We start from the raw sequence: 217,093 nt of genomic DNA on the forward strand, positions 1-217,093 counted from the left end.
CATTGCAAAACAGTGTGTTTTAATCAATTATTTTTGATGTGAATATATATAGTTTTAATCTACCAATAGGTGACCTTTTTTGCGAGGCATTGGAAAACCTCCCTGGTCTTTGTGGTTGAATCTGTGCTTGAAGTTCACTACTCGACTGAGGGACCTTACAGATATGTGTGTTGGGTACAGCAATGAGGTAATCATTCAACAATCATGTTAACCACTATTCTTGCTCACAGAGTGAATCCATGCAACTTCCTATGTGACTTGTGAAGCACATTTTTACTCTTAAACGTATTTAGGCTTGCCATAACAAAGGGGTTGACTCATCATTTCAGAAACGTAATTCCACTTTGACAATATGGGCTATTGTGTGTAGATTAGTGGCACAAATGTAATCCATTTCAAATTCAATCAGTAACCCAACAATATATGGAAAAAGTCAAGGGGTGTGAATACTTTCTGAAGGCTTTTGCTAAATACATGTATTTGACAATACTATACTACTGACAGCAATAGGCCACGCACCCGATCCGCGCCTATTGGTGTCAGATAGTTTGGTCAAGTCTTACATCATTATCAACCTCAATTATTCTAACAGTACATTTATTTACATTTGTAAGTAACAATGTCTGATTTGTACGTCTTTTTCTGTCTATGATCAAAGCTCCTGAATGTGGTATATCATTGCAAAGAGTTGGGGTAATTGTGTCCGACAATTCGTGAAAGTGGTCTGTTACTTTACATACGAAGCGTTTCATCAAGTCTACATCCGGGTTTTTTTCCTAGGCAATGGAGGCAAATCACCTCCGTTCCTTAGGCAAAGTGAAATAAATTCGCCGCACCGTCACATAAAGTAGTTCCTCTACTAAATGTGATTTAATCTGTATTTATGCATACAATCACAATATACTGAAACGATTTAATACTTTAATCATATTATTGAATCAATTAGAGCCATTGGTGACTTGTTTTGTGCTAAGTGCCCCTTAGTTTTCCTTGCCCCGTTCTCGCTCACTCTTCCTACGCGCATTGATGTGCAATGTGCTCAGGATAGGGGGGTGAATGAGATTGACGAAGAGTTCTTGTTCTGTATCTCAGTTTTTCTCTTTATACTCAAATTAAATAGTGGGAAAAATTATCGGGAAAATCACATCATATGCAATGGAGTGTATTTGGATATTAAGTGGATAAATACACGCTCTGGGCGTTTTTCGGTGAAGAAGTACTACGGTGTTTGTAAATATTTATTTAAATAATTTGTGTGAGAAGAGCAGGGTTGGCTGCTGCTCAAGTGAGTAAAAGAGGAGGGTAAGAACATCTCGGGATCTTTCTATTATTATAAGAACTTTCATTTTAATCTCTGCTACTCTCTTTATTATTTGATTAATATTGTTGTTTTAGATCAAGTGTATTCGCATTTTAGTCGAGGGAAAGCAGTCGCTGAGCAATCGTTTTGTTCATATATCCATATTCTAGGAGTTGGGTGATATTTTATAAGTGCCTTGCTATTGGAGGGCATTGAACGTAGTGCGTAAAGGGGCTGATTCTAACTTGCGCTAAGCTTTACGCCTCTGTTATACAATAAAAACACCGTTTGCAAAGAATTTCAAAGCACAATTATAATGTTTTTTGTTGTGTAATGAACTACCGGACAGTCATCCATTTCAGATGTCTATGTTATTAAGTCGATTTGTCTGCTTTTTAGTTGAACGAATGCTTTGTTGCTTGCCCTCTGTTTCTTTTTCGTAAAGGAACGCTGTATCGCGACGAGTAACACGCAATAGCGCCACAAAAGCGTTAGTGAATGCTATTGAGTAGGTTACTATTTCACGTAAAAGAAAAAAACGTATCACACAAGTTATTGTATTTTATTCCAAAAGAGGTATAACATACGTATATCCTGTTCTTGCGTAGTTCATTTATGTTGCAAGTTAATACCATGTGATATTTGAGTTAATACTATACCATAACTAAGTGGATTCTCATTGGACAACCAACTTGCTATTTGGAGGAAGAACTCCACCTCGCGAATGATATTTAGCTAATTTAGTTATGCTTGCATCAAGTGCACTAAGATAGTTTCTCCTGGTGCCCTACATACTAGCATACTCTGAGAAAGAATAAGAATATTTCCCTACTGAACAATATATAACTAATTCTCAGGATTCGCTATACAGTTATTTCCCCCCAAATAAATGTGGCCTAGCTGGTGAAATCGTGGGGGGTAGTTGTAGGCCCTATTCCACTCGAACGGCTGAGATTGGAACGTTTGATATTGTATCAGTTTTCCTAATCGAGGCCCTTATTCTTAGTTTGATTGAGTGGCAGACAGGTGCAGTGACGTGTCCAGTAGGTCACTCTAGGAGTAGGACGTATAAGTCGACCCATCTGTAGTTTAAATTTCCAGTTTTGCATCACGTTCGTGTTTGGCCCCACTTTATATCATGTATTTAGACAGGTGCCGTGGAATTACAGTGTAGGAAGGGTACTTATTGTTGTACTCACTTACTGCACCGTTGGAGCTAGGAACACAAGCATTTTGCTACACCCGCAATAACATCTGCTAAATATTTGTATGTGACAATAATATTTGATTTGATAGTATGTAGGCCCAGCCTGGTCTCATAGACTAGACGTAACATAGTAAATGTAAAAACGGGAAATCCAAATTAATATGATATGTTACATTTGATATTGTTTTGTTTTTTTACCTCCTTTTTCTCCCCAATTTTGTGGTATCCAATTGGTAGTCTTGTCTCATCGCTGCAACTCTCGTACGGACTCAGAAGAAGTGAAGGTCGAGAGCCGTGCATCCTCCGAAACAAAACCCAACCAAGCCGCACTGCTTCTTTACACAATGCCAGCTTAACCCAGAAGCCAGCCACACCAATGTGTCGGAGGAAACACCGTACACCTGACCATGCATGCGCCCGGCCCGCCACAGGAGTCACTAGAGCGCGAAGGGACAAGGACATCCCTGCCGGCCAAACCATGCCCTAACCCTGTTTTCGCCAACAGGACTGGATTTTTTCTGTTTGTCGCACCATTATCAATAAACCCTAGAAAAGTCCAGGAGGCCCACCGTTTCTGAGATAGTGCAACTGGCACATACCATGCTCAAAGTTGCTGAAGTCACTCATTTTGCCCATTCTAACCTTCAATCGAACGGTTACGGGGTGGTTTACCTAAACCGCTGAGTGTATGTATATTTTTTATTTTACCTTTATTTAACTAGGCAAGTCAGTTAAGAACAAATTCCTATTTTCAGCCTAGGAACAGTGGGTTAACTGCCTTGTTCAGGGGCAGAACAACAGATTTGTACCTTGTCAGCACGGGGATTTGAACTTGCAACCTTTCGGATACTAGCCCAACACTTTAACCACTAGGCTACCCTGCCCCGCCCCATATTATAATACATTCGTTTTCCGTATTGGTAACTTTACCCCCTAGCCTAGCTAATGTTATCTACCTAGCTAATGTTAGCTTTAGCCACCTAGCTAATGTTAGCCACAACAAATTGGAATTAGTAACATATACATTTTTGCTAATTTGTAACATATTGTATGCATGAGTTGGAACCGGTTCAGGGAACAGAACCGAAAACTGTAAAAGAATGAAATTATTTGATGAACAGAACCAGAAATGAAAGTGATCTATATTGTTCCAGAATAGAACCATTATTTTAAAAGTCTGGGACCCAGTTAATAACATTTATTTTACGTTCCTGACATTTTTTTCCAGTTTCCCAAAAATCGCAACAAAGTGTCTATGCAAAGCCCTCACTGTCTGCCAGTGGATGTGTGTGTAGGCTACCTTCCCCTCCCCCTCAGAAGCATAGGTTACTGGAGTCTACTGATGACATTACAAACATGATTCAGAAATTATGGAGAGATGTTTAATTATCGAAGAATGGATTAACTTTTTCAATGCTAGTTAAGGATATTATAGTTATCAAGTTTCACATTGGATTTAACTGACATCAAAAAGGTAAGATGAGTTTTTAATTCTAGTGCTGTTCTGCACAAACAAGCTTGTTAGCTAGCTAGCTAGCTAACGTTTGCTCTGGTCCAACGTTAAACCAAATCGGAAATTCAAAGACATTCAAAGTTCCTCCATAGAAGCTGCTCCTCTGTAGGTATAATTCTGTGGGCCTAATTCAGATAATGCAACAAGATGCCCAGCAACTTCAAGGCAAGCTTCCTTCACCCTCTTGCTCTACACTGGTCTGTCTGTAGTGACTGGCAGCACCGTGTTTGTGCTTGTCTTTCGTTATGATTAAACCACGATGTTACGGAAAAATACAATTTGCTCTTAACAACTTTCATTTACAGATTAAATAATGGTTCTGTTCAGGACGAAACAATTTGATTTTTTAAAGTTCCAACCCCTGATTGCACGAATTGCAATTTGTAACATGTATTGTACAAATTGCAATTCGTAACATATCATATGAAATGGATGATGGACATCCACAAATTAATACGTACCATATGAAATGTAACATATCATGCTAATTGGAGTGTTATGGATTTACATTTATTATGTTACGTATACCCCTGAGTCCAGGTTGGTAGGCCGTCAACTGTTATACCTATAGTACTAACATTAGTATGAGTATCATGCGCAATTTCAAGGATTTCTGCAAAAAGTACAGGTTTTAGAAAATAAAGTAACTTACTGTTGATGATTTAGATTTTTCACTGCAATGTCCTAACCCTCACTCTAATAATTGTGCATACCATCAAAGAATGGGTCACGAACAAAAACATAAACAGCGGTGCAAATGCATTTAATACATTACATTTTTACGTGCAAATAGCACTCACTTTTTATCATATGTTTGTAGGCTATGATGTTCAAGCAATGACATTCCATGAGAGCGACATACTGTAACGTTTTTTGAAACATAATTTGAAGCTATACAAAATTGTTTACAAAGTTTTCTATGATATCAAAAACAATGGACTAAGTGGTTTTAATAATGTATTAACAAGTCATATTCTTCTAAATCAAGAGATATAGACTATTTCCATAATTGAAATTACTAGAACCCTTACAGAATTAGTAACCTACAGTATGAAAAAGCAGTGTACTTCTGCTAGATTATTTGAATAGGTAGTAGCTCAGCTTCCTGATATGTAACACTAAGGCTGGCAATTGCCAGGGACCTTCCGATATTATCACAATGCTTAGGACCCGATATGATATGTATTGCGATTCTCACAATTCTATATGTATTGCAATTCGACATTGTGATTTGATGTTCCAAACATATTGCTCACTATTTGTCTGCAGCTGAGAGACAAGACAGAGCATGATAAAATGAGTTTAGATCAGCCATGGAAGTAAAAGTGCTATTTGCACATAAAAATGTTATGCATTAAATGCATTTGCACCGTTGTTTATGTTTTTGTTCGTGGCCCAATCTTTAATGGTAACGTAACAAAATGTAGAAAAAGTCTAGGTGTCTGAATACTTTTCGAAGGCACTGTATAGCAGCACCAACAAAAAAAATCATAAATAGTTACCATCTGAACAAACCAAAACTAATTTGCAGGCTTCAGTATACAGTTATTTCCCCCGAATAAATGTGGCCTAGTGACATGTAACTGTATCGTATTCCCCCATCACTAATGTACACCTGGACTGTGTTTTACCTATATACCCCCTTCCCCTGAAATTGGCATGTTCTCAAGGATAGTGAGGGAAGGATATGAGGAGAGCAGGAAAGAGAGATAGTCAGAGAATGGGAGAGGGAGGAAACCAGTCCACTCAGCCAGGTGGTAAGCCCATGTAATGGCCCCAATGTTATTATTGTTCTCTTGGCAAAAGGCCCTGGCCGGAAATCAATCCGCCGGCTGGGAGGCTGTAACACTGCTGTGATTTGACTCGCTCTCTTTCCCCGTTTTCACTCACTATGAAATGCTTACACACAGTGTACAAAACTAGTAGGATGTTTTGGGGAGTTTGCACATTCATCTCTTTTTATTTTCTCAGCATTATAGTCCATCATCAGAAAGCAGTAGGTTACTTTTAAGTAAGTTGTACAGAACATCAAAATCTGGATTTAAATGCCAACGATTATCAAACTGTCATCATAAAGAAAATACTCCATTTGTTTTATCCATTTTACTCTAGACTAGAAAATGGTCTAATGCACTCTTAATACTTTTTAAAGGCCCAACCAGGCCTAGAGAGCAGAGGGTAGTCCATACTATCCAAAGCATAGTAGAGTGAGATGATGTAAAACAAAAACAGAAAAATACTATTCCCAAACATTATGCTGAATATTCCTTGCACATCACAATCTAATGACTTTGTGGAGTAGCCTTGGGCCCTGAGGTCTTTGAATGGGCTCTACAGAGAGAGAAGAGAGAGTGGACAGCAAGTGTTTTGGGCCCCTGCTGTGGGTTAGGAAAGCCCATGCTATGACATGCTGCTGGACGTCGCACTGCAACATTATTTAAGTGGAGTGGCTTATCTGATTGCCTCTTTTTTGTGTCACAGCTGCCACCCCCTCAATGCAAAATTGGATGGTGTTCAAAACTGAAGACTGTGTGAAGGTAAAGCTATGAACATTTATTGTGTGTGTGTGTGTGAACGTTTAAATGCAATCCTTAACATGAAGAAAAACTAATAACTGCAAATGTAAATAACAGTGCAGTTTTCACAAAACAACATATTATTATACGTGTTATAGCCTAACTAGACGATAGGCAGGATTAAGGCCTCGAAAGTTGTGTAATTTAAACAAAACCAGAGAGGAGGAGGTGAACTTTAGGCTGCTTTGGTGAATTTGCGAGGCATGCAAGACAAAACATTGAAAGACACAGATAACCAAGACATACAGTGTGTATTCAGGCCCCTTGACCTTTTCCACATTTTGTTACGTTACAGCCTTATTCTAAAATGGATTAAATATTATTATTTTTTCAGCAATCTACACACAATACCCCATAATGGTTATAGTATCTGTATCTTTCAATGTTTTGTCAAAGTGAAAACAGATTTTTAGATTTTTTTTTGCAAATGTATTAAAAATATTAAACAAATACCTTACTTACATACGTATTCAGACCCTTTGCTATGAGACTTGAAAGACTTCAACATCCTTGAGATGTTTCTACAACTTGATTGGAGTCCACCTGTGGTAAATTCAATTGATTGGACATGATTTAGAAAGGCACAGACCTGTCTATATAAGGTCCCACGGTTGGCAGTGCATGTCAGAGCAAAAACCAAGCCATGAGCTCGAAGGAATTGTCCGTAGAGCTCCGAGACAGGATTGTGTCAAGGCACGGATCTTGGGAAGGGTACCAACACATTTTTGCAGCATTGAAGGTCCCCAAGAACACAGTGGCCTCCATCACTCTTCAATGGAAGACGTTTGGAACCACCAAGACTCTTCCTAGAGCTGGCCACCCAGCGTAACTGAGCAATCAGGGGAGAAGGGGCTTTCATTAGGGAGGTAACCAAGAACCTAATGGTCACTCTGAATTAGGCCTTTATGGTAGAGTCACCAGACGGAAGCCAGTCCTCAGTAAAAGGCACATGACAGCCCGCTTGGAGTTTTCCAAAAGGCATCTGAAGACTCTGAGACCATGAGAAACAATATTCTATGGTCTGATGAAACTAAGATTGAACTCTCTGGCTTGAATGCCAAATGTCACGTCTGGAGGAAACCTGGCACCAAGCCTACGGCGAAGCATGGTGGTGGCAGCATCATGCTGTGGGGACGTTTTTCAGCGGCAGGGACTAGGGGACTAGTCAGGATCAGGGGAAAGATGAACAGAGCAAGTACATAGAGATCCCCGATGAAAACCTGCTCCAGAGTGCTCAGGACCTCAGACTGGGGCGAAGGTTCACCTTCCAACAGGTCAACGAGCCTAAGCACACAGCCAAGACAACGCAGGAGTGGCTTTGGGGGCAGGAGTGGCTTTGGGGACAAGTCTCTGAATGTCCTTGAGTGGCCCAGCCAGAGCCTGGACTTGAACCCAATCGAACATCTCTGGAGAGACCTGAAAATAACTGTTCAGCAACGCTCCCCATCCAACCTGGCAGAGCTTGAAAGGATCTGCAGAGAGGAATGGGAGAAACTCCCAAAATACAGGTGAGCCAAGCTTGTAGTGTCATACCCAAGAAGACCCGAGGCTGTAATCGCTGACAAAGGTGCTTCAACAAAGTACTGAGTAAAGGGTCTGAATACAGAAATTTCCATAAAACTTAATTGTTTTGTCATTATGGGCTATTGTGTGTAAATTGGTGAGTAACATTTTTTTTTTAAACACACACATTTTAGAATAAGGCTGTAATGTAACAAAATGTGGAAAAAGTTGAGGTGTCTGAATACTTTCCAAAGGCACTGTATGCACACCTTCTCTCTTTCCCTCGCGCTGGCTTGCCTGCTCTTTCTCTCTGCTAATGATGGGAGTGTGTGTAGAATATCCTAGCCTATTCATTGATCATAGGCCCTGCTTTACTGAAGTTGCGAGACATTGCAACCCAAGAAATGGAGAGTTACAGCATACCATTATGAGATGCAGCTTTTGATTGCCTAGTGCACTAGTTTGCCTAGTGCACTGACTTTGTCTCCTTGGTGTCCGACCTGCCTATACTGTGCCCCTCCCCTCTCACACTGTCCCTCGCTAGGTCGCTTTGAAAGTTGCAAGCGTTTTTGTTCTCGGAAGTGCGCAACTAATCAGTCTCCTCAGTTCCAAAAAAAACAAACACTTGTCCCATGGAAAACGGTGTGCACAGTCATTTTAGCTTGGACTTCATGCTAGTTAAATCTGCTGTCTCGGATCTTTACACCACACATACAGCACCCCAAGCTTGGCACACGCAAACCCCAATTCAGCAGTCACAGTCTTGACACTCAGAAATGGGAGTCGACATGCAAGGAGTCGAGGAATCAATTATTTTGGAGTCACCTCTCCGCCACCACGTCAGTTGGAAAAATGGCAGAGAAAGGCGAGCGACAGCAGCGATGTGTGGCAATACTTTGAGCAGTTAAATGAGAAGGTGGTGAAGTGCAAACTTTGCGAGGTGGAATTGAGGTAAAGTAATGGTAGTTCACAGGTGCAACGCTAACCATCTGAAAGGGACGCACCCTGAGACGCACCCTGAGACCCAAACCTTTGCTGGCATTGTGAATTCACATGAAATTGTAGTAAATTCTTGTATCTTTTTAATGGGAAAACCAAAAAAAATGCGTCTCTTTTAAACTTTAAGAAAAAAAGTATGTGTGTGTGTGTGTGTGTGTGTGTGTGTGTACAGGTTTATAAACAAATAATTAAATGTTTATAAACTACTTACAAACAGGTTGTAAATCCTATTAAGTGTACTTCAATGTGAAGTGTTTTGGAAATGTCTACTTTAATGTCCACCTTAAAAGTAGATAAAAGATAACATGGATAACGGCAACATTTTTACAGTGTTCTATGGCCTGATGCCATTGCTTTGTTATAAGCACAACTTGATTTCACTGTTACAAGTCTTTATGTTGACATATTAGTATTCCTGTTGAATGAAGGGATAAAATATCCATCTTCCTGGCTGAACAGGCTGAAAGCTGTCCAGGACTGAGCTTCCGACAGAAGGGATCAATGATGGAATTACAGACCCTCCAAGAGTCCCTGAAAGCGGATATACAAGTTCATCAGGTAACAGCACTACAGCATCTCTCTGCTTTTCTGCCATTTAACCACCATTTGTTCACTTGATTCACCTGGAAATGATCAGACATGTTTCGGGAGGAAAGTTGGTAACACATTCAACTGTGCGGCAGAATGTGGTTGGGTTTTTGTTCATTACACTCCATCAGATTCTTGCCCTCAGGCTGCGCCATGAATACTTCCTCTTTCGACTCATCCTATCTGTCAGCTTATCCACCTCCTTCTCTACTCTGCGTCCTCCTGCCTCTCCCTTCAGTGATTGTCCTTTAAGTATGGTTTAGTGTCGGGTTTGGGTCAGAAAAATATACTTCATCCTGTAAATGTATGCTCTAGACTCTTTGAAAAACAAGTGCTACCTAGAACCTAAAAGGGTTATTCGGCTGTCCCCATAGGAGAACCCTTTGAATAACCCTTTTTGGTTCCAGGTAGAACCCTTTTGGGTTCAATGCAGAACCCTTTCCAAAGACGGAAAGGGTTCTCCTATGGGGACAGCCGAAGAACCCTTTTGGAACCCTTTTTATCCCTCTAAGAGTTTATGTGTACTCTGTAGTCTTCTTGAGTTGTATTTCTGTGCCATCCATAATGTTTCTGTTTTGAGGTTTGGTGCATGATACCCTCCGTCTGGTTCAACCCAAATACGGAAACCAGAAACATGAGGAAAGCTTATCCTCGCACCTCTATCACCAGCCAGATGTGCTCCTTATAGCAAAAATTCAAACAGGGCATGTGTTGATTACCATGAGAGTGATCACATTAGAGAGGCCCACATGTTCAGTGTAAGTCAGTATGGTGTTCCTATTCGCAACCACTGAATGTACCTCCTTGTGTTTGTCTGGAATGCTTTGTACAGTGGGGAGCCATGAATGTGCTCTAAGGTTGCAGTATTGGAAGGTGCCTCTGGGGGCCACTGTGTCTACAGTTTGTATGGCTGTGACAACAAGAATGCATTGGGTACTGCAACGTTAAAAGGGGGGGGGGGGTGAGCAAAAGGAACATTCACTCAGGAAACGTAAAAACCTATTGCAAAACCTTTTTCTCTAACCTTTAAGAAGCATGTGACGTTAGGAACAAGTGACACAGCCTCTCTCCTTGTAGTATATTAGGTGTATCAATGCATTTGTTATGTGGTTGTTAATAACTTATGTGTCTTTCTATGATTTCTCTCTCACAGAAACTAGTGTCCCAAATGAAACAGGATCCACAGGTAAGCCCCTCCTGTCACAAAGGTGGTTGTACCAGATTGCTAGGCCCAAATACACAATATGTTTTGGGGTTGACGTCAGAGGTTTTCAAGCTTTTGAAAGAATGTAGTATCCCTATTACTCAAAATCTACACAGTTGAAAGATATGACTTAAAACAGCCTAAGAGGAAAACCAGAAAAAAGACCAGTTAAGATATAATGTTTTGAATTTTTTCTCCCCAATTCCGTGGTATCCAATTTTTTATTTTTTTTTAGTAGCTACTATCTTGTCTCATCGCTACAACTCCCGTACGGGCTCGGGAGAGACGAAGGTTGAAAGTCATGCGTCCTCCGATACACAACCCAACCAAGCCGCACTGCTTCTTAACACAGCGCGCATCCAACCCGGAAGCCAGCCGCACCAATGTGTCAGAGGAAACACCGTGCACCTGGCAACTTAGCCCGCTATGAGACAAGGACATCCCTACCGGCCAAGCCCTTCCTAACCCGGACGACGCTAGGCCAATTGTGCGTCGCCCCATGGACCTCCCGGTCGCGGGCGGTTACGACAGCGCCTGGGCGCGAACCCAGGGTCTCTGGTGGCGCTGCTGGTGCTGCAGTACAGCTCCCTTAACCACTGTGCCACCCGGGAGGCCCAGGGGCTCAGAGATTTATGATTGGTTCCAAACTCCACCTCTTTTACTTTACTCTGTCAATGTTGAGACCTGCCTTGAAATCTCCCCAGAGCTCTTCTATCTCTGTAGTATCCGCCCACCATACTTTATCATCCTGCAGCCCTTTTATGAGGACTCGGTGCTGTAGCAGCAGCGGCCCATCCCACATTTCAGCGGTGTCCCTACATCCCAGCTCTGAGTTCCCCCTCATGTGGCTGACAGCCGTGGCAGCCCAGTGACGCGAGGGGAGTGGATTACTCTTTCCACCTCACTTCACTCGTCCCGTGGGAAACGGTGTGCACAGTCATTTTAACTTGGACTTCATGCTAGTTAAAGCTGCTGTCTCGGATCTTTACACCACACCTACACACACACACACACACACACAAATACAGCACCCAGAGCTTGGCACACTCCCCACATAACACGCAAACCCCAACTCAGCTGTCACGAATGAACAATTCTTCACAGCTATGTGTAAGTGAGCTATAACAGGCTTGTTGCTCTCTTCTTCTTCTTTTTTGCTGCAGAATGCTGATTTGAAGAAGCAGCTCCATGAACGTCAAGCCAAGATCACAGCGCTGAGTGAGCAGCAGGTAGGCAACTGAAACAGGAGAGGGGAGTGGTGGCTCTGGGATTTCATACACCATCACACTGGCACACACCAAGGGCTTTACCAGTCTTACATTACTGCACTGTGTATTAAAATGCTAGAGGTTCATGACAGAGCCTACTTTCACTTCCTGTCTGAGCTATCCTTTCTTTCTTTTCTTCTTCTCTGTCCTTCTTCTGGAGAGTAGGCCTAGACAAGTCAATGTGGCAGATCTAAGAGTCCTGCATGCTTCTGCATGTGATTGATGATTTCTGTACAGTTGAGGGTGTGAGCCTAGGATCACTTTGAGTTGGGTTTTGTCTGCTTCTTCGGGCTAGGGGCTTAGAGCAGGTGTCTGACTGATCCAGTTTCATGGTGCTAAAAAGCACCACACTTTGTGAAGCTGTTAACATTCACATCCATTGACAACCATGGGATGGTTAGAGATAAGAGTCATTTGAGACTTTAACAGTTTATAGGACCTATGTACAGCAGTGGTGCAAAGTACTTAAGTAAAAATACTTTAAAGTACTTCTTAAGTTGTTTTCTATACTTTACTATTTATATTTTTGCTAACTTTTACTTCACTACAATCCTAAAGAAAATGATATTACTTTTTACTCCATACATTTTCCCTGACACCCAAAAGTACTCGTTACATTTTGACAGGAAAATGGTCCAATTCACACACTTATCTAGAGCACATCCCTGGTCATCCCTACTGCCTCTGATCTAGCGGTCTCACTAAACACAAATGCTTACTTTGTCAATTATGTCTGAGCATGTGAGTGTGCCCCTGGCTATCCGTCAACAATTGTGACGTCTGGTTTGTTTAATATAAGGAATTTGAGATGGTTTATACTTTTGAAAGTTAAGTACATTTTAGCAATTCCATTTACTTTTGACACTTAAGTATATTTAAAACATTTACTCAAGTAGTATTTTACTGATACTAATAGATTTTTACTTGAGTCATTTTCTATTAAGGTAGCTTTACTTTTACTCAAGTATGACAATTGAGTACTTTTTCCACCACTGATGTACAGTATATACAGTATATTTGTTATTGACTTACAAGTACAACTGGCATGCATGCAGGCTAGTGTTAGTGAATTTGCCCCTCAACCAATCATTAACATATTATTGTAAGAGGCTTTGTTTTGGCGATTTGAACTGAGTCAAACTAAACTTTTGGAGATATGTTGTTTTTCCTCTTAACCACTTTGCTGCATATAAACTTACCCTGTTATTGTGGTTTAATGAAGTCTTGGGAATGATAGAGGTTTCTATTGAACCTCTGTTTACAATGTCCCTGGTGTCTAATTTTCTTTACAGACTAAATGAAGGGGTGTGATTCCTGTAGAAGTGTCATTTCTTTCCACCTGTCACTTATCGATCGTCCTCTCTCTAGTCTAGGGCCTCTGTCGGCTCAACCAAAGAGGTTTTTAAAACGTCAAATTTAAACGCTGTTTGGGAAGGGCCTGGATTCACTTTCAAAAGAAAAATAATTGCCATTTTATTTGTGCAGAGGCCGAAGCTTTTGTTGTACCTTAATTGAGTCTGTGTTGCTGTCTTAGTTTTGAGAACCCTTAAGCTTTATGTTTGTTTAACGGTTATGCTATGAGAATATTTGGTCACAATACTCGCAGTGGATGCATGGGTATCTGATCTGAAGAGAAGTTCAACACCGATTGAGAGCTGTTCTTTGAGAATCAAGGGGAGCATTTTACTGGAATTAGCATCAAACCTGCATCCCCATAGTCCCATCCAGACACTGCTTGTGGCGGTGCACTTTCTCAGTCTATTCTTATTACCCCCTCAAGATATGCTTATTAATACAACACTGCTGTTGCAGTCTCTCCTGTATTCACTTTACATGGAGTCAATGTCTTCATTATTTAACTTACATGAAGTTGCTCCACACCTTGAGGCTCCTTAAGGGAAACATGTTTGACATATATTTGTTACTGGTGTGTGTGTGTGTGTGTGTGTGTGTGTGTGTGTGTGTGTGTGTGTGTGTGTGTGTGTGTGTGTGTGTGTGTGTGTGTGTGTGTGTGTGTGTGTGTGTGTGTGTGTGTGTGTGTGTGTGTGTGTGTTGTGTGTGTGTGTGTGTGCTAGCTAAGCGGTTAGTGCTTTTTGATTTATGAGGTCGGTTCGGTTATTTAAAAAAAAATATTACGGTCTTCGGGTTTCGATTGAATAATTTGAAGCATTTAAATGCACTATGCATTATGTGGGTTGAATCCTTTAACAACACAGAATAAAACAATGAATAAAAGTTCAACGATGGTAATGACCCATTGATACTTATCAGTTATTACCCATCGTTTATTCACCTTACTATATCTGAAGTAAATATTTGTTGTGTATATTACATTGATTTTACTTGATGACTTTATTATTTCATTCCAAGTCATCTCTATAGAGCTGCCTATACTATGACAAAATCACTATTTTAGTAGTTAATAAAAGTAAATAAGGCATGCTTTTATGACTGTTGAATACCAATTATCAACTACTTGGATCAGGGATGGGTAACTGATCAGGGATGGGCCTGTACCCAAATACACAAGCGAGTCCAGAACCAGAATTCGAAATAATGTCATGGGTCAGATCTGATATGATTGTCTCGGGTCTCGGGTATGTGTAATTTTTAACTGACTTTTCCAGAAGGACCCATATAGTTTTGAACGCAACTGCTGCAGTAGAGAGAGTAAGAGAGAAATTGTATAATTTATGCTGCTGCTCTTTGCTTTTCACGTAGGTGGCACGTGTAGCTTGTTGTTGTTGTTGTTGGCCAATCATAAGCCATCAAAGCTGCAATAGGCTAGTCATAGAGCCTCTGCATGGGGAAAAAGTTAGGAGATCTATTCATTGGAAGATTCATTAAACGTTTAAGGAGAAGGATAGGCTACAACGACCTAAAGCCGACAGGTAGGCTGCTACTATTATATTATGAATGGAGTTGTTGTTGTTAGTAACTGTGTAGGACGAGAAAGCGCATGCAGCCTCAATTAGCCTAGCTAGCTAGATTAACTAGCTTCTCCAGGTTTGAAGACAAGTATTACATATAAATAACCTAGCTATGGCAGCTATTAGTCTACTATAGCGTGAGCCGGCTTGGTTGGTTGCAGTTTCTCATCTCTCCCTTCCTCCTCCCTGTTCCCCGGTCACTCGCTCACACTCATAGTAGCCTACACACACAGCACTGGCCCCTGCTAGAGCGTCACTTCTCTCTACCCCCCCCCCTTGTGCTTTATCAGCCCCGGTTAATAAAGTAGCTTAAAATGTTATTTTTCTGCTGCTTCCCTCACTCAGATCGAACCGGGCCTGGATCCAGGTCCGTTCCTCAGGTCCGTTTGGAACTGGTCTCTATATTGTAAAAGTTATCTTATGCGTATTGGGTCTGGTTGGGAAATCCCCAGGTCGGTTTTGGAACGGGTCCAACTATTTAGTTTCAAAAAGGCATTTCAGGCATAACGCTCTCAGTACTGTATCTTGCCCGGTGCTGAAAGGGACACCTGCTGACAGAGTGTGAATAATACCAGGTTCATTTAACAAGGGTGGCAGGCTGCTCAGGCCAAGTATTTCAGCAGCTCAGCTATGAATTTTTAAAAGTGTTTTTTATAAATTCACACTAGCAGCTGATTTATATTCTATGAGGTGCGGGGCCTCCACTGAGTCGATGTCAGATGAGTGTAGCGTATAAGACCGGAACGATTAGATGATTATATCCATAGAGCATTTACATTTTTTATCATACTGAACTATTCATTGTCTGTATGAATAGAGGTAGGAGTGGTGAAAGGTAAATTGAGAGGGTCACTTCATTCTAGCACTATGTGAAAGACAAATACTCAATCTGAGGATTCTCCGCTGAAATTAGTCACACCAATGTGCTTTTGGCCACACGACCTCCACCACTGCATTGTAACCAGAAGGAATGAAATATTAAAGTGCTGACTGAAGGTCAGGTTGGTTGTGTGTGTGGAGAAACCTGGATTCCATTTCAATGGACCTGAGCTGTTTTCATCTAGTGTTTCACGTTGTTCGAGAGGATTCTAGCTGACTTATTTGCTGGACTGGCTTGATTAGGAGTTAGATACTGCAAAGCTCGTGAGGAATAGAATTGTCCATCTTGACAGATAAGTTGTGTAACACAGCATTTGACGTTTTGCTTAAAAACGTATAAATCATTAGTTCATTGTTTGTTAACAAGCTTTTGAAAAAGGTCATTATATGCCATTCATTCTTGTTAGGACCTTCACTTAGCCCCCATAATGCACCGATGACTTATTTCATGAGCGGAGAAACTTTTTCAGAAACCGTTTAGTTAACAATGTCCTGAAAGAGACTATTACAGTTCCACACATCAGCAGTTTTCATTGTGTGGACTGAAAAGATGTAGAAAACTCTCTCTCTCTCTCACTTAATGAAAAGGCTCAACTCCAGGGATGTCACCCCACCGGGGCTATGGAAGCAGCCAGGCTGTGCTTCTATAAATCATGCTGCAATGATCCAGCCATCGATTTCAGACTGGGGTTGTCTTTAGCACAGTTGAAAACCCTTAAAAATGTCAATTATTTTATTGATTCCTGTATTTTCTTCCTAACTCTCCCCTGTCCCCCATTTACAATATATATATATATATTTTACAGTTTTTTTGGTCAATCGTCTCTCAGTACTGTGTCTATTTGTCGGTGTGATGTGTTATAATCTCTGGATTTACCGCGCAGTTCTTTCAACATCACTTCTTGGATTTAAAATAAACTGCCGTGCATTTCGCAGGGGTCGATACTAGGAGCTGTTCTTTTGACTATTTATACAAATGCTATTGGTCAATCTGTCAAAATGTTTACATTTGAATCGATATGCAGATGATACTATTGCGTATGCAATTGACCCAACTACTGACTGGGCTGTGACAAGGCTTGCAGTTGTGCATGAAGCCCTCCAAGTAATCCCTGAAAGATGTTTCGATTGGATGTTTTGAAGTCCCTCGGACAATTCAGACAGCTGATTTTTATCATGAAGAATGTGTTAGTTTTAAATGAATGTGTTTTGTATCTTAATGTGTATATTGTCTATATGTTGTGTTTACCTGTACTTCCCTGTTGTAATGTGCTTGTTTTTGTATGGCGCAGGGCTCATTTGTGAAATCGACGTTAGTCTCAATTGGACTTCCCCGTTAGAATAAAGGCAAATCATCTGAATATTCCTCTGAAAATCCTTTTTACTCTGGAAGAGGGAAGTCGCTTTTCGTTGTGATTTGTAGAGACTCAGTAGCTTGTCTTGTGTTTCTGAGCGTTATGGTAGCGCTGATGTCGGAGAGTTGTCTCATTTTCCCACAGGTGACATTTGATTGGCTTTCGAGAGGCATACCGCTGAGGATGTTTGTGAGAATAAAATGGGTTCAACCTCTGGTCAGACCTGAACCTGATAAACTTGGGACACATGGGAGCAGAAAGTGCTGAACCTCCCTTCTCTAATAATGCACTCCAGGGAGGCTGTGTGTGTCAGTGAGCTGGTGTCTTATGTCTCTTTGTGAGTTGGCCAAAGGATTTATCCATATTTTCAAGCAGGTTTCAAGCAGTGGAGTAAAGTTGCAGCATTCTGTATTTATGATACTATGTGGTGGTCCCTTCCTCTTTTAAGAGGTGTGCTATTCAACTTGCCCTGCAGAATTCATTTAAAAGGCTCTCCTTTTAAATGAGGAAGCTCTATTGTCTCGGAATACCTGTCTGCCTGTGTGGCTCCCTAGCTCCCACCCAGGGATAATAAAACACCTTGAGCTCCTCCACCGTAGAAATAATGACCCATGGCACTGAAACGAGGCACAATTGAATCGATTTAGCTGCAGTCTGTCCTTTCTTTGACTGCCTCAATGGTTTGAATAGTACGGGGCATTTTATGAGGAGACAGAGCCCTGTGGATCCAGAGAAATGGCACTGCGATGAATGCTTGGGCAGGTCTCAACTGGCCTGGCCAGGACTGAATACAGGGGAATCAGACAGACTGGCTGTGACATGTGACGTTATGGCTCACTGTAAAAGCCTCACAGCTGTTGATAAGCTAGTTGCACTTGTGCCATTTGTGAAAACATGAGGAATAGAAAGACCATATGATAATATGCAAAATACTGGAAGGACTAAAACATTGATGCCAAGGAAAGAACCTGCTCCCCATCTATTGTCAATGCTATTGTTCTTAAGTCACACACATTATCAAGATGTTGTAAATGGATTTACACAGACTTGCTATGCCCTTCTTATCCCTGGGGACACAGATTTGCTAGTGGGGCATTTTTGGGCAGGGCTGTTTTGTGGCTACTTCAGGGATGGTTCAGGACTACTTGGGGCTGGTTCAAGGCTGGTGCAAGTTTGGTTTGGGCTTGGTACAGCAGGGGTAACCTGGCACTCAGTCTGAGCTGTATTTGCAGCCTCTAACGAGAGTCCCTGCTGCGAGGCCCAGATATTATCACTGCTGCTCCTCCATGCACGTAATCTGGACGTGTGTCTCTGCTGTGTGCCCAGGAAAGAGAAGAAGGAGGTAGGGAGGAGAGAGAAGGGTGGGCATAAAAAGAGCTGGAAACTAAAAGTGCTCTAGTGTTGTTGAGGGATGACTCACAGTATTGCCCTGAAATGAACCCCCAAAAAATCCCTGCATACAATATGTGGTCGTCCTCCGCTGCTCTCTTCTAAATGCAAAATATGCAGACAAGCATTGTTTCACGTAATGTCCAATTGAATATACATCAAATAAAGTATTCTGACTCTTTATACTTTTTAATTATTACCACACTCTGAGGCTGTACCACACATCAAGTTGTACTTTCCCCTCCTCACACCTTGAAAGCACACACAGTAGAAGCATTCACATTACATTCAGCCCACCAGGCAGACTCCTATCTCTTCTCTGTGTTAGATACCTGCGTTGGAGTTAGCCTGCACAGGGTTCAGTGATCACTGTTCCTTAGCAACAGGTGAGCCATATGGTCATTTCTGGCACAGAGTCAGTCTTTTTCTGAGCAGCTGCCTAGAACTTTTCGTTTTTTTGTTCTGTTGGCTCTTGTAGGGCGATTACGGTTGCGCTTGTGGCCGGTACAGGTATACTGTATGTCAGTGATCTCCCGGTCACCTCCCAGGGAGTGATGACACATCTCCCTTGGACATCTAGCTCTGTCTCAGAGAGGAGAGTAAAGAGCCAGCCCCCTCACTGACTTCTTCCACTTCCCACTTACAGTTCAACGGTTGGTGAAGTAGCTACGCCTCCATTCTACCCTACAGCCAGTTTAAGAACATCCTCGACACTTTAGAAGCTAACGGGGGAAGAATGCGTCTATCAAAGCCTGAAAAGAAAATCCCTATTCCTGAGAAGTGCTGTGGCAGCACGCTGCTAAGTCACCGTCTTGAAAGCAGAGGGAGGGAGTGTGTGTGTGTGTGACAGGAGGACGTGCTATCATCCAGCAGCACGGTGCCTCTCAGTGTTAGAATGTCAGCTCCACTCTTCCACACAGATGCTCCCTGCTGTGTGGTCTGGAGAGGAGACTGTGGCAGGCCAGAGGAGAGCAGGAGAAAGGGTGCAGCCTGGCTGGCTGTCACTGGGAGAGTGGGGCCAACTACCGTGCTCTCTGGGAGCTGTGTGGGGAGGAGTTTCGTTAAGACATGCCCCCGCACTGTTCCACTGAAGGCCTGTTCTGTCCGCCCCCGGAAACCTAAAACTACAATCCGGGATAATCTCCTTGATGTCTGACTAATACAGTGAAAATACAGAAATGAGCCTCGTGTACTACCTCCTGGGGTGTGCTTTCCTCGCCGTGTTCTTAAAACTAATGACCCCCCGCCTGCTAGTTCACCGATCCTTAAATCTCCATCCTCCCGGTAGATTAACATTTGCTCAGGCTGAATAAGCGACCAGGCCGAAGTCTTTGACTCAATTGAAAAGTTCCTCCAAAAACACATTTGTTTGCCATGTTTGCCATTTACAGAAGCTTTGAAGGTGACTAAAGACACTGAGCTTGTTGAGTAAGTGGGTAGATGGATGCTGTTTTCGGTTTCCTCTCTATTGTTTCCTATTCTGTACTAAGAAGGATTTGCAGTGTGTGTCATACAAGAAATGCTGGAGGTAATTACGAAAGAGTATGAATCACACTACAGCTCAGTGCTAAGAGGCGTCACTACAGACCCTGGTTTGATTCCAGGCTGTATCACAACCGGCTGTGATTGGGAGTCCCATAGGGCGGCGTACAATTGGCCCAGCATTGTTAGGGTTTGGCCGGGGTAGGCCGTCATTGTAAATAAGAATTTGTTCTTAACTGTCTTGTCTAGTTAAATAAAGGTAAATTAAAATGTAAATCATTTTGAAAATGTTAGAAGAAAATAAACAAGTCACACAATTGTTAATACTATTAGTTGCTTTATCTATATCAAAGCAGATAAAGCACTGCTCCTGGTAGACTCAGTAAATTGATTTTAGAAATTAAGTATGAACCAGATTAAACACATTCATGGAAATGCTAATCCTTTTCCTGCTCAGGGGGCAGTTTACATTGTTCAGCACATTGTACTTTGAAAGTAGATTCGTATTCAGTGCCCTGCACTTCCTCCCACCCCACTAGAGCGTATCTGCAGGGAGCAGGGCTGTCTGGATAGAGAAGAGGTTTTATACCTGCTTAACCCACTTTCACAGTGCTCTGTGGCTGACTGAGAGACTGACTGAGTAAAAGAGAGCAGCGCCTACCCCATGATGCATGTAGTTGCTGAGTAAATACTAAATTCTGGCAGTGATGTGCACTGTGCCAGGGGCTGTGTGTGTTCATGAGGAGACTGTGGAGCTTTTACTGTTGTTTCCACCCAGATTTTTAGCTCTAGTTGTTGTGAACAGGATGGGGGGGGTAGAACTAGGTCTGCTGGGTTATGTTTAGCTATAAGGCTGACAACATGTGAAGGTGCTGTGTACTGTGGCCAGCCATGATTCCATTAATAGTAGTGACACGTATCCTGTTTGACACTAAACAGAACTGTGCAGGTTCGTCTGTAGATCTGCTTTGCCAGAGGTTTAAGTAAGGCAGATTGTCGCCTAAAACCGCTACTAGCTACTACTATGCACGTTTATCGGATGCAATTGATCAATTTATATATATTTTTTTACTCCTTTGCTTGTGTATGCTTTTAGAGAACTTATGATTCATTTACTTACCGCCCTCTTGTTCAACCTCTCTGTCTCCACTCCTATCTGAAATACAAAAAAGCTGCATTGTCTGTAACGCTCCCCGGCTAATTGTAATTAATTACTACCATTTAACGCACAACAGCATAGTAAATATCCCAGGATCCCAGATCCTTTACAATTCCCCTGTTGTCCGCCATGATGCCATCTCACGGTAGCTCTGACTTTAACCTCCGCTTCAGGCTCTCGTGAGAGGAAGATGAAACTGACGGGATGACCACGGCTTTATTCACTCTCTGTAAGAAAATGTCTACCGTTTACTATTGTCAAGCAATCCTTTCATAATGTAACTAATAATGTCATGCGATAATGCCAAGTAACAATGTAACAGGGTAGATGGATATCGATGCGGTATGAAATCACCACAATATAGTGCAACTGAGGTGGCCTGGTTGCGTTTTTCTTTTAAATCACACTCGTACTTACTGTAATATGCATTCGTCACTCTGTCTCCGTGAAGAGCGTTGTCTTGGCAGCGGAGGGTTTGACAGTTAGGGAAATTGACTATAACTATATCGGGTGATAATGAAAGGCACAGGGAAAGGGGTTGTGTAGAGGAGCTACGCAATGTCAGGCTAGGACAGGATCACCGCTCCTCCTTTCCTGTCACACTCAATGTCTCATCAATATCAAGTGTCATCATCTTTCACTCGTTCATCTCAGTATTTTGCACACAATCTCTGTCAGTTTGTTGCCATGTGAAAAGAGTGAAAATATGACCTTGACTTCATTAGACAGCTGTGGTGTGAGAATAATCTCAAAACAATACAGCTCTACCTGACACTTGGTACTTTTGAATTGACTGTGTGGGCGTAACTGCGTATGTGTGGTGATAGGGTCTTTTGAGCAGTGAATAATTGTTGCTGACGCATTGCATCCTCTGGTGGTGATTACTTCCTCACTATTCTTTGTTGCGAAACAAAAGGACAGTTGGTAGCCCCCTAACTCATGGTTTCCCAACCCCCTCCCCAGGCCCACTCCCCAGCCCCCCCCCCCAGATGTTTTACATTTGAGTTTTAACCCTAAACTGGCACACCTGATTCAATTAATCAAAGGCTTGGTGATTAGTTGACTAATTGAATCAGGTGTGCCAGTAGGGTTAAAACAAAAATGTGAAATGTCGGGTGGGGCCGAGGAGAGGGTTGGGAAGCCCTGCGTCTAACTGAGAAAGACAACAGAAGTCTACTGCAGGGGTCGGCAGTTCCGCAGGCACCCGGAGTTCCTCGTGCACTTCCTGGTTTTGATTGAACCGACCTGGAAGACCAGGTGTGTTGAATTTAGCCAGTCACTGAGATAATCAATTAGTTCAGTTGCCTAGTTGGAACAAAATCCTGCAATACCTTCTGCACTCTGGGAACAGGGTTGCCTACCCTTGCTACTGTGTGTACAGATAGCCCAATGTAATCTGTAGTTCTTTGTGTGTGCGTGCGTGCATGTGCAAACATGCCAGTATGTGTTACAATTACACACACTGGCTGCAGTAGGGAGGCTTTGTATGTGTCATATGGATCTGCCCAGATGGAGCGAGAGGAGAGTGTTAACGTGTGTCTGTGATGGGTTTAGTTCTAGCTCAGAGAGATAGCGAGAAAGAAGGGAGAGGGAGAGTGCGGGAGGACTGTGAGGCAAGAGGTAGTGTGAGAGGAATTTCAATCAAGGGCTCAACATGCTGTTTAAATACCATCAGCACAAAAGGGGAGGGGAAACTGTCAAGGGGATAAATCCTCACACCTGAGAGGCTGAGAGGAGGCAGGCAGGCTGGACGGAGGCAGGCAGGCAGCCCCAGCCCAACCAGACCTCCCTCCACATGGCTGGAAAGCGCCAGATGTGCCGCTCACATTTCATCCTGTTTCAGAGGAAGATAAAAAATGAAAATACAAAGATGAGGAAGAGATTATGGAGGTAGAGGAAAGCCAGAGTCAGCAGGCCTTAAGCCAATGACGATGCACAGGATCTGGCTTTTACGGAAAAAGATACATTTTAGGGAATGTTGATGATTGATACTGGATGCCATCATTTATAAGTCTATTTATCTTGAGAAACTCAAATTTCTAGTTTTTGTCACATGCCCAAGTACAGTGAAATGCTTTTCTTGCCTTCTCTTTCCCAACGATGCAGTAATCAATATCAGTAGGACTATTAAAAAAAGTAACTTGAACAAAAAAACACACCAAAAAAATTGAATTAAGAAGAATGTAAGTAAGCTATGTACAGGGTCCCTGAGCTGAAATAAAATATCCCAGAAATGTTCTATACACACAAAGCTTATTTCTCTCAAATGTTGTGCACATATTTGTTTACATCCCTGTGAGTGTGTGTTTCTCCTTTGCCAAGAAACTCCATCCACCTGAAAGGTGTGGCATATAAAGAAGCTGATTAAACAGCATGATCACTACACAGGTGCACCTTGTGCTGGGAACAATAAAAGGCACACACACAATTCCACATATGTCTCAATTTTGTGGGAGCATGCAAGTGGCATGCTGACTGCAGGAATGTCCAGCAGAGCTGTTGCCAGAGAATTTAATGTTAATTTCTCTACAATAAACCGACCCCAACGTCATTGTAGAGAATATGGCAGTACGTCCAACCGTCCTGCAAAGATGACTGCAATAGCACAGTGCAGAATGCTCAATGAGGTTAAGAAGAATCCTAGAGTGTCTGCTAAAGACTTACAAAAATATCTTGAACAAGCTAACATCTCTGTTGACGAGTCTACGATACGTAAAACACTAAACAAGAAAGGTGTTCATGAGAGGACACCACTGAAGAAGCCACTGCTGTCCACGACTGCACTTCTGAAGTTTGCAAAAGTGCCCTTGATGTTCCACAACGCTACTGGCAAAATATTCTGTGGACAGGTGAAACTACATTTGAGTTGTTTGGAAGGAACACACAACACTATGTGTGGAGAAAAAAAAGGCACAGCACACCGACATCAAAACCTCATCCCAACTGTAAAGTATGGTGGAGGGCGCATCATGGTTTAAGGCTGCTCTTCTGCCTTTGGGCCTGGACAGCTTGCTATCATCGACGGAAAAATGAATTCCCCAGTTTATCAAAATATTTTGAAGGATAAAACTTCTGTGGAGTTTCAATTGACGGACTCCACAGAAGTTGGGTGATGCAACAGGACAACGACCCAAAACACAGAAGTAAATCAACAACAGAATGGCTTCAACAGAACTAAATACACCTTCTGGAGTGGCCCAGTCAGAGTCCTGACCTCAACCCAATTGAGATGCTGTGGCATGACCTCGAGAGCAGTTCATACCAGACATCCCAAGAATATTGCTGAACTGAAACAGTTTTGTAAAGAAGAATAGTCCAAAATTCCTCCTGAACGTTGTGCAGGTCTGATCCACAACTACAGAAAACATTGGGTTGAGGTTATTGCTGCCAAAGGAGGGTCAACCGGTTATTAAATCCAAGGGTTCACATACTTTTCCCACCCTGCACTGTGAATGTTTGCACAGTGTGTTCAATGAAGACATGAAAACGTATAATTGTTTGTGTGTTTATTAGTTTAAGCAGACTGTGTTAGTCTATTGTTGTGACCTAGATGAAGATCAGATCAAATTTTATGCCCAATTTATGCAGAAATCCAGGTATTTCCAAAGAGTTCACATACTTTCTCTTGCCACTGTGTATGCCATATGTACAGTATTTGACCCAGGTCTGCTGTACATGGTTTCTATGGTACAGCATGTCATGATGAGGGGGAGTGGGTCTGAACAGAGTGTACCCCTTCATTCCATCTGTTATATCCCTCCCCTGAGATGAGATGGGGAAATAGAGGAGCTTGTGCTTTTATAAAGTCAACCTCATCTGTGAGTCACTGCTTCCCCTCCCATTTGTATGCCATTTAAAATGACAGCATTCTGTCCCCATTGACAGGGGGGATGGCCATCGAGGGCCGCGTGATGAAGTGCCATTTACCCTTTCCTGTCACACGCACAGTAGAGATCCCAGTGAGTGTCGTAGGGGACTTATGACAAAGAGGTCTGACAATGTCACCTAATAAATGCCTGAATTACGGCAATGCAGATGAAGCAAAGAAAACATGCGCTATGGGTTTTGACACTCCCCGAGGAAAGCTAGCAGAGGAAACAGCTGATGCTGTGAAGCCAGAGACTGAAGACCATTTTAGCAGAGCATTGGTTTAGATTTTTTTTCTCCCGGCAGGCAGCCTTTGGTCTTTCCACCATGTATAATTTGTGAACTACAGACCCTCCCAGAGAAAGTGGGAGGTGGGACAGTTATAGGGCGCACTGCTGTGCCTGCTGAGTGAGCACTGGGCCTTTGATTAGCCAACCACTGCTTTGCGCCGTATGTTCAGCAGCCAAGTCAGCACTTCAGCAGACACACGGGGCTTTCTCCCAAGGCCTCCGCACACCCCAACAAGCATCTGGAGATGACTCGTGTGTGGTTTAAATCTATAACTGGAAAGGAATTGTTGCTATGGTCTCTCAACAAATTATTTTAAGAAAGTACATCGGACTCATTGTGTGTAATATTTATGCTGTATGTAATTGTCCATTCTTGTTTTGGTTTTTTGAGAGGTTCAGGTCTTTTGACTTCTTGTTTATTCAGAATTTATCATTTTAAGCCTTGACCACGTTTTCTGTACGTACAACTTATAAACAAGTGTCCCCCATCAAAGAAGTAAACACTTTGATTTCAGTCTTTAGAGGCTGTAAGACACATGTGACCATATTGTGCCCTCTGGAGGTCATCTCTGCCTGTGCATGTTTCTTACCGTACTCTACTGTGTTATCTCAACAAAAAGCATTCCATCACTAGGGAGACCCCAAAAGGAAATGCAACTGGCCGACCTACCACATGCCCAAGGACTTCTGCATAATGAAACATATCAAGGTGTGAAAATGGTCTCGGAAAAGCTGTCAGCTTTGTCTAGCTATTACTGAGCATCAGAGAATACTGAATGGTTATGCTAAAAGATGAGGTACATTGAAGATGACAGTAGTTACAGGACAATAGTTCACATACTGTAGCTGTATGTGGAGTAAGAGATTTGGAACATTTGAGGATGATACAAGATGTCTTGCATTAGCCCGAGATGTCCCAAGACCTTAGCGGCTGATAGCTGTTGTCTGAGAAGGACAACTGTCAGAATCATGAGGGTAGTCTCTGATGAAACCTGTCTCACCATGGCAGCTGTCCTGCTGTGTGTGTGTGTGTGTGTGTGTGTGTGTGTGTGTGTGTGTGTGTGTGTGTGTGTGTGTGTGTGTGTGTGTGTGTGTGTGTGTGTGGGGCATAGAAAGTTATTTGTCCATCAACTCAATGTAGCTGATGGCAATAACAGCAGAGAAAGCTTGTGCCCAATTCTTCTTTGTGGAGCACTAAAGGGCAGCTCATGCATATGCATCACTGACCTTGCCAAATCAAAGCTACAGCAATACACTGACTTTTAAAAAGAATGCAATTAATGTAGAGTCCTTTACACGATCGACTAATTAGAATTCCCATAAGAAGCGGACTGTAAAAGGCTGATTTTTAAAACAAAATCATTAGTTAAACCACAAAGAATAAGCGCAATCACTGCATCAGTCCTCAAGGCTTATTAACGGGAGTGCACTGAGCAGATTATGAAATCCCAATGTTGATCCTTTAGTAGTGTTGCACGGTATACCTAAACATCTGTACTTATTCTATACTATAACACTAAGAACGGTTCGGTACTAGATTTTGTGTTATTTTCAGTACTTATAAATGTGTCTCACGAACCAAGCCTGTCTATCAGCGCAGCCGACCCTGTATTATAGCACTCACTCTGTTTCTCCACGTACTCATTAGCCTGTACTGGGAGTCTGGGCTGCCTCATGTTAGCTCCCACTCATGCTGCGCAGAAGTTTAACAGACTTGAATAATGCGACACGGCATGTAGAAATGTTGAAACTGTTCATTACTGTTTGCGAAACGGGCTAGTCTATTACAGGCTCGAACACTTTACAATGGAAGAAGATACTGGTAGATTCCAGCTTTGTAAGCAAAATATCTTTGCGAGCTAACAGCTAAAGCTAATATCAGTTCACTACCCTAGTACTTTGTTTGTGATAATATGCAACTATAAGGCAAAATATGCAGTTTTTCCAAGCTGATTGCCACCAAAGACATGATTCGCTCCCTTATTTGGTCTCGCTCACGTCTCTCCCAAAGATTATCTATAGAGAGCATTAGTAATGGTGTCTTTTTGGAGGCACTGTAACGTTCGGCGTTGGTAGAAAGAGAGGAGGACCATTGCGCAGCGTGGTAAGTGTTCATAGCTTTTAATGACGTACTAGAACACTGAACAAAACAAGAACGAACGAACAGTCCCGTAAGGTGAAAGACAAAAACACTAAACAGGAAATAAGCACCCACAACTCAAAAGTGAAACCAGGCTACCTAAGTATGGTTCTCAATCAGCGACAACGATTGACAGCTGCCTCTAATTGAGAACCATACCAGGCCAAACACAGAAATCCCAAATCATAGAAAAAAGAACATAGACAACCCACCCAACTCACACCCTGAACATACAAAAACAAAGACATAACAAAAGAACTAAGAACGTGACAGGCACTATCTCCACCATGGATCGTCGGACAGAGCCTATGGGGAAAATGAATGCAGTTTTTCGAGGGATTTTGATTTAACGCAGAAGAGAAGGTCTGTGGTAAAAGCAGGCTTAGGAGATCTTACACGTCTTGTTCTATGAGATCATCTTCATCAGCTAACGTCACTTTTTGTGAATTTTGAAGAATTGATGTAATAAAGCACATAAAGGCTTCATAATTCATAAAGGTCATATTAACTGACTGCTATTATCTTAAATGGAAGGAAAACTGATTTTTTTATTTGTCATCTGTAGCCCCATGAAATCAGTCAAAACAAGCTCAATAACTCCATGCATGCACAAACTCCTATTGAATATGCGTTCACCTGTATTGTGGATATGCCTAAGCTACATTTCATTTACCCAGTTTATCAATAGAAATTTACCATTGAAATAAATTATTGCCATTCTGTAATTGGACTGGTAAAAACAAGGTCAAATTAACTGTATAATTGATTCATTAATGCACACATGGTTGTCTCAGAATTTGTATTTTGTAAATGTAATGATATTGAACTCAAAAGATGCAGCAGGTAGCCTAGTGGTTAGAGTGTTGGGCCAGTAACCAAAAGGTTGCTAGATCAAATCCCCGAGCTGACAAGGTAAAAATCTGTCGTTTTGCCCCTGAACAAGGCAGTTAACCCATTGTTCCTAGGCCGTCATTGTAAAAAATAATCTGTTCTTAACTGACTTGCCTAATTAAATAAAGGTTCAAATAAAATACAAAATTATAAACAAAAATGCCCAACAATTAAACAGCAGTAGCTGAGTTTATCTGTATGATTCAAGTGCCATTCTTTGACTGGCTAATATGCCTACCAAAAGGCCTCCAGCAGGGACTGGGGCTGGGATTAAAAATATAGGACAAATCACACAACATGACAAGAGAGATACCTCAGCCTAAGGCAACAACATAGCATAGCAGCAACACATGACAACACAGCACGCTAGCAACACAACATGACAACAACATGGCAGCAACACAACATGGCTGGAGCACAACATGGTAGCAGCACAACATGGCACAAACATTGTTGGGCACAGACAACAGCGCAAAGGGCAAGAAGGTAGAGACAACAATACTTCACGCACAAAAGCAGCCACAACTGTCAGCAATACTAAACCTGGTATCGGTATTGAAGTCAAAATTCTGGTATTGTGACAACAGTACTTATTAGTCCTTCATACATATTTCTCTATCTTTTGATTCATTATGGGGGTGGAAAGCTGCAGTGCCTGTAGCAAACAGTTAAATAGGCCTGATGCAGAGGAGATAAGGGAATGGGAGAGCTGACAGGGCCCTCACCTCAAACCCAACGAAAGATTCAATTAGAGGTGTGCAGTGGTGGGATTATAGATCCGAGGGTAGATGGATGGAAGGGGAAAGTAACCGGCTAGTACGGATATATCCACGCTTGTTAAACTAAACACACAAACACAGCGGTCATTCACCACAGCACGTCTAAAAAAAAAAACTCATTCTTATTGCTCTTCCCCGGAGCTGTGTATTTCACGTGCACAGGTTGGCCTTTTTGCTCAGACACGCCTGTGTTTGGTTTTTAATTGAGGGCGTTTGCAGTTCTCATGTGGCCTCAGAGAGCGTTTGTGGGTGCGCGTCAGATCTATTTCCAAACAGGCTGTTCCATATTGTACTACTGCTTGGTTTGATCGACAACAACAAGAAGATTTGGTTTCAATGAATAGAAAGAAACATAAAGGTTGTTTTCCTATGGGGGATGAAATTCAGTTGAAATGGTAATACAGTGAAATGCTTACTTGCAAGCACTTTCCTCAACAGTGCTGTATTAATATAACAATTGTCAATGCTTGTAATATAATATTTTTTTTAAAGAGCACGGTCAATACTGTACGAAGTCAGATAAAAGGTAAGAAATCATGTACATGATTGGGATTTATATTTATTTGTTAGCGGTTATATTTTCCTTGCGAAGCCACAGTTGGGTGTTTTCGCTAGCTCTGACAGAATTCACATAGACGGTCGGTTACCCGTTGTTCAGATGCAGCACCCTCCAAGAAGTTTGGCTCAGCCTGCCCGTGGCTTTCCCGAGAGGACATTGGCTCACTTTTCACCGCAGTGAGTGTGGGAGAATGGACAGAGGTGAACTCGAGCGGTCAGACTCTGTCCCGTCTTATCAGACGCAGGCAGCAGAGAGGGGGGGAGCGCTTTCGCTGCATACGTCAATGGAGTGAATGTGAGAGGAGAATGAACTGCGTCTCATTGTGCTGCCGTCATCATGCGTGTCCTCTCCTATCTCCTGGCTAGGCCCGCGAGAGGCCGCGGCAGTGCCAGAGTCAATGCAAACTAGTCTGAAGCCAGGCCAATTGGCAACTGGAAACTGTTTGTGAATGTGTGTTTATGCACGTGTGCTAATCTGAGGGATTGAATGTGTGTGTGTGTGTGTGTTAATGTGAGTGTGTGCGTGTGCACGGTTCTGCAATTAGCTCTCTGGGCATAAAGGAAAGCAATAAATAATTAGAAACCGTAAAGCATTCTATGAGCCTACCAGAATAGGATTGATGCTCACTGTGTGGGTAAGGTTGCAGATAATTGAGAATGTTTGTGACTTGCTGTGTCAGAACCAGTATAAACCTGTTGTTGGGGGATGGAACAGATGATTTGCCTAGAAGCAGGCTACTCATGACTGGGGTAGGTGTTCTATGTGCAGTAGCCAGGAGGAATCTGGGACACCTGCCACTTTGCTTGCTGTCAAACTGGAAGCATGTGGGGGGTGAGCCTTGTGTGTCTTTGTCACAGTGTGAGTAAAACAGTTTCAGGCTGTATTTTATTGGACCAAATTCCCAAGCTGAATTTCAGCACTGGTTCTGCAGGAGGCTTAAATGATTGTTCATCTTCATTGACTTTCTGGTCATGTTTAGCTGTGGTAGTTGGTTGTGGTTACTATATAAACATATAATACTAAATCTGTGCCTTTTTTTGCAATAGCAAAGGGATAGCTAGAAGTATCCAGGGCACTTCCTGGTATTCCCCAGTGAGGGCTACTCTTGCATTTATATCTAACAGGATTTAGGCCTACATGCGTGTGAAACAAATCCTCATGTCATTTTAATAAGGTCTCTAGTCAAAATAAAAATGTGGATACATGGAACATAGTTTTTTGTGTTCAACAATCAACTGGATAATGTACACAGTTTGGATTCCATCATTGCCTTAGTTCAGTGCGCGATGTGGCCATTTTTTTTGTTGTCATCTGATCTATTTTCGGTGTGAATTTAACCTGCGGCAGATGCTGTTCCTCTCTCTTCTCACTCTTTCGGTTCCCATTTACCTCACCACCTCCCTCTGCCTTAAGCAGAAAGCATTTCTGTTACGTTTAAGCAAACAGTGCCTTTATTGCCTATGAAGATAAAAAAAAAAAACGAAAATGACTGAGTCGGCAACAGAGGGAATTGGGTTTGTATGAGGTAAAGAATATAATTTGTCAAGGACAGTTGCTTGTCTCTTTTTCCTTTGTTTCGTGCTTTTGATATTCTGGCACTGGACAGTTTTTTGTTCGAGTCATCATTATGTATGTACCTCTCTAGCACAGCACAATCCATATGAAAACTCTGAATTCCTTCTGTTGACTTAAATCTGTCTGTCTCCTCTGTCTTGCAGAAGAAGGTGGTGGAGCAGCTGAGGAAAGAGCTGCTGGTTAAACAGGATCATCTGGAGGTCCAGGCCCATCAGCAGCCCCAGCACCCAGTGCAGCCTGATGGGAAGGCCTCTGCCCTGCCTAACCTCCACACCCCACCCTCCCTGCCCTCGCCTGACAAACTGAGCACGCCACAGGTACTTGGTCACACACACACACACACACAGCTGTAATAGTAATCTGTTTGTATGTGTTGTTGAAGGGTAGCGCCATATTCAACTTAGCTTCTCTCCTGATCAGAACACGATGACGATCACCCCGGTCATCGCCACCAAGACTCTACCTCTGGTACTGAAAGCTGCCACTGCTACCATGCCTGCTTCTGCCGTGACGCCGCGACCCTCCGTTGCCAAGGTCACAGCCATCAGCAACACGCCCAAGGCCAGCATAGGTCACCCTGACTCACTGAGTTCACCTATCAACCTTCAGACATCCAGCAAGTTGACCAATCAGGGAATGGAGCCAGTTCGGATAGTCTCCAAGAACACTGTTGTTGTAAGTATACTGTATGTCCCACATGTCACTCACTCAGCTTCATTGTCTGCACATAAAATGAATTTACACTGAACTGTCCCTGAAGTCCTGATTGTGTTAATAGTATATGTCTGATTTGTAAACAAACATTTTAAATCACAGGGCACAGATGGGGTTGCTGTCTTCTTTACATAAGGATAATGTGTCACCCTTTTCTGTGTCGTTGCAAGGGTGTCTGTAAATGCAGATTTCACAAAGAACCTATTTCTCTTTGCTGTGTGAATTGTACATTTATGAGTGTGCTCTCATGGTCTATCTCGTGGAGACTGCACAGCTCTGCGTTTTCACATTCTCTAACGTGTGTAAACGGATGGTTTCATCACAGGTGCAGGCCACCGCCCAGCCTATCAAAGTTCCTCAGTTTATCCCTCCACCTAGACTGATGCCTCGACCTACCTTTGTACCGCAGGTTCGTCCACATGGATCTCCCCTCCCCTCACCCCGCAGCCTCTCTCCAGTAACACTAACAGGGGGCGTTTAGACTGGATATCAGTCCTAGAATGACCCGCTTCTAAGCTTGCAATTCATTAGGTATCATCTGACATCATGTAACATCAAATGTACTCAATTTGAGGCAGTTTGATTGCATAGCCTACCCGGCTACAATGGTTTTCTATTCAGAGGTCTGAATAGGGATTCTACTGGAGGGGACTGTTGGAGCAAGTTCTTTTAAATTTGTCGTGTTTGTCTCGTGTCCTTTTTTGATGTGTGTTCCTGCATTCATATGCTTTTTGTTCAGGACCGGAGGCTTGGCCCAAGACCTGTTTCAGTGGCATTTTCGTAACCCCTTGCTAACTACCTGGCTTCACTATCTATGTCAGCAGTGTTGTTCCTTACCACGTGCTTTGGCTGTTCCTTCAATCTACCTGCCCAGGGCCAGCCCACCTCCTGCTAACCTTTGTTGTGAATGTGGCATGCCCTCTGTTGTTGCTGCTTTGTGTGTTGATTACAGAGGGTTAATGACAGAGCTGTGTAATTGATATGTACTTTTTCTTGCTGTTTAAAAGGCATTGGCCCTTACAATACTGTATACTCACTATCCTCCTGTCTATGTTGTGGGCCAGGTCCGACCAAACCCAGCCACACCTACACCCACTTCCACGGTGCCCATCGCCCCTGCGCCCCCTCCTCCCATGCTGGCTGCCCCTCAGCTCCTCCAGCGGCCTGTCATGTTGACCACCAAGCTGACCTCCACCTCACTGGCCTCCACCACCGGGCCCATCCACCAGGTACGCATTGTAAACGGCCAGCCCTGCGCCAGCATTACCAAGACCCTGCCCTCTGCCCAGCTGACTGGCATCGTCATCACCTCGCCAGCCACCATTACGGCCACCACCCCCCTGGCAACACATCAGACGCTTCAGATCAGAAGCCTCAGCCCTGACACCAAGGTGAGAGCAGGGGGGGAACAAAGAGGGTGTGGGCGAACTTGATTTGTCTTAATTGCATTCATCTCAAAGGATCCAATCAAATGAAATCTTATTAGCTTCCAGGTAATATTTTGAGTAGGGCCTTCGGTAGTATGATTACCATTTTCATTGCTGTTTAACCAAGAAGCAGGCAGCTGTTAGCCTTGCTATTTTGTGTACATCACAGGCTTCTTACTTAACTCAATTTGGTCTGCATAGGCACCCTGCTTTGTTGATGTGCATGGATAGGTACTTGAGCAGCTGCCACAACTCTCTTCCAGAGAGTGAATTCTTAGATACAGTGAAATATTGGAAGACGTCCCAATAACCTCTCAATAACGTTCATGAATGGAGAGTCCTCCACCTCCATAAGCTCAGGTTATCATATCCCTCTGTCCTGGTTTGCTGTGTGTTTTCAAAATGTGTGTTTTTCTCGTTGAGAGAGAGAGGCCTCTCATGAAGGGACGTAGCACCCACCGTGGAGGGACTGTGACTCTTGAAGTGTGCGGCTAACTCTGTCACTTCCGTCCTCCAGACTGTTAAAGCTCGGGGTGTTACCGAGCCGAAGACATCGGCCAGTGCGCCCTCCTCCCCCTCACACGCCACTAGAGGCACCCCTCCACCCCTGCTGAGGAACAAAAGAGAGGACAACCCCCAGGTGGGCCTACACTCTATACACAGATGCAATGAAAACAAGAAAAGTATATGGTCAGCTTTTGTGGGCCAATCTTGTTTTCTGGCACGTTTGAATGAACATTTGATTTCTTGTTCTCTCCCACAGAAACTAGCCTTCATGGTGTCCTTGGGACTTGTGACATATGACCATCTGGAAGGTTGGAAGACCCAAATGGAGCTTTGTTTTTTCATAGGACCCCCGCCCTGTTCTGTATACGTTTTTTTTGTTGTTTTTTTTACAATAATGTCTGAACTTGCAAGAGCACAATGTAACATTAGATATGTCTATAGTGTTATACAGACCTGGTCTATTCTATACCTGTGCAGAGATCCAGAGTCGGAGGCAGGAGCGGAAGCGGAGAACAACAGCAAATCCGGTATACAGTGGAGCAGTGTTTGAGCCGGAGGTACAGTATATAGACCACTAAGCTTATTATTATGGCATTACGATGATACTGTCCGGGTTGGGCTCAATTCCATTTAAATACCAGTCAATTCAGGAAGTACATTGATATTCCGATTCAAATTCTCTTCCATGGGGAAAATTTGGAATTGGAATTTGGTTTACTTTCTGAATTGACTGGAATTGAAATGGAACCGACTCCATACTGTACCCGTTCTAGCTCTGCTGTGAGAGAACCCTACCCAAGTAGTAAACACAACCTATATTCACAGCGTAAGAAGAACGGCGTCACATACCTGAACACTCCTCTACACCAAGGCACCAGGAAGAGAGGTCAGTATGAATCTCTTGTCAGGTTATGGAAACACCTAGCTACTCAGGGTTGTGTGGAGTGTCCCACCGTGTAACCTTGTTAACACCATGTCAATTGGACCTCCCAAATACCAGGAGGAAGGCTATGCTGTCATATCCCATAACTGCAGAGACTAGTTTACAGCATTTTGTTGTACTGTGATACTGTCCCATCACAGACTTACTTTGGTAGCTATTTTGGTGGCGCTGTCATGCTAATGCAATGTAGCTGGCTCTTTCTTTGGCTTGCATTTCCTGCTTTAATGCCACTTGCTTTTTTTGCCCTGTCAGTAATTCATGCTACTTAACCAGCTCTCTTTGCCCTCTCAGTAAGATGTCTTCCCAACCCACCCTGCTCTGAATGTATTGTTGAGGATGACCTCACAGCTCTGCTCTGCCTATACTGTATGTGCTCACCCCAGGACTCCACCAAGCAAAACCCCCATGTGGATTTGAGCCACGTCTCAGTCTGAATGCTATGGGTATGGCATTAGCCTGGGTACCAGTCTGTTTCAGTTATCATTCCAGTCCTTGCCGCTCCTTGTCATGTTTAGCATGACACGGAGTATATGGAGTGGAATGTTAACAAAAAACAGGTTCTGGATTTCAGGCTAGTATGGCATGCCAAGTCAGGTCTCACTGCTAATTTGTTTGTAACAGACTTAAGAGGCCTGTTTTGTGACAGGTTGAGTGGTTCACTGCGGTTTTGTGAGTAGAACATGTAGGAGAATTGATCCTCATATGAACCAAGCATTTGCTTCCCACGTTCTGACTGACAATGTTGAATGTAGCTGTATTTGACCTATTGTTTCAAATAGTACATTGAAATAGTGTTGATAATAGCTGACATAATTAGATTTGACATTTGTTTCAACAAAGTTCTGCTCTGCGGGTCGATACGATGTGGCTTATATCTTGCTTTGACCTGCTTTGTTCTCGGGAACTACTGTCTAATTAACTGTCAGCTTCTTTGTTCTCCGAACTACTGTCTAATTAAGTGTCAGCTTTGCCCAGCTCACCCTTCCTCTTGACCCGACTTCATGCTGTTCCCTCTCGCTGTGTACTAACGCTTCTGTCTGTGCTCCTCCTCTTCCTCTTCCTTATGCGCTAGCCAATGAGGACCCCTTGTCACAGGTATGTCATGAGAATGTTTTTTTTATTTTGTTCTCCCATTTTCCTTTCTTTTGTTTTTGTTTTGTTTTGTCGTGTCTCATCTCACCCAGGTCGCCCACCCAAATACAGCAGTGTTCCTGAGCTGGGTCTTCACACCCCAACATCCCCCACCAGCAGTCATTCCGCCTCCCCGGCCCACCACCGGCCAGAGAGGGGGGGCTCTCACTTCCCCGTCCACCCCCACACCCTCCCTCTGCCTAGCCCCAACTCCGGGGATGTAAGTAGCTGATGAAGAGCCCACTGCACCTACCAGGACTAGAGGAAGCCTCCCCCCAAATCACCCCTCAGTGGTATCTCCCTGAGGCCCTATGGTTTCAGGACAGACCATACCTCCTTACAACATGAAACCTTCCACATCCATTCACTTTTACACCCTTACATGCCATTACATCCATCATTCATTCATGTGTGACAATCTATGTGTGTCCTGTTGTCCATAAGCTTACAAAGTGAAAAGTCCCTCCCTACATTTGGCTGAGGATGTTTGGATCAACGCATCACACATCAGTGGTGTTTGGGGTTTGGTAGGGTATCTTGACCAGCAACATTACTTGCGGTAATCCAGTGAAAACTGGGGAGTGTGAACAACCCCCGGTGCCCACAAACACAATTACAATGTGGACAGTTTGAAAGCACAGTCAGATTGGACAGGTGTCATTCAGTGAAGTTCGACTCCCCTCTCCTCTAGTCCCACATATCCAGTTATGATCGGTTGGGCGTAGTGGGCCACAATACTGATTGATGCAATTCTTCCTGACAGGGAGACATCCATGAGGACTTCTGCACTGTGTGCAGGCGCAGTGGTCAGTTGCTCATGTGTGACACATGTGCACGTGTTTACCATCTGGACTGCCTCGCTCCACCTTTGAAAACCATTCCCAGGGGCATGTGGATCTGCCCCAAATGTCACGACCAGGTAACAGCAGCATCTGTCCCTGCAGTCTCAGCCACTTAGAAGCTCCCCCAGCAGTTCCCGGGCCAGTTGTAAACTAAACGCAGCTAATATAAGCTCCAGCTGAGCCACAGCCACCCCTGTTTATCCGAGCCAGTTTGTAAGAGTGCGATATTAGAAGGTGAAACCTCAGTATGAACCACTCGTGTCACCGTGTCCTAGTGCTCTCAGGAATCTCAAGAGCGTGTCTTATTGTAGGGCGTCTGAGCAACAAGACTGTTCCTAGCTTTGTGAGTTCTCCCAACAAATGTTTTGAACGGGCATGAGAAAGCGACCATGCATTTCACATCATTATTTGTACAAAATGCTTCTTGCACTGACATCTTGTTTTTTTCTTGTCCGTCTGGTCTCTGAAAGATTCTTGCGATGTGGATGTGCTCCACAGGGGCCCTATATGTGTCCCTGGGCTTTTGGTAGCTTGGTTGAAAGGGAGGACGTGTTATGTTGATATCCCTCGGTGCAATGTTTCCATAACATACAGTATGATAACCTACAGTAACCAATAATCATTTGATTCATGGCCTTGTCTCTCTGTCCTAAAATCCCTGACAACAGCGTTCAGAGCCATGATTGTATACACATCTGAAAGTTGGTGAAGATATCAGGCAACTTCAACTAAAAGTATATACAGTGCGGTCCAAAATTGTTGACACCCTTGACAAAGATGAGCAATGACGACTATAAAATAAATCATTCAAATACTGAGCTATATTTTATGTGAAAGAAAAATGGAAAGTATATTATTTTATACTAACACAATTGTTTAGAGAATGGTTTTGTTCAACAAGTAATAATGTTGTTGTTTTTTTTTTTTTTCAAAAAAGGTAGTCGTCAAAATTATTGACGCCAATAAATACTCGTGGAATTAAAGTGGTCAAAAGGTTATTATTTGGTCCCATATTCATAGGACGCAAATGACTACATCAAGCTTGTGACTACAAACTTGTTGGATGCATTTGCAGTTCATTTGGTTGTGTTTCAGATGATTTTGTGCCAAATACAAATGAATGGTAATTTAATGTATTGTGTCATTTTGGAGTCGCTTTAATTGCAAATAACAATAGAATATCTAAACACTTTTACATTAATGTGGATGCTACTGTGAATAATGAGGTGTGATGAAGTTACAGAGGGTCAGAGATCATACCCCGAAAGACATGCTCTCACCATTACCAATAACAGGGGACGTTAGCATGTGTTGGGTGTATAACCTTTGACCCTCTGTAACTTTCTCACTCATCATTATTGGCGATTTCATTCAGGATTATCCGTAATCATGGTAGCATCCACATGAATAGAAGTGTTTAGAAACATTATATTCTTATTTACAATAAAAGTGACTCCAAAATGACACTACATTATTTACCATTAATTTCTATTGGGCACAAAATTATCTGAAACAACCAAATCGAACTGCAAATGCATCCAACAAGTTTATAGAATCACATGTAATAGTAATATGGGACCAAATACTAAACCTTTGACTACTTTATTTCTAAGAATTTTTATGAGTGTCAATCATTTTGACCGACACCTTTTTTGAGAAGAAAGAAAAGTATTACTTGTTAAACAAAATCTCTTTCTCTGAGCAATTTTATTCTTATAAATGAATATAATTTCCCAATTTTGGGGGGGAGCATACATTATATAGCCCAGTATTTGAATAATACTGTATATCTCCACTCACCTGTCTCCACCAAAAACTACTGAAACACAATTTATGGTTGAATGGCTATTACAACATTATAAAAAAGAAGCAGAAGAACTAAGCCTATTGACATGGATTCAAATGTTGTTCTTTTTCTTCTTTAGATTTTGATGAAAGATGAGGCAATCCCATGGCCTGGAACCCTCGCTATCGTTCATTCCTACATTGCATATAAAGCAGGTACAGAAGGAGCTCGAACTTCAAAAAAAGCTACCTCAAATGAATTTGTGTTAATATAATGAACACTTAGTGTTGACTGTAATGGTTTCTCTGTCTTCTGGCTGACAGCTAAAGAGGAGGAGAAGCAGAAACTGGTGAAGTGGAGCTTGGAACTGAAGCAGGACAGAGAACAACTAGAACAAAGGGTCAAACAGCTGAGCCAATCCATAACAGTAAGCATCACACTGCATGACACTGAGGCTAATCCTGAAGGCATGTGAAGTCATCTCAGAAACAGTACATGAACTGGATGGTTAATTACTAATGAGTCTGTCCCTATTTCCCTCTAAAGAAATGCATGGAGAACAAGAACACTATCCTGGCCCGTCAGAGGGACATGCACAACTCCCTGGAGAAGGTCAAAGGCCTGGTGCATCTCATTCAGGGCATCAACTTCTGCCCATCCCCCGAGGTCTCGCCGCCAGCGGTCCAGACCAGCATGACAAATGGAGGAACAGACGGTGCCAGTTCTGACCACACGGGCGACACAAGTCCTGAGGATCACAAGAACATGACTGACAATAGCAGCGACGACCTGAACAACAACACAGACGGGGCGACCGAGGAGGAAGGGAAGAAAGAGGACGTTAAAGAGATGGACAACCTCAACAGCAGCAGCCTTGGCAAAACCTTAGAGCCTCCCCAGACTATAGCACCGGCCCTTGTGGATGTAGCAGAGGGGGCCAAATAACACCCACCCACCAAGTCCAGGGACAGGAACAAAGAGAGGGAAAGAAAAAGATAAAGCACCCCATGAAGTTGCCAATCGATTAACACACACCGACATATATATATATATATATATATATATATATATATATATATATATATATATATATATATATATTTTTTTTTTTTTTTGGGGTCGTTGTTATTGCAGTTGTGTATTATCGGATTGTCTGTGAGGACATACGTTATGAGTATCGGAACGAGAAATGGAAAGGGACGAAGGAGGGTGACTTATGGTACCAGTGGTATGCCAATCGAGGTCAAAGATTATTATTCAAGTCTGATGATATTGACGCTCTTACTAATAATAAGGATATTGTTAATAGTAATAAACATCACACCAATGTGTGCCTCCAATAGTCGCCATGGCGTCTCTTTGTGGGTATGGTTTCTTAGGGTGTCTTAGTCTGCAGCTTCAGGGGAGATGGATCCGAGAAGTCCAAAGACAAGACCTGCCCGCTCGCCTGAAGATCCACCACCTACACCACACCAGAAACAATTGGATCAACCAAAACACCATAACAGCCATTTGGAATTTGAAAAACTACCAGGGGACTTAGGTTTTTATTTGCTGCAGTATTTGTCAACAGTTTTGAAAATCACTACAAAGTATTGCCTGAGGGATATGATTGGTCCCAAATCACACTTTTTGTCTTACAGGAGCTCCAGCTCACCTCCATCCATCTATCCCACCTGCCCCCATTACAACCACCGAAAACTCTGACAATAAAGCTTAAAGTAACATCACAGTACAGATGATGGATCAGCATAGGGTTAGCCTCGCGTTCAAGTTGCATCCACTGTCACCTCAGTGCTGCCCGACAGACAGCCAGACAGACCGGCTACAGTGGGAGGAGCCCAGCATTCGGCTTAATTAAGATCTGTGGTCTTCGGCTGCATCACATGGACTCATTACATGCTTCATTGACATTGGAGGTGTTTTTCTTTTCAAGGTCATTTTATCATGACTTGTGTTGCATTGTCCATTGTCCATTGTTGCTGAACCTAGCATTCCTTTTTGCTTGTTGAGAATATGATTGACCAATTTGTTGAGTGATACATTCAGAGACATAGCACGAAAGCGGCTGCATCAATATGCCATTTGAATGATAGAGGCCATGTGAATGCAGCTCTAGGCATGCATGGGGATTTAGCAACTATCAGTTCAGATATTGTCTGAGAGGATTTTTTTTTGTGTCCGTTTGTTATGCCCCTGGGATCTGTTGCTGAAGGAAACTAACAATTTATTCTGGGGGAATCTGTTTATATTCAGGTCTTCCTAGTTTTCAAACATGGAGATATGCTTCTTCAAAAGTGCTTTTCTGTTTCGCATTACCTTGGTTTCGTATCAAATATATTAGAACTGGAAAATACTATGTAAATAGCTTTCTTTCTTTTTTGATGTTCCTTGCAATTGAATTATCATTCAATATGCTGAATTCATAACTGCCAAATGCTATTGTATCCAAATACAGCAGGGAAACAGTCCTATTTTCTTACATAATGTTTTTTAAGGTTTCAATTAGGAGTCCCCATTAGATAGGCACACATTTTGCATGGCCGTTCCATGCATACAAAAGAGAGTGTGGCCATGACATTGTTCCGAATGTTGTTTGGAAAAACTGTCAGGAACCCTGTAGGAAAAGCACAAACTTTTTGGCAAAAGAAACTGGAACCGAACCACATACCCTCATCCTGCCATAAACATGTCTAAAGTAAATATGAACATTTTCATTATTTATATTTTACACCACAACACTGACAAGTCACTTTTCATTTGACACTTTTGTACAGTACGTGTAGCTTTTGTTTATAATCTGCCATTTTACATGTTTAAGTCCTTAGAGTTGCAATGAAATGTCGATATATTAGTTATGAAACACTTGAGAAAGTAGGGACATTAAATGGAAATTAAGGAATAGGTTGCCAGTAAACATATCCCTTCATCGCAGCCTACTTGCTGTACTACACCCTACGGTATGGGTTCCCCTGGGGTGCCTTTTTCTAGAGAGTTTGAAGGCTTTTATATTTTCTCTTGACATGAAATGACCAACCATGTTTTAGACGGGTTAAGTTTGAAAAAATGGTTTCAAAATAATAAAGAAATCTGCATAATAATGCAATTAACTGGAAAGCACAAGAGAAGATGCGAAGCGGTTTGAATCTATAGCCAGATCAAAAGGAAAGCGTTAGTTAAAGAATAAGTAATGGCCCAGTCCAATGTCTTGTGTTGAGGCCACTCTTCCTTTTGGCCAACAGTACTTGTCATCTTATAGCAATTGCCTTAAGAAATTCTTTCTCCTTGTGAAGAAAATGTGTTCGGTGTATTGTTGGTCTTGTTTGAGTGTCACAAAAAAAATGTCTCTGAATTATGGAAATATTGTCTATTTGTGATGAACCACTTCAGGAAATCTACTTCTCTTTGCACCAAACTGAAAAGATAGGCTAAAATTGGAATCTATTGTTTTCACAAGGGGTCAGTTGCTCTTAGTCATCATGTAAGAGAGTTCTGATTTAGTTTTGACTTGACTTGCCAGTGTATGAAAAATACGGATTTGTGATTTGAACTACTATTTGAGTTTTCCCTCTACCAAGTCCCTGAAATACAAGCAATTAGCAAATATTATAAAGCACCTTTGGTTGAACACCCAACAGTGTTACATCCTTTAGTTCTCTCCTGGCTGTACTTTTGCCATCTTCACAGGGCAAGATGCAAATGGTAAAAGTGACAGCAATGATGACACACACCAGGAATGTGTGTAATTAGGGCCTGATTTCCAAGCTTTTGAATTTTTCCTGAATATTGTTAAATCATTTAAATTTGATTCTTCATCGTTTCTTTATAATCCTTTTTGGTGTATTTTATTGGACCTTTGGTGCAGAAGCTTAGACCATGTGGCTCTCGGTGCCTCAATAACGCAATAGAAACGATAAGGATCTCAGCAAATACACTCCACTCTCTGTGCTCAGCATGGTGAGCCCAACATCAAAACTACAGCTGTCAAAACCTCAACACATCTATGCCTACATATGCAAATAGATTGTATGGACATGATTATACTTATAAAAACCATTCCTACTTTTCATATATTTAGAACTGGATTTCACCCTTTCCAACCGTGGTAACACTTTACTTTAAGGTGCCTTTCATAAAATATGTATAAGTAGTTTATAGACTGTTATTTAGTAGTTTACAGATTTGAGTTCATAACCCATTATAACTAATAAGTAACACTTTATAGACCAGTGAGGAAGGGCATAGGGTACCTTAATGTAAAGTGTTATAGCAGCCTATTGAAAACTACAGCTGTACAATTAAATGTTTAATGTACTGTATACGTACCCCAATTACTCATGTAGGAAATTAAATATTCCTATCAATTAGTGACTTTTATTGGATCTTAACTTTGAAGGCAAAGTGCTGAATATTATGAGCGTAATTGTTTTTATTTTCTGATTTAGGAAGGAAAATCAGGGAGGATGTGGTATGGCCAACTCAAATATTGTGTAGTGCTTTGTGCTGTGAAAGAAAGTAAATGTCATGTTGTGGTAAAAAAAAAAAAAAATGGAAACAACATTAATATCCAAAGAATGATTTGAAAGCCTTTTTTTATTTCCCATTTATGATGTACACCAGCTAAATAATATTCACAAACGAGAGCAACCAATTAGGAAAACAATATTGAGTAGATTCTTCATCCATACCAGTGTATTACTTTGGATTCACTGCATATCTTGATTAGTTCTGAAAACAGTTGTTCTCATGCTATATCATGTCACATCGGTGGCCTTCAAGTATTCTAGTTGCATTTCATTGCCATCAATATGGAGACCCCCCTTCCTTGTAACCACTGTCCCACCTCTAACTTCATGCACTCATATCATTTGATTAATTTAGAAGGCTTTTTCTCAACGTAAAGTATTCTTCCTCTTTGTTAAGATGCATTGTAGCAAATCAAGCAAGTCAAAGGCACTAATGTGCCGAATATAGTGTAAATGGTTTATTACACAAACTGCATACTCTCTTGTAATATTTGTCAGTTGTATTTTTTCACAGTTTTTTTAAAGAAGTATTTCTTTATTTTTGACTACGGTTTTGTTACCAATCCTTTTTGTTGCCTGTGATCCACTGATTTCCTTTATCTCTTTCCTGTACTTTAGTTATTTTATGTAGCTATTTGTATGCAGTGTTTGGCAAATTCCATTGCAGTGTCAGAGTAAGTCAAGATTTTTGGAGCATTCGATCAATTTGTATTTATTTATTTGACCATTTTTAAATAAAATTACAAAGTTGTAATTGTGACTTCTCTTCTCTCTGAAAAAATATATCCTGATTTTATAAACAGCCATCAAGATTTAGTGTGTGACAGTTCTCCTTATGAACACTGTAGACACCAAAATGTCTCAAAATAACATTTTAGTTTACACTCAAGGATGTCTAATGTTTTTGTAATAATGGAGTTACCCATAATTCAATGTCAAACAGGTGGTAGTAAGAGATAATACCTCCTGGTCAAAGTGCAACTTCCAATCCATGTTCAGCTGCTTTCTTTCAAACTCCCATTGATGTTGTCAAGTGTCATATCAAAGCTGTGTGAACCCTTATGCAATTGTGCATTAACCCAAATATATAGCCATAAACACACAATGTGTATATATATATATATATAATTTCTGTGTAATGCTGTCCATTGTGTTCTTCTCCAACTTCTGTGTGCTTTTTTATAAGGAAACTAGCCACTGACCTCTCACTGTCAACTTAAAGCGTAATGCAGATGAAGATAACAGCGTTGGCTAAGTAGATCTTCAGGCCTGTGCTCAGGGGGCCCGACTGAACTGCCTTGGTCACCACTGCATGGTCTTGCTGCGGGTAAGCTTGCGGCTCAGTGCGTGCCTCATCTGGAGCATGCGTGAGCGTTTGTCCATGGCCAGTAGGTGGCGCTGGTACTCCAGGCGCACCTCTCGTACCAACTTCTCAACCGCTAACTCCACAGCCACAGAACACTCCGCCACAGACAACTCAAAGAAGCTGCACCTGAACATACACAAGAGGCTAAAGATAAGTTCTCCATTCCTCATCTCACACGGAAAACAATTGGACATTGGCAACTGGTCAATTTAATGTATGGATATGGTTGAGGGACAAATAAATGGTTTTCCAGCATGGATCATCCACCACTGGCTGATAATATTTTAATTCACTTGTGATGGCAAAAACTTTTACTACATCTTACTTCACGCATCTTCAGAATGTAGTATGATTCAGGGTTCCAAGATGATTTAGAATATAACCAAATGGAACGTCACCTCAGATCACTGGCAAGGGCCTTTCCTTCTTCTGTCCGCACCACCCTTCCATTCTCCATGTCACATTTATTCGCAACTATTACAGTAGGTATGCCTGATGAAAGAGCATAAAACAGAGTTTAGAAACCTATTAAAGGGATACAAAACTCACACAAAAGACACAAAACAGACAGAGATGAGCTTGTTTAAGATTGTATATCTTGTAAGGAATTTGAGGCGATGCACCGTCGTAAAAGTGACAATTGAGAAAAGACAACCACCACATAACGTTTGCAGTTACAATAAGCAGACCTACTGTTTTATAAACCTTGCCTCCTGGATTCACTGTACTGGTGTGTAACAGTGGATTAAGTCGTTTGTCACAGCAAAAGCAGTAAGCAGTCAAACTCCGCTTAACACAGCCTTGATAAAACCAGTTCCCCTGGTCACGAGTGATTTAATGGAATCATTATGATACATTTGACAAACATACAAAAGCAGAATACCCTTCAATGAAAGGATAGCTGGACTAGCCTATGTAAAGTAGGTTCTGTAAAAATCATGGGTGGGTCGGGTTCTAGGCTGCCCTATAGCCTCTTAGAAGATGTAACCTCTACAATAATGAGATGCCCTCCACCCCAGACTCTATTTGATTGCCCTTTCCTGGTGTTTCCACTGGTCATAATTGCTGTCTCACCTAGGGTCTGCTTGACATGATCAATAAGCCTCTTTAAGTGTGAGACAGACTCAAAACTGCTCCGGTCTGTGATGGAATACAAAATAAGGAAACCATCGCCCCATTTAATGGAACTCTCCAGAGAAGGTGCTGCAGAACCCACACACTCCTGCAGAGAGAGAGAGAGAGAGAGATAGCAAGAGATATGGGTGGGACCACAAAGGTTGAGTTTTCATTTAATGAAGAACTAAATACATCTACACACGGGTTTCATGCTCTCAAAAGTGGTCTGTTCATGGCAACATTTAGACTCTAGCAGGGACATAGCACTTTTGGGAGCATACGCCAGTTTGTTTTGTTCTCTACAATTGTTTGTTTAAATCAAGCACCAGGAACATTGTTTTTTTTTGCAGGATGTGCACATACCATGTCCTTGACCTTGCTAAGAGATGAGATGTCTGTTTACTCTTCTGTTTAATCTTTATTCAAAACTACTGACAGTAGATGGGATATTTAATCCACTCAAATGGCCTTGCGTGTTATTTTCATTGTCGCATCAGATGTTTCTTGTCCTCAGTACCATTATATTTGATCAACGTCAACATTGTTGATATTATGTCCAAGACACTTTAAGGCACCATGATTCAAGAAAACAGACTTGAAAGGAATGGTATGGGGGCCTGGTTGTTGTCTGAGCCTGAGAGTCATCTTCCTCTTTGGGTTTATAGAGGTCTGACACAAGGGCAAAGAGAAACAAATCCCCAAAGCAGTACAATATAGACTGAATTCTGAGGTCAAATTAAAGCAAAGAGCATGATGACCTCAGTCTTTGGATAGTACCTTGTTGGCTGTGTCCAATATCTCCAAATCGATGGTCTCCTTGTCGACAGTTTTCCGACACCTGTAAGTTACTTCTGTATGAGAACACCACAGACAGAATACTGTCAGCCTAATATAGTCAAGAGGCAACTTACATACGGGACAGTAAAATTAGATGCAGTATGTCTTTACCCTTTTTATGGTCATATTCTCCTATGAACCGCTTGGTGATGAATCTAACACACAGGGCTGCAGTTTAAACAAAGCAGACCATGAGCACTCAGGTATTTTAAATATTTCCCCTTGCATGTACCTCCCCACGTTAGCTAAGCCTAGGCTACTGATAGTAAATATTAGTAAATAGCATAGTAAACATCATACTAAATTAACATAGTATCAACAATTTAGAGTATTATTATTTTACATTCATTTTTGTATTGCAGATATGTCTCACATTTAGTTTTTTTTTAAAGTCAGCCCTGGATGTGCCATACAATAACACACTCAATTTAAGACATCAGTCTCCAACTTAAACATTCGTTTCAATACCTGTCTTTCCACAGTTGTCTCGTCCAAGTATCACTAACTTTGCCCGTGACATTTTTCTTGACGGTCCAGAATCGGTCATGGCTTGGATGGTGTATTAATAACAGGCTGCATTGTATCAATATCTAAAACATACAACAAGTTATTGCTCTCCGGCAAGCCTATTTCAAATTGTGTGGTCATCATGTTGGTGCTTGCGAAAAAGTTCAAATTGTGTGGCTGGCTACAACGTTATAACAACACAAATCAATTGCATGCCCCATCGACAATTTCGACCAATGAGTTATGTTGATTCGTTCTTTATAACTACTAAAACATCTATGAACGTACTTTACAAATACTCACAGCTCGTCTAAATTAGTTTAAACCTGTTTTCTTTAGCCTACAACAAGTAGTTCAAAACCAGGATTCAGTACAGTTCTGAGAACTGCTACTACGTCTGTTCATGCATATTGTTACATTTTTTAAACCGTGCAACAAACACTGGACGTCATTTTACGACTATATGAAATATTGTATATCCTTACTCACTCACTTCGCTATGTCTGGTTCTCCAATTACTCAATAAGATGTTGGGAGACAAAACATATGTTTGTTCTGCATCACTTGCTCAGGTTTTCAGCTCACTGTTCAGTCCAGCCTTTAGTTTCCCTTTTCAAAATGAAACCATTTCTTTCTTTTTTTTTAAGGCGTGCCCCTTCCAAGACTCATTAAATGTATTTGATGTATTGCTGTTGGTGGCCAAACATGCTGTTCGATGAAGACATCTTGGTCTTTACACTTAACTCAAACAAACCTTTGAAATGGCTAATGAACTTCCTATCAAACCGTTTTTGGAATTAACATTAAACTGTTTCGTTTTTTTTACATAGTTGTGCATAGTTATGCGTATCTCTGATCAGATTTTAAGAAAATGTTGGTTATAAAGAGTAAAAGAAATTAAACAGGCATGCACACATGTATTTATTGGAGCATATAAATCTTGCACACCACACCACACCCTGTACTCTTGCAGACAATTCACGTGTCTGCAAATACATAGTGCCTTCAGAATGTATTCACACCCCTGGATTTTTTCCCCACATTTTGCTGTGTTACTGCTTGAATTTCAAATGGATTAAATCGAGATTTTGTGTCACTGGCCTACACACAATACCCCATAATGTCAAAGTGGAATGATGTTTTTAGAATTTATTACAAATTCATTAAAACTTAAAAGCTGAAATGTCTTGAGTTAATAAGTGTTCAACCCGTTTGTTATGGCAAGCCTAAATAAGTTCAAGAGTAAACATTTGCTTAACAAGCCACATAATAAGTTGCTGGATTCACTCTGTGTGCAATAATAGTGGTTGTATGACTACTTCATCTCTTTACCCCACACATACAATTATCTGTAAGGTCCCTCAGTTGAGCAGATCATTTCAAACAGAGATTCAACCACAAAGACCAGGAAGGTTTTCCAATGCCTCGTGAAGAAGGGCACCTGTTGGTAGATGGGTAAAAAAACAAAACAGACATTGAATATCCCTTTGAGCATGGTGAAGTTTTTAATTACACTTTGGATGGTGTATCAATACACCCAGTCACTACAAAAATAGAGGCGTCCTTCCTAACTCAGTTGCCGGAGAGGAAGAAAACCGCTCAGGGATTTCACCATGAGGCCAATGGTGACTTTAAAACAGTTACAGAGTTTAATGGCTGTGATTGGAGAAAACTGAGGATGAATCAAACACATTGTAGTTACTCCACAATACTAAGATAAATGACAGAGTGAAAAGAAGGAAGCCTGTACGGAATACAAATATTCCAAAAACATGCATCCTGTTTGCAATAATGCACTAACGTAAAACTACAAACTATGTGTCAAATAATTAAACTATGTCCTGAGGACAAAGCATTATGTTGGGGGAAAACCAACACAACACATCACTGAGTACCACCATATTTTCAGGCACGGTGGTGGCTGCATCATGTTATGGGCATGCTTGTCTTCAGAAAGGACTAAGGAGGTTTTTGGGATACAAATTTAATTTTAGATAAATTCACAAACATTTCTAAAAACATGTTTTCACTTTGTCATTATGGGGTATTGTGTGTAGATGGGTGAGAAAAAAATATCAATTTAACCCAACAAAATGTGGAATAAGTCAAGGGGTATGAATACTTTCTGAAGGCACTGTACATATACACCTCCTACAACCTATATTATTCTGATTATACAGAATCTGGTGTCAACCACTTCTCTATTGCAGGCAGTGTCTCTGTGAACCATACAGTGTTTTCCACGTTGATTCTGAGCATGCAGACCTAGCTGAAGTGACTAAGAATGAGCTCCTGACGGATTCGGACTGCCTCTGAGTCCACAGCCTCTGGCTTACAACTGCCCTCCTCTGACTGGTCTGGCATATCAGTCCTCTCAAACGTCCAGGCATCCAAGCCTGATTGCAATGACACGTTGTGCAAGACACAGCAGGCCAGAATGATGTGAGAGCACTTCTCAGGTAAGTACTGAAGGTAGCCTTTGGACCCATCCAGGCAACGGAAACGGGTTTGAATGGCCCTGAACGTGCGGTCCACAATCTCATGAGTGGCAGTGTGAGCCAAGTTGTATCGAAAGTCTGCTGAAGTTTCTGGGTACTGGACAGGTGTCATCAGCCATTTCTTTAAAGGATAGCAGCAGTCTCCTAGAAGACAAGACTTGGCTAGGTTAGACATTATGAAAGAGGGAGGCTTGAAGAGCAAAACAATTTGTTTTTATAAATTGTATTTTCAACAATGAAAGTTTAAATGGAGGATTATGAGCTATATTACCTAAAAACCAGCCTTCATGATTTTCCTGTTCTTCCAATTCCTTGTACACTGAAGACTGCTTTAATATGAAATCATCCTGTAAGCTGCCAGGCCAGTTAGTCTCTGCACTGAGCAAAAGTCCCCTGGCATCACACACAAGTTGGCAGTTAATTGAATGGAAGCCTTTCTTATTGACATATGAAGAATCCTCTGCATTGGGTGCCTTAATGGCTATATGGGTACAGTCTACAACACCCATGACGTTTGGTATTCCCGCTACCCTGAAAAACTCCTCTTTGGACTGCTGTTTTGTAGCTTCGTCTCTCATGAATACTATGCACTCTGGAGCTTTCTCAACCAGTGCCTTGGTTACATTTGTCACACAGCGACTCATGGAAGCCTGGCTAATGCCAATGGCATCTCCCATCCTCGTCTGGAAGAATCCCGAGGTATAGAATCCTAAAGCAGCAAGAATCTGAACTTCTGGGCTTATTGCTCGAGACCGTTGCGTACGTCGTGATAATGTGTCACGCAGTAGCTCCACCAGGTAGTAGATGAAATCTCGAGGGAATCCAAATGTTGTTAATAGGAACTCGTCTGAAACGGTCTCTATATCAAACCTGTCGAGAGTTTTATGTCCACGACCATGGAGCAGCAGGTCACAATCCAGGATGGCTATTTGTATAGCCATTTCTACTTATGTATATTCTGTAGGGGGCAAAAAGAGAAAGGCATTGTTGAATGCATCAAAACAGAGCCTGGTGTTTTCAGCATGGTCTATTTCTTTCAATATTATGTTCTGGTATGATATGCTTCTCTAACATTACTAGATATAAAAATGATTGGTTTTCTATACAAACGTTACCAGCTAGCTAACCAGCTAGCCTAGCAATTTCCTTATCAGACATTTCTTTGGGAACAGTGAACCCGAGATGGTGCAAACTTAGAAGAATGCGAACTATAAATATCATGCATTTGTAAAAACACGTCGAATTTGAATCCTACCGGCGTTTGCTGTTGTTGTTGTTGTTGTGACTCGTTTGTGTAAAGTACATTGCGCATATCACTTTTCTGATAACTAGCAAAAATATGTAAGACGCAGTTTCGATTTTATTTTAAAATAAAAAATAAAAACAAATGAACGGAATTATTGTTTCCAAAACAACGTGTAATATGTTTTTTACTGATAATAAAACACTGACATATCGATATATGCAATTTTGCAGATTTTATAGACCACCGTGTTGGAGATGAATGTGCTTCTCAAAGTACAACTCCTTCGAAACACGCCATACCCCCAATGAAAATAAACAACAAATGGGCCAGCTGGTTAAGGCTTGTGTCCCAATAACATAATGCGACGGTGTGAACTTAGCCAATATAAGAATATGTCAAATTTAGGCATATAGGTAACCAGAACTACGCTGTTCAGTACGCTATCAGCGCAACATTCAAGTACAAGTTGATGATTTTCGGATGTGATGAGCTAACGTTAAGTACGTACATGCTAGCTAGCTATCTTGCTACGCTAGCTAGGTACTAGCTCGCCATGCTATCAAATTAATTAGCTAGATAGATAGCTACCACCAATCTTGAATGTTTTCTTGTCATTGACAGCCAGTATGTTTTACTAAAATATTACCTAGCTAGAGTCTGAGTTAGCTAGCTGTTTTTTTGTCAACACACACAAGCTTAATATGGACACACTATAGAGTTCTTAGCTAATATGACTATAGTCACTCTTGCTTTTGGGGGGGTTGTTTTCTTTCAATGTTGGTTAAGGGCTTGTAAGTCAGCATTTCACTGTACGGTCTACACCTGTTGTAGTCGGCGCATGTGACAAATAACATTTGATTTTAATGGTGCTAGACAAAATCCAGCATTGTTTTGACTGTGGCAAGCCGTCGATATAGCCTGCCAACAGTTGTACGATTCATTTGTTTGTCCTTGCTCACCAGAATGTGTTTTTACATTACAGGGGCATTCCATGATGGACAGTGATCTAAGTCCTCAGGATAAAAAAGACTTGGACAAGTTCATAAAGTTTTTCGCTTTGAAGGTACTGCCTTTAATTATACGCAATATTGCCACACTTAGATTATCAAGCACTTTCTACAGTATTCCTGAGCTGATTAATTCACTGAGGTTGATAATTCCCTAATTTCTCTCTGTCATCAGACAGTGCAGGTGATAGTCCAAGCGCGACTTGGGGAAAAAGTATGCACACGCTCCTTGTCTTCACCTACTGGCTCTGATTGGGTAAGTCACAATGAATTATTTGCCTCTCAACTCATTAATTTACCTGTGCCAATTTTCTCCTGAAAGGGTTGTGGATTCAAGTCTCATTAAACTCAATTATTTTCACCAGTTCAATCTGGCAATCAAAGATATCCCAGAAGTTACACACGAGGCAAAGAAAGCTCTGTCCGGGCAGCTTCCTGGCATCGGACGATCCATGTGTGTTGAGATCTCCCTCAAAACCTCAGAGGTAAGATAGCACTGACTGGTGTTCATTGGGCATTTGTTCATCAATCAATCCAAGTGACTGTAAAGGTTAGAAAAACATGAACATGTTTTTGTCATATTTTACAGGGAGACTCAATGGAATTGGAGACATGGTGTCTCGAAATGAACGAGAAGTAAGTAATGAGAAGTATTTTGTGTTTTCTTATTTTAGTGCTTCAGGTTTTGTAGTTGGACCGTAACACTCAACATTTCTGATTTATTTTTTTTCAGGTGTGACAAAGATATTAAGGTGTCCTACACTGTCTACAACCGCCTGTCATTACTGCTCAAGTCACTGCTGGCCATTACAAGGGTAACCCCAGCCTACAAACTCTCACGAAAGCAAGGCCATGACTATGTCATACTGTACAGGTTTGTTTTCTTGTATACAGATAAGTGTTATCATTATTTTGACCGGTATTGCTAACAATGGAGTTTTATCGTGTTAGTAAACAATCTGACTAATAGATACATTATTTTGCAGGATATATTTTGGAGAGGTTCAACTCACAGGATTGGGAGAAGGTAACCATGCCCGTCATATTATTTACAGTGCATTCGGAAAGTATTCAGACCCCTTTACTTTTTTACATTTTGTTACGTTACAGCCTTATTCTAAAATGGATTAAATTGTTTTTCCCCCTCATCAATCTACACACAATACCCAATAATGTCAAAGCAAAAACTTTCTTCTTTGAATGTTTTGCAAATGTATTAAAAATAAAAACACGTATTACATTTACATAAGTATTCAGACCATTTACTCAGCACTTTGTTGAAGCACCTTTGGCAAAGATTACAGCCTTGAGTCTTCTTGGGTATGACGCTACAAGCTTGACACACCTGTATTTGGGGAGTTTCTCCCATTCTTCTATGCAGATCCTCTCAAGCTCTTGTCAGGTTGGATGGGGACCATTGCGGCAAAGCTATTTTCAGGTCTCTCCAGAGATGTTAGATCTGGTTTTGTCTGGGCCACTCACGGACATTCAGACTTGTCCTGAAGCCACTCCTCCATTGTCTTGGCTGTGTGCTTATGGTTATTGACCTATTGGAAGGTGAACCTTCACCCCAGTCTGAGATCCTGAACACTCTGGGGGAGGTTTTCATCAAGGATCTCTCTGTACTTTGCTCCATTCATCTTTCCCTTGATCCTGACTAGTCTCCCAGTCCCTGCCTGCTGAAAAGCATCCCCACAACATGATGTTGCCACCACCATGCTTCACCATAGTGATGGTGCCAGGTTTCCTCCAGATTTGTCCAGTCAGGCCAAAGAGTTCAATCTTAGTTTAATCCGACCAGATGCTATTTACTGAGGAGTGTAGTATTCCATCTGGCCACTCTACCATAAAGGCCTGATTTATGGAGTGCTGCAGAGATGGTTGTCCTTCTGGAAAGTTCTCACATCTCTACAGAGGAACTTTGGAGCTCTGTCAGAATGATCGTCGGGTTCTTGATCACCTCCCTGACGAAAGTCCTTCTCCCCCGATTGCTCAGTTTGGCCGGGTGGCCAGCTGGAGGAAGAGTCTTGGTGCTTGTAAACTTATTTTGTTTAAGAATGATGGAGGCCATTGTATTATTGGGGACCTTCAATGCTGCAGACATTTTTTGCTACCCTTCCCCAGATCTGTGCCTCGACACAATCCTGTCTTGGAGCTCTACGGACAATTCCTTCGACCTCATGACATGGTTTTTGTTCGGACATGCACTGTCAACTGTGGGACCTTATATAGACAGGTGTGTGCCTTTCCAAATCATGTCCAATCAATTAAATCTACCACCGGTGGACTCCAAGTTATATAAATCATCTCAAGGATGATCCATGGAAACAGGATGCACCTGAACTCAATTTCGAGTCGCATAGCAAAGGGTCTGAATACTTATGTAAAATGTCTAAAAACCTGTTTCATTTTGTCATTATTGGGTAATGTGTGTAGATTGATGAGGAAAAAAATAATTGTATCCATTTTGGAATAAGGCTGTAACGTAACAAAATGTGGAAAAAGTCAAGGGGTCGGAATACTTTCCGAATGCACTGTATACATTTTGTTGGTTGTCTGGGTCTTTGGAAGTGTTGTATAGGGCTGTGAAGATTTTGACGTTAGTTTTTTCTGAATGCTGTTTTTCAGGGTTCCAGACAGTGCGTGTAGGAGTTGTGGGAACTCCCATTGGCACAATCACCTTGTCTTGTGCTTACAGGACAAACCTGGCCTTCATGTCCACCAGGTACAGAAACAGAAGCTGTTCTTGTTCACAGCACTGCATGGGCTCACTCCTCAGTGGTCAAAAATGCACCGCCTGTAAAATCTGCCACCACGTTTTCCCCTTTTCTTCCACGTCCTCTCCTTGTTCTCCACTGGTTTTAGCTATACACTTCCCGTATTCCTAATTCTATATTCATAATCTCACAGGCAGTTTGAGAGGACGGCTCCGATTATGGGCATAATTATTGACCACTTCGTTGAGCGCCCCTTTGGCAACATGGGACACATGCGTCCATGTAACTACAGGTGGGTTAGCCCTCGCCCAAACACCTATACTGACCCAATACAGATTTGTGCATGCCTATTATTTATTATCATTAGTGATGGTATAAATTTAAAGGATTGAGTAATAATCTGGCCATGTTTATTTGCCTTCCCTATACTCCAGAGCACCCGGGGAAGATGAAGGAGCATACAATGGGGTGGAAGATTCTCAGGAAGTGTGCACCACGTCCTTCTCCACTTCTCCACCCTCACAAGTACGTATGTCACCTCTTAGCAAAGTCGATCTTTGCAACATGTGTAACTTCAGAGGTGGTGTCCATGGTGAGGTTTGAGATTTGTGAATGTTACTTAGACACACCCATATGTAAAGACTCCCTCTCATGTCATAATTCACATCCAAATGGGTCAGGTGTTTTCTTAAACGATTATGTCTGGCATGGCACCGCATTCAAATAGACATACATATTCAAACATTTGACCCATATTGATGATCATGCATCCAACTGTTGTGTGTATTTGTGGATCTGGTGGTTTGGTATTCTCATACCCAAAGCTCATTTCACAAGTCTGGCTGTGGGAAAAGTAGATGTTTTGTGTTGGAGACATTACCAAGCCCCCATACCATATTTCTCCTTTCTGTTTTCTGTATAAGTGCTTTCATCTCTTAGCCCCTTTTCTCTCTCTCTCTTTCTGTGCTGTCTGTGTAGTGTGTGTTCACTGTAAGTAAGGCACATTTAAAGACCCCTAAACCTGCAGTGATGGACACTCTGAAAGTCCCCATGATGGGCCTGGCCTTCTCACACCAAGTGAGTCTTGCGTGTGTGGGCATGTATCTCACTCACTCACAATGCCTGAGGTGTTCCAGGACTTTTTGGCCTGTCTTCTATTACCTGTTTAAAAGTAATAGAAGTATGGAGCGCTTAAAAGCTGATCAATGGAAGCAATCAAATGGGACAGCTCTGTCTCCTTTACATTAGGGCGTCCAATCAAAAACGCATCTGTTGACCAATGGGTAAAATAATGTTTTTCTGTGTAGATATTCCTCTAAGAAAACCAATGGTCCTAACCTCGTATCTCTATAATAATCTGTTGAACCCTTCCAAAATTAGGGTGACTAAATCAATGGAGTCCAGAGAGAGAAAAAGAAAGTGCTTAAAACTGAGGGAAATTGTGCAAGAAACCAGGTTACTGGCTACCTGACAGGCTCACTTTCCCATTGAACTCATCATATTTCTTCTCAAATCCGCAGGACATAAAACAATATAGATGTAAGATGGATATGAGTTTCGAGACGTGACATTAATTATTTTCATATTTTAGTATACGCTTTTCATATTCATCTGAAATTCCTGTTATTTTTATGAAGATTTCTCACAATAACGGGCGTATCTCTGTGAAATGTCAACGGCGCACTGAGCATTTTTTATTTTAAGCTTTTTATTTTCAAAGCCTTTTACATTATTTCATTCAGCTCGTGTCATGCTAATTGCGCTTTTTGCGACCCGCGGAAACAACTTTGAAGAAGATGACCACAAAATGTAAAGTGCTCACAAGTTGTCACAAGAAATGTGCACCGCTAGGTCAACAGAGCTCTGTGCTTATTATCGGATGTATTACGTTACGAAATCCAACTTTTTGTATGTAATGTTAATGATATGTTAGAGAGAGTCCAGTTCATTAATAATCACATTTGTCTTGGTAAAAGGTATTTTATAACATAAAGAAGTACTTATGTCATTATCTACTGACTGCCCTAGAATTCCGAACTTAAATCCTTTCCACATTGGTTTGCTGATAATGATTCCTTAACAAATAGTTAGTCGTCACTTAAATATATGAAGATATTAATCACGTTCATTGTCAGGGTAAGTCAAATCTGCCTTAGAATCTTTACCCTGTCCTCTCTAATGCTATACTTTCTACCTCCTGCTGCTTGCTCCCATCACCCCATTTCTCCTCTGTGGATTAATTCATGTTTTAGCTTTTTCTCTCTTTCTTACTTTTCTCTCTCTTTCTTACTTTTACCCTCTCTCTCCCTCTCCTCTTCTTTCTCTCTCAGCTCTACTGCTCTCGTCTTTCTTATCAGCCTCCTGTTCTTGTCGGAGCTGCTGACTTCTGCCACCCTTCCACCTTAAACGCTGCCAACCCACACCAGGTAACCACCCAGGTATTGAGCAAGTCAAATCACATCTTATTTGTCACATGCTTAGTCTACACCTGCTGTTTACAAACAGTGAAATGCTTACTTACGGGCCCTTCCCAACAATGCCGAGAGAGACGAAAAATAGAGAAATAATAGAAAAGTAATAATAAATACACAATGAGTAACGATAACGTGGCTATATACACAGGGTACCAGTACAGAGTGGATGTGCAGGGGTACGAGGTAAATATGCACCTACTGTATAACTAGGAATAAAGTGACTAGGCAACAGGATCAATAACAAATAAGTAGCAGCAGCGTATGTGATGAGTCAAAGTTAGTGCAAAAATGGTCCATGCACATAGTCCAGGTACATATTTAACTAACTATTTAGCAGTCTCATGGCTTGGGGGTAGAAACCGGTTCAGGGTCCTGTTGGTTCCAGACTTGGTGCATCGGTACAGTCTATGACTTGGGTGGCTGGAGTCTTTGACCATTTTTAGAGCCTTCCTCCGACACCGCCTGGTCTATACCAGTCATGGATGGCGCCTTGCGGTCGGATGCCAAGCAGTTGCCATACCAAGCGGCGACGCAGCCAGTCAAGATGTTCTATATGCACGGATTTGAGGGCCAACACGGGAAACAAAGCTTTGCATAGGTGTATCAACATGACTCAACCAGTGCTAACTATGGTCTTTCACACGTCCTATGTAGATGGGAATCCCAGGGAAGGAGGGGGGCGTACCCCAGCAGGTGCCTGTGCAGCCTTGTCATGGTGCCCAGGCAGAGCATGGACGAGTGTCCTCATGCCCCCCCGCTGATCATGTTCCCGCCACTCCCTCCAGCAGGTAAGCCCCAGTCTGCCATGACCCCCATGTGACAAAAGCGAAACACCCCGTGGGACTGTGGATCACCTGAGATTATACTTGCTTGGGAGAAACCTGTCGGTTACAACTTTGCCATGTTATCTTTCAAAGTGGTGAGGGTGCAGAGACCTTGTCGAGGAGCATTGAGGTGAAGGGTGTCTCTCCCTGTGATGTACTGGAGACCACCTTCACCAGGAAAGTGGGTGCCTTTGTCAACAAGCCAGGCACACAGGTAGGGACAACCTTATTATGTCCTTGTTTAAGTACACACCTTTGATATTTTTTGCTGGAAGTACCCATTTTTACGAGTAAAGGACAAAATACCAGTGAGTATTATACCCTTGTAATCACTGCCGTATTACTCTTTGTCCATTGCAGGTAACCACAGCAAGCCTGGACTTACCATTTGCAGCGTTTGCTCCCAGAGCCTATGACCTCGAGGAAAATGACCCTATGGTAAATCAAATATTCACATACATAATTGTCAAATAAATAACAATTTTCTGGGTTATGATTAGGAGTCATTTTAGTGCAGACATGGTAATGATATCACTTCTCCTTTATCCAAGGTTCAGCCGCCGGAGTCCCCAGCCACGTCCTCTCCCCTGCAGGGCAGTTTACACTCCCAGGGCTCTGGTGAGAGTGGTGGCCCGGCACAGGACGACTTTGTTATGGTGGACTTTGTAAGTACCCTGCCTTCGGTAACAGAGTAAAACACAGACTGCATTTTGGTCAAGGATAATAATAATTAGATCAATCTAACCTAATTTCTATGCCGTATCAAATGCTGCTACGAACAAATGTCTGTTTATGTCTGTCAATTGTGGATGTTATCTGCAGAGGAAGAAAACATTCATTTTCTTCGTGTAGAAATGAGCATTACTTACGTCACTTAGCAGTGGTCATTTAATGTGCCTGCATACTATGTTCGATTTGCTCCGAGCATAACTCGGCTAGACGAAGTGAATGTCCGTGCCTCGCAATACTCCCTTTAATTACAGACCTTCACTGGAAAAATGGAGAAAAAAAGCAGCAATAGTACTGTTTGCCCCTCTTTAGATGCCGTAGCAGTATACACTAAGGTAACTCAAGAAATCTGTAATAAATTCCGACGTTTCTGCGGAGGAGGTCTTAGTCACGCAATTTTACAACTAAGATGTTTGATGCAGTATTTCTCAACTGAAACAATTTGCATGACAACGAGTTATCTCTCGTTGAACGACATCAAACACTTCATTGAAGAATCCCTACAGTTGACCAGTCACCTACAAAAGGGGAGTAGACTTCGGCTACTGAACTTCTGATTACCTCAGGAGAAAAAATATTGTGTGCATGAACAGCCGAAGAAACTGTTTCGGATGGGAAGCATGCAGACGCCTTCAGACAGTATTTCTTTCTGGCCTGTATCTGGGCTGTAGTGACCATGAGAAATGAAATCCAAAACAGTCAAAGGCGAATGCGACAAAGCACATAGCAAGGCTTTTAAAGCAACAGAGGGAGAGATGTCAGCTTTGACAATTTTAGATGAATGCTTCTGATGAAGAGAAAATGAAGCTTATGGGAATGAGTGTTCTTAATTCAAATCTCTGACCTGTTCTCTCGTGGTTAACAGTTGAGAATTAATTAGGACTGTTGCTGGCAAGAACATTTTAAAAACGGAACCTCTTTGGGAATAATATGTGCTGCTGACAACAAAATCGTAGGATCGATCGTCTATTATTAAGGAAGGGCCTGTTACAGTTGTTGCCCTGCACATCTGATTGTGTTCTGTGTGCTCTGTGTTATTCAGAAGCCTGCGTTCTCTAAGGATGACCTGCTTCCCATGGACCTTGGCACATTCTACAGAGAGTTCCAGAACCCCCCACAGCTCGCCAGCCTCACTATTGATGTCAGTTCTCAGTCCATGGCAGAAGACCTGGTGAGATGAGACACACTTCTGACTTCCAAAGAGAGATGGTTTCTGTTTTGTTGCCAGGTGGGGTGGGGGGGTGGGGGGTCTCCTTGTGTATGAAGTGGTCCTGTTGGAATTGAAATGGCTGACGGATAGTAGTGAGAGGGGAACATAGTAGTTACCATTATACGATTTACTGTGTGTTTGAATGTATATTTTCTGTGGTGCTTTTTAGTCTAATAAATCAATATCTTAGTCATGTGTTTGTAATGATGTTGTTCATTTTCCCAACAGGACTCTCTTCCCGAAAAACTTGCAGTATACGAGAAGAACATTGATGAATTTGATGCATTTGTGGACACATTGCAGTAGGGATAGAAATAGATCCACTGGCTGCAATGACAAACTATCCCATTTAGTCCATCTGCAAGGTCCTGTTGTCTTTCGAGCTTGTTTGCATTCAGTCTGTGTATGCCTCTTCTTTCTTCTCTAGATTTGAAATTCCACATTGATTTGTAATCGGAATGTTCCTCTTCAAACCTCACTGGTTGATGTATTGTAGCGTAAGAGAGCCTTTACCCAACAGAAGACATCTTTTTTTTTTTAAATGAATGTTTTTTTCTCTGATGTGAAAAACTGCAACATTTGCTCTAGTGTTGAGCAGACTGTCATAGTGTAAATACCAAAGCCCCTCTCACCTTGCTGTTATAGAACTTAACACACAATAACAAAACATTCAGTTCATGAAAGCGATTTTGTCTAAATAATGTCAGGAGGCATTGTATTATTGCTGTCCCGTGTGACACGGAGAACGTTCATAGCGCCTATGGAGTCAGACATGGCTATGTTTTAGTAGATGTGAAGAAGCCAAGCTATGTATGGAAAATGATCAGTAGTAGTCAATCTATACCCAACAAACATACTCTAGCTGAATCTGTATATTGAAAGAAGTTATTTTTGTCAATTGGGAGAAATGTTGTCGTCCTACCAACTTTAGGACAAGTATCACTACAAATGATGTACCATATAAAGGAAGTTAACTTTTTTCCCCTTATCTGTAAAAACATTATTTGCACTTTCAATGTATACCTCTTGATTTTCCCAATGCTTTGTTAATATACAGTAGCATGGTCATGCGTAATAAAAGTTATTTCAAATGGCCTATTTTGTATTATCGGAAAGGAATAAGCCAGAGGCCCTATATATTTCTGATTGTGGTCGTTTGTGATTTATACCAGCACACAATGAGTGATTGTATTTGTCGCCCCTCTTGAAGCTTAAATACCATAGAGCATCAATACTCTTGTCAAATGAGTACGCCCCTCCACACAACTGAATAAATCAAACGAAGGCACTTTTAACCATCACCTTTAATTTATACTTTATATTCACAACATAAAAAAAGATCTTGAAAGTAAGATACCTAGAACTGGGGAAAATAGTCTTAAAGAGACATGTCATTTTCACTGTAGCAACCAGGAAATACTATTTGACAATACAGATAAACAGTACAATAAAGGTGGACAAAACGGGCACAATTTTCACGAGATATGACAAGTGGTAGTTACTCGCCTGTTTCCTTAAGGCACACAGACGCAAATGGGGTCAAAGGTTCTACTAAGCCACTGATCCGCATGTCAATGCAATTGTTTCATTAACATGATTAGGAAGTTTTCATAATAGACAAAACATAGAAGCACAACAGAACTCTTACTTATTCAGTCTTAATATTAGCACGGTTCTTGTTCAGGATATGTTCATTACAAAGTCATTCAGGATTACAAAGCACAGGAGTTGTACCCCCAAAAGTTTGGCCACTGCAAATAGAAAAAAATGTATGTTTTAAGGTTTAAAAAAAAATCAAATGGAACCCTCTTAGTGTTCTCCAACGCATTTGAATTGAACAAAAGCAACGGACGTCAAAATTGACAAAATAAGGCTCAGAAAAAAACTAATCTAACAGTTAACATACAGAACAAAAACAAATACAGTATGGCCTGAGAGCCCAATGGGTCTGTAAGTACACAGCATTTCAGTCTATCCATGACTAGGAGCCCTTTTATTTCCCCTACTGACTTTAAGGCTTCATAAAAGATCTTTCGCCAGCAATGACACTAGCCATCAAAGCCTTTACATCTGGATAATGATTTTCAAGGAATAACTGCCGTAGGTAGAGTAATAATGCACCACAAAAGTAGAATATGTATTATGAACACTGTCCTGCATTGAGAAAGAAATCAGGCATAACATGAAATGTAGAAGTTACACAATTAAGACTAATTTTTTTGAAACAATTTTTTAAATAGTTGACCTGTACAAATGATAAAAAATTAAGACTTGGCAAATGTAATGCAGCAGAAAGAAACAAACGAAGGCTTGCTGGAAATATTTAAAAAGGCGATATGTGACATTTAAAATAAAATAAAACGTAGATACACACTCTTATGGTTTTATTTCGCTATAGACTGTAGCTTTACGCATAACCATGATACTTAAGACGTGCCAAAATATAAACTCCAGAAAGAATTTAGACTACATCGAATACCGGAGTACACTGGCACATTGAGTGTAGCGACCAATCATTTATGAAATTCTAAAATGATTTGTTCCAACGCAAATAGGACTAGACATACCAAGTAAAATAATATGAAATATATTTTGCTCCCCAGATACAAAACATTGCATAAATGTTCTCGATAATCTGTACCATCAAAATAAATATTTGATATGATTCAAACCAGAACAGATGTGAACTGGTTTCGGTTATTCCAATTGTTTTAAAGACCAAATCGTGTACACTGTGTTGAACCTTTCCTGAGTGATAGATATCTGGCGGAGACATTAAAGCCTTCTTCATACCTGACTTCTAAACCTGACTTTTGGCCTCTTTTGGCATCTTCAACGGTTCGTTTCCCCTGTTTTTTTTTCTCTCTCTCTGTGTCCTCAGTCACAATACACTCATGCATTTGGCAACACTACTAGGGGACACTGGGAGAGACACAGTTACGCTGTACTAGTCCAATACAGAGACAGGGTCAGAGATGGGGATTTAAACACGGAATGAAATGTGGCGTGGTTAGAGATAGCTGTACAGGAGACGTGTTACGGGGAAAAGACCTTGTGGTGTTGGTCCAACAGAGTTCTGGTGAAGTTATTGATGGGGCCGATGGCACTGAGTGTCATGGCCGCGTCTTGTCCCCATAGCAGGTTGGGTCCGAACACCACTGCCAGGTTGGCGTTGTTCATCTTGTTGATCTCACTCTGTGCAGACACCTACATGGGCAAGCATGCATGTTTGTAGAATATCAATAAGAACAAAACAACTCACTGGTTTATTTACACAAACCGGTGAGGGCCAGTGTCGCCAGGCAGTATTAAATGCCAAGATCGAAGACTATTTTAGACAGAAGCCTAAAATAACAGGCCTCCAAAGACAAAATGGAGTGTTTGCAGAGCTTCTGAGAAGTATTCAGCTGGGGATATGATGTGACAGAAAACATACCTGCACCAGGAACTCAATGAGGAACTTCAGGGAGGCATAGTTCTCCTCGGGGAGCATTGCCAGCATGTTCCGGATCGCAGTCACTTGGGAACTGCTGTCAACATCTGAGGAATGAGTATAACAAATACACTGTTTATATTATACTGCTATGACTTAAAGCTATCCTCTAAGGATTACGACCTACAAAACAAATTGACAGCTATAGTGATATTTTGTATACCTATAGTAAATCAAACGTAAAAATATATCCCCATTGTCTACTGTGTGGAGGATAAGAGAGTCTTCCCCAGACTTACTGTGGAAGTTGACAATGTCGTTGTAGAGCTGGTAGGTGAGGAGGGGTTCTGGTAGTTCTCTGAGGAATGTCTTGAGGATGACAGCTGCCAGGTGAACGTCCTCCATCTGGGAAAAACTCACCTCCTCACCTGGAGCCACAGACAGACACAATTACAGACACAGACAATCACAGTCATACAAATCCCACAGCTACAGCCAGAGGTAATTAGGTCTACCCAGGGATTTCAAGACCAGATATTTTTTTTTTTTAGATATTCATTTAAGAGTAACAATGGGTGAAAATCATTCACCCGAGTTATATCTGTGCTGAACATCCTTAACGAGGGTCACGTTGGCTGACCGCCGGAATATCCCCTCAATTTCAAGACCTAAGACAGGACAGAAAATGGGGGAAACCATAGAAACAAAACATTTTGTAAAACAGAACCAAATAACAGAATTAGCCTTGTTTGCAAGTCAAATATTAATCCAGGTACAGTATCCATGAAATTAGAATGGAATTGTCCAAAAGATGATCATCAGAACAAAGACTCAAAAGTTGAACCCATCATCATCAAGCAAAATTACCACTGGTAAAACATGCAAAAATGGTGCTCACCTTGTTCCATTAAGAAGGCCACTGTGTCTTGCATCACTAATGGAACTGCTTCGTTGTCAGATCTTCTCGCTCTTAGCCTTGACAAATCAACAAGAACAAAGCACTTAAAAACCTTTGAAACATACACAGGAGAATATCTTAACATCGTAACGTTAAGGTCGGATATTGAGGGAGTAAAATGCAACAGCCCTCATCCAGCTACCTACGTTGGCAAGGGGACTCCAAACTGTTGATTGGGCAGTGGCGGACTGCGGGGGGGGGACATCTGGGCCTGAACTGACGCTTTGAGTGAGGCTCGGATTTTTTCATCATAGCTAACGATTTTGGGTGTGAGAAAGCAGAGTAAACGCACTTGATATAGTCAGATATCACAAATAGACATCCATTACACAAGAGTGAATAATTCAATGCCAATGTTGAGATACAGTAGTCACACGTAAAGTGTGAGAAATGTTCTTACTCTCGCACCCGGGTGGGTATCACTAGCTGCTCACACTTAACAACGTCCTCCAGTTCACTCAGGTAGTTGATGTAGTTGATCTTTCGTCCAAACTTGAAGCTAGAAAAGAAAGGATTCATCACAAATGGCAAACACTTTACAGTTAAAGGAATAGAGAGCATATCTGGTGCTGGAATGCTAACCTGATGAGAGGCTTGAAGAGGATGAGAAGAGTCTTGATGAACATGGTGGGGTGGACAATGTACAGTGCCTTGATGTTCTTCTTGTACCTGAAGAAAACAGAGCAGTCAGCAAAAGTAAACTTTTGTTGTTAGAGAAGTCAAGCCATAAGTGCAAATAAAGCATGTTTTTATAGACTTAAGTATGGGTGAGGGCAAAGTCCACTTCCTCTTCGGCTTTAATTTTCCGATTCAGATCTCTGGTGAAATGGAGTGCATCTCATCATTCATAGGTGAAAAACTAGCAAATGTGCTTTGCAACTATGGTCCCCAGTGTCTGGCTAGAGGTAGGCGGGGACTCACTTCCGGTCAAATTCTCTGTAGGCGTCTCTCAGCCAGCTGAGAGATGGCTTGTTCTCACTGGTGAGGCCATTATGGAAGTAGATGAGGGTGTAGTCGCTCTCAACATACTGGTCTAGGGTGGCCTTCAGATACCTGGATGATAGTATGATAGTTGAGAAGTCAATCCTCATCACATGAAAACACAAACAACAACGACTACTGACTTGACTAGCAGCGGAGGGGGAATCAAAGCACAAACAAGAAGCAATTTATTAGAAATTTGGCAGTATGAAAATGTCTCAATAATCTCTAACAGTAACACCCACATCAGTAGCTTATGGTGGTCCAGTTCGTGGTGAGGGGGCATTCGACAGGCGTTGAAGACAATCACCTTCCTGCCAAAGTTATCGTCACCTTGACAGCAGATTGAGAGCGGAAAAACAACGTCAACGGGATCCAAGACTGAACATGATATTCAGCACAGAAAAGCTACACAAGTAGAGACAAAGTTCTTACCTGCTACTTCTACAATCTGATGCCTGGCAATATCATAGTATGGGTGGTCCCAGGTCAGGTGTGACCCCTCCCCCAATCGCTTGGATATGTCCGTCTCTGTTGAGAGATTCAACCATCTCACACTAGCTCATATCTTTGGAGGCAGATCGCTCAGAATTTCACAACTCAACGTTTCGGATCTGCCCCATCACGGACAGTATGTGCTCACTGCTCAGGCACTCTTAGAATGAGTTTGCAAACACACTTTGAGCCTCTTCTCAATGCATCCTGAAATAAGTAGATGGGTGTGACATTTCATTTTACGGGCTTAACCCACACACATGACCACGACATCCGCATTGTGTACTTCTGCCAGCAGCAATCTGCAGGCCACACTGACTAAACCAATGCCCTTCTCACAGAGTTAGTCATTAACATGCAGTTGCCCGAGGCGGGGTGAGACAGTGTGCGCTTCATTTGATATCTCATAAGATGAACCCTTGTTCCCTTCTCTTTTATCATCTGTTCATGAATAATTAGTAATGATTTTGAGAATAATTCAAACTCTAAATCATGGTGCTGTAGATGCATCTATTAGCCACAAATAATGGCATTCGTCTTCAACCTCCCCACCCCTCTAACTCCAATCAGACAGGGGCTGGAGATCTGCTGTGAAACAGAAATTTGACTGTGCCTACAAATAGGATGCATAACTAATGAATGCACACTGTGTCAGAGGGCAATATGCAACGATGTTGCGATAATATGACACGAGTAACAAACAGCTCACTGCATTGGGCTGTGAAGAAGGCTCTTTTTGACTCTTCCCTTGGACTAAAGACAGATTGATGTAAAACTATGAGACGGTAAAGATGTTAAGAGAAATAACAGCAATAGTAATGGTCCTACAACAATGTTCCATTTCTAAAAACTCAGCTGATCTTACAACAGGCTGATTGGTATCATATTACAAGGGCAAACATTATTTTGCCAGGAATGTGTCTTTTTAAAACCGTGATCTCATGATTTTGTTTTACTCAAGGGATTAGTTGGCTTTTAGAACACTAGAAATTCTTTAAGCAATTTTTAAATTTCAGGAAGCTATTTGATTTGATTTCTGACAGCACAGAGAGGTCCAGCTTTCCTTTTAATTGCCTTTAGGTTCTTACCAGACTTGCTCATACTGGAGTCATCTGGGGGCCACAGCTTGTCCCCCATTGGAGACAATTTGAGCAGGTCCAGCGCATTGCTGGGTGGATCATCTACTCCAAGGTCATCATTGAGGTCAACCAGAAGGTCTGAAGACATGGTGGTGTACTATGGGACTCCACACAGAATAAAGTCTGGTCAAGTGCTCAGCCAGCCTCCTGTCACAGAAACAAGTGTTCAATTCTGGATGGATGTTGATTATCTAATGCAAAGAGATGGCACCTTATCTCAGCAGTGGGATCACTTTAAATATCTTGTTTTTTAAGAGTCTTCCTCAAAAGAAAAGCATTCTTCTGACTGTGTCGATTCCTTCCCTATAGCCTAATTTAGACAAATAAAACAGCTAACAAGTGTTAAACAGGCACATTTTTTAAACATGCATTTTCTATTGTGCTTTGTGGTAATTTATCACTGTTGTAATGGACCCTGTGCGAAATCCATGCAACTAAGTTACCATATTTTAAAGCTGTACTGATGCGTCATAACTGCAGAAGAGCAACTTCAATGGGGCCAGAAAGGACAATGCATATGAAACATGGACGGAAGAAAGAAATAGGTCAATAAGCGATTGTCCTTTAGCCTAGGCCTATTTCACATCTGCAACCAGGTTAGCATAATTTGAATACATGCCTGCCGAATGCAGCAACAATTGCATGGCTGGTTTGTTTGTGGAAGGCCCACACAACATTTCACACACACACACACACACCGATTTTCACATGGAATGACCCAATCTATTTTACAACACCACAGGGGTTGTGATGGAAGAAGAAGCGTTGTTGTGCTACCCGACGTTCTTCATTTGGCTGCAAGGCTCAAATACAGTCCTCCCCATCTATGAGATGCAATCTGTTATGATATGTTGGTTCTTTAAATATCACGACTGAAGTCAGAAACGCATTCCTGTATGCGCAGTCCATGGGAATATAAATGCATTCAGGCAAAGTGCAATCATTTTACACATCTAGCTCAATTAGCCATAAGGGTATATTACGAAACACTGCTACTGCCATGTAACGTCAGCAACCAAAATAAGGTGATTCGCGTCTTAGCTGTTTATCTATCGTTACGCAAAACAAGTCTGCAATTTGTCCCGAATCTTCTAGCTAACGTTAGCTATTTCACGTATGCTCCATTACACTGCGATGTCGATAGATTAAAAACAACAAAAAACGTTGCGTTGGCCAACGTCAGCTACCGACGGTACAGCAGTAGTTCACCTAACTACTCAACAATGTTTTACAAATGTCGATAGATTCAAATAAACGTTAACTAGCTAACCTGTAGGTGTAGACTGTAGTTAGCTAAATTCTTGTTGAGTAGCTAGCTGTTGTCAGCTTGCAAGGCACAGTATGTTGTTACCATTATTTTTCCTCGGCTGGTAAGGCTAACTACCTGGTTATAATTGGGATAATCCAAGTTAGCTCGTCTAACGTTTATGTCCTAGCTAGCTACAATAACGCGCAAAATACATTGATTATTTCATAAAATAAATTAAATTGTCGGATTTACCGTACAGTCTGAAATCGATCCCCGCTGAAAGGCTTTCTAAGTTGTTAGCTGGCTAGGCTACTAACGTTAGCTATGCCAGTGACAGCTGCTTGCTTCACTAGTCACAAACATCCGGTTTTCGTTCGGCGGGTGGAGAGCTCTCTGTCTTGGCAAACACACTACTATACTTCTGACTCTGAAAACGAGACAGAGGCATAGGTGGAGGTGTGCGGCTGTGTGATCAAGGCCTATCTTCGATTATGATAGCAGATAAAGTTTCGAAAATCTTGTGCACAAAAACTACATGCAGAATTCTAGTGGCAGTCTCAGATCTGAATTAAGTTTTTGTTAATTTCTGTAAAAGGTAATATTGCTGAGTAATAACAAGCAGATCATGATCAGGAACACACGTTTATTTCCAATATTACATCAGTTTGCATGTAGAGAAAATGAGAAGAAATAACAATCAATCATCATCACCGCCTGTTTTGTCAATAACTTTCTTCATCCACCTTCTCATACGGAAAAGATGGGTGTAAAATCCATATTTCCCATCCCTGTCACATCCTTCTCCCCAGGACACAATGCCGATCTGATACCAACGGTTGTCATCTGGGTTCTGTGAATGAGGATATAAGTCATTCTCATGCGTATATCAAATATAAAGGGTAATATGCAAGACATCTAATGAGTGAAGTTCGTGTTTCTCTAGTTGTATACCTTCATGACAAAGGGACCACCGCAGTCCCCTTCACAAGCATCACCCGTTTTCTGTTCCTCTGGTTTGAAGCCTGAAAAGTACATGGGCATTATGAGGAAGCGTCATACTAATTGAAACACTTGTGGTTCACCAAGTCACACTGCACCAATTCACTTTTGGTTAACATATTGGATGGACTTGAGCTACAGTATACAGCAATTCCCATTCTGAGATGAGAACTGCTTACTCACCAGCACAGAACATGTTGTCAGTGATGCGGATAGAGTTAGAGGCTCTGCAGATATCCTGTTCAACGATGGGTAGATGGATCTGCTGGAGAACTGTGGGTTGAGACTTGGGGGAGGAAGTCCATGTCTCATAAAGGTTCCCCCAGCCTGTCACACGGCCTTTATAGCCAGCAAACATCAATCTAGGAGAAATAGAAAAAAGGATGCTACCATTGCTAGTATGTGAAAAAGCTCAGAAATGTTATTTCATATTTAATCATTACTGATAGCTACATTACACTCTCTTACGTCTTAGCAACCTCCTTGGTTGGTAGACAGACAGGATGAATCTCATCAGTGAAAGTAACAGGCCTCCTCATGTGCAGCAGAGCGATGTCCCGGTTCAGGTTCTCCTTCCAGTTGTACTTGGGGTGGACAATTATCTCATCAATGGCCACAATCTTCTCTGTGCCCTTCTCAAACCTGGGATTAGGTTGAAATAGGGTATTATCCAAGAACGTTTTGGTATGGCTATATTATTGTTTCGTCACGTATTATGGCATGTCTTGGTTCACTGTTGCACTGTGCAAAAGTCGATGTGTATTGTTTGTTTAATACAGATAAAATGGGAAAATAGGAGATAATCACTCACTTAGCTCTGTTATGTTTGCCAAGGCGGACCAGGATGTCATTGATGGTGAAGTTTTTGTTCCATGGTGGGTAGAGGATGCAGTGGGCTGCAGTGAGGATCCACTCATCACTGATTAGACTGGCCCCACACAGAAACTCCTGGGGGATTTTCTTGTACAACATCACCTGCCTGACATCAAAGCATACATGAATAACAGGCATCATCATTTTCTTCTGCCAAATTACATCTGTGTCTTTCTTTTAAGGCCGAGGCTCCGGATTTGACTTTTCCGGCCTTGTGTATTTCTCACTGTCAATTGGGAAATTATAATTATTCAGGTTTTACAGGTGAAACATCTATGCAGCATCTGCATACCAACCATCTGATCTCAATGAGTTCCATGGGGATATGCATTTAGGTCTTCTTGAGTTAAAGGCTACCGTTTAAAGTAGCCTACAGTTTTGTTTTGAATGAATGTATTGTGAGTGAGTGTATTTTTAGAGCAGATTGTGTTAACAAACTGTAGCATAGCCTACCTGTGTTTAGTTTCAATCGAAGCACATATTTTGCCTAGTGGCGTACTTTAGAGTTTTGGCCACATGAGAAAAAAAAGACACTTTCAGACACAATCATCCTAAAATCTCATAAGAAATTAGGTGGTGTTTTTTTGTCTTACAGTAACGTTACTATGCTATTATATTTGGGTTAGTTATGTAGAATAGGCTCCTATCATTATGTGTTCTTGCAGACATTGATTCAGCATTGATCTAACGTTATTAAACGGGCCCCATTCGCCAGAGTAGCCCTGTTCTCTATGAGTAGAACAGAGACTGTGTATAAAGTAGAGAATCTCACATGTGCAAAATCTTCGGGCCTTTAGCTGTCTGGAAGAAAGGTGCAGAAAAGTCAGATCGGCAGCCACTCCATTCTTTTAATTGGGCAATGCATTGACAACACCAAAACATATCCTCTAAATGATAGACAGAGATAACTTCCTTTCCCGCTCCCACCGTGTACATGGTCAAACATGATGACCATAATCCTAAGTAGTAGTCCTACGTAATGCAATAGAATAAATGTGGTGTTTTGAATATCTATTAATTTCATTACCATGGTGCACTGGCCACTTCTGCATCAATCCCTTTAACAATACGGCCTCCTTGGTAGGAGTCAATCAGTTCTTGCTCTCTACCGTCCTTCTTACTTATCTTCTCAAACATGGGTCGCTCCCCGCACACTGAAAATAAAGCAGAGTTGAATTCAAAGTCATGAAAATAGACACTTTCCTCCTCGGTCTGCCGTACCTTACACTTTATGTCCAAAATTATACTACTTACCCATCTCTCCACTGCCAAAGCTCCGAGGGCTGAAGAAGGTTGTTCTGGGCCCAGAGAGTGTTGTCCTTTCCCTTCCCCCAGCCGCCTCCTCATAGTTATCTATTGGGTCATCTGAAAGAGAACAGTCCAGCACTCACAGTAAAGAGCATTTATGATACCTGTCAGATATTTTTCTTCAGAGTCCTAATATTTTAAGGGAATCGTTTACAACTGGAACAAGTGTTCAGCTCAGTGAAACAGCTCACCACACATTTCAAGGTCACAGTAGTCCACAGTGGTATTTCCATGCTGGTCCACAAAGCACCAGGGTCCCTCCATATCTCCGTCAGGGTTTCTACAGTGGTTCTCCACAAGTTTGACCTCTGGGATGAAATCCTTTCCTTTGCTGAGTGCCAATGCCTTTGGGGAGGCCCAAGGCAGACACTTTTGGCCGTTCATGGTAACTGAGAGATCCCCAGTATAATCCAAGCCATTGTTGGCCATGCAGTCCTTCTTGGTGTACGTGGCTTTCCCATCCACTGCAGCGGGTACTTTTGGGGGTACCCAAGGCTCCCCTGTAAGGGAACAATCACAATAGAGGACCGCTAAGACATATTGCAACATGCTCTGCACTTTGTTGTTGCGCAAGGACGCATAGAAACTACCGTATTGTCATTGTAAAAGCACACCCAGCTAAGCAACAGCATGCAGCCAAATGATGGTTATTATGCAGTAGGGAAATCATACCACATTTTGGAACGATACATTGCTCTCTCCTGACTGTGGGATCCCTGGTGAAGCACCAAGGTCCTTCAGGAGTTTTGTCTGGGTTCCTGCAATAGTTCTCATACAGGGTCTCATCCAGCAAAGTATTGAACTCCCTAAGAAGAGATGTTACCCCTCAGCAACGACACAGCAAGAATGGGACAACTTTGAAATTACATCCATCAAGTTATGGGGTCAATAATACATACGTAATTCTGTGTGGGAAGTTACTGGACCAGTACTGGCATGTTTTTCCTGAGGAAGTAGTGAAGATGGTACCGTTGTAGTTCTCACCAATGCCCACTGAGCACCATCCTGTAAGATGCAGGCCCACATAATATTTGAGAAACAGGATGTCCTGCTCAAAAAATGTATCTTTAACATTATACAATTTTCCTGGTAGATTCCTCACACTTTTTAGCTGGTTTCAACACAAACATTAACATTTTGTCACGAAATCATTGACATATTTGAAATGCACAGTGTAATCAGGCCATAAGTATTACCATCGAGATGAATACACCCCCTCACTGTATTTATATTGTCCTTGGTTCTCAGCAGTGAAGTTCCTTTGCAAGCTGTGAAGAAGACAAGCAGAATTAGAAAACATGAGGAAATACTTGCCTCTACTTACTTATCACTGCCAAAGTCGATATTAATGTTTGTTCTTTAAGTATAAAGAGCACAGCATGTGTGGGAAGAGCAAAACGTGTGGGGTCACCAACACTGGGGCTAAAGCCTATTCCTCAAGTCGACTCACATCTCAGTTGCACTTTGTTCTGGTTCAATATCATATATTTACATTGGTGTTGTGACTCATGACTGCACACACATTTAATGGATAAGGTTTTGATAGAAAACACAAATACTTACCCAAATAGTTGCCCCAAAAGGCCTTCTATATTGAGAAAGATCAATTTAGACAGTTATTTGGCGAGAAATACTATAATCATACTTTATTATGCAAATTAACATAGTGTTACCCAGGTAAACATAAAGCTCATGTTTTAGTTACTAGTAAACCAAGGTGAATATAAATTTGCTTTCCATAATACTTCAATCTAACGAGCCAGACATTCTCACCGTCTTGTCAGGCTTTTCAAAGACTTCACGGGCTTCTTCATGGTCACAGATCTCCTCGATGCACTCCCGTTCCAAGTTCCCAGGTTTCACCTCCTCAAGGAAGGAATTTGCCCGTTTAGCACGGATAAAAACCTGTGAGGCCTCTTTGCTATTAAGAAATACTATAAACAAATATTTGATAACTCAACCCATTGTTTAGTGATATTAAAACAGACAAATAGCCTAATTCACATCAAGGAGTAACAGTTTAAGGGGTATACATTTTCTAAATATCGATATTTTTGAAACTTTCTTGCTTTTGTGCTCTCTGGGTTGGCAAATAAAAGCTGGTATCTTACCATTTTCACAAAGGGTGATCTGAAGAGTAGAAGAAAATAGTAGAGTGAAAATGAGAGTTGCGGGTATTTGACCCATTCTTATGGATAGTTAAGACAGAACTCCTTGCAAAACCTAGGACATCACCAAACCTTCTCACCCCCTCAAAATCCAGTACTCATTGAAACACCCCACTTTCTGTTACATTGAATCCACCTGGTTAATATTGAACCACTATACTAAGACTGACTCGGGGCTGCGCCTCCCATCTGGGCCATGTCACATACAATGTTGCATTCAATATTTCCATTAAAGTTTAAACTACTACATATGACCATGGATAAGCTTTCCACACAATGTCAAGAATTGCTTTCTCAATTGTTTATTTTCTGTCCGGGCCTACTCATGGATTACTTTATATATATATATATATATATATATATGTATAAAGAAATTATATTCAGTAATTACAAGCAGAATACCAAATGATAAAGACTTAAAGGCAATGTCAAAAACAAATACACAATAAATCAACCTTTTAAAACACCCCTATCTGCTAATTTAGACTATGATAGTGTGTGCCGCTAAGCTGCATAGACAGGCACAGCAAACACACACTCCAAACCAGAATGTTTGCTGATTCAGTCTCGGACTGTCCCAACCATCGAAAAATTTGCACCCAAATATTGAGTGAAGCATCGGAGAAAGAGGTGAAAAGTCAAAAGTTGTGTTCAAAAACACATATAACTGTTGTAAAGCCACCACAGAGGTACCTATTTTCTCTCTTTTAATTGGAGTCTTCAACAATAACGATAATATTGTTGATGGGGCCCATATTTACAACAGTGTGTTAAAAATACAGTAAAGCTATTTAAAAAGCCTTCATAAACAATCTCCAGAGATCAAATATATTTTGGTCAGATAAAAAAAGAAAACTATTCATGAGGATTTCTCTTTGTAACCATGAAGACATTTCCTAAAATACAGGGGCAGGTAGTTTTAGTAGTCCTTGAAAAGAACATTTGCTGCAGGTAGTGGCTAGATAAGGTCCACCACAAATGTTATATTAGCTTATATCTTTAACTCGTTCACAGCTGTCTCCCTTCTCCAGTAATCTAAATGGAGTATCCTGATGGTGATATCATAACATATTTGATATTCATGACAAAGGTATTTTCCAAGTAAGTACTGCTTATTGTCTTCTTTTAGGTAAAGTACATCTAGAATGCAAAAATAGTTTTTATTCACATTCTTGATTTTATTTGAAGATTTAATTAAACAGCAACAGAAAGCAAAATGGTGTGAATTGCAGTTTTAAACTCCCGTTTCGATCTCTATTGTCTCTGCCACAGAGCTCAGTCCATCCTCGCCATGTAGAATCACCAGGTTGTTGTGTGTTTTGTGCTCCCTTACCACAATGCACTTATCATTAGTCTGAGACAATTATCTCAATGATATTCTCATTTAGCTGGAATTGGCCCACATCCTGTTCCAAACCTTCCTCTATTACCACAGGAGATATGTCACTATCATGATATGAGTCACAGGTGCTGACAATAACCTCCCCTGAATTAGACAAGTCTTCAATGGCCTGAACATACACTACTGTCTGACTCTCTATGTTCTCATCAGGGACATCGACCCATGGCTTGACCTCTGTCTTGCGAGGGGTCTTTCTAGGTCTGCCTCTAGCATAGGCAGAGTGGCTAGACTCCAGAGCTGCTGGGGCATTAGCTAGCTCCCCAGATGTCCTATCTTCTCTCTTTTGATGGGAGAACTGGCTCTGCATTAGTGTGTAGCCAGCACCACATGTCGGACATTTGTAGGACTTCTCCTCAAGGTGGGACTTCATGTGGCAGCGTAGCTTGGTGGCCATGGTGTAGGCTTTCCCACACAGCTCACACTGTGTGAGGTCTCTCCCCTGTGTGTAAACGTTTGTGGGCCCGCAAGGTGTGGGGGTCCCACAAGGCTTTGCCACATATAGGGCAGAGGTAGACTTCCCCTGTGTGTGATATGAGGTGTCTGCGGAGTTCAGGCACCTGTGAGAAGTACTGATTGCAATGGTTGCACTTGTAAGGCTTTTCCCCTGTGTGGATGTGTAGATGCCCCAAAAGGTTCCCCCGCTGTCAGAATGTCTTATTGCAGTGGAGACAGGCATAAGGCCGTTCTCCTGTGTGCAAGCGCATGTGATTCCTAAGGGAGCCTGAATTGGCCAGTTCGTTACCGCAGACAGGGCACTTGAGCTTAGGAGCGTGGTAATTTTCTTCCTTAGCGTGGTGGGCCTCCCTATGAATACTGAAGGCCAGCGGGCAAAAGCCTTCCCACATATATCGCAGACAAAAGGCCTCTCTCCTGTATGGAGAACTTCATGCTCCTTCAGGTCCCGTTTCAGGCCATAGCTCTTGTCACGCTGCTGGCACTTGAATGGCCTCTCTCCCTTATGCATCAGAAGGTGGGCCCTGAAGTTCTCTTGGGAGCTGTAATTCCTACCACACTCTGTGCATAAGTAAGGCTTTAGGTCCAAGTGGGTGAATTTGTGCTTCTTCAGGTGATATAGCTGAAAGAAACTCTTGTCACACTGGTCACATGTATACCTCCTTTCCCTGGTGTTAAAGAGGTCTGGAGCCATCATAAGCTCCTCTGTGTCTTGCTTCCCCCCTTTGTCAAGATCCTTTGGGATTTCATCTGAGCTTATATTTTCTATCTTTTATATCTGTTTCTTTGCAAGCTCGTCCATTTTCATCACCAACTCTGGACGTAATTTCCAATGTCACTTGACGATCCAGATACCCATTTTTGCACACTTGAAGACGCTTGTGGATGCAGCTGACTAATGAATGCACCTTCCTGGGTTTAGCAGCCAGTCTGCAACTGGCCCTGACAACCTGTGGCCCCTGCACCTCCTGGGCTTTTCTTACCACATTATCTGGTTCTTCACTACTCTTTGAAGGCTCATCAGCAGGACTCACAAGTTTGTCCTCAGAGCATGGCACATTGGTTATTTCTGGAATGAAACGTTCTGTTTTTATTATTTTGCAAGAGTGAACGTCTCTATTCTGTTCCATTGTTTTCTCACCACTGGAATGAGAGTCTCTCACACATCTCTTGTTCATTTTGTAGATAAGAGGTTTGCTCCTTTTGATTCCAGTCTGGCTTTTCTCCTCCTCCACCACCATAGACTCTGTAAACCCCAAACCCTCTGTAAACCCCAGTGGAGAAGTTGACATGAATCTGAATCTTCAGTGTGCTCCTCTGGCTCTGTAAGACATACAAAAATCTTCCAAGTAACATTTCAGAAACAACTATCCAAATATAAAATGTAATCATTTCATAACATAAAATCCTTATTTGTACAATATTTATTAGTTAGTGTGTATTAAGAATGCTATTGAATGTGGGTGTCAGGCTACCTATAAGCTAGAGCTCTTGCTCTGTGGAGTTTACACCTGGGGATCCATCCTCTCTGGACTTGCGAGGTGTAACTTGTTTGCGAGGTTTGCCTGGTGTTGTTAGTGACCCTCCTTGGCTTCCATACGTGTTCCAGAAGATCAGCTAGGAAACTCTAAAGCAGAAGCTCTGTCCTTGGTTGATGTCTTTGCAGGCCCTTCCATTCACCTCATGAACAGTAATATTATGTTCATCTTTCCTCCTTGTATTACAGGCAAATCTGCATAAAACAAAGAAAGCGGGTTTCTCCCTCCCAATTACCAAATTAATTATGACAGTAATGTTAATGTGTTTGATACAGCTGAGCACTACAAAACAATAACCATTTGCTTATTTATTTATTTTTTACCTAGAGACACCTACCTAATCCAATAGCACCTGTCCCAAAGATTCCCCATGATTATCGTCTGATACACTTCTTCCATCAAGCTCTGACGACAACAAATGTGTTACATTCAATACACTTGCAACGTCATAGAAACTTGAGCAAGTGTGTGCCTCCGCCATCACAACCACTCTGATACACACCTCTGTAAAGTCTTCACTTTGGTCAAAGGTGTCTTCCACGCCCAGAAGCATCCCTTTCTGCAGAGCATGTCCTACACACCAGAGCCCCAACTGGCCATCATTCGCTAGAAAGGGGCCCACTGTCAGTCCACGAGGAACAGCATTCAGCACACTGTGTAGTGAGTCCTGGTTTAGGGATGGGCCCCTCATACCCAGAGAGTCCATCCTATCGGGTGGCAGGTAGCCTAGTAGTTAGAGCGTTGGGCCAGTAACTGAAAGATTGCTAGATTGAATCCCCAAGCTGACAAGGTAAAAATCTGTCATTCTGCCCCTGAACAAGGCAGTTAACCCACTGTTCATAGGCCATCATTGTAAATAAGAATTTGTTCTTAAACTGACTTGCCTAGTTAAATAAAGGTTAAATAAAAAATAAAATAAACTCTCTATAGCCACAAAATGTAGAGACTCACAAAAATGCAAATGTTTTGAATGTCGTGTACAATGTCAAGCTTACAATGACACAAAAATGCACGTTTTGGATATCATTTATAATGACTAGCTACATAGGAAGTGGAAACGTATCTCCTTGACTTGTGTTTCAAGCTGTCATTGTCAGTATAATACAGTACTGTATAAACAACTGCAGCCACATCCACAACGTATATACCATAGGAATATAGCTAGCTGAGATTTATGACCATCGTGTATCAATAATTGTGTGTGACATGCATACGTGATTGCTTGGAGCTGCCAACATGAGTCCCCCGGTGGGTGGCAAGATTCGTCGTGACAATGTATGTAAGCCTGAGCATGCGCGGACAAGGCAACACATTTCAGCGCTAATGTAAGCCCCTAACAAAACAATTAGCTAATGTAATCGAGTTTGCTCACTAACAATATTTGGCCTGCTTAACTGGAAATAGTACACGTCGACAAGGGACCGTGAGTAAGTTTGTCAATGACTTCGTGACACAGGCAGCAAATTATTATGAAGCACAAGCCAACTATTAACTGGCGAGTTAGCAAGCTAACTAGCTATGGTTTCAGTAGATCGCTGGAACAGGCTTGAGTATATGTCAAAAATCTAGTAACAGTAGTTATTTTACTTGGTAGTTAGCTATTAACGAACGTTATCAACGCGTTTTTATTTATTATTGGTGGCACTGATGATGCTAACAAACTCAAACTAACGTTACTGTATTTGCGTTATGCATGCAACATTGTTGTCTGACTAACCAGTCGACGACAATGTGGACATGATACTACGCCGGTTGGGATATCAGACATATTTCAAATAGACGTTCGATTCGCGGCAATAACTCGAAAATATTATTTCAATTAACTCAGGATTTCCACAGGTTCTTGGCCAATTTGTAGCATTAATTTTTTCCATTTGAAAACTCCGGGAAAATCATCGTTCTCCAGCCAAGGACAGAATCCGGAAGTCCTCAAGTTCCTGTCTTCCTAAACATTCCGACAGGAAACGTGTCCTTTCTCGCACATCGTAAATGCTATATTTATCATAATTCGAATGGTTAGAAAGTCACATGATTACATGATATAGGCATGGGTCATTAGCTACCGTGCTTTGCTGTTTTTGTTATTTCCCAACTAGCTAATTTACAATAGTTAATTTGTCAGCGGCAAGAGGAACTCGTGTACGTTATCTCATAGAGCAAGCACCGTAGTCCCGTTTATGGTTTTGTCACTGCCAGACTGAAATTGAATGTCGAGTTTATTTTAAATACTTGGCCTAAATGTATTACTTGAGCCACCTGTTTATGGACTGCCATTATATTCAGTTTTTTCTACCAACAGACCTGCCATGGTATGCTGAGGTGGGGAGTCTGGGGACCTATGCACTATGGCAGAGTCACTTGCCATCCAGGACCATTCAACAGAAGCAGAACTATGCACTAAGTAGTAATATGAATCAATTTGGCCTAGTAGCCAGCAGATCTGACCCGCTTGCTTACAGCTGCAGACAGGCTAGGGTCGGTCAGGCTTCCTGTGTAAATTAATACACCGCGGTGCCAGCGCGAGACATAGCTCTGGAAAAGTACCTCAATCCAGGGATGACAAATGTGTTGTACTCCGAATTGTCCCATTATCCCAACTGTTAAACAGGGAAGATTGAACGAATGCTCCTAGATCAATCGTTCAATATTCTCTGTGTAACATAGATAATGTGATAATGGGACAATTCGGAGTACAACGCATTTCTCATCCCTGTATTAAGGTATGTTTTGCTAGTGGTGTAAAGTACTTAAGTAAAATCACTTTAAAGTATTACTAATGTATTTTGGGGGGGTATCTGTACTTTACTTTACTATTTTTGACAACTTTTAACCTTTACTACATTCCTAAAGAAAATAATGTACTTTTTACTCCATATATTTCTCCTGAACACACAAAAGTACTCGTTACATTTTGAATGGCTAGCAGGACAGGAAAAGTGTCAAATGTATGCACTTATCAAGAGAACATCCCGGGTCATCTCTATTGCCTCTGATCTGGCGGACTCACTAAACACAAATGCTTTGTTTGTTAATTTTGTCTGAGTGTTGGAGTGTGCCCCTAGCTGTCCTTAAATAAAATAAAAACAAGAACATTTTGCTGTCTGCTTTGCTTAATATAGGGAATTTGAAATTAATTTTAACAAGTATATTTGACCAATTACATTTACTTTTGATACTTAAGTATATTTAAAATCAAATACTTTTACTCAAGTAAAATTTTAGTGGGTGACTTTTACTTGAGTCGTTTTCTTTTAAGGTATCTTTACTTTTACTCAAGTATGACAATTGGGTACTTTTTCCACCACTGCGTTTTGCGAGCCATATCGCGCCGGCTCCGCTGTTATTTGAAATAGCAGTTGTTCAATCTTCTCGGTATAACAGTTGGGATAATGGGACAATTCGGAGTACAAATTTCTCACCCCTGGATTGAGGTGCGTTTTGCGAGCCATATCTCGCATCGGCTCTGATGTGTCTTAATCTACACAGAAAGCCTGTCTGACCCTAGTGCAGCTGTAAGCAAGCGGGTTGGATCGGCTGGATAGCCTAGTAGTGGCTATGTGTTCTCTCCTCTACTAATCAATGACCTGCTGTTTTGATCAGTGGAGGCTGCTGGGGGAAGGACGGCTCATAATAATGGCTGGAATGGAGTAAAAGGAATTAAGCACATGAAAACCAGGTGTTTGATACCATTCCATTCTTGCCATTATTATGAGTCGTCCTCCCCTCTGCGGCCTCCACTGGTTTTCATATAACCGAGTATGTTTTAATATCTGCTGCATTGATAGCCCATCTTTGCAGGTTAGTTGAATTAAAAGGATGCTAATCGGGGGCAGTTATACAAATAAAATAAAACGTTTGACACTCAGCGATTGTATTTTGATATGCTATATCTTATAGTGAAATAAAAGACATTGAGTCCTTTGAGACTGATGGAGCCAACCAGAGATTGAAAGTCGACCACTTGCTTTTCACCATTGAGAGACATCAAAAATGTTACTTCTGGTGTGAGTATTAGCTATTTCTGTCCAGTGCCTTTACACACAGACTTGTACAAAGAGCCTTAGACTATGACTAAGAGCAGCAAAACTATGTTTAACTGTTTCATTTGTTCTGATACTTTGATACATTTCCCAGTGCCACAAGGCCTATAATTTATGTGAATATTGCATTTTTATTGCTAATGAAATGTACTCTACAACTTCTATTGTTGCTGTGGTATTATTTTTTCATTCATGCATCATTGCTGTAATTTTTAAAATGTATTTTACCTTAAAATTATATTGCCTAAAATGTACCCTTGTCATGTCTTACAGTTTGTGAAGAGTGCAAAGAGTATTTTATTGATGAATGCCCCACACATGGCCCTCCAGTTTTTGTGCCTGACACCCCTGTGCCAGTGGGCGTCCCAAACCGTGCCGCCCTTACTACCCCTAATGGCATTGAGGTCATTCAGGAAGGCAGCGAGGTGGACGTATGCTGCGTAGACAAAGACATTCCCAGGGGGGCATTATTCGGTCCTTACCAGGGTGAAGTGATGTCACAGGACAAGTCCTCTGGTTTCTTCTCCGGGATGGTGAGTTGAATCCACAAACCTTACTATGTTCTGAAAATCACTTTTCACTAGTATATGGTATGCCTCATGAAATTGTCTTCCTAACTCCATGCACCATTTGTAACTTTAAGGCTCTCGCATCTATGTATTTATGTCAATGATGTTTATCCCTAGTTGGTGGACAAAAACAACTCATACAAATCCATTGATGTTAGCGACGAAACCAAAGCCAACTGGATGAGGTATGTCCGAAATTCTTCAGAGGACATTGAGCGAAACCTGACAGCCTTCCAGCATGGCGAGCACATCTACTTCCAGGTGTGCCGTGACCTGTCAGTGGGAGAGAGGCTGCGGGTATGGTACAGTGATGACTACATGGACCGATTACACCGCATGTCCCAGGACACCATCGGCAGCAACTTGGCCACAGGTAACACAACACACCTACCAGCCTCATCCCTTTGCCAGCCCTCTAGTTAACTACCAAACTTGTTTTATTGCTTTCCAGAGTTCTACAATGTGTGTACTTTTCTACCCATATCACTGATCTAAGATCTTCTAAATAGTTACTCTAAGAAATTCATTAGTATGAGTGACTTTGAAGGAAAGATGAAGATCATTTAAATATATTTTGACCACCAGGGGGAGCCATGTTGCAAAATACATGGAGAAGCTCAAACAATGAATGGCAATATCAAACCCGTTGTCACCTTTTTGAAATTAATACTTCATATATCAACATGTCGTTTTATGCACAAATATAGTTAATGAAGAGGATGTTGTCATTTTATTATGTAAGAATGTTTGTTTATATTGTTATAAGCAGTTTTAAGGTGCTTACCCGTCAGAGGCTGATCAAGTTGAACTTGGGGTTTTGAATGATCATCTTGTCTCCCTCCACAACAGTTGAAAAGGACTCACGAGTGTGGTCAAGCCCCTGGAATGTTACAGCCCGGGACCGGGAGGCCACCCAGACCCTCATCGAGCACTACGGGTCCCCAGAAATCCAGAGCCTACTGAACGACCGGACAACCAGAACCAAGCAGATCTTTGAGATCATTGCCAGTCGGATGGAGGCACAGGGCTTCCTGATCAGTGAGAACTCCTGGCAGGCTGGCAAGCGATGCTTCCAAAAGTGGCGCAACATGGAGCGCACGTACAAAGACTATGTGCTGGCGTCCAAGAGGACTGACGCTGGACGCAGGAAACAGCCCGAGTTCTATGACCAGTTCCATGCACTCATGGGCCAGAGGCTGAGCTCCAAGCTGGCTGCTGCTGACACCCCAGCCAGGGCGTTTGCCAAGCTGAAGCCTAAAGCTGTAGCACCAACTCCAAGCCTGCCCCTCTACGCTATTGTAGTCCCATCAGGCCATCCAGTCAACCTCGGTATACCCTCCACCTGCAGCCCAGAGGCAGAGATTGGAGTCCATGCAGGCACCACTGAGCCTGAACCGCTAGCCAGGAAGTCCAGGAGCGAACGGGTCCCACATCCCAAGATACTCCAGTCAAATGCAGAGGAGGAGAGGGCAGAGAATCAACTCCAAAAGGGGAGGAGGAGGTCATGGCTTGGGGATGACAGAGGTAAATTTGTTATGATGTTGAATCTTAGCAGTTGGCCTATAACTGAAAAGGACGCAGCCATTTTCAAAATCACTGACAATATTTACGTAATAAGTCTTTATTTTTGTCTTCCTATCCATGTCTCCAGCTGCTGAGAACGGTGGGTCCCTGCCTGTGTGGTCGGAGCGGAAAATGATCAGTCAGGACATTGAGGCAACGGAGGCTTTAGTAGAGCTGTACAGCTCTCCAGAGATCCAGGGACTAATCAGGGAGAACAAGACCCGAACCAAGAGGATCTTTGAGATCATAGCTAGCAGGCTAAAGGAGCAAGGCTTCCCCATCAGTGATGTGCCTGAGCAGGCGGGGGAGCGATGCTTCCAGAAATGGCGGAACCTATCGAGGGCGTACAAGGAGTACATCCTCCACCCAGAGAAGGCTGACATGGCAAAGCGGAAGCTTCCTGCCTACTTCAACAGGCTCCAGGACCTCATAGGCCACCGGCTCAGCCTTCAACTATCTGAAGACTCCCCCGAGCCTGATGGCAGCATGGGAGATGCTGAGGCAGATGCAGGGGTTGAGGACATAAGCCAGAATCTGTTACACATTGTGGAGGTGCCGGCGAGCCCCACTGACATTGTCAGTCCCCCCTCCACTTCTGCCCCCTTCTCCTCTTCACATACAGGAAACCCTCTCCATGTTGGAGCCAGTGGGCGGAAGAGAAGGAGGATGGCAAACATATTGGATGTCTTTCAGGGTTACAGGGAGGAGGACAAACGATTGCAAGAGGAGAGGGAAAGGAGGGAAGAAGAGCGCTTTAATCAGCTGCGAAGCCTTCTGCAGCAACAGCACACAGAGACTATGGCAGTGATGAGAGAACTGATCAATTCCATGAAGATGAAAAAACAATGAGATATACTGTGAATACAGTTGAAGTCCGAAGTTTACGTACACCTTAGCCAAATACATTTAAACTCAGTTTTTCACAATCCCTGACATTTAATCCTAGTAAAAATTCCCTGGCTTAGGTCAGTTAGGATTTTAAGAATGTGAAATGTCAGAATAATAGCAGAAAGAATGATTTATTTCAGCTTTTATTTCTTTCATCACATTCCCAGTGGGCCAGAAGTTTGCATACACTTAATTAGTATTTGGTGGCATTGCCTTTAAATTGTTTCAGGTTTCAGGTAGCCTTCCACAAGCTTCCCACAATAAGTTGGGTGAATTTTGGCCCATTCCTCCTGACAGAGCTGGTGTAACTGAGTCAGGTTTGTAGGCCTCCTTGCTCGCACACACTTGTTCAGTTCTGCCCACACATTTTCTATAGGATTGAGGTCAGAGCTTTGTGATGGCCACTCCAGTATCTTGACTTTGTTGTCCTTAAGCCATTCTGCCACAACTTTGGAAGTATGCTTGGGGTAATTGTCCATTTGGAAGACCCATTTGCGACCAAGCTTTAACTTCTTGACTGATGTCTTGAGATGTTGCTTCAATATATCCACATAATTGTCCTTCCTCATGATGTCATCTATTTTGTGAAGTGCACCAGTCCCTCCTGCAGCAAAGCACCCCCACAACATGATGCTGCCACCCCTGTGCTTCACGGTTGGGATGGTGCTCTTTGGCTTGCAAGCCTCCCCTTTTTCCTCCAAACATAACAATGGACATTATGTTCAAACAGTTCTATTTTTGTTTCATCAGACCAGAGGACATTTCTCCAAAAAGTACGATGTTTGTCCCCATGTGCAGTTGCAAACCGTAGTCTGGCTTTTTTATGGCGGTTTTGGAGCAGTTTCATCCTTGCTGAGCAGCCTTTCAGGTTATGTCAAAATAGGACTTGTTTTACTGTGGATATAGATACTTGTGTACCCGTTTCCTCCAGCATCTTCACAAGGTATTTTGCTGTTGTTCTGGGATTGATTTGCACTCTATTCACCAAAGTGTGTTCATCTCTAGGAGACAGAATGTTTCTCCTTCCTGAGCGGTATGACGACTGCGGTGTCCCACGGTGTTTATACTTGCATACTATTGTTTGTACAGATGAACGTGATACCTTCAGGCGTTTGGAAATTGCTCCCAAGGATGAACCAGACTTGTGGAGGTCTACAATTTTTCTGAGGACTTGGCTGATTTCTTTTGATTTTCCCATGATGTCAAGCAAAGAGGCACTGAGTTTGAAGGTAGGCCTTGAAATACATCCACAGGTACACCTCCAATTGACTCAAATTATGTCAATTAGCCCATCAGAAGCTTCTAAAGCCATGACATCATTTTCTGGAATTTTCCTAGCTGTTTAAAGGCACGGTCAACCTAGTGTATGTAAACTTCTGACCCACTGGAATTGTGATACAGTGAATTATAAGTGAAATAATCTGTCTGTCAACAATTGTTGGAAAATGTACTTGTGTCATGCACAAAGTAGATGTCCTAACCAACTTGCCAAAACTATGGTATGTTAACAAGAAATTTGTGGAGTGGTTGAAAAACGAGTTTTAATGACCCCACCCTAAGTGTATGTAAACTTTTGTCTTCAACTGTGTATACACTACCGGTCAAAAGTTTTAGAACACCTACTCATTCATGGGTTTTTATTTATTTTCACTATTTTCTACATTGTAGAATAATAGGGAAAACATCAAAACTATGAAGTAACACATATGGAATCATGTAGTATCCATAAAAGTGTTAACAAACCAAAATGTATTTTATATTTGACATTCTTCAAATTGCCTTGATGACAGCTTTGCAAACTCTTGGCATTCTCTCAACCAGCTTCATGAGGTATTCACCTGAAATGCATTTCAATTTACAGGTGTGCCTTCTTAAAGGTTAATTTGTGGAATGTCGTTCCTTAATGCGTTTGAGCCAATCAGTTGTGTTGTGACAAGGTAGGGTGGTATACAGAAGACAGCCCTATTTGGTAAAATACCAAGTCCATATTATGGCAAGAACATCCACCATTACTTTAAGACATGAAGGTCAGTCAATCTGGAAAATTTCAAGAACTTTGAAAGTTTCTTCAAGTGCAGTCGCAAAAACCATCAAGTGCTATGATGAAACTGGCTCTCATGAGGACCGCCACAGGAATTGAAGACCCAGCGTTACCTCTGCTGCAGAGGATAAGTTCATTAGCGTTACCAGCCTCAGAAATTGCAGCCCAAATAAATGCTTCACAGATTTCAAGTAACAGACACATCTCAACATAAACTGTTCAGAGGAGACTGTGTGAATCAGGCTTTCATGGTCAAATTTCTGCAAAGAAACCACTACTAAAGGACACCAATAAGAAGAAGAGACTTGCTTGTGCCAAGAAACACGAGCAATGGATATTAGACCGGTGGAAATGTGTCCTTTGGTCTGGAGTCCAAATTGGAAAATTTTGGTTCCAACCACCGTGTCTTTGTGAGACACATGGTGGGTGAACGGATGATCTCCGCATGTGTATTTCCCACTGTAAAGCATGGAGGAGGAGGTGTTATGGTGTGATGCTTTGGTGCTTTGCTGGTGACACTGTCTGTGATTTATTTAGAATTCAAGGCACACTTAACCAGCATGGCTTCCATAACATTCTGCGCTTAGTTGGACTATCATTTGTTTTTCAATAGGACAATGACCCAACATACCTCCAGGTTGTGTAAGGGCTATTTGACCAATAAGGAGAGTGATGGAATGCTGCATCAGATGACCTGGCCTCCACAATCCCACGACCTCAACCAAATTGAGATGTTTGGGATAAGTTGGATGGCAGAGTGAAGGAAAAGCAGCCAACAAGTGCTCAGCATATGTGGGAACTCCTTCAAGACTGTTGGAAAAGCATTCCATGTGAAGCTGGTTGAGAGACTGCCAAGAGTGTGCAAAACTGTCAAGGCAAAGGGTGGCTATTTGTAGATTCTAAAATGTCAAATGTATTTTTTATTTGTTTAACACTTTTTTGGTTACGACATGATTCCATATGTGTTATTTCGTAGTTGTGATGTCTTCACTATTGTTCTACAATGTAGAAAATAGTTGTTTTTTAAAGCTCATGAATGATTAGGTGTATCCAAACTTTTGACTGGTACTGTGTGTGTGTGTGTGTGTGTGTGTGTGTGTGTGTGTGTGTGTGTGTGTGTGTGTGTGTGTGTGTGTGTGTGTGTGTGTGTGTGTGTGTGTGTGTGTGTGTGTGTATATATATATATATATATATATATATATATATATAATATATATATATATATATATATATATCTTCTTTCTATTCTTTGCATTTGCTATCTGCCCTGTTATTTGTATTATGTATTGTCAAAGTCTTATGTATTGTTGAAGACTATAGAAAGTCGGATAAATGTTTATATAATAAGGGTTGTGTCTTTGGCATCCACAGTTCACTTTTCTACATTTCACTTGTAAAATTTACTGTATCTCACTTCCCGCGAGTGCCATTCTTTTTTAATGCCAACTGATTATTTATAGGTGATTTAAGTCTAACTCAGTCTGTATTGAGCTAGAACATTTGAAACTGTGGCTTATTAGTCAAAATAAACCTCTTGGTTCGAGCTAGACGATACTTGATTTTGGTCATTTTATTTATTCATTACACAATGATGTCACAACTGTTAAGCCTCATCACATTGTCCTACATCAGATTTGACTCTGGCCAAGACAATGGCTGAAACAGAACTAGGCAGCAACAGGCACTTTTTTTCCCATTTTAAACTGAAAAGAGAAGTATCAGACCCATGGGACAGGCTGATCTAGTCAGTACGTTTCACGTATTAATGAATCAGTGGGTTTATTTCTTGGTTCTCATTATTGCAATTATTTTTCCAGGTTCATGTTGTCCTTGCCAGGCAATGGATAAAAAAATGTCCCATCGTTTTTCCCTCTTTTCGTTTAGGGGCCATGATGGATATTGAGTTTGATGAACTGTGAACTGTAATATTTGGTTATGTTATATAACCGGCACATTGGAAACAAGCATTCATTATTAATTCTGGCCATGTCTGCAGCTGCAAGGAGATTGCAATGGATAGTTCACAGAAGACAACTGCCTGGAAATGCTGGATGATTTATTGTTGCTTTATATCCAACCACTGCATCTGCACCAGTTATTTTACATAACAATGTAGCTACATCATTAGTTGGAAGTGATGTTGTTTAGGGCTATAAAGTGTATGCGCTTTGCACACTATCGCATGCATAACGGCTGCACTACTTACACAGTAGATTGCTCATATCTTAACAAATAGGCAGGAATATAATGGCCATGGCATCCTAAAGCAATCTGGCAAATGATCAATCAGTCTCATGAAGATATGTCTTTCAAAAATGACTAATATCTACAAATGATGACCTAAGGCCTATGTACAATAAGCACACAAAATAAGACATTTGTTGAAATAATTTCATCCCAAAAAATATACATTTGTTTTAAAATGGAAACTGCAACACATTTTTTTTCAGCAGAAAATACAAGCCTGTGATTGTGAGTCAAGGAGTAGGCTACGTACTGTGAATAGGATTTACGTAGGTGTATTGAGAGAGATGAATCCCTTGTTGCACTTGAAGAGTGACGTGATTTACAACAACAACAAACAACTCAGCAAACAGTATCACCAGTGTTCTTGTAAATACAACACGTGCATGTGAACTAGCCATAGTTATCATTTTAATAGGTTGATTATATTCCGGTCTGTTACAGTAAATCTTAGTCTCAGCATGATAACGGTAGTGCTCATTCAGCTATGAAAAGCTAGCTACTGTATAGCAGGTCAGGTCCAAAGTTATATCAGTTACGCATAATGAGCTCTGAGTATAGGAAGTATCAATAAATAAATATATTACATCAATGTCTGCCCGGATGTGGTGTTATGGGCTGATACTGTACATAGTGCTCTCTGGATGCCTGGGTATTTGCACATCCTCAGTTTAATTCGACTCGAAACAGATTTTGGCATTACATATTTCGAAGATCGTGCAGGTAGCTTTTTTTTATTTTCACACACGTTGTGTGTCCGTATGTAAAGTTTCCAATGACACAGTATGTTTCTCACTGGCTCAGTCTATAGCACTTCACTTGACAAAAGCTACATACAAGCAAAACTACATGGGAGAAAAATACCTTTTGTACATAATAACTGAAGCAAAGTGGGTTGAATGGAAACAGGTGTGAAATGGGATAAGTTGATAGTTGTATTGAACTACTTTGAATATAACATGTGTAACAACTCTCGTATTCTCCAAAGATAAAATATAGCTGCGCATATTCATAAAAATGACAAATACCGTATATTACCTGATTAAACACTGCATGATTTTTTTAAATCCATAATTTCTATAACTTTAGCTGCCGTTTTTAGGCCCTGTGTAATGAGATCGACTTTAAAACGTATAGTCGCCTGTAATTCCATCACAGGGCTTTTGAATCTCCGATCCATTCAATATTGGCAGGCTTTTTACTTTCTGCTCGGCGCATTTTCTCCATTGCTTTCCAAGTGTGTGAATACATCACTTTACAAATACAATGACAGCTCTACTGTAGAATAATTCACTTGTGTTAATCATATCATTACATACCGTACACATAATCCCCCATACCACAGAAACACAGACATTACTTATCATGTGTATTCTGTTCAGCTATAAAAACAGATCATAGAGGTGGTTAAGTATAGGTACTACAAGTATTACATTGCATTGATGAGTTTCGTTGAATATATCAAATGTGTTCGTAGTTGGAAATCTTGGGAAATTCTGTGATATCCAGTGATATATCAGTTCGGTGTATACTATTGTTGACATGTTATAGGATGCTGTGGGATAAATAATGTCAGGCAATGGGATAATTTCCATATCATTTCCATATATATATATATATTTCCATTTCCATATAAGTGGATACATAGATTTAGGCTCTTAAATCCTGATCCAGGAAGGCAGGATCCGGAATTACTCAGTCCAGCCTTGTATGGTTACATTTTTATGTGTGGTATACTATTTGGGTATTTGGAATGGCAAAGCGGACAGGTGGTTATCTTAGTCATACAATGGGTGCCACATGGCGATCTGCTTACGGGGGTTGTCTAGCATCTGCTGCCAGTGTTGGAGGCCAGTATTAGAGGCATGTAAACCCAGCTGACAGCGGCCCAGGGACTCCTGCTCACCAGGACCTGCCTGATTCAAAACCTCCAAGTCCAGACTGGATTTAGATAGCAGCTCGCGGGGAACCTCCAGCATCATCATCTCATTCCACACTGGGTTCATCTTGTGCTTGACCCGTCGCGTCTGCTTCTTCTTCAGCTTGGTAGTCTGGTGCTTCAGGGCCAGTTTCACAGACAGGTCTAGGAACAAGGAACAAATCCGTCACTGCAGTGAAATCCACCAACAACAATATTTTTCAATTTTAGTATACTCTGTCGTCAACCTGTGGCTGAATGGTTGTTCATGGTTGTATGATTTGAAGAGCAGTTGTACGCATCATACAATATGAGCTGCAATGGGTCATATTAATAAACAGGGTGTACCTATGGAGTCCTTCAGCTTGTCCGACTGTAGTCCTCTAGCCTTCATCACAACTACTCCCAGCCGGTTGGCTGCAGGCAGGTAACTTATGGACAGCAGGAGCTCTCCCGCTGACTGGACATCCTGCTGATTATAGTCAATCACACCAGTTCACTGTGATTAGAACAAGTCACATGAAAACCTTTACTCTGCAAATAATGTAAAAAAAACAGCACATAAAACTGCAACAGACTTTGGTATACATAGGTTAGAACAAATATCAAAATATGCAACGTCGATTTATGAATGACAATAAGGTGTGTACACGTGCCTGTTACCTTGACGCCATCATTAATGGACACAAAGGTCTGATTCACTAGTAATCAAATGGACTGGATGAATGGCTGTGTGAGTCACCTCTGTGCCTCAGGAAGATTAGGATTCATTAGGCACAAATCATTATAATCACTGCTATTACGCTTCTGATGCTACTGGTGAATCTCACATTGATCTGAAATCGTGCCACTTTCATAAATGGTCTTCGTCAGTGGGTTAGCGGCATACTGCAATATGCACCAATATGTCACTTTACTAAGTGGAATATCAGAGACTCTTATAACCAGGGAAGAGTCTGTTGTAAAAGTAATATCATTTGAACGTAATGTGTGTGTAGGAGAGGCTTTACAGTCAACACTCCACCTTTTGTCAAACTGTTATCATGCATAGCCAACTATGCGGAGGGTTGATTAGTGAAAGTGTTTGATATCTAGGATCTTTGGTCTTCCAGTAGTGCACATAAGAGGAAGTGGTTTGTAATATGTCGAAACAGGCCACACAAAAAATAGGGAGCCCACTAATGGGCAAAAAGTCAAGGGTTATGCATTAGTGAATATGCAGCGTAGACGAGGCATAAATTGCTTTTTTAGGGGGTGCTTGAAAATGACATGTTAACTACATCCTTTTAACAGCACCAAAGAGCACAGTACAGTTTTACAGCTTGAGCGTCCCTTTATAATCTGCGATCCATGGCAAGTAAACACTTTAAAGTAGCAGCCTGACTTGCTCTTGGATTCGCTGTGAGCAATATATCAAAGGAGTGGTAAGTAATCGATGCAAAGGGAATGGGGTAGTCTTGTTCTTTGAATAGTGTTCTTCTCTGAGTCAATAACTCCATACAACTAAACTCAACAAAAAAAGAAATGTTGCTTTTTCAGGACCCTGTCTTTCAAAGACAATTAGTGAAAATCCAAACAACTTCACAGATCTTCCTTGATAAAGGGTTTAAACACTGTTTCCCATGCTTGTTCAATGAGCCATAAACAAATCATGAACATGCACCTGTCGTTAAGACACTAACAGCTTACAGACGGTAGGCAATTAAGGTCACAGTTATGAAAACTTAGGACACTAAAGAGGCATTTCTACTGGCTCTGAAAAACACCAAAAGAAAGATGCCCAGGGATCCTGCTCATCTGTGTGAATGTGCCTTAGGCATGCTGCAAGGAGGCATGAGGACTGTAGCTGTGGCCAGGGCAATAAATTGCCATGTCTGTACTGTGATGCCTAAGACAGCTCTACAGGGAGACAGGATGGACAGCTGATTGTCCTCGCAGTGGCAGACCACATGTAACAACACCTGCACAGGATTGGTACATCCGAACAGCACACCTGTGGGACAGGTACAGGATGGCAACAACAACTGCAAGAGTTACACCAGGAACGCACAATCTCTCCATCAGTGCTCAGACTGTCCACAATAGGCTGAGAGAGGCTGGACTGAGGGCTTGTAGGCCTGTTGTAAGGCAGGTCCTCACCAAACATCACTGACAACAATGTCGCCTATGGGCACAAACCCACTGTCGCTGGACCAGACAGGACTGGCAAAAAGTGCTCTTCACTGATGAGTTGCGGTTTTGTCTCACCAGGGGTGATGGTCAGATTCGTGTTTATCATCGAAGGAATGAGTGTTACACCGAGGCCTGTACTCTGGAGTGGGATCTATTTGGAGGTGGAGGGTCTGTCATGGTCTGGGGCGGTGTGTCCCAGCATCATCGGACTGAGCTTGTTGTCATTGCAGGAAATCTCAACACTGTGCGTTACAGGGAAGACATCCTCCTCCCTTATGTGGTACCCTTCCTGTAGACTCATCCTGACATGACACTCCAGCATGACAATACCACCAGCCATACTGCTCATTCTGTGCGTGATTTCCTGCAAGACAAGAATGTCAGTGTTCTGCCATGGCCAGTGAAGAGCCCGGATCTCATTCCCATTGAGCACGTCTGGGACCTGTTTTGTCGGAGGGTGAGGTCTAGGGCCATTCCCCACAGAAATGTCTGGGAACTTGCAGGTGCCTTGGTGGAATAGTGTGGTAACATCTCACAGCAAGAACTGGCAAATCTGGTGCAGTCCATGAGGAAGAGATGCACTGCAGTACTTAATGCAGCTGATGGCCACACCAGATACTGACTGTTACTTTTGACCCCCCCCCCCTTTTGTTCAGGGACACATTATTACATTTCTGTGAGTCACATGTCTGTGGAACTTGTTCAGTTTATGCCTCAGTGGTTGAATCTCGTTATGTTCATACAAATATTGACACGTGCATTTTGCAGAGAAATTAACGTCGTTGACAGTGAGAGGACGTTTCTTTTTTTTTGTTGCTGAGTTCACAACCAAATCAAAGGTTTAATGAAAATGTTTGTCTCTCTTTCAGTGGACATCTAATAAATGAAATATCTCCTATCTTTCTTCAGTGGAGTATCATAGTGTGTGATTTCCTGAGGAGCTATAGCGCAGTCTACTGCTGCGTGTGTCATCCCTGGCTTCTGTCAGCCCCATCTGCTCCTGCGCTCTCTCTATGCAGCTAGGACCATTAAATAAAGAGCTGAGAAACTTCCCACTGTGCTCAATTAGAAAATAATTTATAGCTATTTTTCCGCAGCGGCGTGTATCACTTGCGTCACAACCCACATCATACAAACTCCCGCCTTCCCCTCCCTACATCTCTCAGCCTCCTCCTGTCCTCTGTCTTCTCTATCTGCTCTTTTCATCTTTGGCATGACTTATTTATCTCATGTCATCCTCGTATCTCTCTCCGTCATCTCCCACTCCCTCTCCAGCTCTCCATCATCCCTATTTGTGATTCCTGGCAGGACTTCAGGCTCTCTTGCGCATCCCTGAAGAAAAAAAAAAATCCCCAGGGTTTGTGATGACGTAGATTCTGATCTGCTGCCTAGCTCGGAGGCTCACGATGCAGCAGCCAGGAAAGACTGGAGAGCTGGCTGTTTTTTTAAATTAAATCCTCATTATCACACAGGTGTCCCTGTAGCTGATGTTTTAATTGAATAACAGCTTGTGGGTGGACAGAATGAGCTGTTTTGACAGAAAAGAGAAACCAGATCAAATTGGGTTTCTTAAAAACCCCTTTTTCTTTAAAGGCTTCCCAGCCTTTCAAATGGATCAGAAGCTAATAAACTGAAAAGGACTTGCAGTATACATTTTCCCTCTGTATGTACTCAATCCTTTCAGAGATTTCAAACAAAACGACCAACAACAATCTCTCTTTTAACTCTATATACAAATCCTCCCTGTGTCACTGAGACTGAGGCGTGAAATGGATTGCATTTTTCTATTGCAGCTTGAGTAGCTGTCCTTTTTACTTAATCATCTTTATGTTACCATAAAGGCGGATGGTTACAACTGTATCTTGAGGAGGCTTAAAAGTGCTTGTTACAGGGTAGCCATACAGACAGGCAGATCAAACCTAGCCATTGAGCTAAATTAGTTTGGCCTTGAATAAAACATATATTTTGATCACAGTGCCTAGTATTCAGTTTCACCAGATCTACAGAACAGTTGTCTTGTTTGCGAGCTGGGATGGCTCAAGTCACTATCAGATCACAGAGGGGTAGGGTCTCTCGAAGGATGCCATGGCAACGCCTACTTTTTATAATGAACACCTTCCGACAGCTCAGAGAAGCAGAGGAGAGACAATTAGCACAGGTTCGAGATAGTTAGTGGAAACACACTAAACACACAGTGACGCATCTCACCCCAATTCAGTATCACTCATGATTCCACCCAGTCTTCAAAAGAAAATAAACAGTTATAGTACTCCTCATGACTAAAAATTATATATGTGATGGTCTTGAAGAGGAACACAGTCCTACACAATTCAATTGACAAAAAAATATAATAATATTGGAGGGAACAAATCACCCGGTGATTTGGCCTCTATTTTTGGCTTGCTACGGCCGTCTGGGAGAGAGAAGAGGAGGAGCTGGGATCCTCTGAGAGGTTTATGGGTCTGTTCAAGATGGTCTTTGACCATCCTCCAGAGGGCAGAGAGGGAGGGGAGTGACTTCTCCAGCTCCAATAAGGGTGCCCAGACCGCTGCGAAGTACGCCCTCAGATTTCAGACTGTGGCAGCCTCCAGCAGATGGAATGAGCCGGTGAGGACTGCGTGAAAAGAGGTCCAAACGGAGTTGGCGTGTCGGGATGACAACCTATCCTTGGACGCACTCATCGCGATGGCCATCCGTCTGGATAATCTTGCTTGGGAGCGCCGGCACCCACCCCTCTCCTCGCCCTCCTCCTTTGGCTGTTGTGAGACAGAGCCTGAACCGATGGAGGTAGGGGCCACACACTTCTCCACGGCAGAGCGGTGTCGCCAGAGACAGCTGGGGCTCTGTCCCTATTGTGGCCAGGAGGGGCACCAGCTTCAGTGGTGTCCGGTGCATCCTAACCCGGGGTCCACTATGGCAGAGGGGCAGCCCTGTGATCTTCCATCTCCCAGGGTAGGCTATGAGTATCCAATCATCACCGTTTCCCGACAAACCCTTTCTGGTTTCCATTTCACTGGCTGGCTGTCCCTCATGTGTTGTCTCTACAGCACTAGTGGACTCCGGTGGCGCGGGGAATTTAATCAACCAGGCCCTCGCCTTGTACCCGCTCTCCTCTCCTTTTCCAGTCCAAGCCCTGGATTATCGACCATTGGGATCTGGCACTATCACGCACATCACAGCACCACTCACCCTCACCGTGGGACCATGTACCAGGAAAGCCTTCCTCATCATCACCGCTCCTGTACACAGTCATCCTCGGCCTCCCGTGGCTCCAACGACATAACCCCACCATCTCCTGGTTGAAGATGAATATCACCGCCTGGGGAACAGGATGCAGGAGGACCTGCTTTCCCGTACCCTGTGGTTCCACGTTGGTTGAGAGTTCTGTGATTGTTGGCCACTTGTTTTGGGATGTAGACGTGGACATCCACCAGGCTCTGTAAAGGGAATCCGCTCCGGATACCTGTCCTCCAGAGCACATATACGTCCCCACGGGGGTAAGAGATCAGCTGTTGACCTGGGCACACACATCCCTCGCCGCTGGGCACCCAGGTATCACCTGCACCATCCAATCCCTCTCCGATAAGTACTGGTGGCCCACCTTGGCGCAGGACGTTGCCCCCTATGTCAACTCCTGCTCTGTATGTGCACAAACCAAATCTCGCCGGTACGCTCCAGCAGGGCAACTACTTCCCCTTCCCGTGCCTCAGCGGCCTTGGTCCCATCTGTCCATAGACTTTGTTAATGATCTCCCCCCTTTCTGATGGTTTCACCACTGTTGTTGCTCCCCCTCTCTAGCGCTCAACGTCGCCGGTCTACTAACCACCGGCCCTACAACCATCATTAAGTACACTTGCTTCCCATCATTACGTACACCTGGACTTCATCATCACCTTGATTACCTTCGCTTTATTTAGCCCTCAGTAGCCTCAGTCATCGGGCAGTATTGGTTTGTTTTGATTCATGTTCTGTACGCTTCTCGTGTTTTACTTATCTTCATCATTATTAAACTCACCTTCTGCACCTGCTTCCTGACTCCCGGCGTATACGTGACAATCCTTGAGAAATGCCGGTGGCTATGACAGAAAACAAATTTGAGGTGGCTTGGGGGTGTTGGTGTGGTTTGACGTGGGTGTATCTTAGGTGTGTCCTTGCCACCACCAAGACACCCATCTGTCAGAAGCTTGCCCGCAGCTGCCCCCCCCACCCACCCACTCAGTCGCAACAAACCTCCTAGAGGGCGAGTTCAACAACTACAGATGTATGATGAGATGCCGGAGGAAACTTTGAATAGGTCAGTAGCCTACAGAGTAATATGAGAAGAATGCAATTGTTATTTTAAGCTAAGTGTTTTGATAACTTTTAAATGTAGTAGCAGAAAGATGTGGAATAAAAAAAACTTTACATAATACCATAGAAGCAGTGTTCTGCTAACATAACAATGAACACCTTTCATTGTCATTCCCAGCCGATACAGACACTGTGACTAATTAAAAAAGACAATACAAGTCAAAGTTGTTTCTAGTAAAAATGTTTATGCAGAGTGTAAGCTCTCTCTCCTTTCAGAGACATCAGTATCAAGCCCATCTGTCAGTCTGGACTTCATCACATCATCTTGCAAGTCTCCATGTCCTGGCCCCATACATGTTTCTGTGAACACATACACATAGTCACTGTTCTATTACCAATGGCAGTTAGGATAGGTCATATCTGATGCACAAACAGGTACTATGTTGACGTTTTAACAGGTCAGACTAAACCTACCTAATGCTGTTCTCCCCATCAACGACCGTTGGTGAGCAGGTAAGAGGTGAGGCTGGAAGTGAGGTATTTGCCAGAGCCCCTTTGATGGGCATAGCAGCGTAGATCAGATCCTGGCCCCTCATCAAAGATACTGGTCGGTCACACGCACACACACACACACAGCACTGATTATGATTAGCCTGGTGAAACCAACCTGATCGTTGCGTTCATCTTTCTATTTCACTTCAGATCAATCTTGTTCTACCAAGCTAGGTTATGCTCCGGACATTATATGCATCTAAAAAGTAGAAAATAAGCAACAAGTAATGTCAGTTTACATCAATTGTGTTTCACAATTGGGTTATCAAATGAATCAAATGTAATGAAGTGGGTTACCTTCTGTATTGTTTACAAATGATGCCGCAGACAGGTGAAGGTTGCTGGCCGGATACTTGCAATTGGAATGCTCACAGCGAGGGCCCCCTTGCTGGTCTCTATACTGCATGTTTGGTTGCAAAAAGGACATCTCTCGAATAACAATATGTATATTGTGCCCTCGACACTAACTTAGAGTGGCATGGAAATATGATTACATCGCTAGCCAAATAATTAGTAGGAAACAACTTTGCCATAGTATGATGTCGTCAAATAACATCCGCTATGCTAGCGATGATCGTGATAATGATTATCAATATACATAACCAGATACATAACCAGCAGTCTATGGTCTAGCTAACAGTATACTCACCATCACTGGGGACCAACAAACTCCAGCCACCTATTCCGCATGATAGGGTCCTTCGGCAGGGCATGCAAACCATAGTTGTTGGCTGTGCATCTTGCTGGAAGCATGCGTTGCATGGTCAATCCGTTTAAGTCTTTTCAGTCTCAAACTGCCGTGATCCTTTGAACGTGTTGGTTGGGGAGCCCCATTCAATGAAGGTAGGCGAAGTGGGCGGAGTGGACATATGGCCTTATGTACACTTTGTAGTCAATTTTGATACTAAAATAAATGTTTCTGACTCATAGTCCTGAGGACCATGCCTCAGGACTACCTGGCCTGATGACTCTTTGCTGTCCCCAGTCCATCTGGCCGTGCTGCTGCTCCAGTTTCAACTGTTGTGCCTGCGGCTATGGAAACCTGACCTGTTCACCGGACGTGCTACCTGTCCCAGGCCTGCTGTTTTCAACTGTCTAGAGACAGCAGGAGCGGTAGAGATACTCTGAATGATCGGCTATAAAAAGCCAACTGACATTTACTCGTGAGGTGCTGACCTGTTGCACTCTCGACAACCACTGTGATTATTGTTATTTGACCCTGCTGGTCATCTATGTGTTACGTTCCCCAGTTTCTGTGTTGAAGTTTGTTTATTTGAGTGTGTGTTTCAGGAGATGGCTTCCTGAAATTCCCCAAGCAGCTGATTGGTCGACTCCACGGCTAATTGTAGCTGACCCCGCCCCCTCGTCAAATTACAGCTGTATCCGATTAATCTCCTTCTGAAGCTATATAAAAGCCAGTGTTCTGTTCAGAAGAGAGATGATAGCTGGGAGGTCATTGCAGAAAGATTGATTGTGATATAGAGAGATGATTGCTGAGAGAGGAGGCTGATGGCTCAGGGTTATTTACTGTGTTAGTTGTAGCTGGGAGCAGTTGGTATGTACTGTGTTAGTTTGTTGCTCAGTCAGATAGAGCATATTTGATGTCCTGTGTTTCTCAGTTTGTGAAATTGTTCCCAGGGGGGAAGGGGAAGGCACCTAGAGAGTGTTTAGGCAAGAGGCCCGCGGACATACATACTGTATACCCGTAGTATATTCACTGTCTAGGCACACTAGGTAAGACCTGGGTGGACCACACCCTGTATTTTGGATAGGGCACCAGGTGATGCTAAATTAGGTAAGTAGTGGTTAGGCAGGTAAGATAGGAGAGGGGGCTCTGATATTTACTGTATTTGCTTTGGTTCCGTCCAGCCCCTTTTCCCCATATTACCGTGTGAAGGAATAAATTCCTAGTAAGTGGTAAATTCTGCCTTTTTGTCATCCTTACTCGCACCTACAGTGCATACTTCTTTCACTTCACGGGGAGTTGAGTTGTAGCAGGGTGTTGCATTCCCTCTTCACAGAGGCGTGTGTAACATATGAACATTTGAACATCTTGGCCATGTTCTTTTATAATCTCCGCCTGGCACAGCCAGAAGAGGACTGGCCACCCCTCATAGCCTGGTTCCTCTCTAGGTTTCTTAAGTTCTGGCCTTTCTAGGGAGTTTTGTGATTTGATATCGATGCCACATAGGCCACAAGGATTTGTTGTTTTTTAGGGGCAGTCACTCTTTAACTTTGCAGCCAATGCCATCTACTATGTATCAATGGTAAGAACAGGGTAGTCTACCTGTTTTGGTGGTTGAAGGTCGACCCAGCAGTCTGCGTTGGACATCATGCCCACATCAACCAGCTTGAACCTCATAACGCCGAGGTTGGTGTTCTGGGAGAAGCGGTCACAACTGTGCAGGGAGAGAGCCACTTCGCCCTCCACCTCATACCCTCCTGGCAGGGAGAACACCAATCCTTCCTCCCAGCGGGTGTGGCTGGTCAGGCGTCGCGACGAGGTCTGGGCCTCCCTCTGTCCTGCTGCAAAGGTCAGGACTCCGGCCACATAGCCCTCACAGCCCGACCCCACACACAAATGCTCCGCTACAGAGAAAGACAGAGAGGGGAGGCAACAGAGCGAGGGGAGCAAACCCTGAGAATAGCAGTCTATTGATGTAGTTTTAATTACATTTTTACATTTTACATTTTAGTAATTTAGCAGATGATCTTATCCAGAGAGACTTACAGTTAGTGCATTCATCTTAAGATACAGTAGCTAGGTGGGACAACCACATGTCATAGTAAGTACATTTTTCCTCAGTAAAGTAGCTATTAGCAAAGTCAGTGCTAGTAAGGAGAGGAGTAAAGTGTGTTTTTATTTCATAAAAGGCATTCTTGAAAGGGGGGATTATTTAAGATTCTCTTTGAAGAGGTAGGGTTTCAAATGTTTTCGGAAGATGGGCAGGGACTCCACTGTCCTAGCTTCTTCCACCATTGGGGTGCCAGGACAGAGAAGTGCTTTAGGGGTGGGAGGGCTAAGAGACCAGACGTGGCACAACAAATTATTTGGGTTGGGGTGTAGGGTTTGAGCATAGCTTGAAGGTAGAGAGGGGCAGTTCCTCTTACTGCTCTGTAGGCAAATACCATGGTCTTGTAGTGGATGCGAGCTTCAACTCGAAGCTAGTGGAAGAGATTCTCATTAGCTGTTCCCAATTCCCTATTTCTGAAATAAACATATATGACAAAGTCTGCCAAATATCTTATTATGTAGAATACACTGATGCTAGAACTGTATAGGCTATGTATTAATAAGGAGAGTATGTGTATGCCAGGCAGGACTCACAGACAGCTGGCCTGCAAAGAAGAGGGCACGACAAAACCTATTCCCCCCCTCAGGAGACTGAAAAGATTTGGCATGGGTCCTCAGATCCTCAAAAGGTTCTACAGCTGCACCATCGAGAGCATCCTGACTGGTTGCATCCCTGCCTCGTATGGCAACTGCTCGGTGTCCGACCGCCAGTCATTACAGAGGGTAGAGTGAACGGCTCAGTACATCACTGTGGCCAAGCTTCCTGCCACCCAGGACCTTTATACCAGGCGTTGTCAGAGGAAGGCCCTAAAAATGGTCAAAGACTCCTGCCACTCTAGTCAGAGACTGTTCTCTCTGCTACCACACGGTACAGGAGTGCCAAGTCTAGGTCCCAGAAGCTTCTAAACGGCTTCTATCCCCAAGCCATAAGACTCATGAACTCCTAATCAAATGGCTACCCCCCCCCTCTTTTACACTGCTGCTACTCTCTGTTATCATCTAGGCATAGTCACTTTAATAACTCTACCTACATGTACATATTACCTCAACTAATCAGTGCCCCCACACATTGACTCTGTACCGTTACCCCCCTGTATATAGTCTCGCTATTGTTATTTTACTGCTGCTCTTTAATTACTTGTTACTTTTATTTCTAATTCTTATCTGTATTTTTTTAAACTGCATTGTTGGTTAGGGGCTCATAAGTAAGCATTTCACTGTAAGGTCTACAGCTGTGGCCAAAAGTTTTGAGAATGACACAAATATTAATTTTTATAGTCTGCTGCCTCAGTTTGTATGATGGCAATTTGCATATACTCCAGAATGTTATGAAGAGTGATCAGATTAATTACAATTAAATGCAAAGTCCCCCTTTGCCATGCAAATTAAATGAATCCCCAAAAAACAAAAGGACGAGCTGACATCATGTCAGTGATTCTCTCGTTAACACAGGTGTGAGTGTTGACGAGGACAAGGCTGGAGATCACTCTGTCATGCTGATTGAGTTTGAATAACAGACTGGAAGCTTCAAAAGGAGGGTGGTGCTTGGAATCATTGTTCTTCCTCTGTCATCCATGGTTACCTGCAAGGAAACACGTGCCGTCATCATTGCTTTGCACAAAAAGGGCTTCACAGGCAAGGATATTGCTCCCAGTAAGATTGCACCTAAATCAACCATTTATCGGATCAAGAACTTCAAGGAGAACGGTTCAATTGTTGTGAAGAAGGTTTTAGGGCGCACAAGAAAGTCCAGCAAGCGCCAGGACCATCTCCTAAAGTTGATTCAGCTGTGGGATCGGGGCACCACCAGTATAGAGCTTGCTCAGGAATGGCAGCAGGCAGGTGTGAGTGCATCTGCACGCACAGTGAGGCAAAGACGTTTGGAGGATGGCCTGGTGTCAAGAAGGGCAGCAAAGAAGCCACTTCTCTCCAGGAAAAACATCAGGGACAGACTGATATTCTGCAAAAGGTACAGGGGTTGGACTGCTGAGGACTGGGGTAAAGTCAATTTCTCTGATGAATCCCCTTTCCGATTGTTTGAGGCAACTGTAAAAAAGCTTGTCCGGAGAAGACAAGGTGAGCGCTACCATCAGTCCTGTGTCATGCCAACAGTAAAGCATCCTGAGACCATTCATGTGTGGGGTTGCTTCTCAGCCAAGGGAGTGGGCTCACTCACAATATTGCCTAAGAACACAGACCTGAATAAAGAATGGTACCAACACATCCTCCGAGGGCAACTTCTCCCAACCATCCAGGAACAGTTTGGTGACGAACAATGCCTTTTCCAGCATGATGGAGCACCTTGCTATAAGGCAAAAGTGATAACTAAGTGGTTCGGGGAACAAAACATCGATATTTTGGGTCCATGGACAGGAAACTCCCCAGACCTTAATCCCATTGAGAACTTGTGGTCAATCCTCAAGAGGCGGGTGGACAAACAAAAATATCTAAAGACACTGAGGCAGCAGACTTAGTGAAAATTAATATTTGTGTCATTCTCAACTTTTGGCCATGACTGTACACCTGTTGTATTCGGCGCATATGACTTATAAAATGTGATTTGATTTGAACCTGTGCCCTTCGTTAGCATATCACAACAAGCGTATGATGCTGGTGTGAACAGAGTGACATCTTGCAACCCTACCCCCACCACCAACTAACACCCACCCACCCGCAAGGCAAAGTAGACGCATTGCTGACCTTTTCATTGGGTGGGCATCAGCATCTACAGTCGATAAGCGTCCACATACGCTAGCCAACAGAGTGCCAACACAAAGGTGTCCGAGCTACTCAACCCCTTATCAAATTACCCACAGTCTTATGAAGAGGGGAGACCGGAGGATTGCTTTGTCTCACCACAAATTAAATACATTATTTTGTAGATGGAGGACATAAAAGAAGCAAGGCAGAATATTGAAATAGATGAAGCCAGTGTGGTAGTGTTTGTGCGTCATCACTTTGCCACTTTATTGGCTTCGGGAATATTGCTCCACAAGACACGATGCACTGAGGGGATTGGGTTGTGAGGTCTCCATTTACAATTTCCTGTCACACCCTGATCTGGTTCACCTGTCTTTGCTTGTCTCCACCTCCCTCCAGGTGTTGCCCATCTTCCCCATTATCCCCAGTGTATTTATACCGGTGTACTCTGTTTGTCTGTTGCCAGTTCGTTTTGTTTCTACCAGCAGTTTTCCCGTGCTCCTAGCTTGCTCTAGTTCCCGTTTCCGACCATTCTGCCTGCCCTGACCCTGCCTGCTGTTCTCTACCTTGTCACACCACCCTGGACTACTGACGCCTGCCTGCCCTGACCCTGAGCCTGCCTGCCCTCCTCTACCTTTTGGACTCTGCTCGGGATTACTGACCTCTGCCTGCCCTTGACCTGTCGTTTGACTGCCCCCGTTTCTATTATAAACTTTTGTTACTTCGAAACTGTCTGCATCTGGGTCTTCTCCTGAGCCTTGACAATTTCCATATATTTGTTACTCTTGATTGACTGTTGCCTCACATTGATTTATTATATTTGCAGACAACTGCCAATTTGTTTTTCCCCTAACTTTGTTTTCATTTGCAGAAGACTTCTGCTTGTTTACCTCTTTCGATAATGTTAATAAATTGGGTTTGACAAAGAAATGCACTGTCATGGAAGTACTTAAATAAACTTAGCAAAAAAATAAATGTCCCTTTTTCAGGACCCTGTCTTTCAAAGATAATTAGTAAATATCCAAATGACTTCACAGATCTAAATTGTGAAGGGTTTAAACACTGTTTCCTATGCTTGTTCAATGAACCATAAACAATTAATGAACATGCATTTGTGGAACGGTCGCTTAGACACTAACAGCTTACAGACGGTAGGAAATTAAGGTCACGGTTATGAAAACTAAGGACACTAAAGAGGTATTTCTACTGACTCTGAAAAACACCAAAAGAAAGATGCCAAGGGTCCCTGCTCATCTGTGTGAATGTGCTTTAGGCATGCTGCAAGGAGGCATGAGGACTGCAGATGTGGCCAGGGCAATAAACTGCAATGTCCGTACTGTGAGACGCCTAAGACAGTGCTACAGGACGGACAGCTGATCATCCTCGCAGTGGCAGACCACGTGTAACAACACCTGCACAGGATCGGTACATCCGAACATCACACCTGCGGGTCAGGTACAGGATGGCAACAACAACTGCCCGAGTTACACCAGGAACGCACAATCCCTCCATCAGTGCTCAGACTGTCCACAATAGGCTGAGAGAGGCTGGACTGAGGGCTTGTAAACTTGTTGTAAGGCAGGTCCTCACCAAACATCACTGACAACAACGTAGCCTATGGGCACAAACCCACCATCGCTGGACCAGACAGGACTGGTAAAAGGTGCTTTTCACTGATGATTCGCAGTTTTGTCTCACCATGGGTGATGGTCGGATTTGTGTTTATCGTTGAAGGAATGAGTGTTACACCGAGGCCTGTACTCTGGAGCGGGATCTATTTGGAGGTGGAGGGTCTGTCATGGTCTGGGGCGCTGTGTCACAGCATCATCGGACTGAGCTTGTTGTCATTGCAGGCAATCTCAACGCTGTGCGTTACAGGGAAGACATCCTCCTCCCTCATGTGGTACCCTTCCTGCAGGCTCATTCTGACATGACCCTCCAGCATGACAATGCCACCAGCCATACTGCTCGTTCTGTGTGTGATTTCCTGCAAGACAGGAATGTCAGTGTTCTGCCATGGCCAGCGAAGAGCCCGGATCTCAATCCCATTGAGCACGTCTGGGACCTGTTGGATTGGAGGGTGAGAGCTAGGCCATTCTCCACAGAAATATCTGGGAACTTGCAGGTGCCTTGGTGGAAGAGTGGGGTAACATCTCACAGCAAGAACTGGCAAATCTGGTGCAGTCCACGAGGAGGAGATGCACTGCAGTACTTAATGCAGCTGGTTTTCACTTGTTCAGTTTATGTCTCAGTTGTTGAATCTTGTTGTGTAAATATTTGTATGAACATATGTTAAGTTTGATGAAAATTATATGCAGTTGACAGTGAGAGGACGTTTCTTTTTTTGCTGAGTTTATGTTTAATAGGTGAACTAGGGTCAACATTATGTTTAGTGATACCTCACCCTTCATAGTTTGGCCCTGTCCGGGGGTGTCCTCAGATGGGGCCACAGTGTCTCCTGACCCCTCCTGTCTCAGCCTCCAGTATTTATGCTGCAGTAGTTTATGTGTCAGGGGGCTAGGGTCAGTTTGTTATATCTGGAGTACTTCTCCTGTCCTATTCGGTGTCCTGTGTGAATTTAAGTGTGCTCTCTCTCATTCTCTCTTTCTCTCTTTCTTTCTCTCTTTCGGAGGACCTGAGCACCAAGGACCATGCCTCAGGACTACCTGACATGATGACTCCTTGCTGTCCCCAGTCCACCTGGCTGTGATGCTGCTCCAGTTTCAACTGTTCTGCCTTATTATTATTTGACCATGCTGGTCATTTATGAACATTTGAACATCTTGGCCATGTTCTGTTATAATCTCCACCCGGCACAGCCAGAAGAGGACTGGCCACCCCACATAGCCTGGTTCCTCTCTAGGTTTCTTCCTAGGTTTTGGCCTTTCTATGGAGTTTTTCCTAGCCACCGTGCTTCTACACCTGCATTGCTTGCTGTTTGGGGTTTTAGGCTGAGTTTCTGTACAGCACTTTGAGATATCAGCTGATGTACGAAGGGCTATATAAATACATTTGATTTGATTTGATAATTTACATGAAGTGGACATACTGGCAGAGGATACTGTTGAGATCGTTGCCTTACCTTCTATCACGGTGATATGTAGCTCGTTCTGGTCAGTATAATAGGTGAGAGAGAAATGCAGCTTAGGGTGGAAGATGGAGCTGCTTGTTGTCATCCCATTGGTAAGATCCCTGGCACAGGGGGTTTCGTCCTTTGAGTCTGGGAAAAGAGGCTGCGTTAGGGCTGGGAAATTCTACGGTTACAGGTTTGCATTGAGACTCCAAGCAAAAACCATTGATTTCAAAGTTTTACAAACCATACAACTCCCTCCACGAGGACTACTTTTAACAATTAACACTGAAGATTTGACAAAAAAACACATTTACTGGAAGAAATATGCAGATGCAAAGTTTGGAAACAGAATTTCGGTAAAATATCCAGTTTTTTTATGTGTCCATGTTTTCCAAAAACTCTTAAATATGTGCTCTGAATTTAGATTTAACGGCATTTGCAGAAATATTGAAAGCTATGGCATGACACATTGAGTTTGAAAAAAATATATTTTGGTCATTGAACTACAGCAAGTGAAGTGGATTTACACCCGGTAATGGAATTTGTTCATGGGTCTTTGATCTGTACTACACAGGAATGCATAATTATGGATATGAATGTCATTCTCTTCATGGTGACGTATCCTAAATAGGTATACAAAGGTAGAAATATGCAATATACTCCTTTGCATATTTGGGTATTATTCTATACACTGGCTATTATTTTAATGAGCTCTGCCCCCAAACAAGACCAAATTTGGTTGGTCCAGACCAGACCAAATCTGAACCAATCGTAAACGACTATGTTTCACAAGTTTTGACATCGAAGTACAGCACAGTAGAGTGCAGTAGAGTTCAGTACAGCACAGCACAACACAGTAGAGTAGAGTTCAGTACAGTAGAGTTCAGTACAGTACAGTACAGTACAGTACAGTAGAGTTCAGTACAGTACATTAGTGTACTCAACTCCAGTGTGCTCTACTGTGTACTGTACTGAACTCTAGCCCAGTACTGTACTGAACTATACTCTATTTTTCCTTGCTGTACTGTACTCTACTGTAATGTACTGTGCTGTCCAAACTTGTGCACCCAACTGTGGTTTGTGACTAACTATGATTTCCCATTGTAGCCAATTCAATTGCAGAAATTCTGTTACCAATGTGTTGGAATTTCGAGTTTTAATCACTTAATAATTCATAAACAAAATTGGTATCAGTAAAAACACTATAACTAATTGATAGGTCTACCTTTACTTGTTCCTTCTGTGAACTTTCATTATCCTCCCTCATGAGGGAAAGAAACTAGAAAATATCTTGAAGATATGTGGGTTTTTGGTCATGTAATTTCAAGGCTCAAGGAAGTTTTTCTTAAACTTACAGAAGGAAGAAAGATTTCTCCAAAACTAAATATAACTGTTGGTATTAGTTGGTAGGGGTCTATACTTCAACATTATTGTGTTTTGATGTATTTCTGATACATTTTTAGACTATTTCTGTTAGATGTTTTCTAAGACAGAAGAAATCAAAGCCTTTGCTTATTCCAAATTGTTAGGAAGGAAAATGTTTGACAAATGTATATACGCCTTACTTTCTCAAAAATATAGACTCTTAGCTTTCATTTGACACCCAATGTGATATGCTCATATGAACCTAAAATGTTGGTGCCCATGGGTCCTTTTATATGGAAATGGCCGGCTGTTTTTCTTCCTAGGGACATCGAATGGTAAATGTGTGCATCAACTAAACCATGAAAATCAGTGTATCTTAAATTTATTTTAATTTTTTTCAAAACAATTATTTGAGAAATAATTAATAGTCAAGTGTGTGTGTTAATTTTTATTTTTTTCAAATAATAAATCCAAGTATCCATCTATTGCCAAACTGTCTGTTACTGTAAGGCAACTGCATTTAGGTACATAAAAGCCCTTGTCACACCCTGACCATAGTTTGCTTTGTATGTTCTATGTTTTGTTTGGTCAGGGTGTGATCTGAGTGGGCATTCTATGTTGGATGTCTTGTTTGTCTGTTTCTGTGTTTGGGCCTGATATGGTTCTCAATCAGAGGCAGGTGTTAGTCATTGTCTCTGATTGGGAGCCATATTTAGGTAGCCTGTTTGGTGTTGGGTTTTATGGGTGATTGTTCCTGTCTTTGTGTTTGTTACACCAGATAGGGCTGTGTTTGGTTTTTCGCGGTTTTGTATATTGTTCTATTTTCATCTTGATTAAAGATGTATCACAATAACCACGCTGCGTTTTGGTCCGCCTCTCCTTCAACAGAAGAAAGCTGTGACAGCCCTGAAATCCTTAGATCAGAGAAAGCCTGCAGGTCCTGATCTTTTGGATCCCTGCTTTTTAAATCTGGCAGCTGATTTCATAGCTGAACCACTTAATTCTGAAAATCTGGAAATCAGCATTTGTCCTACCACTTTTAAAAGGGGGAGATCCAACTCTTTTAAATAGTTATAGGCCAATCTCAAAGCTGTCACCCCTGGTGAAAATACTTGAAACCCTTGTGAGTGAACAGTTAAAATAGTTTTTATTTACTAACTCTATTTTATTACAGCAGCCATGAAGGTTTTAAATTATATCACTGAAGCCCTTGACAAAAAACAGCACTGTGTCTCACTTTTTATTGATCACTAAGGCTTTTGATACAGTTGATCATGCTATACTAAGGCAGAGATTGTCGAGTGTAGGTCTTTCAGAGCATGTAGTTGCATGGTTTGCTAACTCTCTGTCTGATATAACTCAGTGCACTCAATTTGATGGGCTTATGTCTGTTAAATTGTCTTTAATGGTGTGCCCCAAGGCTCTGTACTTCGTCCTCTCTTATTCACTATTTATATAAATGATTTTGACAAAAATGCCCAAAATGAGCAACTTCATTTTTATGCTGATGATACTGTTATTTACTGTTGTGCCTTGTCTCTTACAAAAGCTTCCCAGAACTTGCAAACTGCTTTTTATACTGTTCAACATACCTTGTGTCAATTGAAGCTTATCCTCAATACTGACAAAACTAAACAAATGGTGTTTTCTAAAGCAAGAAATAGACCTCTGAACCTTTCACCTATTACTACCTGTCAGGGCAAGGAGATTGAGGTTGTAACCTCATACAAATATCTTGGAATTTTAATTGATGATGGCCTCTCTTTTAAATTGCGAATAAATAACAAATAAATTGAAGCTGAAATTGGGATTTTATTTTAGGAATAAGGCCTGTTTTTCTTTTGAAGCCAGAAGGAGGCTAGTACCAGCTACATTTATGCCTTTACTAGACTATGGGGATATTTTATATATGAATGCTTCCGCTCAGTGTTTGAGATCAATTGACACCCTTTACCATGGCACTTTGAGATTTATTTTAAACTGCAAAACCCTTACGCACCACTGCACTTTGTATACCAGGGTTGGCTGGCCTTCTAGTCACTCATAGGCTCAGGCACTGGTATACTTTTATTTACAAAGCCATTTTGGGTTTACTACCTTTTTATTTGGGCATTTTTAATGTTTAGAAATGTGCTGGGTACTCTCTTCGTTCGCTGGACTTTATCCTGATAACTGTTCCAAATGTCCGAACTGAATTTGGTAAAAGGGCTTTTATGTACTCTGCGCCATCGTCTTGGAACGCCTTACAAAATACCTTTAAACTGGAAGAACTTGTCCCGATTGGTATTTTTAAATCACTGATTAATGATCTTGAGGCTGATTCCCTGACCTTTTCAATGTTTTTAATTTGCTGTTTTTGATTTTGTTATACTCTTGTGAATTCTATGTTTTTTACTAGAATACTTGTAGTTTTTCATGTTGTTTGTCTGTAATTTTTGTAATGACTTGGTGCTGCCTATCTTGGCCAGGACGCTCTTGAAAAATAGATTTTACATCTCAATGAGCCCTTCCTGGTTAAGTAAAGGTTAAAGGAAAAAAGAAAGCACCAAGAATAGCAGTATGAAGCTTTTAGCCCTGTGGGACCAGTCCTATCCATCATGCATTAGGTTCCATTGACTGGACACATCAATAACACTGAGTGGATGAGTGTAGGGACTAGGGAGGGAAGGAGGGAGAGCGGGGCAAAGCCTTTGATCACAATGCTCTGGCAGGAGGAGAGGTACGTTAATAACACAAACAATTATCTGGACAGAGTGAGTGGTAACTCTAATAGTAGGAAGTGATTAATTACAGTAATTACCAACAAAATGTGTTTCTGCCAATAATTGTTTTTCCGATTTACAGCGAAAAAGTGGATGCAATCCAAAAATCCATTTAAATGTACAATTTCACCTGAAAAATGTTGAATCTAAATAACTGAAGAGTATTACACATTGTATAACATGGTGAAGGCATAGTAGCTATGAAAAGAACAGGAAATTATAAAGATATTTCTTTTGTTCAATTCAGGGTGTTTGTTATTGGTTGGGGTTTACCTTGTCTGAGGATCGTGAACGTGTCAGAGCTGTCCGTTGCTTGGTTACCAGCATCAGGCTCAGTCGAGGGTCCCTCGGGAGAGGGTTCGCCCCCCTTCTCTGAAGCATGATCAGGGTAGCTGATGACCTCAGATGAGGTCACAGACGGTTTGGGCTTGTATATTTTGGGAAATTTCAACAATGTCCTTGGTTGGATGGGCTCTGTGGATTTTTCCACACTGAACTAGAGGAGGAGAAAGAGTTGGTTAAAGACAGGCTCATAAAACTGTACTATGATACAATGTGTGGTGAGAAATCACAAATAGTTTGTAGACTGCTTTCATGAAGATTTAGTATTGGTCGTGCAGTTCAAAGACAGCTTGCCTGCTGTATGCAACCAATCCCAGAGGGGTTCATTACGGCCATAACAGTCCATTATCACTGCAGTCTGGCAATTCACAGGAAAACATGGAACACCAATTTACAGTGAATGCACCTCTCTGGCAGTCAGCTAAGTGTGGGCCATTCAGATGGGTGAGTTATGGTTATACTGATAAGAATTTCCATCCATTCTCCTGGGCTTGCACCATTACTCTCCCAAATCAAACTCTAAAACTGGTAACTGGTAGCCGTTATATTAAAGTATAGAACTTTATTCATGCTTGTGGAATAAATTGCACATTGTTAAGTTACATTCCATAATGGGATATAAACATTTCAGAGGAAGACTAAAGAGTAAGGTTATTATCTCTCCAACCAGCAAGTGTTCTTTCACCTTCTTAGCAACACATTTAAAGTACTGCAAAAAGCAAGCTGACTGGAACATGGTGTACCCCTGGAGCATGCATCATGTGTGAGGGCTTGTGTAAGCTGAGGAAAGGAAGACTGTGTGCAGCCTGGTCTCATAGACTAGACTTAACATAGTAAATGTAAATCTGGTATGATATATTACATTTGGTATGGTTACATAAGACAGAAGGTTAGGAGTTAGGTTAAACTCCTAACCCTAACTCTAACAATCCTTTAATTAACTTAACTCCTAACCCTAACCCCTAGCCTAGCTATTGTTAGCCACCTAGCTAACATTAGCATTAGCCACCTTGCTAACGTTAGCCACAACAAATTAGAATTCGCAACATATCATTACAAATTGGTAAAATATTGTACGAATTGCAAATCATAATATTTCATAAGAATTGTCATTCATAACATATCATACAAAATGGATGATGGACATCCACAAATGAATTAATACCAAACAAAACTTAACATATCATACTAATTGGAGTGTCCCGGATTTACATTTACTATATAAGGTCTACCCCTGAGTCCAGGTTGTAGCGTGAGCTGCACGGGTACCCTGCTCCTCCCTCCTCCCCAAATTACACTGACACAGATGTGCAGGGAACCTATGCATTCATTATTAGGCTAGTTCTAGCAGTTTTTCCCCGCTCATCATCTTGTCACAAACTCATCGGATGGGTATCTGCTTCTAACACCATTATTTAGCCATCTTCAAATGAGACACATATGCAGGAACACTACACAGCCCATAAGGAAATAGGAATTTCAATTAAACACACTGTAGTTCTTCAAAGTGGTTGCTGAGGTGTTAAGTCTGCTTCAAAGCTATGGAATCTCACTCCATGACTAATCAGTCAAGGTCAAATGTGGACATACGTGCGACACCTTTTCTTTGGCTCAGAGAGAGGACGGGTGGGTTCACTCTAAAGGGGACTGCAACAGACAGTCAACCTTTCCCACAGAAAGGACACGGTTTGTGAGCAGAACTTTGATACAATGCCACAAGTCGAGTCACAGATTAAGACCCCTGCAGCCCATTGCAACATGAATACAGTGCTCTACTAACTGTACTCCAGTGCCCATAACAGTAAAAAGACTACAACAAATGATCATCAGAGGAGCCAAATGGAGGGCTCTATCTTACCGCAGTCCATTATTGTAATGTAACCCCTATCTGATGTTTTTTAACTGCTGCATTTCCTGTGTTACAATCTATATATCAGTTAAGGGTGATATCAAAGGTTGTCATAAGCAGATATGGCAAATCGTCTTCGCCCACTAACTTCCCTGTTCAAAAATCTAAAGACTAGTTGTTATATTAGTGTATTAACCAACTGTAATTAGCTATATTATTTACCAGGATGTCATGCCACTCAGAGTAACTGTAGTTACTCAAATCAAACATACAGGACAAAGCTTTCTGCACTACAATTATAGATCACCTATGAGATAGCTCTACACGTGATATGACATTTAGTCAATGGTATCACTCAATAACCATGGCATTCACTCCAGTCCCACGTCACATAAACCTAGTCACACAGATTCACCAAGTCACCTGCGGTGTTGGTAATTACCCTCCCAGGAAAGTAAGTTCTCCAATATCTGAGTTCATGTGCAAGTACTGTAGTAGGGCAGCTCACCTGCTCTGAGGAGTGCAGAACACTGGGTTTAGCCTTCTCTGGGTCTGCATCTTCACCACTTTCCAGCTTGCCTTTCTTACAGGACCTGCAGATCAGTGAGAGCCCACAGAGAGTGAGGATGCCTGACGCAGTGCCCAGCGTGGCACCAAGGACAGCAGCTGTGGTGAAAATCATGCTGGTCAACAAGAGCAACACAGGAGAAAATAAAGAGGAAGAAGAAAGGAAGCTAAATATGTCCAAGTTACTCTTCAGGCAGCATTACAAATAAAGATGCGGAGATGCTGATTGGTTAGTCTGCAGCAAATGTCCCACAAAAATAGGACGATTTTTCAGGAGACAGGCTGCACTTCATTCGGGTCCCAGCAGTTGGTTGCAAGCACTTTCAGTATGCAGTTCCCTCATCCAGAGACAGAGGGATAATGTTCCTGTCTGCAGAAGAGAACAGCATGAGAGAGAGGAAGTCCGCCTTGTCTACTTGCATATATTCAGTGAGAGGAGGGATGAGAAAAGACAAAGGGAGAGAAAGGAGTGGGAGGGTAGAGGCTGGCTGGCTGCTAGCTGGTTAGGACAGAATATGTATGTTTCATTGATGCTTCCCTTCTCTGTCTCTTTGTGCTCTTTAGCTCTACGTTCCTTTCTCTTCCTTCCTTCTCTTCCTCACTACCACTTTCCTGTTGCCCTCAGATCCATCCATGTCTGGCATCTGAATGACGTCAGAGGTAAAAATCCTACTCCCCAGAATAACCTTTTTTTTTACACACCAACAGAAAGTTTTAAAAAATAGGCTGATCTCATTCCCCTTCTCTCAACACACTATCCCCATTATGCTGTTCAACCAGGAGAATGTGCACCACCACAATATTGCTGTTAATTCCTCATGGTTAAGCAAAGGATACCTCTCTGAATTAAACATCTCTCTGAATCTGAAATTGCTAGAGTAAGAAGACATTTCATTTAGCCACATGAACAGTCAAAAACAAATCTATTCTCGCTGAGGGGTAAAATCTCCCATCAAATTCTATATTTGGTCCCCCAACTTTTGCATTAATATGCAGTTTCCATGGAAACAACATAACCCACACTCCAAACAGACCCTCAAAATCTGTGAACATCTTGGGGCAAAGCACTGTTCTTGGCACTGCCGTAACCAAAAGTATAGTACTTGAACATGACAAATAAAAAGGCTCCATGGCTCATTACTAACAACAGTAGCTGACTGCAAGTAGTTTCACTTTGCAAGCTCTTCTGGAAACATGCTGTATAATGAAAGCCATCATCATAGCTGTCTGGATAACTTAATAACACTTCAGTCTTCTTTTACATTCCATCCCCATGTCTAGATTAATCACATCCTGAAATGTCCCCCAGGGCACTGGCCATCTTTCCAAACTGTGTGATGATGTATGACGTATGATGCCTCAGTTTGGTTTTCCTGACCGCTTTCATTCAGAAGGCAATACTGGTTCATAAATCTGTTTTTTTAACACAGCTTATCTATACATTTTAAACAAAAAGATAGCATTCTATAGGTATACATGTATCCAGCAATCTACGTCCAACGTTACACCCGCAGTAGGCCTTTTGCCTTTTGGTAGGCCGTCATTGTATATAAGAATAAGTTCTTAACTGACCTAGTTAAATAAAGGTTAAATAAATAAATACAATATTATCATTTCAGACAGTGAGGGAAGTCCCTTTTAAGACAATACTCATTCATGGATTTGAATTGAACATGCAAGAGCACAATAGGATTACCCAATGCAGAAAATAGGCCTAATCTTTGATGCCATCTTGAGGATGTAAGAGAAAGTAAAATCTGCAGTTGCTTCATTCATTTTTGAACGTATAACTTAATGATATGTAGCCACTGATTCTTGGAGAATGCAATTTATTAACGCTGCATGAGCTTAGTTCGACTGTAGTACCCCATCAGAACCCAAAATATAAGATTGTTTTACTCCAATGTTCGTAAAGAAAGTAAATGTAAACATCGGAAGCTCCCGAGTGCCGCAGCTGTCTAAGGCACTGCACTACCAGCTATAATAATATTTGGTACTATACACAATGATATAATGTCCCGATAATTTTATGTGCCACACAGGCCTCTCAACCAAGCTTGGCCAGAAGACCGGTCTCAAATACAGGGAAACTACTACACAGTATGTTACTACAATCCAGAGTGTACACCATAACCGTAGGTGCACACATGCCTATAATTGGAAATTCCCTGAATAGGGCATACAGTTGGTGAAAGTATTTTATGTTGATTCATATCAACCACCTACGTAAGCATCCTACTAGTTTGAAGTAATCCATTGCTAATATAATGTGTAAATGTTTACACAAGAAGTTGAGATAGATGAGAACAACCTGATCACATTTTTCATATCAACTTCTCTCAAGCCCCACTCCCCATGTGCGAACTATTTGATAACAAGAAAGCATGCGGAAACGCTCTGTCACAATAGATGGGGCGGGACTTGAAGCGAAACTCCAGGTTCCAAAATGGCAGCGTCCATGGAGCTAAGCTTGAACAATTTACCCTCCGATCCTTTGCTGTTAATGTTATCCTTTCTTGACTTTAGAGATTTGATCAGGTATGTATAACACGCTTCAGAGGGATAAATGCCTGTGCACAAAATACCATACGAGTTTATGTTGCGTAATAGAGCTATGCTTAGCTACAGAAGCTGGCTATAGTTAGCGTTCTCAAGATGTTGTTAACTAAGCAAATAATTCACTTTTGTTTACTAGCTAGCTTGCTATTGCATGACACTGTGTTGTCTTTCCTGATTGTTTGGTCATTAGTCTTATTCAATATGACAGTTGCAGGTATATTTCTTGCATAAAAAGGTAACTTTCAATTAGCCGTGAGCTAATTTACCGTCGCTAGCTAGGGTTGGCTAGTAGCTAGGCTAATGCTGCGTTCCTAACCAAGTGGGAAGGTGGTATTTAGTAGTTACATAAAGAATCCACTTGAACGCCCCTCCAACTGGTAATTACTAATGGGAAATGTCTATCATCCACGTTACCTACTAAGAAATGACCTAGATAACAGCATTTTTGGTAGTAACATTTATTATTTATAAAAAAATAAATAGCTATGTTTTTTAACACTAATTTGTTTACAAGCATGATAGCTCTACTTTAAGTTGATTGGGTTTGTTGGCCATCAGCCAATCAGTGTTTCTCAACGAGTTCAAAGCACTTGAATGCAGCCAACTTGTTTTTACGACTTCACAGCTGATAATTACCACCTTCCCACTTTGATATTAAAGCAGCATAATGGTTTGTTTTGGTTTCAGATGCCTTGTTGTTGTAGCTAGCTAATGTTACATCTCCGCTATCCCATTCAAATTAGACTGTAAATGTTATTAGACATTATACCGCGTCTATTCCCAAAGCTGTCTGCCGCCTGTAGACGCTCCGACGCTGTACACAAATGCTCTGTATAAACAAAAAGAGCCCAGCACGGGATACAATTTTCGAAACATTTGGAACTTAAAGGTGCGGTATGCAGAAATCGCTCCGCCATTTCCTGGTTGCAAATTGTTTTGTTTATATGACAAAGCAATGCATAGTGTTGAGAATCATTGTACAATCTAAACCGCTGTGAAATATATTTTCAATAACCAAACAATATTGTTTTTTCAGCTGTTTGAACCTGGTGTACAAAACCGAATGTAAAAGACGAAAAAACGAAATTTAGGAAGAGGAATCATAGAAATAGCACACAGAACATATCTACCGTTTCTTGTACTTGCTTTAAAGACAGCATGACAGAAAACAGCCACAATGGGCAGAAGCTGGTCGTTCCTGGGTATGAGAGTACTTGAATCTAAAGAATTATTTGTCTAGATTTGTTTTTTTGTGCAGCTGAATAAGATGAATTTACATGAAAAACCGCAGACCCTAAGTGTATATTTTGTATTTTAAAGATTATTTCTCACTAGTATGAAAGTTAAGTTCCAAAAGTTTACAATACCTTATCGCTATTGAGGTGTATTTGCGTTTAGACAGAGCGTCGGTATTGAACGGAGAGCAGGGATTATAGTTCATGAGGGAGTCAACTGTGATCAGTACCATGAGCTGAGAACCCAAGGGGTGCAGGCTGTAATCTGGGTATACCCAAAGACGAAGAGAGGCCCAACTCGGCTGAAAATCTTTGTCCCTCCAGCGGGTGGTGTTTTTTCATTTTGCCCACCAAGCAAGGTGTTTTTGTATGGAGGTGTATGGCTTATTTGTTCTGTGAGATTTATTTGATCGAATAGAAGTTTGGTAATGCTTATGTTGTTACGGAGTGTATTGATATAAGGAAGACATTTACATCCGGGCAACTTTGAGAACACTTTATATCAGAATGGCAATGCATATTCATGACATGAGGCTAGTAACATAGCATCTCCATTGAAAACAGGCGGAAACGATAGGCTGGAGCTTAACAGCCTGCAGTGCCGCTTTGTGGACATTGTTTTTTATTTTTATTTAACTAGGCAAGTCAGTTAAGAACAAATTCTTATTTACAATGACGGCCTACCAAAAGGCCTCCTGCGGGGACGGGGGTTGGGATAAATTTCTATTTATTTATTTATTTATGAGGACAAAACACACATCATGACAAGAGACAACGCAACACTACATAAAGAGAGCCCTAAGACAACAACATAGCTCGGCAGCAGCACATGATAGCAACATGGTAGCAACGCAACATGGCAGCAGCACAACATAGTACAAACATTATTGGGCACAGACAACAGCACAAAGGGCAAGAAGGTTAGGGCGGAGAGACATGTATCTTTACAGTATATCGATAATGTTTGGTATACACCTTGGGTTCTTGAGAGCTACTTATTTGCCAGACTATTAGCGTCCGAGCTAGCTAATGCTAACCTGGATCTATTGATTTTATGAGCCTCAAATTATTCTTCCCTGTATGAAGTGTGATTTCAAGAGAAATTGGCTAGCTAGTATAAATAGCAAGCTAGCTTTGCCGTCTTATACAGTTGAAGTCGGAAGTTTACATACACTTAGGTTGGAGTCATTAAAACTCGTTTTTCAACCACTCCACAAATTTCTTGTGAACAAACTTTGGTTTTGGCAAGTCAGTTAGGACATCTACTTTGCATGACAAGTAATTTTTCCAACAATTGTTTACAGACAGATTATTTAATTTATAATTCACTGTATCACAATTCCAGTGGGTCAGAAGTTTACATGCACTTAGTTGACTGCCTTTAAACAGCTTGGAAAATTCCAGAAAATGATGTCATGGCTTTAGAAGCTTCTGATAGGCTAATTGACATCATTTGAGTGAATTGGAGGTGTACCTGTGGATGTAGTTCAAGGTCTACCTTCAAACTCAGTGCCTCTTTGCTTGACATCATGGGAAAATCAAAATAAATCAGCTAAGACCTCAGAAAAAAAATGGTAGACCTCCACAAGTCTGGTTCATCCTTGGGAGCAATTTCCAAATGCCTGAAGGTACCACGTTCATATGTAAAAACAATAGTACACAAGTATAAACGACATGGGACCACGCAGCCGTCATACCGCTCAGGAAGGAGAAATGTTCTGTCTCCTAGAGATGAACGTACTTTGGTGAGAAAAGTGCAAATCAATCCCAGAACAACAGCAAAGGACCTTGTGAAGATGCTGAAGGAAACAGGAACAAAAGTATCTATATCCACAGTAAAACGAGTCCTATATCAACATAACCTGAAAGGCCGCTCTTCAAGGAAGAAGCCACTGCTCCAAAGCCACCCTAAAAAAGCCAGACTACGGTTTGCAACTGCACATGGGGACAAAGATCGTACTTTTTTGAGAAATGTCCTCTGGTGTGATGAAACAAAAATATAACTGTTTGGCCATAATGACCATCTTTATGTTTGGAGGGAAAAGGGGGAAGGTGGCAAGCCAAAGAACACCATCCCAATTGTGAATGTGGCAGCATCATGTTGTGGGGGTGCTTTGCTGCAGGAGGGATTGGCGCACTTCACAAAATAGATGGCATCATGAGGCTGGAAAATGATGTGGATATATTGAAGCAACATCTCAAGACATCAGTTAGGCAGGAACTTAAAGCTTGGTCGCAAATGGGTCTTCCAAATGGACAATGACCCCAAGCATACTTTCAAAGTTGTGACAAAATGGCTTAAGGACAACAAAGTCAAGGTACTGGAGTGGCCATCACAAAGCCCTGACCTCAATCATATGGAGAATTTGTGGGCAGAACTGAAAAAGTGTGTGCGAGCAAGGAGGCCTACAAACCTGACTCAGTTTCACCAGCTCTGTCAGGAGGGATGGGGCAAAATTCACCCAACTTATTGTGGGAAGCTTGTGGAAGGCTACCTGAAACGTTTGACCCAAGTTAAATAATTTAAAGGTAATGCTACCAAATACTAATTGAGTGTATGTAAACTTCTGACCCACTGGGAATGTGATAAAAGCTGAAATAAATAATTCTCTGCTATTATTCTGACATTTTATATTAATAAAATAAAGTGGTGACCCTAGCTGACCTAAGACAGGACATTTTTACATGCATTAAATGTCAGGAATAATGAAATACTGAGTTTTTAAATATTTTTGTCTCAGGTTTATGTAAACTTCTGTCTTCAACTGTAACAGCTAATTTGAGCTAGCTAGCTGTCAGCTGATTGAATTTCAACAGGTATCGTACCATCACATCCTGATATACCGAAATTCATGCAAAGAACCTGCTAACTAGCAATAACTTTTTTATTTTCTATCCATAGTTGCAGTTTTGTGAGTAGACGACTCAACGAGCTTTCCGGTCACAACCCATTATGGAAAGGCCTCTGTTTGAAACATTGGCTCTTAACTGAGTAAGTCTGTTGATCAACAACAAAAAACATGGATTTCATCAGCCTATGGACAGTGTAAAGCCTGTGTATGAGAATCTTGTCTAGCAAAGAGTAGAGTTGTAGTTAACTTCCTCTGGTTTGTGGTGAAGAGTAACAGCAAAACATTCACATAAAAACGTTTTAAATTGAAAAGGATTCAAAATGGCTTGGACCAACATTCTTTTCATCTCTTATTTGATGTAATAATTAGGAATGTTTGTATTGAATGTGTTTATTTTGCAAACGGAAATTATACAGATATGTTTTATTAAGCTAAATATTTTGTTGTTGTTGAGCAGGTCAGACAAAATTCAGAAGGTTCAAACCTGGAAGGAACTTTTCCGAGAGTTCTATACTGACTTGGGTCGTTACATTGATCACTATGGCACCCTGAAGAAAGCCTGGGATGACCTGAAGAGATACCTTGACCAGCAGTGCCCCAGGATGATTGCCTCTCTCAAAGGTAAACCTCCACAAGGAATACACATCACCACTTTAGGGGATTTGATAGCTGTGGGATGGTTCAATGGAACCATTAGGCCTTATTGGGGCGGCAGGTAGCCCAGTTAGAGCGTTGGGGCCACTAACCGAAAGGTTGCTAGATCGAATCCCCGAGCTGACAAGGTAAAAAATCTGTCGTACTGCCCCTGAACAAGACAGTTATCCCACTGTTCCTAGGCCGTCATTGTAAATAAGGTTTTGTTCTTAACTGACTTGCCTAGTTAAATAAAGGTTATGTAAAAAAAAGTAGAAAATGATGTTAACCTTCAACCAATATGTTGATGGATTTCCAAATGTATTGGATAGGCAAGGTATGGATTTTCTAAGTCATTTTATGATTTCCCCTGAGCAGAGGGAGCAAAGGAGGAAGAGCTGGATGGCATTGAGGCCCAGATTTGTTGCAAGCTTTCAAATGACTATCGGTGCTCATACCGGATACACAATGGGCAGAAGCTGGTCGTTCCTGGGTATGAGAATTCATCAATTCAAATAATTGTTTGTCTATTTATTTTTTTGTGCTGCTGAGCTGAATAAGATGAATTTACATGAACACATTTACATAAAAGTATACTTATGGTAAAAATGATCTACCCCTATTTTCTTCCAGGTTAATGGGAAGTATGGCCCTGTCTAACCACTACCGCTCAGAGGACCTGCTGGATATTGAAACGGCAGCAGGTGGCTTTCAGCAGCGCAAGGGCATGAGGCAGTGTTTGCCCCTCACCTTCTGCTTCCACACAGGCCTCAGCCAATACATGGCCCTGGAGGGCACTGAGGGCCGCAGCCGCAGCGAGATCTTCTACCACTGCCCGGTCAGTTTTCATATGAGACCCCGGCCCCCTCCCCAATTACAACTGGGGGACAGCCTTTTATTCTCACACTCAGGTTAAGGATGAAAAGAATAAGGAAGTGGGTAGCATCGCTTAGTAATAATAAACCACTCCTTAATTTGAGTGTTATATAACTTTCAGTATTTGGGACAGATATAACTCATTGCAACTGGGGGGAGCCATTTTCTAGCTATCTCACCACGTCAGTTGCAAACAGCTTTCAGTGTTTACGTTTCATAACTTGTCTGGGGCAAGGACAACTCTTTGCCACTGGGGGCAGCCCTTTTCTAGCTATGGTATCTCACCACAGGCAGGAGATAATGTTGAATAATGGAAATTAACTAATGGCAGTGGTGGAAAAAGTACCCAATTGTCATACTTGAGTAAAAGTAAAGATATCTTAATAGAAAATGACTCGAGTAAAAGTCACCCAGTAAAATAATACTTGAGGAAAATTATAAATATCTTAAGATATACTTAAGTATAAAAAAATAAATAAAGTATAAATAATTTCACATTCCATATATTAAGCAAACCAGACAGCACAATTTTTATTTTTAAATTTAAGGATAGCCTGGGACACACTCCAACACTCAGACATAATTTACAAACAAAGCATTTGTGTTTAGTGAGTCCACCAGATCAGAGGCAGTAGGGATGACCAGGGATGTTCTCTTGATACGTTTGTGAATTTGATAATTTTCCTGTCCTGCTAAGCATTCGAAATATAACGAGTACTTTTGGGTGTCAGGAAAAATGTATGGAGTAAAAAGTACATTATTTTCTTTTGGAACGTAGTGGAGTAAAAGTTGTCAAAAATATAAATAGTAAAGTACAGATAGCCCAACTTCTTAAGTAGTACTTTAAACAATTTTTACTTAAGTACTTTACACCACTGACTAATGGATGACTAATAGGATTGTTCTACATTTTTCTATTATAGGATCAAATGGCACAAGATCCATCTGCAATTGACATGTTCATCACAGGTATGATGAGCTATTAGTTTGTTACATATATTATACAAATATTTCAGTTAGGTTGTGTGAAAATGTTTCATTGCAACATCTCACTGCAAGTTGAGCAATTGTAAACTTTTATTTGGATGCTTAACAACTAGGTTATTATGCACTTCTTGGATTTGTTCAAGGTACAGAGGATGCAGCGCCCGGTTAATCTCTCCCCAATCTTACTTAAACAGGAAGGCACTGCTCCCATTCTTCAAATATAAATAAATACAACACAACACTCCATGAATGGAATCATTTAATTAACCTTTATTTAATTAGGCAAGTCAGTTAAGAACAAATTCTTATTTACGATGAATAAAAAAAAGGAACTCTGGATTATTTGCTAAATTAATATTTATTGATATTCAATGTGTTAGTTCCTCAACATATGGGTTTGAACTTCTAATGCAGTGTCTCACACTTTCTCATTATTTTGCTTCCTCTTACTCTAATTTCTCACCTTAGGGTCCAGCTTTACTGAGTGGTTTACCTCATACGTCCATAATGTGGTAACAGGAGAATACCCCATCATCCGGGATCAGATCTTCAGGTAACCTCCATTAACTTTCCCTTTCTGGAATACCTAACAGGCACATGCAGGAAGGTCGTAGTTTCTGTGTCATTATGGAAATATGTAGTAAGGCTGACCCCATGTCGTCGACTGGTCGATTGTTTGGTCGATAGGCTGTTGGTCGACCAATATTTATTTAGTCTAGCAGTAGCAAAAAAAGATATACAGTACCAGTCAAAAGTTTGGACACACCTACTAATTCAAGGGTTTTTCTTTATTTTTACTGTTTTCTACATTGTAGAATAATAGTGAAGACAAACTATGAAATAACACATGGAATCATGTAGTAACCAAAAAAAGTGTTTAACAAATAAATATATTTTATATTTGAGAATCTTCAAAGTAGGCACCCTTTGCCTTGATGACAGCTTTGCAGACTCTTGGCATTCTCGTAACCAGCATCACCTGGGATGCTTTTCCAACAGTCTTGGAGTTCCCACATATGCTGAGCACTTGTTGGCTGCTTTTCCTTCACTCTGCGGTCCAACTTATCTCAAACATCTCAATTGGGTTAAGGTCGGGTGCTTGTGGAGGCCATGTCATCTGATGCAGCACTCCATCACTCTCCTTCTTGGTCAAATACACAGGCTGGAGGTGTGTTGCGTCATTGTCCTGCTGAAAAACAAATGATAGTCCCACTAAGCACAAACCAGATGGGATGGCGTATTGCTGCAGAATGCTGTGGTAGCCATGCTGGTTAAGTGTGCCTTTAAAATCTAAATAAATCAGAATGTGTCACCAGCAAAGCACCATAACGCCACCTCCTCCATGCTTCATGGTGGGAACCACGCATGCGAACATCATCCGTTCACCTACTCTGCATCTCACAAAGACAGCGGTTGGAACCAAAAATCTAAAAATGTGCACTCTTCAGACCAAAGGACAGATTTCCACTGGTCTAATGTCAATTGCTTGTGTTTCTTGGCCCAAGCAAGTCCCTTCTTGTTGGTTTCCTTTAGAAGTGTTTTCCACAATTTGACCATGAAGGCCTGATTCACGCAGTGTCCTCTGAACAGTTGATGTTGAGATGTGTCTGTTACTTGAACTCTGTGGCTTTTATTTGGGCTGCAACCTCTGAGGCTGGTAACTGTAATGAACTTATCCTCTGCAGCAGAGGTAACTCTGGGTCTTCCATTCCTGAGACGGTCCTCATGAGAGCCAGATTCATCATAGCGCTTGATGGTTTTTGCAGCTGCACTTGAAGAAACGTTCAAGGTTCTTGACATTTTCCTTAAAGTAATGATGAACTGTCGTTTCTCTTTGCTTATTTGAGATGTTCTTGCCATAATATAGACTTGGTGTTCTAACAAATAGGGCTATCTTCTGTATACCACCCCTACCTTGTCACAACACAACTGATTGGCTCAAAAGCATTGGGAAGGAAGGAAATTCCACAAATGAACTTTTAACCAGGCACACCTGTTAATTTAAATGCATTCCAGGTGACTACCTCATGAAGCTGGTTGAGAGAATTCCAAGTGTGTGCAAGGCTGTCATCAAGGCAAAGGGTGGCTACTTTGAAGACTAAAATACATCTTAGATTTAACACTTTTTTGGTTACTACATAATTCCATATGTGTTATTTCATGGTGTTGATGTCTTCCCTATTATTCTACCATGTGGAAAATAGTCAAAATAAAGAAAAAACCCTTAAATGAGTAGGTGTGTCCAAACTTTTGACTGGTACTGTATATCTACAGAAATAAGACAGATCCTGCCTCTGTTGCCTGTTTGAGTGTTTGTTTAATAGCCTACTGATTCCATGAGCACCAAGCATCACGCAATGACATGTCAAGTAAACAATTTCACAAAATTTTCTGTTTTTAATCTTTGCTTTGCTGTAATAAAGGCTTTACACTTAATTTTGTCATAACAGCATATCTGGTATTGTTTATAATTTATTGTTTACACTGTTCAAATTATATTATTGATAATTATAATAATGCTCTATGTAATGTCATTATCATCTATTATCATAGACTTGTATAACCACCATTTGATTTTTAGGCCTAAGAGCGTATCCTGTTTAGTCTTAATACCATAACTTACTTAGGCTGAAAAACATCCCCACAGCATGATGCTGCCACCACAATGCTTCACCGTAGGGATGGTGCCAGGTTTCCTCCAGGCGCGACGCTTGGCATTCAGGCCAAAAAAGTTCAGTCTTGGTTTCATCAGACCAGAGAATCTTGTTTCCTTTTGGCAAACGCCAACGGGCTGTCATGTGCCTTTTACTGATGAGTGGCTTCCGTCTGGCCACTCTACCACGAAGGCCTGATTGGTGTGTGCTGAGTGCTGCAGAGATGGTTGTAAACAATTGTTGGAATAATTACTTGTCATGCACACGAAGTAGATGTCCTAACCGCCTTGCCAAAACTATAGTTTGTTAACAAGACATTTGTGGAGTGTTTTAATGACTCCAACCTAAGTGAATGTAAACTTCTGACTTCAACTGTAGTTTTGGCAAGGCGGTTAGGACATCTACTTTGTGCATGACACAAGTCATTTTTCACAAACAGATTATTTCACAATTCCAGTGGGTCAATAGTTTATATACACTAAGTTGACTGTGCCTTTAAAACAGCTTGGAAAATTCCATAAAATGATGTCATGTCTTTAGAAGCATTTGATAGGCTAATTGGCTTCATGTGAGTCAATTGGAGGTGTACCTGTGGATGTATTTCAAGGCCTATCTTCAAACTCAGTGCCTCTTTGCTTGACATCATGGGAAAATCAAAATAAATCAGCCAAGACCTCAGGGGGAAACAAACAAGCATACTTCCAAGGTTGTGGCAAAATGGCTTAAGGACAACAAAGTCAAGGTATTAGAGTGGCCATCACAAAGCCCTGACCTCAATCCTATAGAACATTTGTGGGCAGAACTGGAAAAAGTGTGTGCGAGCAAGGAGGCCTACAAACTTGACTCAGTTGCACCAGCTCTGTCAGGAGGAATGGGCCAAAATTCACCCAACTTTTTGTGGGAAGCTTGTGGAAGGCTACCTGGAACATTTGACCCAATTTAATCCATTTTAAAGGCAATGCTAACAAATACTAAATGAGTATGTAAAGTTCTGACCCACTGGGAATGTGATGAAAGAAATAAAAGCTGAAATAAATAATTTTCTACTATTACTCTGACATTTTACATTCTTAAAATAATGTGGTGATCCTAACTGACCTAAGACGGGGAATTTTTACTAGGATTAAATGTCAGGAATTGTGAAAAACCGAGTTTAAATGTATTTGACTAAGGAGTATGTAAACTCACGGATTTCTGTTTTATTTTTTAATACATTTTCAAAAATGTCAAACCTGTTATTGCTTTGTCATTATGGGGTATTGTGTGCAGATTGGTGAGGGAAAAATGTGTAATCCATTTTAGAATAAGTCTAATGTAACAAAATGTGGGAAAAGTCAAGGGGTCTGAAAATTGTATTTATTTAACTAGGCAAGTCAGTTAAGAACAAATTCTTATTTACAATGACGGCCTACCCCGGCCAAACCCAGACGACGCTGGGCCAGTTGTGTGCCGCCTTATGGGACTCCCAATCTTGGCCGGTTGTGATATAGGTCTGTAGTGACACCTCTAGCACTGAGATGCAGTGCCTTAGACCGCTGCGCCACTCAGGAGCCCCGAATGCACTGTAGTTGATTCGATTAAAACACATAGGATGTGTCTATATATGGAAAAATACGTTTAAAAAAATGTTGGCCAATCAATTGGTCGAATGAACAGACAACTCTTGGTCGACCAAGATTTTGGTTGGGTCGGGACAACCCTAATATGTAGTTAAACATTCAAAGCAAGGCTTCCAACGGATTTTGAAGGTTTAATAAGCTTTTTCACTATTCACAGGTACGTCCATGATAAGCAGTGTGTTGCCACCACGGGGGATATTACTGTTTCAGTGTCTACCTCTTTCTTACCGGAGCTTAGCTCCGTGCATCCTCCACATTTCTTCTTCACCTATAGGATCAGGTACCACTATTTCACCTACTGATTTCAGCTCCTGATGATGATTTAAAAAGATAAATGTGTAAATGGATCATAATACACCTGTCATAACTTCCCCTAACCTTATGCATTAAATTCTACCCTCAGGATTGAAATGGCAAAGGATGCCCTCCCTGAGAATGCTTGCCAACTGGACAGTCGTTATTGGAAGATCACCAATGCTAATGGCAACGTGGAGGAGGTCCGTGGGCCAGGCGTTGTTGGTAGGTGACTAGACTAGAGAGGATTCCGTAGACTTACCATAATGTTTCATTCTTAATTGTCTCCATTTGGTAGCAGAGGGCAAAAACATGTTATGATCAAAGAATGATTTACAGCTAACAGATTACTAATGTAATTATCATGTTATACTAATTAAATAAGTTAACATTTCATGAGTAATTTATGCAAGAGATATACTAACCGCATGACATTGTCTGCAGGAGAGTTCCCGGTGATGACTCCGGGTAAAGTACATGAGTACGCCAGCTGCACGACCTTCTCTACTACCTCAGAGTACATGGAAGGCCATTACACCTTCCACCGCCTCAAGAACAAAGAGGAGATCTTCGACGTCTGCATCCCCCGCTTTCACATGGTTTGCCCTCCGTTCCGTGAGTCAATTGTGCGGTCGGTAAGTGTTTTATGGTTTATGAGATGGAGATGAGTAACAATTGGATTCAGTTTAAGAAACTTGGTAAATCAATGATCAGGGCCAACTTTTAGGTTAGGGTTATTCAATTAAAATGTTTTGTTGGTCTTTTTATTTGTCCATTTTTGGTAATACAACAAATGGTTAAGTTTTGAAACAAGAACTTGGTTTAATATTTGCTCCCCCCCATCAGCAGGGATCGGCAAGGGATGTTTCAAGTGCATCTTTTAACGAAGACAACTCGTCAGACACCGATGACCATAATGAGGGTGAGCTTCGAGGCATTAATATGGCAGCCCCAGGGGGACGATGCCCACGCCACATCTGATACACTTTTCTCACCACAGGACTCAATTAGGAAAGGGGCTAGGAAGGACTTTCACAATTACATAAGAGTAAATTTTGTTTTTGTTTGTAAAGCTGTATTTACCATTGGCTGATAGTCATTGCCCTGTGTGAACCTTTCCACCCCAGCTCGATGAGATACTACCACAGCCTCTGCAATATGCCCTCCCATGTAAATCCAAGATCGCTCCATTGTTTGTTTTCTTTTTTTTCAACAATGGAGCGATCTGGAACTGGACATTGTCTATTGAGAGCAGGGTTGTCACCTCTTTTTCAATAGTAACATTGTTCATTCTCTAGCTGGCTGCCTAGTGCATAGAGCTAATGTGTAGATTGGTGCTCTATCTAAATCCTGAGTATTCCCTTTTTTCCTTGGCGTATGTAGTGTGTGTGTAGTCATATTCCTTGTATAAAAAGCCACAGCATCTCTACAGGTCCACTGTGGATGTATTGTCAATGCATCATCAAAAATGACTTATTTTTACATTGCAGCTGTTTCTGCAGCAGTGTAAAACATGTGTAACTATGATGATCTTAATCAGAGATGTTCACTGCCAGTGGTTTTCAAACCAACAAAAAAACCAAGGAATTATATGGAAACACACAACTCATAAAAGCTGGGATGTTTGCATATGCTAACAACAATGACAAAGAGAAGCCCACATCAAAGCTGTTGTGCTACATTGGATGCTGTCTGAATATCTAATCGATATTCAGGAACATGTTAATGTGGGCTTGACTCTGTCATGCATTATCTCTGTCATGTATTAATGCATATCATATTTTATTAATTGCAATGTGATTATGACTATGATCCTTTGAAAGTCTGCAGAAACAAACAACTGTTTAGTAAAGCAGCCAATCAGTGTGCAGTTTCTCATAGAAATCTGAATGTTTGAACAATGAGCTACAGCATCACACCCCTCTGTATTTATTTGGACAGTGAAGCTACAATTAGTCAATTTGGTTCTACTCCAGCATTTTCTATTTAACATCAAGTGTTTTACATGAGGCGACAGTACAGAATGTCACCTTTTATTTGAGAATATTTCTATACATATCTGTTTTGCTGTTTACAAATGAATGCACTTTATCTACAGTGCCTTCAGAAAATATTTCCACCCATTTACTTTTTCCACATTTTGTGTTACAGCCTGAATTTTAAAATGGAATAATTTGAGATTTTGTGCCCCTGGCCTACACGTAATACCACAATGTCAAAGTTGAATTATGTTTTTAGAAATGTTTACAAGTTAATTAAAAATGAAAAGCTAAAATGTCTTGAGTCAATAAGTATTCAACCCCTTTGTTATGGCAAGACTAAATAGGTTCAGGAGTAAATTTGTAAGTGATATGCTTAACAAGTCACATAAGTTGCATGGACTCACTCTGTGCAATAATAGTGTTTAACATGATTTTTGAATAACTAACTCATCTCTGTACCCCACACATACAATTATTTGTAAGGTCCCTCGGTTGAGCAGTGAAAGTCACACAGATTCAACCACAAAGACCAGGGAGGTTTTCCAATGCCTCGCAAAGAAGGGCACCTGTTGGGTAAAACATTTAAAAAAGCAGACGTTTAATATCCCTTTGAGCATGGTCAAGTTATTAATTACACTTTGGATGGTGTATCAATACATCCAGTCCCTAGAAATATACAGGTGTCCTTCCTTACTCAGTTGCCGGAGAGGAAGGAAACCGCTCTGGGATTACACCATTAGGCCAATGGTGACTTTAAAACAGTTAGAGTTTAATGGCTGCAATAGGAGAACACTAAGGATGGATCAACAAGATAGTATACTGAACAAAAATATAAACCCAACATGCAACAATTTAAGCAATTGTACTGCGTTATAGTTCTTATAAGGAAATCTCATTAGGCCCTAATCTATGGGTTTCACATGACTGGGCAGGGGCGCAGCAATGGGTGGGCCTGGGAGGGCATAAGTCCACCCACTGGGGAGCCAGGCCCAGCCAATCAGTATTAGTTTTTCCCCACAAAGGGGCTTTATTACAGACCGATCTGCGGTTGTGAGGCGGGTTGGACGTACTGCCAAATTCTCTAAAATTATGGTAGATAAATTATCTGGCAACAGCTCTAGTGGATATTTTTGCAGTTAGCATGACAATGTCTCGCTCCCTCAAAACTTCTGTGTTGTGTGACAAAACTGCACATTTTAGAGTGGCCTTTTATTGTCCCCAACACAAGATGCCTCTGTGTAATGATCATATTGTTTGATCAGCTTCTTGATATGCTACACATGTCAGGTGGATGGATTATCTTGGAGGAGAAATGCTCACTAAAAGGGATGTAAACAAATTTGTGCGCACATTTCAAGAGAAACTTTTTGTGCGTATGGAACATTTCTGGGATATTTTATTTTGGCTCATGAAACATGGGGCCAACTCTTTACATTCTGCGTTTATATTTTTGTTCAGTATAGTTTCTCCACAATACTAACCTAATTGACAGAGTGAAAAGAAGGAAGCTTGTACAGAATAACACATATTCTAAAACATGCATCCTGTTTGCAATAAGGCACTAAAGTAAATCTGCAAAAAATGTGACAAATAAATTAACTTTATGTCCTGAATACAAAGAGTTATGTTTGGGGCAAACACATCACTGTGTACCACTCTTATATTTTCAAGTAGGTAGTGGCTGCATCATGTTTTGGGTGTGCTTGTCATCGGCAAGGACTAGGGAGTTTTTTTTAGGATAAAAAGAAACGGCATAGAGCTAAGCACAAGCAAAATCCTAGAGGAAAACCTGGTTCAGTCTGCTTTCCAACAGACACTGAGAGACAAATTCACCTTTCAACAGGACACTAACCTAAAATACAAGGCCAAATCTACACTGGAGTTGGTTACCAAGATGACATTGAATGTTCCTGAGTGGCCTAGTTACTGCTTTGACTTATATAGCCTTGAAAATCTATGGCAAGACTTGGAAATGGCGGTCTAGCAATGATCAACAACCAATTTGACAGTGCAAAAATAATGTGCAAATATTGTACAATCCAGGTGTGCAAAGCTTAGAGACTTACCCAGAAAGACTCACAGCTGTAATCACTCCCAAAGGTGATTTTAACATTCACACGACTCAGGGGTGTGAATACTTGTGTTAATGTTTTTTATTTTCAATACATTTGCAAAAATATCTAAAAACATGTTTTCACTTTCTCATTATGGGTTATTGTGTGTAGATGGGTGATAAAAAATATATATTTAATCTATTTTGAATTCAGGCTGTAACACAAAATGTGGATTTAAATTATTTTTTATACCTTTATTTTACTAGGCAAGTCAGTTAAGAACAAATTCTTATTTTCAATGACGGCCTAGGAACAGTGGGTTAACTGCCTGTTCAGTGGCAGAACGACAGATTTTGTACCTTGTCAGAATAAGTCAAGGGGTATGAATACTTTCTGAATGCATTGCATCTAGTCTCATTTGTTTGTTTTTTCCTCAAGTCTTTGGACAAATTCAAAGAATTTACAGAAGAACAAGAGAAAGTGTAAATTACAAAGCAACAAAGATCATACCCCCGCAAAATGCTCCCCTCTCTCAATTACCATAAACAGAGGCGGTTCACATTTTTCCCGGGGTATGATCTTTGTTCTTCTGTAACTTTCACAGTCTTCAATATTCGTTCATGATTATCCATAAGCCTGGTAGCATCCACATTAACATCTATTCTTATTTACAATAAAAGTCACTCTAAAATGACACTACATTATTCACTGTTCAGTTCCTATTGGGTGAAACAAACTGAAACAACCTAAACAAACTGCACATACATCCAACCAGTATGTAGTCACAAGCTTGATGTATTCATTGCATGCTAGGAATATGGGACCAAATACTAAACTATTGACTACTTTAATAGAATAGAATATACCTAAAGTTCTTTCATTTCTAAACGGTAAAACAGATATGTTTGAAAATACCCTCAAATAAAAGGAGATATTATGTGCTGTCGCCTCATATGAAACGTTTGATCTCAAATTTTAAAAATATATAGAGAAAAATATATATATGTATAGAGCCACATTTAAAAGAAATGTTGCTTGACTGTCCAAGTAAAATACATCGGAAAGTGTTTATTGTCTGGTTTATATTGCTTTCTGGTGCAATTTCAGGTCATTAGAGGGACATTATCTCAGCTTTGAGCACACGTGTATCACTCATCTCAGCACGTACTTAACTGGACATGAAAATACCCTGGCTGAGCTGAGCAAATTCAGTTTTTCTAAGGAGATGTTTTAGCTTTGACATTGTTGCCAGGAAGATGTGTGCTGTTATGTATTATTTGAAAATAATTTCCTCTAAATATGGAATTAAGGCGTTTGCCTTCTGTTCTTCTTGTCTATGAATGGCAAGACATATTTTGTGGGTAATAACTGACTGTTTTAATCCTGTTTTCCCCTTGTACTTAGCAAAGCTGTGCAATAGTGTCTGGCTATTCTCTATGATAATTTCAAACCTCATTTGATTTGCATTTAGGTATTTGTTCAGTATCACTGTTTTTTACTTCATAAAAGTGTGTTTTTGTTTTTCTATGTTTGGGGTAAATAAACACTAAATGCTGAATTTGTAAGCACATTGATTTTTGTTCATGAATTGTTGTGATGGATTTATTTCATCGATATCATTTGTGTTTTTATATTCTATTACCTGCGGCTACTGAGAAATAGATTCATAAGAATCAGTTAGAAATTGGATGCGATCAATGTTTTTAAGACTCTTTGATAGAGAACAATTGTGCATACAGTACATTACACAATCTCTACAGAAGTAAACGTTGAACCAAGATGCCTATTGAAGAATATTGTACAAAATGTTTCTTAATAGGCCGATCTTAGTTCAACTTTCACTTCTGCAGAGATTGTGTCAGGTTGAACGCACAATTCACAAAGAAATTCATCAAACTGTTGCATTAAAATAACAAGGGTGGTCCCACACAAATGGCATACTGAGACAAGCTCACAATTGTCTATTGTTTGTTTTGGAATGTGTCTTGATGTTGCCAGATATTCCTCAAGTGGTCTCTGTTGTGGCCCGACCAATGTTCCTTTGTTCAGCTGTTGTGTTGGCCTACTGGTGTAAACCAATAGCCTCATTTCACCCATTCATGTCATGATAACTAATGTAAAGTAGGGTGCAATAAGTTGGTCTTTCTTATGACTAGAATTCAGTCTGATATGACAACTGTATTACAGTCGTCAGTTTCAGTTCATTTTGTCCTCTATATAGCACATTCCAAGGATACATTGTACAACCCAGCTGTTAAATTTGCCCTGATATTCATTTTCTGAAACAGACTGGTGCAGACAGTTGTGGGGTCAGTTAGTCTACCTGAAGATAGGAGTTTCGGCCCAAATAGTTGGCCATTTTGAAATGCATTTCAACCTCTAACTTGGTATGGTTAATGTCATATGTAGATGAATAAATAATGAATCAGTCATTAAATTACTAACCCTTCCTCATACAATATTAGGAAATGGAAATGGTTGTACCCTGAATATAACACCCCACCTTGAATAAAACTGAATTTATTTAATAGGTTGGTGTGTCACCACAAATCTGGATAAAATAAGGTCACCGCCGAACCACGCTCCCCAGCAGTGGTCAGTTTATTTTCTAAAGGGGAGGGGCCATGGTTATTTTGGGTTCCGAAGCGCTTGCTTGCCATTTTGCTCTCGTTGTTCGATGAAGCAGGGTAAGTAAATTCCTCTTTCGTTAAAAATGTCCAGCTTCCTAATAATTACTTAACAATAACTATAGGTGTATTTGAACCAAAAATATGAACAAACGTAGCTATTTGAGAGTTAATGTGATGTGGTTGGCTGTCTAGCGTGCATAGATTTTAGCTAACTTTACACAACTAATGTTAACTACTGCAGTTAATTTAATTTTAGTACGGCCAGTTGATCAAATTGTTTGGCCATCACTAGCTACTCTGTTGGTCAGGTTACTGTAAACCATATCCATATCATATGCAGATAGAAATATAAAGCTGTCTCTCATCTCTGCAGTGTTTTAACAAGGCATGGACCATAGGCAATACATTTGTGTGTAATCCGGAATTCGTAATGGCAATTTTAGCTAGACATAGGAATTGCCAGTGACCTCACGATACGATATTATGTGTGTTCGTAAATTCAATTTGGAGTGCCATATTTACTCCTCGGAGAGAGCTTCCAGGAAAGTGGGCTCTCTTGCACTCCAGATTGAATTTACGAACATGCGAGTCGATGTTCCAAGCATATCTCACCATATGGCTGCTGTCGATGGACAAGAAAGAGCCATGATAACTATTTTTGATCAGTCAGGGAAATAAAAATGCTGAAAACAAATTAGGTGCCTATTTAAAAAGATGGTGAACAAACTATGAAGGAAACATACTGGGCTTTTGGTGAAGGTACAGAAAATTAGCGCAAAATGTATATTGCGACATGGTAAAAATGAAATGATATATCGTCAAACATAATATCCAGATATGTAATTGAATAGTTTTTTAATCCCATCACTAGTTAAAACCAGTCCTTAATCGAAACAATGACAAAGCAGTCACCACACCCCAGTTTTGGTAATACGATGAGGGATTTGGCCTGGAGAAATGTGACCACTGTAACCACTTACACATTTACATTGTTTACAAACAGGTTTATATTTTGGTCTCTGATGGTGTACAACAGTTGACCTAAGTTTGAGGCATTTATGTTATTCTTCAATAATTAATTGGTATATATCATTCATTTATATGTCCAAAAATGGATGTAGCATCTAAGTATTCCAGCTTTAATAAATTATTCTTGTCTCCTTTTTTCTCTCCAGACGTGACAGTCAGCAAAAATCAAAATCATGAACAATTATTCTGGGATATGCTTAGTGTTCTGTTTTGCAATATTTGGATTGGGTAAGCAATACTTTTTGTTGTCTTCACACTGCCATTGAAGTTGGTTATTTTGAAACTGTTGAGTCTCGCCTAGCTCTCGAACTGAAGGCCGTATAGCCATAGGGATCGCATTTACAATGCTCTGTCTAGCCGTTAGTAATCACTGCATGCAATACGGTTTTGGAATCCTCAAACTGTACTTTCATAGCACCCGAAAATAATTTTACAAATACAAAAGATGCATTTATTGTGCCCCGTTCTAAGATTCCCACAGAAGTTTTTTTGCGTAGCTCAGGAAGTTCAATACAAACACATCTGTGGAAATTTGTGGTAAAACAGTAAGTTTGTTTTGTATCTGTGAAGTTATTTTTGGATGATAATCAAGTTCAGTGTTCAAGTTTTCCAAAACTGTATCGCAATCAAGGATACATGTTTTTCTAGATGAATCACTCCACTTCCCTTTTGATTAGCTGCTGGGATTTGGTCAAATGTGAAATGCTCAGAGTCATGAGAAGGTGCTAAGTGTCTCACCTTGTTTTCTCAGGATCTGCCATCCGCTGTGTCAAATGCAAGGATTACACGGGGAGCTGCACAAAATCACAGGACTGCAGTTATGAGGATGCCTGCCTGACACTGACTGAGAGAGGTGCAGTAAAATGTGTAATCTGAAACAAATTATGAAAATCCTCCATGTCTCTGCGTTACCCTGTAACTCCTATGTTCTTTGGCACAGGGGGACAGACGTATCGGCAGTGCGTCAAGTACTCTGACTGCGACTACAATCGACTGGCCCAGATGTTCCCAGCTGTACCAAACTTCTACTACAACTGTTGCACCGGTGATCTATGCAACGGAGCCACATCCATTGGCACTGGCAAGCCCTTGCTGGGCCTTCTTGCCTCATTGGCAGTGATGTGGTGGTGCATGCACTAACTTCTCCTCACACTTACGCCTTAGAAGCTCTAATGCTGCCACTCGACTGAACAGAAGCCACTGATGGAACGGCAAGCAGGAAGATATGGGTTAATGGCTCATGCTGAAATTCTGCCGTATTAGTATTTGCCTGATTTACTGCTGCACATTTCTAATATTGAATTTGACTCTTTGCACTAATTGGATTTTTAAAGCTTTCTACGATAACCTATTGGTTGATTACCAATGCTTTGTGCTTCAGTCCAAAGGCTGAAAATAAGAAATGTGCTCACAGCTCATGAGTTTGAAGAAGGGATATCATTCAAACAATCCTCTTTTGAGGCTAGTATAATAGACTTTGGCACTTAATTTCCATCTAAGGGGGTTTACTATAGGTTGTCTATAGTTTGCCGACCAAAGTTACTGTAACGTGTTTAAATGTAAGGGATAATTTGAGAAATGTTTTTGTTTTTGTGTGTCTGTGATTGAGTGGACAAAGTATTGTATAATTCAAAATGCAAATACTGTGGAATTGATGATGTGGAATTTAGAACTAAAGGTTGATCCGTTTGGGAGAGAAGTTTGTTCACACGCAATGCCTTCACTGCTCTTTTACTGCCTAGCGGCATACCCTGTTACATAACATTGCTTTTCCTGTTTAATAGGAATCGATTAAACCAACCAAATATTTTTTAAAGGGCACAGTAAAGACCTTTTTGGATTAAATATTTCACGTGGATGGTGTTGTCTTTTTATTTTAATCTCTGGCCAATAAAAAAAAAAATTTGCCAAATAAGCCATATTTATTTGTCAGAAGGATGCCTTCATGTTTATTCTGTTTACCCTCATGTTTGGATTCAGAGGACTGTATAGCATCATTTGACAGTGAACTTCAACAATCTTAGTATTGACAAATGGAGTTTGTTTTGTGACGCTCTCAGCATCTTCGGTTAGAAAGAGGAGCTAGAAGAGTAGTGCTTATTCATTTTCCTAATCTACAGCATAACCCAAGGAGTCACTGTAGTGGTGAACTAATGGTGTATCTTATAAGTGAAAATAGCATGTTCTTGAATGTGATTAGAGATATGTTTCAGAAATTGGTTTTAAAATGTATGCTAATATCTCAGCAAAATGGTTGATTATAGACTTTTATGAACAGGGCAGGATCTCAAAATGTGTTGAATACTCCATTACTTTTAGTATGTTAATCAAGAGTTAAACTGAGCAAGCATTGGGAAATGCATCATACAGAACATTTGCAGAATGGTTTAATGTTATCTGGTGAATTTGATCTCCCAAAATGCCTACCTGGATGGCAGTCTGGGAAGTCTGACTTTGAAATTAGTGCATGTAATCCATTCAGCTTTATTTCCCCATTTCCTTTTACACTCCTACTGATATGTTCTGTTGTGCGGGAGTTTGTCACAGAATTGGCTTTACTTATCCATACTACAGCCAAATCCAAGGTCCTTAACTATGACAAGGTCCTTAACTATGACAACATCCATGGCTTATCATTTACCTAGTAGAGAGATGCCAGAGGCCATATTCCCCCATAACCTACTGTTTGACCCCATGCCCTTCATAAATGTCATCCTGTTTGGACAGCTGGATGAGCCAAATAGCAGAGAACAAGAAAGGAAGTAAGTGAGAAAGCAGAGAGCAATAGCACATAGAGAAGTAAAAAGGATGCACAGTGGTAGGAACTTGGTTTTGGTGCATTGTTAAGAGGTTACAAGTTAGTATGGCTTGAGTGGGCACTATCAAACAGCTTTTACTTGGTGTCTTGATGCCTGATACTTGATACTTTTCTAAATGGCATGAACAACAGCTATTAATAAAGTAACCCATGATACAGAGCACAGCAACAAAATGCATTATGGCCCTTGGCCTGTGTCAAGTAGAATTTGTCAAATGCGATTTTCAAAACTTGGACCTGAGATTTGAAATATTCCTTCATAAATGCTGTGTATCAATCTGAACAACCTAATTTGGCAGAATAAGCCTAAATCACAGTGTTTTAGAAAAAGGTTGCTGAGATAAACCATTCTGGGGGACAAGATGTGGCCACATGTTGTTCTTTCACACATCTGAGAGGAGAAAGTGGTGTTTCAATATTTACACAGTGTCACAGCGACATCCTATAAACCCTTGGCCCATTGGTTATGCTAACGACATGCCACAGTCTTAACTCAAAGGTACTCATCCTCTATTGACGTGGTCTTTTCACCCCCCAGACCACAGACATAGGGCCCAGTGTTGTGTGAGATGACTCAATGTTTGTGGTATTTACTGTTAAATGAAAAGAATGTGGGATGCTCTGGCAACAGATGTGTGCCATCACAACTAGCAAATAAAATTGTAACCCTTCGGGTCAAATCATGATGCTGACAAAGCCTGTAGAGACACATTATTACAGGAATGAACTGTTAGTCAGTTCCCAGGACATAGGAACAACTGAAGGCTGTACAGTATGACACAATTATGTGTATGTCCATATTGACAATAGTAACAATAGTAGGATTTATGTGTTAACCTAGTGTTATTAACCTGTTATTAAAATGTCTTTCATTTCTGCTGAAGCACTTATTGGATCTATTTCTTTATCAAAATTCCCCAAAAGTTTGCTGGCATAGTAAGTCACCAGTCTAAAACAGGATACACAGCCATCCTGACCTTGGAGATTCCCAGAAATTCAAATGTTAGTACTCCCCTGAGTATCATCAAGACAACAGCACAGACTTATATTGTATGTGCCCCACATTTCCGGCATGTATTTGCCCTGGTGAGCATCTATTAACAGACTGTTTAATGTTTGCAACTCTTATTGTCTTTTAGGCTTCAATGTGACTGGCATTGTTCAGACATTGTGCAAAAGAGAGTCTTGGTAGGTATACATTGTGTATATTTTGTTATATTTGTGCACAGTTAGTGTGTACTGTGGGACAAGGATAATGAGGTCTGTTTGCAGGTCTCACAAAGCTTCTCTGGGGTGGTCTGAGTAGAGGAGAGCAGGGGAGTGGGAGGGGCTGAGGGACAGGGAGATCTACTATATCTGGAGCAGGGGGATTCACAGAGCACTAGTGAGACACACCTCCAAGCCTGGACAAAAATGACCTGAGACAAGAGAAGAGTGGTTTCAGTGGAATATGGGAACAGGCTATCATCACTAAAGTCCGTTTTCAACAAGTTCAGAAGAAGAAGACCCTGATCTTCAGGTGTTGAGGTAAGCCTTGTAAACATTTACGTACATATTTTTATTTGATGTACATACTTTTCTTGTCAAACACTAGATTCTTATTTACTTGACCGATGGTGATTCTGTCAACACCCTAAGTTCTAGGTTCCTGTTATATGGCATACAATAGAAGTATATATATATATATATATATATATATATATATATATATATATATATATATATATACTTTCTTAAAAATATTTTTTTCCTTCAGATGCTGTGTACAAGACTCAACACAGAAGTTGTCATAAAAGCAGAGACATTGACCTGGCAACATTGAAAACAAGAGAAAGAATATCATTTTCTTAACCCTGCAACAAAAGACAGTGGCTGGTCATAGACTCTCACATTTATCCACTCTGCCCATCCCATTTATGTCGGACTCTGAGCTGCTGCCCTCAGCATCCCCCTCTCCGCCCCCGTTTCACCAGTGTGACTACAGAGAATGGAGACCCACATGGGTAATCATACCCTCAGTCTATCTCCTGGTATTTGTTTTGGGCTCCCTGGGAAATGGGCTTGTCCTCTGGTCATACCTGGATCGACCTGAGGGTAAACCAGCCGGCGTGGGGACCTGCACCAATCGGCGTCTTCAGCAATCTGGAAGGAGTTCTACCCCCAAGTTGTCTGACTCCTCCCGTTCCCTTACTGACTCACTCATTGCCAGCCTGGCAGCAGCAGACCTGGCTTTTGTGGTAACCCTGCCCTTGTGGGCAGCCCACACAGCGCTAGACTACCACTGGCCCTTTGGCAAGCCTCTTTGCCAAGTCAGCAGCTATTTAGTGGCCCTCAACATGTATGCCAGTGTGTTCTCCCTTACGGTCCTGAGCATGGAGCGTTACTGGGTTATTGCTGGCCGACGGCGGTCCAGTAGGGCCCAGGGGAGTGGAGTCTGCCGAGCTGCTTGGGTAGTGGGGAGCGTTTGGGTGGTGGCAGGTATCCTTGCTCTTCCTGCGCTGCTACTGAGGACTGTAAGGGAGGTGGATGTAGGGGGTCAGTATGAAGAAGACTGGCAGACAGCTGAGGAAGAGGAACACTCGGATCATGATCACATGCCCATGTTCATATCTTCCTGTATGATGGACTACTCTGGTCTGATCTCAGCAGAGCTGGAGGAAGATGACAGGGAGCAGGCAGAGCTACTGTGGACGGCGGCTCTAGGACTTAAATCCACCTTGGTTGGCTTTCTGTTGCCTTTGATCATCTTATTGATATGTTACTGCTCCCTAGGCCGCCTCCTCAGCCGCCATTTTGGACAGGGTCCTCGCCCCGACCGCCGACGCCAACGCCGCCTTTTGCGAGTTATCGTCACCTTAGTGCTAGCCTTCTTCCTCTGCTGGCTTCCCTTTCATACCAACAAAACACTTTCCATGCTCGTGGATTTAGAGCTGCTGCCCTACTCCTGCCTATTTGACCGGACTCTGGTTGCAGCTCACCCCTATGCTACCTGTCTAGGGTATGTCAATAGTTGCCTCAACCCCCTTCTATATGCTTGTTGTGATGTGGCCTTTCGGAAGCGCTGCCGGGCCTTACTGCAGTGGTTGTGGTGCAGGGGTAGGTGTGGGAGTCCAATGACAGTAAATGATGATGACAATAGGGAACAAGCCAGCCGGAGTTCTGCAATTCCTTCTGGAACACGCAAGGAAACAGGAGATGGAATTGAGGGGAAGGATGACGTGAGGCATGGCAGAGACTGAGAGGAGGGTAGGAGTGCTGTGGAACCTCAGTCAGAAGAGGACACCAATAAACAGAGACGGATATCCTGGGAAATGTGCAACCCTTACTGTATTCACGTAACCCCTCAGGAGATACATAAACTTAATAAATTCCACTGGGAATGTGTTTGATTGAAAAAGTGTCATTTCTTCCAAGGAGATAGAAAGGAGACCTTCTAGAAAGACACTGGCAATAAAGAAAATGTATAGTATGTGCTACCAAGCTAACAGATGGGTTTTCTGTATATATTTTTTGATATACAGTACCAGTCAAAAGTTTGGACACACCTATCCATTCAGTACTATAGCTGCATAACAATAAGTATGAAATACACATTACAATTGAATACTAAGAATTGTGAATGTAGTATCCCTTTTTTTCTAAGTGTAGTGCAATAAAATGAATGCTTCTCTGTTAAGGACAGTGATGTTCACACAAGCTTTCTCCGGTCCATGAGAATCATGTGTCCCGCTGATGTGGAGGCGGCAGAAATGTTGTTACCAAATGAAATCCTTTAGCCATGGAACTGATACAGCTCATAGTTTCTCACGGAGACACATGGCACTCTCCCTGACACACACACACACACACACACACACACACACACACACACACACACACACACACACACACACACATACATATATATATATATATATATATATATATATATATATATATATATATATATATATATATATATATATATATATATATATACTCCTATTGTATGCCATATAACAGCAACCTAGAACTTAGGGGGTTGACAGAATCACCAACGGTCAAGTAAATAAGAATTAGCCAGCTAGCTAGCTAGCTGGCTAACGTTAGCTAGGCTAGGAGTTAGGGTTAGAGTTAGGAGTTAGGTTAAAGGGTTAAGGTTAGGGTTACAGGAAGGGTTAGCTAAAAGGGTTAAGGTTAGGGTAAGGTGAAGGGTTAGCTAACATACCAAGTAGTTAAAAAGAAGTAAGTTGAAAAGTTGCTAATTCGCTAAAATGCTAAAGTTGCCTGTGATGAGATTTGAACATGCTTTATACGTCCACCCATCCACCCCGACCAACCACGACCAGGTGTAACCATGCCAAACATAACATATCATATAAATTTGAGAGTTACGGATTTACATTTTCTATGTTACATCTAGTCTATGAGACCAGGCTGCCAGAGGTGGTGAGAAGAGCGAAAGAAGGGAACAATTTTGAATAAACTATGGTAGGTGGATTAGAGACACCATTAAATGTTGCTCGCCCAGGATCCTGACATGTTGTATGTTAAAAAGTTGCACTTTGTATCGTTTATTTTATTGGTTATAAACGGCACAGCGCAAACAAAGAGGAAATCTGAGAAAATAGGCAGCATAGTTATTCTGGCTGAACATTTTTTGGACCTAAGGGATTTTACAGCAGAGGCATTACAATCAAATAAATTAAAATAAAATGTTATTTGTCACAGGCTTTGTAAACAACAGGTGTAGATTATCAGTGAAATGCTTACTTACAGATCCTTTTCCAACAATGCAGAGTTAAAAGTAGGAGGAATAAATAACATTATCGAGTAGGCGTAAAAATAATATGTCTATAAACAGGGAGAAAGAGTACAGAGTTGATGTGCAGTAATACAAGGTAATTGAGGTAGCAATGTACATATGGCATGGGTAAAGTGACTAGGCAACAGGATAGATAATAGACAGTAGCAGCAGCGTACTGTGTGTGTGTGTGTGTGTGTGTGTGTGTGTGTGTGTGTGTGTGTGTGTGTGTGTGTGTGTGTGTGTGTGTGTGTGTGTGTGTGTGTGTGTGTGTGTGTGTGTGTGTGTGTGTGTGTGTGTGTGTGTGTGTGTGTGTGTGTGTGTGTGTGTGTGTGTGTGTGTGTGTGTGTGTTGGAGTGTCAGTCTAAGTACAGGTATGTGTGAGTGTGCAAGTAGAGTCCAGTGTTTTCATAGAGTCAATGCGAGAGAGTTAGTGCAAAAAAGGGACAATGCAGTGATGTACTGGGCTGTACTCACCACCCTCTGCGGCGCCTAGTGGTCGGGTGCCTTGTAGTTGCCGTACCAAACGGTGATGCAACCAGTCAAGATGCTTTCAATGGTGCAGCTGTAGACTTTTTTTAAGGATCTGAGGGCCCATGTCAAATCTTTACAGCCTCTTGAGGGGGAAGAGGCACAGTCATGCCTACTTCACAACTGTGTGGGTGTGTGTGGACCATGTTAGTTCCTTCGTGATGTGGACACAGAGGAACTTGAAGCTCTCAACCTGCTACACTACAGCCCCATCGAACGTTTATCTCAGTCACTACCCGTACAGTAGGTGGCGGTAATACACCTCATCGGTTGTAGTCTGCCGATTAACCTCAAAGAAGAAGTAGAAGAACTACCAACACGAAGACAAGAGGAAAGATGGCGTCGCTGAATGACAGATCAGTTTGGGATGAGGTGGAGGTTTGTTCCTTGAATTAACAGATTTGAATGTGTTCATCAATTTATTTTGATTACAACATCTATTATTTGAATATGATCGTAATTATGAAGTTAACATGTATCCAATAAACGAAAGAGCTTATACTGATGTCAGCTAGCATAGCTACAAGCTAACGTTAGCTAGCCTGTTAAATTGATGGGACAGTGACACAGGACATTTTCAAATTTTTAATTTTTTTTAACGTTAGCTTGGTCACATAAAACAAATGTTTTTCTTGGTATTTAGCCTGTTAACACCTTTCTGGTCACTTAAAAACGTTGTTAGCTAGTAAATAACGTTACACACACTGAGACTCGTAAATATATCTGCAAGTTGTTAGCTAACGTTAGCCTGGCTATTTTGCTTGTCTTATTAGCCGCCAGCTAGTTAGCTTATAGCCAGGAGTCATGATTACTGTATTTCGTTAACGATAGTAGCTAAATAGCTACGTTGTATCATAACATTACAATTTTGTTTGTCAACAATAGGATGGGATCGGCGAAGAAGTCCTCAAAATGTCCACCGAAGAGATCGTTCAGCGGACACGTCTTCTGGACAGTGAAATAAAGGTAGATAGCTAACTAGTTATTTTAGCAGCTATTGGTGTATCAGATGGCCCTCAATATTCTCAATTTTCTTCAGCTTCTTATCTGTTATGTCTCCACCATATACTTGACCCTTCCAATTTTTAAATGATGATATGAAAATTATGAATAAGTTGCCTAGGTCTATACATTCAATTGGACTCTTATGTTGTAGATCATGAAGAGTGAGGTATTGAGGGTAACCCATGAGCTGCAGGCCATGAAGGACAAAATCAAAGAAAACACAGAGAAGATCAAAGTGAACAAGACCCTGCCGTACCTGGTCTCCAATGTCATCGAGGTAGGAGCATAAAGAAATGTGTACACTTTCGTCTCAGTGCCAAATTGTTTTATTGTATTGAACAGTTTAGTATCAAAAGCGCAATTCTTGTGAAGCTCACTTTTGTGATGGGTGTAGAGCTAATTGTCTGTTTATGACCATACAACAGTGTCTGGATCATCACAGGTTAAGTTTTAGATGTCTTAAAACTGTCTTGCAGCTTCTGGATGTGGACCCAAATGACCAGGAGGAAGATGGAGCAAACATTGATCTAGATTCCCAAAGGAAGGGCAAATGCGCTGTCATCAAAACATCTACAAGACAGGTAAGTAACAACTAGGAATATGTCCAGTAACAACTAGGAATATGTCCAATCCAGTGTTTTCTGCAGCAGTCATTTAGCTGTGGCGGTGTGCACCAACAAAATTATTGCCGCCACACCAACAAAATATGGAACATGAAAAAATATTTATTCCAAGGAGCACTTTGAAGATGCTGGAACAGTCCACATTTACTTTTCCTCTGCAAACAAACAAGTAATGAATATAAATGTCTGACAACCCCATAATAGAATAGTTTATCCATTTACCTAGTTGGCTTGTTTTTTGTTCTATGCGAGATTAATAATCCTTTTGAGGTGCATTCAAATTACGAGTGCCATAGGGAGGGGGAATTCCCAAAATTGAATATAGGCTGTGAAAATAGGCTTTATTTAGTAGGCTAATAAAACTTTTACCAGCCACACCGGTTTATACTTCATATGGCCTGCGTATGGTATAATGAACTAATGCCTGAATTAATGTAATAATGAACTGAATTATCTAAACCAATAGGCCTACCTGCTTACAGGCTGTTTATCCATCTACTGTGTTGTCCTTCCAAACTGGGGATTTCACTCGTGCAGCACCGTTTCCACTATATTTTTGTAGTCTGTTCCCTTATCGTAACTGTTATTTTTATTTCTCCGCTTAGGCCTACGTTAGCCATTTTCGCGTGAGCTAGGCTATCCAGGGAAAGTAAACTTGGCAAAGTTTTGTATTATCACACGGAGAGAGGGAACGTTTTAGCACCACACAAATAAGGGACAGTTCCCGGCTCCACACTCAATGCATGCGTGGCTGGTAGCCTTATGTCTGGCTTTCCCGCTCACAGAATGGAATTTGCAACACAATAAACTCCTGGGTTTTTAAAATGTGTATTATCTTGATTTAAAATGTTTCCGACCATCATTTAATTGTTCTGAACTGTGAGCCGACCCATGGGGTTGAAAGAATGTGGGTATCCGACCTGATGCTCGACTACTAATGATTAGCCCAATAGGGTAAATGCAGATAGGAAACCCCATTCTTCAGCCTATTTATTTATAGCCACTATGCTGCATCAGTTGGGCTACAGGTGATAATATATCAAAATAATAGTAATTTTACCAATATGTTATTTTTTGTCATTTCTGGAGGTTTAAATTATATTTTAGATGGTGTCATCATAATTTTCTTTTCATTCCTTTTGGACTAAAATGTATATTTTTAATGTCACCAGAACAAAATAAAATAAATCAGCCCCTCTGTGACATTTTCCCCACACCGCTACCAATTCTCCCAGAGGAAACACTGGTCTGATCTCCTCCCAAGTTCAACTGCATTTTGATCAATACTTTTCCTGTGTCATTCTTAGTAAATTAAAACAGTTATTAATAGGAGTTATTCAGCAGTTGTAGTTGACAGCGGTTGCCCCTTTTGTGCTCTTGCAGACATACTTCCTCCCGGTCATTGGCTTGGTGGATGCAGAGAAGCTGAAGCCGGGAGACCTCGTGGTAAACCCCTTATGTTCACTTGAGTGTCCTTGAATAGCAGCTCCCTCTGCTCAACAAGCTATGAATTTATTGTTTGTTTGTGCTTGAGTGTCACTTTTTCTCTTTCCCTGTGGTGATGACCAGGGTGTAAACAAGGACTCATACTTGATCCTGGAAACCCTGCCCACAGAGTATGACTCCAGAGTCAAAGCCATGGAGGTGGACGAGCGCCCCACTGAACAGTACAGTGACATTGGTGGATTAGACAAACAGATCCAGGAGGTCCGATATTATCATTTGTATCTTATCTCTTTAGACACTCGTATGTGAATGTAATTGCAGTTTTAACAACATGTGATGCTATTCCTTTGACTTTCAGCTGGTGGAAGCAATTGTTCTGCCCATGAACCACAAGGAGAAGTTTGAGAACCTGGGTATTCAGCCACCTAAGGGGGTTTTGATGTATGGCCCCCCAGGCACAGGGAAAACCCTACTGGCTAGGGCCTGTGCTGCCCAGACCAAGGTAAAACAAAACATTGACCTTATGGCTTGTATTTTAGCAAGGGGTTATTTGTTTGTGCAGGAGTGTCAACACCTTTTCTGTTTTGGGTAAAATTGTGTAGACAGGCAGTTTTATTTATTTATCTTTCATCCTACTACAGGCCACATTTCTCAAGCTGGCTGGCCCACAGCTGGTCCAGATGTTCATTGGTGATGGTGCCAAGCTTGTCCGAGACGCCTTTGCCCTGGCCAAGGAGAAGGCCCCCTCTATCATCTTCATAGATGAGCTGGACGCCATTGGAACCAAACGGTGAGTGGTGCAGTTAAACTGTATGAGTCCTACACACTGTAAACCAGCTACCGATGAGAAGTTTCACAGTTGCTTTCTATAGCTGTTTTAATAGCATCGACATAAGCCTCTGATCCCTTTTGATTTCTCCAGGTTTGACAGTGAGAAAGCAGGTGACAGGGAGGTTCAGAGAACTATGCTTGAGCTCCTCAACCAGCTGGATGGGTTCCAGCCCAACATGCAAGTTAAGGTATTACTCAGTTCTTTAAAAACAAATCTTCACTTAGTGATCCCTTCCCGCTCGAATCCCGGTAACGGGATTGATTAGACAACATCCAGTGAAATTGCAGCGCGCCAAATTCAAAAACAGAAATACTCATAATAGAAATTCACAAAACATACATGTGTAACACATCAGAATAAAGCTTAACTTCTTGTTAATCCAGCCGTAGTGTCAGATTTCAAAAAAGCTTTATGGCGAAAGCAGACCATGCGATTATCTGAGGACAGCGCCCTGCATACCAACACATGAAAACATATATAAACACACATATTTCAACCAGGCAGGTGCTACACAAAAGTCAGAAATAACGATATAATTCATGCCTTACCTTTGAAGATCTTCTTCTGTTAGCACTCCAAAATGTCCCAGAAACATCACAAATGGTCCTTTTTGTTTGATAAATTCCTTCTTTATTTCCCCAAAATATCAATTTATTTGGCGCGTTTGATTCAGAAAATACACCGGTTCCAACTCGCCCACATGACTACAAAGTATCTAATAAGTTACCTGTAAACTTGGTCCAAACATTTCAAACAACTTTCCTAATCCAACCATAGGTATCCTAAAACGTAAATAATCTATAAAACTTAAGATGGGATAAACTGTGTTCAATACCGGATGAAAACAAAGTGAAGCGCGTTCCAGGTCACGTGCACCAAAAGACTTGAGTCCACCTGGAGTGACACATGGAAAGAACAGGGCTACTTCTTCATTTCTCAAAAGAAAAACATCAACCAATTTCTAAAGACTGTTGACATCTAGTGGAAGCCATAGGAACTGCAAGCAGATTCCTATTAAAAAGGGCTTACCATAGAAAACTAATGGAAAACAGATTGACCCCAACTTTTTTTTCCTGGCTGGATTGTGCTCGGGGTTTCGCCTGCCAAATCAGTTATGTTATACTCACAGACATTATTCAAACAGTTTTAGAAACTTCACAGAGTGTTTTCTATCCTAATAATATGCATATCCTAGCTTCTGAGCCTGAGTAGCAGGCAGTTTACTTTGGGCACGCTTTTCATCCGGACTGTATTGTTAGCCCGGCTGACGTGACTCAGAGCGCAGGGAGAGCTGTGACGTACTGGTCTGGATAGGAGACCGTTGTAAATGCATTATCGATTGGTTCTCTTCGCTGAATTTGTGCAGTGCGAACACTCCAAAGGAACTCAGACCCCTCAAGAACCCCCGACGTGAACCGAACTGAGAACATCTCGAGGGGTTCAATTCAGTTTGCTTGAATTCCGCGGTCCGGTTTTCTTTTTTTTTTAGGGCACTGTGAACACAAAGCACCATTTTCCCGTGCCATAAACCCTCACATTGGTGCCACAAAAGAGAGATGATGTGCAGGTTTGTGGAAAAAACGTTTGCTGTTTTTGGATATTGATTAGCGATTATGAATGCATAGACATTACAAAATATGTTTTATACTGACACGATGTTCAGATTATTTGTTTGCAATATGTTCTCTTTAGACTAGAGGTCTTCACAGGTCCAACAGACCCCAAACCCAGAGGGTCTGGGTTCTAAATCCCGACTTTAGTCTCGGATCAGGGTAGGATCTGATATAATTTCTACGGGTCTTGGGTATGTGTATTTAAAATTGATTTACCAACTGGACCCGATTGGACCTGTCCTCTGTTAATTTATTGTTTGTGTGATGAGAACTGCGTGAGCTTATGTCAACAAATTGCAACTCAATAAAACATATAGCTTATGTCCAGCTGAAACTGGTTCCAGCTGCTCACCTCACAGGTTCCTGCTACTGAGGAGAGAGTTTAAAAGGAGCTGTGGACGGCTACTGTTGATTGTGAAGATGGGAGTTCTTCTTCATTGAAGTAAAATGAAAGTTAGAGGAAAAAGAGTACAGTGAAAAGAAGCTGACAAATTTTTATATTGTAGTGGACAAAGATTATTGGCAGGGCCAAATGGATTGTGTGCGACTCACTATTCAAGTTTGATACAATTTTATACCTGTCATTTATGTATTTTTGAATTTATTATAAATTGTTTTGTCATTAATAATTATTATAAGCTTGTTGTAAAAGAAATAGCATTAGCCTATTGCTGTCATTTGGTAGGCCGACATTCGGTATTGCCTTTGTTGATAATAGGTGCAATATATGCCGAGCCCGTTAAACTTTTTTTTCTGTTGAGACATTTTCATTAGGCAAATTAAATTCCAGCTGTAATGTTTGCCATAATATAATTACTGGTACTTTATTTTATTTATTTATTTTATTTCAACTTTATTTAACCAGGTAGGCAAGTTGAGAAAGTTCTCATTTACAATTGCGACCTGGCCAAGATAAATCAAAGCAGTTCGACACATACAACGACACAGAGTTACACATGGAGTAAAACAAACATACAGTCAATAATACAGTATAAACAAGTCTATATACGATGTGTGCAAATGAGGTGAGATAAGGGAGGTAAAGGCAAAAAAGGCGATGGTGGCAAAGTAAATACAATATAGCAAGTAAAACACTCTAATGGTAGATTTGCAATGGAAGAATGTGCAAAGTAGAAATAAAAATAATGGGGTGCAAAGGAGCAAAATTAATTAATGAAATACAGTAGGGAAAGAGGTAGTTGTTTGGGCTAAATTATAGGTGGGCTATGTACAGGTGCAGTAATCTGTGAGCTGCTCTGACAGTTGGTGCTTAAAGCTAGTGAGGGAGATAAGTGTTTCCAGTTTCAGAGATTTTTGTAGTTCGTTCCAGTCATTGGCAGCAGAGAACTGGAAGGAGAGGCGGCCAAAGAAAGAATTGGTTTTGGGGGTGACTAGAGAGATATACCTGCTGGAGCGTGTGCTACAGGTGGGAGATGCTATGGTGACCAGCGAGCTGAGATAAGGGGGACTTTACCTAGCAGGGTCTTGTAGATGACATGGAGCCAGTGGGTTTGGCGACGAGTATGAAGCGAGGGCCAGCCAACGAGAGCGTACAGGTCGCAATGGTGGGTAGTATATGGGGCTTTGGTGACAAAACGGATTGCACTGTGATAGACTGCATCCAATTTGTTGAGTAGGGTATTGGAGGCTATTTTGTAAATGACATCGCCAAAGTCGAGGATTGGTAGGATGGTCAGTTTTACAAGGGTATGTTTGGCAGCATGAGTGAAGGATGCTTTGTTGTGAAATAGGAAGCCAATTCTAGATTTAACTTTGGATTGGAGATGTTTGATATGGGTCTGGAAGGAGAGTTTACAGTCTAACCAGACACCTAAGTATTTGTAGTTGTCCACGTATTCTAAGTCAGAGCCGTCCAGAGTAGTGATGTTGGACAGGCGGGCAGGTGCAGGTAGCGATCGGTTGAAGAGCATGCATTTAGTTTTACTTGTATTTAAGAGCAATTGGAGGCCACTGAAGGAGAGTTGTATGGCATTGAAGCTTGCCTGGAGGGTTGTTAACAGTGTCCAAAGAAGGGCCAGAAGTATCCAGAATGGTGTCGTCTGCGTAGAGGTGGATCAGAGACTCACCAGCAGCAAGAGCGACCTCATTGATGTATACAGAGAAGAGAGTCGGTCCAAGAATTGAACCCTGTGGCACCCCCATAGAGACTGCCAGAGGTCCGGACAGCAGACCCTCCGATTTGACACACTGAACTCTATCAGAGAAGTAGTTGGTGAACCAGGCGAGGCAATCATTTGAGAAACCAAGGCTGTCGAGTCTGCCGATGAGGATGTGGTGATTGACAGAGTCGAAAGCTTTGGCCAGATCAATGAATACGGCTGCACAGTAATGTTTCTTATCGATGGCGGTTAAGATATCGTTTAGGACCTTGAGCGTGGCTGAGGTGCACCCATGACCAGCTCTGAAACCAGATTGCATAGCAGACAAGGTATGGTGAGATTCGAAATGGTTGGTAATCTGTTTGTTGACTTGGCTTTCGAAGACCTTAGAAAGGCATGGTAGGATAGATATAGGTCTGTAGCAGTTTGGGTCAAGAGTGTCCCCCCCTTTGAAGAGGGGGATGACCGCAGCTGCTTTCCAATCTTTGGGAATCTCAGACGACACGAAAGAGAGGTTGAACAGGCTAGTAATAGGGGTGGCAACAATTTCGGCAGATAATTTTAGAAAGAAAGGGTCCAGATTGTCTAGCCCGGCTGATTTGTAGGGGTCCAGATTTTGCAGCTCTTTCAGAACATCAGCTGAACGGATTTGGGAGAAGGAGAAATGGGGAAGGCTTGGGCGAGTTGCTGTGGGGGGTGCAGTGCTGTTGACCAGGGTAGGAGTACTAAAAGTACTAAAAGCATGAAAAGGATAAACCAAAGAGGGGCAAAATGTAATTTAATGCCGCAATATAATAACCTGTTCGTGTTTTCCATATAAACAATGACTTGACTTTTATTACCCTAATAAAGCTAAGCAACTTTTTGTGAAGGTATGGTTATTATTAGGCTTAGCTTACTGCAGGCCTATGAAGGCAGTGCGCACTGGCACTCCCAACAGTTTTATGCCTACCAGAGTTACTCCAACAACATAATGCTTATCTTCATTTAGAATATTCGGATTGAAAATTAACGAATTAGCCTCCTGTACACCCGTATCTATTTAGCAGTAGTAGCCTATCTGACTAGTGTAAAGAAGTCGGTTTCGTCTATCTTTCTCTGGGGCTATGCCTAAGCTTTGCTCCCTTAATAAATATACATACATACATACATACATACATACATACATACATACATACATACATACATACATACATACATACATACATACATACATATACTGCTCAAAAAAATATAGGGAACACTAAAATAACACATCCTAGATCTGAATGAATGAAATATTCTTATTAAATACATTTTTCTTTACATAGTTGAATGTGCTGACAACAAAATCACACAAAAATTATCAATGGAAATCTAATTTATCAACCCATGGAGGTCTGGATTTGGAGTCACACTCAAAATTAAAGTGGAAAACCACACCTACAGGCTGGTCCAACTTTGATGTTAATGTCCTTAAAACAAGTCAAAATGAGGCTCAGTTGTGTGTGGCCTCCATGTGCCTGTATGACCTCCCTACAACACCTGGGCATGCTCCTGATGAGGTGGCGGATGGTCTCCTGAGGGATCTCCTCCCAGACCTGGACTAAAGCATCCACCAACTGTTGGTGGATGGAGCAAGACATGATGTCCCAGATGTGCTCAATTGGATTCAGGTCTGGGGAACGGGCGGGCCAGTCCATAGCATCAATGCCTTCCTCTTGCAGGAACTGCTGACACACTCCAGCCACATGAGGTCTAACATTGTCTTGCATTAGGAGGAACCCAATGCCAACCGCACCAGGATATGGTCTCACAAGGGGTCTGAGGATCTCATTTCGGTACCTAATGGCAGTCAGGCTACCTCTGGCGAGCACATGGAGGGCTGTGCGGCCCCCCAAAGAAATGCCACCCCACACCATGACTGACCCACCGCCGAACCGGCCATGCTAGAGGATGTTGCAGGCAGCAGAACGTTCTCCACGGCGTCTCCAGACCCTGTCACGTCTGTCACATGTGCTCAGTGTGAACCTGCTTTCATCTGTGAAGAGCACAGGGCGCCAGTGGCGAATTTGTCAATCTTGGTGTTCTCTGGCAAATGCCAAACGTCCTGCACGGTGTTGGGCTGTAAGCACAACCCCCACCTGTGGACGTCGGGCCCTCATACCACCCTCACGGAGTCTGTTTCTGACCGTTTGAGCAGACACATGCACATTTGTGGCCTGCTGGAGGTCATTTTGCAGGGCTCTGGCAGTGCTCCTCCTTGCACAAAGGCGGAGGTAGCGGCCCTGCTGCTGGGTTGTTGCCCTCCTACGGCCTCCTCCATGTCTCCTGATGTACTGGCCTGTCTCCTGGTAGCGCCTCCATGCTCTGGACACTACGCTGACAGACACAGCAAACCTTCTTGCCACAGCTCGCATTGATGTGCCATCCTGGATGATCTGCACTACCTGAGCTACTTGTGTGGGTTGTAGACTCCGTCTCATACTACCACTAGAGTGAAAGCACCGCCAGCATTCAAAAGGGACCAAAACATCAGCCAGGAAACATAGGAACTGAGAAGTGGTCTGTGGTCACCACCTGCAGAACCACTCCTTTATTGGGGGTGTCTTGCTAATTGCCTATAATTTCCACCTGTTGTCTATTCCATTTGCACAACAGCATGTGAAATGTATTGTCAATCAGTGTTGCTTCCTAAGTGGACAGTTTGATTTCACAGAAGTGTGATTGACTTGGAGTTACATTGTGTTGTTTAAGTGTTCCCTTTATTTTTTTCGGCAGTGTATATATATATATATGTATGTGTGTGTGTGTGTGTATATATATATGTATGTATGTATGAGACAAAGTAGAATCGCAATTCAACGGCTCAGACACAAGAGGTATGTGGCAGGGTCTACAGTCAATCGCGGATTACAAAAAGAAAACCAGCCCAGTCACGGACCAGGATGCCTTGCTCCCAGGCAGACTAAATAACTTTTTTGCCCGCTTTGAGGACAATACAGTGCCACTGACACGGCCCGCAACCAAAACATGCGGACTCTCCTTCACTGCAGCCGAGGTGAGAAAAACATTTAAACGTGTTAACCCTCGCAAGGCTGCAGGCCCAGACAGCATCCCCAGCCGTGCCCTCAGAGCATGCGCAGACCAGCTGGCTGGTGTGTTTACGGACATATTCAATCGATCCCTATCCCAGTCTGCTGTTCCCACATGCTTCAAGAGGGCCACCATTGTTCCTGTTCCCAAGAAAGCTAAGGTAACTGAGCTAAACGACTACTGCCCCGTAGCACTCACTTCCGTCATCATGAAGTGCTTTGAGAGACTAGTCAAAGACCATATCACCTCCACCCTACCTGACACCCTAGACCCACTCCAATTTGCTTACCGCCCAAATAGGTCCACAGACGATGCAATCTCAACCATACTGCACACTGCCCTAACCCATCTGGACAAGAGGAATACCTATGTGAGAATGCTGTTCATCGACTACAGCTCAGCATTTAACACCATAGTACCCTCCAAACTCGTCATCAAGCTCGAGACCCTTGGTCTCGACCCCGCCCTGTGCAACTGGGTACTGGACTTCCTGACGGGCCCCCAGGTGGTGAGGGTAGGTAACAACATCTCCACCCTGCTGATCCTCAACACTGGGGCCCCACAAGGGTGCGTTCTGAGCCCTCTCCTGTACTCCCTGTGCACCCACGACTGCGTGGCCACGCACACCTCCAACTCAATCATCAAGTTTGCGGATGACACAACAGTGGTAGGCTTGATTACCAACAACGACGAGACGGCCTACAGGGAGGAGGTGAGGGCCCTCGGAGTGTGGTGTCAGGAAAATAACCTCACACTCAATGTCAACAAAACTAAGGAGATGATTGTGGACTTCAGGAAACAGCAGAGGGAACACCCCCCTATCCACATCGATGGAACAGTAGTGGAGAGGGTAGTAAGTTTTAAGTTCCTCGGCGTACACATCACAGACAAACTGAATTGGTCCACCCACACAGACAGCATCGTGAAGAAGGCGCAGCAGCGCCTCTTCAACCTCAGGAGGCTGAAGAAATTTGGCTTGTCACCAAAAGCACTCACAAACTTCTACAGATGCACAATCGAGAGCATCCTGTCGGGCTGTATCACCGCCTGGTACGGCAACTGCTCCGCCCACAACCGTAAGGCTCTCCAGAGGGTAGTGAGGTCTGCACAACGCATCACCGGGGCAAACTACCTGCCCTCCAGGACACCTACATCACCCGATGTCACAGGAAGGCCATAAAGATCATCAAGGACAACAACCACCCGAGCCACTGCCTGTTCACCCCGCTATCATCCAGAAGGCGAGGTCAGTACAGGTGCATCAAAGCTGGGACCGAGAGACTGAAAAACAGCTTCTATCTCAAGGCCATCAGACTGTTAAACAGCCACCAATAACATTGAGTGGCTGCTGCCAACACACTGACTCAACTCCAGCCACTTTAATAATGGGAATTGATGGGAAATGTAAAATATATCACTAGCCACTTTAAACAATGCTACCTAATATAATGTTTACATACCCTACATTATTCATCTCATATGTATACGTATATACTGTACTCTATATCATCTACTGCATCTTTATGTAATACATGTATCACTAGCCACTTTAACTATGCCACTTTGTTTACATACTCATCTCATATGTATATACTGCACTCAATACCATCTACTGTATCTCGCCTATGCCGCTCTGTACCATCACTCATTCATATATCTTTATGTACATATTCTTTATCCCCTTACACTTGTGTCTATAAGGTAGTAGTTTTGGAATTGTTTGCTAGATTACTTGTTGGTTATTACTGCATTGTCGGAACTAGAAGCGCAAGCATTTCGCAACACTCGCATTAACATCTGCTAACCATGTGTATGTGACAAATAAAATTTGATTTGATTTGTATTAGCTCTGACCACAGCTTGTGAATTGGGGGAAGGGAAGGCCTTTACTGGCTACTCTGACTCAGCATATGTTATTGGGGTTTGTTTGTCATGGTGTAGGATTTGGAGAGCAAGAGAGTTTACTAATACCACAGACACACCTATTAAAAACAGACCTTTTGTTGAACAGTTATTTGAAGCTATGTGAAAACCTAACACACTGGCTATTGTTAAGGTTGAGGCATACACGGGCTGGTGTGATAATGCTAGAATTGGTAACGGCATAGCTGATGAGGCGGCCAAATTGGCTGTTTCCCTTTGTCACACACATGCATTTGATTTTTTGTTGTCGTTTGTATCATTTGAAACTACTGATCTTGAGAAACAGCAGCAGTCTGATATTCTCTATCACCAGGTGTGGAGGGAGAGAGGGTGTGCTCTCTGTCCTAGGTCTGGTTTATGGCTACATCTTTAGTCTGACATGCCCTGTTTACCATCAACCAATGATCTTTAATATTTGCCAATTGGCTCATGAAGTGAGCCATTCGTCAAAGGGGGATATGAGAGGAGAATGGAGGAGGAGAATGTTTGAAATTTAAATTTGACCCAAAATTTGAATCAGCACGTAAAAGAGTTCATTTATCCACTGCAACCAGGGAAGTCCCCCACTCCAAAAGGATATTTTGTCCACATAGCTATGGATTTTATAGACACGATAGAGCGAAAAGAAAGAGATACTGCCTGGTGATAATTGACAGGTTTACCAGGTGGGTGGAACCATCCAACTGCGTTGCGCGAACAGTTGCTAGTTAGGAAAATTATACTCAGGTTCGGAGTGCCTGAGGTTTGTCTGCAGACAATGGGACCCATCTCATAGGAGATGTGGTTACCCAAATGGCCAAAATGATGGGTGTTGACCAGAAGTTTGTGTCCATCTATCAACCGCGGAGTAATGAGATTTACAGAGGGCTAATAAGAACATGTTATTCTCCCTTGTCAAACTATGCCACAGGAATGACATGGGTAGAGGGATTACCTCTTGTCCTCATGAAAATGTGCAGCAGCAGGGTAGCCTAGTGGTTAGAGCGTGTGACTAGTAACCGGAAGGTTGTGAGTTCAAACCCCTGAGCTGACAAGGTACAAATCTGTCGTTCTGCCCCTGAACAGGCTGTTAACCCACTGATCCTAGGCCGTCATTGAAAATAAGAATTTGTTCTTAACTGACGTGCCTAGTTAAATAAAGGTAAAAAGTAAAAAAAAATGTATATACTGTACTTGATACCATCTACTGCATCTTGCCTATGCTGCTCTGTACCATTCATTCATTCATATATCTTTATATACATATTCTTTATCCCTTTACACTTGTAAGGTAGTAGTTTTGGAATTGTTAGCTAGATTACTCGTTGGTTATTACTGCATTGTCGGAACTAGCAGCACAAGCATTTCGCTACACTCGCATTAACATCTGCTAACCATGTGTATGTGACAAATAAAATTTGATGTGTGTGTGTATATATATATATACACACACACACATCAAATCAAAATGTATTTGTCACATACACATGGTTAGCAGATGTTAATGCGAGTGTATATATATATACACACACACATCAAATCAAAATTTATTTGTCACATACACATGGTTAGCAGATGTTAATGCGAGTGTAGCGAAATGCTTGTGCTGCTAGTTCCGACAATGCAGTAATAACCAACGAGTAATCTAGCTAACAATTCCAAAACTACTACCTTATATAGCGACCAGTTGGAGGTTTCTTTCTCTTTCTACTCTCGGATCTGAACGGTCTCTCAGATCCAAACCAGCACTGATCTGTTTGCCATGGTCCTTTTCGGGAACAGGTCAGACTGTTCTCGGGTCCATTCGGAACAGTTCTCCGTTTAAAAACACATCGGGTCCGGTGGGAAAGCCACAGATCCATTTTGGAATGGGTCCTGTTTTTTATACCAGTGAAGACCTACTTTAGACTGAGTTTCATAAGCTGTTTATTCGATTGTGGGGTTTGAATAGTGAGAAGACAACACAGGGTACAAAGTCCAGGCTAGTTAATAAAGGGGCAGTAGCCTACATCGGGTGTACAATTTTCAATTACAGTGTTATTTAATCTGCAGTTTTTATTCTACCAATAATATTGACATGTTAATTATAAATCAGATTATAATAAATTATCTTCTAGCTTCCAAAATGTGAGTAGGTATATCTAGCTGTACAATAAAGTTCTGATGGAATGGCTGGTCCTGCACTTTGTAAAAACAGTGCATTGAGTGGGACGAAAAAATAGGTGACGTGAACTGGTAAAAAAGTTGAGTAGTGTGAATACAAAGTTCATTTTAAAGAGGACTGAGATTAGTTATTTTAAACACCCTCAGATGTTTTAGGGATGAGACTTCTCATTGTTTAGATTTGAAAATCCAACAGTTGTAATGGGAGGGGGTGGCGACCAGGGGCTGTGTTTGATTGGTAAAAGCACAGCCCCCTTCGTTATCGACATATCGTGCCGACAACATCGTCTTTCCAGACTGAGGTCAGGAGGACTTCGAGTTAGGCGTTAGCCAGACTACTATATTGTATGCTGACGCCTTGACTTTCTGATCCTCTTCTGCCAGGTTATTGCTGCCACTAACAGGGTGGATATCCTAGATCCCGCACTGCTGCGTTCTGGACGTTTAGACCGTAAGATTGAGTTCCCAATGCCCAATGAGGAAGCACGAGCCCGCATCATGCAGATTCACTCACGCAAGATGAACGTCAGGTTTGGACCAATCCGCTATGCTTCATCAGCCAAATTGATATGCATGTTATGATTTATAATTAAATATACTCTGGTCTTCCCACAGCCCTGATGTCAACTACGAGGAGCTGGCCAGGTGCACTGATGATTTCAATGGCGCCCAGTGCAAAGCAGTGTGTGTGGAGGCGGTGAGTCATACTAAACATGCACAAATTTGTGAAAGAACCAGCCCAATAACTAAAGTTATGTTGTTTCCTTTACCCTGGTGAAACTGTTCAGTGACTTAATTTGCCCATTTGTTAAAAAAAAAAAGACCTAGATACATTTAGGAACAAACATGGATTTAACTTTCTTTCTCTTCCAGGGTATGATCGCCCTTCGCAGGGGGGCAACTGAGCTCAATCATGAGGACTACATGGAAGGCATCTTAGAAGTACAGGCCAAGAAAAAGGCCAACCTGCAGTACTACGCCTAAGTCCCTGGAGCTTCAGGGGAAGGGTGCATGTGATACTCTCCAGATGTGTCCAAAACATGAACCAATCTCTATACTGTTAGTGTGCAACATTGTCATTTCTCTCTCGTGTGAGACCTGTTTTGGCTTGTTTATGGTCCATGAAAGAATAAAGGCTTTACATTTGCCCTTTGGCTGGATGGAAAAGATATCTTTGCATTATATTTCAGATGTTCCCATTTGGGGAAAGTCAAAAAAAAAAGCATCTTTATTTGGATCAGTCAATGAGTTAATACAAGCACCTGACTGCTTCGACAAGGCGATAGACATTTGTCAGCTCAGTGTGGCCCAAAGTTACCACACATCCCTTTGAAGTTGTAGCATGATCACGTAAATAACAAATCCCTTTGAATTAAACATTACATGCACATTTTCAATAAAACTTCCATCTTAAACTCAACAAGGAGAGCCTCCATTCCAGATATACCGAGTATTCTGAAACGTGTATATATTGGCAATAGGTGACATAAGATTCAGTCTCCCATCACAGAAAGAGGAACTGGGCACTATTGCAATCTTGTTTGTTCCTGGATTTAGGTGAAACGGCTCCATTTAATTATGCAGTAGTTTTACAAATGTCTATTAAAAGGAAGCTCTTCACATTTCCAATCAAAGCAGTTATCTTTACTTGATGACAAGTTAAAAATAAAAAAAAGTATAGTAAACAAGTGCATACAAAGGATTAGATGCCAGCGATCCACCCCCATTCAGGCAATGTCAATTTATATAATTACAATTAGATTCTATGCAGGTAGTTCAAGACTTCAAAAAAATCTCTTCTGGTCGATTGCATAAGTCTTCCCCACAGGCAGCTTCCGGAAAAATAAACTGTTGCCTCTGCTCATGTTTCCCTATAAATAGAGAGGGAATACAAAGACGAAACAGGCACAAATGATACATAATTCACCAATTTAGAAACACTTAACCAAGGATCTTGTTCTTTGTGTAGCATTAACATTTTGAAAGCAGCAACCTACCTCTAGGCTCAGGTGCCTCCAGCAGTCCACCCAGGTTGGATATATAGAAGCATAGGGAGGGAGACCGCCAGCCAGCCTGTAAAAGACAGGAGTGCTTATGTGGAAAGCCAGCCTTAAAACTTTTTTTCCATTTTTTTCCCCAAGCAAGAATGGTCTCAAGCAAGAATTTTGCTCGGACTGTCAGGGTGGTCTGAGTGAGGGATCTATTTAGACAAGTCTAATGAGAGGGATATGTAACCTGAAAACTAGCTGTCATTGGCAGAGGTTTGAAACTATGGATGGGCGACATGGTCTAAAAGTACAATTATTATTATTATTTTTTTTAAATAAGCTTTGTTGTACAATTAAATCATACACTGCATTTCAAACAGTCAACAATAATTAAATGAATTCAGGGCTTGTGCAATTATACCTAGGCTAAATAAGCCTTCCATAACCATAGACCCACTAATAATATAATCTAGTTCAACCTGCTTTTTTTGAATAATTACTGATCTGGTGTTCAACTGAGTATTAAACCACACATGATGCACATTCACTAATGACTAACGTCTTGTAGCAGGCTTGAGAGACAATTAACACAGGTCTCAATTAGAGGTTGACTGATTAATTAGGGCCGATTTCAAGTTTGCATAACAATCGGTAATTGGCATTTTTGGACACTGATTATGGCCGATTACATTGCACACCACGAGGAGACTGCGTGGCAGGCTGACTACCTGTTATGCGAGTGCAGCAAGGAACTAAGGTGCTAGCTAGCATTAAACTTATCTTTATGATATTACTAGTTTATCTAGCTTGTCCTGCGTTGCATATAATCGATGCGGTGCCTGTTCATTTATCATTGAATCACAGCCTACTTTGCCAAACGGGTGATTTAACAAGCACATTCGCGAAAAAAAAGCTGCCGTTGCACCTATGTGTACCTAACCATAAACATCAATGCCTTTCATAAAATCAATACAAAACCTGCATATTTAGTTACCGTTTCCTGCTAACATGAATTTCTTTTAACTAGGCAAATTGTGTCACTTCTCTTGCGTTCTGTGCAAGCAGAGTCAGGGTATATGCATCAGTTTGGAACGCCTGGCTCGTTGCGAACTGTGTGAAGACCATTTCTTCCTAACAAAGACCGTAATTACTCAATTCTGCCAAAACAGGCTGAAATATCAGGTGTTCTTTTCCACCAGTTCTTACACTGAAATGGCATAATTTTTCACAGTATTATTCCAACCTCAATGTGGAAAAATATATCAAACACTGGGCCTTTAAACCAGCAAAGTTTTGTTTAAGGCGGTTAAGATCCAAATGTGTACCTGCACAGAACTAGTCCAGGAAAAACAATTAGGAAATAAAAGGCTTCCTCAAATGGCATGAAAACCGATGATGCAAACGCACGCATTGCAACTTTCATCTTTCATCATCTTTCAAAGTGTTCTACATTTTGTAAATGAACTAAAACCAAAAAGATTAAAAACATCCAAACACAGCTACTTACCCGCAGTCATTGACAGCCATGAGGTTTGACACCAAAACAAAGGGGTATGTGAGCATACTGGCGAAGAACTGGAACACAAGAGGGTGAAATTACAGAACTAAAACAGTCCAACAAAATTGACAGAACATGAAGAACCAAAGCAATACATTAACATTTTAGTCATTTAGCAGACGCTCTTATAAAGAATGACTTACAGTAGTGAGTGCATACATTTATTTAATTATGTACTGGTCCCATGTGGGAAGTGAACTCACAACCCTGGCAATCGCCATGTTCCATTAACAGCCACACTGGACCCCAATAAAAATCCCATCAACTGTTTATTATTTGAAACATGTTTTACACTTACCCCAGTCACAGCCTGAGAGCAGTTCTTTATTTCTCCTGTGTGACTCATCTGTGAGAAAAGGAAAATGTGCTAATTCACATACCCATGCATTCTACACTGACATACAAATGCACTTCAGTACAGGGTATTTTTTTATACGAGGGCCACATCTACTTTAAAGGCCCAATGCAGCCAAAAACGTGATTTTTCTACATTAAAAAATATACATAGAATACCAAACTATGAGGTTGGAATAATACTGTGAAAATTATGATGCCCTTTTATTTTAGTGTAAGAGCAATTTGAAAAGGCCACCTGAATGGTGTTTTGGCCTGCCTGGTGACGTCACCAGGTGGTAAATTAGTTAGACCAATAATGAGTTCCAAACCTTTCAGCCAATAACGGATAGTTTTCAGTTTCCCACTACTCCTAGACAGTACTAGCAAATCTGTTGCTTGAGAAAATGCTCTTTGCTAAGAAGCTCTTTGCTAAGAAGCTTAGGTACTTAATTGTTACCCAGAAGCGATTTGACCTGCATTGGACCTGTAAACAAGTGGCAAAATCCCAAATCCATCTGACTTACTGAGTCATCAATGGCGTATGTGTTGATGAGGTGGGCAAGCATGTTGCAGATCCACAGAGAGAGCACGTCACCCAGCAAACGAGGAATAAGGCCCCTGCACGAGAGCACAGCTATTAGTCGGTGGTTAAGACGACAAGGAAAGAGAAGTCATGGCACAGACATCCAGAGGAAACGGCATTCAGAAAACAAAACATTTGCAAGATTCTGGAGCAAGCATAAACCTACTTCTAAAAGTAACTTCAAAAAGATTGACTGAATTTACTGAGGTCAAATGTATTCTAGTAATTTAGCAAGTCAAGAGTAAAGGATGCCCTTGATGAGACATTGGTCATGTAGCCAAAGGAAGATCATACGTACGCAAAGAATCCCAGAACTCCTTCATTCTTGTAGACAGTGACGATGGAATCAAACACTCCACTGCAAGACAAGAAACATTTGTAATATTCAGTATTACATATTATATAGTATTACATGGCTATAAATCGTATAAACACATATTGAACTTAGGTTAAGAGAAACTCACCTGTACTTGGTTTCTCTACCGATAAACTGGACCATGCATCTCAAGGTGATCACTTTGGTACAAACAGAAAAGAACCATTAAGAACCCAGTATCCATGCAGTAGTCATTATCCTATGAGAAACTGCATTTAGGGCAAAGGATAACAAGACAAAAAGTTGCCCGACACAAACAGTACAATTACCATGGAAGGGGTGTGTGACGATCGTGGCACAGGAGCGGGCTATCATCTCTTTGGTTGTCTGTGGTAAAAGAAAAACAGAAAGAATGGTGATGCGGAATTTAGGAAGAAATGAGAATCCAACTTGGACAGCTTAAGCTGGGAATAAATCCCCTTACACCAAGAACCGTCTGCGCACCAGATATGAACTTACTCGCGTACGGTGAAAAAAAACCAACACAGCCAAGCGATTAGACATGCTCAGATGATGTCCATGGCAATAAGCCACAACTCAATTTATAGATTACGGTCTGTTCAACCCATGTCTAACAGAACTGTGAAACAAATCTGAATTTTTCGATTGGAACAAATTTGACACGCCCAAGATCAAAGACAATAACATGCTAAAAAACAAACATCTGTCAAACCATCTGCTTTACTGGATAAATTAATACATACCTCATTCACAACATGCTGTAAAGATCCCTCTTCAGCTTTCTGACTGGTTCCAGACACCTAAAAAGGATTGTAAAACTGACCATAAATATCTACGGCCTGCATTTAAAAAGATAAGTTTAATTTAATTAAATAAATAAGAGTCAATTATACAATTAACCCATAACCAGGCCAAAAATATTTACCTCATATTTGCCTGCATCCTGGCATCTCTGTAAAAGACAACAGTGATTAATTCAACAGGGATCCAGTTTCATAATGGTGTGTCGACACTTTGCCATCCAGAGCATTTGTCAGTTCATGAATTTAGAAACAAATAGCATTTGTCAAACTCACCATCCTAAAACAGTGAAAGGCCAATCCAGCTCAAGTCAGAGTCAATTCCCAAGCCAGTATATAGCTTATTCTCTGACGAGCACAACTTTCCACACAGAATGTGATCACATTTAGGGATTGAGGCTAGACCACTGCTGAGGTCTGAAAACATCAGATAACATTTATTTAGGAAGCTACATTAAGCCAGCGTGTTAGTTAGACCCACCTGCAAGACTCTGCTGTGTACGAGGGTGCCGATGGTCCCTGCACAGAGCCGTGGGGCTAGGCCATTAAAGAGACCTGCCTTGCCATCAATCTTTATGATGTGCTTCGCTAAAAAGACAGAAATTACAGGATCAAAGAACAGACACATAGAAAATCAACACGTTCATTGGCCTGTCTGTACCATACAGTCTGACCAGTCTTATTTCCAGTTGCCTACTAGTTGGAGTTTAACATCAAGATAAGTTAAGTTTAAATCAATCACTATTAGTGATGCGCAGGTTGACCGATAATTATATCTGCAGGGTGGGCTGGTTTAGGGTCATGAAATAGTCTGGATGAAGCCCAGGTTGAAATAAGACCAAACCATACTTAATAATGATATAAAATGTACAACTCTTGAGCAATAATATCTAAAAGGCTAAATATTTTTTCCCCCTTTCATTATTTTAAGCTATCTGGCGTTAGCTTGTAAGCCAATAAGCTTTAGGGCCATAACTGTACACCCGCCAAATAGCCGACACGCCAATAGTCAAATGCTTTTGCGAACGGGCAGAAAGAGTTAACGTGGATCCACGGAGGCAAAAAGGACAATGTCAGAGTTGAATTCAATAAGAGAAAAGCTGCGAAATGGAGAGTTGAACATGAAGAGAAGGGAGGGCCAGAAAAGTCAATGTTTGGGAAAGATTTGGCAAAGTGGTAAAAGAGGATAATATGTTGTGTGATATGACTGAGGTGTTATACTAAATTGGACAGTCAAGGTGGGGACTTCAAATAGACCTATTGCACGTCAAGGGAACTGTAGCCTACTGTTCTGATGGGTTAAATGAATACTGAAATCTGGACACTGACTGTAGGTCTGTAACCTCTCACATAGCCTTAATATTAACTCCTGCAGAATTAATCATTTCTTGCAGTAAAATAACACTAAACGTAGGACACATTTTGACTCAGAAATAGGAGTGGAGAAATTATTTCTTTCTTTCAGCATTTTGAGAGTATGCGAAAGCACATTTAGATGCCGCCTGTAGAGATGCTATTGTTATCAGCGTCATAAAAGCTGATTGTATTTCAACCACATAAAATATGCATCCATGAGGCGGCATGTAGCCTAGCGGTTAGAACGTTGGTCCAGTAACCGAAACGTTGCTCGATCAAATCCCAGAGCTGACAAGGAAGAAATCTGTTGTTCTGCCCCTGAACAAGGCAGTTAACCCACTGTTCCTAGGCCGTCATTGTAAATAAGAATTTGTTCTTAACGGACTTGCGTAGTTAAATAAAGGTTCAATAAAATAAAAAATACAAAATCTTTTTAGAAACATGAGTGATTTTCAGAGCTTTCTATTTCTTTACAACCGGTCAAACAAATGGAATTTGGAAATTTTACTAAATGTTTCCTCTTTGTTTGTTATTTATTGCATTTTCTTCCCAGTCCCTAAATGTCTGCTCCACGAAAGAAGCAGGGATGACAGAAAAATGTTGATGTCAACCAGATTGCATTCTAACTATTTATGACGTTCTGGTGAGCAAGGGCTTATTTAGTCTTCTATGACAATATAAGTGACAGAAGATAAGCAGCATGCATCTTAATTATAAAGCACCAACATCTTAAAATCAGGCAAAATAAATCCTGCACCCCATGTCAAAAAATAGTTTGCCATCTGACTGTAGTCTACAGTGCATTTTATATATTGGAGGTGCACCTCAGCCACACTCAAGGTCCTAAACGATATCTTAACCGCCATCGATAAGAAACATTACTGTGCAGCCATATTCATTGATCTGGCCAAGGCTTTCGACTCTGTCAATCACCACATCCTCATCGGCAGACTCGACAGCCTTGGTTTCTCAAATGATTGCCTCGCCTGGTTCACCAACTACTTCTCTGATAGAGTTCAGTGTGTCAAATCGGAGGGTCTGCTGTCCGGACCTCTGGCAGTCTCTATGGGGGTGCCACAGGGTTCAATTCTTGGACCGACTCTCTTCTCTGTATACATCAATGAGGTCGCTCTTGCTGCTGGTGAGTCTCTGATCCACCTCTACGCAGACGACACCATTCTGTATACTTCTGGCCCTTCTTTGGACACTGTTAACAACCCTCCAGGCAAGCTTCAATGCCATACAACTCTCCTTCAGTGGCCTCCAATTGCTCTTAAATACAAGTAAAACTAAATGCATGCTCTTCAACCGATCGCTACCTGCACCTGCCCGCCTGTCCAACATCACTACTCTGGACGGCTCTGACTTAGAATACGTGGACAACTACAAATACTTAGGTGTCTGTTTAGACTGTAAACTCTCCTTCCAGACCCATATCAAACATCTCCAATCCAAAGTTAAATCTAGAATTGGCTTCCTATTTCACAACAAAGCATCCTTCACTCATGCTGCCAAACATACCCTTGTAAAACTGACCATCCTACCAATCCTCGACTTTGGCGATGTCATTTACAAAATAGCCTCCAATACCCTACTCAACAAATTGGATGCAGTCTATCACAGTGCAATCCGTTTTGTCACCAAAGCCCCATATACTACCCACCATTGCGACCTGTACGCTCTCGTTGGCTGGTCCTTGCTTCATACTCGTCGCCAAACCCACTGGCTCCATGTCATCTACAAGACCCTGCTAGGTAAAGTCCCCCCTTATCTCAGCTCGCTGGTCACCATAGCATCTCCCACCTGTAGCACACGCTCCAGCAGGTATATCTCTCTAGCCACCCCCAAAACCAATTCTTTCTTTGGCCGCCTCTCCTTCCAGTTCTCTGCTGCCAATGACTGGAACGAACTACAAAAATCACTGAAACTGGAAACACTTATCTCCCTCACTAGCTTTAAGCACCAACTGTCAGAGCAGCTCACAGATTACTGCACCTGTACATAGCCCACCTATAATTTAGCCCAAACTACCTCTTTCCCTACTGTATTTTATTTATTTATTTTGCGCCTTTGCACCCCATTATTTTTATTTCTACTTTGCACATTCTTCCATTGCAAATCTACCATTCGAGTGTTTTACTTGCTATATTGTATTTACTTTGCCACCATGGCCTTTTTTTGCCTTTACCTCCCTTATCTCACCTCATTTGCTCACATCGTATATAGACTTGTTTATACTGTATTATTGACTGTATGTTTGTTTTACTCCATGTGTAACTCTGTGTCGTTGTATGTGTCGAACTGCTTTGCTTTATCTTGGCCAGGTCGCAAATGTAAATGAGAATTTGTTCTCAACTTGCCTACCTGGTTAAATAAAAGGTGAAATAAAAAATGTAAAAAATATTATGCATGAGCCGAAAGTGTGTTCGTTCGGGGGCTCTGTATGGAGGTTGACACGCAATTGTGGAGCCTCCGCAGGCATGCAGAGGCAAAATTGAGATCTGTACCAAATGTTGTAACAACGTGGAGGGCTCTGTATAGCTCTGGATTGACATGATTGGTTGACGGTAGGTGGGGGTGAAACAGAAACTCACTTCCTTGCGCTGCTCCATGAAGTGTAAGTAGTACACTACATGACCAAAAGTACGTAGACACCTGCTCGTCCAACATCTCATTGCACAATTATGTGCATTAATATGGAGTTAGTCGCCCCTTTTCTGCTATAACAGCCTCCACTCTTCTGGGAAGACTTTCCACCAGATCTTAGAGCATTGCAGCGGGGACTCATTCAGCCACAAGCGCATTAGTGAAGTCGGATATTGATCTGGGGCGATTAGGCCTGGCTCGCAGTCAGCGTTCCAATTCATCCCAAAGGTGTTTGATGGGGTTGAGGTCAGGGCTCTGTGCACTCCAGACAAGCTCTTCCACAACAATCTCAACAAACCATTTCTGTAGGGAGCTCACTTTGTGCATGGGGGCATTGTCATGCTGAAACCGGAAAGGGCAACTGCCAAACTGTTGCCACAAAGTTAGAAGCACCGATTCATCTAAAATGTCATTGTATGCTGTAGCGTTAAGACATCCCTTCACTGGAAGGAACTAAGGGGCCTAGCCCAAACGATGAAACACAGGACCAGACTATCATTCCTCTAACAAACTTTACAATTGGCACTATGCAGGTAGCCTTCTCCTGGCATTCGCTAAACCCAGATTTGTCCGTCGGACAGCCAGATGGTGAAGTATGATTCATCACTCCAGAGAACGCGTTTCCACTGCTCCAGAGTCCAATGGCGGCGAGGTTACAACACTTCAGCAGACGCATGGTGATCTTAGGCTTGTGAGCGTTTGCTCGGTCATGGCAACCCATTTCATGAAGCTCCCGACAAATAGTTCTTCTGACGTTGCTTCCAGATGCAGGTTGAAACTCGGTAGTGAGTGTTGCAACCCGAGGAAAGACGATTTTTACGCTCTTCAGCACTAGGGTGGTCCCGTTCTGTGAGCTTGTGTGGCCTAACACTTCGCAGCTGAGCCGTTGTTGCAACCTAGAAGTTTCCACTTCACTATAACAGCACTTACAGTTGACCGGGGCAGCTCTAGTAGAGCAGAAATTTGATTAACTGAATTGTTGGAAAGGTGGCATCCTATGACAGTACCATGTTGAAAGTCACTGAGCTCTTTAGTAGGGCCATTCTACTGCCAATGTTTGTCTATGGAGATTGCATGGCTGTGTGCTCAATTGTATATACTTGTCAGCAACGGGTGTGGCTGAAATAGCCAAATCCACTCATTTGAAGGGGTGTCCACATACTTTTGTTATTTATAGTGTATGAATGCCCCGACTTCTTTAGAAGCAGTATCCCCGTAAATGCTGCATGGCCTATGCAGACATTGGATTGACCATGCAGCGCATTTTAGGGCCGGTTGGGGGCCTCAACCCACATAGTTGGGTGGATGGGTTATTAGCAATTGCAGGCGGGTATGGGAGAACAAACAGCTGACCCAAACACCACTAAATCACTAGTACCATCAAGGAACAAGGACCGATTGAACCAGTCGAGCGTAATCTTAAATGAATGGTCTTAAATGTTAGGTCGGCATAGCTGCGTCTGACTTTGGGATCAGAATTTACACCTGCTGCACTAAACAAAAATAAGACTAGTCGTAGCTAAGCCAGGCATAAGCATTGCACATAAGCATGAGATTTGATGATTGATAATGATGGTTGCTAGGCAGTGCCCTTTGCTAGGCTGTTATCATCCTCATGGCATGTTCCATCACTTCGCAAAGCCCACCAGTATGCATGCACGTTTTCTTAACCACAACTGGAAGGATCAATCGATAATTACCTCGGAAATGAATATCACTGAATGATGAAAACACTGGAATAAAGTAGACTAATGCCATTAATTTGCTCTTCACTCAAGTAGTAGCCGAGGCTATATCCCAACTAAAAGCCCTGGGCAGAATCACATTGATTATCATGTAACTGAATCTCAGTCTGTATATTTTGTTATTTGATCTCTGGCTGGCAAATAAGTGGAGTTTGCAGCTCATCTATTAGTTTGCTAATATCTGCTCAGACACATTTAACATGCTATAATGTGGCATAAATCAAGTGTATTATCAGAGTTTCTAAACGCAGAGGCTCATCATTGCGAGACTTCTGGGAACGTTTGCGGAACAGACCAGGCCAGTGTTCAGGGATTGAAAGGTCAGAGAGAAGTGAAAAATTCTTCCTTAGTAGTAAAATTTCCTCAATCTAAAAGACAACCTAGAGTCGAGAAAATGTCTTAGGTAGTTGAACAAGTTATTACTTCAACCTTGTGAAAGTGACAAACTGACACGATATCATTTTCGTCAAAAACAACTTCATATCGAAGGAGAGCCTTTGATAAGACGGCTTACACATGCACATTTCAGGTCGGGACGACCTTTAGACCTGGTTACGTGTTTCTATGCATAAGCTTAGCTAGCCAACGTCGCCTACAAGTGTGGTCAAGGATTTCTAATGGAGAAGCAGTTTTAGCCTAGGGCTGGGCGGTATACCATGTTTTACAATATACCGGTATTGATGCATGGTTTGGGTTTTACTTTACCTTCTAAGAGTATTTGTATGTTTGGTTTGTTCAAATGTGATACGCTGTGTGTAACGTCCATTTTTACAGTTTACTTCGCTACCCTCTCGCTCTATGCCTTCTTTCCACACAGACCTAGCCCCGATCGCTGTCATCAAGGAGCACATTTGGTGTTCCTCTACCATGACACTTGTGTTCAGTCTTTGCATGGTCAATGCAGCCTCATGAAACAATGTTGTTCTTAATATAAATTCCCTAGCGTTATATACAGTGGGCCAAAAAAGTATTTAGTCAGCCACCAATTGTGCAAGTTCTCCCACTTAAAAAGATGAGGCCTGTAATTTTCATCATAGGTACACTTCAACTATGACAGACAAAATGAGTTTTAAAAAAATGCAGAAATCACATTGTAGGATTTTTAATGAATTTATTTGCAAATTATAGTGGAAAATAAGTATTTGGTCAATAACAAAAGTTTCTCAATACTTTGTTATATACCCTTTGTTGGCAATGACAGAGGTCAAACGTTTTCTGTAAGTCTTCACAAGGTTTTCACACACTGTTGCTGGTATTTTGGCCCATTCCTCCATGCAGAGCTCCTCTAGAGCAGTGATGTGTTGGGGCTGTTGCTGGGCAACACAGACTTTCAACTCCCTCCAAAGATTTTCTATGGGGTTGAGATCTGGAGACTGGCTAGGCCACTCCAGGACCTTGAAATGCTTCTTAGGAAGCCCCTCCTTCGTTGCCCGGGCGGTGTGTTTGGGATCATTGTCATGCTGAAAGACCCAGCCACGTTTCATCTTCAATGCCCTTGCTGATGGAAGGAGGTTTTCACTCAAAATCTCACGATACATGGCCCCATTCATTCTTTCTTTTACACGGATCAGTCGTCCTGGTCCCTTTGCAGAAAAACAGCCCCAAAGCATGATGTTTCCACCCCCATGCTTCACAGTAGGTATGGTGTTCTTTGGATGCAACTCAGCATTCTTTGTCCTCCAAACACAACGAGTTGAGTTTTTACCAAAAAGTTATATTTTGATTTCATCTGACCATATGACATTCTCCCAATCTTCTTCTGGATCATCCAAATGCATTGCTCATGAAGCTGGTTGAGAGAATGCCAAGAGTGTGCCAAGCTGTCATCAAGGCAAAGTGTGGCTACTTTGAAGAAAATAAAATATTTTTTGGTTATTACATATTTCCATATGTGTTATTTCATAGTTTTGATTTCTTCACTATTATTCTACAATGTAGAAAATAGTATAAATAAAGAAAAACGCTTGAATGAGTATCTGTGTCCAAACTTTTGACTGGTACTGTACATCTGCATGTTTTTTGTGAAGCAGTAGCTTCTAAATCAAAGAGGAATACGCAAAGCAACAATATGTTAGCAAAATTAATTAGTATTTATTTTAAAATTTAACCTTCATTTAACTAGGTATGTCAGTTATGAACAAATTCTTATTTACAGTGACGGCCTACCAAAAGGCAAACGGCCTCCTGCGGGGACGGGGGCTAGGATTAAAAATAAATATAGGACAAAACACACATCGACAAGAGAGACAACACTACATAAAGAGAGACCTAAGACAACATAGCAAGGCAGCAACACAACATGGTAGCACCACAAAACATGGTACAAACATTATTGGGAACAGACAACAGCACAAAGGGCAAGGTAGAGACAACAATACATCACACAAAGCAGCCACAACTGTCAGTAAGTATCAATGATTTAGTCTTTGAATGAAGAGATAAAACTGTCCGGTTTGAGTGTTTGTAAAGTGCTCACAATTATATTAAGTATAGAATTGTAATAATCATTCAATTTCCATGACTGTTTTACTCTAAATCACAAGTCAAATCGCAATTGCAATATTTGGTTAAAAATAAGGCCTAAATTGTTTGCACATATAGTGCAGACCTATGTGGCACTGTGGAAATGATCTCAAATGAGTGCAGAAAATGCAGAACCTCTACGTGATCGGTGTCCCTCCACCGGGACGGTTGAGCTAACGTAGTTGAGCTAACGTAGGCTCATGCGATTAGCAAGAGGTTGTAAGTAACAAGAACGTTTCCCAGGACATAAGACATATCTGATATGGGCAGAAAGCTTAAATTATTGTTGCCTTAACTGCACTGTCCAATTTACAGTAGCTATTACAATGAAATACCATGCTATTGTTTGAGGAGAGTGCACAGTTTTGAACTTGAAAATGTATTAATAAACCAATTAGGCACATTTGGTAGAATTGATATAACATGGGTTTTTTTTACCCCCTTTTCTCCCCAATTTCGTGGTATCCAATTGTTCATAGTTACTATCTTGTCTCATCGCTACAACACCCGTACGGGCTCGGGAGAGACAAAGGTCGAAAGTCATGCGTCCTCCAAAACACAACCCAACCAAGCCGCACAGCGCGCATCCAACCAGCACCAACGTGTCAGAGGAAACACCGTGCACCTGGATAGTGTGCACTGCGCCCGCCACAGGAGTCGCTGGTGCGCGATGAGACAAGAATATCCCTACCGGCCAAACCCTCCCTAACCCGGACGACGCTAGGCCAATTGTGCGTCGCCCCACAGACCTCTCGGTCACGGTCGGCTGCGATAGAGCCTGGGCGCGAACCCAGGGTCTCTGGTGGCACAGCTAGCCCTGCAATGCAGGGCCCTAGACCACTGCGCCACCTGGGAGGCCCATTGATATAACATTTTGAACCGAAATACTGCGCTAAAGTATTAAAGTATCTAAAGTATTAGACTGTTCATTGAATCAGTCTAATACTTTGCACATACACTACTGCCATCTAATGGACCAAATCTAAATTGCGCCTAACCTGGAATATTATATTTTGGCTTTTCTCTTGCATTTCAAAGTCGCATGTTTTTTTCTTTTCTTTGTATTATCTTTTACCAGGTCTAATGTGTTATATTCTCCTACATTAATTTCACATTTCCACAAACTTCAAAGTGTTTCCTTTCAAATAGTATCCAGAAAATACATATCCTTGCTTCAGGTCCTGGGCTACAGGCAGTTAGACTTCTTTATGTCATTTTACCCATTGTAATCAATTAGAATGTATGTGTTGCCACCGTAGGGACGGTCACACACTACTCAAAGCAAATGTTGAACTTTTATTATTCAAACATTTAAATACCATTATATGATATTTTGGCCATATCGCCCAGCCCTATCTTAATACTGTACTGTCTTTGGTATTATTTTGCTATTGAATCGGGCATAGGCACCTCAAAAAGCCGTTGTGAAATATTAACACAAGACTCACATCCTATTGGGAAAAAAGTATATTATTTTCTGTGCATATCATGAATTATAGTCGCAATTTAACACCCTACGCCTAGTGCAGCGTAGCTCATAGAAGGGCTTACGCCCAGGTGGGGTAGCCCGTAGTTACGACCCACTTACAACTAACTGGTGCAACCAGCCCGATGCTAATTGAAAACTAGCTAGCCATTTTGCAAGTGGGTAGACTGGAATTTAGGTCTCACCATAGGCAAACAATCCAGGCAGCTGGTACACTTGTCTACCAAACAGGTTTCTTCCAAGGGAGGGAGGGAGAGGTTCATGGCCAACCTGAAAAGGAGTACATGAGCAATTGCCACTTATTAGGTAATGACATAATATATTGGAAGTGAACGCCAGTATAAGGCCAAGTGCTAGTCAGTTCTAGTTAGGGCTAGTACCATTTCATACGCTAGCTAGATTAACAATATGCAACATTTGTTTTACTTTCTTTGCAGACATTTGACACAGTACAATTGTAATCCATTTTAAGATAACAGCGCACACAGTTATGATCCAGCGAAATACCCTGTCCTTTTATAACCTTAGCTCGCGTTACACGGGTGAGTGGGCCAAAGGGCGCCCATTGTGTCCTGAACGTTTAAAACGTGACTTAGCTAGTTACGTTAGCCAGTCGTTATTCTCATGGTATTTATAATGTCGCACAAATTAACATGATAGCTGGCTAAATAGGGGCATATCTAGTTTGGAACGGTTTATCAAATGTTGGTAAAGGGTAGATTGTTTTGTTACATTTTAGCTAACCCTAACCGAATTCTCCCAACCGGTTACTTTGATTCTCATAACCTTAAAGTACATTTTGACAAAAGCTGTAAACATTTTAGACATAACCGCTAGATAGAAATAATTGTATAACAAGGCAATTGTTTATCTGCGGCAAAATGTAGAAAACCACTTCCTTAGTCAGCTAACAAGCTAGCTTAGCTCTTCGACCTTTTCGTGACGTCTACCCCCTAGCTAATTTTAGCTAGTTATAGAAACATACTGATTGAAAAGATAAGTGAACTGCTGTTTAGGTAATATTTTAATGAGATCAGCTTGAATTTATCGGCTGTATGGAAAGTTCAACACCGGAATGTAACGTGAGTTCTATTTAGCTGGCTAGTCGTTACGGCTGTTGTGGCAGCTAACTACAGTAGCCTGTCAGTTACAGAAACGGTCGCGGAGTAAAGATAGCTGGATCAAAACATTCTGGTCAGTTATGTTTGTTTAATCTCAATATACATCTCACCTGAACTAGAACTTTGATGTACATGAGGGGGTGGGAAAGGACCGTTAATCCAGACCCCAGAAGTACTTGGCCACACGTGTCCGCCATGTTGGAGCAAACTGACAGGATTCTTCTCCTCCCACCAGCCGGGAAGAGAAGAAGGAAGCTTCAGTAGGTTAGCCACTCAACTCACGTGACACCGGAGAGACCGCCCCGGACCGGACAGACCGCAGATTCTTCAGTTGACTTTGGCCAAGACTTCATAGGACCGACTGTGCTAGAGTATAGACGTTTGAAATAATTTGTTTTCATCCTCTGAAGGATTAGTGGTTATATCAATTTAGTGCATAAACATACATTTTTAGTAGGCTTAGACACGTGCGGGAAGTGTTATGCTCTTAGCATCTTGAGGTGAAAAGAAGACCATGAATATGAAAGTAAGTGCACCCACCGTCAGCCCTGCAGCTCTGCAGTAGCCATGCCGACCTTCGACCAGACCAGAGTTGACCCATTGACCAGACGAGCTGCCCTTCGACCATTGACCAGACCAGCACTGAGCCACCCAACCAGACCAGCGTTGACCAGCCGACCAGACCAGTTGACTGACCAGCTGACCGTCGACCAGACCAGCTGACCGTCGACCAGACTAGCGTTGACCAGCCGACCAGACCAGCGTTGACCTGACGACCAGACCAGCGCTGAGACACCTGACAAGACCAGCACTAAGCCACCCAACCAGACCGTCGAGCAGACCAGTGTTGACCAAACTAGCACTGAGCCACCCAACTAGACCAGTGTTGACCAGCCGACCACTGACCAGACCAGCTGACCGTCGACCAGACCAGCGTTGACCAGCTGACCGTCGACCAGACTAGCGTTGACCAGCTGACCAGACCAGCGTTGACCTGTCGACCAGACCAGCGTTGACCTGTCGACCAGACCAGCACTGAGACATGTGAGGTTCTGTGTTATACACTATAGCCCTTACCATATCATATGTGATGGAATATTATTTGCTGTTGGCTTGTGTGGGTATATGTGTTATGCAACATAGCTGACTTGAGACATTGTTAACAGTTTCAGGGCCATGGGTCTTTCTCGTTATGGAAAAATACAAAATAACATGAAGACAGGAACTGTGCAATGAGTTGTGAGGGCACATTCAGAACGTAGTGTTGCGGGAACAAACGGTATTTTGTTAGATAACAGGAGCCAGGTGTGAGATAACTGTATTGAGTGTGTGAGCGCATAGATATTCTACACAACTACAACGACTGACCGCTGAAGCGCCTAGGAGGCTGGGACCAGCCTGTGCGCCAACAATCAACGATAGGCTGGGTGAGTTTAACCCACGCCCAGTCTCTACTCTGACAGGCAAGCTCAGAAGCAGGAACTACTTCTGTCATCAGAGTATATTATAATATCTTTGTCAGGAACAAGTCAGTTCTCTGTTTGCCCTGCGAGGTGTGACAGAGAGCCGATATATACAAAAATTGCATTTACCACTTATTGCTTAGATAATAAAAAATACATAGCATACAATGCGGTGACTCATTGTCATATTTATCCTGATACCAGATTTGATTGACGCAACCCTAACAGACACCTGACAAGACCAGCGCTAAGCCACCCAACCAGACTGTCGAGCAGACCAGCGTTGACCAAACTAGCACTGAGCCACCCGACAAGACCAGAGCTGAACCACCTGACCAGACCAGCCTGGACCAGACCAGCATTAACCACCTGTTGACCAGACCAGTGCTGACCAGCATTGACCTGCTCACAGTGATAAAGAACCCTCCGTTGCTCGCTACTTAAATGAAGAAGACAAATCAATCTTTGCCAGCATAGATGGGTGAATTTGGCTTCAATACGATGTGCAAGTGACGTCATCCTACATCATACTTCCGGGTCCTGTCCCTTAATCTTTTGAATAGGCTTGATGATTATATCATAATATTTTTGAAAACGCTGTAATTTATTAAGATGTATACAGTTGAAGTCAGAATGTTACATACACCTTAGCCAAATACATTTAAACTCAGGTTTTCACAATTCCTGGCATTAAATCAAAAGTAAAAATTCCCTGTCTTAGGTCAGTTAGGATCATCACTTTATTTTAAGAATGTGAAATGTCAGAATAATTGTAGAGAGAATGATTTATTTCAGCTTTTATTTCTTTCATCACATTCCCAGTGGGTCAGAAGTTTACATACACTCAATTAGTATTTGGTAGCACTGCCTTTAAATTGTTTAACTTGGGTCAAACGTTTCTGGTAGCCTTCCGCAAGCTTCCCACAATAAGTTGGGTGAATTTTGTCCCATTCCTCCTGACAGCTGGTGTAACTGACCAGGTTTGTAGGCCTCCTTGCTCGCACACGCTTTTTCAGTTCTGCCCACAAATGTTACATAGGACTGAGGTCAGGGCTTTGTGATGGCCACTCCAATACCTTGACTTTGTTGTCCTTAAGCCATTTTGCCACAACTTTGGAAGTATGCTTGGGGTCATTGTTCATTTGGAAGACCCATTTGCGACCAAGCTTTAACTTCATGTCTGATGTCTTAAGATGTTGCTTCAATATATCCACATAATTGTCCTTCGTTATGATGCCATCTATTTTGTGAAGTGCACCAGTCCCTCCTGCAGCAAGGCACCCTCACAACATGATGCTGCCACCCCCATTCTTCACGGTTGGGATGGTGTTCTTCGGCTTGCAAGCCTCCCACTTTTTCCTCCAAACATAACGAGCAGTTGCAAACCGTAGACTAGCTTTTTTTATGGAGGTTTTGGAGCAGTTTCATCCTTGCTGAGTGGCCTTTCAGGTTATGTTGATATAGGACTCGTTTTACTGTGGATACTTTTGTACCTGTTTCCTTCAGCATTTTCTTAAGGTCCTTTGCTGTTGTTCTGGGATTGATTTGCACTTTTCGCACCAAAGTACGTTCATCTCTAGGAGACAGAACGCGTCTCCTTCCTGAGCGGTAAGATGGCTGCGTGGTCCCATGGTGTTTATACTTTCGTACTATTGTTTTTAGATGAGTGTGGTACCTTCAGGCATTTGGAAATTGCTCCCAAGGATGAACCAGACTTGTGGATGTCTACAATTTTTTTTTTTGCGATCTTGGCTTATTTCTTTTGATTTTCCCATGATGTCAAGCAAAGAGGCACTGCGTTTGAAGGTCGGCCTTGAAATACATCCACAGGTACACCTCAAATTGACTCAAATGGTGTCCATTAGCCTGTCAGAAGCTTCTAAAGCCATGACATCATTTTCTGGAATTTTCCAAGCTGTTTAAAGGCACAGTCAACCTCGTATATGTAAACTTTTGACCCATTGGAATTGTGATACAGTGAATTATAAGTGAAATAATCTGTCTGTAAACAATTGTTGGAAAAATTACTTGTGTCATGCACGAAGTAGATGTCCTAACCGACTTGCCAAAACTATAGTTAACAAGAAATTTGTGGAGTGGTTAAAAAACAAGTTTTAATGACTCCAACCTAAGCGTATGTAACCTTGCGATTTCAACTGTATATATATATGTTTGTATATATTTGTGTGTGTGTGTGTATGTATATGTGTGTGTATGTGTTGTGAGCGGACCAAGTAATTGGGCGTCACTCTAAAGCGGGAAGGTGGAATAAACGAGTCAGGAGTAGGTTTTCTTGATTGAACACAGTTCTCTATTGAGGGCATTTGGTCAACACAAACACTCCAACATAATCAATGAAAATCTTCTAAGGAAAAACATACATCTTCTTCTCCAGATGAAACAGGAACACAATAGGATTATCTTTAAACTACAACAAAAAGTCACGGGATTGTCACCGTCTTAATGGTTCTTCCTGGATAGCTCCTCTCTCTCGGTGGCCATCTTCCAGAGATAGTTTCCCCCCTTCTCTGCTGGTTCCATTCTCTCTTATAGGGGAAGGAGAGTATGTCATTAGTACCGTCAGCTGTGCTTAAATTGCCTCTGGTTACCTTGTCTCCCATGCCTTGTTGGGCTACTATCCATGAGCCCAGCCTGCCATCTGGTGGTCCTTCCACAGTGTGTGTGTGTATATATATATATATATATTCAAAAGGCACTCGCACATCTGAGCAATCTTTTTGCAGGTGCATGGTAACATTTGAATGAAATGAGAAAAAAGAAGGAACCCACACACTGCTCTTGATAGTATCACTGCTCTTTAATAAGCCTTATGTATCGGCCTCACGGCCTTCATCAGAGCTTTTGTGAGTTTTTTAAATTAGCACCGTTTTGTAGACCTTGCCCCACCCACATCTGTTCCACACATCTATGCGCAGTAGATTTCTAAGAAGAGGCTATTCTCCACAATGTGTGGATGAAGCTCTTAATTTGGCATTGGGGAAAACACGAGATGAACTGCTACAAAAACTACCCACTAGAGCTAAAGAACACTCTGTAATGTTCACAACCACATATACTTTGAACATACGAAAAGTGGGAGATGCTGTCAAGAATCCCTGGCATGTTTTATCATCAGACCCAGCTTTGCCTGCTGAATTTAAGAATCCACCACTTATTGTATATAGGAGAGGTCGCAATTTACACAAATTGGTTCTCATTAAGATATATATATATATGCAATTACACTGAACAAAAATAAAAATATAAACACAACATGTCTAGTCCCATGTTTCATGAGCTGAAATAAAAGATCCCAGAATTTTTTCATATGCACAAAAGGCTTATTTCTCTCAATTTTGGTGCACAAATTTGTTTACATCCCTCTTAATGAGCATTTCTCCTTTGCCAAGATAGTCCATCCACCTGACAGGTGTGGCATATCAAGAAACTAATTAAATAGAATGATCATTACACAGGGGCACCTTGTGCTGGGGACAATAAAAGGCCACTCTAAAATGTACAGTTTAGTCACACAACACAATGCCACAGATGTCTCAGGTTTTGAGGGAGCCAGATAAATGAATGTTAATTTCCCTATCGTAATCCGCCTCCAACATCGTTATAGAGAATTTGGCAGTACGTCCAACTGGCCTTACAACCCAGGACCTCGACATCTGGCTTCTTAGCCTGCGGGATCGTCTGAGACCAACCACCTGGACAGCTGATGAAACTGAGGGTTTGCACAACCAAAGAATTTCTGAAAAACTGTCAGAAACCTTCTCGGGGAACCTCATCTGCGTGCTCATTGTCTTCACCAGGGTCTTGACCTGACTGCAGTTCTGGGTTGGTTGCACATTTTGGGGAAAATTCAGAGGTGGAAACTTTCCATGGGAATATATGGGAATTAACAGAAGTATATGCAAATTAATGTCAATACCATTTAAATGTAGATGCTTTTTTGCATTGGATATATTTTCCATATTATGTGCAGACATAAACCTTTTACCTTATCATAAGTAGTCATAATTGCAAATGATTAAATCCTTCCAATAGAAATAAAAAAACTATTTAGTTATGAATTGAACTTAATTAAATGAATTGACTCTTCACATGGGATGATTTCACTGAACAAAAGAAAGGGAATATTGAATGATCCCAATGATCCATCACATCTCCCATTTATTTTAAACATACATCTGTAAAATGATGGTCTAGAAACTAAAGCTTTGTTTGTCTTCCTCTCGGGCTTCCATTTCTTCTCCTCCTCAATGTCCACCTCTTGAACATCTGACTCTGAGGTCTCATCTTCACTGTCACTTTCCAACCTTGTTGAGGATGGCTCGTTGTCAGGCTCAAAAAGCCTCAAATTTGCCCGGATGGCCACCGATTTTACGATCCTTGTATTGGTCAGCCTGTTGCGTGCTTTGGTGTGTGTGCTACCAAATAAGGACCAGTTGCGCTCTGAGGCGGCTGATGTTGGTGGGATTTGGAGGATGATGAAGGCAACAGGGGAAAGAGCCTCAGATCCACAAAGTCCCTTCCACCAGGTGGCTGGTGAGATATGTTGGTACGGCTGCCATATTGCATCTACATCCCAAAGCCCTTGCTTGGAAGTGTACTTCACCAGACTGCCAAGAACCTTGCCCTCATCCAGGCCAAGGTGGCAAGACACGGTAGTGATGACACCATAGGCCTTGTTGATTTCTGCACCAGACAGGATAATCTTGCCAGCATACTTGGTGTCCAACATGTACGCTGCAGCGTGTATGGCTTCAGGCAGAAGTCTTCACGCTTTTTGATGTATTTCAGAACTGCAGTTTCCTCTGCTTGGAGCAACAGTGAAGTGGGCAGGGCAGTACGGATTTCTTCTCTTACATCTGCAAGCAGAGTCTGAACATCAGACAGGATGGCATTGTCTCCCTCAATCTGTGTAATGGCTACTGCTATAGGTTTCAGGAGTTTCAGGCTGCTTACCACTCTCTCCAAAAATACATAATCCAGGAGGATCCTCTTGATGGGGCTGTCCATATCGGCAGACTGTGATAGGGTCTTTTCTTGGAGACACCTTCCGCTCCAGAACACTGTCAAACATAATGACAACACCACCCCAACTGGTGTTGCTGGGCAGCTTCAATGTGGTGCTCTTATTCTTCTCACTTTGCTTGGTGAGGTAGATTGCTGCAATAATTTGATGACCCTTCACATACCTAATCTTTTCCTTGGCTCTCTTGTGGAGTGTATCCATTGTTTTCAGTGCCATGATGTCCTCGAGGAGCAGATTCAATGCATGAGCATCACAGCCAATGGGTGTAATGTGAGGGTAGGACTCCTCCACTTTAGACCAAGCAGCCTTCATGTTCGCAGCATTGTCTGTCACCAGTGTAAATACCTTCTGTGGTCCAAGGTCATTGATGACTTCCTTCAGTTCATCTGCAATGTAGAGACTGGTGTGTCTGTTGTCCCTTGTGTCTGTGCTCTTGTAGAATACTGATTGAGGGGTGGAGATGATGTAGTTAATTATTCCTTGCCCACGAACATTCGACCACCCATCAGAGATGATTGCAAGTCTGCTTTCCCTATGATTTGCTTGACCTTCACTTGAACTCTGTTGAACTCTGCACCCAGCAAATGAGCAGATAAAGCATGTCTGGTTGGAGGGGTGTATGCTGGGCGGAGAACATTCAGAAGTCTCTTCCAATACACATTGCCTGTGAGCATCAGAGGTGAACCAGTTGCATACCCAGCTCGAGCAAGATATTCATCAGTATTTCTCTGACTACATTCCTCCATTGAGTCAAAAAAACTTCTGGTTCCAGGAGGACCATGAGCTGTTGCTATCGATAAGGTGTCATCATTTTCACCTCGAATAGAAGAAGAGGGACTTTTGTCAGAGGTTGCTTTTTGTGAGCGCAGATAAATAGTTAAGCAGTTAGATTAAACTACTAATTTGTTTAATCATGTTCCATTTAAAAAGTTTTAAAATGAAACATGTATGGAAACAGGTGAATTAACACTCCTCAGTTAGCAGGCTCAAGCAAGCTAAAACCTGCATGGTAGCAAAAACTAACTAGCAGAAATTGCTAACAAGTTAGAAATGATTTAAACACACTTTGCTGTATGCTACTATTTACGAGTTAACAAAAAAAATATTTATGACATGTCAAATATATTCACCCCACCCAGTATTGTAATCAAAATTTACCAGAAAGCATGTAGTCATTGGCTCACAGAGTGTAGTAGTGTGGGCTCAATAGCATATCATTAGTGTGCAAGATCTTAAGAATCAGCTGTACATGTGATGGAAGAGTGCACTGTGCATGCAGAGGGTTGAAATTCCATTGAATTTGGGATAGTTTAACCAAAATATGCCACAAGACCTAGAATTGCCTTATGTGTAGAAAAAAGGTTCACTGTTATAAGCTAACTGTTTTGATGAATTTAAGCAAAATTCCTGGGCTTAACCTCCCATGGAAATTTACCAGAAAGTTTCCCACCCTTTGCAACCCTAGTCTTAACCGACTTCAGTGGGCAAATACTCACCTTCGATGGCCACTGAAATGCTGGAGAAGTGTGCTCTTTACAGGTGAATCCCGGTTTCAACTGTACCGGCAGAAGGCTTCGTGTGGGCGAGTGGTTTGCTGATGGGGTTATGGTATGGGCAGGCATAAGCTACGGACATCAAACACAATTGCATTTTATCGATGGCAATTTGAATGTACAGAGATACCGTGACAAGATCCTGAGGCTCATTGTCGTGCCATTCATTCACCGCCATCACCTCATGTTTCAGCATGATAATGCACATCCCCATGTCACAAGGATCGGTGCACAAATCCTGGTAGCTGAAAATGTCCCAGTTCTTCCATGACCTGCATACTCACCAGACATGTCACCCATTGAGCATGTTTGGGATGCTCTTGATCGACATGTGCGACAGCATGTTCCAGGCCGATGTGAGAAGGGTCTTTAATCAGGTCAACACCCACAATTCTGCGGCCCCTGACGGTATTCCAGGGTGCGTTCTCAGAGCATACACAGAACAGCTGGCAGGCATATTCACTCTAATTTTCAACCTCTCCTTGTCCCAGTCTGTAATCCTCACATGTTTTAAGATGACCACAAGCATCCCTATTCTTAAGAACTCTAAGGCTTCATGCAAAAATGATTACCGCCCTGTAGCACTCACTTCTGTAATCATCAAATCAAATCATATTGTATTTGTCACATGCGCAGAATACAACAGGTGTAGACCTTACCATGAAATGCTTACTTACAAGCCCGTAACGTGCAGCCCGTGCAGTTCAAGAAATAGAGTAAAGAAAATATTTACTAAATAAAATAAAGTTACATCAATAGCAGTCAATTCTTAATCATCACCTTATTCAGTCTCATCAGAAGTTGTTACGGTTTTCTAGTGGTGATGAAGGAGAGTCGGACCAAACTGCAGCGTGTCGATTTAGATTCATGTTTAATCAAACGAAGAAACACGAACACTACACAAAACAATAAACGTAATCGAAACCGAAACAGCCTATCTAGTGCAAACTAACCGAGAGTACACATAGGACACTAAGGACAATCACCCACGACAAACTCAAAGAATATGGCTGCCTAAATATGGTTCCCAATCAGAGACAACGATAAGCATCTGCCTCTGATTGAGAACCACTCCAGACAGCCATAGACTTTGCTAGATAACCCACTAAGCTACAATCCCAATACCACCACCAAAACCCCAAGACAAACACACCACAATTACAAAAACCCCATGCCACACCCTGGCCTGACCAAATACATAAAGATAAACACAAAATCGGCGGTGGCGGCTCTGGTGCTGGACGTGGACCCCACTCCATAATTGTCTTAGTCCACCTCCTTAGTGTCCCTTGAGTGGCGACCCTCGCCGCTAACCTTGGCCTAGGAAACCTAACAACGGGCCCCACTGGACTGAGGTAGCTCGGGACGGGACCGAGGGGAAGCTCAGGAGTGAGGGAAGCTCAGGAAGCTGAGTGAGAGGAAGCTCAGGAGTGAGAGGAAGCTCAGGAGTGAGAGGAAGCTCAGGAGTGATAGGAAGCTCAGGCAGGTTGATGGATCTACCAGATCCTGGCTGGCTGGTGGTTCCGGCAGATCCTGGCTGACTGGCACTTCTGGCGGATCCTGGCTGACTGGTGGATCCTGGCAGACTGGCGGATCCTGGCTGACTGGTGGATCCTGGCAGACTGGCGGATCCTGGCAGACTGGCGGATCCTGGCAGACTGGCGGATCCTGGCTGAATGGCGGATCTAACTGATCCTGGCAGACTGGCGGATCCTGGCTGACTGGCAGATCCTGGCCGACTGGCAGATCCTGGCCGACTGGCAGATCCTGGCCGACTGGCAGTTCTGGCGGATCCTGGCAGACTGGCGGATCCTGGCAGACTGGCGGATCCTGGCAGACTGGCAGTTCTGGCGGATCCTGGCTGACTGGTGGATCCTGGCTGACTGGCGGATCCTGGCTGACTGGCACTTCTGGCGGATCCTGGCTGACTGGTGGATCCTGGCAGACTGGCGGATCCTGGCTGACTGGTGGATCCTGGCTGACTGGCGGATCCTGGCAGACTGGCGGATCCTAGCAGACTGGCGGATCCTGGCTGAATGGCGGATCCTGGCAGACTGGCGGATCCTGGCTGACTGGCAGATCCTGGCCGACTGGCAGATCCTGGCCGACTGGCAGTTCTGGCGGATCCTGGCAGACTGGCGGATCCTGGCAGACTGGCGGATCCTGGCGACTGGCAGTTCTGGCGGATCCTGGCTGACTGGCGGATCCTGGCAGACTGGCGGATCCTGGCAGACTGGCGGATCCTGGCAGACTGGCACTTCTGGCGGATCCTGGCTGACTGGTGGATCCTGGCAGACTGGCGGATCCTGGCTGACTGGTGGATCCTGGCTGACTGGCGGATCCTGGCAGACTGGCGGATCCTGGCAGACTGGCGGATCCTGGCTGAATGGCGGATCCTGGCAGACTGGCGGATCCTGGCAGACTGGCGGATCCTGGCCGACTGGCGGATCCTGGCCGACTGGCAGTTCTGGCGGATCCTGGCCGACTGGCGGATCCTGGCCGACTGGTGGATCCTGGCTGACTGGCGGATCCTGGCAGACTGGCGGATCCTGGCTGACTGGCGATGCTGGGCAGACTGGCGGCGCTGGGCAGACTGGCGACGCTGGGCAGACTGGCGACGCTGGGCAGACTGGCGACGCTGGGCAGACTGGCGGCGCTGGGCAGACTGGCGGCGCTGGGCAGACTGGCGACACTGGGCAGGATCGACGCTGGGCAGACTGGCGGTGCTGGGCAGACTGGCGGTGCTGGGCCGACTGGCGATGCTGGGCAGACTGGCGATGCTGGGCAGACTGGCCTGGGCAGACTGGGGGCACTAGCTGCTCCATATAGGCTGACAGCTCTGGCGGCTTCTTACAGACTGACCGCTCTGGCGGCTCCGTGCTGACTGGCAGCTCCTTGCAGACTGACAGCTCCTTGCAGACTGACAGGCAGACTGACAGCTCCGTGCAGACTGGCAGCTCCGTGCAGACTGGCAGCTCCTTGCAGACTGGCAGCTCCTTGCAGACTGGCAGCTCCTTGCAGACTGGCAGCTCCATGCAGACTTGCAGCTCCATGCAGACTGGCTGCTCTATGCAGACTGACAGCTCTGGCTGCTTCATGCAGACTGACAGCTCTGGCTGCTCCATGTAGACTGGCTGCTTCATGCAGACTGGCAGCTCGGGCTGCTTCATGTAGACTGGCTGCTTCATGCAGACTGACAGCTCTGGCTGCTTCATGCAGACTGGCAGCTCTGGCTGCGCTGAACAGGCGGGAGACTCCTGCAGCGCTGTGTCGGAGAGGCTCTGGCTGCGCTGAACAGGCGGGAGACTCCGGCAGCGCTAGAGGAGGAAGGCTCTGGCTGCGCTGAACAGGCGGGAGGCTCCGGCAGCGCTGTAGAGGAGAAAGGCTCTGGCTGCGCTAAACAGGCGGGAGACTCCAGCAGCGCAGGAGAGGAGAAAAGCGCTGGCTGCGCTGAACAGGCGAGGCACACTGGCGGTGCTGGGCCGACTGGATGCTGGGCAGACTGGCGATGCTGGGCAGACTGGCGACGCTGGGCAGACTGGGGGCACTGGCGGCGCTGGGCAGACTGGCGGCACTAGCTGCTCCATATAGGCTGGCAGCTCTGGCGGCTTCTTACAGACTGACCGCTCTGGTGGCTCCGTGCTGACTGGCAGCTCCTTGCAGACTGACAGCTCCTTGCAGACTGACAGCTCCGTGCAGACTGACAGCTCCGGCAGACTGGCAGCTCCTTGCAGACTGGCAGCTCCTTGCAGACTGGCAGCTCCATGCAGACTTGCAGCTCCATGCAGACTGGCTGGGCAGACTGACAGCTCTGGCTGCTTCATGCAGACTGACAGCTCTGGCTGCTCCATGTAGACTGGGCTTCATGCAGACTGGCAGCTGGCTGCTTCATGTAGACTGGCTGCTTCATGCAGACTGACAGCTCTGGCTGCTTCATGCAGACTGGCAGCTCTGGCTGCGCTGAACAGGCGGGAGACTCCTGCAGCGCTGTGTCGGAGGGGCTCTGGCTGCGCTGAACAGGCGGGAGACTCCGGCAGCGCTGTAGAGGAGGAAGGCTCTGGCTGCGCTGAACAGGCGGGAGGCTCCGGCAGCGCTAGAGGAGAAAGGCTCTGGCTGCGCTAAACAGGCGGGAGACTCCAGCAGCGCAGGAGAGGAGAAAAGCGCTGGCTGCGCTGAACAGGCGAGGCACACTGGCGGTGCTGGGCCGACTGGCGATGCTGGGCAGACTGGCGATGCTGGGCAGACTGACGCTGGGCAGACTGGGGGCCTGGCGGCGCTGGGCAGACTGGCGGCACTAGCTGCTCCATATAGACTGACAGCTCTGGCGTTACAGACTGACCGCTCTGGTGGCTCCGTGCTGACTGGCAGCTCCTTGCAGACTGACAGCTCCTTGCAGACTGACAGCTCCGTGCAGACTGACAGCTCCTGCAGACTGGCAGCTCCTTGCAGACTGGCAGCTCCTTGCAGACTGGCAGCTCCATGCAGACTTGCAGCTCCATGCAGACTGGCTGCTCTATGCAGACTGACAGCTCTGGCTGCTTCATGCAGACTGACAGCTCTGGCTGCTCCATGTAGACTGGCTGCTTCATGCAGACTGGCAGCTCGGGCTGCTTCATGTAGACTGGCTGCTTCATGCAGACTGACAGCTCTGGCTGCTTCATGCAGACTGGCAGCTCTGGCTGCGCTGAACAGGCGGGAGACTCCTGCAGCGCTGTGTCGGAGGAAGGCTCTGGCTGCGCTGAACAGGCGGGAGACTCCGGCAGCGCTGTAGAGGAGGAAGGCTCTGGCTGCGCTGAACAGGCGGGAGGCTCCGGCAGCGCTGTAGAGGAGAAAGGCTCTGGCTGCGCTAAACAGGCGGGAGACTCCAGCAGCGCAGGAGAGGAGAAAAGCGCTGGCTGCGCTGAACAGGCGAGGCACACTGAAGGCCTGGTGCGTGGTGCTGGAACTGGTGGTACTGGATCGAGGACACGCACAGGAAGCCTGGTGCGGGGAGCTGCTACCGGAGGACTGGAGTGTGAAGGTGGCACAGGATGGGCTAGACCGTGAAGGCGTACTGGAGATCTTGAGAGCAGTGTTGGCACAGGACGTGCAAGGCTAGGGATGTGCACAGGAGGCCTGGTGCGTGAGGCTGGCACCAACTTCACCAGCCGACTAACACGCACCTCAGGAAGAGTATGGAGCGCTAACCCAGGTGCCATCAAATCCCCAACACGTTCCGTCGGGCGAATTCCATGCAAAAAGCACCAACACAGCAACTCCCTCATTTCTCTCTCCTCCAATTTCCCCATTAACTCCTTCACAGTCTCTGTTTCGCTCACCTCCAACACCAGCTCTGGTTCTGGTCTCCTCCTCGGCTCCTCACGATAAACAGGGAGAGTTGGCTCAGGTCTGACTCCTGACTCTGCCACACTCTCCCTGAGCCCCCACCCCCAAGACATTTTTGGGGCTGATTCTCAGGCTTCCATCCGCTACGCCGTGCTGCCTCCTCATATCTGCGCCTCTCAGCTTTCGCCGCCTCCAGTTCTTCCTTGGGGCGGCGATATTCTCCAGGCTGATTCCAGGGTCCTTTACCGTCCAGTTCTTCCTCCCATGTCCATTTCTCCAGGTGGTGCAGCCTCTCCCACTGCAGCTGCTGCTGCTGCTGCTCCTGCTGCCTCTGTTGCCTCTCCTGTGGCTCCTGCCTGTTAACACGCTGCTTGGTCCGTTGGTGGTGGGTGATTCTGTTACGGTTTTCTAGTGGTGATGAAGGAGAGTCGGACCAAACTGCAGCGTATCGATTTAGATTCATGTTTAATCAAACGAAGAAACACGAACACTACACAAAACAATAAACGTAATCGAAACCGAAACAGCCTATCTAGTGCAAACAAACCGAGAGTACACATAGGACACTAAGGACAATCACCCACGACAAACTCAAAGAATATGGCTGCCTAAATATGGTTCCCAATCAGAGACAACGATAAGCATCTGCCTCTGATTGAGAACCACTCCAGACAGCCATAGACTTTGCTAGATAACCCACTAAGCTACAATCCCAATACCACCACCAAAACCCCAAGACAAACACACCACAATTACAAAAACCCCATGCCACACCCTGGCCTGACCAAATACATAAAGATAAACACAAAATACTTTGACCAGGGCGTGACAGAAGTCGTAGAATTCTTGGTTAATTTCACAAACCCTGGCTAACAAGTTGAATCAGCAATAGAACATTTGGTTTAATTATTTATTTACTAAATACCTAAACAATCACACAGAATTACACATACCCAGGATGGGTCATACATTGATTACTAATTATGTCATAAAAGAAAACGTCCCTAGTGGACGGAACAGATATGACGGCTGGTTACACAAAGAAAGGGGGTTGGGTTTTGAAGGAAATTGTGGGAAGACTGAGGAACAAAGGAATAAGGGCTCTGATCGGACCTTGTAAAGCTATGCTATCGTAAATACCGAATCTTATGCATTCTAAATAACCACCCATTTGGAAAATGCAAGGAATATTTACTCGGAGCTGTGATTCAATAGGTTGGTCATAGATGGAAGGCCGTGTTTGTAACGGCTGTCGTCGGTGGAAGGAGCGGAGGACCAAAGCGCAGTTCTTTTTAATAAAACTGAACAGTTCAAAAATACAAAACAACAAAGTGACAACCGAAACAGTTCTATCTGGTGCAGACACACAAAGACTGAAAACAACCACCCACAAAACACAATTGAAAACAGGCTACCTAAATATGGTTCTCAATCACGGACAATGATAGACAGCTGCCTCTGATTGAGAACCATATCAGGCCAAACACAGAAATAGAAAATCATAGAAAAACTAACATAGACAACCCACCCAACTCATGCCCTGACCATACTAAAACAAAAGACAAAACAAAGGAACTAAGGTCAGAACGTGACAGTGTTGCCCAACAGAGATCTTCCTGTCCTTTGAAGAATGTGTGGTAGAACGAATGCGTTGTAGTACCGTTGTGTGTTTGGTAGAAGAGATACTTTGTCCATCCTTCCCTAGCCCACGTTTACAGCTGCTGCTGCTCACTGAACGGCTAGGAGTTATCACTGCTTTAGTGAATAAGATTTCAAAGTTCATACCAAGTTGCCATACTTTAAGCTCACGCTGAAGTTGGCTTAGTTCTGTAGTTTGATATTAGCGGTGAGTGAGTCTCTCCTTACTCCCATTCCTTGGTAGAACCACACAAGTTAAATAAACAGTGGGATTAAGAGAAACCAGAAAGGCACCAGAATCACTTTCAGCACGACTCGTATGAGCTTCCACCAACACCATCATTCCAGCATGTTCAAGAGCAGTTACAGTCATTTTCTTACAAATACAGTATAAACAGTAACCAAAATCATCAATCCTCCCACCAGTATAGGAATAAACAACGAAAACAGAGTCAACAACTTTTCCCATCACATTTCCAAATTTAGCATTAAACCTGTCACCAATTTTGTCAAAAACTGATTTTTCAGATTTTGAGAGTTTTACTAAAATCAGCAATCTTATCAATTATTTCAGTCATATTCTTAGAGGAGTCAGGGAGGAGCATAACACCATTTTCAGGATCAATAATACCTAGTACGTTATAGTGTCCTCCTTACTTCGCCAAAAGATCATCTAAAGCCAACTCAAGGCGGCTAACTACTGCTTTCTTATTTTGGACATCTAATGAGAGTTGGCTAAATCCTCGGATCATTAAATTCATATGGGCCTGTAAAGAGTAGGTTAAATTGTTAACCCACTTTCCTAGGACAGCCACGCCCCAGGAGGGTAGGACATGACCACAGGCTTCCTGATTGTCTGGGATGAGTCGTTTGGCATGCTTCAGTACCCCAGAGTTGGTTTGACCTGTTTCATTGAAAAGATTGGTGACCGGCATCCTTAACATGTACATTTCTGTTCTTCCCAAATAACAACATCCCCCCCCCCATCCGGGAGGTAAAGTGAGATACTCCTTATCACTGCATACTCACATTCATTCAAAAAGTGCTCCCATGCCTTCCTCTATCCTGGAATTCTTTACACCTGTCACCTGATGCTGTAAGTCTAACACACTACAATCCCCTTTATCATAGTTTATCCTATCACTATACTCTTCTCTCAGTTCATGACAAGCTCTAGTATCTCTCATATCTTCCCTCAACCACATTAGGTAAGTTTGCTCCCTTCTTGTGACCACCCCAACATACATGTGTCCCATAATCCCCAAATGTTCAACAGTCTTTCTAGCCAAGCACTTTATTATACATAAATCAAAAGCAAAACACAGTAGTCCTACCAGGAGCGGAACAATCATGGCAGTCATGGACATCATTACCTTACCCATCACGGTTTCCAAATACACCATTAAACCAGTGTCCAATTTGGTTAAAGATGGTGTTGTCAGCTTTTCACAGAGTACCTCCTAATTTAGCCAGGTAATTAATAATAGCTGTCATGTTGTCAGAGGAGTCAGGAAGCAACATGACACAGTAATCCTCATCTTTTATTCCAAGGGACCTGTCTTTAGCCAATATGTGCCATTTCGTCTCTGGTCACTACTGCATTCAAATTCGGCACATTTAGTGACAACTGAGTAAAACCCTGTTTTATCAAATTAGTAAGGACCTGCATGGAGTATGTCAAATTATTAATCCATTTACCCATTACTATAACTTCCCATGCTGCTTCCTTCCCCCTTTGACCAACATCAGAATAGTATAATTGTTTTTCTTTGTCGAGCCCTAGTTTTGTTCCTTTTCATAAAATGGAGTAATCTACATCCAAAATCATAATTTCTAATTGGTACTGCCTGGGTTCCACACAGAAAATCTGTGGAGGTGGGTTTCTGGAAAATCATTACCCGTGTGCCAGATGTGTTCCGACTTCCCCTGTAAATCCTATGTATGTCACTGTTTTCACCCATTTATTATTCTCCACATCCCCATCCACAAAGGGAACGGGTAGATTTGGAGAGCAACAAATACCCTGCATGTGTTTTTCCATGGTTGCGATTTTCTTGTTTCACAACCATAGAGTGTGTGTATGATCGTTTCCTCGACATCTGATGACTCTTCAGGTTCTGTGGCTGAACCCTCTGTTGGTTCGTCTGACCTTTGGTCTCTTCCTTCTGCTCCTGTCCTTTGGCTCTGAATTTTTCCTCCTTCAGATGTTCTCGGGGCCCTGCTCTCCCTCCCTCCCTCCAGTCGCTCATCCATGGCTTCCACTCTGGGAGATGCTTGCAGTGGGAGAGATGATGCCAGCCTGACCTCTCCTCTACCCGCAGGGCTGGTGGTGTTACCATGGTTACCTGGAACAGACCCATCCATCGTGGTTGGTTCCATTTTCGCATTTGGACCCTGAGTTTCACCCACTCTCCAACGTTCATGGGTTGCTCGTCAGGGTCTTCACCTGGGATTGGTTCTGCTGCTTTCCTAGTGTGAGAGTGGAGAAAACTTACAACAGAAGTTAGTTCCTTTATGTACTCAAGATGGTTACACTATATCTCAGTTAGGTCTATCTATCGGTCAGTCGTAGGTCTCATCCTTGGGGTGTTCATTGGTCGTCTTGTTAACATTTCATAAGGTGTACACCCAATACCTTTGTTAATTTTCATGAGGACAAGAGATAATCCCACTACCCATGTCATTCCTGTGGCATAGTTTGACAAGGGAGAATAACATGTTCTTATTAGCCCTCAGTAAATCTCGTTACTCCGCTTCTGGTCAACACCCATCATTTTGGCCATTTGGGTAACCACATCTCCTATGAGATGGGTCCCATTGTCTGCAGACAACTCCGAACCTGAGTATAATTTTCCTAACTAGCAACTGTTCGTGCAACGCAGTTGGATGGTTCCACCCACCTGGTAAACCTGTCAATTATCACCAGGCAGTATCTCTTTCTTTCTCTTTCTTTCTCTTTCGTGTCTATAAAAATCCATAGCTATGTGGACAAAATATCATTTTGGAGTGGGGGACTTCCCTGGTTGCAGTGGATAAATTAACTGTTTTACGTGCTGATTCAAATTTTGGGTCAAATTAAAATTTTCAAACATTCTCCTCCTCTTCCATTCTCCTCTCATATCCCCCTTTGACGAATGGCTCACTTCATGAGCCAATTGGCAAATATTAAAGATCATTGGTTGATGGTAAACAGGGCATGTCAGACTAAAGATGTAGCCATAAACCGGACCTAGGACAGAGAGCACACCCTCTCTCTCCCTCCACACCTGGTGATAGAGAATATCAGACTGCTGCTGTTTCTCAAGATCAGTAGTTTCAAATGATACAAACGACAACAAAAAATCAAATGCATGTGTGTGACAAAGGGAAACAGCCAATTTGGCCGCCTCATCAGCTATGCCGTTACCAATTCTAGCATTATCACACCAGCCCGTGTATGCCTCAACCTTAACAATAGCCAGTGTGTTAGGTTTTCACATAGCTTCAAATAACTGTTCAACAAAAGGTCTGTTTTTAATAGGTGTGTCTGTGGTATTAGTAAACTCTCTTGCTCTCCAAATCCTACACCATGACAAACAAACCCCAATAACATGCTGAGTCAGAGTAGCCAGTAAAGGCCTTCCCTTCCCCCAATTCACAAGCTGTGGTCAGAGCTAATACATCTGCTTGTTGCTCTGATAAATGGTCTGGTAGGGGCCGTATAACCTCAATATTACCTCCCAAATCCACTACAGCTAATCCTACATGTTTCTACCCTGTGCTTTGATCTATGTAGGCAGATCCATCAACGAACAGCAACATGTCAGAGTCAATCAGAGGTTCAACAAACAAGTTTTTGTCCAGTACACATTCCTGGGCTGTCCAGATGTCCCTGTTATTGTTACTGATGATTTGCTCAGGGAAGCTCTCCAAAAACCTTGTCCAGGTTTGCCTAAACAGGAACAGTGAGCTTTGATGTCTATTATAAATGATATGTCATGTCCTTAACAGTAAGAGTATCCATTGGCTCTTCCCTTCCATCATTGAATTCATACTGGAGTAGGGAAGTCAGGCACCTTCATTGTTGATTCTGAGGGAAATGAGAACTGTTGGTGTTCTGATTTTCCATTGGCCATGGCTGTCCTCTGTCATTAGCAAAGTGTCCTCTTCCATTTCCAGGGTAACATTTTCCTTTGCCTCTGCTATAACCTATTCCCTTTTCCATTTCCCCCACACTGTGAACTTATATGCCCCATGTCACGACTTCCGCCGAAGTCAGCTCCTTTCCTTGTTCGGGTGGCATTCGGCGATCGACGTCACCGGCTTTCTGGCCATCGCCGCTCCATTTTTCATATGTCCATTTGTTTTGTCTTGTTCCATACACACCTGGTTTTCATTCCCCAATCAATCTACATGTATTTAGTCCTCTGTTCCCCATCATGTCTTTGTGTGTAATTGTTCATTGTTAACTGTGTATGTTCACACGTGATACTTTTATAGTTTATGTTCCGTTTTTTTATGTCTCATGTCATTTTTTGTGCCTATTGTTGAACGGAATAAAAGTGTGCCTGTTTACTCTGCTCTCCTGCACCTGACTTTGCCTCCCTTACACAGCCTTAACACCCCAACTTCCCACAGGTCCAGCATTGAGTGTTCCAGTCACGAGGAGGTCTGGCGGGCCCATATCCTCTGCCATACCATGTTTTTGTGTCACCATAAGGCTGAATGGGGAAAGACACAGACCCTGCAGGCACCAGGATCACGGGTACCAGATGTGACTGTGGGGGTGCTGCAAGTCGTGGTTGTGGGGAGCCTGTAGGAACAAATTGCATCTTCCAGTCTGTTCCTTTTTGTAGAGTGAGTTGGGGTGGCGAGGGAAACTCCCTGCAGGAACTGTGCCTCCTTTTTCTCCCAGCACCATCATTCCCATCACAGTTTCTGAGACAAGGGCACTCGTCATCTCCTTCTGTTTGTCCATTTTTCTTGTCTGAATTATCTCCTTGACTAAATCCAATATAGTCTTGTTGAATGAACCAGCTATTGGATATCTACTTTCTCCTGCCATCTCAGTCCATACATGCCATTTCTTAAAAATGACTGTAAATTCCACAGCAGGAAACTTCTTTTGCATATATTCAACAGGCGTGACAGGCTTCATTGCTCCTATCTCCTCATTCTGGCTTGACTGTGCCATGATGCTCCGTTTTTTTATTTAGATTGTCTACGTGTAATGTGTCCTCTAACCTCTATATGCTTATCCTAAAGCGGGTGTAATATGTACGAATATACCTATATACATTCCTCTCTATCTCATTTCAGCGTGTGTTATATAACAGTGGTTGATACTGCAATCCTAATTCTATTCTCACTTAATCCAGGCTATAGGAGTTGGTTCTACTAAACTCAAATATATTTCACACATGGGCCTCACAAAGAAACCCGCATGGTAAACTTACATTTTGAATGTTTTATCTCAAGAGTGTAGAGTAATAGTTATATATATTATACACCAGTACCACCTGGTGTAGGATCACAAAATAACTTTTTTATTTTATTTTAATTGTCTACAGAAAGTCTTTATAATGCTCGTTTCCTTCATCCTTGTCAATCATCATTGGCTCATTGGTGAAATTAGCATTATGACAATATATTTAATTAAATAATTCAAAAACCTTTATTAATGCAATTGCAGACAGACGTTTACAATCAGGAACATAGCACTCATGTTTCCGAGTAAGTTCTGCATCAAACAAAAAGTCTCCAGTTGTGGGGGCCTGTTCAGCCCTCCTTTTCCTGTAGTCCATGATCATCTCCTTTGTCTTGCTCACATTGAGGGAGAGGTTGTTGTCCTGGCACCACACTGACAGGTCTTTGACCTCCTTCCTACAGGCTGTCTCATTGTTGCCGGTGATCAGGCCTACCACTGTTGTGTCATCAGCAAACTTAATGATGGTGTTGGAGTCATGCTTGGCCACGCAGTTGTAGGTGAACAGGGAGTACAGGATGCTCACGTATGTGTTCCTTTTGTCCAGGTGGGAAAAGGCAGTATGGAGTGAGATTGACTAGGCATAGATGATAACCAGACTTCTTTATTATTAGACATCGCGCACCAGCAGTTAATAACAAATAGACACACCCCCACCCCCCGTCTTACCAGACGAAGCTACTCTGTCCTGGCGATACACAGAAAAACCAGCCAGCTCTATATTATCCGTGTCATCGTTCAGCTACGACTTGGTGAACATAAGATATTAAAGTTTTTAATGTCCCGTCGGTAGGATAGTCTGGAGTGTAGATCATCGAGTTTGTTTTCCAGCGATTGCACGTTGGCCAATAGAACCGATGGTAATGGTGATTTACTCACTCGCCTACGCATCCTAACAAGGCATCCCAACCTTCTCCCTTGGTATCTTGGTCGCAAATGGGTCTTCCAAATGGACAATGACCCCAAGCATACTTCCAAAGTTGTGGCAAAATGGCTTAAGGACAACAAAGTCAAGGTACTGGAGTGGCCATCATAAAGCCCTGACCTCAATCCTATGTAGAATTTGTGGGCAGAACTGAAAAAGTGTGTGCGAGCAAGGAGGCCTACAAACCTGACTCAGTTTCACCAGCTCTGTCAGGAGGGATGGGGCAAAATTTACCCAACTTATTGTGGGAAGCTTGTGGAAGGCTACCTGAAATGTTTGACCCAAGTTAAACAATTTAAAGGCAATGCTACCAAATACTAATTGAGTGTATGTAAACTTCTGATCCACTGGGAATGTGATGAAAGAAATAAAAGCTGAAATAAATCATTCTCTCTCCTATTATTTTGACATTTCACATTCTTAAAATAAAGTGGTGATCCTAACTGACCTAAGACAGAGAATATTTACTCAGATTAAATGTCAGGAATTGTGAAAAACTGAGTTTAAATGTATTTGGCTAAGTTGTATGTAAACTTCCGACTTCAACTGTATATCCTTCGTGTCGGACTCATTAAATAAAAAAATCTTTGTCTACTTCGAGGTGAGTAATTGCTGTTCTGATGTCCAGTAGCTATTTTCGGTCATAAGAGTCAGTAGCAGCAACTTTATGTACTTGTACAAACAATGCGGAAAAAAAACAACAAAGTGGCACAGTTGGTTAGGAGCCCGTAAAACGTCAGCCATCCCATGTGGCGCCGTTTTCCCGATCATGAAGCGCTTTAATCATGAAGTGCTTTGAGAGGTTGGTTATGGCACATGTTAACTCCCACCATCCCAGCCACCCTAGACCCAATCCAATTTTCATGCCGCCCCAACAGATTCATAGACGACACAATCACAATTGCCTCCACACTGCCCACACCCACCTAGATAAGAGGAATAGCTATGTGAGAATGCTGTTCATTGACTACAGCTCAGCGTTCAACACCATTGTCCTATCTAAGCTTGTCACCAAGCTTAAGACACTGGGTCTGAACACTTCCCTCTGCAACTGGATCCTGCACTTCCAGACCGGCCGACCCCAGGTGGTGAGGGTAGGCAACATCACTTCCAACATGCTGACCCTTAACACAGGGGTTTGCTTAGTCTCCTCCTGTACTCCCTGTTCACCCACGACTGTGTGGCTACACACGTCTCCAACACCATTATCAAGTTCTCTGACAACACGACAGTGGTAGGCCTGATCACCAGCAATGATGAGTCAGCCTACAGAGAGGAGGTCACTGACCTGGCAGTGTGGTGCCAGAGCAACAACCTCTCCCTCAAAGTCAGCAAGACCAAGGAGCTGATCATGGACTATAGGAAATGGGGGGTCGAGCACGTCCCCATCCACATCCACATCGGTGGGGCGGCAGTGGTCTGTGTCCAAATCACAAAAAATGGTCCCAACACACACGCACAGTCGTGAGGAATGCGCGACAGAGCCTCATCCCCCTCAGGAGTTTGAAAAAGTTTGGCATGGGCCCTCAAATCCTGGAAAGGTTCTACAGCTGTACAATTGAGAGCATTTTGACTGGCTGCAACACTGCTTGGTACTGCTTGGTATGGTAATAGCGTGGACCTACAGAGGGTTGTGCGGACAGCCCAGTACATCACTGGGTCTGAGCTCCCTGCCATCCAGGACCTCTATATCAGGTGTTTGAAAAGAAATCCCTGAAAATCGTCAAAGACCCCAACCACACGTGTGCCATCACTAGCACATTAGAGGCTGTTGCCCTCTATAGACTTGAAATCATCACTGGCCACTTTAATAATGGAACACCAGTCACTTGAATAATGTTTACATATTTTGCATTACTCATCTTATATGTACTGTATATACTGTATTCTATCCTATTCTGCTGTATCTTATTCTAAGCCGCTCTGACATTGCTCACCCAAATATTTATACATTCTAAATTCCATTCCTTTACTTTAGATTTGTGTGTATTGTGTGTATTGTTGTGAAATTGTTAATGTTTTTTGTTAGATATTACTGCACTGTTGGAGCTAGAAACACAAGCATTTCGCTACACCCCCAATAACATCTGCTAAACACGTTTATGTGAGAAATGAAATTAGATTTGATTTTCTCTGCTGCCGCATGTCAAGAGGTACCGGTGCATCAAGTCTGACACCCACAGGCTCTTGAACAGCTTCTATCCTTAAGCAATACGACTGATAAATAGCTAACAAAATATCTACACGGACTGAGTTTCCCTTGTATCTTTATTGAACTTTTATTTCAATATTTGCACTGTTTCTGTGCACACTCACAAGGCCCTACAGACTCACACACACTGTCACTTCATCACACATACAAACACTTACTCCACAATTTGCTCACTCACACATAATATGCACATATAATTTAGACTGACTCTACACACCCGCACACCCACTTCTGCCACTCTGTTTATCTTAAATCCTGTTGCCTAGTCCCCTTACCCCTATACTGTACATATCTACCTCCATTACTCCAGTATCCCGGCACATGTCAATTTCGTATTGGAACTGACTTTTTAAATACTTCCTATATTATAGTATGCTTGCTTACTTTCTTTTTAGTGTATTTCATATTTCCTATTCTTATTCGTCATGTGTTTTTTGGTAGTAATATGTTGTTATTGATTATTGCATTGTTGGGTTATGAGTTTGCAAGAAAAGCATTTCACTGTACTTGTGCATGTGACATTAAAACAATATTCCACAGGCCACAATCAACAGCCTGATCAACTCTATGCGAAGGAGTGGTGGTCACACCAGATTCTGACTGGTTTTCTGATCCACGCCCCTACTTTCTTTTTTAAGGTGTCTGTGAATAACAGATGCATATCTGTATTCCCAGTCATGTGAAATCCATAAATTAGGGCCTAAGGAGTTTATTTCAATTGACTGATTTTGATATATGAACTGTATCTTAGTAAAATCATTGAAATTGTTGCATGTTGTGTTTATATTTTGGTTCAGTGTAAATTCTTGGTTGTGGCTGAATTTACCTCTACCAGATGCCTTTTATTTAAAAAAATTGCGCTGAAAACCATTGCACTACGTTTTTACCCATTGAATACCATTCAAAAAACCGTCAAAAGTTTAAAAACTACAAGGCTACTTCCTGGAAAACCATGCGCCACTTTCATACGGTATAGTCCCTAATATGGGTTACAGTTAAGGGGCCCATTGCGGAAGAAAATGTGACTGGGATGTTTGAGATGAATATGGGAAACACTGAGCTAATGATATCTGAGGGCCATCTCCGCAGATGAGAGTAAAGTACAAAAGCAATAAAATTATGTTGGGCCTGCCTGCTGCAGAATATTGCTTCGTTATTGGAAAAATTCAGTATGCCTCGTTTAATACCACTTCAAAATGGTTTCTCCTTACTGAACACAACCTCAATTGATCCAGTAGGTGGTAGTGTTGGACCTAACTGTGATGACAAGGTTTGATCATAAATCTAAGGGTGGGATCCCCATTTGGGAGACAACATTTTCTCTAAGGGGATTTTTTCATAACCCTCAATAGTTATTATTATACTGTACTCTATTCTAGATTTTCTGCTACTCTACACTGTAGGCTATATTTAATTTATAGGCTACAATCACTCTACACATCTTATGTTCCATAATCCAATCCGGACAGCAGCCTCAGCAAGCACTGTAAACACTTAAATAACAGAACAAGTTGAGGAGACTAAAATACTTGGTGTTACCTTAGATTGTAAACTGTCATGGTCAAAACATAGATTCAATGGATGTAAAGATGGGGAGAGGTCTGTCCGTAATAATAAAGAGTCCTGCAGGCTCTAGTTGTATCTTATCTTGATTATTGTCCAGTCATATGATCAAGTGCTGCAAAAAAAGGCCTAGGTAAGCTGCAGCTGGCCCAGAGTAGAGCGGCAAGTCTGACAGAAGTGAAGAGGGATAATATTAATACTATGCATGCCAGTCTCTCTTGGCTAAGAGTTGAGGAAAGACTGACTGCGTCACTTCTTGTTTTTATGAGAAACATTCATGTGTTGGAAATTCCAAATTGTTTCCATAGTCAAATTACACACAGCGCTGACACACACACTTACCCCAGCAGACATGCCACCAGGGGTCTTTTCACAGTCCCCAGGTCCAGAACAAATTCAAGGAAACGTACAGTATTATACAGACCGCAAACCTGGTTTCAAAAAACAAATAAAGCAACACCTCATGGCCAGATGCCTCTCCCCCATGTGACCTACCTGTTTTGTGTATGCACTGACATGTAGTATGTGTAACTGATAGATGCCCACACACTACATGTTCATGTTTTTAAGTGTATGTAAATTGTAAAGTCTTTTGTCTGTAATGTATTGTTTGTTATGTCGGACCTCAGTAAGACTAGCTGTTGCCATTGGCGTCTGCAAATGGTTGATTCTAATAAATCACATTAAAAAATGTAATACAACAATTTAGCCGAAGGGCATTCAAATGGAAATTGTTATTTTAACCACAGTGCCATTCACATACTTATCATTCACATACTTATCTACTTCACTTTGCGTAATGGACGATAACTCAGACATGATGTAATTGTGGCTTTGATAGGCTTGTGGATTTAAATAAAACATGACTAAATGGCTCAGAAACACAAGACAGTAGTGAAGACACATGGAGTGTGTTAGTTAGACATCAACAAGCTCCCGAGTGGCACAATGTTCTAAGGCACTGCATTTCAGTGCTTGAGGTGTCACTGCAGACACCATGGTTCAAATCCAGGCTGTATCACAACTGGCTGTGATTGGAAGTCTCGTAGGGCGGTGCACAATTGGTACAGCGTTGTCTGGGTTTGGCTGGTGTAGGCTGTCATTGTAAATAATAATTTGTTCTTAACTGACTTGCCTGGTTAAATATAAAAGAAAGCCGGTATGTAACAACTTTGTTATTGTTTTGCTCAGATACTCGAAAAGAACCGCTCACTATTAAATGCTTTTTTTAGATGGTCACCTGAGTGTTTAGAGAATGTAGGTTGACGATTGGGAGGGATTTTGTAAAGGGGTTGAAGAGGAACACTGCCCATCCATTTGAAAAGTGTAAAACTATGTACTTCCAGTGGATTTTTTATTGGAAACAATGAATATAAGCCCTACCTGTGGGTTGATTATTATATTGATGTTTTAATTCCTTTAGGGAATTATTGTTAGGAGCAAACAGGATAATTGCCAAGCCGAATGTGTGTAGTTGTGCAGTTACATTTCCAACACAAAGACAAGCAAGTAATGAAGATAGAAAAATAGCTTCAAATATGCATTTTTGTTGACTATTACTTGATGTACAGTTCTGTTTTTTTTTTTTTTACATTTTATATTCAACACTTTAGGTTTCAGCATTATTTAACTAACTAAACTAAGCTTAACTGTTATTAATATATTTATTTTATTTTTTCTTCAATGTATCTTCTATCTTATCTTCTATTCTATCTTATCTTATTATATTAACAGCTGAAAATATATATTTGAAGAAAGTGGAAACCTACTGACAATTTATTCATAAGTTATGACTACCAATATTTATACCTTCTAAAAATATAAATATATATAAATATAAATATTTATAACAACATATAATATCCTCAAACATGCAATACATTGTAAGATTTTTTTTAAAGTTAATAGAAGGATACATTGGGAAAACAATTTTTATTTCAGTGCCTCAAAATCTGTAGCCTATCATTGGTATAGTGAGTAGCCAAGCTAATTCAGATAAAACGGGGTGTCCTTTGTCCCCTTTTAAACATTCCAAGTCAGAATAGAAATTGGAAACATATTAACCATTTAAAAATACAAAATGAACATAGGGTCTCATGGTCCCCTTCAGTGTTTTCATCTGTTTCTTTCTTGTTAGCATTTTCCCATCCTGGAGTGTAAGACTTTATGGGATATGTGAGAGAGAAGAGGAATATATAACAATTTATCATAGACATTCTATGTACTATACACATAACTCTATCTTCATTATCATGATTTATACAACTTAGGCTTAGCTAGTTATGTTATCTACTGCTAGCTAATAATAATATCTAGCTGGTGTTTAACATTACTTGCTAAGACTAATATCTAGCTACCACAGATTAACGGTGTTTGCTAGTTATCACAATTTTTGCAAATACACTAGCTAGTAAGTTAGCGTTAAAATTGGAACAAAATGTCATGTACAAAATGTTTACACACCTCACACCATGTCATGGTTCAAACACGTTTCAAGGATTTCCTGCAGAATTCCCACCTGATGTGCAGCAACCTCGACTCAAAATAAAATGTCCTTACCTGTCAGCATATTTTTGTGCCCATATTCCCTTATTTGGGGGTCCATTATCTACGGGTAATGCCTGAGGAAACAGAATCCAAAATGTCCCCAACTTCTGCCATTTCACCCATTCTTTCTTGGAGCTCTGAGGTAAGCCATGTGCTCAGTATTGTGATGGTTAATTTCTTTACTATCAAATGTGGAGAGACAAACTTATCACACATACTTAGTTACATACTTAAACTAAATCTTTATTAACTCATTAATAGGGCAGCAGGTCAATACAACGCACACATATAAAGTGAATCGATTGAGTGCTCTACGATTATGATGGCTGGTCAACAAATCACACTCAGATGATTCGTTGAGAGCCCCGAGACAAAAGTACAAAGGTCTTTTATAGCCAAGATACACCCCTTTCAACCTACAAAACGAAAAACAGATGTATGGAATGGGTCACAAGGTTAAGATTTGTATGAAAGATACTTATAATTCACAGCAGCCAGTATCTGCTTTAAAAACAGTTATCTGTGTGTAGAGACCAAGGTCTGTTCGTGGGGTCATCTCTCCCTGGTACCATATAGAACAGAAACATTAACTCATGCTCTGGAATGCGGTCTCTTTAGGTTTTGTCACCCAAAAGACATAGTAAATCTCCTGTCAGTGTTATCTCCCAAAGGCCCACTTTCAGTTCACACAGACACAATATATATGAACCTTCTATTACGTTGCATAAAACAACCATTTAATGCAATAAAAATATTATAACATAATCTTGTAATTTCCACCATAGTATTCCTACTGTGTGTGAGCTTCATTGAATAACACCATGGCTGTTTTTAATGGTTTTCCCGATGTGTTTGTATTCATCCTACAGTCCTTTTGCTGCCATATTTCAAGTTCACTGTGGGTCTCCTGGCCCTGATACTTGTGAACTCCTTTGTCTGGGTTGAGGAACTGACTTAGGTAGGTGACACAGGATACGGAGCAACCATGCCATAAGATAGATGCTTTGCTAAAGTCAATCGAACAGTCAATGCATTTTCAAAGTAACACTGGGACCTACTGGGACCCTAGTAACAGCGGGACCCCCATTTCAGACGACCAAAATGTATTTGGACAAACAGTGCATTCAGAAAGTATTCAGACCCCTTGACCTTTCCCACATTTTGTTATGTTACAGCCTTATTCTAAAAAATATTATTTTTTGTTTCCTTTCCTCATCAATCTCCACACAATACCCCATAATGACAAAGCAAAAACTGGTTTTTAGAAATTGTTGCAAATGTATAAAAATGCTAATTAAGAAATATCACCTTTACATAAGTATTGAGACCCTTTTGTCAGTACTTTGTTGAAGCACCTTTGGCAGTGATTACAGCTTCGAGTCTTCTTGGATATGGTGCGTCAAGCTTGGCACACCTGTATTTGGGGAGTTTCTCCCATTCTTCTCTGCAGATCCTCTCAAGCTCTGTCAGTTTGTACGAGGAGCGTTGCTCAACAGCTGTTTTCAGGTCTCTACAGAGATGTTCGATCGGGTTAAATTTTGGGCTCTGAATGGGCCACTCAGGGACATTCAGAGACTTATCCCGAAGACACTCTTTCATTGTCTTGGCTTTGTGCTTAGTGTCATTGTCCTGTTGGAAGGCAAACCTTTGCCCCAGTCTGAGGTCCTGAGCACTCTGGATCAGGTTTTCATCAAAGATCTCTCTGTACTTTGTTCCGATTATCTTTGCCTCGATCCTGACTAGTCTCTCAATCCCTACCACTGAAACATCCCCTCAGCATGATGCTGCCACCACCATACTTCACTGTAGGGTTCAATCTTGCTTTCACCAGTCCAGAGAATCTTGTTTCCATTGGTCTGAGAGTCCTTTAGGTGCCTTTTGGCAAACTCCAAGCAGGTTGTCATGTGCCTTTTACTGTCACGACTCAGGATGTGACCCCGATGCAGACACGGGAGGTGGATGTACAGTTCTCAATAATTTATTAATGCACGGAGCAAAGGGCAGGTTGAGGACAGGCAGAGGTTCGAAATCAGGTCAGAGTCAGGCAGGTACAGGATGGCAGGCAGGCTCGGAGTCAGGGCAGGCAGATGTTCGTAATCAGGTCAGAGTCAGGCAGGGACAGGACGGCAGGCAGACTCGGGTTCAGGGCAGTCAGAAAAGGTCAGAACCGGGAAAACTAGGAGACAAACACTTGAGAAACAACAAAACGGGAAAGCACGCTGGTAAGACCTGACAAGACAAGATGAACTGGCAACAGACAAATAGAGAACACAGGTATAAATGTTCATGGGATAATGGGGAATGTGGGCGACACCTGGAGGGGGGGTGGAGCACAAAGACAGGTGAAACTGATCAGGGTGTGACATTTACTGAGGAGTGGCTTCTATCTGGCCACTCTACCATAAAGGCCTGATTAGTGGAGTGCTGCAGAGATGGATGCCTTTCTGGAAGGTTCTCCCATCTCTACAGAAGAACTCTGGAGCTCTGTCAGAGTGACCATCATCCTATATTCCTAGCACGCACTGACTACATCAAGCTTGTAACTCTACAAATTTGTTGGATACATTTGCTGTTTGTTTTGGTTGTGTTTCAGACTATTTCGTGCCCAATAGAAAATAATGGGAAAAAATATATTGTATCATTTTGGAGTCACTTTTATTGTTAATAAGAGCAGAATATGTTGTAAAAACTTTAACATTACTGTGAAGGCTACCATGATTATGGATAATCCTGAATGAATTGTGACTAATAATGAGTGAGAAAGTTGCAGATGCACAAATATCATACACCCCCCCAAAATGCTAATATCCTGTTATTGTAGTGGTTTGAAGTTAGCTTGTCTTGGGGGTAAAATATTTGTGATATGTATGAAAATACTCTTAAATTAAAGCTGTCAGTCTGCACTTTAACCTCATAGTCATTGTATGGTTTCAAATCCAAAATGCTTGATAGAGAGCCAAAAAAACAAACAAATGTGTCACTGTCCCAATACATTTGGAGTTCAATGTATTTCTTGTGTGAAGTATTTTTAAGGTCCCACTGTTACTGGTGTCCCAGTAGGTCCCTGTGTTGGAGAGCCCTGCGGTTGCGGGCGGTGGAGTTGCCATACCAGGCAGTGATACAGCCCGACAGGATGCTCTCAATTGTGAATCTATAAAAGTTTGTGAGGGTCTTCTTCACCACACTGTGGTCCTGTCAATGTGGATAGGGGCGTGCTCCCTCTGCATTTTCCTGAAGTCCACCATCAGCTCTTTCATTTTTTTGACGTTGAGGGAGAGGTTATTTACTGGCACCACTCCACCAGGGCCCTCACCTCCTCCCTGTAGTCTCTCATCATTGTTGGTAATGGTTGTGTCATCTACAAACTTGATTGAGTTGGAGGCGTGTGTGGCCACGCAGTCATGGGTGAACAGGGAGTACAGGAGGGGGCTGACTATGCCTTGTGGGGGCCCTGTGTTGAGGATCAGTGAAGTGGAGGTGTTGTTACCTCCCTTCACCACCTTGGGGTGGCCTGTCAGGAAGTCCAGGACCCAGTGTGTTGAGGATGAGTGAAGTAGAGGTGTTGCCATCTCCATTCATCACCTGGGTGCGGCCTGTCAGGAAGTCCAGGACCAGGTTGCATACGGAGCCCGCTCCCCTCCAGTATCCCATTGGGCGTAAGTACGACACATTGGTGCGGCTGGCTTCCGGGTTGGATGCACGCTGTGTTAAGAAGCAGTGCGGCTTGGTTGGGTTGTGTTTCAGAGGACACATGGCTTTCAACCTTCGTCTCTCCCAAGCCCGTACGGGAGTTGTAGCGATAAGACAAGATAGTAATTACTAACAATTGGATACCACGAAATTGGGGAGAAAAGGGGGTAAAATAACATTTAAAAAAATAACAATAAATAAAAAAGGTTGTGCTATAAATTCTCGGACAACCCAAAGATTCCTAGATGTCCTTCCAGACTCCCTACGCCTACCCAAGGACGTCAAAGTACAAAAATCAGTTAACCACCTAACTGAGGAACTCAATTTAATCTTGCGCAATAGCCTAGATGCAGTCGCACCCCTAAAACAAAAAACATTTGTCCTAAGAAACTAGCTCCCAGGTATACAGAAAATACCCGAGCTCTGTAGCAAGATTACAATCCAAATGTATTTTTGATACTGTCGCAAAGCTAACTAAAAAGCAGCATTCACCAAGAACGGGTGGCTTTCACTTCAGCAGTGATAAATTCAAGAAGTTCTTTGAGGAAAAGATCATGATCATTAGAAAGAAAATTACGGACTCCTCTTTAAATCTACGTATTCCTCCAAAGCTCAGTTGTCCTGAGTCTGCACAACTCTGCCAGGACCTAGGATCAAGGGAGACACTCAAGTACTTTAGTACTATATCTCTTGACACAATGATGAAAATAAATCAGGGCCTCTAAACCTTCAAGCTGCATACTGGACCCTAGTCCAACTAAACCACGAAAGAGCTGCTTCCTGCGCTTGGCCCTCTTGTTGAACATAATAAACTGCTCTCTATCCACCGGATGTGTACCAAACTCACTAAAAGTGGCAGTAATAAAGCCTCTTTTAAAAAAGCCAAACCTTGACCCAGAAAATATAAAAAATCTCCCATTCGTCTCAAACATTTTAGAAAAAGCTGTTGCGTAGCAACTCACTGCCTTCACGAAAACAAACAATGTATACAAAACACTTCAGTCTGATTTTAGACCCCATCATAGCACTGAGGCTGCACTTGTGAAGGTGGTAAATGACCTTTAAATGGTGTCAGTGCTAAGGTCTAGGAACACGAGGACAGACGCTGTCCTCGTGTTCCTAGACCTTAGTGCTGCTTTTGATACCATCGATCACCACATTCTTTTGGAGAGATTGGAAACCCAAATTGGTCTACATGGACAAGTTCTGGCCTGGTTTAGATCTTATCTGTAGGAAAGATATCAGTTTGTCTCTGTGGATGGTTTGTCCTCTGACAGATCAACTGCAAATTTCGATGTTCCTCAAGGTTCCGTTTTGGTACCACTATTGTTTTCACTATATATTTTACCTCTTGGTGATGTCATTCGGAAACATAATGTTAACTTTCAATACTATGTGGATGACACACAGCTGTACATTTCGATGAAACATGGTGAAGCCCCAAAATTGGATGGAAGTGGATGGCTGCAAATGTTCTACTTTTAAACTCGGACAAAACAGAGATGCTTGGGCTTTCTCCTATAGAGCTCCATTTTTATGGACTGGTCTGCCTACCCATGTGAGAGACGCAGACTCGGTCTCAACCTTTAAGTCTTTATTGAAGACTCATCTCTTCAGTGGGTCCTGTGATTGAGTGTTGTCTGGCCCAGGAGTGTGAAGGTGAAAGGAAAGGCACTGGAACAACGAACCACCCTTGCTGTCTCTGTCTGGCCGGTTCCCCTCTCTCCACTGCGATTCTCTGCCTCTAACCCTGTTGCAGAGACTGAGTCACTGGCTTACTGCTGCTCTTCCAAACCATCCCTGGGAGGGGTGCGTCACTTGAGTGGGTTGAGTCATTGACGTGATCTTCCTGTCTGGGTTGGCGCCCCCCCTTGGGTTGTGCCGTGGCAGAGATCTTTGTGGGCTATACTCGGCCTTGTCTCAGGATGGTAAGTTGGTGGTTGAATATATCCCTCTAGTGGTGTGGGGGCTGTGCTTTGGCAAAGTGGGTGGGGTTATATCCTGCCTGTTTGGCCCTGTCCGGGGGTATCATCGGATGGGGCAACAGTGTCTCCCGACCACTCCTGTCTCAGCCTCCAGTATTTATGCTGCAGTAGTTCATGTGTCGGGGGGCTAGGGCCAGTCTGTTATATCTGGAGTATTTCTCCTGTCTTATCCAGTGTTCTGTGTGAATTTAAGTGTGCTCTCTAACTCTCTCTCACTTTCTGTCTCTTTCTTTCTCTTTCTTTCTTTCTCTCTCTCTCTCGGAGGACCTGAGCCCTAGGACCATGCCTAAGGACTATCTGGCCTTATGATTCCTTGCTGTCCCCAGTCCACCTGGCCGTGCTGCTGCTCCAGTTTCTATGGAATCCTGACCTGTTCACCGGACGTGCTACCTGTCCCAGACCTGCTGTTTTCAACTCTCTAGAGACAGCAGAAGGGGTAGAGATACTCTGAATGATCGGCTATGAAAAGCCAACTGACATTTACTCCTGAGGTGCTGACCTGTTGCACCCTCGACATCCACAGTGATTATTATTATTTGACCCTGCTGGTCACCTATGAACATTTGAACATTTTGGCCATGTTCTGTTATAATCTCCACCCGGCACAGCCAGAAGAGGGCTGGTTCTACACCTGCATTGCTTGCTGTTTGGGGTTTTAGGCTGGGTTTCTGTACAGCACTTTGAGATATCAGCTGATGTAAGAAGGGCTTTATAAATACATTTGATTTGGCTTGTGTGATAAGTTTGTCTCTCCTCATTTGATAGTAAAGAAATGAACCACTACACGATTCCTAGCTAGCTAGGTAGTTTCTTTTGCACAATCTCTTCTGTCTGACCTTTACACACTTCTGTTCATCTTTTTACGACACACTGTCACATGTCAGCGTCAACAAAATTCTCGGCACGTTCCAGGCCGTCATTTTGTCAAGAGTGTTTCACAGATGGGCAGATCTCACAAATTCAGGGGAAATCAGCAAATACTAATAATATGGCTTGAAATCTTCAGATGAAGCCTTCATTCTTGGGATAAATAAGTGTACCAATGCAACATCAGAGCTTCAAACGTGGGGCATGGCACATCATGGGAGTTGACCAACCACCCAAGCCGTAGACTGGTTTCCCTGCTACAGCACGGCAACAGGTACAGGTGCATCAATTTCTACACCAACAGGCTCTTGAACGGCTTCTATCCCCAAGCAATACGACTAATAGCAAACAAAATTGCTACGTGGAATTGTATCTTTATTGATATTTTATTTAAATATTTGCACTGTCTTTATGCACACTCACTAGGCTCTACATACTCACACACACCGTCACTCCAACACATACAAACACTCACTCCATCACTTGCTCACTCACACAATATATACTGACTCTACAGACCCGCACACCCATTCACTAGCAAGCTGCTTCCACTCTTTATCTTAAATCTGGTTGCCTAGTCCTCTAACCCCCATACATACTGTATCTAACTCCAGCACTCCAGTATCCCTCGCACATTTACATTTGGTAAGGGAACTGACTTTAAATACTTCCTGTATATAATATACTTGCTTACTTAGTGTATTTCATATTTCCGTGTTCTTTTTCCTAATACTGTTTTTTCCAACTTGAAGACACGAGTCTTCAAAACCGTCTCCTTTTCCAAAACTCTACACACAATTCCCAAAAGTGCACAGACAAAATGCAAAATGCCTCATCTCCTTCAAAATGTAATGCTGCGTTCAAAACGCCATAAACACACGTCAGAATGAAGCATTTGCATCGAATGGCAAACACTGCTTTTATAATAGTACATTCTTGGATATACCATGTATACACTGTTCTAAATCTAAAGCTCTTTGGTCTTTCATAGGCTTATATCTACAATTCAATACAATGTTCTACAGTGAAAGTAATCTGCTGAGAGGGGTAACAAGTACACTCTAGACACCAATGCAATGTAGAAACAGAAAATATTTATTAGGCCAAACATTACTGTTGTATACAGTAGCATACAAAACCATAAACATATGTAAACCAAAAGTATATTCTTTAGAATACTGTAAAGAACACAATCATGTGTGTGTGTGGGGTCCCGGGGGGGGCAGTCCAGGAATTGGTAGGGGGAGGGCAGTCACCAGTGCTAAGCTACGCTTCATCTCTTCTCCGGCCTGGGTCTGGCCACAATACTTCATCCACATCACAAGATAGGGTTTCTCTTGCCAAACATCGAGGGGAGTATCTCCTAGCATGGCGTATCCAACCTTGTACAGAGGCAACCTCTATGTCCCCACATGCGTCCTCCATTGCCTGGAGACGCGGCATGCGGGCATAGGGTTGGCGATCATACACTTTCCAGCGCTAGGCTGAGAAGAATTCCTCTATGGGATTTAGAAAAGGTGAATATGGGGGGGGAAGACTGACCCAGTGTGACATTGTGATGGAGGACCCCGTTTTGAGTGATGTCAGCACAGTTACAATGGGGCAAAAAAGTATTTAGTCAGCCACCAATTGTACAAGTTCTCCCACTTAAAAAGATGAGAGAGGCCTGTAATTTTCATCATAGGTACACTTCAACTATGACAGACAAAATTATAAGAAAAAAAATCCAGAAAATCACATTGTAGGATTTTTAATGAATTTATTTGCAAATTATGGTGGAAAATAAGTATTTGGTCACCTAAAAACAAGCAAGATTTCTGGCTCTCACAGACCTGTAACTTCTTTAAGAGGCTCCTCTGTCCTCCACTCGTTACCTGTATTAATGGCACCTATTCGAACTTGTTATCAGTATAAAAGACACCTGTCCCACAACCTCAAACAGTCACACTCCAAACTCCACTATGGCCAAGACCAAAGAGCTGTCAAAGGACACCAGAAACAAAATTGTAGACCTGCACCAGGCTGGGAAGACAATCTGCAATATGTAAGCAGCTTGGTTTGAAGAAATCAACTGTGGGAGCAATTATTAGGAAATGGAAGACATACAAGACCACTGATAATCTTCCTCATCGTCGCCAACCTCATCCACATAAATAAATTGATGGCGAATTACATGGGCATCCAGCTCCAACACTCACTAACAGACAAAAGGATATACAGATGAGTAAATATGGTATGTCTGAAGTACTGGTAGTAGTGTTGCATACATACCTCTACAAAGTCATGTCGCATATTCTTGACTGTCAGAGTTTCTCTCAAATGGCACCTTGTGAAGTTGTTTCATCGTCACTCTGTGCCGTTGGAGGATGCGTTGTATGGTTGACATGCCTTCTCTCAAATCCTAATTGCATTGTTTGCCAAAACCATATTTATAATTGGAGTCTCTTGTACATCTGTAAACAAGCGTCCTCGACCTCCATGATGTCTTTGCCTTTCCACTCTGTACAGAATTCAAACACAGTATGTGTTCAGCATAGGAACTGTAACAATGTACAAAAAAAATGTAGTACAGCATGATAACCAACCTCATTCATTCAATGCAGTGCAGTAAATGGCTGGCTTAGAGTTACAAATGTTTATGCAATACTATGCAGTCATACATATTTTACAGTACATTACTGTAATGCTAAAATAGTCATTAGATAGTTGCATACCTGTTCTCATTTCTGAAGGTTTGAATTATGGACGCCACTGTCAATCGACTCAAGACACATGATCAACAAGTGTTGCCCTAATCTCATTAGAGATGGCTCTCCTTCCTTCTTCTTTGCCCTCGTCCTCTTCTTCCTCTTTCTCTCTCTCCTACTCCTCTTGCTCTCTGTCCATTGTTGGCATCCATTGTTCAAAACAGGTAATCTGACATTTGACCTATTTATAGGCTTTACTACAGTAAAGCAGTGACTGGTTTGTGATCAGATAAGCTATTAGTGTTTGCACATGTGAGGAGTGTGTGTGTGACCTGGGGCCTGTTGCACAAAAGTAGAATTAAGACATCCGGGATAAATGACTCAGCTGAGCTCAATGAAGCCAAAACATGTGCGTCCAGGCTTAATTGGTTGCACAAAGACCAAGCCAGGATGAGCAGACACGGATTCATTAAACCAGGTGAAACCAATCCTGGATAGGTGCGCGCTCACGGCTCACTCAAATAGACCCCGCCACAGATCACAGATTAACTGATTTACCATGGCAACTAGAGCCGCGTACTTTTCCCCGTCGGAAGAACAAATCCTCATGGAGGCATACGAGGAGGTAAAAGATATAATTAAGAAGAAAGGCAACACCGCCACAGTGATAAAGCAAAGAGAAAAAGCGTGGCAAAGTATTGCAGACCGCCTGAATGCGTAAGTAGTGCACAATTACACACTCACCGCTCCGCTGAAACATCACAATTACAATTCAAATATTTAATTCACATCTCCAAAAATGCAGTTGTACTGTAATTATGAAACGGTTAAATTTTTTATTGAAATGCACTGCAGATATGAGTGAAATTGTGTAAAGTAACTCCATCACACTGTATAAAGCTATGATAAATTTTTTGATATTTTTACTGAAAACAAGACAAAAATACCAAGTAATTTTTTGCAGTGTGACTCCATTGTGTGTGTGTGTGTGTGTGTGTGTGTGTGTGTGTGTGTGTGTGTGTGTGTGTGTGTGTGTGTGTGTGTGTGTGTGTGTGTGTGTGTGTGTGTGTGTGTGTGTGTGTGTGTGTGTGTGTGTGTGTGTGTGTGTGTGTGTGTGTGTGTGTGTGTGTGTGTGGATTAAACATGAACGGGCCAAAACGGACATGGCAGGTCAAAATCAAATACAAGAACATTCTGCAGAATGGTATGGTCCCTGACTAATATTTAACAAAGCACAAGCATATATTGTACCCAGAAGGTGCCTGCTCACACATTGTCTGTACTGTTTTAGCAGTGAAAAAGAATACCCACAGACAAGGCACGGGTGGTGGGTCACCAAAGGCTGACCTTACCCCAGCAGAGGACATGGCCTTGGAGCTAAATAAAGGCAGGCCCGTCTTAGAGGGGATCCCTGGGGGGAAAGAGACGAGCATAGGTTCCTCCCAAGATGCCACCCGCTTCATTCAAGGTATGTCCTTCCATCTCTACATGGGATACAACCACATTCATATTGAATCAATTTGGACTGTCTGACTTTGGTTTACCTATTGCCTTGCAGTGTCTGGCAGCACTGTGTTCCTGTTAGAGCCACCAGCACAAGCACCAGACGATGCTGATCCAGTGAGTACTCCATCAAAGGCATACTGTAGGCATGTCTTGTTTACTAGCTTCAATATGAATCCGATTAAATGTGATAGGGTGAAGGCCCCAGTGCAGCAGCAACAGCACATGATGGAGACGATGATGAGGAGGAGACCATCTCTCTGGATTCCAGAAGGAATGAGGTATCATGTTAAGACTGTGAAAGTACTATTTACTCTACAATGGTGAGGAGTCCTCATCAAAATCAAAAAAATCTAATTTCTTTTACAGGACCCAGATGCTATACAGTGGGAAAACCAGCCTGGCAACATAGTGCGTATTAATAAAAGGACACCACATCCTGCCAAATTCCAGCTGCGCTAATTGTATTGTGTTCACAGAGCTCACAAGCTATCAGAAAGTTGTATGGCAACCACCTCCGGCGCCAAATAGAACTGGCAGACATAGACATTCAGTACAAGAAGAAAAAGATGGAAAATCTTGCACTGGAGTTCGAAATAAAAAAGAGGACAATTAGGAAACTGGACCTTGAAATAAAAAAACTTGAGGGAGGTGAGATATGCCTTCAATGTACACTGTATGCTAACTGTAACACAAATGTATTAATCATTATTTTTCTTTCCTCCCCCAGCTCCAAGAAGATGACACAGCTCAAAATAAAAATTAGGTATATTCTCGTAAAGTCAAGTGAGCCATGACATATGAGCTCTTATTGTGAGCACACAGGACGGTGGCATCTTTCTAAGGTTTTTTTTATTTTCCCAGCAATCAGTACAACCAAGTCATCGTTATAAGGCATCGCCCTCTTTTGCCCACCCCCAGCACCAGGTGTGGCCACTAGCCTATATGAAGGCCCAAAATTGTGTGTTCCTTTCTGCTCTGACAATGGCATGCCCATTCGTGCGAGATGTGGTGGATGAAGAAGCACTTGTGCTGAGGAGAGCCTTCAGGCGAGAAAGGGTCTTCAGGGACCGGTTGGACCCACTGGCCTTCCCTGATGACCATCTATATGAAAGATACAGGTTTTCTGCAGATGGCATCAGGTATCTATGCAGACTACTGGGTCCCAGGATTAAGCACCGCACTGCACGGAGCCATGCACTGAGTGTGGAGCAAATGGTTTGTGTGGCCTTGCGCTTTTTTGCTAGTGGAGCCTTCCTGTACTCAGTGGGGGATGCAGAACAGCTGAACAAGGCCACAATTTGCCGCACAATAAGGAGTGTGTGTCTGGCTATCAAAGCATTAGCAGATGTCTTCATCTCCTTCCCTGGCCACAGAAGACTCTGTGACATCAAAGAGGAGTTCTATAGGATTGCAGGTAAGAGGATCTACAAATTACAGGACAACTGTTAACACATAGTAGGATACTCATTACTTTGTGTGACAGGTTTCCCCAGTGTCATTGGTGCAGTGGACTGCACACACATAAGGATAAAAGCCCCCTCAGGTGCCCATGAGGCCGATTTTGTGAATAGGAAATCCTTTCACAGCATTAATGTTCAGGTGAACATAACTTTTTGATATTGTCCATTGACGAACACTCTGCATTGCCAGTGATGTGCATTGATTGGTGTAATATTCCTCATCTTATGATTTCAGATGGTCTGCAATGCTGACTGTGTGATCAGCAATGTTGTGGCAAAATGGCCTGGCTCAGTCCATGACTCCAGAATCTTTCGGGCCTCTGAAATCTATCAGTGCCTATCACAAGGTAAGCCACACAACCCCTATTTATAACCATCATGGCTGTGTCAAGAATATCACTGTGTTTATGAGGTAGTAATGATGAGATTTTGTGTTGACAGGTGAATTCTCTGGTGTGTTGCTGGGAGACAGGGGGTATGGCTGCCAGCCTTTTCTCCTGACACCTTTCACAGACCCCCAGGAAGCACAGCAGGCCTACAACCATGCCCATGCCAGGACCAGAGTTGAAATGACCTTTGGCCTCCTGAAGGCACGCTTTCACTGCCTTCACAAATTAAGGGTCAGCCCTGTTAGGGCATGTGATATTACTGTGGCTTGTGCTGTCCTCCACAATGTGGCCTGCCTGAGGAAGGAGAGGGCCCCCAGAGTGCCACCAGCCATGGACTGGGACAATCCGGCAATCTTCCCTGATGACGACAGTGGTCGGCTGCTGAGGGACCAATATGTGTTGAATTATTTTAGTTAGTATGTGTGCTTTCAATTTTGGTTAAATATGTCCTGCGGTGGCAGAGGAATTTGGGTTTTTTTGGGTTCGTTTTTGACGAATTTGGCCTCTTATGATGTTTGTGCGGTATGCTGTGTGTAATACAAGGCTGCAGGGAGGCTACTGCATCCATTCATTTGTCTGTTCAGTTGATGTGTATGGATTTGTCCTGCATTTATTTTAGTGTGCAGACATGCAGGGTGTGTTATATACAGACCTTTGAATGTGTATGTATCATTTTGTATAATATGCTTGGATTCTGTGCTTTCCATCTTGTAGAGTTACTGTGACTTCAGTTTCGAAAGGAGCTGATGGTTTACCTGCTTTGTTTTGTCCTTATTCAATAAAGGAACATAATGTTACACATTGTGTTTTTATATTCATATGGAATGTGTATTTGTTTATATGACAGAGTACTAGGGCCACACTGAAGAAAAAGGATAAAGTCATAAATTTATGAGGCTGGTTCTTTCTGCAGAAAAGCTACATATTGTTTTTACAGTTTTGATACTTATGACAATGTGATACTTAATATTCTGGCACATCAGCATGTCTTTGTTTATGAAACCATACTGAAGTACAATTTCACAAAATGCCCCACATCTGTCATTTTAACAACTGTCCTCCTTTAAAACAACTGGTTACAATATTATGACTTGTGTTTTTTTCCCCTCTGTGGCCCTAATATTTTATATATAGCCTTATAGTCTATGGGAAACTGTAAATTATCTAATGATAGCAACATCTAAAAATCATTTTTTATCCAAAATCATTGAAATTAATGATCACAAACATTTAAATAATAACAGTGGGTCTAGTTATATGTGATAACAATGTATAGTGAGCAGTGAAATAACTATTGGTTTCCATTTGTGGTGACTGCTGACTGACATTAGGGATGAGATTAAATAGATCCTGGAATTTAGCCTGGTCTGGAGCAGGCTAGCTCCACAGAATAAATCTCCATGGTAATTTATACCATAACATATCCTCCTGCCCCCTATCCATCTTTAGTGCAACCGGATTACGGATCAATTGAGCCAGGATCACCAAGATATCCTGGCTTAATCCCTTATCCTAGTTTTGTGCAACAGGCCCCTGGTGAATAAGAGTAGCATTTTGATTGGTTGTGTTTGGAAAAGGAAAGCAAGTCACTTCCTGTTAGATTTTTGTGTTTTAGGTAGAGAATTCTGTGTAGTGTTTTGAAAAAAGTGTTTTATGCAATTGACAACTGAGTCAAAGGCTGAGATATAGCTCATGGTTTTGGATATTTCGTGTGTAGTTTTGCACTTTGAGTGAGAGGTTTCAAAATTGTGTGACATGAAAAGATTTTGTGTGTAAGCAGTTGGAAAAAACTGTAATAAACATTGTAAGACTCCAACCATATGCCTCCTGGTGTCACGCCCTGACCTTAGAGAGCTGTTTTATTTCTCTATTTGGTGAGGTCAGGGTGTGATGTGGGCATTCTATGTTTTGTATTTCTTTGTGTTTGGCCGAGTGTGGTTCCCAATCAGAGGCAGCTGTCTATCGTTGTCTCTGATTGGGAATCATACTTAGGTAGCCTTTTACCCCACTTATGTTGTGGGATCTTGTTTTTGTACAGCTTCACGTTGTTATTTTACTGCTGGTTCTCGGTGAATAAATATGATGACCACAAATTACGCTGCGCCTTGGTCTCCTTCAAACACACGTTACACCTGGGTCTCGGCTTGACAAACAAACTGTTTTAACTTAGATTTCATGTGATCTTTAATGTATCGTCTATATTTTATTTGATCTTTGATGTACCTTTTTCGTAGGAAGAGTTTCTTCATGCAGGTGTGCAAAGACACCACAACATTGTGCAAATAACTGAAGACATTCACTTACATTTTGTAAAAAAAAAAAATGGGTTGTCTCTCACATGGTAGAGGTTTGATGTGATGACAACATAATGTGCTCTTTTTCCATTCTGTGTTAACAAACTCCCATGGTCAAATAACATGCGTTTTCAAGCGTAAAACAACCTGCTAGCATTATGCCAGTTTCCACGGAAACAATACAAGAACAAAGCAAAACATCAAGGGTAGTATGTCCTAACATAAACCACCTTTTGGGAGTTTGCAAAGGTCTCAACCTGCCAAAGGCCATCTGTCATGTCTGCTTAACGTTCACTGATACCTACGTAACCTGCAAACTGGACTGCAATAGAGTTTGTATATGATGTTAATGACCAAGTTCTTAAGTGACTATATAATGAGACCCCATTATTTGTTTTTGAAAATGTATATAGCTGCCAGTAAAACAGGATCACAATCACGTACAATGGCCAACTTCACTGCATCAAAAACTCAGCATCCTCAGGAACTCTGTTTCTTCTGTCCAAGTCCAAATATCAGACATGGGGCATATGGAATGCCCACCTGAGAAACCAAGTAGGTTACTATTCTGTCCTCTTCCAAGTAAAAATAAATAAAATACACATCTCATTACTGTGTGACCTGAGTGCACTTATTCCTTTACGCAAGCACTTATTTCGTTTTGAATATTTGAGTTCAATGGCATCCTTACGTTATTGTACAGTTGGATAGTATTTCTTATTAATTACCAATGACATGTAGGCGTATGCAATATTATCACTCCCACTGTACATCAGAAAACCACACTCCCCCATGTTTGAGAATGTTTTGTTTGTTTTTGAAGCAAGACTTTGGTTGATTTGGTCAACATCTGCTGCTTTTTTGCAATTGACCAATAGTTTGAGGAACAACAGCATCTGTCAGCCTACAGTATATAAACTGCACATCTATCATGTTCACAACAGACTGATCCTAGGCATCCTGCAGTCATTTACCATGGCACCCATCTTTGTGCTGACCATTTTCATCGCTGTTCTCTGCTCAGTTCAGGGCCGATCTACAGGGGTAAGGGTCTATCTGAGAATATTGGGAAAACCCTGTGCATGATGAATTATATGAGTTT

The 217,093-nt window shown here is 42.2% G+C and overlaps 14 protein-coding genes and 2 long non-coding RNA genes across 44 annotated transcripts; 8 read left to right on the plus strand and 8 right to left on the minus strand.

Annotated features, from left to right (window-relative positions):
- The first annotated feature begins 1,042 nt into the window (after nucleotides 1-1,042).
- Nucleotides 1,043-39,852, plus strand: LOC112249015 (PHD finger protein 21A). Of its 7 annotated transcripts, none has more exons than XM_024418586.2 (18): nucleotides 1,043-1,302; nucleotides 6,502-6,557; nucleotides 9,558-9,656; nucleotides 10,840-10,872; nucleotides 12,054-12,119; nucleotides 31,597-31,770; nucleotides 31,874-32,128; nucleotides 32,493-32,576; nucleotides 33,232-33,558; nucleotides 34,112-34,234; nucleotides 34,358-34,409; nucleotides 34,579-34,658; nucleotides 34,927-34,987; nucleotides 36,229-36,395; nucleotides 36,939-37,094; nucleotides 38,943-39,018; nucleotides 39,127-39,230; nucleotides 39,350-39,852. In XM_024418586.2, exons 2-18 carry the CDS (start codon nucleotides 6,516-6,518, stop codon nucleotides 39,746-39,748), a joined length of 2,298 nt encoding a protein of 765 aa, XP_024274354.1. In that variant the 5' UTR covers nucleotides 1,043-1,302; nucleotides 6,502-6,515; the 3' UTR covers nucleotides 39,749-39,852. The 7 variants fall into 7 exon arrangements, with proteins under 7 accessions (XP_024274354.1, XP_024274355.1, XP_024274359.1 ...); XM_024418587.2 differs by having other exon boundaries at nucleotides 1,043-1,285; XM_024418591.2 differs by lacking the exons at nucleotides 36,229-36,395; nucleotides 36,939-37,094 and adding an exon at nucleotides 36,117-36,139.
- A 3,482-nt stretch (nucleotides 39,853-43,334) lies between these two features.
- Nucleotides 43,335-47,907, minus strand: zgc:110699 (uncharacterized protein LOC325371 homolog). Of its 5 annotated transcripts, none has more exons than XM_024418594.2 (7): nucleotides 47,641-47,907; nucleotides 47,117-47,238; nucleotides 46,760-46,816; nucleotides 46,589-46,662; nucleotides 45,770-45,917; nucleotides 45,094-45,187; nucleotides 43,335-44,821 (listed from the first exon to the last, which is right to left on the minus strand). In XM_024418594.2, the coding sequence occupies exons 2-7, from the start codon at nucleotides 47,193-47,195 to the stop codon at nucleotides 44,632-44,634; spliced, it is 642 nt and encodes a 213-aa protein (XP_024274362.1). In that variant the 5' UTR covers nucleotides 47,196-47,238; nucleotides 47,641-47,907; the 3' UTR covers nucleotides 43,335-44,631. The 5 variants fall into 5 exon arrangements, with proteins under 5 accessions (XP_024274362.1, XP_024274361.1, XP_024274360.1 ...); XM_024418593.2 differs by having other exon boundaries at nucleotides 47,645-47,903; XM_024418592.2 differs by having other exon boundaries at nucleotides 47,649-47,899.
- Nucleotides 47,908-48,834: 927 nt separating this feature from the next.
- harbi1 (harbinger transposase derived 1) lies at nucleotides 48,835-51,069 on the minus strand. The gene is made up of 3 exons (XM_024418608.2): nucleotides 50,909-51,069; nucleotides 49,925-50,611; nucleotides 48,835-49,797 (listed from the first exon to the last, which is right to left on the minus strand). The coding sequence occupies exons 2-3, from the start codon at nucleotides 50,592-50,594 to the stop codon at nucleotides 49,421-49,423; spliced, it is 1,047 nt and encodes a 348-aa protein (XP_024274376.1). The 5' UTR covers nucleotides 50,595-50,611; nucleotides 50,909-51,069; the 3' UTR covers nucleotides 48,835-49,420.
- Nucleotides 51,070-51,180: 111 nt separating this feature from the next.
- Nucleotides 51,181-60,954, plus strand: atg13 (ATG13 autophagy related 13 homolog (S. cerevisiae)). 9 transcript variants are annotated; one of them, XM_024418596.2, is made up of 18 exons: nucleotides 51,181-51,399; nucleotides 51,882-51,962; nucleotides 52,082-52,162; nucleotides 52,272-52,391; nucleotides 52,496-52,542; nucleotides 52,640-52,780; nucleotides 52,893-52,933; nucleotides 54,535-54,631; nucleotides 54,817-54,915; nucleotides 55,058-55,148; nucleotides 55,602-55,700; nucleotides 56,954-57,061; nucleotides 57,752-57,885; nucleotides 58,015-58,135; nucleotides 58,282-58,359; nucleotides 58,473-58,586; nucleotides 59,693-59,821; nucleotides 60,089-60,954. In XM_024418596.2, exons 2-18 carry the CDS (start codon nucleotides 51,891-51,893, stop codon nucleotides 60,164-60,166), a joined length of 1,650 nt encoding a protein of 549 aa, XP_024274364.1. In that variant the 5' UTR covers nucleotides 51,181-51,399; nucleotides 51,882-51,890; the 3' UTR covers nucleotides 60,167-60,954. The 9 variants fall into 9 exon arrangements, with proteins under 9 accessions (XP_024274364.1, XP_024274365.1, XP_024274366.1 ...); XM_024418597.2 differs by having other exon boundaries at nucleotides 56,954-57,049; XM_024418598.2 differs by having other exon boundaries at nucleotides 56,981-57,061.
- Nucleotides 60,955-61,146: 192 nt separating this feature from the next.
- On the minus strand, nucleotides 61,147-68,516 carry arhgap1 (Rho GTPase activating protein 1). 2 transcript variants are annotated; one of them, XM_024418606.2, is made up of 13 exons: nucleotides 68,368-68,516; nucleotides 66,816-67,013; nucleotides 65,668-65,763; nucleotides 65,478-65,565; nucleotides 65,173-65,304; nucleotides 64,834-64,920; nucleotides 64,652-64,750; nucleotides 64,398-64,505; nucleotides 64,192-64,268; nucleotides 63,884-63,961; nucleotides 63,593-63,721; nucleotides 63,297-63,400; nucleotides 61,147-63,067 (listed from the first exon to the last, which is right to left on the minus strand). In XM_024418606.2, exons 2-13 carry the CDS (start codon nucleotides 66,952-66,954, stop codon nucleotides 62,897-62,899), a joined length of 1,308 nt encoding a protein of 435 aa, XP_024274374.2. In that variant the 5' UTR covers nucleotides 66,955-67,013; nucleotides 68,368-68,516; the 3' UTR covers nucleotides 61,147-62,896. The 2 variants fall into 2 exon arrangements, with proteins under 2 accessions (XP_024274374.2, XP_024274375.2); XM_024418607.2 differs by having other exon boundaries at nucleotides 68,373-68,508.
- Nucleotides 68,517-68,738: 222 nt separating this feature from the next.
- Nucleotides 68,739-73,579, minus strand: f2 (coagulation factor II (thrombin)). Its single transcript, XM_024418610.2, has 14 exons — nucleotides 73,407-73,579; nucleotides 73,069-73,229; nucleotides 72,859-72,883; nucleotides 72,492-72,563; nucleotides 72,195-72,300; nucleotides 71,968-72,101; nucleotides 71,487-71,795; nucleotides 71,242-71,352; nucleotides 71,015-71,141; nucleotides 69,926-70,093; nucleotides 69,583-69,756; nucleotides 69,298-69,476; nucleotides 69,067-69,137; nucleotides 68,739-68,965 (listed from the first exon to the last, which is right to left on the minus strand). Exons 1-14 carry the CDS (start codon nucleotides 73,480-73,482, stop codon nucleotides 68,813-68,815), a joined length of 1,866 nt encoding a protein of 621 aa, XP_024274378.1. The 5' UTR covers nucleotides 73,483-73,579; the 3' UTR covers nucleotides 68,739-68,812.
- Nucleotides 73,580-73,717: 138 nt separating this feature from the next.
- LOC112249022 (zinc finger protein 408) lies at nucleotides 73,718-78,142 on the minus strand. Its single transcript, XM_024418611.2, has 4 exons — nucleotides 77,359-78,142; nucleotides 77,194-77,261; nucleotides 76,794-77,050; nucleotides 73,718-76,641 (listed from the first exon to the last, which is right to left on the minus strand). Exon 4 carries the CDS (start codon nucleotides 76,013-76,015, stop codon nucleotides 74,813-74,815), a length of 1,203 nt encoding a protein of 400 aa, XP_024274379.1. The 5' UTR covers nucleotides 76,016-76,641; nucleotides 76,794-77,050; nucleotides 77,194-77,261; nucleotides 77,359-78,142; the 3' UTR covers nucleotides 73,718-74,812.
- On the plus strand, nucleotides 78,140-83,993 carry LOC112249023. Of its 6 annotated transcripts, none has more exons than XM_024418614.2 (7): nucleotides 78,140-78,181; nucleotides 79,156-79,260; nucleotides 80,754-80,860; nucleotides 81,170-81,429; nucleotides 81,583-81,838; nucleotides 82,315-82,989; nucleotides 83,117-83,993. In XM_024418614.2, exons 2-7 carry the CDS (start codon nucleotides 79,202-79,204, stop codon nucleotides 83,875-83,877), a joined length of 2,118 nt encoding a protein of 705 aa, XP_024274382.1. In that variant the 5' UTR covers nucleotides 78,140-78,181; nucleotides 79,156-79,201; the 3' UTR covers nucleotides 83,878-83,993. The 6 variants fall into 6 exon arrangements, with proteins under 6 accessions (XP_024274382.1, XP_042176836.1, XP_024274380.1 ...); XM_042320902.1 differs by having other exon boundaries at nucleotides 79,156-79,257; XM_024418612.2 differs by having other exon boundaries at nucleotides 78,146-78,283.
- Nucleotides 83,994-87,992: 3,999 nt separating this feature from the next.
- On the minus strand, nucleotides 87,993-114,486 carry syt13 (synaptotagmin XIII). Of its 2 annotated transcripts, none has more exons than XM_024418617.2 (6): nucleotides 112,527-114,486; nucleotides 110,101-110,323; nucleotides 105,710-105,847; nucleotides 99,421-99,722; nucleotides 90,468-90,588; nucleotides 87,993-90,284 (listed from the first exon to the last, which is right to left on the minus strand). In XM_024418617.2, exons 1-6 carry the CDS (start codon nucleotides 112,698-112,700, stop codon nucleotides 89,980-89,982), a joined length of 1,263 nt encoding a protein of 420 aa, XP_024274385.1. In that variant the 5' UTR covers nucleotides 112,701-114,486; the 3' UTR covers nucleotides 87,993-89,979. The 2 variants fall into 2 exon arrangements, with proteins under 2 accessions (XP_024274385.1, XP_024274384.1); XM_024418616.2 differs by having other exon boundaries at nucleotides 90,468-90,591; nucleotides 112,527-114,404.
- LOC112249025 lies at nucleotides 96,523-98,135 on the minus strand. 2 transcript variants are annotated; one of them, XR_002953300.2, is made up of 4 exons: nucleotides 97,783-98,135; nucleotides 97,431-97,533; nucleotides 97,056-97,332; nucleotides 96,523-96,941 (listed from the first exon to the last, which is right to left on the minus strand). It is a non-coding gene; the product is annotated as an uncharacterized LOC112249025 (long non-coding RNA). The 2 variants fall into 2 exon arrangements; XR_002953299.2 differs by having other exon boundaries at nucleotides 96,790-96,941; nucleotides 97,056-97,185.
- A 495-nt stretch (nucleotides 114,487-114,981) lies between the features above and the next one.
- On the plus strand, nucleotides 114,982-129,500 carry fbxo3 (F-box protein 3). Of its 2 annotated transcripts, none has more exons than XM_024418619.2 (11): nucleotides 114,982-115,123; nucleotides 119,282-119,371; nucleotides 119,689-119,852; nucleotides 120,243-120,357; nucleotides 120,498-120,702; nucleotides 121,664-121,709; nucleotides 122,196-122,280; nucleotides 126,158-126,280; nucleotides 126,404-126,519; nucleotides 126,739-126,929; nucleotides 127,141-129,500. In XM_024418619.2, exons 1-11 carry the CDS (start codon nucleotides 115,032-115,034, stop codon nucleotides 127,273-127,275), a joined length of 1,362 nt encoding a protein of 453 aa, XP_024274387.1. In that variant the 5' UTR covers nucleotides 114,982-115,031; the 3' UTR covers nucleotides 127,276-129,500. The 2 variants fall into 2 exon arrangements, with proteins under 2 accessions (XP_024274387.1, XP_024274388.1); XM_024418620.2 differs by having other exon boundaries at nucleotides 127,144-129,500.
- A 3,396-nt stretch (nucleotides 129,501-132,896) lies between these two features.
- On the plus strand, nucleotides 132,897-135,910 carry cd59 (CD59 molecule (CD59 blood group)). Its single transcript, XM_024418621.2, has 4 exons — nucleotides 132,897-133,017; nucleotides 134,136-134,217; nucleotides 134,741-134,842; nucleotides 134,930-135,910. The coding sequence occupies exons 2-4, from the start codon at nucleotides 134,163-134,165 to the stop codon at nucleotides 135,127-135,129; spliced, it is 357 nt and encodes a 118-aa protein (XP_024274389.1). The 5' UTR covers nucleotides 132,897-133,017; nucleotides 134,136-134,162; the 3' UTR covers nucleotides 135,130-135,910.
- A 2,295-nt stretch (nucleotides 135,911-138,205) lies between these two features.
- Nucleotides 138,206-140,358, plus strand: aplnr2 (apelin receptor 2). Its single transcript, XM_024418622.1, has 2 exons — nucleotides 138,206-138,334; nucleotides 138,564-140,358. The coding sequence occupies exon 2, from the start codon at nucleotides 138,724-138,726 to the stop codon at nucleotides 140,044-140,046; it is 1,323 nt and encodes a 440-aa protein (XP_024274390.1). The 5' UTR covers nucleotides 138,206-138,334; nucleotides 138,564-138,723; the 3' UTR covers nucleotides 140,047-140,358.
- Nucleotides 140,359-142,346: 1,988 nt separating this feature from the next.
- On the plus strand, nucleotides 142,347-158,054 carry psmc3 (proteasome 26S subunit, ATPase 3). Of its 2 annotated transcripts, none has more exons than XM_024418623.2 (12): nucleotides 142,347-142,499; nucleotides 143,007-143,087; nucleotides 143,278-143,403; nucleotides 143,603-143,707; nucleotides 145,133-145,195; nucleotides 145,319-145,456; nucleotides 145,554-145,697; nucleotides 145,837-145,985; nucleotides 146,118-146,214; nucleotides 157,285-157,430; nucleotides 157,516-157,597; nucleotides 157,774-158,054. In XM_024418623.2, the coding sequence occupies exons 1-12, from the start codon at nucleotides 142,458-142,460 to the stop codon at nucleotides 157,882-157,884; spliced, it is 1,284 nt and encodes a 427-aa protein (XP_024274391.1). In that variant the 5' UTR covers nucleotides 142,347-142,457; the 3' UTR covers nucleotides 157,885-158,054. The 2 variants fall into 2 exon arrangements, with proteins under 2 accessions (XP_024274391.1, XP_024274392.1); XM_024418624.2 differs by having other exon boundaries at nucleotides 142,355-142,493.
- Nucleotides 158,055-158,105: 51 nt separating this feature from the next.
- On the minus strand, nucleotides 158,106-173,643 carry mtch2 (mitochondrial carrier homolog 2). The gene is made up of 13 exons (XM_024418626.2): nucleotides 173,490-173,643; nucleotides 172,444-172,528; nucleotides 162,984-163,090; nucleotides 162,628-162,654; nucleotides 162,446-162,502; nucleotides 162,011-162,068; nucleotides 161,830-161,881; nucleotides 161,664-161,723; nucleotides 161,307-161,400; nucleotides 160,745-160,792; nucleotides 160,396-160,463; nucleotides 158,898-158,973; nucleotides 158,106-158,771 (listed from the first exon to the last, which is right to left on the minus strand). The coding sequence occupies exons 1-13, from the start codon at nucleotides 173,574-173,576 to the stop codon at nucleotides 158,685-158,687; spliced, it is 906 nt and encodes a 301-aa protein (XP_024274394.1). The 5' UTR covers nucleotides 173,577-173,643; the 3' UTR covers nucleotides 158,106-158,684.
- Nucleotides 173,644-211,768: 38,125 nt separating this feature from the next.
- On the plus strand, nucleotides 211,769-212,083 carry LOC121846423. The gene is made up of 3 exons (XR_006083313.1): nucleotides 211,769-211,810; nucleotides 211,901-211,962; nucleotides 212,040-212,083. It is a non-coding gene; the product is annotated as an uncharacterized LOC121846423 (long non-coding RNA).
- Nucleotides 212,084-217,093: the final 5,010 nt, after the last annotated feature.

Source organism: Oncorhynchus tshawytscha, linkage group LG04, assembly GCF_018296145.1.
Source record: "Oncorhynchus tshawytscha isolate Ot180627B linkage group LG04, Otsh_v2.0, whole genome shotgun sequence".
Taxonomy (NCBI): Eukaryota; Metazoa; Chordata; class Actinopteri; order Salmoniformes; family Salmonidae; genus Oncorhynchus; species Oncorhynchus tshawytscha.

Coding starts and splice junctions, on each gene's coding strand:
- LOC112249022 (XM_024418611.2), bottom strand. CDS start 76,015: ATGATGGCTCCAGACCTCTTTAACACCAGGGAAAGGAGGTATACATGT.
- arhgap1 (XM_024418606.2), bottom strand. CDS start 66,954: ATGTCTTCAGACCTTCTGGTTGACCTCAATGATGACCTTGGAGTAGAT. Junction 65,566..65,667: donor TCAGATTGTAGAAGTAGCAG/GTAAGAACTTTG, acceptor TCTGCTGTCAAG/GTGACGATAACTTTGGCAGG. Junction 63,401..63,592: donor CGACATTGTCAACTTCCACA/GTAAGTCTGGGG, acceptor CTCATTCCTCAG/ATGTTGACAGCAGTTCCCAA.
- zgc:110699 (XM_024418594.2), bottom strand. CDS start 47,195: ATGACCGATTCTGGACCGTCAAGAAAAATGTCACGGGCAAAGTTAGTG. Junction 46,817..47,116: donor AGACAACTGTGGAAAGACAG/GTATTGAAACGA, acceptor TTTAAACTGCAG/CCCTGTGTGTTAGATTCATC. Junction 46,663..46,759: donor AGAATATGACCATAAAAAGG/GTAAAGACATAC, acceptor GTTCTCATACAG/AAGTAACTTACAGGTGTCGG.
- harbi1 (XM_024418608.2), bottom strand. CDS start 50,594: ATGGCTATACAAATAGCCATCCTGGATTGTGACCTGCTGCTCCATGGT. Junction 49,798..49,924: donor TCATGAAGGCTGGTTTTTAG/GTAATATAGCTC, acceptor CTTGTCTTCTAG/GAGACTGCTGCTATCCTTTA.
- LOC112249023 (XM_024418614.2), top strand. CDS start 79,202: ATGGCAGAGTCACTTGCCATCCAGGACCATTCAACAGAAGCAGAACTA. Junction 81,430..81,582: donor CTGGTTTCTTCTCCGGGATG/GTGAGTTGAATC, acceptor GTTTATCCCTAG/TTGGTGGACAAAAACAACTC. Junction 82,990..83,116: donor ATGGCTTGGGGATGACAGAG/GTAAATTTGTTA, acceptor CCATGTCTCCAG/CTGCTGAGAACGGTGGGTCC.
- f2 (XM_024418610.2), bottom strand. CDS start 73,482: ATGGGTCAAATACCCGCAACTCTCATTTTCACTCTACTATTTTCTTCT. Junction 73,230..73,406: donor GATCACCCTTTGTGAAAATG/GTAAGATACCAG, acceptor ATTTGTTTATAG/TATTTCTTAATAGCAAAGAG. Junction 69,477..69,582: donor ACCAAGGAGGTTGCTAAGAC/GTAAGAGAGTGT, acceptor TATTTCTCCTAG/ATTGATGTTTGCTGGCTATA.
- atg13 (XM_024418596.2), top strand. CDS start 51,891: ATGATGGACAGTGATCTAAGTCCTCAGGATAAAAAAGACTTGGACAAG. Junction 57,886..58,014: donor CCCGCCACTCCCTCCAGCAG/GTAAGCCCCAGT, acceptor TATCTTTCAAAG/TGGTGAGGGTGCAGAGACCT. Junction 58,136..58,281: donor TCAACAAGCCAGGCACACAG/GTAGGGACAACC, acceptor TGTCCATTGCAG/GTAACCACAGCAAGCCTGGA.
- fbxo3 (XM_024418619.2), top strand. CDS start 115,032: ATGGCAGCGTCCATGGAGCTAAGCTTGAACAATTTACCCTCCGATCCT. Junction 126,281..126,403: donor TTCTTCACCTATAGGATCAG/GTACCACTATTT, acceptor TTCTACCCTCAG/GATTGAAATGGCAAAGGATG. Junction 126,520..126,738: donor CCGTGGGCCAGGCGTTGTTG/GTAGGTGACTAG, acceptor CATTGTCTGCAG/GAGAGTTCCCGGTGATGACT.
- psmc3 (XM_024418623.2), top strand. CDS start 142,458: ATGGCGTCGCTGAATGACAGATCAGTTTGGGATGAGGTGGAG. Junction 142,500..143,006: donor CAGTTTGGGATGAGGTGGAG/GTTTGTTCCTTG, acceptor TGTCAACAATAG/GATGGGATCGGCGAAGAAGT. Junction 146,215..157,284: donor AGCCCAACATGCAAGTTAAG/GTATTACTCAGT, acceptor CTCTTCTGCCAG/GTTATTGCTGCCACTAACAG.
- mtch2 (XM_024418626.2), bottom strand. CDS start 173,576: ATGGCGGACACGTGTGGCCAAGTACTTCTGGGGTCTGGATTAACGGTC. Junction 161,724..161,829: donor GGTAGAGAAACCAAGTACAG/GTGAGTTTCTCT, acceptor CTTGTCTTGCAG/TGGAGTGTTTGATTCCATCG. Junction 158,772..158,897: donor GGAGGCACCTGAGCCTAGAG/GTAGGTTGCTGC, acceptor CTCTATTTATAG/GGAAACATGAGCAGAGGCAA.
- aplnr2 (XM_024418622.1), top strand. CDS start 138,724: ATGTCGGACTCTGAGCTGCTGCCCTCAGCATCCCCCTCTCCGCCCCCG.
- syt13 (XM_024418616.2), bottom strand. CDS start 112,700: ATGATTTTCACCACAGCTGCTGTCCTTGGTGCCACGCTGGGCACTGCG. Junction 110,324..112,526: donor TTCTGCACTCCTCAGAGCAG/GTGAGCTGCCCT, acceptor CTCCTCCTCTAG/TTCAGTGTGGAAAAATCCAC. Junction 90,592..99,420: donor ACCTTCAACCACCAAAACAG/GTAGACTACCCT, acceptor GACTATAATCAG/CAGGATGTCCAGTCAGCGGG.
- LOC112249015 (XM_024418586.2), top strand. CDS start 6,516: ATGCAAAATTGGATGGTGTTCAAAACTGAAGACTGTGTGAAG. Junction 10,873..12,053: donor AAATGAAACAGGATCCACAG/GTAAGCCCCTCC, acceptor TTTTTGCTGCAG/AATGCTGATTTGAAGAAGCA. Junction 34,410..34,578: donor GACATATGACCATCTGGAAG/GTTGGAAGACCC, acceptor ATACCTGTGCAG/AGATCCAGAGTCGGAGGCAG.
- cd59 (XM_024418621.2), top strand. CDS start 134,163: ATGAACAATTATTCTGGGATATGCTTAGTGTTCTGTTTTGCAATATTT. Junction 134,218..134,740: donor TTTTGCAATATTTGGATTGG/GTAAGCAATACT, acceptor TTGTTTTCTCAG/GATCTGCCATCCGCTGTGTC. Junction 134,843..134,929: donor CCTGACACTGACTGAGAGAG/GTGCAGTAAAAT, acceptor TCTTTGGCACAG/GGGGACAGACGTATCGGCAG.